The sequence below is a fragment of the Seriola dumerili genome, unplaced genomic scaffold (assembly GCF_002260705.1).
Source record: "Seriola dumerili isolate Sdu_G_001 unplaced genomic scaffold, Sdu_1.0 BDQW01001449.1, whole genome shotgun sequence".
Taxonomy (NCBI): Eukaryota; Metazoa; Chordata; class Actinopteri; order Carangiformes; family Carangidae; genus Seriola; species Seriola dumerili.
Genome location: NW_019175704.1, coordinates 1,814,329 through 2,068,350, shown reverse-complemented (window position 1 = coordinate 2,068,350; position 254,022 = coordinate 1,814,329). Strand labels below are relative to the sequence as shown.

At 38.5% G+C, this 254,022-nt stretch overlaps 1 protein-coding gene across 3 annotated transcripts; it reads right to left on the bottom strand.

The window, feature by feature from the left end:
- Positions 1-11,217: 11,217 nt before the first annotated feature.
- Positions 11,218-201,723, bottom strand: LOC111238634 (protocadherin-9). Of its 3 annotated transcripts, none has more exons than XM_022768235.1 (5): positions 201,284-201,723; positions 197,646-200,792; positions 150,327-150,428; positions 70,848-71,049; positions 11,218-13,301 (listed from the first exon to the last, which is right to left on the bottom strand). In XM_022768235.1, the coding sequence occupies exons 2-5, from the start codon at positions 200,679-200,681 to the stop codon at positions 12,931-12,933; spliced, it is 3,711 nt and encodes a 1,236-aa protein (XP_022623956.1). In that variant the 5' UTR covers positions 200,682-200,792; positions 201,284-201,723; the 3' UTR covers positions 11,218-12,930. The 3 variants fall into 3 exon arrangements, with proteins under 3 accessions (XP_022623956.1, XP_022623958.1, XP_022623957.1); XM_022768237.1 differs by having other exon boundaries at positions 70,848-70,923; XM_022768236.1 differs by lacking the exon at positions 150,327-150,428.
- Positions 201,724-254,022: the final 52,299 nt, after the last annotated feature.

The window sequence follows — 254,022 nt, the reverse complement described above, 5'->3', positions numbered from 1 at the left end:
TGATGGCCTTCTTACTATGGACGTTTTATGAACTTTCCATGCCTTACTATACTAATGACTTTTTATTGCCTTATTATACGATGACATTTTGATGAACTTTTATGCCTTACTATACTATGACTGTTTTATGATTTCCATGCCTTACAATACTATGAAATTTTTTTGCCTTTAAATGCCTTACTATAATATGACTTTTTTATGCCCTTACTATATTATGACATTTTTATGACTTTTTATACCTTACTATTACTATACGTTTTTATGACTTTTTATTGCTTACTATACTATGACTTTTTTGCTTATTATACTATGCATTTTTTATGAATTTTATGCCTTACTATACTATGACGTTTTTGTGACTTTCATGCCTTACAATACTATGAAATTTTTTTGACTTTTAAATACCTTACTATAATATGACTTTTTATGCCTTATTATACTATGACATTTTTTGAATTTTATGCCCTTACTAACTATGACATTTCTATGACTTTTTATGCCTCATTATACATGACATTTTTTATGACTTTTTATGCCTTACTATACTATGACGTTTTTATGACTTTCATGCCTTTACTATACTTATGACTTTTTATACTTTAATATACTATGAAAATTTTTTTTGACTTTTTTTGCCTTACTATATATGACTTTTTATGCCACTTAACTATACTTTTATTGCTATGACTATGATTTTTTACTTTTTATGCCTTACTATACTATGAAATTTTATGACTTTTTTATGCCTTACTTATACTAATGAATTTTTTTTACTTTTTATGCCTTTACTATACTATGACTTTTGAATACTTTTTATGGCGCTTACTATACTATGAAATTTTTTTGACTTTTTATGCTGACTATACTATGACTTTTTATGCCTTACTATACTTATGACGTTTTTATGACTTTTTATGCCTTTATATTACTTATGAACTTTTTATGCTTACTTCTATACATTTTATATGACTTTTATGCCTTACTGATACTATGACATTTTTATGAATTTTTAATGCCTTACATACTATGAACGTTTTTATGACTTTTCCATGCCTTACTATACTATGACTTTTTATGCCTTATATACTTATGACATTTTATTGACTTTTTATGCCTTACTATACTATGACTTTTTTATGACTTTCATGACTTACCTATACTATAAAAATTTTTTTTGACTTTTTTATGCCTTACTATATATGAATTTTTATGCTACTATTAATATGACTTTCCATGCCTTACTATTACTATACTTTATTATGCACTTTGTTATACTATGACATTTTCATGACTTTTTTATGCCTTACTATAGCTATGACAGTTTTTATGACTTTTTATGCCTTACTATTACTACTGACATTTGTAGCTTATTTACTTAGTTTGAATTTTTATGCCTTACTATACTATGACGTTTTTATGACTTTCCATGCCTTACTAATACTATGACTTTTTATGCCTTATTATAGTATAACATTTTTATGGACTTTTGACTTTTATACGCTATGACTTTCCTATGACGTTTTTATGACTTTCCATGCCTTACCTATACTATGACTTTTTAATGCGCTTATATTACTATGACATTTTTTTTGACTTTTTTGCACATTTACTATAATTATTATGACTTTTTATGCCTTATATAGCTATGACATTTTTTATGCCTTATTATACTATGACATTTTTATGACTTTTCTATACATTGAATTTTTATGGACTTTTTATGCCTTATTATACTATGACATTTTTATGACTTTTTAAGGCCTTATATTACTATGACATTATTGACTTTTTATGCCTTACTATACTATGACTTTTTATGACTTCCATCCTTACTATACTATGACATTTTATGCCTTACTATATGACTTTTATGACTTTTATCCTTACTATATATGATTTCTATGCCTTACTATATCTATGACTTTTTTATGCCTTATATATACTATGACATTTTTTGATTTTTATGCCTTACTTACTATGACATTGTATGACTTTTTATATGCCTTATATACTATGAATTTTTTGTTTTTTTATGCCTTACTATACTATGACATTTTTATGACTTTTTATGCCTTACTTATACTATTGAAATTTTTTTTGACTTTTTTATGCCTTTACTATACTATGACTTTTTATGCCTTACTATACTATGATTTTATGACTTATTTATGCTTACTGTACTATGATTATTGATTTGTTATTGCCTTATACTATACTATGACGTTTTTATGTACTATTCATGACCACTACTATTACTATGACTTTTTATGCCTTTTTATTACTATTGACAATTTTTTATGAATTTTTATGCCTTACTATTACCTCATGACATTTTTATGGACTTTCTATGGCTTATATACTATGACGTTTTTTATGACTTTCCATGCCTTACTATACTATGATTTTTATGCCTTATTATACTATGACATTTTTATGATTTTATGCCTTTACTTATACTATGACGTTTTTATGACTTTCATGCCTTACTATACTAATGGGTAAATTTTTGTACTTTTTTATGCCTTACTATACTATGACTTTTTTATGCCTACTATATTTGCATAGTTACTATGACTTTTTATGCCTTACTATAACTATTGATATTTTATGAATTTTTTATGCGCTTACTATACTATGACGTTTTTATGACTTTCCATGCCTCACTATACTATGATTTTTTTAGCTTATTATACGTTATGACATTTATAATATGGAACTTTTATGCCTTTACTAATTACTATGACTTTTTTATGACTTTCTATGCCTTAATATACTATGACGTTTTATGACTTCCATCTTACTATACTATGATTTTTTATGCCTTACTATAATATGACATTTTTATGACTTTTTATGCTTACTATACTATGAGTTTTTTATGACTTTTTATGCCTTACTATACTATGACTTTTTATGCTTGTACTATACTATGAACATTTTATGACTTTTTTATGCTACTTATACTATTGACGTTTTTTATGATTATGCCTTACTATACTATGAATTTTTATGCCTTTTTATACTTGACATTTATGCAATTTTTATGCCTTACTAATAAACTATGACATTTTTATGACTTTCATTTGCCTTACTATAGCTATGACATTGATTTTTTATGCCTATATATACTATGGACCTTTTGTATGACTTTCATGGCTTACTATAATATGACTTTTTATGCCTTACTATACGTATAGACATTTTTTATGCTTTTTACAGACTTTCTTTTTGAATTTTTATGCTTTCATCTATACTATACATTTAATGACTTTTTTATGCCGTTATTATACTATGACATTTTGATGACTTTTTATGGCCTTACTTATACTTTATGACCTTATTTAGGTTGAACTATTTTTATGCCGTTATTATAGTATGAATTTGACTTTTTATACATGACTTTTTATGCCTTACTATTACTATGACTTTTTATACTTTTTATGCCATTATACATACTTAACATTTGACTTTATGCTTTACTATACTATGATCTTTTATGCCTTTATTATGTAGCTTTTATAAACTATGACGTTTTTATGGACTTTTTACGCTTACTATTCTAACTACGTTTTTATGATTTCCATGCCTTTACTATACTATGACTTTTTATGCCTTATTATACTATGACATTTTTGATGACTTTTTTATGCCTTACTATACATTGACATTTTATGCCTTATTATAGTATGACATTTTTTATGACCTTTTATAGTATGCATTTTTATGACTTTTTATACATGACATTTTTATGACTTTTTATGCCTTATCTAATACTACTGACATATAATGACTTTTTAGCCTCTATATACTATGACATTTCTATTGACTTTTTTATTGCGCTTACTATACTAGTGACTTTTTATGACTATTTCGATGCCTTACTAATTACTATGACTTTTATGCCCTTATGTATAACTGACATTTATTGTACTTTTTTTGCCTTTACTATCAATATTGAATTTTATGCACTTACTATTTTATGACTTTTTATTGCCATTTATTAATACTATGACATTTTTTTTGAATTTTTATGCCTTACTATACTATGACATTTTTAATGACTTTTTATGCCTTAATATTACTAATGAATTTTTCTATTTGTACTATCTTTTTTATGCTTACTATACTATTGAATTTTTATGACTTTTTATGCCTTACTATACTATGAATTTTTTTGACTTTTTATGCCTACTATACTATGACTTTTTATAGCCCTTACTATACTATGGACATTTATATTGACTTTTTATGCCTTACCTTACGTATTTGAAATTTTTACATGAGAATTTTTATTGCCTTACTATTACTATGCGTTTTTATGACTTTCCATGCCTCACTATACTATTGACATTTTTATGCCTTATATATACTATGTGACATTTCTTTATGAATTTTTATGCCTTACTATACTATGACATGTTTTATGACTTTTATGCCTTATACTATACGTTTTTATTGACTTTATGCCTTACTATATATGACTTTTTTATACTTATGCATATACTGATGATTTTTATGCCTTTTATACTATGACATTTTATGGACTTTTTTATGCCTTACTATACTTGACGTTATTTGCTTACATGCACTTACTATACACTTATGACTTTTATGCACTATACTATACTATGACTTTTATAACTATGACTTTTTTTGGCCTTACTATACTATGACATTTTTTATGACTTTTTAATGCCTTATGTATACTTATGACATTTTTGATGACATTTTTATGCCTTAACTATAGTATTATGAATTTTATGCCTTACTATACTATGACTTTTTATGCCTACTATACTATGACGTTTTTATTGACTTTTTATGCCTTACTAATACTATGACTTTTATGCCTTGTTATTAACTATGCATTATTATGACTTTTTATGCCTTATACTATACTATGACGTTTTTATGACTTTTTATGCCTTACTATACTATGACTTTTTATGCCTTATTATAACTATGACATTTTTTTTTGATTTTTATGCCTTTACTATACTATGACTTTTTATGCCTTATTATACTAATGACGATTTTTATGACTTTTATGCCTGTATTATACTATGACATTATTCATGACTTTTTATGCCTTATTATAGCTATGACATTATATGACTTTTTTATGCTACTATTACTTGATGTTTGGTTATGACTTTTTATGCCTTACATATACTATGTACTTTTTATGCCTTATTATGCTATGACATTTTTTTGGACTTTTTATGCACTTACTATACTATGAACGTTTTTATGACTTTTGATGCTTACTATACTATGACTTTTTATGCCTTGTTTTATACATTCAAATGACTTATAATGACATTTTTATGACTTTTTATATCTCTCTCTTTTTTTAAAATTAATAAAAATGTCATAGTATAGTAAGGCATAAAAAGTCCTATTATAGTAAGGTATAAAAAGTCCAAAAAATTTCACAGCATATTAAGGCATAAAAAGTCATAAAAACGTCATAGTATAGTAAGGCATAAAAATTCATGAAAATGTCATAGTATAACAAGGCATAAAAAGTCATAGTATAGTAAGGCATGAAAAGTCAAAAAAACGTCATAGTATAGTAAGGCATGGAAAGTCATAGTATAGTACAGCATAAAAAGTCATAGTATAGTAAGACATAAAAAGTCATAGTATAGTAAGGCATAAAAAGTCATAGTATAGTAAGTCACAAAAAGACATAAAAAGTCATAGTATAATAAGACATGAAAAGTCAGAGCATAGTATAGCATAAAAAGTCATAAAAACGACATAGTATAGTAAGGCATACAAAGTCATAAAAATGTCAGTATAATAAGGCATAAAAAGTCATAGTATAGTAAGGCATAAAAAGTCATATATACGTCATAATATAGTAAGGCATAAAAAGTCATAAAAACGTCATAGTATAGTAAGGCATAAAAAGTCATAGTATAGTAAGGCACAAAAAGTCATAAAAACGACATTGTATAGTAAGGCATAAAAAGTCATAGTATAGTACGGCATAAAAAGTCATAAAAACGTCATAATGTAGTACGGCATAAAAAGTCACTGTATAGTAAGGCATAAAAAATGATAAAAAGTCATAGTATAGTATGGCATAAAAAGTCATAAAAACGTCATAGTATAGTAAGGCATAGAAAGTCAGAAATACGTCATGGTAAAGTTAGGCATGAAAACTCATTAAAACATCACAGTATAGTAAGGCATAAACAGTCATAAAAATTACATAGTTTGACAAGCCATAAAAACTTCATAGTATTGTAAGGCATAAGAAGGCATAAAAACGTCATGCTATTACACGGCATAAGAAGGCATAAAAATGTCATTAAATGACATCGTATAGCAAAGCATAAAAACATCATAAAATCGTCCTTGTATAGTAAGGCATAAGAAACCCATAAATCATCATAGTATAGTAAGGCATAATAATGTTATAGTATAGTAAGGCATAAAAAGTCAGAAAAATAAGAAAGCATAAAAAAGTTATGCTATTGCAATGCATAAGAAAGTATTAAAACATCATACTATAGTAACGCATAAAAAGTTCTAAAAATGACATCGTATAACAAGGCATAAACACGACATAGTATAGTAACGCATAAAAAGTCATGAAAACGTTAAAGAATATTTAGGCATAAAAACGTCATAGTATACTAAGGCATAAAAAGCCACAAAAACATCCATGAATATATAGGCATAAAACCGACATAGTATAGTAAGACATAAAATGTCATGAAAACATCAAAGAATATTAAGGCATAAAAATGTCATAATATAGTAATGCTTAAAAAGTCATGAAAATGTAATAGTACAGTAAGGCATAAAAAGTCATGAAAACAACATAATATAGTAAGGCATAAAAACATTATAAAAACATAATAGTATAGTAAGGCGCAAAACGTCTTAATATACTTAGGAATAATAATGTCATAGTATTTAAGGGCATATGAAGGCATAAACATTTTTTATAGTATTTTACAGCATGAGAAAGCATAAAGTGTCTTAATATAGTAAAGCATAAAAACACATAAATCATCATAGTATAGCAAGGCATAATAATGTCATAGGATAGTAAGGCATAAAAAGTCATTAAAATTACATAGTACAGTATGACATAAAAATAATATAGTATAATAACGTATAGAAAGTCATAAAAACATCAAAGAATATTAAGGCACAGAAACGTCATAGTATAGTGAGGCCTAAAAAGTCATAAAATGTCATAGTATTGTAAGGTGTAAGAAGGCATCAAAATTCCATCGTATAATAAGGCATCAAAATGCCTTAGTATACTAAGGCATAAAAAGATTATAAAACAACATAGTATAGTAAGGCATATGATGTCATGAGAACATCTTAGTAAAGTATGGCATAAAAATATATTATAATAAGGCATAAAATTGTCATAACAACATCATAGTATAGTAAGGCACAAAAACATCATAGTATACTAATGCATAAAAAATTTACAGTATAGGAAGGTTTAAAAAAAGACAGTTTAAAAAAAAATCATTGTTTAGCAAGGTATTAAAAGTCACATAATAGTAAGGCGTAAAAACATTATAATATAGTTATGCATAAAAAGTCACAGTATACATAAAGAGTCATTGTATAGTATTGTATAGTGTGCCTCATTTGGTAGGAAATGTCTCTGTTTGAGGTTTTTTCTTCAATTCTAATACAATTAGCGCACTTTTTGGTCAAAGTTTACAGAATGCTCTCATGCTTAAAAGAAAAGAGAAACATTTTTATCCCGTTTTCCTGACCTTTAGTCTAGTGCCACGAAAAATCTCAGCTCTCTCTCGTATAACCATGAAACTTAACACAGATATTTTAGTGTTTAATGCAGAGTAGCAAATGTGAGCATGTTAACAATTTACACTAAGCTAGTGAAAGTAAACCTTACACCTGCTTTAAATCAGTTTGTTAGCATTGTCATTAGCAGAATGACATATTCACATAGAGACACTAGCATTTAGCTCAAAGCAGCACTGTATCTCAGTGCAGCCTCACGGAGCTATTAGCGTGGCTGTAGATGTCTTGTTTACATTGGTTTTTCTTCAGAAGCCCTTAGCATTCACTCACTTGTTTTGACCTACAGTGTTTCACAGTGACCTTTGGGGATATAATAACTCAAATGATTCAGATTCGTGGGTTAAAGTCACAGTAAGGGGAGCTGTCCAAGGTACAGTTTCTCTTGACAGACTCTGCATCTGTCATCATTATTGCCATGGGTATTGTATGACAGTCCATGGTCTCTCATCATCTTCTCCCCTGACCTTCATGTTTCATTTGGTCAGCCTCCTCTTCCTCAGGGCGTATAATAATAAAATATTGTCCTGCTGTTTATTTAAACTGAGACCATTAAGCTCAGTTTTTTGGACAAGATGCATAGGCCTTCGCTTCATCTCTGAATGTGTCTTGGAGGCTTACTTTGTGTGTACTCAGACATCTGTAAATATTCTGCTGTCCGCTGTATACAAGAAAATGTATCCATATCTAAAGAACATTAGTGCAACTCCAATTCTCCATTTGTAAACCAATTTCCATGGTACTGCACATTCATCTAGTGTTAAAGGCCAGAACAGACCATTCCTGTTTTTTTTTATGACTTTGTGATGCTGCTGAATATGCTCTTTTGGTTTATCCACAATAGGCATACAGTATTGGACAGACTATCATGCATGTGCAGTGTGTGCTTGGCTTATTTTAAAGAAAAAGACTGTTAGTACTTTTCTTCTGTGTATATTCAAGCATGTAGATATCTGCAAATCAAAATCATTGACGCTGTGATGTTTGTTCCAGCCTATATGGGGTTTGATGTGAGATTTGCTTGTGCAAAATTAATAGCAAGATAGTGTGTTTTACTGTGTATTGTGTCTAAAATACAACATTTAAAATAATAGTGTTATGAAACTAGATAAATTCTCAGGGTTTGCCTAGAAACTTAACCCAGGCACAAATAATTTAGCTTTCCTTGTGGAAAGCCACTGCTGCTTATATTTTGCTCAGTAAGCTTTTCATAAATCTCTTTCAATTGCCTTGGATCATTTCAAACCCCTGCGAATCTCTGCCTAACTTAACCTTACTCACAATGCTGCATAGAAGTGCAGATACCTACTGTGTGAGTGAAAGGGAGACCTATCTGGTCAAGGAAGACAGCTCGGGTTACATAGCTTCAGGCAGCACAACTCTTACCTCCTTTTGACTGCGATCTACAGAGAAACTTGGTCCCTTTAAAGCTCCCCTGCAACCAGTTTTAGATCTCAGCTTCCCGTAGAGCTCCTCTTCCAATGAGCCAAATAGGAATTCCTTCTTTTTTGAAGATATTTAGGCTCACAAGGCCACAGGATCTGTTAGAGTGGTCGAGATCCAGACTGAATTCTCCCACATTCATTAGATGAAATGAAGCTAAGTGAAGTGTTGCAGCAGAGCAACATTAATTTGTGCTCTTATTATCTTCAAATATTGCCTTCAAAATATGTAGATGGTGCTGTTTCTGTCTACTGTATCTTTGTGGAGAGTTGTCTCTTCTTCTGTCTGAAGTGCACGGCTTCTCTGTGACTGATTCCCCGCTGAACATTCACTCTGTTCCACTTTGTGCATGGAGGCTTCCCTGTCTGAAAAATATTCTCAAAGCCATATAAAAAGGAAATGCGATTGGGAACCTTTTTTCTTGGTTGTGGCGTGACACTAATTTACTTCCCCCCACACTTCCAAGGCAATTAGCTTTGAAGCTTCTCAGAAACTATTCTTGCCCAAGTCGATAGCTAGCATGGCAAATAAGAATTTAAGCAGGTCCATTGGGCGACAGCTGATAAATATATCAAATGAGGTTACAGTGAGAAAGAGAAACCTAAAAGAATAAAGAAAATATAATTAGTTCACCAGTTATGCCGGGTGTCTGGGCCTTCATTAGTGGCCAGTGGTAGCATGCAAATTTGTTTCTGAATTGTCTGCGAGTTGATGAGCACAGTGCTGCACTGTTATCCAAACATCTGTGGAAAATGATGCAGACAACCTTGCAGATGAAACCGTGTGATGATTGACATTTTAGTGCATATGGGAATGTCCTCTGATGACATTTTGTCATTTTGACATTTTCTCAATCAGCTTCCTATGATGGGATCCTACATGAGCACACCATTTGGGATTTAGCAACATTTGAATCATGTGATGTGGTTGGTGGGTCGATGGTTGGGCCACTGCCAATCTGATCTGACCACACCACAACAACAGTCCTGATAAGGAAGAATAACAGAGTTAAACTCTTAATAAATAATAAGAGAAATATGTCAGATTTGAAGCCAAAGCTTCAGGCTGTCTGTCAAAAACCAGACCATGTTTAACTATACCGTGCACTATATTTATGATCTGCTCTTTTATTTGAGTGTCCACATTCTGACACATCCACACACCCCCCACCCCCCCCACCCCCAGGATAACCTGTGTCTCACAGCCTCTCCTCAGTCATCTTGCCTGCTGTGTCTCCACCAGGTATCCTTACTTTCCACCAGTTCAAAGGAAGAGCAGCAGCTCACCTTCAGCGTCCCAATCTCTGAGCTCTTCATCTTCTATTTGAAATCTTATTATTTCAGCATTTAACCAAAGCTCAAGACCGACAATAAGACGTGAAAGAAAATTCACGAGTAAATTGAAAGCTTTCCTTTGAATGGCTCAACTCTGCTTTTCCATGGCAACCTCCTTCCAAAATTTTCACCTTCCTAGAATTACCTCCATCAGGATTTGCTCCATTATTGTACTGGAGAGTTTGTATGCCCTGTTTGTGACCCGGGAGTAAATTTTTTGAAGCCTTGTAAACTGGAGGACAAAATATTATTCAAAAGAACACACTCTCTTGAAGGCGGTTTTAATCTGTATCTTCTTTGCTATATTTACCACCATAGTCCTCGTTTTAAAGCCAAAATTTATAATGAACTGTAAATGCTGTGTCCAGTTGTATTGTGATGGCAAAAGATATGGGTCTACTTCAATGACTATCAGATAATGGAAAGAAACTGGCTGTCTTACAAAAAAGAAAATGACTCCCAAAATTGAGAAAAGCTGGAATGTACCTCATCAATGTACTGTGCTCTAGAAAGAAATTACTGCCGTATTTTATGATAACATTTTGAACCAAATTATTTAGGAAGATTATTTCATCTCGAGAAAACAGACACAGAACTCCTGAGGTGATCATCCTGTACACAAATTAAGCATACACATAATTAAAACATTTATTGCAGTAGCTGTATACCTGTAGAGTAGTAACAAGGATTAACTGTTTCAGTATTTGTGATGTCAAACACCCTCACAACTGACAAACATACTGCGATAAGCAAATCACTCCATCCCACTTAAGTTCTTTATATCGTGACATAAATATGAAAAGTGCTTTACAAACTGAATGTCTCCTTAATGCACAAATCAACTCTATTCCAACAAAATAAAATGACACAAAAATGATCAAGTTAGTTTCAAAAGCTATATCTTTTAGCATGCTTTTCCATTGTGTAATTTGCCTTCCATGCTGTGGAATAAAACAAACCTTTTCAGACAGTGGAATGACAGATGATCTTTCATGGTTGACCCATAATCTGGCACATGCCTCTCTGTTTTGCTTCAGTACCAACGACTTGATTTTTGTACTTCAGTATCTGTGTGATTATGTCTCTAAATTTGGCAAACATTCAATGCATAAGGCATTTCATTATCAGACAGGAAATTCTTTGTAGCCAACATGTTCTCGTCATTGAAATAAGAACAATTCAGTGTTTGAAGAAACCTCATGAAGGCACAGTGATTAAAGTGTTATCTTAACCTGTGTTTTCTTACATATGGAAAATAATAGTCTGTGTGGAAATAATATATACACATCAATAAATTGCAGGTACTACTGAGGGATTGCACTCAGTCAAATCACAATTTGAATAAAATCTATACAGTAATAAGATCAACATTAGATAAAACATTTAGCCATTTACAAATATATTGCTATTTAATTGTACTGAACACTTTCAAAATCAGTTTATAGAGGAGAGCTTTCAGAGCTTTTCATTCTTATAATGCACATATTGAGCACTGACATCCTTCATACAAAATGTTTTTTTTAAAAAAAGGTTTGCCTGTGGTTTTGCAGTACTTAAAGAAAATCATCATGAGATATGGGCAACACTGAGTATATTACGGAATGGAAATTTGTTTCAAAATCAACCATAGGGTTTTTAAAGAATTAGGTAAATGTTTTCTTCTTGTACATTATGCCACATTATAGATCGTTTTCCAGTTGAAATCTCAAATCCTGATGACAAGCCATTATGATAACAACAGCCAAGAACTGTCCTATTCACTGTGGTTATTACAGATACATGATAGTGGTTAATAAGTCTTATTTACAAACACACAGACAATGACAGAATAAACAAGTGTCCACTAACAGTGTCATTAGAACAACACTTTCTGAAATGTAATTCCATTTTCTTTGATTGTGTCGATTAATATAGTCCTGAACAACTCAATAACAACCACACAACAAATATTTGTATATATTGGTCAGCCATAGTAGTTTTTTTTTCTTCTTGTAATTTGTTTTCTTTTTCTCAATTTTTCACGTGTCCTTCCTCCAACTTGTCCAAATCGCACATGAAGTGGACGGAAAATGTTACTGTACGTCGTTGAAGAAATCAATGGAGGTTCATAAAAAAAAAAGGTTCCTTCTAGTGCCATAGTAAAGTTGAATTTGTAGAGAACACTGCATAAGCACTATAGTTTTGTGGCCTACATAGTTCATGTGGCTATCACACTGCAGAAGCTCCAACTTAAGTGGGAAGAGATGAAACAAGAAAGAAAAGAATAAAACAAGGAGAGGTGCAAAGGTGAGTAGCTTCGTCTGTTTGTGGTATAAGGACGTCACACAGTGCAGAAGCAAAGTCCGTCTTATAGCTGCTGGTCCTTCGGGCTATCTGGGCAGGAGGCTGGCTGGCAGGACTTCAGACTCACCAATGGAATATCAGCCATACCACTGCTGGTGAAGTGTCCTTCTCCGCTCCCAAACTGCTTCCTGTCACCAAAATGCTCTGACCGCCCACTATCATTTTTCCAGGTTCTGGTCAGAGTATGTCCATTGAGGAGTTTGTCCTTGGGACCCCACTCCCTCTGAGACCCAAAGCTGGACACAGGCGACTTGGGCTGCTGGTATGTTCCCAATGTCGGGGGCATCCAGCAGTTGTCTGAATGTCCCAGGACTAGGCACTCCTGTGTGCACATCTCTGTAGCTTCCACTAGGCCACGAGGTCCCAGGGGGCCATCTAAAGGAGGAGAAGAAGAAGAAGAAGAAGAAGAGGAAGAAAAAGAAGATGGAGTAGAAGAAGAAACATGTCAAAATATGTTGAGATCAACAATAATAACAGCATCATTACCTGTTTGTTACAGTCCCATAGTGAGTCAACCCTCTGATGTTTCTAACACAATGTGATTAATTCTTCACACAGAATTTTATAATAGAAATATATCTCCATCACCCATGCAATATTAATACCATGTACCTGTAGAATACATTTGAGGTATAAATTTAAAAAACAAAGTTACAGACAAAGCCAGAAATGTGTAAAAACTTGAAGCAGTGAAACTTTTTACAATGATACAGTATAAATTAAAGATTACACATTTTTTCCTCTGATTTCTTTTTTTTTTTTTACAATATTTTTATTATTCTTTTAACCGCAAACACAGACAAATCAAGAGGTGCCCTAATAAGAGATACAATGAACATCTGCAGTTATGTTTGATAAATAATATTCACCCTGTAAGTAGACATCCCAAACAAACTAACTTTCTTCCTCTCTCTCTTTCTTCTTCTATCTATGAATTTTAATCATTCAGATAAATTAAGAAATTGTTTGACACAATACACTATTCTATAAATAGTTACTATTTGCATGAGATGTAAAATCCCTGTCGATATCAATAGATTCTCAGACAGTGTTGGAAATTGATGTTTATGTGAATAGGGAGGCTGTTCTAGAGCCTGGGGGCCAATGGCACAAGCTCCTCACTATGTCTTGAATATGAATGATGGATGGTACTCTCTTCAGTAGAAATGATTTCCAAGCACAAATGATCCTAACCCCCTTTCCCCAAAATCAAGACAGAAAAAAAAAATGTTGAGTTTCAATTTGCATCACAACAAGTCATCAGCAGGACTTTCCTCCCTAGCTCATAGCTGCCATCTGGCTACTCCTCTGATGAACATGTATCACTACTCAGACAAAAAAAATCAAACAAGTCAGTGTTGCAGGAGGTATTTGTTTAAATCTCATTTGATAGAAAAACCTGCATAATGCATGAATTGTAATGCAGTTCTGCCATTTGAGGAAATCAACTCCCTTGAGTCTGTTTCACTTTCCTTTTTTTAAAGAAACAAACAGTTCTGTCTGTGTTTGTATATCAAGACTCAAAAGGTAATGAATTCATCTGTTTTTGTCCTAAAAGAGAAAACGTTAACTATTTGTCCTAATTTGTCCCTTTGCTTCACAAACAGCTAATTGGCTGGTGGGAAAGATCTGTAATATTTCAAAGGGTTTTATTTTTTTCAATCTCCTGCCTGGACCTGTTTTTCTCCTTGTTAATTTAAGCTTACACAATTTGAGAGTTAGCTTATTACAGGAGGAGAAAATATTGGAGAAATCTTATGCTTATATTTGTCTTTGTGTTAAACTTAATACAGTAGGTTAGTTGAGTGGTTACAGATTAAATCAGATGTACGCTTATAAATTATTTTTGCAAATTGATGTTTAAATTAATATTTAAATGATGAAATTAATTTAAACAAATAGCTACTTAAGCTCCATTAAATAATTTTTGACACTGAATCAAAAGACTTATTGTAATGTGAAAAGCTTGTTAGTGCCGATCCCATTGAGAATCAATAACCAACTCTGCAGCTTGTTTGTTTTGGTTTGCCAGTCGTTATGGTTCACTCCCAGAGGTTCAACCTGCTCCCTCATGGTCAAAGCATGAATAATGAAGTTTTGAAGCTCAGCTGAAACCTTTGCTTTGTTTCTTTGCAGCGATTGGTGTGAATGCAAATTCAGTACATTGTTTACTGTTGTTGGAAAACAATGGCACAGTCACTCTGGCAAACCCAGTAAACCCAATCAACCACTTGTATAGTGTGTCTACAATACATTTGCTCTGAATGTGCTGTTTTTACTATTTTACCTTACAGACCAATATAGAAAGAATACAGAACTTAATATAATATGTATAAAAAAAATTTAATGCTAGCTTTAACGTCAATCAATTTGTTTTGAACAATTCTAACACACCAATGTTTTGAGTGATTTCAAAGTATAAGGCTAGAATATTTCTAGATTCTTATTGTAAACACATCTAGTGATTTGTTGACTATTTTACAATTCAGCAATTATAAACCACTGAGTTGAGTCAACACTCTTCAGATGCAGTCTCATCAAATGATAAACAATAAAACATTGAAAAGGTGATATCAGTTGCAGGGCTGCTGTATTGGGTTGCATTACATTGTACAATTGTATATTTTATTGTGATATAAAATCTTCCAGCCACAAAAGTAATGCAACTCAATATGTGTGAAACTCCATCTTTGGGTAATTTTAATTGACTAGGATTTTCTTGGATTATCCAGCACAACGTATACATATTTATATATTTTGTTTTGTCAAACTTTCTTAGTATATATGTTTTCTATCATAAGCTTCACAAAGCTCATCTTTGCATGGGCAATAAGAGTTCTCCCACAGAGAAGAATTCTGTGCTGTCCCTACGCTTATGCCTACAATCATGAATAGAGAAAAGGGACCTATTGGCTCATTTGCTGTGTTTTTATGACAGGGTCTTTGTGGGTCATTCATGTGTAAGACAATATGAACTGATGTAATTCTAGTTTAATAAGAACATGTCCTCATATTCCCACTAAGCCCTGCTGCCTCAACACTGGGCTCCGGCTTTGAAAACACATTCTGATATATGATGTGAGGAAAGCCACAGCCTGAAGTGAGAGTCAGTCACTCTTCTGCATGAATGTGGAGTCCATCACAATAACAGGCACCCATAATTGGCATGTGAGGAGTCTAACCAAGACACACATTATCATAGTTGCATGAAGAACCACAGAGAGCAATAATATGTAGTACCCCGGAGACAGCAAGATGAATTCTTCAAATGAGATTGTAGACGAGTGAGCGGACATCTGGGGAGCTGTTAGGGAAGAGAGATGGAAGAAAAGGAAAGGACTGCAAACATGAACATGGTGTGCAGTGCAGAGCAGAAGAACTATTTAGAGATCTGCCATTTATGTGAGTTTTTATTGTTTAGGTAAATGACTATAATAAAGGTGTGATAATGCTGATGTCACTGGTGGCCTTTGCTCCAACTTTTTAATTTGACGGCCTTGAAAAATAATAAAGATGATGCAAAAAAAAACAAAAAAAAAACCTTGACTCATTTGTGAATCATAGTATACCTGTATATGGTATTGGCAGTTTGTACATTGTTTACAAGAGAATCAGATGACTGTATTTCTGTATTTCATTTTTTCACAAAAGCCGAGCCAGTCATTAATCAAGGACACTTTGTGCTTTGCTATTCCCATGGTGTAATAAACATGACCATTTGCATGTAGATTGGTACAATCAGTGGCCCCAGTGGGCAGCAGAGGATAATTTGAATCAACCATTTTCCCTGCTAATCTCTGCATGCCTGCTGTTTGAGACATTGTAGAGACAATGCCTGATTTAAAGACCACTTGAGGTATAGAGTTGATAGGTTTAAAAGACTCTAAACTTACACCTGTATTATGTATGTAATAGATGCCAGTGGTTCCCGACCAGGGATACTACAGGGTATTTTTGTTGCTGCCATGGGGCACTTGCAAAGACTGGCTATTGTTTTACATTATTAAAAGTATAAATCCACATATTTGTGTTCAAGAGGAAATGGGAAAATAGCATTACATATCAGTGTGAGGTTGATCTTTGGCATATGTGTCACAATAACCAATAAACTACTACTGCAACTGCAACATCAAATGGATATTGAATGAAACACAATTGTGACTGCATTACTTTTTCTATTACATAACATAAAGAGGTTGTGTTGCTAATTTACATATGTGGCAAGCTGCAAATACAATGAACGGATCAGTAAAATTTTCAGACAAGGATCTTGACTACAGCCTTATTTACCTTTTTATTGTTATCTTTAGGCACTCACAGCACTTGGCTAAGGTTAGGGAAAGGATCATGTTCTGGTTTATATAGAAAAAGTGCCCTCAGACACAATGTGATATTTAACCAAAGCACTTTTGTTAGCCAAACCAAACCACGGACAGGACTCTGCATGTGAACCCTGGTTTCTGGTGTGACAGTGGCGTGCTTTCGGTTGCCTCTGAACATAAACCAGCCAGCGATTACATTGCCACTACAACATACTTGGGAAAGTAATTTAGTAATAATTGAATGTAATTTCTAGGAGGCATGGGTGGCTGATTACATGAGAAATGATCGCTAGTGTGTAAAATCGAGTTAGCAAGTGAGCAGAAAAGTCGTCATAGATGGCTAAATATGATGGATAAATGGTTGACACGTCCACCTTCTGCCACCCCCCTGATAGAAGTAAAATGCAAACTTTACCAAACCTACAGCCTGCAAACTATTGAATATTGGATATCAATATAAAGAAAATCCAGGTCTAGAGCTTTTCCTTGAAATTTCTCATTCTGGCACTGTTTACCACAAAATGACACATTTACACTTCAGCAACATCACCAGGATAGGAATACCTGCTTTCTTTTACCAACTGAGAAAAAAAGCAATTCTTTTGTTCCCTGTATAATAACATACTGTGATATATCACTCTCCAGGAGCCCAACTCCACACTTTAAAGTAAAAATTCAGTAGACCAAATATTTCAAACAAAACCAAAACACCATACAACAAACTACTTGTGCCTCAGTCTCTCTCTATGCATATGTAGATGGAGTCCTACCTTTAACTGTGTGCAGGAATATTTTGGTCCATTTAATTGAAAGGACACTATAAGAGGGAGAACTTCCTCCCTCTGGAGCAGCCTTTTTACAAACAGTACCTGTTTATGAAGCACAGTCTGTACCTACCTAAACTCCCACCTTAATAGCCATTGTGTTCTATTTGTTTCCTTTTTTGCAGTTTGCCATTGACTTAAAACAGCTTGACCTACTATTGGCCACAGTTTTTTCATATCCACATAATGAACACACACACACACACACACACACACACACACACACAGACAATCCTTATTTGTATACTTGTTTTCCCTGCACAGCTCTTCATGATAATCTTGCCTGTTACAGTAATAGCCCTCTGTGACTTTACTTGACAGACATTGACCATCAAGACCTCTTAGCAGCTAGCTTCCTCTCTGATTATCTTGTGTCCAAGAATAAGCTTGTTTGCCTCATTTCCTACTCTGTAATCAGAATGACATGTCATGTCATGTATCACCATAGTGAACAGGCTGGTGACTGAGCATATTGTCAGTGACAATGAATTTCATATTTTGATTATTCCCATGTATTAATCCTCTGTTTGATGCATGGTAATATAGCTGTACATGCAAATAGCGTAATCATGAATCTGTCACTGCTGAAATCCATGGGACTTGGAAAAGCCCAGAGGGTGTCAAGTGATATCCTGCTACTACCGCTGAAACCTTGAAGAGTGTGGACAGATGATAAGCACCGACACACCATGACACTACAACTGTAGATAAGAGGCCGCTGGGCATGTACACCATTGTATACCTGCTCGACAAACAAACTCATACGTCTGAAAGAGATGCTCCTCGGCCCAATGAAATATAGAAATTTAACTCTTTTGTGAGGTTTGTGCATTGCTTATGTTTGTATATGTTACTTTTTTATTAAGAGGCAAATACACCTGAATTTCAGCAAAGTCCCTTGTCTTTTATGGGAATTTTAAGAATATAATAAAAGCAGTGCAGCTCTGCTGTGAACATAGTTTTCTACCTCTATAATAACAGACTACATGTGCATTTTATCATTATTGTGTACATAGATAGATAGATAGATAGATAGATAGATAGATATTTTATTTGCTATGATACATTCAGTCTTTAATGAGTGTGTCAGTACTGACAAAAAAAAAGCTTTGCCACATTGTTAAGTGCTGCTTTCTCTGTGTATAGCTCGTTGCTCATGGTTACTCTGCTCAAGAAGTCAAGTTTCTTCCTGCACACACACGCATGCACGCGCACGCACGCGCGCACACACGCACTAACGCGCGTGCGTGCGCGCGCGCACACACACACACACACACACACACACACACACACACACACAAATAGCCGGTGGCTGATGTTTGGTGCAGAGCCCCTGAGTGCTTTAAATAACATTGAGGCACAGGTGTTGAGGAATGCAAGGGATTCAGAACTGTGTCAGATGGTGCTGACTTTTGCTTACAGCACTGTGCAAATGTTGCAGATGTCCACAAAGACAGATAACTTAAAGACAAAGAAACCATTAGATTGCCTCCTGAAATGGAGTCATTAGGATGAGCTGGGGGCTGGTCTGTTTAATTCTGTAGAAGCTGTTGAATAAATGCGAGCCATGAGCAATAGCTGTTTATCGATGGACACTTTGACCAAACAGCATTCACATCCCTCTCTTTCAGTCCTCCTACTCAGCATCAACAGACCACAGAGGTTACAGAGGAGGAGAGAAGCATCCTCATTTTTGGCCAGAGGTTGTTTGCAACTGTAAGGGAGTATTCTTGTTTTAGTCTTTCGGCTATTACTAATGAGATAACATTTGGCTAATTAATTGGATGCACACTATCAGTGCTGACGTGCCAGTCCCACACCAACAACCTACAGCCTTCAGAATGGCAAGGGGGAACGTGTGGAGAGGGAGTGAGAGTGATTGAGTGCGGGGGATTTAGTGTCCATAGGGCTTGTTTATTTATCCATGCTGTTAAGCATGCCCAGATGTTGTTATGTGGGAATGAATGAGGCTTTGTTTTGGTCCAACATGGAGGCTCAAAGTGCCATACCGCTGTCTCCAGCTGCCGCTCAAAAACCCACAAGAAAAGACTGGCAGATTAATTCTTTATACTTTGAATGTGCTGTAGGTTTTGTTCGTGAACCTTTCATCCTCCATTACAAAACATACAAAACATGTACATACACAACCAATCCATCACCGTATACACCAAGGCATATAATGATATTCAGTATTATAAACACAGCTTGTCTGCCTCACACCAATAGCAAATATATTGTAAATAGCTTGGGGGAATTGTGTGAGAGGTATGGTGTCCAACAAGGAATAGAATTACAGCTCCATACAGCTTTGCAGCAAATTTGAAAACAGGTCCTGTGATCTACAGTAAAGGCTATCTGGGGTTGGATGGATATGATAGTGAGCAGAGAAGAACAGAGCAACACGCTGGATGCATCCTCGAGAGAATACTAGTCTGGCTGATGGATCCTTTCTAGTGCTCCCTTTGAGGCCATGCAGCAGCTTCTCCTGAGAGGAGATGAAGGGCAGGAGGGAGTCGAAATAGAAAGAGAAGACAAAGCTCGAGAATGGAAGTGAAGGGTGGTCAGAGAGATAGAGAAAAGGAGCGAGCAAGATGGAATAGAAAGAAAAGCGAAGTCAAGGTGAGGAACAGTAAGAAAAAACAAAAGCACAAAGCCTGTCAAAAAATGACAGTTATTTACATAATTTCCATGACCACTGATAAATATTAGTGGTTTAAACCTTACTTAAAACTATTCTCAGATCAATTTGTAATTCAAATATTCAACCAAAGGTACTTTTTTTTGGACCCACACATTTTCCTTGTTAAAAGTGCTGTTTACAGCATGGTGTGAGAGGAAGTACGTGTGCTAATGATGCAAATGACGCTGAAGAAATGTGATTGGCATTTTCACCTTTTTTCATCTGCCAAAAAGTAAGTCACTTGATTTTTTTTTAAAAGCAATGGGCTATACACATACCAGATACAGTAGATATATCTATATACATTTCTATGCTGTATTATATTAGTGAAAGTTCCTTTCTGTCTAAAAATCTTACATGCATATTCACACTTATTATTCAGTCCTTTGTTGAAGCATCACTGTATTGTGTGTCGAGTCTTGTCTGTTTCTGTAATATTTACACTGTACTAATGGGTTGCAGGATTTGGCATCATTATTTATGTTTTGAGGAGCATTGTAAAGCAGTAATTGTACAGTAGTGGGTCTGTTGCCTACAAAGTGTACAGCGCTTTAAAATGGCAAGAGCGTGACAGCCCATGCCTCCAACTGACAAACACAATTCTTAGTCTTTTGATCAAAATAGATCATTTGGTAAATAGTATTCACATGAGACACAATTAAATATTTCGTGATTCTACTTCACCTCCATTACAGCCTTGAGTCTCATTTAGAGATGTAATTTTGTTGCCACTATGTCACAGTAAAGACCCATTCTGATGAGTTGTTCCCTTTTATATGTTAGTTGTTATAAAAACCCACGTAGTTCAAGGCGTATTTCCGCTGCTTTCTTTCCTTTCACCCCCAGTGCTCTCTTCACTCTGTGCTTCTCTCTTAACTCCACTGCACCACTCTAGGGGTTAACTTCACATCCACTGTAAGTAGAATATTCTATCAAAGTTGTTGAATTTTAGTAGACTGACATTAAAAATTAAATAGTTGTTATAGGAGTCAATACATTTCTTTCTAAACTTATTTAAAAACTAACTTGATGTTTCCTCTCTGAATAGTAATGATTATTCATTTATAGTGTTGTTGTTGCTGTTTTGTAGTGCCAGTCAATGGTATTCTCAAAAGCATTGCTCAGTTCAAATTCTACATATTACAGTACAATCTGGACTTCTATACTGAATTTCAATAAAGTGTGAATACAGTATGAATCATATACTTTCTTCTCTGACACCATAAAAACCATCTGGTCTCTCGTGCTTTGGGAAAAAGCTTCGGGTTGCCCAGAATCAGATTCTGTGGACAGGCCACAGAATCTGCAGAGCACAGTGTCAGATATGCTGCAGAGTAATAGCACATGGGTGCTCCAAGAGACGCTGACCTTTCCTGCTCATCGTCTACTGTCCACCACAAATTTCATTTGCAGCTCTGACTTCAGCATGACACTGCAGCAGTGAGAAGGAGTGGAGGAGACTGGTGGAGGAGAGTTTTGTCAGTTGGAGCAAGAAGAACCATCAGCTCAACAGCTGAAAGACAAAGGAGCTCCAGATTCAATCACGTTTATTTTTGGGCCTGATCCAGATGTGAGTCCTTTAATTTAATACTGCCTATTTGCCCAGATGGAGCCAAATTTAATTTTTTTTATATTTGTATTTATTTTTCTATATAACACTTCTGCACAGCACACATTTTATTGACCTAAACTGAAATTTAGTCAAAGCTGAGTAACTCTGTATTCACAAATACATCCTCAATCATAGCAAACATATTTTGCATAATATCCTGTAGTGTTTTGTATAATATATCTCTGGAGAGATAAGTGTCATTATGGATCTGATCTAGCAGAAAGGTTGAAAAGGATGTGGTCAGACTCCCACATAAACGAACTAAATACTAAAGTTCAAATGCAGTTTAACCAACAGCAGCCCTGTAGAAGTGTGGTGAACCTAACAAAGGTTGCTAAAATGGAGCGCTGACACACGCTGACCTATCGCACTTACTTAAAATGCAGTGCATTAAGAAATAGGAAAGTGTTTTAATTGTGCTCAGTGGGGGAGAGTTTGACAGCTGGAGTATCTACAGCAAACTAAACAAATGATCCAAAATGGATCGGGCTTTACTTTGCCCATAACAATCCAAGAATGCTTGGATCAGCCCCAATCCCAATTACTGTTTTAAGCTACTGACATACCTACTTGTGGAAGTTTTAATTTTTTCTTACAGAGAAACAAGCAACTAACACAGTATCAGTAAGTACGATGAAAATGTGGCGATACTGCAGTTGTAGATGTGCTTGGATTTTCATATTAAGAACAAACTGTACTGTGCTGATAACATGGAGGAATGAACCAAAGAAAGGTAGATTAGACTGTTCTCATGGGGCTCTGGTCTTTTAGTGCATGCAACACACTACATATTATATCAATTAGGGGAGACCAGAACACTGATCTCTGATGTGGTGTGCTAGAAAAAGCAAACAACAAAAAGCACACTGGTGAAACTGGTGGAGGTTTGAGGAACCAGTAGAGGATGAGGCCTAAACTAAACTCCACTGTAGAAAACACCTTACACCCCCTTCATGGTGAGATGAAGCTACAGAACATCTTCCCTCTTTGCCTCAGCATCCAAACTTGTGTCTATAACCATTAGACGGAACAACGCTTTGTGACCAAGCAACTCAAACCTAAGCCTCCTAGGAGGGAAGTGAGGCAGGGCATCTGTACTGCACTGCAGGGACTAAACAAGCCCCCATGGACTGCTCGCTACATTTGCATGCACCGCAATCCAAAACATTTTTAGCCTTTTGCTGTAATGTTTTCTTTTAGCCATGTTTCTGCATATTCCTGCAGATTGTCACTGCTTTGCATGACTTGGCACATATTGCAATTTGACTCTAGCTTTGTTACCTTGTTCATATTTGGATTATACACAGATCAGCCACAACATTAAAACCCATAACTGGTTTTAATGTTGTGGCTGATTGCTGTATAGAATACACATGCATTTTTGCATAATGCTGTTTTATCTCTGTCCTGAAGCGTTTGAAGAAAGGACAGCCAGGAATACAATTCACCAAGGTCTATACATTTGATACGGTGCATTGTGGTTGTTTACATATAGTACATACCTTTTTAATGCATAAATTCTTCATGGTCTTCTATAGACTTATCATACAGATAAAATGCAATATACAAAATCATTGTGTCATTTGAAGTAACAACATACAAACATCTCAGTTTTAAATGTAAAAGTGGAAGAGAATAATTTCCATAGGCTTGTTTGAAGGCTGTTTTGACAGCACTGCCATTGCTGATACACATAACACATTTGACATCCAGACTTTCAGTTTGATAGTTATCTGTGCTGCCATCCATCTATCCACGTCCATCCATTTAACCATTCATATATGACATGAATGAGTCATTCCATAACTGTGACTGAATAACTTCTATTATAGCTTGGATACCAAAGAAATCAATGCAGATTTTATGTTCACTGCTCATGGTATAGGTAAGGGAGGCAGATAACAAATACTGTGTGAGCATTACTGTTATTGAACATTTGCACACTGTTGAGACCTAGCAGTGTCTGAAAGGGACTATGGCTTATCCCTATGCTTCACATTGAGATAAGCACATCCCTAATACTATAACTCAGTTACTGTGATTGCTTGAGTTGGTTCAGTGGCATGCCAAGTGACACAGGTTATTTATTAAAATACACTTTCAACACAATATAGATATAGTAATTAAATTAGTAATTAAATGAGTAAAAAAAAGATAGCTTAACAAAGATGGAGGCATTTTCGTTCTGTTAGTAGTTCACATGTGTCCTTTATGTTTTCTGCATGGCGAAGTGAAAGATGGCAACACAGATTTTCAAAAACACATTTTAAATTGCTGATTTACACAGCTCAGTGCGAGTGCTCAGTCCCCATGACAACAATAGCCATGTAAAATGATTTCTTCTCCCTCTCTAATCTTCCACTGCATTAGACTCAGCCACTGACCTTGTAATCTAATTTCTGTTCTAAGTCAGTGAGTATGCCTGCTCATTTCAACAGTGGATCGAATACATTTCAGGTCAAAGATCCTTAGTGTAACTGGTGATAACAATGAGACAGATATGTGATTCAGTTTTTACACTAGCCCTACACTTTTTCATCTTGTAATCATATTTCTATAATGTATGTTAGTTTTTTCTCACACTCCTTTTTGAAAAGTGAAAAGTTGGGTAAGTGTGAATTTTAATCTACAGTTGGCTCAAATTGATCCTCTATGGACGATACGGTATCTACGCCAAATTTCATGGCCATGCCTGGCAAAAGTGCTGCACTGACAGGCCTCCTCGCTAATGCGGTTGGGAAAAAAAAAAAAAAACAAGCAAAAAACTAAACTAGAATCTACAAGCCTTTGCCTTGAACACACAGAGTGAAGCAACACCTACACACAGTCTCCAATGTTGACATTTGAGATATGAGGAATAGATTTCAAATTCAATACAAGATCATCATCTTTTAATCATTGTGCGCTTGCTGTGGCTGCGATGGTGTAAGTAATTTAACAGATACGGATAATGATTGCGTTGGCCTCGTAACACAGTAACAGTGCACCATGACAGCAATTCACTTTTTCCTTATACATACAAGACATCAGGGAATCAAACTATCTAAATGTCAGAAAGTCACATCTGCAAGTGTCGGTGTTGCTCAGTGGTTCAGTCCAATTGCTCCACAGTGCTGTATTATACGGCGTCTTCATGTTTTTATTAGTGATGAGGCTCTTTGTGGTTTACAGTGAGTATTGATTTTAATCTGGAAGGAATGAGAAGATAAGAGATTGTCACTGCCGCTTTGCTGTTAAAGCATCATGATGAGTGTGCATTACATTTCATTACTGTAAACAAAAACATAATCTCAGCGTTTGATGCGTTTATGGGAAACTATACCGGAGTAAAAAACTGGACGGCAGATCTAATGGATGTAGACTTTTGTTATTCAACAGCTTGTTACATCATAAATTATTGGTACTAATTTAAAATACCTGGTATCTAAAATTGTAGCACCACAATAGTAAAGGTCATTGTCATAGTATAATAATAAATATTACAAATATCCTCACTGACATCCACCATGAGATGTGATACAATTCTCAGCGTCTCTGATGTCACAGTAAACCGCCCTCTCATCTCTGCAACCGTCACAGCGTTACCTTGCCCTGTGGTATATGATCACACTGCTTTCTACAATGGCACTCAATATTGCCATGAAAATGGCATAGAAATCACTAAATTGCTATTGCAAATGAGCTGCATATAAACGTAATTTGTCGGAGACAGGGTTGACCCTTGAAGTTTACCACAATGCATACAGTTGGGCATTATTATAGATTATCCATACAGAGATTGTATGACAATAACAGTAAAGCCCTCTTATACTATAAAAAGGATACTTGTAATTTGATGTAATTAGTAGCTTATGCTTGAAAATGACCTCTTTCCCTGATAAGATTTCTAATTCTTGTCAATCACTTTTGTGCTGGTGTGGTTTCTTGAAAGTTTTAAATGATGTGCCCTCCTTCTGGAGTCACTCATCAAAACTCAACAAAGAATCAGAGTCAGAATGATCACCAAGGACGAGTAAATCGTCTGCAGGCCAAAGCAACGGCAGTGTAACAGATAGGGTGCTAGGTATTCATGAAATTATTTTGGAGTACTTTTCCAGGCATGTGCTCTTCTAGCAAAGCCCACACACGTAGTCATAAGCATAACGCATTAGCATAAAGAGGAAAGGGACACAGCAGGTACAGTAACTGCTTACTTGCAGAGGTACAGCAAAAGGGTAATAGAGAAAAATGAAAGAGTGAGAGGTGAGACAGAAAGAGAGTGGGAAAACAGACAGGTAGCTTCTACAGTGAAGCAGTGACAGAGAGACATGTAATTTTCTGTGTTGATCATTACCTTGAGCCTGAAGGAATTTGATAATAAAACAGAAACTTGTTAATCCCCCGAGAGCTCTGTAATTGCAATGTTGAGGTACATCTCCTCTCTGTTAATAACTGTAATTTCAGAGCATGCTCTGCCTACATATACATTTATTCATAATTACCTGAGGGAAAGGATAGTGCCGTACCGTCTATTAAAAGTGCACTGAATTAAATGGATAAAAAAAAAAAACACATTTTAAAGCAGTGTGTTTCAAGGTCATCAATACGATATATGGACTGTGCATACGATACCTATGCTGTACTCTTCTAATCATGTTCAGCGAGTTTAAGTCCTCTCTCATTTAAAGGGAGGATTTAAGCTACTTGCAAGCATGCCATCCACAGTTTACCCGCCCTTGTTTTTTGTCTCTCGCAGTTAAACATAAGCTCATCGCACAGCCTCATGTAGTTCGCAACTTTGTCTACCCGTTCAGTGAGCGAATGTGTCAAAATTTGCAAGTTGTTCAGGCATTAAATTGGCAGTGATGGAAAAAGTTAGCACCTCCTCTTCAACACTGAGAACCATCTGCCTCGGCTCCAGTGGTGTTAAGGTGTTAACAGAAAATAGCGATGATGTATTTAAGGCCACAGCATCACATGAACTGATGGGGAAGCAGAGTGCGAAATGGTAAACGGTGTCGCATAGTAGAAAATATTTACAGTCAAGAAATGTTCTGAATGTGGAAAGTATAATGGTCAAATCCCTACTTTCTCTTAAACAGATGCCAGTTTTAATGTACAACCCACATATCAACTTTCTCAAAGTTTAAAAATGTCTTCTCTAATGCCTTATTCACAGACACACTACAGATGTGGGAAAATTCAATTGAAAGTCCTCACTGATTTGATTGATATAGATTTAACAAGGGAAATCAATAAGTGGTAATGTCATTTACAGATTCATCATGTCACCGAAAAACATGTCAGTCACATATTCCACCTTCAGTGCATGTGTTGGCTTTGAAAAAAAATGCAGCAAAGCAATAACACAAAGGAAATAAAAAAAAGCTGACATTAATAACATGAAATATGAGTGATAGCCATATGCATAAATCTGCTTTGTGAGCTGGTGGGTGCACTGGGAGGAAGTGGAGGTCAGGGTCTGGCAGAGACCCCTGTTGGGTGCAGGTGGCGAATAACTTCTGTCAGCCAAGTAATTAAGTGTCCATCACATCCTTGCAGGAGGGCTGTGCAGCCCAGAAGCCTCTTCCAATCTCCATCTGTGAGAAGGACTGGAGCTACAATATGTCCCTACATATGATCAGTGTATCTATACCAACACATAAAAAAATGTGTTGTGAAATACGCATGGAAAATATGATATAATCTGTTTGCGAACGTATTAACAGCACAGTTGTATTCAAAGCAGATAAAAAAAGAAGCTTTTATGTTGCATGTTTAAAGCATTTCAATCTTGCCACTGAAAAGTGATTAAAGGAAGAAAATTAAGAATAATGAAATAAATAGATATCAATTACTTTACAGTCATATTAGAAATAAAGCAGGTGGGTAAACAGCAGTCTGATTTGCCTGTAGCAGTAGCTTAAAAACAGCACTTGTTATCTACACGTTTCTAAGTGTAATTAGTTAGTAATTACACAGTAGTGAGCAACAGTATGCAGCGATGCTCGTGCTTGATCAGTGTTTTGGTTATTCTACAGACTAAAAGCCACATGTTTGTCTTTTTTATTTACCTTTGACAGGTGTGCATAATTCTGACAAAGCTTTTCCATCATTACATCTGATTAGGTTTTAGCCTAAAGTCAGAAACTCCAGGTTCACAGGTTCAAACTGATTGAAAATGTGAGTTATTGATGAAGGATTGATTTATTCCATCGCACTGTGATTTGAATTATAATGATGTAATTTGAAATATAACTAAAAAGAACTGTAATTTATGGCTGTCAAGATGTGGCTGTTAGTGCGTTGGTGTGCACAGTGTTACACAGTTGCTGTAGTTTTAATCTATACTGCAAATAGGGAGACAACAGACAGCAAGAACTGTGATTTGTAAGAGGCTACAGAAAGATGCTCTATGAGTTTTAGAAACAGCCATGATCAATTTGACCATTTTCACCTTTTTGGACAGAAGAATGGATGAAAAGCAGTGATTAAGTGTGATAATGATAAACATGGATTTAATTGATATGGTTTCTGACCTTTGATGGGGTTCCTGAAGGCAAAATGTCAAAAGGAAAAGAAAAACATATCACTACTCGCTTTAGCCTTAAGTAGATGCAGACCTTAAAATGTGCTGTCTTGCATGAAGCGCGTATCTCATTCTCGGCTTAAACCACTTTTATCATAATTGCTTTGAAGCAGGTGAAACAGTGACAAACTCGTGTGACATCTAGCTGCAATGTATTACAACATTTTTTTTTTGACTGGATAGGTGTTGATACGTGTGGTTACTCAGTCTTAATGTCGGAACATGTGTGAAACTAATTTGTTGTTTTTGAAGATGGCAGCAATTAATCTCTCAAATGACCTGGCTAGATTAAATGAGAAGAAAGAGAGGATGCTAGGAAAATAAATGCCAGCATTAGGGAAGAAATTACAAGATGACCTTACTGAACAATGATTTATGGATTCCCTAGTCAAGCAATTACAGCAGGTGATACCTTTGAAATTTCAAACCATGGAAATTAAATTTGCTCCTTTGCAAACTGTGCACTTGTCAAGGACGTTTAAACTGTTACCTACAGTACATTGGGAGGCTCCTCTGCAGTCATCCCTCTCCCCTTGGCAAATCACTCAGCTTTCAGAGTGATAGAGTGTATGCAGGGATGGACAAAATGATGGAAACATCTATCAATACATGAATATGAAATACCTAAAAAGCAGTAAAGCTCCAGGAAATGACAACGATTTGCGTTAGAAAGCACAACCAGCACAAACAAAATGATAGCATCTTTTCTGATGATCGCCGAAAAAAGGAATGAAGCTTAGCAAAAGTTCATGCCTCCTAAGTCACATGCTCTTTCTCCCTATCACTAAACTCCACCAGCTCATTCTTTTTTTCATCCAATCACAATCTGACACACTGGCTTTTAGCCAATCACACGTAAGCTGTCAAACTTTAAAAGTGTTCTCTCTCTGCTGTCATTTCAACACATTTTCAACACTTCAACACCTCACCTGTGGATGCCTAGCCATGTCTAATCAAACCCTGCTATCTAAAGTTTCCCTCTCATTAAGATGTGCAGGCTCCATTTCTCATCACCACCACCAGTGTCTTGACTCCTATGGACCGCTTCCCACGGTGAGCAACTTCCTGAGCAACTTCCTGCCAGGATCTAGGTGCCAAAGTCTTTTCCTCCTGTTCTCAATAAATTCTATTTTACTTCGAATTTCATTCATTCCTCTTATTAGACTGTCCTGATTGAAATAGATATGGTGGGATGTAACCGCCATCTGGATGAAGCAAAAAAGATGAGAAATTCATTAGAACTCCCATTCCCACTTTTGTTTTTTGTTTTTTTAATTTCTCAGCAATTTGAGTTTCATGCATCTTTGTCAGCCAATAAGAAGCCTTCTGTAACAAATATCAACAGAAGGTTTAATGAGATAGTTCTATTTTTGAGTTTTTCAGTTGAGCATTGACATTCAACTGTGCTAAAGTGCAGTACTTTTTCAGGGGCCAATTTGTCATTGTCACAATTCACTATATGACCTCATATGCATGTTACAAATGTGATCACTTTAGGAACGTTTGGAAGTTTTTTTTTTTCCAATTCTGTCATTTCTCTTACTAAGGCACTTGCACAATAACATTGTGCTTTCAGTGTACGTTCCCGTTTCCATTTCGCTTGTTTCGATAAAGAAGAAAGATCAAAACAACCTTGCTATTCTGAATCCTGTTTGAAAGAAACAAATCAATCAAACTAATCTCAAGGATTATGTTCTCTCATTGACTCGCTGAGGGAGTGATGATAAGAGAATATTTGTATTATTCTGCCTTGTGTAAATGCCAAACACCGGGGTGTTCATAAATCCTTACATCTGCGCCCACCATCATGACTCTCCCCTGCCACTCCCATTGTAATGGCTCTTTCCAGCATGCAAGTGCAGAGCATGGAGCATGAGGATGAAAGCAGACTTGTACACCACTCAGGTGAATTTGGAGCACATGTCACAGCCCCACCATATGCCACCGAAACATGAAATTACAAGACGGATGAATATGAGCTTCCATAAATTACAAAGATGAGAGGGGTTAAAGTGACCTCAGGAAGTCTGAGTGATTTAGTTTTACCCCAGTGGTATAGTGTGTTTGCAAAGCTGGGCCTTTACATGGTAGTAACAAAGACAGCTGGCAGCAGGTATATCTATGAAACTGCACTTTAGAATTTTGTGCAGAAATGCATTTAGTTTCAGCTTACTCAGTTTTTGACGTAACAAAAAACAAACACAATATAAAGCAGGTAATATGCAGGCAGCTGTTTTGCACCATCACGTGGGTAATTATAACAAAAAACCTAAAAAAACATCATCATACTGTAGGCTAGTTTCTCTGACATTTGATGATTGGTTGAGTGTTTTTGGTAATGAGGTAAGAAGGGTAGGAAGTTGTGTTTGCACTGATTTTAGCTTTTTTCTTGAGGGGACAGTGACTGATTTTCTTCTATAGACACTGGTAACGTTACATTGTGTCCCTCAAACATCGATTGAGCGATTGAATGAAAAAAATTGTAATACATTGTTAGGAGGAAGGTTGAAATATTACAATATTTTATATCCTTTTCACTGCTATTCTTTTCATTCAGCATCTGTATTTCCTTTGTAATCTCTTTATGATTAAGAGGAAAAACAGTTTGTTTAGATACAAAAAAAAAAAAAAGAAAAAAGATATGTTGGCAACACTGTTATTTTCCAACATAAATGACAGCAGGAAAGCCTTCAGCAGCTGGAGTAGTGAGGAATAGCTAGTAAATTGTAAATGGCACTCTATCAAAACCCATTCCTCCATTTGATGAGTAGCTTTGTCTGTTCCCCTCTCAATGTCAAAAAATCAGCAGGCACTCTGACTCTCTGATGGGGTCAAAGACCTCTGCCGCTGTGAGAGGATGACCATGTTGAGTCGAGGACACGCTCTGTCATCACGCGTAGACATACGGACACACATTTTCCTGAGACACGAGTGAAACAGTATGAGCCAGTGACTAAAAAATAAAAAAATAAAATAAGTGAAATGAAATGTACACAAGACAGTAATATTTAGCTAGAAGCCAGACATGTGTTGTCATTGCTGTGTATGTCTGCAGTTGTTATTTTTATCCTACATTTGATTCCAGTGACACATTAAATAATGCAAATCTGAATTCACTGACAAAGGAGTGGATATGAAAGGAAAGACATGTATGGGGCATGAGCAGAAACGGTGCCAGCGGCCTCATCATTTCATTTCCTTTAGCACATCTATAAATGGCATGCATTTTAATCCTTTTAATTATGGATCCTCACTACAATTACCTCAAATTAAATTACTTTGCAAACCTCAGAAGGATACATAGCTAACTGAGAAGAAGAGGATCATTCTGCCAGGGATTTAACCTCAGTTTCTCTGTGACACATTGAGCTATCACCCCCACCTCCTAAATCCAACTCCATATGGAACTGAAATATTGAGAATGCCTAAAAGCCCATACTGTACCCATTCTAGAACCCAATCAGCCCTCAAACTCCTCCAAATCCCCTCTTTCCCAGTTCTACTCTATTCATGGGGCTATAGAGATTACAGAGAAGAACCCTGCCTGGCAGGCATGCCACACTTAAATAATCTCTGGGTGAAATCCCAGTGTTAATGTGGGGTTTCTGGATCATGGCACTGCAGTGTGTTGCGGCGCTCTGTGGCATGCTGGTCGCAGATGACGGGCAGGCACCAGGAGGCAGAGGATGTGCAGAGCGAGGGGCAGAAGATTAGGAAGAAGAGAACGAGAGAAAGAGTGACGAGAAGAAAGAAGGGGGGAGAATGGAGAATAGGAAGAGGGTAAAGAAAGAGAACACAACAATGTGGCATGCAGCAATGGAGCAGATGAAAAGAAGAGGCAGGGGAGACATAGAGGGAATAGGGGAGGATGAGAGAGATAGCACTGTGGAGGCGAGATAGTCCCCTGAGTGGGCCACAAGAAGCTTGCCAAGGTCTAAATGACATTACTCTGCATGTTATATACTTCATGGCCTTGGGTGGTGCCAAGAGATGCATAAAATCCTGACTGCTATTCTTACCCTTCACTACAGCTGACCCATAAACAAACTCATCTCACACTTGGAGCGTGGCATCAAACCAAGTATGCTCAACATGGCAAATGAATTAATTACTCGACGTTTCAATTGCAGCGCAATAATTGCTTTAGTCCACAGGATAACCAAGAAAGTGAGAAGATAACATATGTCAGTGAAGACGACAGCATAATGACAGGATTAGTGTAGGTCTTAAAGACTTCATCTTTCACAGATACAGATGGAAAGGGAGGGGGAGAGCGAGACTGAAAGACAGGGGGAGAGAGAGAGAGAGAGAGAGAGAGGGGAATCTCTCTGAATGAAGAACATACTCCAACAACAGTGCACTGGCAAATTATCGTAGGTGCAGGAGGGCTCGTTTTACATGCAGAAAAATAACACACAAAAGCCCTTAAGCCCCGCACTCTGCTTCTACCAAATGTTCCACATTCTTGGTGGTAACCTTGTCATTACTTCATCACCTGGCCTTGATTCTTCCCTCTCATGCCTCTCCAGTGGAATGAACTTCCCACTCAAGTCAGGACAGCAGAGTTACTCATCAAGAGTAAAAACTTGTCTGTTCAAAAGATACTTCACAACCCCCCCCCTTTTCGCCCCTTGAATGACACATGCCTGAGTGATATCCTCCTCCTCAACCTGCCTACAGGTGCTCTTGAAACCTTACAGCAAAAAGAAAGAAAAAAATCCATCTTCTTCTATAACACATATGCTTTGTAGTAACACATGAATATTTTTATTCAAAGTATTTTCAGGGCATTATGGCTCTGACCTATGCAGTGCTTGACTGTGCTTGAAATGGTTGGAGTAAAAACTTGTTTCAACACTGGCAGCTTCTTGCCTAAAATGTGAAATAAAACCAAAATGACAGATTTTTTTTTTCTTTTCTTCAGCCAATGGTGATTCAGAGGGGAAAGAATAAATTCAGCCTTAAATGTTTTTTACTATTGAAGACGATGGGTCAAAGGTAGAACAATTTGAGTCAGGATAAAAAGCGTCATGGGCAGAATGTCCTGACCAGCTGAAAGCAGGAGTAATTAAGAGTAAATAGTATAACATGAGGTTGTGTCAAGGCCTTTGACACTTCTAATTGCATTTATTTAAAGACATGACCCCTCGGTCCCAGGAAAATTCATTAGAAGGTGAACCAGCCTGAATATCCAACAATGAGTGTCAAGACTTTGTAAAGAACACAAGGTTTTGTGTGTTTTCAAAAGGCACTGAGAGGCGGCATTGGACTGTTGTGTGTGGGGAAGCAGTGGGGTGAGGGGAACAATCTGTACCAGTTAATTAGCACACACAAGGGGGCATCAGGAGAGCCCTGTCTAAATCCTCCCCTTCATCTCGTGCCACCACAACAAGGCCTGCTAGATTAACCTGCGCGTATCATCATCTCGGCCAACGGGGCCGTCAATACACAACAGTGCGGCACCGATTCTACTGCAGCAGGAGAATACACATTTAAAGCAGGATTATTAGTCTCTAACAACAGCAGGGAAGCTTGATATCCTATATTCCCATAATTCTGGTGACATTAGCAGATATACATGACACGGAGCTGACACAAGCACAGAGCTTCATTGCTTCATAGATGCAGACATATATATTTTTTTAATGTGGTCGACTGAAGAAAATGTAAAAATATCAAACTCTTAAATTCAGTGAAGAAAATGTTAAGTAGGATTAAAAACTGACATCAGATCAAGCCTATCTTGGTCTATGTAGATCATGTGAGTGGGGGGGGTCTTAAAGAAGAGAGCACAACATCGCAATTTTTGAGTTACTGTACAGCTTAATAAATTCATCTCACCAATTATTTTTCTGCTTTAACTTGAGGGTATTATAACCTTAAAAGCCTAGTTATAGTAGGTCTAGTCCCAAGCCACATGACTCATGCACTCACAGCAGAAGTCTTATGGTTTGCCTTTACGAGCGTGGCTGCATTTTTTTAATTACATTTTCACACAGTGATTTGACTAATTACTGTATTGTGCGTAACAGTTATTTTTCTTGCCTTTCGATCTTTCAAATAAACCCCAGCCTTTGTCTTGCATTGTTCAAAGATCTCTGGGGATGTAAAGATCACACAAGTTATAAGATGTATGCATGAGCTGAATTCACGGTTTTATTTTTCCCTCCTTCATCTTTTTCCTTCATTCCATTTTGACCTAAGGCTCTCGCTACTGTTCCCTATATAAATGTCTATGCATCCAAACGCTGCTGCCATTTCAGCCCTTTAACTCAGCTCCAAGACATTGGACATGGTTTGTTGCTGCCATGCAATATCCTGCTTTCATACTGCTTTTTCAATTTCAAAATCATCCCAGTGTCATGGAAAAAAAGTAATTGTTTAAAAGCATCTTGCATACAGTATATTTCTTCTCTGCATGGGGACACTTAAGTATTTGGGGATAAAACTGAAGCAGTAATTTGACACATAAAAAAAACATTTAATAGATTGTTCCCATTATGAACCACATTCATATTGTCCCAGTAACAGTTACTAAAGTTTGTTTCACGGCAAAACTTCTCATTTCTGTAGTTGGATGAATGGAATTAGAGATTTAATCAATAACTAAAAGCAGTATTGTGCATGATTGCGCTAAATGAGCACTATTCATTGAATGTGTTCATTTTTTAAACGGTGAACTGATGTCGTTTGAAACTAATGAACATGAATGAGCGTTGTTAATTCTGGTGAGAGTTACGCACCGGGAGATGGCACCAATGCACAGAAAAGCCAACTGCCAAAAAAAAACAAAAAAAAAGAACATCAGATGAAGTGTGTTTTACAGCAGCACCCAAGGATTTACAGCACACAGCATGCGTCCGGTGTCTTGTGCTGGCAATTCAAACAACTCAGCTATCGGTAATGCTGAAGCCAATTCGTATGAACATTTGAAGGAGTTTTATGAACAAAACAGCACAAAGTCCAACGGCAAAGATTTTGCCTGCTGGGTCTGAAAAATAACAAGTCAGAGCGTCACATTGATTGAGGCATCTTACCAGTCTTTTGAAATATGTGCAAATGAATGATGATCACTGAAGTCAAACTCACAGCATATATACATTAAATATATACTCACATTGTTTTTTCTTGTCTTTTTATAGTAATCTCTGTCTGTGACTTTATAGTAGTACAGTAATTCATTTAGTTTGGGAAGTGGCTCTGACTGGAAGCTGGAGATGGATGGGTAGGAGGAGGTTCTCCTGAAAAAGAATAGCTCAGAGCAGCTCATTTATTTTTTATTGAAAAACAAAATGGAAGAAGTAAACATGAACTAGTTCATTTTTGCAACTGTGAACTTAGTTCAAAATTCAAAACAGTGACCTCTGAACGTTAACTAGTACATTTTAATCTGTGTGAACTGAGTTTTAAACTCTTGGTGTGAACTTGCACAACACTAACTCAGCTCGACGTCATGTAAGTCATGTTTTCAAGAGAGAATAGTTTCTGAAATGCATTATACATACAGTGCATAAAGCGCTGCTTCTGTCTTCACTGCCTTCGTCAGAAAAGACCTTTAGCTTTTATCGTCTTTGACTGATGTTTAACTTTGCGGTATGCTGTTAAAAGTTCATTGGATCCCATGACATGTCGAACTTGTGAGATACATTTAATTAAAGTCTTCATCATTTTGGGAGCATGAAAAATTATCTTAATGCCATAATTATCATAATACCTTCCAATTAAAATGGGCTGTTTGCCATATTCGCTGCAGGGGAGGAAATGTATCGTAACTGTTTGCACTTTTCATTGTAATGCAATTTCACTACAATGCAGCAGGAATGAGCCTCTTCTTGATTTCAATGGGAACACTTGTGGGATGAGAATTAACTTCACTTGTCATATATACCTCTTTCTTTAGCTTTTGGGCAGAACCTGTGTGAGGGAAGACTTCTTAGATAATGTAATTTATGGCTCTTCTTAATGTCTCTAATGCTCCAACCCTGGAGGTAACCACAGCTTGGAATTTGTCATACATCATACACTAAATGCATGATCAAAAGTCACTTCCTTTCATGATATTTCTAGCCCTCCTCTCCTCCTCCTTTACTCAAAGTACTTCTTTTTAAAAGCATACATCATGCTGGGAAACGACTCCACTTTTTTCAATAAAAGATAAAGACCATCTTATTACCTTCCCATTAAGAACATAACATTTTGTAAAATGGACTCCTATTTAAAACACTCCTTCGAGCTCTGAGCCAGATTCAATGAATCTCAGCTGCACTTTAATCAACTCTGGCTCTGCCGTTTCCACATAGCCTTTTCATGATTAAGAAGAATAAAAATTCATAGTATTTGATTATTCCGAGTCCTAATTCAAAGGAGAGCAAAAGTCCCCAAAGGGTAATCTTACATATATCTACATCCACACTATGAAATATCAATATAATTTCCATTCTAGGGCAAGTGGAAGTGACACAGGTATCAGATTTAAAATAGCTCCTTCTTTTCCTCTCTCTCTTTTTGTCATACTCTCTCTCTCTCTCTCTCTCTCTCTCTCTCTCTCTCTCACACACACACACACACACACACTCATACAACACTAGCCAGGATGCAGAGAACCAATCGCATGCATTAAATAACGCAGCACACTGAGTGATGTGGAAAGAATTCATTGCACGTACACACACAGGGTGTAGGGGGGCATCTGAAGAGTGTGAATAATTTACAAGCCACTGTAAAATGCTGCATCAATTTAACACCATCTAGACCCACTTTGTGTAAACTAATAAACTGATTTGTGAACTATACTCAAGACAAAAAAAACACAAATTCCTCATGTGCACAATGTTATTGGGGCCAAGTGGAGACGTTGACACTCGAGGTTATTTGGACCCAAATGTCTACTGCGCTTTGCCTATCAGCCGTGATCATGAAGACTGTGAATAACAGAGCTTTTGGCAGAAAAGGTTATGAACGTTGAAGACGCTGTGCAAATGGCAGAAGTGCTACAGTACAAACAGCTGCATCAGCTGTTCTCTCCCAGACAGCTCTTGTACCCAAGGGAAAGGTCATAGCGGTCCATTTTTGAGAGCTCCAGCTCCAAGTGAGTCATATCAGGGCCCATCATCACTGATCATGTGACACCCCGGGCAGTAACTGGCAGTTGTCAACATTAGTGAATGCCTGTCATTTACTCTGTCAATTTCAAGCCTGTCCTATCTCTGTCCTCTTAGCCTGGATCAACAAAATGTCTCTACGTGACGTCTGGGGCGCTAATGCTCAAACGGCTTCAATTAGGACACTGTGATCTCAGTAGAGTAAAAAGCGCAGTCACATTAATGAACTAAAGGTGATAAAGAATACATCTGAAGAGCTAATAATTCAATTCGTTTATACCTTCAAAACTACTCAATTTATATCCCCACTCTCAAAGTGATTTGCAGATAAAATGAGAAGATGACATACAATTTGTTCCCATCATTAAGCAATATACTCATCTTTTTTTCTTTTTTTTTTAATGGAGTGAGATTTGCCATAGATTTACAATACAATATGTTGTCTGCTTTGCAGCATACTGTATTACTACTCCCATTTTATAGTTTCTGTTGTTGTTTTTAAAGTGTAGCAATCTTAAAGCAAACATCTGCCACATTTATGCACCAAGGGTTGGGATGCTATCCAAGGCACATATGGCCCCCCTGATAGGGTAGGTTTACTCTTTGTCTCTTCTGTAAACCCATCTGCTGCTGCTGTTGTTACATCATGTCTTTCTGTACACTTTGACTGCATTTCCCTTCCAAGCAGCCATTTTGTTCGAGCAGAGATTCAGTACTTTATATAATAAGACAGGAGTGTTAAAGTCACAAGTGGGCCAAATAGCTGGACAGTTACACTGAAATTATACATATATTAAAAAAAATTAATAAACATCACTCACTTGGTGCATGTGCATATTTGTAATTTTTAAAAATTGAATTATTTTCCTTTCCTGATTCAAAGATTATAACAAAATCCAAACTGTACAAGATCAGCATCAGATGCCAGCACTGATTTTTCATTTATTTATTTATTTATTTGTAGACCAAGCTACATAGAGAAGAAGCACTATTTTAAATACTTTTCATGCCAAATTACCAAGCTATTTTTCAAGGCTCTAAATCTGACCCATGTATGATTTATCATGCAATACACACATCATTCACTGCAGCAAATAATAGCAGGCATCAGACGAGAGAGATCATGTGCTTCCATTCATTATATGATATTTGCATACTGTGCGAGGCTACATTACTTCCAAATTAGTTTCAAAATTAAAATATGTAAATTAGTAACCACATCATGTCTGACGCCATCACAACCAGCAATGGTCATTTGTGCCGCGACTCTTTTTTCGTTTCGCTGTGTTATTAATGCTGCTTATTTTAAAGTAAAGTAAAGCTTTTAAAACCCCATAAGTGTAACTCTGATACAATGGTGCTGTCTTAGATCTGTCAGTCAAGACTGTAGATGTTATAATGAGTTTACAATATACTCATTAAGTAAGAACTGCATTCAAATCAACCTTCCAAATTCTGAATGTCTGAAGGTGAAACTCTGCTGTTGTCTCAGTGATGAAATGTTAAATGTATATGATCTAATGATTGAAGGCCAGATGCGCACTGTCATAGTGACAGCAGTTGTGCCAACACACAGAAATTACTGTAAAATATAAAATATTGACTCAGATCTAATGTTTGTTAGTTATTTATTCTAATAGAACTTAAACTCCAGACTTAGACTTAGGTTTCCTTTCATTTTCTATTTTGGTATAATATTTTATATAGTGTCCTGTATTGTATAGAGCACATTATTCAACAAGAGGCTGAAAAGTGGTGTCAGTGTGGATCTGCTGTGGCAAGATTTAGACAGCCTTTCCTCACCATCAGCATGAACAAAAGTTCAAATGCAATTGTCAACCAACAGCAGCATTTTAAAAGGCATGAAACAGAGGCAAACTAACCTTTTTTTTTTTTTTTTCCTTCTCTTGCATCGCTCGCAGACATATCATTAACTCAAACTGCTGGATGCTGTGTGCTCTCGGTTCGCTCGCTCTCAATGCTGTGCGTTATGAGACGCTCCAGTGTTTTGACTGAGCTCAATTGAAGGTTTTTGACAGCTGCAGGACCCCAGAGCAAACAAACAAAGGATTGGAAATGGATCAGGATTTATATAGCCAATATAAATCCTGAAAAAAATAAAATAAAAATCTAATGCCAATTGGTGGGAAATACTTCTTTCTAACTTGGTTCCACCTCTCTAGTTGACACCTTAATTTCTCTTTGTCTTAATAGTTTGTGTTGCATATTTACCAGTTGTATCATCTCATTATCTCTGTACACTTTGAGCGGTTGTGCTAAAATAAGCCAGATGTGACGATGATGATAGTGACCAGGTTGGCGTTCATATCCTGGTCCTGGTCCCAGTGTTTTTTCCCAAGTGCGCACATTTTGTTTATTTCCAATTGTGTTAATAATATTTCATTATGGTGCTGCATTAATTGTTTTTATAATGGAGGCACTGTCAAGCCCTTTGAGCCCTGCATGTTTGTGCAGCCCTCAGCTGTGATTACGGACTATCCAAATAAACGCTGTACTTTGTATGGGTGTGTGGGTGTATGCCAGTGAGTGAATGACATAGGAAGTTGATCTGAGGCTGTTGTTCCGTGGTTTTACTGCTGTGTACTCTCCCTGCATCCTGCATTTGCTTTATTTGTGCAGTATTAGGTTGCAAAGTGAGAATTCTACCAGAACTGAGCCTGTAGTCTCAATACATTTAAAGTTTACTTTTTCATCTGAAAACCTGTGTCCCTTTGATAACAGCTGCGTGTCTTGCTGCAGTAATTAAAGGTCATATCTATATGATATATCTCAAATCTACTGTGACAACACTCCCAGACAGGGTTCCCTCCAGAGTTTCTCTTTGCAGGAGCCTGGAGGAAGGAGTCGGGTTGTCAGAAAAGATTTTTTGCTAGACTACTAAAGGTGTGGTCATTTCAGGAAGGTTGGCAGACATTCTGTATTTGCTTCCAGTCACATATTGATCGGAATTGAATTCAATTTGATTGAACTTCGACCTGCAACTCCCGAGGCACTCCGATGTCCGGCTAATTTAAGAGAGGTCTAGGATTGACTCTTGCCAGGCCAATACTGATCTGATCACACCATTAAATCAGAGGCAATCAGCTGTTCTTCCTCTCTACCTAGCCTTCCAGTGTTGGTTTGGTTTGATTTCAGTGTTGGTTTGGTTTGTTTGGTGTCTTTTCTTGCAACATACAAGTTGCTTCGCTTGTGTTTCTTTTGTGTAGTTCTTTGAACGGGCTCTAACACTATTCACTGGTTTGCATAGTTGCTTCATACTATCCTTTTAAAGTCAAGTCATCCAGTCATTTCAAATAGTGATGGAATGGAGAAAAAGAGAGATGGATATATAGATTGAACAATTATTCCAGTGCAGTCTGCAGAAGAAAGTTCTTTATATATTACATATAGACATATAGAAATATAGATAGAGGAACATAGGTTCTAGGACACACTTTAATTATGCACTAACTCCAATCACAGTGATAAGAGTCCAGGGAATCCAAATGTGAGCTAGTCTCTTTAGCGAACATGCCTTTTGTAATATAATATTCTCAATAAAAAGGTGTTACTGCGACTTCTTTATAATAAAGTACAGCTTTAGAATGCTTTGTGCAAACAGTGGTATCCTGAGTAATTTACACGTTAATGCTCACATTTCGTACATACAGTAATTTTAATTCATTCAACATTATGAAATTTAAAAGAAATTAATTTGTTCATTCATTCATTCATTCATTCATTCATTCATTCATTCATTAAAGGTAAATATCTGTGTGACACCATTTGAGGACTTTGCAGCACAGTGAGTGAAAATGCCATCGTAACATGTCGTCTCTACTTATACTGGAACACAGCTGCATACGATATGGCAATTAATACAAGGCATGGGATTATGTCCTTAAATGGAGCAGTAACCTCTGTATAATCCTCTTCAGTACAGACTGGCTGCTAGCTAATATCAGCTTCACTACATGGTAAATACATCTGATATACCATATTGGGGATAATAAGCTGCAATCTCTGTATGTTTAATACATAAATTTACACATTTCTAAACAACAGTGTACTTTAAGCTCTAGGGAATGAAATATATTTCGATGGTGTGATTTCTTTAAATCATCTTTTATCCTGGATCAGTCTGTATTAACCTGCCATTTCAAGCAGGAAATAGGAATTTTCATTGGAGGTTCGAAGGAAAAGCTTTTTCCCCATCAGCTGTGTCAATTTCACATACAGTATCTGTCATATTGTTTCTATTTCTATTTCTATTGGCACTCAGTGTCCTGCGACGCTTTTTTTTATTTTTTAAACTCATTTCTATCTGTTCATACAATGTAAACAGAGAGAAAAAAAAAAGATGATATGATAAGATGGACTTTAATGGTGATCGACCACAAGTAAATAACTGAGAGAAGTGTGTACAACAGGTTAGGTATATGTGATTTAAGTATTTTCTTTGTTTAGTATATATGACTTTACTATTTATTCACTTGAGAAAAACCTGAAGCACAAGCCCCCTCAATCGTAAAACCAGGAAATTTGCATCTCATCACTTTGAGCCTTGTTGCAGGGTGAGAACAAACACAGTGCAAACAAATATCATTATGCAGCTAAGCACACATTCAGTGCAGCCCCATTGTGATCTCAAGTCAGGCTCCATGGCTGCTCAATGTTATCCCCTTACTGTTACTTCTCCTGACATATTTCGATTTTGAAAATCCATACAAGTAAGTGCAAACAAAGAAAAATGTGCAGCAAAGAGATCTGACATCCTGCTCACATGACACTACAAAAAGAAGAAAAAAATACACATACACAGCTAAAAATGTAGCTATACAAATATATTTCTGGGTGATTCAGCAGTACATTTGAGCGCGTGAGGACTGTGCAACATACCAACAAGCAACACTGTCACTTCATCTTTTTTGGATTTGTTCCCTCCCTCCCAGCAGGTTAACTGTCCCCAGACAATGAGCCTCAGCTCTGCTTCAGGGTCTACAGAGTAGGGACACCAGACAGACAGACAGGCCTTGTATTCAGGCAGAGCCGATAGGCCTGGCAAGTGTGTCCTGTTTGGCATTTAAAACACCTCCGCTCACTCCTATGTTGTGGGAGAAGTGACGGACCTGACAGGCTGAGTCTCTTGGGAGCCACTGGGCCTCTTTCCAATCTCCCTGGGTCAGTGCGGGGGTGAGACGCCAGTGAGGAGCTCCTGGCTAGAAACACTAATTATCATGGCTGCCTTGCATTTAGTAGTACTGTGTTCAGCACTAGGTAGCGAGCACCTCCTGGTCACGCTGTCAGATACCTCACAGGACTGGCTCTAATTGTGGAGATTGTAAAGCTATGGGTGTTTAGGTTCAGGCTGCCAAAGGCAACTCTCTGCATCACTGACTTATGTAAATAAATGGGTAAACAAACAAGTGTTCAATGCCCCTCCCCCAATTTACAGCTGCTGTTGATATTGTTTGCACGGGTTGTCATTAATGGTCCTGTTTTTAATTTGTGTGGAATATTTTGGATGGTGAATCAGGGAACAGTCGTGTCACAGATCGTGTACACACTAGCACAGCTCTGCTCTGCTCTCACTAACACACACAGTAATGCCTCTGCCCAAACTCATGATAATTTAATAAATGCCTGAAGGCAGAGTTTGAGGCAGTGGACAAATATAAATATTAATTAACACACTAGGGACCCAAGTAATGTGTGAAAACTTCTCTGCCTATTGGCTGCTGCCATATTAAAGGAAACTCTGGTCAGATTTTTAATGTGGTTTGGAATATGCATTAGAACTTCAAACATTAACTTCTAAAGTTAACATCTTCTCACTGATATTGAGGGTTTAAGTTGGAAATTAATGTAACTTGCTGTGAGTGCACCAAACTGATCATTTGATGGTTTTCTCTGAGAAAACAGTACGTTTACTGTCACGCCCCATATGGTTTGAGTCATCGGCAACTTCATAAAAAAGTACTTACCAGACCAACTCAATTTTATTATCTGAATAGGGGGACTTGTCAGTCTCAAATCTCTGATTAAAGCGTCTGATCGATGCAAACTGAATCATGCGGTCATTCAGAAAGCATCAACTGAAATGTTAAGGACATTATGTTAACTAATCACCTGCTCTGCCGTTCTTTCCTCAGTCACACAATACACAGCTCCTCTTACTACAGACAATGTTGGGACATTGAGCTACAATAATGTGCCTGTGTGACAGGTTCGAGGACCCTTTGGAGCTCTGCACTCCCACACTGTCTCACTTCATAGTGAAACCGAGAGAGTGGGCAGTGTGTGACAGGTAGCGTTGAAAGAGGTGGGCTGAATCTTGACATCGCCCGCTTCCTTCTACCTTGTCAGCAGCCTGTACTCACCACCTCAACTCTTGCTCCCTCAGTGAGTGTGTGTAGATATGAATTAGTATACTGGTTTTGATTATATTCGGGATATGGCTTTAACATAGAACATGAAAAACCTGGTTTCTGATTGTGAGCCCGCAGGTGTGTCTTGATTTCTCATCATCCCTCACCAGGAACCTGAATAAGTATCCTGGTGTCTGTCGGAGCACTCCAGGTCTTATCCAGGTTTCTCAAATGCAGTTTAAGGTGTTATCTAGGTTTCTGAAACCAGAATAAGCTGATTACAAGTGCAAAACATAACCAGAATACTCAAAAAAAAAAAAACAGATCATAACCAGGATATTAGTGTGCATGTAAACACACTCACTGTTATAGCTTACAAGGGTGTCAAAGTTAGTCTTAATACTGCATGTTGCTCAGTATGTAGTAGCAAATTTAGTATATTTCAGTAAATATTGAAACACAGACATTCAGTGATGTGGAAATCAAGACAGAAAAACCCAACCTGGGATTTTATGGATAACCTTCACACGTTAAGTGGACACAGTCTAGTTGACATTACACAGTAATTATCAACTTTGTATTTCAAAAGAGCATGAAAGTCTTGCTGTCTCTCTCTCTCTCTCTCTCCCCCTCTCTCCCTCTCCCACACACACACCAATGCACACATGCAGCAAAAACATACTGTAAATCCCAACTTAACTACTGAGAGGGATCAAGTTTCGATCCCATATTACAACATGATGTAGGGTTGTCAGAGGAAAGTCTAAGACGTTCATTACAGGAATTTCTCCCGTGATGGAGCCAGCACTGAACAGGTGTGACGGTGTACATGTTCAGCTTAGCTCTTCCATATGAGAATTAGAAAGTCAGACATACACAAGAAGCTCTCTGATCTCTGGTAAGGAGAGGGCTGAAGTGCCAGGTAGAGGGAAGACAGATGGGTATGAGTTTTTCTGCCAGCTGTCTATATTGCCTCTCTCCGCACTATCACAGTTTGGCACAGAGTGAGAAGAGGGTTCATGTTTTTTTTAAGGAATGTCTCATACAATGAAAGTTATGGCTACAGGTTGGCACAGAGCACTTGCGGTGTAAATTGTCTGGTCAGCACCTGAACTCCAGCAAATCTTCTGTGTAGTAGTGACTGAATGATGGGCCTATGATTACAAATTATTTTCATCATTGTCAAAATATTACAGAGGAGGATAAATTTTAGGGAGGGGAGGCCACAGGTGCATGAGGAAGTCGTCATTGAGTAAAGGACAAAATAACTGACAAGCAAGTGGCTTTAAATTAAAAAAAAATAATAATAATTGAGTCATAATTGTATGAATCTCACTTTATGAGTTTGACCTGCACATGACAGTTAAGTATGAAATATAATCTAATAATTAATCAATGTTATGAATCTGCGCTGACAATATATGCCTATGTGTGAAAAAGTAAGTACAGTCTAATTTTAAATTAGCTTTATTAGCTTTCTTACTAACTACAGTATAGCTACATTGCTGTTGCATTGCTTCTCCCTTGCAAACAATGTTTATCTGTATTGTCTCTGTTAAATAACCAAACAAACAAGCAAATGAACAATCAAAAAAATAAATGTTTTCTCACTGTTTTCTCTGTGCAAGCTGATTTCATGGGTTATGGATGGGAACAGGTGGCATTGTTTATTTAGGGATAATATTAAAATCTAGCTCCTGTTTTTTGAAAGGAAATAATAAAAAAATAATTTTTCATTTTGACATACTGCACAGATGATGTACACAAAATAATGTTAAATTAAACTTTGCGTCCATATTTGTCGTATAACATTTGTTTCAGATTTGTTGCGACAGAGACAGATGAACTCGGCTAAAAACAAACCTTTCAAAAAAGGTTCCAAACACAAAACTTACTTCACGCTTTTCCTTATTATGTTGTACTAAACCAGGCCCTGTATTGAAATGAACAAACATGTATAGAATGTACACTGAAGTTCAATCCAAAATTCATTACACCACTGTTTTTATTTAATCTGTTTTTTTTTTTAGCATTTCCAAGTGAAATGCTGAGTTTTTTAAAGTAAAAAAGTTTGAATTCAGCCCCTTGAAGATTGCCCTCTGTAAATCGTGGTGTAACTCTATTAAACACTTTATCTGGGTAATACTGTCTACCATGCAAAATTGCAGCTTGTAATGGAGGATAGATTAAATGGAATCACGCTCACCTAGTGGCAAATTCCACACCAGTAAGCAACAAATGGCTTGCCAAGCTCTGGGTGACATTTCTAGGGATTAGCTCATGATGTTAGGGGTTGAGGCAGGACCCAGTAGGTGGGACAGTAGCTGAGTATCATAACACCCTCCATCCTTAGCAAACACACACACACACACACACACACACACACACACACACACACATACTGTATTTTTTTTGTATTTATATAGCAGCCATATACTATTGCTTCACACTAAGTAATAAAAACAGACAGCACTAATAAAACATAAATATAATGTATGAATGCAATAAGTAAAGCACAAAAGCACAGCACCAGAAAATTTAAAGCATTTTTTTTTTGTAAACAGCAGGTTTTATGAGAGAGCAGCCTCTCCACATGCTGACACATTGTACACATGTGTATTGTATCGTGAGCACAACATGGTTTACAGTCAGCGAGGCTGTAAAGCCCCTACCAGATGTAAAAATGAACAGATGTGAATGTCAAAACCTTGCTTTTTCAGATAAGCATGCAACCTAAAATTGCTTCGAGAGGATGTCTACTGTATATGCTGAGTTTATTTTTAGACACTGACTGATTGCTGTGTGAATGCATGTGTGTGTATTCATGTGTGTTTGCTTGTATATCCTGACTTCCTTGATCTCTGTTTTGTAAGGGCATTAAATGCAAACGTGACTTTACATTTGTTTGTTATAGCTTTTTCTTTCCATTTCCTACACCTCTAGTCAAGATCTGATTAGATTGGAATCTAACTCATCTTCTTTCCGATTTGATATTTTGCCTCAAGTTCAGCAGTGTGAAGAGAGAGAGAAAGAAAAATGAAAACGATGCAAAGCCACAAGTTAGGATACCACACATAATCAAGTAGAAAAAAAAGCCAACTGCTGCTCGTGGAGACATGGTCTGAGGGGTGATGCATGGAGTAGTGAGAGGTTATATGAAGCAGAGAGGAGGGCAGGTAAGTGAGAAAGAGTGGAGAGAGGTGACAGGAGAAAATGAAGGGAAGCAGTGGAGAAGACGACCCAGAGGGAGGATGTTGTGGCTCATCTACAGAATCCCTCTGCTTGGAACGTTGGCGTAACGGCCGTGACACTGGCTGAGTCAGAATACCGTCAATCAGCTGTCGGGCCGCTGCAACTGAGTGATGATGAATGACATTTAAATATATAGCTTGCAAAGAATAGATTCCTTTTCTAGATGTCTAGTGAGAGTTTCTCAGTCTGTGTCTTTGTAATTAAAGGTTATCTAGAGTCTTTGACAGAAAACCTTGGACCTTAGTTTTGTGATATTAATAACCAAAGTGCTGTTATTCTCCTTCATTCAAGTTTAACCCCTGAGAGTATTTGTATTATGTGCGTGGAGCCTCCATCCAATTACAGAGCACTCCTTAGCAATCCTCCAAGCGCAATGCATTAAGTACGATATAAATGTCAACAAAGCTACTTAAAGCATGGCTGCATTTTCTTTTAAAGATGAAAAAAAAAAAATTCTGTGTTGTTACCTTGAACGAGTTATTCCCCCAAATATCAACTGTATGACGAAATTAAGCATTTTTGCATATTTTCTTTTATGGCAAAATCATTTAGTTTCCTTTATCATGCATATATAAAATGTGATTTTTTCTTTTATGATACATTCTGTCGTCAAGGTCACAGACAGAAATTTTACATAATAAAATGTGATCATATTTTGGTGCGGTGAAGCCAACCACACTCACAGAAAATCTGCCTGACCTTTGACTTTGTGTATGTCAGAGCTCTCCTTTCACAACCAGGTTTGCCTTGAGTGCAGGTAAAGAGAAGAAATGAATCTATGATCCTCAACATGCCATGATATTCTTAATCAGAGCTTCTCTCACACCACTGACAACCACCATCAAAGTGTCAGCCTGTGGGAAACTCTTTCCTTCTATTTCCACTACTTGCTTCTTGTCCTCACACACACACGCTACAACTGTTTGCCACCTTTTCTCATCTCAAACTTGCTTTATTTTGTCTATGACCTTTTCCCTTCTATCACTTGCAGGATCAGTATGCATTCTACTCGCGGAGTGATTACTTCTCACCCTGTCAGCTCACCTTGACTCCACCTGTCATCCCTCCATCTATTTTCAATGTGATATTTTCTTTCTCACCTCTTATTAGTTGTGCCCATCTGAAGTCTCTGTTGAGTACCCGTCTTTCTGTCTTCCTCTCTCACAGACACGCACACAAGCACACAAGCACACACACACACACACACACACACACACACACACACACACACACACACACACACACACACACACACATACAGTAAACTGTGAAGGATCACACACCCTCATTATTACTTTAAAGCCGTAATCCTCAAGATTTTCATGAAATCGAACCGTTTGTGATGCTCTTTATGGTCTGCATTTTTTTTCCTGCAATCGCCATTGTATTTATTTGCATTCAGTAAATGTGTCTATGGTAGTTTTTTTTTTTGGTAGAGGCACATTCTGCCATTTCCACGCTGAATTCAGATTACCTACCTAAGCATGAGGAATTCACAGGAAAAGAATGCATTCATGTGTGCAGCACATTTTTTTCTTATTGATGTTCAACTAGCAAAAGACAAGGTGGCTTTTATTGTGAAGTAGCCTTGGGAAATGTAAAGTATTTGTCACTGCAGTTAGTGTAGACAGCAATCAAAAGTGTGTCTACAAAACAAAACAATGGTCTGTTTTGGTATTGATTCACCTATGGATCATTTTTTTTCATTTCTGCAAGGGATTAGTGGAACCAGCACCGCCACACTGGAGCTGCTGGATGAGGAGTTGCAGACAACAGGCTGCACACATCCAACTCCTCAGTCGAAGTTGGTTATAGCCAACTTTACTCTGTCTTCCTGTTGTGTGGAAAACTACCTCTGTGTGCAACATGAAATCAGACTGTTTGCAATTATTTTTGACTGACTTCTCCATTAAAACAACATGAGTGTGTTTGGCTGCACTGTAAGAAGATGTACCAGTTTGCTCCTCTGTTGTATTTCTGAAAATGTTGCAAAATGCAACATCCTAAACTTGGTGCAATACAATGGAATTAACGTAGCCTTTTCTGTTGCTTTTTTGTAAAAGTAATTTGTTGTTTCTTAGTATTAACCGGTGTTAACGGTAATTAACAACAGTGTACTGTGAGAATATCACACCTACTTTTCTGGGGTTGGAAAACAAACACAAAACTGCTAAGGCAGCACCATCCACTAAACAACAACAGTAAACATGTTGTCCTCTTTGATTGGTAAAGTCCCTGTCAGCCTGTCACTAACAAATATGTCACCTTTGTTGACCCTTAATTGTTGATCCCCCTTCAGCTATTCAGTGTCATTTTAAATACTTGAATGCAGCAGTGAGATGCATCATCCCACCAAGCTGTGTCAAAATCAGATCAACAGTCTGAGCTATTGTGCGTGACACATGGATGAGCAAACAGATAATTTAGTGCCTCTTGTGTTTTTTCTTGTATTAGCAGGTCTTCAGCTTTAAATGTGGAACTGCATTAAGAAGAGTCCATTTATTGAGTCTTAATATATAGTATGTCGCCGTGGTTTTTAGTGTTAATATGCATGTTTACAATAATCTGTAACTGACTGATATTTTATGATGTTACAGACTTCACCTGCTTAATGACAATTCTATTACCATTTTATTGTCCCATAATGTTCCTGATTTTGTTTTACATTTGGTTAAAGTTCATAAGTTTCAATATTTTGTCTAGATATATAGTATTGCTAATGAACCATGAGGGAACACTAAAAAAATGGTCTGCACAGATGTTCATGAAGCACCATGTGGGCCAATTAAGATTTTAATAAAAAAACATCAGAAAATATAATTTAACACATAAACTAACTACAATAGACAGTATAACTGACAGTATAATTCCTCTGCCGACAAGTTGTCAATAAAGTCTCTGTTTGATTCACATGTTAACCTTCAGTCTCATGCGCAACCCGGAAGCACCATTTTTTTTTTTTTTTTTTACTGAGACCTTCCAAACATCTGCTGGAATTCTCAGTGTCACACTCTGAGTTCTAAATTGGTAAATTTCTGCAATTAACCAGGAGGCATCAGCTTGATTCCTGGTGGATTTTTGCATGAGCTAAACGCCATATGCTTCACTGAGAAATCCACTGTACACAAACACACACACACACGCGCTCTCTCACACAAACACTATCTCCACTACCGCTCATACACACATGCGCATTAAGATTCCATCCCATTTTGAGACGAGGTCTGAAAGGATTCATCACGGTGACAGCACCACTTCAACACATTTTTCAGTTTGTCAGAAGTCTCTTTCTTAGCGCTTGTTCCTCGCTTCTCCTTGGTTTCCTCTGGTGTATTGCTCTGAGGCCCGCTCAAAGCACACAGCAGGGGATTAGTCCCTATCACAGCGCTCACTACCCCCAGATCAGTTCACCAGGGTTAAGGTGCAGCTTTCTCTGAAGATACCGTTTTCTTTGTGAGAACTCTCACAGTGACATGTTAAAGGAGCCCAGTCACAGTGGAACTTAAATGCTATGATAACCTATTTAAGTTGCTGTCTCAGTATAAATACTACCCCTCTTGCACGCTCTTTGTCTCCCTCTCTCTTTCTGTCTCTTAGAGTGTCAGGGCCGGCACATTGCTTGACATTGCAACAGAGAATTACAATATTTATTTTTAACACACTAGGAGATATTAAAACTAATAGCTAATAGTAATGAGAGGGTTGAATAAAGAGAGACAAATTAGAGAAAGATGAGAATCCAAATACGCAACGACATCTATACATTTTTAATCAAGAATGTTTCAACATTTTGCGAAATATTCTTACTTACTTGCTTCCTAATCTCATGTCTGTGTCTTAGATACAGAGCTGGAGTCAAGACAAGGTTAGCCAAGTTTGACATGGCATCTGGCCTGGCTCAAAAATACATTCGCTGACACCTCTAAAGCTTTCTAATTAGCACATTGTATCTCGTTTGTTTAATCCATACTCAAGCAGAACTGTAAAACAATTTGTGGTTTTAGGGGGAGTCAGTGTATTAAAATGGACACAACAACTGTGTTGTGTTTTCCTCTTGTGTCTCTCACTGCTGCTCAGCCTACAGCTTGTGACTTATGCATAAAGCTCAAATTAAACTCTCCATGTCTCTATCTGCGTTGCCCACTTACATGTTTGAATTTTGGACATATTAGCAGATGTCAAAATAAAGATGGATGTTTGTCTGCAGATTAGAACCTCATGTCCCTAGTTTCAAACTTTTGGATAAAATTCTGGATATTTTAGTATGAGAATGATGGTTTGGTAAGGATTTATTCATTTATTTTTTTTAATCCCTCAAGGCTGAAAAATGAAACCGCAGATGTGCCATCCCTCTTTCTCCTGCTCGGACAGATTCTTTTTACTCCCATCAGCAACACTGTCTTCTGTTAAAAATTTGTCTTGCCTGACCTGCATAGAAATGGATTTTATCATACAGGCAGTGGGCACTGAAAGACAATAAAATGTTATAGAATATGCGTAGTTATGCTGTTTCCCATGACAGATGTTCGATATTAATGTGTTGGGATTAAATCTGATGCTTGACTGGTAGCAGAAGTGACAGAACCATTGTTTGCATATTGGATGATGATATTGTATTGTATGATGATGTATGATATTGTATGATGAAGATAATGTATTTTTTTTTATTACACCAAATAATAACCATCTTTATTATAAATTGTAAGAGTTTGTGTATTTTTTCCCAACACAATATAAAAAGATTCTGTCTAAGAATGCACTCCCTAGTTCAGAAGAACCTATGTTCATAAAGGTCATAAAATGTCCAGGCATTTTAGTTTCCACTGCTGTAATGTCACCTAACACAAATGATAATTAAATTATTTTTATGGGGTGCATATGTGGTGGAAGAAAAAAACTTCCCCTTCTTCCTGTACTAAATATGAAAGTGATACAACATCTACGCGTCTTCTCATCTCTGTTTTTGTAAGACAACCATCTCTCAAACTGTTGTAGTATTCCTTTAATACTCAAAACTGCATCTGTAATTGCCTAAATTGAATCTATCATCAAAAGATTTTCGACATTTTCATCAAATTTTCATCATACTCCGACTATTGTAACTCCCTGTGCGCTTGTCTTATCCATCATGAAATATAGAAGTTAAAGTTAATCCAGCCAGTATTTCTGACAGGAACTAAGACAAGTTACTGTGTTGCCCCTAACTAAAAACATCACTTCACTGGCTCTCAATGTTATTTATGAGGCTTTGAACCGCTTTTGAGTGCGAAACAGCCTAAGATTTTTTTCTTTCTTTAAGGATTAATAAAGAAATGAAGGGTAATCAAGGTCTCTCCTTCACAGTGGAGGGCTATGTACTGTATTTATGTTCTTATTTTTTATTACTTTATCACAGCAGTATCATAGCATGTTCCCTAACTAATTTGGAATTGCAAGAACTTTTATCAGCCGTTTTATTGGTACTGCTGTAATATAATTAAACCATATACAAAATATACAAAATGAATTGAACAATTAAAAACAGAAATACTGTATAAGGAACATTTCTGACAATACAACAAGAATAGTTCTGATTGAGGGTTCAAACTTCTCACTTTTATTTCAAACTTGTGTAAACTAAGTGTATGATTATATGACACAAGATATCAGTCCCTAGATTAGAGATAAGGTTATCTCCATTTCAGTATATATAAATAGATAATGTGAAATGAATGATTCAAAGAAAATAAAAAACTTAAAAGCTGTGCTTGCTCAAATTGATGATGACATGCCCTTTGCAGATCTGCAACCATTTTCAACCAGGGAATGTACCAGAAAAAGCTCGGCAGGTATAGAACGCTGTGGCTGAAAACCCTCGCTTTAACTGAACGGACAGATAGTTCGAGGGGAAAAATCTTCTATGAATATTCTTCAGCTTTTCTGTATCTGCAGTTAATTTTTTTCATTGTTGAGTTCACAATTAACAGTGAAAAACAACCGCTCCCTGTTATAGACCTCAGACATGTGTTTGTTGATACTGTATTCTTTTTGGCTGGACTGCAACAGTGGGGCCAGCCTTATCATTGCAGTGACTGAGGTGGAGTTTCCCCATTGACCATTGCTCTTTCAAAACGAATGAGCGCAAACAGTTTCTATAAGAGGCTTGGAAGTTATCATGTAGTGTTTCAGTCACTATTTCAAACCTGTTCTGTTGTCTGACAACAGAAACAGAAAAACATGTAAATGAGAACAGCTTTATCGGAAATTTGCCTGTATTAAAATACTGTATATGTGAGCACAGAGAGTATGAGAAAGGAAAACAGATAAAGAGCTAAAACCAGCTGAAATTAGGCACAATGCAAATACAACAACATATAAGACAAGTTGTTTACAGCGGTTCCACAACAGTTTTAAAATGCGTCCTCAATTACATTGACCAGACATGTTCCAGCCATATACTAGGTTTTGACCGAGCCTCGTCTAATGTCAGCCTGGCATCCTGCCTCTCAGCCAATGCATGCTGAGATAATGAGATAAGCTCTGGGCCCCTATGATCCTAAACAGGGATCAGCAGGTGTAGAAGGTGCATCAAATATATACAGACTCTCCAATTTACCAACAGCTACCTACTCCCCATCCCTTTAACTGTGATCACAGTAGTATAGTTGTTGATTTTGGTTAAAAACGGAACAATTCAGGGCGTCGAGTAGCTCAGTTGGTTGCGCATCCGCCCCACGTGCAGAGGCCAAGGTCCTCGCTGCAGTTGACCCCGGTTCGAGTCCCGCATCGGACAGCCCTTTGCTGCATGTCATTCCCCCTCTCTCTGCCTCCCCATTTCCTGTCTCTGTCTACGGCACTGTCAATAAAGGCATAAAAGGCCCGAAAAAATAATTTTAAAAAACACAGAAAAAGTCAAAGCACTCCTTTTTCATGCTTCTTGTCAGCATTGACTTGTTCAATATTTTTTTTTTTTTTTTAAGTATATTTTTTGGGCTTTTATGCCTTTAATGGACAGCACAGTGGAGAGTGACAGGAAATGGGGAGGCAGAGAGAGGGGGAATGACATGCAGTGAAAGGCCGTCCGATGCGGGATTCGAACCGGGGCCGACTGCAGCGAGGACTGTAGCCTCTACACATGGGGCGCCTGCTTAAACCACTACGCTACACGACGCCCCGACTTGTTCAATATTTAACCAAAACTACAGTCTTTCCCTAGCCTTGACCAAGTGCTTTAACTGGCCTAAAAATAGCCATTAAAACATTAATAATGCTTTTGTTGCCAGGATTGAATATCATAGGGAAAATAAAATATGCTTATAGTTAATGTTCTGCAGATACAGATTACAGTAAGAAAAAATTTCAATGTACCTTTGTTATCCTAACGGAAAAAAACAAACAAACACTCAGGTCATTTGTGTATTCCCTGCAAAATTTAGGTGGAAGTGTTTCACCCAATTTGTGCTTACATTATATTGTTGGATTTTTTATGTCAAGGTTATACAATGGGCTGTTATGATTACTGACTATATGCTGCTGTTGAAACTATGCATTTGACATACACTCATTAAATGATCTACTGGGAGCCTCTAAAACTCACTCTGTGATTGCTAATAATTAGTCACCAATAGGTTGAAAGGTAGAAAATATTTATTTTACCTTTCCTGTTGCCCCAATTCTCACATGCCATTATGAAATCAATAAAGAACTTTTTTGTTTGTTTGTTTTTTTCTTAAAGATATAAAGCAGTATAAGCAGAAAACATGTGAGTGTAAGCAAAAAATGACATTGAGTTAATTTGTTTTGTCTTTTTTTTTTTCTTCAAAATTCCAGAACAGAAAGTAGGTGGGATAGAACTGTAAGTTACTGTTATTAGCTACTTTACGTATAGCACAAACTATTCTCATTCCCATATAATCCAGCAGTCCTCAGATTTTTATCCTCCCTATTGTGACTAATCATCAGCATAGAAGATGCTCTTCATCAGCCCACCCGTCTGCTCGCCCTAGCTGTTGGCAGTGACTGCCACGATAATGACTGAGGCTACTCTGAAACGATGTTTACTAGCTGACAGCAGCACCCTACTCTCTCTGTATGCTCCAGCAAGCATTTCCATTTAGCTCACTTCTGAAGCTGCTGCCTAATTTCTCTTTGGAGACAGAAATCCTCTAAACCCCATTGTATCCTGGGGCAACATATTTACTGAGGGCTGGCTTTCCAGTACCTGAGAGAGATTAACACTTCTCCCTGATTTATGAATCCATGCCACCCACCCACAGGCTTGGTCAGGGGGCCTAGCCACTCTACCCTGCTACTTCCTCTTCACACAATGGGATTTAGGTATCAGACGGAACACACAAACACAAACACACACTTCCTCACATACAGCAGAACTGGGTTTAAGGGGAGTTTAAACTGCGAATATGCATACATCATCCCTCCAAATTTCTCTTAAGAAAAGAGAAGTCACAACTGGCAAAGGTAAAACTGCCTGTCTCTTACTACTGCTGGCAAGTGACTAACATAAAACTAAACTTCATGATAGGAGATATATCCTAGAGAATCAGATTTGACAATGTATGGTTTAAGACAACTCCATATTGATTTAGAACTTTGAAATACAGTTAAAGCATATGCAAACAGGTACTCATGGTTTGTCACTGCAGCATGGTGCTCTAGTCAAAAGATCTGTGACATCCATCTACTGTTTTGGCATCCCACCATCTCACTGGCATCACAGGCTGTCTGTGACTGAGGTGGTCGGATGGCTGCCAGACTGAGTGACAGCCTGGTATTTGTTTATCCTGAATAGTCAATTGCTGGGCATCTGTACTACAGAAACAACAAAGCTGCTGGCACAGGGTTTCAGTGGACGTGTCTGTTACTCATATTCAACTGAAAGAACGCTTTTAAATTGTCCTAATTTCCGCAATAAAGAATTCCTAAAAGACATCATGTCATGTATTCCTGTGGATAAATATGCAACAATAAAACCAGACAGTTATAGAGTTGGCAATATCTTTGGGACATATGTTTTATGGTTGCAATCAAAACACATGCATAGGGGCCTAAGGATATCTAAAGATGCGTTCGTGTGTTTGTGTGTGTGTGTGTGTGTGTGTGTGTGTGTGTGTGTGTGGAGGGTCTCAGCAGCACAACCTGTGGAACTTTGCTGAACAAATGGTGAAAATAGTTATGTGCACCTTCTTACGTTTTACTTGTTACCTTTATTTATTCCTACTGCATTACCCTTTTCATCATTTCATGACAGCGGATTAAACATCTTCTGTTAATAAGACTGCTATTGTCTTACAGTCGCCCATTACGCTCCCTGGACAGCTATACATAAATAAAAGTACGCGTGAAATGCAGATACTTAATTGACTGCCTGCCCACCAATTAGCTGTTTAACAATGGCAGGTGTCACTGGGTTTTGTTGGTGTATTCTCCTACATTCTCTTATCATCTGCAATTAGTGTAACTCAAGCAAGATATTGTGTCACTGAGTTTCAGATGCACAGTATCCAGGCTTTTTGCATGCATAGTTGGCACACAGTGTTACACAGACACAGATATCTAGAGCATACTGGATTGTTGGATAAAATGTATTTGCCATGTGCTAACTTCACAGGCTAGATTTGAATGTTTTTAACTTGAAAAAACAGAAACATCTTTTTTAATTTATAGATACAAAGATGTCAGTATGAGGCAGTATAGAAGTCAGTATTTTAATAATGTGCTTATGTTTAGTCACCTACCAACACAGTCATATCTCCAATCTGCCTCTTCAAAACATCCCCGTCGTGGATGAGCATTTAAAGTAGCCCTTGTTTGCTTTAGGCATCAAGATTCCTAGTCTAAACTTTGTTGCACAAGGATCACATCATGGCCACAACCTCATGCCTGGATTACTGCAACACGCTCTTGGCTGTGACACTAAAGTGCTTTCGTCTAGTCCTGCAGCTCATCCGGAGTGCTGCAGTCGGCTTCTTGTCCAACCAAAGTCAAAAGTGTCCTAAGTCACTGCCTACATTCCAGCAACTGGTAGTACACTATGTGGAAGCTTGTACTGAATTCAGAATTCGATTGACAGTGCCCAAGAGTGTATGTACACACTTCCAGCACATAATCCAAACCCACTCACCAGCCTGTGCTCTGTACTCTTTAGTCTCTCTTCTCTAATGGCAAAGAGGCCATAACTCCAACTATGTCCAACTCTCTCCTTGTTGCCCAGCATTAGAATTTTTGTCCAACAGCAGTGAAAACATGCCTCTTCTGTGCAGGTTAAGAAAATTTTATTTAATTTCTTTGTCAAATAACGATAATAATAACATTTCTAAACACACTACAGCAGCTCACAGTGCAAATGACAAACTGAAGTGATGCATGTATAACTGGAACATTCTGAGGAGACGGTCAGACAGCGGACAAGTGGGGTGAAAAGTTTCTATGGTCTTTTGAATACCGTCTTTCTCACCATGAAAGCTTGTTACCACTGGAATCCGTTGAAATGTACATGAACAACCTGACCACCGAGCGACTTTTGACAACCACCTTTCAGACCTACAGGGGGATGAGTATTTGATCATGAAAAAAGCTCTGGATTTTGAGTTGAGTATCACTTTAAAGGTGCCTTTAAAGATCGTAAACATAGGAAGACAATGTTTACATATAGTGTTCCTCATCTGCTCACCAACACATTGTGTGTATCCATGAGGTCTAACTAACGTATTGAATGCATTGCCTTCCTTGTAAAAAATTTAAAAAAGCCTTTTTTTTTCTCTCCAGTATTTTGAATTGAGAATTGTTTACATCCATGTTTACTAGCTTGCAGTCTTCTTCCCTGCATTTGCTGGCTACATTAGCAGAACAGTGTGAAACCATTGGCAGGCAATTTTGTCATGTCTCTCACATGCAGCCGTGCATATGCGTCCTTGTGCACATACATGAGACAAACAAAATAGGAACCCAATTGAAAAACAGTGTCATAGTGCTATTAGATTAAAAAATAAACTCCGCGGGTTACCTTTGAGTAAAGGATCTGCTTACATCATCCACCACTGATAATGAGAAAAAGCCAAACACATAAATGGTCGGTTCAGTCATAACAACAAGTTTCTTTACTCAGTCCTTGAAAAAGGATCAGGTCATGTTCCCTGCAATGTAAACTTAAGACAGGACAAGATACAATAAGGCATATGGATCTGAAGAATATATAAATTGCAAGATTACATCACAATCCTCCCACTGTGAGCGTTACAATAGCTCTTATAAGCTAGTCGCCTTACTTTGCCCATTCATGGTTTCCGTGCATTACCAAGCAATTTTCCCACTGCCGTGAATGAAAAGTAGGTTTTGAAACTTAGTGTGTATTGTATATTCAGGTCATAAAATCAGATACTGTACTTTGTTGAAAACAAGTTGTGTACATCTGCCATAACTTTTTAACTAATTAATAAAAATAACTGAAATTGAGGGTGTTCTGCATTGTGGGCTTGTGAAATCCACTTAGTGAATGATTGTCTCATCACAGTCTGCAGGAAACAAATCAGTACATATTTTCTTTTCATTGAGTGGTGAAACAGCAAAGTAAAGTTGTATGGTATATAGTTGCAAAGTAAATAAGTTGGTTTTTTGTGTAAGTAAGCAGTAATCCAACATTTCCCATGACAACAAGTCTGGTGGCACAAAGGTAAAACGCAGTGAAGAAGCTGCCAGTCTTCTCTGCCATGGAGAGACAAAAGGGACGCCTGGGAAATAAATCACCAGAAATTTGGCATTAACAATTATAAAAACGTGGCACTGTGACCATCTTGTTTGCCTGGAGCATATTTTCACAATATTGCAATGAAATAAATAGCCAACCATCTGATAAAATATGGAGACATCATGAAAAAATGATATTGCCTAGTCCAAATTGCCAGACATGTGTTAGTGATTAACACCAATTTAATTGTGATGTTTCACAGTATTTCCAAATTTAGTGACTTTTTTTTATTATTTTTTTAGAGTCATATTCAAATTTAGGAATAATTTATTTTGTTTTTTTTTTTTTTTATATGTATTCTTAGCCAGTTGGAACTTGAAAAGATGTTTTGATGTTTCAGACAAAGCTGTGCTGAATTGAATGGAGGAGAATACATGTACCTCAACAAGGGAGTTATCCATCATCTCCTGTCCATCAATGATTAATGGCTAAAGTGGTTCCATTTTCATGGTAGAGAACATAACAATCTTGCATCTGAGCATTTTGTCCCTCTCCACCAAGCCCCTTAACAGCTACCCTCTCCCAGTCACACTGTGCTATTTCAACAAGCACCTCATCCACTCACCCCTTCTCCCCTCTGCTTCCTCCTCTGTTCCTGTCAGTTGGTTGTGTTCCTATGCGTAAATAGTGCAACCAACCCTTTTGGTGAACTGTGTTCCTGTTAAAATCACTCATCTTCAAATATTTTCACAGATACATTTCAACTAGTGCTTGAATACCTGCCCAATCCCATGCAACGAAGAAGAGGAACAATTTAGTTAAAGAAAATGCTAAAGCTAAATTAAGTCAAGTTAGTCTGTCCAGTCATATCTATATCGATGGATACATAACTTCTCTGCTATTGGTCAAATTAACAGAGCTAACTTGATTAAGATTTGAATTATGATGTTGCTATTCATTCATTCAGGTTGATGGTCGTTGAGTACATGTCTCCAGCGCCCCCAATTCCCAGTGTGCTTGACCACACTGAAAGGCCTCTCAGAGGTATTCCAGTACCAGCACTGAAGAAAACACAAGCAGTTTTTACTGCACGTCTGTACAGTTTGAGTTTTTTTTTTTTTTTTTACCATGGATATGCAAAAACCCCGAAAAACAGGAGTCACAATACCTACTGTATATTCCTGGATAACAGGGAGACTGACAAATAAACAACACAACAATAATAATAAGTTCCCTCTTGTATGTCTAAACAATTTGAGGTGTAGAGGTGCACTGTGCTGACTCTCCTCTGATTCATGTTTAATGTGATTTAATTATGAATGAGTAGGAGGATTATTTGCCCCAGTAGGTAAAACACCTCGTATTATTTCCTTGCTGTAATCCCCAGCCTGGTAACATACTGCAGGCAATAATTGCTGACATTGGTTTCTCAGCTTCCTAGAGTTTAATGTGTCAGACATTAAATGTTGTACACTATTTGTTTTTAATGCATTTTGAATGTGCTGTTTAACCACAGCACATTACTAGACTTAGGACATTAAGTACAGTAGCGATTCTACTAAATCACCATGCAGGTCATTTGTCGCTCCCCTCTGATGCAACCCATCCGAGTGTATCTTGAAATATCGCCCCAAGGCAGCAGGTGTACCTGACCTTCGTCGCCATGGTTACAGAAATAATTGTGCAGTTAACCTTATGGAATGATCATGGTTCGGCTAGGTTTAGGCACAGAAACTGCTTGGCTAGGTTTAGAAAAAAACAAGTATTTTCCGTTAAAATAAGTACTTAGTCATGTAGAGGATCTGTGTTGTCATGGTTACAATACAAATACTGGGTTAAAGTTATGGAGAGGTCATGTTAAAAAAAAAAAAAAAAAAATAGCAATAATACTGATTGCATTGTTTGACACAGGAAACAAACAGCAATCTCTGGTCTTAAAGTCCTGTCCATCCATCCACTCCAACCTCCTCATACTCCTAACATGGACTTTGTTGCTCTGTACACTACGTCACCTAGCTTCCTCCTTTGCTCTCGTCCCTGTTACTACGACTGCCTAACAGTAACACCTAACTATGAGTTGTAATGAGCTGCTTGCACAGACGACCTACCTTTTTTACATTTTTTTTTTTTCTTTTTTACAGGAGTACAGTTTTAGTTATTCATGACCCAAAGGGACTTTGACGTTTTATCTGATTATAAAATGTATTCTATTCATTTAACATAATAACATAATTGCTGCTCAGTTTAGTGACAAGTGTCAGTGGTAGATTTCTTATTAAAATCTGCAGAAATAGACGTTTGCATTTCTACACATGTAGCTACAAGGCTTCATTATTAGCATGTAAGTCAAAAAAATATTCATTTATGTATTCATTTTTCATTTGACACTTTTGCTTCTTACATAGTTGTTAGGTTGGGTGTGTTAAAATGTGTATCTAACAAGGGAACAAAAACTAAAATCTTGTAATGCTGCAGGCCCATTAATTTGACAATCACCTGCACGCAACACACACCAATCAAACCAGTTACTGGTTTTAATGATGTGTGTGTTTGTATGATGGGATCTGGTTGGTTGTTTTTCTTTTTTTTGTTGTTGTTAGTTATATTTCTTAAATTAAGAAAGTACAAAAGGCATCCCTCTGTCTTAAAAAGTAATTAATTAATTAAATAACTTATTAGCACTAAAAGTCAGACTGAATAAGGAAAGAACTGCAGGACAGTACCGTTATAAAACACTTTGTGGTACTGTAAACAGTTTCAGTGCGGATAAATATTATAGTGAAGAACTAAACTAACCATGGCAGTGAATCAGGAAATTGATGATGCTTGAATATATGGTGGGCTGCTGTGATTGTGAACCTCTAGTGCTTCTGAAAAGTACTAGATTTTGCCTCATGGGAAGAGGTGTGAATGCACTAGATGATTTGAAATCTCTAACAGCGACATCATCCTACGTGATAAAAAGGTTCAACTACACTCAAAATGTCATGTTTTTTTATTTTTTTTTATTTAACCCTGTTATCCTTTCTTAAATTATTTCTCACATGCAGTTCAGCCACTTTGGCTTCGTCAGCGTAACCCATTCTTAGCCGCTCTTTCTCTTGCTCTATGCTTTGTTACCCCTGTCTGTTTTTAAATATTATTTAGAATATTTAAAATGATGCATCTTGTCATTCTGATTTTCTGTTTCGAGCTTCATGTTTGTGTTGGTACCAATGCCTCACTTGTACTCTCAGTCATTTCTTAAGTTACTGTTCTCGCCCGCATTCAGTGACATTCTTCAACCCCAGTGTTATCTCTAGCTCAGACCCACAATCGAAATGGGCTGTTTATGACTTCAATCATTAAATTAGATTGAATATGTTCTTATTTTTTATTTATTTTATTTTTTTGGGTTTCCAAACTACAAAACATCCTACAGAGTAATCCAGTTCAGGTGGCTGGTTACAGGACAACAAGCTATGCCAGTCGTGGTGTTGCCAGCTACTTCAATCACAACTTATTTCTTCCAGCTCCATCCTCTCCTCTTTTCCTACTCGCTCAGACACCGTTCTTGGGATTATAGCCACAATCAGCACTCTTTTTTGTAAACATGTTGTCAACTGTTAATGTTCTCAGTTTCAAGTTCAACGTCTTACTTAGCTTTATTGCTTGTTTATACACGTTTCTTCTACATCACTTCGTCTATTCATATCAGTGTCAAAAACAATAATGATTCACATTTGTCTAACGTCTGAACCACAAATCCTGCCATCTCAACTTTTGATAGTTTTTTCTTTATTGTGAAAAAGTACAGCTCTCCTACCCTTATTTAAATTGTCAGTGATGGTGATAATTGCCCTATCACAGCTCATGACATGCAACAACTTGCTGTTTAGATGGTGGGCAGGAGTTATATTTGGAGTGTATAAAGGATAAAAAAACGGCTGTTCTTACAATGCCACCTCTCTGCTCAAAAGCCAATTTAATCACTGTGGACAAAAGAAGATACGCAAACAAAACTATATAATTAGTAAAGAAAAACAGCTGTCTTAAAGAAATGTTATTTACCAAAGGACAAAGATGAACTAGAGCAAGTTTTGAGTATTGAACACGCAACATTAGATACACTTATACACTTATCGACAAATGATACAATTTCCATTCCACTTTCAAATTCAGTATATAGAAGCTAAGCCTATATACTCCCATGAAAATATTGACAGTACTGGTTAGGAGGGGAAATATATTTCCAAGAAAATTGTCCATCACCTGTAAATAAAATGCTTTGGAAAAGGGGTGTGAAAATGATTACACATTACTTTCCTTCAATAGCAGCCAATGGCTTTGAATACATAACTTACTGTCACAATCTGGAAAGAAAGTCACTGTCCAGTGCCTTCAGCACCTACTGCATGGATTATTGCTACTTTTTTTTTTTTTTTTTACATATTTTATTAAAATTGAATTAGTATTAGTCATTGTGTAGCAGGACAAGACTGCTGCCACCAAGACTTTGTAGAAAAAATCTGGTCAAAGTGATCCAGTTCTGATCTCTGGTTTCCAGGGACATGTCATGTACACAGGGACATGATGTACTGCACATAACCTCATACTGCGTATCTGCCAATGTGGCTTTCAAATGCCAGACTTTGATGTAAATGTGAATAGTTTTTAATGTTTTTTTTTTTTTTTAAATCTAGTTTAGTCTAGTCATTTTAAATGTGTATTTTCTTTTTGGTGGGCTGACACTGAAAAGTTTTTCATTTATGCATGCAAGTTTTATGAGGGTAAACACAGGAAGAAGATGTGGATCACTTAGAAATCTTAAAAATGCATCCAAAAAATGTTGTTACAGGAAAACACTCATAACTGATTCTCATGTAAATGTAGCCCAGCTGGCACCACATAGTAACCTCACCACTTACTTTGGTAAATTCAGAAATGACTTGAAGATTCTTTTGTTGTTTGAAAAAAAGCTGATTTATTATATTTCTGTTTGCTTTGATCCTGTTTGACCTGTGGTACTCTACAGTCATCACACACGGGGGTTTTGGTTGTTTCTTAGTCTAGATTTGAAGTTTGAGGGTTTTCGCTGGAAAAGACAAACAACTTTTCTCATTGTATCAGTCCCTAAGACTCATTCAAATTTTATCTCACAGTCCATTTCTAATTGACCTTTGACTTTCCACGTGTGTGTGTGTGTGTGCGCGCGCAAGTGATCTTTTTGTCTTACTGCCCTGTGTTTCTTGTCTGCAATGTGTTTAAATCATTGATATGGCACTTTAGTCAATAACGGCTGTTTTAAATGTTTTATAAATATCCCTATCTCACCGCACTCTCTTCTCTGTTTATTCCGGGCACTCTCCTGTCATGTATTATTTCTGTTTCTTTGTAGTCCAGGGACTCTCATCGATGCACAACCAATCTGAGACCAAACCAGCTAATAAAAAAAAAAAAATTTTTTTTTTTTTTTTTTTTTTCAGAAATGTATCTGATTGACAGAACTATGTTTCATCCCAAGTATGCATTCATTTGGTGAATATGTGACTTGGTTGTTTATTTGTTTCATTATGAGTTATTTCAGCAGAAACTGTCAAGAATGACTTCACTCTATAATTGCAGAGGGACATGCAGCAGTCCTACAAGATATTCAGTGTGTGACTATTACTTCCATCCTTATTGTTTATTTGATTTGTCTTTTAATAGAGTGACCTAATAAAGATAGAAACTTCAATTTCAAGTCAATATTTTGTGTAATGCCCTTAGTAAGGCACAAGCTGAAGTAAAAGTAAACTATGATGAAGCATGAATGTTACAGATGCCCCTGAGCTTTGTTACATAAAAGCACCTTAAGGCTAAATTGATCCTAAACCGATGTTACAAATTTCTACACAGTCTCAGGCTGTTTCAAAACAGCTTTGCAACAACTTGAATTTGAAGTCTTTGGGCTCTGTTTTCATGTCTGCACAGGTGGAACGCAGCATTGCACTGGCAAACTGGTATTTTCCTGCGGCACACAGCGGTCACTGTGGCAGTTTGGTATTTTGGTGACTCGCCATGCGCCCCAATGGGAGGAGAGGCACAGCAGAGGTTGTGGTGGTACCAGTCCAGTAGTGCATTGCAATCGTGATGCCAAGAGTGAGTGCGACTCACATGATCCGCTGCTTTCCTGCTCAGAACATGTCGACTGCACTGCCCACCTGTGTTCCATTATAATTCTGGTCGCTTTGCTTGGTGAAGACACACCCAGATATAAACTTCTCTGAACTCATACAAACAAATTTATTCTTATTCTGGCTCATTTTCCACTTTCAACCAGTTGTGAGTGATTACACAAAAATTTTATTTCAATTATGGCGTTATAGCATTTCTCGCTCTGTAATCCACGACAGTTAGTAGCCTATACTGGAGGCCTTTCCTTGACACTGGTGACTCTATTTACAGCCATCTGAAGGCAGCACATATCTGTCTCAACTATGGGCTCTAATTGGACATAATGTGCACTGCCAAGTCACGATTACAAACAACATATCTGCTGCTTAAATTTCATGCAACAAGCAGCACACTGTACAAACCTCCGTGCTTATGTGCACATCAAACGTTTTGTTATAATTAATTATTCTACAGTTTCTACCGCAGTGGAAATCATCAGGTACTTTGGAGATGGATGCACTGAAAACAGTTCACAAGGCTCCATGACAAATCATAGATTAATTAAAACTTCTTTGTCCACTAATAACTTCCTTAGGACTGTCCTTTCCTGCCAATCCACCCCTGGTGTCTCCATCCAAAACAAGGGATAACCGGGGCAACGGCTGCATGCTTCATCACTTTTTTAGGGAGTGTGGCCTGGAGCTCCACATTTTTAATTACAATACAGGTAGACATGTGGCTGTGAGGAGCTACGTGATTTGATAGAGATTATTTGAATCAAATTTTATAATAAACAGTATGAAAATCGTTAGTGTGATTGGCCATGACAAAAGTCGCCCCCAAGCGCACTGGGCAGGGCACAGTTGTGAGCTCCTGGATTCTGGCAAAGGTTATGTATATGTTTACCTTATTGTTATTTGTCATTGACCTTTGAAATTTTGCCCCAATACATTAATTCCACCTGGCTGTCTGATGCCACTTTTCCTAATCATTGTTTGTCTATTTGTTCTTCTTTTTATTGATCTGTTTATATTGGCTAGTTATTTTTGTCATTGACAGAGAATTTCCAGTGGCCAGTTGAAGTCTGATGCAAAAATGCTGATTTGATGACAGAATGGCTTAATTTGTGCTTAAGGGCAGTGTTGAGCAGCAGCTAAATCGATCAGAGTTAGACTTCATGAAGTTTACTCTGTGAAACTTACTTCCACCCACTAACAGGCTGCCACTGCTGACTGTAAATGAGGCTGCTTTTCATGACGTGCTCATGCTCATGATTCCAAGTGCACTAATTGAATCTACTGTGTCATTTGTTTCATCTATGCTTTGTATTTTTATGTATTTTTAATATCAGAGATGGTTTATGGAGAATTTAATACAGCAAATTACTTTAAATCAATTCATCCTTCCCTTCAACACCACGGACAGCGAATGTTAAGAAGCTCTTATTAATGACCCTGCACGTGGACTCGCTTCTAAGTGCTGTTTTGGGAATTGTGTGTAAAAATTTAAGAGCTTTTGTAAAAATGCTCTTAGAAAACACTCTTAACCTTTAAAAACAATCATGACTTGGGGGAGCTGGGGCCAGGGGATGCCCTGTAAGGTCTTTCCTTTCTAAGCAACCACATTTGCTCACATATTACTCTACATTACATATACTACTGTCACGTTTCTCTCCTACTTCACAAGATGTTGACTGATACTGCTGCGTCCCTGATTACCATCCATCTGTTCCTTTCTTCACTTTCATGTTCAACTGATTTTTTCTTGTTTGTTTTGTTTAGGAAATTCTTTTTCTTTTCAGTGTGGTAAATCTTTAGGGATAGATTCAAGTATGAAACATTTCTTTATGCTTTACTCCATTGTAAAAAGAAAAAAAATAAATAAATAACTGTTGGACATCGGACTTTCACACCTCCCACACTGTGTATGTTTCCCTAGTTCTGATGAAAGCCACAACCTACACATTAGTCTAACCACTTTGCTGGATTACATTAAGTATAATTAGTGAATTAATTTTATTCAACAAAAAGGTTATCTGGTCAGTTATATTCCCTGTCATAGTTTTAAGAGTGACACCTGCTTTCTGTGTTATGAAAATCACAGTGTAGTCAGTGTTTTATTTTATGCTTTAATCAGGTTTAATAAGCAGATGCTGCACTTGTCCAGAGAACCTGAATGTGACTCAGTTTGACTCTTGCACACAATGCTAAAGGTTCAACAAGTCTTACAATGTAAACGACCACATTAATCCCATCTTTACTCTTGGATACAAACCATAGGAGCGGCAGATGTGCCAGATGTTTGTCATCCTGGTAACAATAATAAACATACAGTTAAGGTTGTGGAACGCTTACAGTTTGGTTAAGTTTAGGCACAAAAATTACTTGGTGAGAGGAGGTCAGTCTCTAAAGGTTAAAGTAGTCTTATCATCATCTCTCAATATACATCATCAAACAATACAGTGCTATTTTGTATAAAATGTGTTTTAAATGGATTAGAATTCCTATTTAGATGTCCCTAAATGCCGACTGGGAAGGTAACAATGCCATATTATCAGGAGGACTACAGACTTTAATATGTCCCCCATGAAAATCCCAACGCCGCTTGCAACCAAAGAAGAAAAACGAACACCCTCAAAGTAAATATTTTTTCAATATCCTGCACAAAAATAAGGACTGCATACTCATAATAATTTAATAAATTACTCCAATTTTGATTCTTTAAGAAGGTCTTTTGAACAGTCTTCATATGTCAGAAAATAGTAAGACCACCCACTGTCAAGCACCTCATTTAAATGTTGTACTGAATGAGGTTATTTTCAGTAGTGTTAGATGATACTTTACACTTCAACTTAGAACATAATAGTGTCAGATATCTCCCAGAGACTGTTTGCCTTTGTCAACAGACTTGAGTCATGTCGAACAGTTGGTTAGAAAAGAGTGTGGGGCCTTTTAAGTCTGACAGAGACTTTCTCAAACTAGTTAACCTGGGCCCACGAGTTCACGTATATGAGAGTAGCGCCAGCAGGTAACACATTCCTCATAGACAGGACATAAAATCATTATCCTGCCAAGCAGCAGGTCAGTGATCAAAGACCACTGCTGTCACTGTTAATAGTCTGCAGACAGGCAAACAATACTAACAAAACAGAATGCCATTGCTGAAGCACCAAAGTGATGCCTTATGTTGGACAGTCACGGTAACCAGTCCTGTTACATGCATGAGGGCTTTTGCTCTACGCTTGGTGCAGCTTCACCAACCGACACTGTCTCTACCTTTCTATCCCTCTCTGTAGACCACATAAGGTATACACACATTCATAGGTTTAATTTCATTAATAGAGATTTGTCAGCAAGCCCATTTTGAACATGTGTGTGTCTCATATTTCATTAATATCATATGCAGGTTAGAATCTGTTTACAGGGTCAGTTGTCACCTGGTTGAATCATGTCAAGAGGGAACTGGACAACTGTCTTTTTGACATATATATATACATCTATATACTGTATCTACTAAGGTGTCACTTCTTTCTTTCCTCATCTTGTTTTTACATCCCGTTCACCGATAGATGGGACTGGATTTATTCAGGGAATACAAGTATCACAATATAATTCAAACTAAGTAATTCAAGCCTTTTAATACTCTAATTTGGCTTTTTCCATGGATCTTCTAATATTTCTTCATGTGTTTTATCAGTTATTTATTTATTTATTACTCATCATACTTACAGCATAGCTCTTTTCTGACATATGAATCTCATTTACATATGTCAGTTTAACATATAGCATCAATGTCTGATGTGCCATGAAATGCAGAGAGCACATCAACATTTCCAGCCAATAACTGCTGATAATCTAATTACACCTTATACTGTAACATTCCTGTTGGCTTTAACTGCCTCTTTCTAAAATTGAAATGAAATGATCAACTCTCCTGCAAATGTCAAAATAATTATTATAATTATAATCCATACATATTATTCATATAATTCATACGAAGATAAGAACATAATATTTATATTAAATACGTCTTCTAATGTTTAACATCAATTTAAAAGGTTCATAATGTGAGCATTCGCAAAATATTCACTCGCAAAGTTTTCATTCATTTTCTCTACAATATCTGCGACTGCCAAGTAAAGCATGAATTTGGTTTTTATAGTTTGTGCTTGGTTAAGGTCAGACAAGTAAACCGATTCATTAAAGATTAGGGAACAATCACAGTCATGGCTATTGATTTGAAGTGTGGAACAAACTTTAGTTTACACTCTCTAAAGAGACATGTTTTATACTCACAGCCTTTCACCGCACTCTTTTCATCGGGTCTAAGAATTGCTACTTTCTTCTTCTCTTTTAAGAAAAAAAATCACTGCCTTTCCTGTACTTGTTAACTCAAATTTGAAAAGATTTTCCCCCTGCAGAAATGCTGTTGTGCTACAAGTGCATGGTTGGGCCATGTGCAGCTCTACTCATTTGGGAAGACAGTGAATCAGTAGGCCTACACAGTACATCTGCCAACTGTGAGTACATTCTACTAAGTTAGAGTCTGTATGAAATCATAAGTGCACACAGTTTACTCACAGCTCTTCTATTTATGTGGTGCTGGCTGCTCCACCCTTAGTAGGCAAGCTGGCATCGACCTTGGGGCGATGCGCTTGATCTTCGAGCACGCCTCACCTCTTAATGATAAAATGAGAAAACTGGGTCGGAGATGTACATTCCCACCAGAAATAGTGGGAAGTTAACATCTTCAGCTGAGCACCAAGACTTCCAACTGGGAAATCATCTCTAAATAAATCAAATGAGTTTCACAAATAGGTGAGGAGCCTATGGGAGGCCAAGGTTTGCTCCTGGGAGGAATGAACAAGTCTGGATGATTAACTGAGAAATGAATGACCTGCTCGTGTATCCACTAGAAACCTACTTGAGCAATCAAATGACTCTAAATTAAATGATATTTGGTACGTTGAGTTTTTTATAGGGACTGATGTTGTTTTTCATGACTATTTATTATCTCTTTTCAAGGAGTTTTAGTCATTCCCCCAAGCAAAATGTGAAACACTGTCTTCATTTTCTCCAACCTGCACTTGAAAGACAAAGCATGCTCAGATTTCGCTGTCTTGCCTCCAATCAGTGGAAAACTGAAAAAAGTCATACTGTATTTGAAAGAAAATACACGAGTACCCCACTCACAATGTTGCCCACTAATTTGGATCAAAAGTTATCATTTTGCAGCTTTTTTACAAAATGTCAAAAATGGCCCTCTACACTCACACAGTTTGCAAAAGAGAGAAAACAGACAGAGAGACATTCAGAGAAACTAATCATGCATACGTACTATAAGGAAATGATGGTCATGAGATATTTTATGACTCACCAGAGTTGGGATCGGAGTTGCCGTCAGCTTCAGTCCTCTTATCAGGGGAGGCCTGCTCGTAGAAGTCGTCCTGCGCCTGCACCAGAGGGAGAGGTTGTGTGAGGAGGGAGCCACTGCCTACAGGCTCGTGGTCCCCCAGACCGCTGTCACTGCAGCTCTCCTGAGAGCCATCCGGCAGGTGAAACGTGACGCGCCGCTGCGACTAGAACCAAGAGCACAAAACAGAGCCTCTGATGTTAGTGCTCTGCTCTGCCCCCTCAAAATGTCTTTTTTTTTTTTAATTTTACACTGAGCTGAGCAAGCTCATGCATGCTGCTTGACACACGGAGTACTGATCAGTACTGGAGTGTGAAATAAGCAGTATAGTAGAAATAAGCAGCAATGCATTAAACATTTACAAGTAAGGACGGTATTGAGGAATAGTAGGGTTCATTTCCAGTTTCAGAAAACTGAGAATGATTGTTGAATAAAAGGTCTATTTTGACTTGGGCCGAGTTATTGATGGGAAGGGGAGTTAACACATGGTAAATACAGTCACGTTTCACTGCACAATGACAACCAATAACAGCATGCAAATTAAACATCAAGTGCTGTAACAAAAATTCAGCAAGGTGAAAAGTACAAAATTTGTGAGCCATTCATAAATACATAGGGTAATTAATGTCAAGCATAATTAACAAAGGCTATAAAATTTCTAGATATTGGTGGCATGGTGTTTATCATGTTTGTTAAGGACTGCTGCAGGGACATTTGCACCCTGATTGTTTAGTTTGTGTTGTCAGGGCGTTGGCGAAGTGGAAGTGGCCTGCAGAGTTAACAGAAGTCACCCCCAGGGTGTCCTTCTTCCCACATACTGCACTCTCACTGGGGAGAGGAATTTCTTAACCCACAAGTGTTCCTGGGACATGTCTTATAGCCCCTCTGCTGGAGAGATATGCATGTGAACACGCCCCTACACACACACACACACACACACACACACACACACACACACACACACACACACACACAATCCTTAAAGCCATCCTGATTGAATTTCCAATTGTTAATTCCAAGTGTCTTTTCCCCTCGCTCTAATGACATTTTCCTCAGGCTTTTTCATAAGTCCAGACACAAGCCTGCAGCTAACCTTTCGTGAGCACAGAGAGGTCCCTGCCACATCCTTGGTGATGACAGACAGAGACGGGTTTTACAGTAATTATTGGCAAAAGCAAAGGTCACCCAATCTGCAGTCTGATGCAAATGACCTCATTATATATTTTAGAACTGCTCCAAAAGCATGCAACATTCAATTAAACAAAAAGGGGGAATATAGAAAGAAAAAAAAGGAGGTGAAGGAGGGGGGTTAGCTGATTTGCAAACAGACATAGGAGACTGTGCAAAAGAATGCTGGCTTCAGATTTAGATGCATGTAGATAGATAGATAGATAGATAGATAGATAGATAGATAGATAGATAGATAGATAGATAGATAGATAGATAGATAGATAGATAGATAGATAGATATGTTGTGTTGTTATCTGACATTTGGATAGGACAACTCTCCATCTCACAGACCACGCACTGACATTCTTTGTGGATTATCAGAAATAAAAACATCCACAATCTTGTATGTATTCACAAAAGTCAGAATTTAACAATTCTTCACACTTGCCATCTCCAACATGAACTGAAAGTGCAGAATCTAGTACAATTAAATGTAAAGGTCTTGTAAAACAGCAGGAGTCTGGATAAATGTCACTGATAGTAATTATAAAGAGGCAGATGATCAGATGTGGTATTTCAAATGAAGATGACATAACAGGAAAAAAAAAAGACCTCTCGAAAGGAGTTTCCCTCCTTTGTTTGTCTGTATGACAGCTATGCTTATTAGGCAACGTGGTGTCAGTTTCACATACGGTTGACTTTATGTAGTTTAAAAAAATCTTCATAGACAAGATGAACCCAGTGAAACTGAAGGATGAGGCAAGCCTAGAAGATTTGACATGTTTGGTGGATCTGCAGTTAATTGACAGTGTCTTCATATGTTCCTCTTCCTACTGATGCCAAAGAAGTTGGCCTTAGGCAAGGTAGCCATCCATTTGTTGGCTGCCCTGAAAGTGTCAAGCTAGCAGTACTGACGTTGGCAGCTTTTCTACCACCTCTTTCCAACTGTTTATTTTACAACAAAGTCGATGAAAATAGTACTCAAAGTGAATCATATTCAAAGTGAATATTTTGTAAACCTGGATAAATTATCTGATTTCTGTAATTAAGGAAAGATGCTACAAATGAAGATGATCAAAGGTATTACAAATGCAGTGTTGATCCATTAAAGTGAATATCTTATAGGTTTGGGAGTAGTGCACAACTTAATGGAGCTTTAAAAGCAAAAATCCCAAAGAGGTTTGATATGAATAGATCAGTATAATACCACATCAGTATAATATGAGAATACTTTGATTAAAACCTGGACTGAGTAAATACATAAGGAAATGCAGTAGCCGCAGTGACAGTGTAAAAAAGGCTGCTGCTGCTTCAAACTCAGGGAAAAGAGCAGTAATCTTAATTTTCAATTAATCACAATATATGAACATGACAAATGTGATATTGTATAACTGCAAGCAACAATTGAAATAATGTTAACTGTATATGTAATTCCCTTTGATTTTGACTTCTACTCTGAAAAAGTGGCTTATTATTGATTGGTTAATGGTTTTAGTGTGTGCTGTCAAATGCTGTTGGACTAGTGGGACCTAGAAATGAAATTGTACTTGGAGAGATTTTGCTTCGGACTCCGTTTGGGTAGTAGCAGAAGATATTTAATGTAAGAATTTACTCTATGTACACAAGCTGAGATGATGGAATGATTTAGACTTGTCTGATAAATATTTCACTATAACCTGGCTTGTTCCAAGCAAAATAATTTATAATTCATCATTTATAATTTCACTGCATTACGAGCTGTAAATAAAAAAAGGTCCAGCTTTAAAATTAAATGCACTGTGTGGGAATGTGGGTGTTGTCATTTGTGCATGTGTTTATTTGTGGGTTTAAGCATGTTTGGAGATATTTGTATTTCTCTGTTGCTGACAGTCACTTGTAGTAATATTAGCATAAGACCGGCTTAAACTATCCCTGCTGCCAGTTTACAAGATATTACGGCTTATCGCGCCTGCTAACCCTTATTATCCGCTTGTTTTTATAATTTGCCTGACCAAACACACTCACTTTAACAAACTCAAAGCAAACAGCAGCACATTGCTGCTGGAAGGTTTAAATTCCAGAAAGCCTACAAATTATAGAGAGTAAATGCCGACTATTGAAGCATCAGTCAAAACTTTATACATGGGGAGAGCTCTGGCTTCCAACAGATAAACCTCCCTCCATTCAATGTCTTCTCCAAAGTTCAAAATGGGTCAACGCTGGAGTATGAGTGTCAAAACCATTATTAGCACCATTAGTTGTTGGAAAAGTAGATATTAGAAATATAAGAAATTCACTAAACTTTCATTATATGGATCTAAAATATGATTTTTCATTTTTAAGAAGACATCTGTTTCAAACTAAGACTGAGTACTGAGTTTCAACAGTTAGAGAGTAATAATGATAATGGCAAAAATAACAGATAAATAAGCAGTCAGTCACCCATTACATCATATAAATAGTGACTGTTACCATTATATCACCGAGTATTTTGACATGTTTCAGCACTGTACTATGGCACTGTAGCACTACATCTCAACACCTCCGCTGAAAATCACAATCAGCGGTTGAAATACACAGAATCACTGCGCAGCAAAGACTCAATCCATCAGAAGACAAAACTGATACAACTTTGGTCTTATGTGACAGAAAACAAATAGGTATAGGGCTTATGACTCGGAGCAGAAGCCTTCTCCCTGCTTCCCTGTCTTTCTCCTCCTGAGTGCAACCATATGGAGCGCAGTGTGCAAGTCAAAAACAACTTCTGTGTTGTATTGTGTTCCAAATGAACACAATACAGCACCACGTTTCTATCAGGCGGACGTTTAATGAGAAGAAGCACACACTGAATAGAAGCGCGTGCACACACACACACACACACACACTAACACTAACACACGTATACACACACAAACACACACAAAATAATGCAACCTCCTCACCCCCACAAATAATCTTATCTATCAGCAGTCTGACACCTGCAGTGAGAGAACACTTCCCACGAGTCCTTTCTCACAATCAGACCACTGAGGGAGATCAGTCAACCAGGAAAGCAAAACTCACAAAAAGATCTCTTTCTCTCTCTGCCGTGCTCTCTCGTTCTTTCTACTTCCCTTAGAGACCAAAGGTGCTGTGCCATCTGCTGGACACCGTGGAAAATACATTTTTTTTTTCATCAATAAAAAGGCCACAAACACGACTTACTTCTTTGTTCCACTGTTTGTGCTGATTGATTCTTTCTGTCTCTGTCACCACCTCTCTGTCTTACACCTTCGCACCAGGATTGCTGTATTTAAACACGTGCTGAAACAACTAAATGACAAAGCCGAGTCTTATATGATGCTGTTAACCCTTAAAAAGAATAAAGTATGTCCTATTTTATCATGTTTTTTTTTTTTTTTTTTTTTTAGAAAGTGCATTTCAGTGTTATGCACTGTTCCCTGCAGTTTTCACCCACAGCCCTGACATGCTGTAACATTCCATAAAACATCAAATCAAGTGAAACATTAGCAGCTGATAGACATTGCCTCCTGTCAACACAACAGTCGGATTTCCTTTGGGCTCATCCATAAAATGCATCACAATCCCAGTCAGCCAGGGCTCTATTTTGATGACATAAACACAGTGAAAAACAAGCTTTTCAAACAGCTTAAAAAAAGATGAAAGATGTGAAGATAAAAAGAGTTCCCAAAGTTGTTTCTGTAAGCAATACTCAAATAAAAAGTGACAAATAAATCACAATCTCCCCCGTCTTTGATTCTGACTCTAATATTGACGTAGTCTGCTCCTGCTGCCTCTCTAGAGTCTAAGTCTGCCGCCTTCTGCTTTTCATCATTAAATCATAGCTAGGCAGTTCTGAGAAACATCTGCATTCTGCCACATCCACAATGAAGCCCGATCAGTCACTCCCTCGCTCTTTGGTTCACCACAAAAACACACACACACACACACACACACACACACACACACACACACACACACACACACAAAAACACAAAGATGCATAAATCTAAGTCACTTCTGACCCATTTCCCAAATTGCAAGCCTGGAAGAGTGGACATGCAGTGTGTGTGTGTGTGTATATGTGTGTGTGTGTGTTATGTCTAACAGTGGTGCTTTGTGTTAGTCATTTAGAGAACACTTGCTTAGCATGTGATTATGAGCACAGTCCATCATTTTGACTCTTTCTGGGCTAAATGATCTCATGCAGATTTATGGATGCAATGTAGTACAGTATATTTATTTATTCTCTAACCCACATAGAATACACTTAGACATTTTTTTTCTCATGAAAAAGCATAAATCCGTAAACAGGCAGGTGTCATCTTGTCATCTTTCACAGATGACAGATGCTGTAACAAGCTCCTTCTCATTAATGCACTCAAAGTCCTAATAGTTTCCTTGTCATTCGTCTACACATCTCTAATTCCATCTTATCGCACTTTCATACATCAGCATGAACACTCCTACTTCCTGTTTCTTTGTTTGTTAGATACATTATATATATAGATATCCTTTTTTGTCATAGCCATACTTGAGATATCACATTTAAAGAATGATATGTAACAACATAGTAACACACTAGAATAAAAATATCAGTTTGATCATAAAATTGATGATATGATGCTGAAATACTGTTTAAAATGTAATTCATCAGCCCATTTAATGTTATGACTCAAAATGTCTGTCATGAAAACTGTCTAATAGATTTTTCTGGTCACAGGGCGTGTCACAACATGCTGTCAACACAAGATTGGCATATAATTGCGTTATGAAATCGATATGGTGAACGTGATAGTCGTGTTTCTGACCATATGAATGTACGTCCAATCTTCACACTCCTTTTGGCTCTGTTTCAGTCTCCAACCCCAAGGGTCTCTTTGCCTCTCAAAGCTCCACTGTGTTTTCCCCAACTAGTCGCCAACTGCGTCTGACCACTAGGGGACAGCATGACTTCAGCGGCTTCTTTTTAATGAAAAAGAAACAGAAAAAGAGGAACTTGAGTATCTGTTTACAACACAGCCAGCTAAACTGTGGTCTCACATGATTAACCCAGTCGCAGTGTTTTAACAAAAGAGAGAGAAAACATTCAGCAAAATCCCCCAACATGCTGAACTCATGATCAAATGTCGTATGCATCGCAATATTAAGACATTAATAGCATCAAAAACGGCGTTGATAAAAATCTTGAAGATTATAACTTCAAAGTTATGCAACAATATTGTAAAACGTGTACCAGTTACAAGATTGCTGAAATCCAAGAAACATGTTAAGAGCTTATGAAGTCTTTCACTATATAAAATAGTCATGTTAAAACCACTATATGTACGATTTGACCCTGGAACAGCGAGATGAATGGGCTGAAAGCAACTCATAGACTGCAACGATTCCTTACCAGGATTATTTCATTTCTCTACAACCACAAAACAGAATAGATGCTGGAATAAGGTTAGATGCTATAATCAAAGAGTCTACACCTTGCGGCTTTAAACTGTTATGGCATAAGCTACTTTAGTGCAAAAAATACATTCACTATTTTATAGGCCGAAAAGCTTAAGAAACAAACCTTCTAGGATTATCTCTGTCGACTTCAGAATAGCTCTCTAAGTATCTGAAGTTAAAGCTTTAACTGCAGCTAACGGGCGCGGTGGTGGCTGAGCTAACCAGGTCTGACACTACAGGCTGCCTACAGCTGAAAACATGAAATGAATACATTGCCTAAGCATGCATGTCTAACTTTTATATACAGTAGTTACATCTTGCTAGCCTACAGATGGGCGAATCTTCACAGCTCGCTGTGGCCGGTTTGCTCTGCATCGGTTGCGGGCATAAAGGCTTTTACATTTTACATTTTAGTCTATGAAAACAGGAGCAAAAATCACTAAATTAAACAGAGTTTACCTTAACAGACCTCTTCAAAGGATGAAATTTCATTTATAATTAATGTCATCTAACGGCACCCAGGGCTAGATCCGGACATCTTAGGCTCATCTACTCTTTTTTTCCTCTCCACCCTGCAGTGACCCCTTACCCTTTCTCACAGAGGTTTCCCCAACCTTTCGCCACTATACACCCCCGTCTCCCTCTTCATCCTAACTTTGGTGTGCTGTTACAACAACCTGACTTGGCTGAGTGAGAACTGTGAAAGTACAGGAGTACTTCAACCAGTTTCCCCCTGTGCCTTAAGCAGAGCTGAAGAAACCTGTGCAACTGCCACAGAGCATTAGCTACAAAGTTAACCACTACTGACTCACTCATCGGTTCTACCCTCCGCCGACATCCACAGCCATAAAATGAGAGACACAGCAATTCTTCTCTGTGTGTGTCTCCTGCATTGGGATGAAGGATTTGACACTCAGAGACAGTTAACTACAGAGCAGAGCAGGCTAGGCCCTGAGCACTGAATGTGGAAGCTTGATGTGTTTATGAGTTACAGTCCATGTGATCTTGGTGCTGCCCTCAGTGTACACTGAAGTCACTGTTCTCTGGCGCTATGGAGGGTGCTATCTTATTTACGCACTACAAATGCTACTGAGACGTACATTTGTGTCATTGCGCTAATAAAATGAATTAGAGATATTAAAAGGCAATCACAAATAAATAAAATACACTCATGTTGCATTAAAAGCCACACTGTTATTTATACCCATTCAAAACCAAAAGCATAATCACAGTGTACTCTATGATTCATAATAACCTACAACCCTATTAGCTGTCATGAAATCCTATTTGTGATTCCATTACACCAAATAGGTACAGAAGCACACATTTGTTTAGTGGAATCTGTTTATCCTGTGGAAATAATGGCTATTTACACAGCCATGATTATCCAGCTTTGAGAGATCAAATGTAAATCGATGCAGCAGGGAGGTCTGGTTGACTTTGGCAACTGGTGATTTTTATGGCATTTCCTCAAAATGCCATAAATATAAGGATCGTAAGATTGTTTTTGTTTGCTCTCAGAGCAGCCAGCACACGGATAGGCTCATATCAGGATAATCTAACTTTTATTTATTTATTTATGTAACAGCTGAAGGGTACCTCAGCATATTGTAACCTTTGTATGGACTAAATTCAGCGTGTCCTGTCTATTTACTGAACATAATGTCCATAAAACTGAGCAACAGAATAGTTGTTAATGCGTAATTTGCACCAGATATGGTTTCCAGTGCCCACTCTCTTTTCAGCTAAAATTGGTGGCTTGGAAGAACAATGATCTTAAAAGCTAACTTAAATTTCTGCTCTTAATACTGTAATTAATTATCACTCGAATAAATGCATTCAGACAAGGCATTGTGAGAGGTGAATTTTTAGCTAGACCAAAATCGGACTTCCTTTGCTGTAGACTTAAGAAGAAATTGCTTCTTCTCTTTATATCTAATAGCACTTTCCTTTCCCTTTGTTTCTCCCAGTTAACGATAAATTGGATTCTATTTTTTTGTCTGTTAATAGAAATAAGGTATTATGAGGGTGCTAATCTAATGAATTTAGGTCGGAAATATGCAACTTATCCACATGTTAAATGAGCAAGCTTCTACATTATCACCGTCTCTCATTTAAAAAACTAAATCCAACTGACTGGAAAATTAGTGAGGTGCTACAAAGAGCTAAAACCTAATGACATGAACAACAACTGATTAGTGTGATACAGCAGCTTAAAGAGAATCTTGTATGCATAGTAGCTGCTATTTAAAGACAATGAAACAATAAAAGGCAATACAGTGATATCTCTCTTGCTAACCAGTATTTTCAAATTATGATGTGAGATTAATTGAAAATCCTTTGTTGAATTGTAGCCCATGCTACTAAGAACTTAAACAGGAAAAGGATAGGGACATTTTGTAATCTCTATTTGTGCTAAATCACTTGACAAGACTTGTAAGCAGTCCCAAAAGCAGCAGATGTTCATGCCACTTGATAATAGGAAGAAAGTGATAACGGAAGTGATGTTTGATGCTGAAGCACCATGGCAAGGTGTTGACAGTGCCACCAAATATCACTACTGATAGCCTGCACTTATGTGCCAGACGTGATGGTGTTACAGTGGTATGCACACTTGACAAACTGTCTGTATTTGAAATGGAAAATGTCTAGAACCTCTCGAAATCCGCAAAAGGAAACTGTTTTATGTATTTCACTAGGGTGTTGTATAGGTACTCGCATTATACATAATTGCATTCAGAGTTAGGGTAGGTAACCATATCCCTATGCATACCTGTCAATGCACTGCAAATTACAGTGTTCAGGCTACAGCATACTGTATCCGTGGTAATCAGTATGACTCTGGTTGTGCCCAATTTGTTGTTCATGACCTTTACTTAACAAAATGACGGTGCAATTAGTGAGTGGATTAGTATTTTTCAATTGAATGACTGTACCTTAAAATGTGTATGTACGCACGTGTGTGTGTGTGTGTGTGTGTGTGGTTTAAAAATGGGAATAGGAATAGGATAGGAAGCTTTCGGCCACTAGAAAAAGATCCTGCATCAATTACACATGTCAAGACAAATTTATTTCTGAAGAGTTCATGCTTGGGTGCATTAGCAAACTTCACCCATAAAGATGGACAGTGAATATGTAGAATGTGCAGTTTGCAAACATTTTCTACTTGAAATGCAGGTGAGAAAAAGTCTTCCACAAACATACACATATTACCATATTGAAATAAACCTGTATACAACACTGTGTGCATATATATTTTTCCAGTGGCTAATGTGACATGACATAGCACATTAGTGCTTTTTATGATGTCATAGCAATCCAAAGCCTATACTGTATGGCTCCAAACCCTTTTCTACTAATGCATCAATTATTGTAAACAATCTAAGTTGCCTCACACTAATCATCATCGCAGCACACAACCCTGGATTTGTAAAACATCAGGTTTACACACCTGCTGTTTTGCTATTTCACCCATCAGGAAATTAGAAACTAACTTTTTCTGAGAGGACAGTCACAGTGAGGGAAATACAATTAAGCTCAAGCCTTAATAATTAATTTTATGGTCAATGATCTTACCAACAATTATTTCTGATGCAACTAATCATCTGGAAAATAAGAATCACCCAGACCTTTTTCCATTTGTTTTGTTGCCAAGCAGCCAGCAATTTCCCTGCAAGAGTTTCTCATGAAAGCTAGGCACTAGAATAATGCATAGTGGTGGATAGTGTGTCGCAGTGCATAATTTGTTTTTGTTTGTATGTGATCGCCTGCCCGTTTGCATTTTGGGAGACTGTGACAGAAATGCAGCACTTCTCTTTCTGTGTTTTTTTTTTTTTTTTCATTGATGGAAAACCATTCAGTGAAAATGTAGACCAAAGCAGCATTATATGTTTACATACAGTAGCAGAGGAGCAATTTCAGCATTGTTGAATTTCTTGAAATATGATGCATCTTATTTTTACAGTAATTGTGAACAGCGGGATGGAGAGGAGATCTGCACATGATCAATCAAGGGAGAACAAGCAAGAAAACATGAGAGACACAGAGATTAAAAAAGGAAAGAATATTAATGGAACAGACGGCATTTTCCAGTAGGATGGGGTCCATACATTATCTGTGTTGTCAGATACATAAAGAAGAATGCTGGTCTTGATGGCGCCCAACAAGATCATTGTCCTTTCTTTAGGTTTAAAACTTGGATATCGCATATATTTATAGGTTTTCAAATAATAACTGAGCAGGGTGAGGTTACATTTTATAAGGCATATCTGAGGTTGCACCATAAAGAAAAAATAAGAAAGCACTGATTTCTAAAAGTATGAAAAAATACATATTAATTAAGTTAAAAAAAAGCACTGATTCACTACTGTTTACTGTCTTGTTTTCAAGAAATGTGTTCTTCTCTCAGATCTGACCTCACCTGTTGTTATGGCAAAAAAAGAGGACAGAAACATGAGACTTAAACACTCCAATGACTGAAGATATTCACAGCAAGCTGTGAAGCGAGATGTCTCTGAACTTATTTGAGTATGTATTTGAAAACAGTGACAGAAACACTGACATCTTGGTGTGAAGATCCTCTTTCTGCCTTTGTATAATGTGTTGAACAAGACTAGGTCAAAACCTAGTACATAGCTGGACAATGTACTAGGCTTTCTTCCTAGTGTCAGCCAGTTTCAGCCTGCTATCGGTTTGCTTCTCTCCTACTCTCTGTGCTCACATATACAGTAGTAATGCAGCTGAATTCCCAATAAAGTTGTTCTCACTTATGTGTTCTTCTGTTTCTGTTGTCAGACAATGGAGCAAGTTTGAAATAGTGACTGTAACACAGCACATTAAGACTACATGTTAACCAGCAGTCACTTACAAGATGCTGCTCAGCTGCTGCTAAAATCCTGATTTTATAACTGTGTTGTTGTCTGACAAAATCACCAAACATGTGAGTTAAAGAAAACAGCTGTGCTGTGATTTCGGCTATATTTACTTGTAAAATAATCACTCAGAGAGAAAGTTAGAAGCTCATTCATGTCAGCTGCCATGTGGTCAGCATAAAAAGGTGTGCCTGCCAGAAACGGAAAGTACTACCTTATGCTCGTGGGGCAATACAAGCGACTCTCTTCTACAGAAAGTAGCTAAGATTTGTTCAAATAGTCATACATTTAAGTCAGTAAGGGAGTCTGGAAAGTTGGCAAATCTATGGACAAAGTTGGCAACACTGCTTGTTTACATTGAAAGAGCAACGACCAATGGGGAAACTGCCTCGAATGGTCAGCTGGTCGAGTGTTGGAGTTTCAAAATACATGGTTTGAAACAAAGCCAGCAAAAACCAAACTACAACAGTGCTCCAACAATTTCTAGTCCAGTCCAGAGGTTGCCATTGCCTCCCACTTGGTCATGTCAAAAACATGAAGGACATCCTTCATACCTAAATTTACCTGAATCCCCTCAACTGACTGCCCTCAATGAGCAGCAACTCCATAACAAGATCCACTTAAATTGCTGAAAATAGCCAAACAACTAAAAGGACACTGGTATTATTCTTTGATATTCACATCCTATTCCCTCCATCTTTGGTTTGAAATCACTGGTTCAATCACTTAACTGTGATGTTGCTCTCTGGTATGACAGTTGGCTTTAAATATACAAGCATTTTCCATGCTAGTAAGTTCTCCACCGAACAACTGTGAGGCTTTCTGTAGATCCCCTGTAGAGAACCACTCTCTCTCTTGTCAGTACAACTGAAGCCTCCCCACTCTTTCCGACCTAGTTGAACAGGAGGGTCCGTTAAATCATGTACAGTGGGAGAAATACTGACTTCTTCTTATGTTCCAGTGAAATATGGACAAACCCTCCCTCAACAAAACAGGTCTGTAACTTTAGTTTCTCAATAATGTCGCTAAATATGCGCCAGAGTTACCTTCCTTGCCCTCGACACTGGTCTCACCCAGTTCTGGTCACGATTGCATGAGATGTCCTATCAGCATCAAACTCACTTTGTTCTTCATGTTTTTTTTTAATTTCCTTCTGTTTTCTTATTAGGTCACCTTCCCTTTTCTCCATGCACTTCTTTTGAGACCCACTCAGCCAGAGCTTCTGTAGTCTAAGTACTTACACCAACAGCCTGAGGCAGGATGCCCTGATTTCCCACAGCGGGAGAAAGGCTTCTCTGTGACGGCCATCTTTTTTATACCAGTGGTCAGGTTGTGCAGGTAGATTTATGTATTCAACTGCTGATCTCTTCTAGCTACCATCCCCATTGACGTACTAATCTCTGTGTAGCCTTTTCTAGTCTTATGTTATCTCCTGTCAGAAATCACATTTGAATAATTTCCCTAAGCAACCCATTGACCAGTTTGTCACATGCTGCTCTTCAGTACAAGCAATAGCATGTTTCCATTTAAAACTTTGGAGATTAGGGAGGGAGATTGCTAGATAATGGCTTTGAAAAGTGAAGTCATTGCTGTTGTGCGAAGTACAGTAATGCTGAGACAAGCCAGCGGGGGGCAAATGCAGAACTGCGGTAATTCGCAGTGTCAATGAACTGAATGACAGATCATCTGTGTGCATCTCTGTAGCCATCAACTCAACAGCCTACATGGAGTTTTAACCAGACATCAACATGTCTGAATACTTCCAAGGGATTCTTTTCTGCCCTCTGCCCAAATTGAAAAAGTGTTTCAAGGAATTAGTTTTTAAACATGTCAACAAACTTTGGCTAAACTTTCTATTTTACCAACCCCAAACTGACCTCTTTCGTTTTGTATGTTGGAAAACTTTTCCTGGAATGCAGCAATGATACATTCAATTTTACTAAATACAGTGAGCATGGAGAAATAGCTCATGATAATTATTCATGATAATAGTTCAATGATAGTATAAAATATCTTGGTTCGTTCAGGTTTAGTATTATCAGGCAACAGTATGTAGTCTATGTTTGGATGTAAAATGTAATGCACGATGCAAAGGTGCTGCTCATTGTTGTTGTTAAAATTTCTAGAAAAGATTTATATAAATACATTTTTGAAAAATTTAAATAATATATAAACTGAATAGCAAAGAATACTGTGTTTATATTTGAGTGTCACAGTGACCCTTTGTTGTATTGTATTGTATTGTAAGTGCTCCATGCAAGTGTAATTTGTTCAAAAACAGTACAGACTGGTATAATAATCAATCTGTGGACCTTCCCAGGGCCAAAATCTTAAAATAGCACAGTTTCCCCCACTGCAACTGAAAGAGCTGACCGAGTCAATTTATACACCATAATTTTGGAAGGCATAATGGAACTCAGAGCAGGAATAATAGCATATCTAAGGAAAGGCAGCTTCCAGCACTTATCCTACAGTTAAAATCAGAAATCAGATTGCTAGCATTGCAGAAAAAAAAGAAGTATTTTTTAGTGCAGCAGTTTGAACAGATCTCAAACAGTCATATGTTTGACTGTATTAGAAAGTAAATGAACCCATTTAAACCATGTCACTCAATGCAAAGAAATCCCACAAAGACAAGATACACCATTCCTGGTTAAGGCTGTAGGCTTGTCACACACCCCCATAATATGAAGGTGTAATTTCTTTCCAGTACTATTTTCAGTTTGGCACAAAGATATGCTTTCCAAGTCATGGATATACACTCAAAATAATGTTTGCTGTTGAAGAATGTCCCAGGGCAATAACTTATTACACATCCAATAATAAAATCCCTGGAGAGAGAAAAACAAGGATGTCTGCGAGTTACATAAACTGTAACACAAGCTCAGCTGTTTTTGTAAAGATGGGTACCTCCACTCCCTAGCCATATAAAAGAAAACTAAATGGCACAAACTCACAACAACTGATATATAAGTGTTTGTAAATTTGCATGTGCTCACTTGGGACTCTCTTTCAACCTGCCAAATCATATTCCAACTGGGACACAGCACTACCGTCAAATAAGAAAAGCAATGTATATTGGTTTTTCCTCTCACCATCCCTTGTTACCAGTTTATGACAGAACAGCAAGGGGAAGAGGATAATATTGGAGTGAGGAAAATGGAGATGACAGACAGGACAAAAAGAAAGAAAAAAAGAGAAATAAAGAAAAAAAAAAAAGAAGCATAGCCTGAAAGTCACAAGATTAGTTTTAAGAGACTGCTGCAATATTCAAACAATCATTCACAAGATCTGACTCCAGTGGCTCACTGGCAGTGTGTAAACAAACTTAATGTCTACAGCGTGTATCACCATGAATCTCATAACCCGTGTTTGCCCTGTAGCTTTTTCTCAGCCTCCCCCACAATTCCAGTGGTTTATCACATAAACGATTATTGACTGCTTTGCAAGTCATCAATACCATCAGTGCAGTTTTACATATGGTAAGCCCGGTAACCTCATCACAGTAAGCCGGCAGAGGCAGGAAGCTGAGAGGCTAAACAGACACACCAAGGTCCACAATGAGAATAGAAGAGTCTGGGAGTGGTATTTTCTACAGAACTGTGGAGTCCTTAAATTTGAATGTGGGTTACACTGGATTACTGTAAATGTTAATTATTTGACTGAGAATATTCTGTGAAAAGGGCATGAATTTAACTCATCACGGATCCCTGGATATGGCACTTTGAAGGTAAAAGAAAGGGCAGAGCGTTCCAGTATTAACAGTGAATTGCTACAAAACAAATCTCACGTAACATGGCTGTGTGATGGTGCAATGTATTGGTATATAAAATGGTGCCTCAGGTCTTGCAGCTGAGCCAAAACAACTTAATGGATTAATTGGGAACCAACAGAGATAATTAGGCCTTTGGGGTTGTATGATTCCACCCCTCGTCGACGGTTGCCTCAGAACTGTGATGTAGTGCGTTCCTGCTGTGTAATCGAGATAATTAGCAGGAATGTTATGTGTCACTGTCCAAAGATTAGCAAAAGGGAAAGGCCAAACAACCTGGATGTGGTTCCAGCGTAGAGAGACTTGATAGGATTTATGCACTGACAAAGATTGTGTCTTGTTTTTGTTTACCTTATTTGAGTCCTTGGAGAAATGAAGATGAAAGATTTTATTTTTTTCAATCTTATAACAAGCATTGTTCTCTTCCATCATACCACGACCAGACACCACAGTTGGAGGAACTGGTCCAACTTTTAACTTGGCAGCCATTAACCAGTGTCCACGCAAACACACTGCGGTGCAAGAATTTCTTTAGCCCATACGAGAACGTTGCACACCACTGTCATATATTTGTTTCCCCTGAAGAAGAATTACTATTGATAGCTAGCTGTTAGCTGAGACTAACTGACCCAGGGCTTCAGTTGTTTACTGTGCTCCTATTATTGGATGCCAAGGTGTCCTTCTGTGAGGCTGACAGGCACTGAGTAGTAGGCCAAATTGATTGGTCTGCTCTTGCCCACCAAAAGGACCTGAACTCAATTTGCTTGTGATGGCTTCAATTTCCTGGCTGGACAAAATCCCCCCAACCCCCCAACCCCTCCCCACCCAATCCTCTCTCCCTTGCTCTCTCTCTCAGCATCCCTTCCTCGCTCAAGAGCTGTCATTTAATTTCATTACTCAACAGGGGAGGTTCATGCCCTGTCACATTTGTCTGTCTTTCGTCCCTCGCTCTGTTCATGTGAATCTCACAGAGAGCTACAGGGAGCAAAGGCTTGTTTTAAGACACTGGTTGTTTTAGCATTTCCTGGAATAGTCTGATTTGCAGTGTTTAGCCCGGCGACATCTTGTAAGCAATGTTTTATTTTAAAGAGGTCGGTTGCATGATCTTCATCTGCCCTCTAGATGAGAGAGTAAATTTTTAAGATAAGCTCTGTCTCTTTTTTAGGATGCCCAAAGATGAAAGCGAAGACAGAAACTCAAGTCCACACACATACACATGCACGCAGCCTGCCTCTATTTGTGTGTGTGGGAGACTGTGGTGGACAGATAGGTGTTAGAGATAGGTTTTGTCATCTCCGCATCATTATTCATGCCAGTATTCAGTTTGGTTATTCGAGAGAAGGTCATCAAAGGTTGGACTAATTTAGGGCTCGCTTTACTAAGCTTATTTTCTTGCACTACATTTCTCAGGAGCAAAGACCCAATTTGCCTCTCCCACCGTGCTGTAGCAACATCTTGTAAACTAATTTCAGATGCACACAATGCCCACACGGTCAACGGCTGATTAGAAAGAAAACAGGATCTAACGCCGGAGTCAAGCATAGAGGTCTTTGAAGTGATTACCTTACATGTTTTGGCCTTGCTTTTGTTGCTTCAAGATAAACATGTGGAGCCACTCAGCATATGCCAGCTTATGTCAAGATGAAAGATTTTACAAGCCATTATCAGAAACCCGCAGATTGTATTGAGGGTATTAGCTAGCCTCAGAAATGTGCCACAACTGCAAAGATCTTGCTCCGATTTCAGACACTGTGGATCGGGGGGTCAGCCTCTCAGCACTTTTAGATGATCTAGATGACAGGCAGGAGATTAAGGGCTGGTAGAATGTGAGGTCCTAAGGATAGCTAATCACACGCTATATAATATAACAATATTAGAAAATATCCTAAAACGTTACCGCGCTTTATTCATCTACACTAATCCCGCCATCCTTTCACCCTCTACTACAAGCAGTTTAAAATTCTTAAAATCATAAAATCACAAATAAAAACACAAACCCAGAGAATATTCTATCAGGAATCCAAAAAGCCTGAGAGGAACGTGCACCATGCTCCTACCCAACCTCTCTATCATTTTCTCTTGCTTTTACTCCTCTTTGTCTCAGAGGATATGCTCTCTTCTGGGTGTATTTACCAGCGGTCTTACAAGCTTTTACCTCCAGGAAACAAGCGGCTGATCTGGCTCATATTTTACAATGATTCATCTCGCTCAGTATCAACCATGAGGCATAAATGCGATACAACCAAATTAAGGCCTCTCAGCCAGACAAACAAGCTGGGGAATTTCAAACCCATGCCTTTTTTTTTTCATTTAGCTTTGTGAGCCACTGCAATTTATTGCTATATTAAGACTGATTTCTTAAAGCTGTATTTCATGTTGTAGCTGCTCTTTCCTTACTTTCATTATTTTCATATTTTTTTCCATGGCAGCACAGTAGAAAAAGGTTTAACAGCAAATAAATACACCTACTGTACACTTGCAGTGAGGTGACACTGTTTTCTAGAACAACAATAAATACTGTAGAGTTACTTAGCTCCTGAGCCCAGGTGAAGCGCTGGTGTTTTTTCGGGGTTTTTTTTTTACAACCAAATCAAAATTACATTTCACAATAGTTCATCAAACATGTTAAGTAATTAAGTTTGATCAATAAAAAAAAAAGGACTGCCTTCCTTCATCAACATTCATAATTGTATTCTTCATCTGAACACAATGACTGATCCATATATCGAACGTCATTCTATTCAAAAGCAGCCATACAACCTTTAAGCTGTTTGATCAGTTAAAGCAAAGATGACTCCTGCGGAGAGAGTGTTTAGTCTGCACAGACATGCGATGCCCTGCCGTCGCTGCAGGTGTCTGTCCTGGCTCTCTTCAAGTGAATCAAAAAGCCCCAGAGGGACAAAGCCAGAAACTTATCCATTGTGTATGGGGAACAAGGGAGAAAGCACCGTGTGAGTGCAATGAAGGGAGAGAGCAAGCTGGACACTGACAGGTCTACGTAGCTCCAGGGAAATTACACAGATACAGGCTAAAGAAATTGCACTGAAACATTGAAGAATCTTCTGTTCTTTGCTTCTCCATATCCATCTGTTCCACACGGTGAAATGATCATTTCCATTATCTTATCGATCCCATCATCAGCCAGAGAGAAAGATACTGCAGGATTTTATCCTGCAACTCTGAGATTAGGTAGGGGATAAGGGTGATTTCCCTCTTCACTAATGATGATTCATTATTATCTTTTTATGAAACAATTAGTAAATCCAAGTCTGACTCTAATTGTGCTGCAGTTCAAGTAGATTGCAAAGGGTGTACCTGTAAAGTAGAGTGCAGACTGTGGTAAAATGTATTTATAATAGCCTGGAACAATGATAGTGTGAATGAGTTGATATGTATTGACATATTGAGGATGCTACATTTATTCTCAATCTAATAACATTGACATTCTCAGGCAAAAAAAAAAAGGTGTGACTGTTTAATGTGTTGAATGTTATAATTACAACAAGTTTATATTGGCAAGATATTAGTACAGTACATGTTGCGCCTTATAAATTAATGATAAGAGCTTGAAGTGAAGCTTTTCTCATTATTTTCTTTTTTGAAATCATTAAAGATAAAATAGAGAGGAAACATGTTACTGGCAAATGTAATATATCAATATCTGTTTATAAACAAGTCCTCCAACCTATCCCTACCCTTGTATACAACCTATAGGAGCAATAAAATATCATGATTACAATAATAGACATACGTTTAAGGTCGTTGAACGGTCATGGATAAAGAAATAACGGTAATAGGTTTCACACAAGAAGCAAACAATGGTCTCCTATATGACAGATTAGACTGTGATTTGTTGACCCATCTACACATCAGTATTCACATCAGTACCTGCCTCAAAAACCCAGTATCGGCTAATATTAGTGAAGTGTCAGTTCAAGGATTTCAAGAGCAGTCATCAAGCACGCCTTGTAACTAACTTTCATTCTGTAATTTTCAAGAATTAATTATTTGTCATAAAAAGGAAGCTAATACAAAGTTAACACTGACTGGCAGATCTTTTTAGCACAGCGGGTATTTCGGCAGGTACTTTGGAACCCAGGTACTTTGGTACAAGTTACTGTACGAGACGAACCAAAAAAAATGAGAAATTCTTGTTCAGATGAATTCAGATGACTTTCTCCTGAGACAGAACAGAACAGGGTGAAGCACTGTCTCTTCTCTCCAGAACCAAGACAGTTTCCTGCTCGTGTCTCCATTTGAAGGGTAGTGATGTGTATAATACTTCTCACCCTGGCAGGTTCAGTGGTAGATAGAAATGACAGAGGTAAAGGAAAATACGAAGTAAAACTGTGTAGTAGCAGCTGGGAGCTGGAGGGGCAAGAACATATGTGCAGGTCAGAGAGGAGAGAGAAAGGAAAGATACCTCCAAAAATGCTGGCTACACCATGTCATCAACGTCTGTCTGTCTACTGACCTACTTATACATACACAGAGTATATATATATATATATATATACATACACAAACACACACACACACATACAGTATATATATGCTGTGCATTGATTTTCTGTCGAGGAGCTGTTGTGATGCAGCCAGTAAAATTGCATTCTAAAACAAGATAGATTGTGGTGCGCACACAGCTGTGCCAAGCAGATAAATCAATTAAAGTGACCTGATCTGACAAGTAGCCACGTCCTCAGACAGGCTTAATATTAGAACACGCATCCATGAGACTCATGCCTCTCTCTGTCTCACCATGGAGCCTTTCTTTCCAGAAACTCTGATTAAAAGACGGGTTGACAATGGTTCAAGAGGACAAGCCTACCTTTCATTTCACTTGGGCAAGTAGATAATATTTTCTTTTTTTTTTTTTTGTCTTGAGCAGATGAAGATTTTTAACCATAATTTTCATCAGAAAGACAGATGCATGACCTGCAAGTCATTTTTAATATGTTTTAATAATAAAATAACAAGAGAAACTATTCTATTGAGGATTTATCTGTAATCTCAGTTTCATATTAAGTGACAGTTACACCTTCCTAAAATCTATCTATCTATCTATCTATCTATCTATCTATCTATCTATCTATACATACATGGATAAGCAACTGTCATGAATGCAGTAAAACCCTCTTTCAATTTGCACCGATCCATCCCTCCTATGTCAGCTGAGCATCATCACTGTCAATGCCACAATGTTGGCCATGGCAGGATTGACATCTTGCTCCAAGGCTGTTTCACTGGAAAGCTCTGTAGATCTGGAATAATAGACTGTAAGCTCTGCTTCGACTCCCACTGAATCATGATGTATATCAGGATCAGGTTCTGATCTTTGCAGCTTCTTAGAATGTAACTCTTTATATTAAAAGCCATATCTGTGCAATATATTGGGTATAGTGCAGTCCATGTACTAAATACTGAGTCTTCATGATCAAGGTAACAACTACTATATTACCAGCTTATCAGCAGCTACTCTTCCCATTTAAATTCTGGTTTGTTTATTGAGAAATGTCAGCCACATACAGCACAGTGAAAGCCCACTTCTTCTGCAGTATGACTGCACTAACAAAAGCAATCTACCTTCCACAGCATGTAATCGAAAACAGGCATCACTTCTTTTTTGTGTACGAAGAAAAAGATGCTGGCATATTTTTTACTCTTCAAAATTACATCCATATACAATACAACTAAACTGTCTTCCAAATAACGTTGTGGTGGCAGCATAATTGTTGGCTGGATTGTGTTCAGAGGGAATTTTGCTTTTTTGAATGAATGAAGTAACGTCAACCAGAGGGGGTAAATGTTCAGGTGGGGGTTGAAAGCTGGCGTACAAAGCGCACAACTGTTACAACAGAGATTGGGGTTCACATACAGAGTCATATCTGTGGTTTAGGCAACCTAAGCACTTTGGTTGAAATTTGGTAAAGATTGTGTTTTTTGTAAAATGTGAATAAAGACATTGTATTTGAAGTCCCCTATGAATTTTTTCTGTATTATGTCAGAGCACAACATTTCCGTAAGCTCTGTAAGTGCCTAAACACTACATGTGGAAATTGTACAGTAAGATTGGATATTTTGCTGGGAAACAAATATGTTGCTTTACCTTGAACATTTTGCAGATGTTTAATTATCAAAATATTTGTAACTTGTCAAATAAATAAATCAACAACATATCCCCACTGTGTCAATAGAAAATGTAATTTGACCCCAATAACACTTCCAACAAAATGTGTTTGCTGTTATATATAAATGTAATTTCTATGAGACAGTGTTGCACCTCTGCAAAGGCTACATAAGTGTACCATTTTCCTTCTCATTGTTGTTTGTATCTGTACAACATTTCAAACGTTGCATTTTCTATGTAACATACATATAAATGTAGAAATGTATGAGTTACCATAATAACAATAGCTGAGTCCACACTTCCAAAAGATTTCAAAAGGACAAAATTCCAGCTTTCCTTCATGTATGGGCAATAAGTCATAATCCAACTTGGACATTAAAACCAAAAAATCAAAGATTCAGGATCGACCTCCAAACAAATCCTTTTTGGAGCTGAGGACAAAGTCATTCCTTTGCAGCGTAGAGGACGGCTCTGAGGATTTTTATCCTTCACTCATCAGTGGCTTTCATCTTAAGGGTCACTTTCTAAGTATCAATCATCTCAGTGCTCCAGCCTCCAAAAAGTCTTGCTAATCATAAGATCTAGTACAAACACATCAAAGGGATTTTTAGAAAAGCAGTCTTCAAGGCCTGGTTGTTTCAAATTGTATTACCACTGAAGATACAAATGGATTTACATTGCACCTTAACATGACAAGAGCAGGCTGAACACTTACCCAAGGTGATCACAATCCCAGGCAAAATTGATATGGCTAATTAATGCACATCCAGAGAGGTCTCGGTCTTTAATCATCTCAAGTATACACTCTCTTTTATCAAACCACAGAGGGAGTAAAATAGTGAGGCTGCTAAAATGCTATTTGTCTCAAGTACATCAAAAAAAAATTTAATTTTTAATCATTTGTCTTGGGAAATAATGTTGTATTTAATTCAAACAGTACAGCTGTGAACAGTTGTCTCTCGAACATTAGTTTAATGGGCCATTTCCACACTATAGTATACCAATAATGTAATCATTCAGAGAATTAAGAAAACAAAGACGGTTTTTCAAGGAGAGAAGAGGAAAAAAGGAAAAAGAGTAGAGAGCAACAGGGAGAGAAAGAGAAGGGGAGTTTTGAGCACATGTGCTGAGACAGGTAAGCCCTCTCCATTGCTTTCCGAGGTGCTAAGTGGCTGGCTATCATGATAACCCTTCACTGCAGCTGTCAGCTGATGAAGTTCAGCATGCAGAGAGAGAGAGAGAGAGAGAGAGAGAGAGAGAGAGAGAGAGAGAGAGAGAGAGAGAGGGGGAGAGAGAGAGAGAGAAAGACGCAACACACTCACTCTATCGGTCTATCAATATCTCCCTGTCTCTCTGTCTCTGTCTCTTTCTATCTCTGTCTCTCTCAATTCCGTTCAGTTCGAATCTACTTCACTGGCCAGACAGGGAAAGGATCGACTGTATACTGCCAAGGAGAAATACAAAGGATCAGGACAAATGATGGAACAAGACATTCATAACTGATGGATACTAAATAAATTATTAAACGTATTCTGCCAATATCAATGATAGCATTTGAATGCATAGTAGTGGTATATGGATCGGTTCAATACATTCAGCATAATTTAATTCAGTGTATAACAACAGGGGATTGTGGGGAGATGGGGGGGGGGTGTTTGCAAAATTTCTTACAATCTACATTTGTTCCTGTATTTGGTGCCATTCTGGAACAAACCTTACAGCAATATCGACTGTGTTTCCTTCTTTCATTCAGTAACACCTTGTGCTTTAATAACATTCATTCAGGAGGTGAAATGTTGAGATGTTAACCATAATGACACACAGGTGCACCCTCTGACTCACATGTATTGTTTTACAAGGAAGCAACAGGTAGCTGCCTTTTCTTAGTGGAAAAAGGAGCAGAATCTATTTCTTGGTCAAGAATTTCTTTCTGTGCCATCACCTCTCAATGGCAAGACCATCTCTCTTTGTCTCTCCCTCTTCATTTTCTCTCACACTCTCAACAAACATTGTGGCCTTTTGCTAACAAATTAGCATCCTTGTTAGCAATGTTTGATGACAGTTTCTTGACAGACAAACTTGCAGAATGTTTACAAAGGCTGAGCTCCACTAGACCTCAATATGGTATTGAAACTTCCTATACATTCCAAAATTTAACCCTATCTACCTACCTGCCCAAACTCAACTGTTAAACAGCTAGCCCGCTAACTGCAGCGGGCGATGGCAGTCCTTATTCTGCTCCGCAGCTTCAGGGAGTTGTACCAGTTTGTACCAGTACCAGTTCCCCACCTGAGCACAACAAGATCCACCATCACCAGCTGCAGTCTAAGACGGGACGAGAGACCTGACTGCAGGCAGGGAAACATGAAACAGGACGAGCTGGGGCTAGCTAGTCAGCAGCAACTGAAGATTCAAATTAAAATAGTTGCATATAGCACCTCATAAAGAAATAACGGTGCTGTCCAAAAGAATATTTAATATGAACTAAGCAAAAAGTGTGACTGTTTGTGACACGATTTGTAAATAGAAGACAGCATTGTGGCTGAAGAATAGCACCGAGCAGACAAACATTTGAAAGAAAGGTCAAAGTGGGGTGAGATACAAATCACAACTTCCAATCAGGACTTTGACATTAAAACCAGAGCGGAAACCGGATGCAGATAGTGATTCAGATCGTGGATTTCGATTCCACTCAAAAAGATTGTCAGGAATCTAGAAAGACTGACAACCTTATACCTCACAGAGGTAATAATCAGCTGCAGAATGTGAAGACATCCAAAACACATGGCTTGCATGTTGTGCCCCACATGTTGTTAGGTTTATGGTCCTTAAAGCAGTTATAATGGGTATTTTTATAATAACAATGAATCAAATGACAATGTGATTACAATGTGACAATGTTAAATGGGTCATTTGTAGTTATGATCAGCCCCCTTCGGCTTTACAGTGAGTTTCACATTATTGTTTAGCTGTCCGACCCACAACTTCACTGTTTCGGCTCATTCTCACTGCTCCCACAGTGTTGTTTTCAGCTGTAGCAGACAGTTATTTTCAGCAAAAAAGAAAAAAGAAAAAAAAATAAGCTCTAAAAACCCACTGTACACTGCCGCCTCAGCACCGCACCACAGACAGACTCAGTTAGTAAATAGCTGGTGCATTTATCAGCTGATGATATTTCCCTCAGGAGTTTGTAGACTCCAAAAACACAGTGAATATTGGACTTAAATTCATTAGGTGGACATAAAAGCGACTCCAAATGAATTATAATGTTTCTCCCTAATTGCTGGGTGTGTAAATAAGCAAGTGTTTTCTCAACAAGTTCACCATATTAACTACAGAGGTGGTGATGTGTCAATTTTGTCGTTTCCACACGTTTGCATGTATTGCTGGATAACGTTTAGGACAAATTTGGGATACTGGTTCGATATTGAGAAAGTCAGTATACTTTGGTTGTGAAGAGTTTGCAGACATCCTCAATATAAACACTTCCTGAATATGCTGTTAGAATTATAATTTGGGTGGTATTACATGGTAATGCATTAACATAATTTTTATGATGTTAGGCATTCTTCTGTAAAAACTAAATAAATAAAAAAAATGTATTTGTTATTCCACCATTACAGTTGCTGTTATAGAAACATCCAGTTGAATCCTGGCTTGTTTTTTAGTATTCAGAGAAAAACAGAGAAATCACATCAGCTTTGATGTTTATCTATAGAGGGCTCCTCTCATGTCTCATAAATTCCATTGTTAATTCCATTTTTTATTATACTTCTTTTTAGATATGTATACTTTTTGGTGAAAGTATACCTATGAAACATGAAAATTTTCCCTTATTTTTATAGGTTCTCCATTTCCCACTCGCATGTTTTCTTTTGCTCTTTGATCAACAATCAAAATCTCCATCTCAGCAGAGGATAAATGTCATGTTCCCCACATGGAAATTCACATACTCCTTTTACTACATCAAAGCTGAATGACAAAGAAAAGACATAACATGCATTTGCACTGTGTTGATTTGTGCTGGCTTATTAAGTTAAAAATAGATATATGCCTCCACAACATGAACTTCCCCCTATGGGATAAATAAAGTAAGTATCTGTCAATCTATCAATCTATCTATCACTCTTCAGCACAGGAGCAGACCCTGTCCCTCCTCAGAACTATCCAAGCAATTTTATATGATTTATTTCAACATACTAGTCACCTCTCAGAGAAGAAATAATCTGTTTGTTGAAGAAAGCTGCCACCATTACCACTGCAATGAGTGGCCCCACAAAAAACACTTCCATTCATCTCTGGGTGGTATGATGGGGTAACTCGCACACTGGGCATTTGGCTTGCTGTTAACCTCCGACACATCTCAAGAGATTTTGTCCACCCTCTCTCTCTCACTCTCTCTCTTTGTCTCTCTCTTCGTCTCTCTCTCTCTCTGGATAGCTGTGAAACATTGGCCCAGGTCACGTTACTGCCTTTACTCTGACCTCCCAAGGTAACCACCAACCTTTAGGTCTAAACCCTGTGTTTCTGTCTCCATCTTCATCCGTCTGTCTCTCTATCTGTCTCTGTTCTTTCCTTCTCTATCTCTCTCTCTCTGTCCACACACACACACACACAACCACACACATACAACCAAACACACACACACAACCACACACACACACACACACATACACACACACACAACCACACACAAACTCCCAAGCACTTACCCTCATGATCCGGTAATGCGAGTCTAGCACTTGTACTCCAATTATTCTCCTGTACTTGTTCTTGAAAGGGTTCTTGCCTCTCTCTTAGCTAAAGAATGTCATGCCCCTTGTGATTTCTGCTGGACTCTCAGAGGGCCACCAGTGTTCGTCTCTTCAAACTCATCAGTTTTCAAATGCACATTTCAATGCTATTTGACCTGAGATTGATTCAACACAAATAGTTTAGGGCATAGTAGATTTCTGAGTCTAAATATGCGAGTCTTGATCAGCTAACGAATACCAGCCATAGAGAAGTTTCAGTGTCTAGAGTATGTTTTCTCAACAATAAGGCGATAATGAAGAAAGAATACATTTTGTAGATTAGTGAAGGCTGAGGCTTTTGATGCTTGTTAGACAGAGCCTTCATGCTTATTGTCTCTATAGCTCAGACACCTCCTACTCTCTACCTGTACCATAAAGAAACAATGACACACACACACACGCACACGCATGCACCCACACGCATGCAGACGCAGACCTATTTCACAGCCCCACTTTCTCTGTCAGTGGTGTCAGTGGTCAGCCTCCACTTGATCTTACTGTAGTTTTCCCAGGAGGGATGACACTTTCATGCCATCTATAATAAGCAGATTTTCTCTGACCTAAAACAGAATTAATCCTCATATGAGGTCAGCAAAGAGCATATATTCATCAGACTATAGTCTCTCTGTATCTTTAACGTCAGGCCAAATACAGTTTGTGTTGATGTTAGCAGCATTAGCACTGCAGTTGTTTTGTTATGTAACTCCTTTTAGAAAGCTTGCAGAAAAGTGCCACGTTCTGATATCATGAATAAACTAAAGCTTTCAGCTGCATGCAGCCGAACATTAGGCTGCCAGGGAAACTGAGAGCATCAGTGCTAAGTTACAGCAGCGGAGAGATATCTGCACATAGATAATCTGCTCCATCTCTCTTGCACATTTGAGGAATAATCTCCATCTTTCATGGTACAGTGTCATCAAGAGCTTAAAAACCAGTAGCGTAATGGTGGAGACAAGCAGTGCCATCAAGGCATCGCAGAGTAACAGCCGCACACAGTGTAAGCTCTCAGGGCCGCGCAGCATTAATGGCATCTATGCAGGCACAGGGCGACCATATGCTCGGACATTTGGTGAAGATACATGCACACACACACACACACACACACACACACACACACACACACACACACAGCACACACACACACACACACACTTTATAGCAGCAACTGTTAGCAGCCAAGTAACACAAGGTTCAGCTCCTATGTGTCACCCTTCTGTCTGTTGGTCAGTTTGGATACATTCCCAGCGTGAACCATGAAACCAGACAGACAGGAAACTTGAAATATCATTATAGCTACAACTGAACATTTTCCAGTTTTATTTTTCAATGTGCGTTTTTAACTCTTTATTAAACCTGCTCAACTTTTAATGGCCATAGTGCTGCAACAAGTGTAGAGATGCAATGGCTCAACACTCCAGTGCTCTACCATCCTCTTCAGTGGCTTCTCTCTTGTCTCTCTACATTTCTCTGTCCGTCTGTCTCTGCCTTTCACTTGTGCCCTTTGAAAAGCAGTGGTCACCATTAGTGGGCTGACCTCCATTGCTCTGCAAAAGCAAGAAGATCCAGAGGATGTAAAAAGGAAATCTGGCCGGATATGACAGAGATGTGGGCTTTTAACTGGTCACTTAAGCTAAGGAATAATCATATTACCCGGCGGAGACAACATACTGTACTACTAGAAAGCATGGAATGGCAGAAATAGTCACTCAAGTAAAATTCAAAAAGCCATTTTCTCTTTTGCTGTACAACATCTGCCAGCGATGACTGATAAGATTTCCCAATTTGCTCTACAGACAGAAGAGGAAAAATTAAACATCCGGCAGATTCAGTTCGTTTCTTTCTTGTTCATTCGACACTAGATGAAAAAGGTCATATATTAGTTATGTTTTAACATTTTTTTGTAAAAATGGACCAAGCCCTATATAGTGTGTTTTAAAAAATAAAAAAAAATAAAAAACCTAACATGCATACCAGCCTTATAGACCCTTGATATGGTTCAGTTAGGGATGCAGCTGGGAGACAGAAGGCAGCGTGTTCAAGCTTGGGATGAGGCTCACTCAGACAGAGAGCTCCTGGCTGTTATGAATCACACCTGTAACATTGCTGTTTCCCTTCATGCTAATTAAAGATGCGTGGCTTTTTGTATGCGGAGGAATTACGAGATATAGGGAGAGTGGGTTAGTCGGGGAGACACACAGACAGAGAGATCGAAATTTAACACAGGGCTTAATTTCCATGCGCTTTTTATTCCTCAAGGGGGAACACAGTCAGTGCACTCAGCAAACTCCAACCCACCCCCATTTCCTCAGATGCTCCGCTTTGGTTTTAAAGCCACACTGCAAATATCCTACCTGCTTTCCAGCACCACAAGGGGGAAACATTGTCCATCAACTCCACATGCTCTATTGAAGCTTTTTTTTTTTTTTTCTTGTAATTTTTGTGATTGTATGTTTGTCTTTCCCCCCACCCCGTTTCTCTCCCTCAGTAACATAATCAATGTGATTCATCCCTGTCAATCTAAACCTTAAAACTCACTAACATCAAAGACCCACATCCATCATACATCTCAAGGTCATGGATGGACCGAGGATGAAGGGCCCAGATAAATGTGCGTGAGTGTTTTCCTGTAAGTATGTGTGTGTATCGTGTGTGTGTATCGTGTGTGTGTATGTGTGTGTGTGTGTGTGTGTGTGTGTGTGTGTGTGTGTGTGTGTGGGGAGAGAAAGGCAGAGAGGAGGACAGGAGATTGAATGTGTGTGTTAGAGAGAGACACAGTCAGACGCAGAAACAGCGACAGAGACAAAGGCAGAGACAGTGGTGGGGGGCGACTAATGGAGGAGTAGCACGGAGCTCAGCACCACCCTAAGAGCCTCTGTAAGCCAGACTGAGTCGTGGTCTGAAATTAGCTGATTTTTCACTGTGAGCACTGCACATTATCTGGGTGGGGAATGGGGAGAGGAGTAGAGCGGAGGAGCACGGAGAGAGGAGGTGGGGGTCGGCGTTTAACTTAACAAGATTAATATGTTTGCCTCATCTCTCTGGGTTTTATTTCCTTCTCCTTGCAGGGCCCTTGTCAAATCTCTTTGGACAGGCTCTCACACATGACGCTGGAAGGAGACCTGAAGGACACTCCGCAGAGTGTCAAGAAAAAGGAAGAGGCTCCATTTTGCGACTTTGTGATTAACATGGGTGTAAATGTACGTTAAAGCATGACGGACCGTCTCCGGTTGATTTCCATTGACTTTGCACTCTGCGTTTGTCACCGGGCTTGGGAAACCATCATCTCTGAAACATAAATTAACCTTTTATGTGAAAGGGACAGTCAGCTGCATATTCTGTGCATTTTGAGATATCAGTTGGACATATTTGTGTGTGTGTGTGTGTGTGTGTGTGTGTGTGTGTGTGTGTGTGTGTCTATGAGTACCCGCACAGATGTTTGGTGGTTAGCCAGATTAGTGAGGAATAATGAAATCAAATCTGAGGCCCAAAAGAAAAAATGAAACGCGCACATTTAGACCATATATCCATAATGATTACGTCGAGAATAACTGTGTATGCAGACAGAGTATTTCTCTGAGGAGATTAAAGAATAGGTATGATGAGATTAAGGAGAGGGATGAAGCGATTAAGACTGACTACTTTAAAATGATTATGAAAGGCTTAGAAGGGTTGGTCGCATACGGCATATTAGAGAGACACAGAGAGAGGCAGGACACAGAGCAATCTGGAGTTTTTGATCCATGGAAACAACAAAGAAGAGCTAGCTGTGCTTGTTATAGTCTTATGTCAATAGCATTTTCAGCAGTGTTGCTTGATATTACTGTGGAGAAAGGAAGAACAGAGGAGAGAAAACAAAAAGAATAAAAAAAAGGCGTATGCACTCCCACATGACCTAGGAGAAACAATGACAATCAAATGGCCTGCAGCAGACTTCCCCCTCCCTCTCTCTCCCTCACTGTCTCTCTCTCTCCTTTTCTGTGTACTTTGATGTACAAAATAGCCCCAATCCATAAACAGCACCATTACTTTCACTGCCTACCTACAGTGCTCTCTCTCTTTCTTCTCTTTCTTTTTCCATCACCCCTTCCTCTCTCTCTCACACACACACACACACACTTTCTGCGTTTTCCATTCTCTCCAAAGCTACTTTTAAAAGGTATCTTTTGCCAGGGGCTTTTTTTTTTTTTTCTTTTTTGTGGTCATGGGTAATATATAAGGGAGTAGAAAATTGAGGGTCGTCTATAGCTTCGATGCTTGCCATCAGATACCACAGGTTGAAAAATTACATATGACTGACAGTGACATATCACAATTCTTCACACCTCCTCCATTGTATCAGCCTACCTCTCTTTATTGTTCTATCATTCTGTCAAACCTTTCATACCTCAGTATAGAAAGCAATGTAGATATGAAATTCTGACCAAACCGCAATGGGTGAACAATGGTACGTTCGCCTGGTTCTGTTATAATGAGTGTCCTTTTTCCTGTCACCATGTTCCACCAATGGATGGGTTAGTTGACCTTAGGAGTTCAAAAACTAAAGACGACCCATGTTTAAATTCAGTACAACAGAATATAACAGAGTGGAAGGAAGGAAGGAGTCCAGAATGGATGGTTGGTGTACAAGAGTGCCTGATTACGATGATGTGATTCAGCCTTAGTTTCTTGCAAACACTCAAAAATGTTCTATTGTATCTATTAAATAGATTTTCATTTTTATTACAGCGAGAGAAAATGCTCTGTCTTCGATTTTTAAAAGACTTGTTGGTTAAAGAACAAGGTTCCTCAAACAATGGTGTTTCTACGCACTTGTCATGGTTCTCTGAAAAAGGGACCGAAGAGCATGACTCAGGAGGCAGATGTAAAAGTAAAGAGTCTTAACTTAGACAGAAAAACAAGGATACAAAAATCCAAGCAGGAAAACAAAATACAAAGGGGGTCAACAAAACTGGCAAGGCCAAAAACACAATCAGGATCAAAACAGGCAGGCAAAGAACAGAGCGCTGAAAAGCTAAGGCACGTGGCACTAGGACGATCTGGCAGAGAGCGAGTGGAAACAGGCTGGTGCATGTACCAGGGAGCTAATGAGGGAATGGGGAACAGGTGAGCGGGTGAGTGGGGAGGAGGAGCAGGTCAGGTGATACCACTGGCGGGAAAGGCAGGGAGGTCGGAGGGGCAGGGTGTGAAACGGAGGCAGAATTCGAACATGCACGTGGAAACAACTCGACTGCTACTTGACAGACAGCCGTTGTGTCATTTTAGCAGCATTACAACATCTTCATATTGCAAATGAACGCTCAAAGACAGCTTGATGGTTGCATGTTGCTCCGAGTCAATTAAGACGGAGCCTTAGTTGAAACACAAACATGCAGCGAATAAGTCCCATGTTTACGGTTACTCTTGACTCAAGATACGGTTTCAGTAGTCTAAAATGTGCCTCTTTGTCCCGCCTTTCTAGCAAGAATCTTCCCTAGCAACCAGCTATTTTTCTCACACAAAGGGGCATCAAACGGCAAATTCAGGTCAGGCAGTCAGGTAGGTAGGCAGCCGTCTGACATTTCATTAGTGGTGACTGTCAATGAATAGAGCTTTTGTGTTGGCTGACATGTTTGGGAGATCTGTGTTATATTTGGTGGAAACTGTCACTTGAGCTTACTGTGTGTAACTGTTGTTGAACATATTTTAGAGTTGTTAAATGAAAGCATTTTCAGCCTCATGGCAATTATTATTATAACTTACACTAAACTCAATATGTAAAGGACTTAGGAATTAGGAAATAGGCAATTATGACATACCAAAAATCCCCATCATGTTGAATTAACCAACCAAAGCAAAGGACCAATGCAGACACATTTTGATTGTAATTCCTTGTGGTAAATAGACATGCATTTACCATATTATTTATCAGGGGATCTTTAAAGTGAAATATGTTCAGCTAGTGGTCATCCAGTGTGGATTCAGACGACAAAATGCTCATTTTTTTCCCCCGTATCCCCTTCTATACAATCTATTATCCTTCATTTCATGTATACAAAATGTGTACAGCAGACGCCTTTTGTCCTGAACACTAACCATGGCAACATGCCGAAAGTGAATCTTCAGCAAGTGAAATGCTCAGCCCTTTTCGTTGGTGAAATCTGAAAGAAGACATGACCGTGACAGCGACAATGGAGCAAAAAAAAAAATCACAAGGAGAGAATTTAAAAATGAATGCCAAACCTTTTCTTAGGCTAACTGAACCTGTTGCATCTTAACGTCAGGAAAACATCAACATCCAAATATATAAACCAGCACCTGTACACAACACTCGTGTTGGTGATTGTCACGGGCCTGTAACAGAACAACATGAGGCACCTGCAGGTTTCATTTAGCTGAATGGCCTTCATGTCACATATCTAAGGACATTGGTGCTGGCTTGGCAAAATGATATGTATGAGTAATGGGATGCCGCCCACATCCGGACACTCTGGGAAGGTGAGGGGCTGCTGCCAAGCTCCAGTCCCTGTTGACCTCTCCTTCCTGAGCACTCAGCAAATTTGCCGATGACACCCCATGGGCCACTCTCACTGGCAATGACATATGTCAGCCATTTTTGTTCTTCTGTAATTCTGTTACGTGACTGCAAGCTATGAATAAGACTAGAATGCAAAACATCACCATTTGGAAACTGTACAAGAAAACACCATCTTCAACAGTTTGCCAGCCTCTGAATTGCACCAATGAACGAATGAGCAAACAAAAAAAAAAAAAACCTAGAAACCCAAGCATGTCACCTCGCTGTGCACACATGCCAACTTATGTTGCTGTGCTTTTTTTCTTTCCTTTTTTCTTTTTTGATGAGCAGAATTTGGATCTCGCTCTGGGGCAGGCAGACACAGAAAGGGCCTCCTAGCACACTGCTGATTCAAGACTTTAGCCGAGCAAATCTTAGGCAGAGAGCTGAGAGCAAAGAGCTGGCCATTTTGCAGTTTGCTCTCATCTGCCAATTTCTTCCTGGGGCTTTCAGAGTCAATCAAAGAGCTACCAGAATGCTCACACCAGTCTTTTAATTATTCATGGTAATTCTATGCCACTACACACACTCTCTGCAGCCCCTGTCGCCTCCCCCAAGCAAGGTGTGCTCTGATGTGTTTATGTGTACTGAATATATAAAGAAAAAATCCTCCATCCATTACAAAACAGACTCTCTGCTCTGCCCTGTGCTACGCTGGCAGCTTTTTCAGGGTCGTCTGGCTTCCACTTCTGTGGGAAGCTGAGCTGATAAATGTTTGGTCCCATGAAACCCAATTTTTTTGCCCTTTTAATCTTTTCACCGGACATGTTGCACACTTATATCCAGCTTTTCCAAATTTGAGCATTTGCAACTTTTTTTTTTTTTTTTGAATATCTAGCATTCCATTACGATCTCATACATCTTTTAGGGCGAGTAGCCCGACCCTCTGATACCATCTGTGTTTATTGTGCCCATTCAAACGGCTCGAATCCCTGATAATAGTCCTGCCTAGAAGGCCAGCCTGGTGTAAAAAGGCCTGTCTATCATCATGTCTGCAGGGGGATTGGAATTTTTTTGATAAGCACCAGCTTTGCTGAAATTGCATTCATTTCCTTCTATGAGCTAATTAGCCAGAGAGGGGGCAACTCTGTCATTCTTGGCTGTCCATCAACCTGCCAACAACCATTGACATCACAAGGTAGATGTCAAGTTCAGCCTTTTGTGTCTGAGACAAGCCTATTACCAGGAAGTGTGAGCAGGAGGTTTTAAGTGGGTAGAAGGCAGCAGCTTGATGTTATCAAAATCTCTTCGTTCAAATAAGCTAAACTGCAATGAAATTTCACTCAAACTCCTATAAAAGCTTATCATATAATGAGAGATAGGCTATATGCATACAGTATATAAGAGAAAAGGAAAGTGGGGAAAAAGAAAATAAGATGCTGAATGCAAGATGCAACTGGAGTATGCAGTACTGTACATGCTCTTAATGTCCCTTCACAACATTGATTTCAGGAGTCTAAAAGAAGGTGCTGCTGCTACTGATGTTTGGGACTTTGAGGGAAAGGTGATCTCTCCAGTGCAGAGAAGCTGTTAAATTTTGTTGGTTGGCGGTTGGAGAAAAATGGCACACCTCCTGTCTCCGACTTGTCTTCACAAGCCTTGTCAAAGATAAAAAAAAATGGGGAAATGTTTCATGTCTCCCGTCTTTTCCTGCCAAAAGCAAAAAAGGAGGGCAAAAGAAAGCTGGGATAGATACAGTGACATACCAAGGGAGGATGTGGCAGGGATAAAAGCATGTCATTTTGTAAGGGATGATCATGAAACTGCCCCCTTTTTTCCTTTTTTTTTTTTTTTTTTTTTTTTAAAACTTTGTCAGGATTTGAAGGATATATTGTTTCTGCTTTGCCCTACCACTCAAAGCAGGGATTGGACTTTGAAATGGGGTGTTTACAAGCCAGTCAAATGTGTCCTTTTGATATGGGTGACAAGAAGCTGAAGAACGAGACTGAAAGGTCTGCAATCAGCTCCGACTGACAGTGTTTACTGTTGTTTTGGCTCAAAGAGGTATCACTAATTGATCCTTTCAGAAGTTCAGACCACTCATCTTGATGAAGCTGCAACAGCCGTATATTGATATCTTAATACTTCTATTTATACATACTAGATCTGCTGCGAGCACATTTTGTGTATATTTTCGGCCGTAAAATTTTTGATGATCAGAGCTCTTGTTATGTCATGTTTTGGAGATTGGTTGGACACTAACAGATAACAGAATGTGGATTCTATTCTCTGAAGAGGACACATTTGCCATAATAGCTCTCATTCACTGCAGCATCCTCTCCATCTTCAGAGCACGGCAACAGATGCTCTTTTACACTCGTTATCTGCAGCGATGCACATGTGAACAGTTTGTCCCTCTTTGTTTTCCCCTCATCTTTTTGTAATAATTCCATGTTCTAATGCATTTATTTTTGTCAACGCAAACACAAAATGCTCAAATAATGCGACTCCCAACTGGTGCATCAGCAGAAACTGTGGATAAAGGTTCCAAAAGTATATTTTTTAAAATATTTGCAATAAATACACCATCTTTAAAGGCCTGACATCAGTGGCTGACAAGGTATTTTTTCTTCATTTGTACGACTGGGTGTTGTGTTTTATGGGTAAGGTAAGTAAGAGAGGGGAAAAAGACACATTGTTCAGCCGGTCTCCACAGCGTCTCTAACTAGAATAATGGATGAAGAATAAAACATTGTAATAATTGCATGCATTACGAGATGCAATGACTGAGAGTAATATAATTAGTTATGGATGTATTTCATAAATAAATATATTGTGCAAAAACACTTAAATGAGCCAATATAATGTTTAAGCAGCATACAGTTCCTTACTCGTTTAATTTAGTTCACGATTATTTTAGAATAGTAAACAAAGATTCATAATATCTTTTATCTGTCCCATAAAAACACAAACGCTTATTTGTAAACATCCCATTTGCTAAGTAATCCTGGGCAGCCTGCAGGGAAGAAATTCCAAATCAAAGTCCTCTAAATAATGGCGGAAGACACACTTGGCCTCAAGCATAATGTTTATCACTGGCAACATCAAGAGACCAGCATCCCATAATACCGCTCTACATTCACAGCATGTTTCCTCCATCCCCACTGCGGTGGTGATAAATGGCTAACACTGGAGCAGTGCTCACCTCCCAGAACCCTGGCCTTACCCTTGTGAGTGTCCTGTAAAGCTTTCTGTCTGATTATAAACAGCAGGGCTCGTTCACACTGGTGCCACAAAACACACAACAGCTGAGGAGATCATGTTTTTTTTTTTTTTTTTTTTTTTACACAGCTATACATTGTGTCAAATGATTTTTGAGTCATTCATTGCTATCAGCGCAAGTGATATGGGGGCGTAATAACATAAATTGTGTGTGTGTGTGTGTGTGTGTGTGTGTGTGTGTGTGTGTGTATAGAAGGGATAGTTCTGGGTGGGGTTTAACCGGACTGGCTTCCAGGAAGCACATGGGACTAAAGCCATCGGGGGAGCTGGTGAGAAATGTGGCAAGATGGTGGGCTTGACCACAGCTTAGTGGGTGAGTCTGCAGGAGGAGATCAGTGATGCATAACACAACACAGAAGCATGTAGCTGCATCTCATACCCTAACTGGGCAGCCAAGACCATCACTCTTACACTTCTTCCATTTCAAGTCCCCCATTTGCTGTCTTCCCTCTATCCATTCTAAAAAATTTTTGTCATCGCTCTTTCCTCTCTGCCGACTGAATCTCGAATCTTGATTGACAGGGACAGAAAGTGCTGCTGCTCTTCCTAAAATATGCCCTGAACTAATCACAATGGTCATGCACACATGCTGCATTAACTTTCAAATGCCTTAACATGGGTTATGATTCTGACAAATGCTTCTACTGAAGTGCCAGTTCCGAAAAATGCTCAATTTGTCTTGCATTTAGTGAGAACCATGTAGGCGGAGTAGAGAATAAACACTGAGAAGCATCAAGTAATCCCTGAATGGATATTTTATATTGAAAATAACAACAAAGTGTGTCTGGTGTGTTTGGGGGTCATACTGAGCCTTCAGAGGATAACAACAGAGGGAGCACAGGCAGCAAGGGAAATAAAGTGAATTCTGTGATGTCTGTAGGATCCCTGATTTCCGCTGCTCAGTGGAAAAAAAAAAAAATACCGCTGGGCTGCCAAGTATTGGCTTCAAAATTTTGACTCACTGTGATGTAGCTGTCATCCTTTCAAAGGAAGTGGATAGCAAGGGGAATGGGTGCATGTACCATGTCTTTCACTGAGCTTTTCTGAAGTCCACAGAAAGATGCAGGACTTCTATTTCAATCTGCATGGAAAGAATGCTGAGCTGGGTGTTAATTCAACATGTCATTCCTGAGGCTCTTCTTTTGAGTAGTTTGACCGCTGATGGTAGATATTCACTTGCAGCTAGAAACTTTGAAGGAGAAAAAAAAATCTCACAAAAAATGGCATGCAAAGACTCAAAAACATTGGTTTAGCAGTTGGTGTCATGGCAGTCGTACAGGCCAAAACAAATTGGATTCTGTTGCGTCTGCCTGTTTTATAGCCTTGAAACTGGGCCATGATTTTGATGGAAATAAGTCATCTTACATAAGATGAAATGACAATATACTTTAGTGCTCTGGTCAATGTCAAAGGTGTTTGGTATTTTCAGTTGCCAGTCGGTTCATATTTTTTGCGTTATGCTTCCTTTATGCCAATGGATGTCACTCCCTCCACAAAACTGCTAATAGAAGTTTGATCTGACTGAATACAGCTGTACAATTTTCTGAATTCTGAATCTGTCAGTGTGAACAAGATGGAATATGTTATTTAAGAAAGACTGGAGCTGGGTTCAATGCTGAACAAACACAAAAAACTCTTTGAAAATTCTCTCAGGTTTGATAAAGCGCAGTATGTAGGACGTATGGTCATTGCAGTTTTAAACAAACCTTTAGAGTCAGGTCTTTTCTTGACTGGTTGTAGATGCACCCATCATTGTCAAAGAGTCTTCAAGAATCCAGAACGAGCAGCAATTGCACCATCAGTAACTGAGCGTGTGCTGACAACCTGTCTGCCTGAAAGGCTTTTTATTGCCACAGTTTGCCTCCGGGCAGAACATCACCCATATTCAGCACACTCTGCACAGACTGAGGGTAGGGTACTTCCGGGCCTCTGGACTGCAACATTATCTATTTAGTATTGAAAACACATATCGTGGAGCAAAAGACACTACAAAAAAGGACGATACTTCCCAGAGCTCCCGTCACTCCACTTTGACTGTCTATGTTGCACATCTGTGTGCCTTTGGCAGAAAAATCACAGTGCCTTGTTATGAAATGCATTTATAGTCATTTTTCTACATTTTGTTGAATTTGCTATTATATCATAGTGTTTGTTTTTGTTTTTGTTTTTGTTTTACTTTTTTCTTTTTCTTTTTTTTAATTGTCACTTGTTATTTCAGTTCATCTTTCGTCTAAGCTTTATTCAGTAACCAGGGAGTCTCCTTGTGGAATGTATTGTTGTAAACTCCTGCAAATTAAAGAACTCCTTAGAGTATATGTTTTTCATTGCCTATTATTAATCTCAGTAAATTAGAAAATAGAGCAATGAACCATTTTAATGACTTTGAATCCAGGTTTTCTTTGTGTGTGACATGACTGAAGCCATAGCCCACTTCCCATCATTTACAGAGACTCGGAGGGTTTAATGCTCATTAAGACATACTGTTATCCACCGTTAAACACTGACAGCGTATTTCATTTTTATATTATGGCTGTAGCTTGTGTTTGTTTTCATTATACATTGTTTTCTTAATTTTATTTCAGCAATGCATGAGTTTTCTCTTTTTGTTGCCTCACCCCATTTAACACTTCAGCACTTCACTGGCAAAGAAAAAAAACAAAACACCTAACAAACTGTAGGTACAAATTCACACAGATTTTTTACCCATTTGCATATTGTAAAGATCACATATGAAAGCCGAGTCTACAATATTAGACACATGAAGCCATCTTGAACTGCAATAATATCCGTCTCCCTCCCTGTTTAAAAGGCTTAGCAATGTGATTTACACAAACAAAATAGAGAAAGAAAATGATCCAACTCACTGCATTCCTTCTTCTTCTTCTTCTGCTCCTTTTTCTCCCACACTAATGTGTGTCTCGGGTGTGAAATGCAATAACGGATTTTGAAGTGAGAAACCATAAAAGGTACACTAGAAGGTTATGTAGAAGCCATTACAATTGAATGTACTTCTTTTAATACATATGAAGCCTTCTCATATTTAATATACTTACAGTGCCAACCTGAAAACTTGATTTGTGGAAATCAATAGGATGTTTTTAAATGTACCGTGTTCTCTCTGTCTCACACACACACACACACACACACACACACACATACACACGCACACACACACGCACACACAGTCTCTCCAAGCCAATATACTGTCTCTACAGTCTCACCTTTATCTATAGATCAGAAGTAGTGATCTCCTCTATATGACTGAAAGCCTTTGAACTGCTCTCCATACAACTGAATTTTTCACCCCCTTCCTTTCTCAAGTCTTTGGTTATTTATTTCTTTATTTCTCTAGCAGTGAGCAGGATTAGTCAGGAGTGGCAGCCCCACTATCAGCCCAAGATGTGCTCTTCCATCCTGCTGCTCTGCTCTGATAAAGGAACTGCTCGACGAGTGACTCAGGTGCACAGAGAGCCTTGTAGAAAACAACATTTCTCTCACTGAAGCACAGTCCTGCATGTCAATGACAGCCAATGGGCAATGGGAGAATCTCACTCCTGGTACATGCAACGTTCTACCTGGCATACATAAAGATAGAAAAACCTTTTTTGTGTAAACCCGCATAAACTTTTCCCCAGGAGCAAGATACAAGATGTACTTTCCACAAACTGGTATCTCCACAGTTGTCGATCATTTGCATTAGATTAAACGAAAAGTTCTTAAATTAAACGTAAATCTCACATTTACACGCCCTTGTGTGCAAATCGCATCACTGAACAGAACACATTACACGTTGCTGTAAATATAGTACAACCTTACTGCAAATAATGCAAATAAATAGAAACTTAGCTCTCCTTCATATTCACTTAATGTGCTTTGTGTTTTTGTCATAATTGCGTGTTCACTTTTCCCCTTCTTTTACTTCTAAACCAGCTCCCCTCCACTTCACTTGTTCTGGAGAAGGCTGACATGGAGCTTTGCTGTGGCGTTATCGCAGTGTGTTACAGTATTTGGCCATACAAACACCAGTGTCTCAACTGACTGAACACAAGGTGACAGAGCAGACCGCTGACCTGAATTTGTCTCCTGATGAATACATACGATGTGGAGAAAATATTTTCTTGTTTAATATCAATCTATCATTACAGTTTTCCCTTTCTGGTCACAGACATGATCAAGTTTTCAGGTAAAATCTTTAGGCTACTTTAGTAACGTTTAAAAGGTTGTGTTTAGTTCGTCAATACTAAGACCTTTGATTAAATAGTGTGTTTATGACATCCCACTTAAGTTAAAGCTTCGCTAACCGTTGCTGATCTTAAGTTTACACATTTTACAGGACGATAAGCATAAAAAGACATGGCAGATTAAGATGATATATGCAACATAAATTATTATTTGATACTGGCTTCTAAGGCACACCACTGTCCAAACCAGTAACTAGTTCACCATCGGACAAGAGACGTTTACTCAGCATAACGGTACGTGAGCACACCGAGAAGCTTGACCAAACGATGCAGAAATAATGTGTGTAAAGTACTCTTACTTTGAGGGAGGCAAAATTCCCCCTCATACTGTCTTACCGAGTCTAATTTCTGATAAGTTCAGGCACTGGCTACACAGTCCTGAGCCTCTAAAGTGCTCTGAATTACAAATGAGTCAAAATGACTTTTACAGTGATCTCCCCTGACTTCTGGAGGAGTGGGAGCACCAACTTACAAGAACAGCAAAAAAAAAACTGATGCATGCATCTTTAACAGAAAATAGGTGAAAGATGAGTCACACTATGCAAGATTATACACACTTTGCCTTCCTCATACTTTCCCTTCCACAGGCCTTTTGTTCTGTGCCTGTTTAAATCTGCTCAAGACCCACCGAGGACCCAACTCTCCTCCACACCCCCTCACCCCCGACTCTCTCTCTTTCTTTCTTTCTTTCTGTCTCTCTCCGTTTCTCTCAAAGTGTTTCACTCCACAAAGTGGTAGCAATGCAAAACAAAAAAAAATGCATCCACATACTGTAAATACACAAAAGACTCCAAATGCCATGAAAGACACAAAAAGCCACACAGATTGGATGGGCATTTCCACAGACACAGATGCGCACAAATATAAATATTTTAGTAAGGCCCACACACACACATGTACATGCATTGGTTTTACTGTACTTAAGATGAAACTGCATCAACCTACCCAAGGAAATACTTATGTTTAGTGCTATTCTGACATTATCCAAATCATAATCACAGTTGTAACCCTTAAACCAAACCAACTTTCACTTCCCCAGTGAGAGACGAGTCACCAAGTGATGACCAGCGAGCACACCCACCCATCACAACTCTCCCACCATCTGTAAACACTGCGACTAGTTAAGATACACTTTGATAGAGCACTGCATATCATCCTATAGTATAGCTTCATATGTATAATCATTTAGTGGGCTTGCTTTGATGATAGTAATAGTTTGCATTTCAAACTAATACCACATAAAGATGAAAGCCATATGAGAAAAGAAAAACATTTCTTCTTATGTTATCAGTACCTTAAACAGTTATGAGGATTTATTTTGATCATCAGAACTAAAAATACTGCAATTTGCCCACACGCAATGTCACATTTTTTTTCAGCTGAATAAAAGCTTTTAAAGAACTGTCAACGTTTCATGCGATGCCTGGATGTGTCTCTTAGTCACTGCCCTAAAATGTCACATGCTGTATGTCTGAGGTGAATCATTTTTAAATAATGAAAAAAGGAAAAGGGGGAAGAGATGTCCAACAGAGCGGATTCAAAACTAAACATGTGAAATGAGGAAAATATGAAATGACACAGGGATGGTAAACAGTCCATCTGTGTTTTCCCAAAGGACGCCTGCCATACTTTGGAATGCACTTAAAGAGGAAGTAAGGCAGTTCAATATCAATCTAGGAGTATTCTAATGGCATTGTGGCTTTGCTTTTTTTTTGCCTGGAAAAAAAGATAAAAGAGACGCTATATAGAGTTGAAAATAACAAAAGGACTAATGGATTATTGATACATTCAGTATCGTTCCTATGTTCATTTTTTTTTTATTGAAAGCACAAAGATGAAAGTTTCTCAGTGATTTAGCTCATACAGCAGCTCGGGACAGTTTCCTTTATGTTATTTTATTGATGTATTTCATTGTATTACTATATCATTTTCATAGTAATTGAATTTTGGCTGCCATTCAGCTTAAAATGACACACTTTTTGAAATGATGAAAATAGACTAGTAATTTAACCATTACTCAAAACCAATGAAACCTCCATTTCGGAAGGTGCATTTGTACAGGTTGCACACAACTACAGATTATCTAAAGAATGGGCAGTTCATTTAAAACACTTCAAAATGTATGTCATTCATTCACACCTATTCATCATTTGACATTTCAACATGGACTGAGCTGTGATTTCATTCTAATTATAGACAATTACCTGGTTGGAATCCTCACACTTGTTCTGACATTAGTGAGCAAAAAAAAGCCAAATCTCTGGCTGTCTCACTGTCTTCAGTTCTGTTTCCATCCGCATTGATCAACAGGCTGTGGGACATTTTTAGATGTTAATTATGTTTCAGTACTGCAGCCAGGATTTTGTAATTGGATGGCACTGTGGAATTTAAGGGTGGACAATCAGGCCATTGTCCAGTGTGATGATTGTTTTTCCACAATACAGCCCATACTGCCCAGCAGAGGAGTTATATCTTTATATTCATGAAGTAGGTTATATACATCCAACACACCTAAGACAATCAGTCAAACTATATGCTCTTCATCTTCAGTTCATTTATATTAGTTTTGTGTGGAAAATCTGTGTTAAATCAAATCCACGATCTTTCCCTAGTCTTGAGTTAATACTGTGAGGGTCTGAACAGATCAATAAAATAATGTTAGTGAACGTTTCCTCATTAATTTAATTTAAAACAGTTACCAGGGCAGCATTACATTTGCTCCAAAACCTTGCTTTTGCAAAGTGAATCAATATCATATATATTTTTTTTATAAGTTACACAGAGTCTTCAGCTGTGACACTGGACGTACAGGAAGTGGAGGTTATTGGCTTGACATTGACACAAATTTGGACATTATATGTTAAGAGAGATATATGTGCTAATTAATCCTTGATGATATAGTATAAAGATGATATAGTCATAGGAAGATGTGTGACAAAAGTGAAATGTGACTTGATAACCCAAAAAAACAAAAAAAAAAAAAACACCAACAATGGCCTGATGTGGGGAAAAAAAACAAAACAATAAAAACATTTTTCTGAAGCGCATCACATGTCAAACTATGAGAGTGATTCTGATATGGTGTGTTTTCATCTGCTCAAATTCATTTATTGCATCAATATAATGGAAAGTGTTTCAAGACTTGATGTACAACAATGTGCCTGTATGTGACAAGGAATCAGCGGTGGGGGGTATATCAGAGAGGGAACCAATCATTACTTATCGAGAGACACTCAAAGTAATTAATGACTTGTGCAAACTGTTGCAAGTGGAAAACATTAATGAATAATTTTCGATACATAATCAAGTAATTAGGAAATGAACTCAAGAGTAAATCCAGGAACCACGATAATGAATACTGGTGATTATCAATTTGAAGCCATCTCCCTTATGTCCCCGAGGGACCTGTGCTAGTTTTAGAGGGAGAGAAAGGGGGAGGAAGGATTTCTGTTCTGACACCACGATAATGTGCCAGTGCCACTCAAAGATCCAGAGTGACACACAGCTGTGGAGAGACTGAATTTCTTCTATGTTCCATAGTTTTCTGTCTGAAGCACTGTCACTGTCTGCTCCAGTTCAGTCCATTATTTCAAGTGGAATCATCTTTATGTCTACTAATCTGTAGCCTTGTATGCCAGGCTTTCTCCACTTCTAATGACAAACATGCGGAAAACGGTTCTAATTATTTATACCGGGTCCTCATTCTGTCAGCGATTCAAGGATAGTTTCAAGTGTCTCATGAAGATGTCTGATTTTTATGACACGCCAGGAATGAGTTGAGCCATGCCTGCCTAAACCACCAATTTATTTCCCTGAATAGCCTCTTTTCCAGTTTGTTAGTGACTTAATAGATCCTTTCTGACTTCAAAAGCAGCCTGTGTCATTACTGTATTTGTGACTTTTTACTTTAAACAGGTGCCATAATTCCAATGTGTGCTTCATCTTCAATGAAAGACAGCCTCGACTCCCGTCTCAAACTTAAATAATCTTGAAACTGCAATGTTTTTTTTTTTAATCACACAAAAAGGTTTGGCATGAGTAAACCTCTGAGAAAGACTTATGTTCAAGGAATTAGAAAGTCCCTTCTGGCCATATTTTCTATCAAGATAGCAAGAGGAGAAGGACAAATGGGTTCCAAAGCATGTTGCACAGGAGTGGTCTGTATCTGTCGTTCCCTTAAGATGGAGTAGATGTAAATCTTATCTACATCAGCATATTAATTAAGAGTCTGATCTCATGGCAATTCAAGGAAGTTTCAACTGAAAACCTGGACTCACTGGCTTTCTAACAGCACTAAGAAATGTTTGAATAAGGAAATCAAGTTAGACAGATTACAGAGTTTAGCTTTTTGAAAGACTGATCCAAACAGGAAATAACACTTCAATATTATTATTATTATTATTTTTTTTTTTTACTTTATTTATTTTTGTATCAATTGATCGTTAAAAATAGTTCACATTACATCCCCAACTTTCAGCTCTGCTACTAATAAATCAGCCCTTACGCCAAGTCATTATAACTGCCCACTGTTTTTATATGAATTCTTTGGGTCTGTACGAGTACAACTGTCAGTCGCTGATTGATTCATGATCACATTTGTCTTTTACAAGAATTTTTTTAAACAATCTAATCACAAATCACAAAACACTCATAGCAGCTGTTTCTGAAAAGCTCATTTCGGTCATTTGAAAACATAATAACAAATGAAGTCTTTTGCTGCTTAGGTTTGAGGACTTGCTGGATAAACGGGACCTTGAGGCAAAAATCATTATTTACAGGGGCTACAGAGGGTCATAGATGGTAGAATAAAAAATAGGTGCTGGGATCTTTTGCCTCGAGAGGGTCATAATTTAGTAGCATGTGTAAACATAAACTCCCCCACCAAAAGCTGCTTCCTTAACCTTAAAACCTTAAACCAAAGCTGACCCGACCACATGGGCGCAGGGGCCATGAGCAGCGAGTCCTCGGTTCGACTCCCGGTCAGCCGGACTCTTTGCTGCATGTCATTCCCCTGCTCTCCATCCCCCACGTTTCCTGTCTCTATTCAGAGTCCTCTCTAATTAAGGCATAAGAATGCCCAGAAACATAACTTTAAAAAATAAAACTTAACCTAGCTTGATTTATGTCGGGTTCCTCTAAGACAGGTGAGTTTAGGATTATTCACTTGTAACAGTAAGAGCAATAAACCCTCGCTGAAAAATGGCCACAGATTGGCCACCCTCATCAAAGTGCTTCATCTCAAACTCACAGGGGGAAAAAGGAAATGAGTCTAACAACGAGCTGAGCAAGACTGCCTACGGAGAAACGAGTAACAGAGCCTATTCTGCTCTGAGAGTGACATTCAATAAGTAAGTAATTATTGCTCCTGTTGGTCTTTGTCATATTGTTACTCCGGCCAACTAACACCTCTGAGAAATAACAAATGTGCTGGTGGACAGAAAACAGAGACAGTGACAGTGTTAACTCGCTCTGCTTGTACACACTCTGGCCTTTGGTCAGGAACTGAGCCTGGACAAAGACAGAATCAAGTGCTTTTCGCTCTCTGTCTGTGGCATCAAATAAAATGACATGAAAACAAAAGAGTAGCTTGATATACACTGAACTAAAACTAAGAATCCACATCTATATGTCTGTAATACATTTTTGGTTTATAACCTGCACTTGCTTTGGGCCTCTGTAACTTTATTGCTCTCACAGCCTAACACTATAGTCACAAATCATATTTATTTATGTCCATAATTATTGAGCGGGCCTCAGAGTGATTGAACTTGTTTATATACCGATGGCCATAATGACGTTTGTGCCATCCTATGTCCAGCCGTATATATTCTAGAATCAATTCCCTCGTTTTGTTGTTTTTGTTTTCCTCTGTTTTACATCTCTATGGATGTTCCATTTAATTTGGATCAGTATTGTGAAGGAAGACAGGGTATTGATTTCTGTCTAAGGGGGCTTATGGGAACCAGGATAAGCTTGTCTTCTTGAGGCTTCACAGCGGGTTGTGACAACACACAGAATATACCCTTAAATCTCAGTGCAAATCTGCTGCCAAAAGTAGGCTAACCTCAAAAATCACCTGATGCCTCCCACCTTAGCTCAGGTGTGGGCAGCCACGTACACACTCCTCTCAAGAGAAAGGATGGCAATTAAAAATATCTCATTGTTAAGCAAAAGTATGATATTGAGGTCTGAGTGAGCGTGGAAGCCGTAGGAGGATCTTGTCCAGTAATGCCGGGGGTGCAGCATCCCAGACACACAGAGGTCAGGACGCTGACAAGCTGAAGTTGTTTGTTGTTTCAAAAGTGGTGATAATTGTCCACTGCCGCACATCTCAAAAATGGCCTCTGCGGTCATCCTCGCTCTTCAATCCCTAACTCAGGGATGCATATTCACTTAGGCGAGAGAGGAACAAGTGGGACAGAGCACAAGTGGAAGCCAAATGTATGAGAAAGCCCAGAACTTGAGCATATTATGCAAAGCAGCTAAACTTTTAACGAGTGCTTCAAATGGAGATGCAAAAGAGTGCCGTATTAGTCGGTGATCAGGGGGCACGTGAATTTACATCAGCTGTATGTTTGAAAACCGCCGCTCTAGTAATCCTGCTCTGATGACACTTTTAATTTGACGTATATGTTGCAGTCCGGTGATGACCGGCATCGTCATTTTGACATGACCTTAATTCAGTTTGGACAACTCAGAGGAGACGTCAGAATGTAATGCCTGGCCTACTCTGTGATGAGATAAGTGCAGATGAAGCAAAATAATGGTAATTTTAGTGTCATACAAATTCATGAGATTAAAACGACAGCAGCAGTATGACAGAGAAGCATTTGGTACCATTTGTGAACTGCATTTTGCATCATTAGCTGCTAGATGCTGATCTTTGTATTTACTTGGCCAGCTGATATAGTGGTGCCTTCGGTATTTCCAATTTAAAATGATTTAGAGTGAATGAAAGTGGCTGTTTCAGGAGTTAGATTATAGAGCAAAAGCAGATGGTGTCATGTTGTATCGATAATGAATTTTATGTTTGCAGAGCAAAAACACAAGTGTGCAGTAATTCTAGATGCATGCATCAACATGGTGGAAAAGTATCAGTATTTGTTGTGAAAAATAAATAAATAAATGCAAAAGAGGCAAACAGAAATGCCACATGGGAAATGGTAGATAAATGTATTACCATAAGTGGTTTGCTGGTGTCAGAAAAAAACCAGAAGCATATTTGATGATATTCTTGCTTGGCTGATTGGGTCAACTATCCCTGCATGACTGAAAGGATTTCACAGGGCAAGAGTTTATGAAAGAAAGGCAGTAGGGGCAGCAGGTCATTTGGATGGTTGAAGGGAGGATAAAATGAAAGCAAATTTGTGAAACAAGCTAGCATACAAAGCCATGCCGCTTAATCCAGGAGCTGTGCAAAAACAACACACGATGCTGGGGAGAAAAAAAAAAAAAAAAAAAAAAAAAAAAAAAAGCTTTGAGAATGGAGGCGTTTTCATCTCTTAGATGTCATAACTGACCAGGGGATAATTGAAATTGGGTGTTGCCTGGGCGAACCTGATCCCATTCCTACTGATGAAACGACTACCATCCAAACACACACAGACACACAAACACCCACACATTACATACATACAAAAAAGATCCACAAGGATAATGAAAAGCACAGACAGACTCTGTATCAAAATAATGCCTACAGGGTTTCTATTTTTCCTGTTTTTTGGTCCACTTCTGACTCGCATACACTGTCCCTATACATCACTGTTTGGCTACAAGCTAACATAATATCTGTATTATTTATTTCAGCATAATCAATAAACCATGGCATCCTCTGTAGACATATTTTTTCTTCTGAAAGAGTGAGTGCCAGGATTTATTTTTCTGAAGATATTGTGAGGCAAATATTCCTCTGTCCAGTGATAAACACTCCTGACACATCACTCTGTGAGCTCGGTGATCTAAAATTATTTGTTTGTGAGCATCCCATGAATTACTGCCCAGAATCACGCCAAGTCACTCTAACTTTGCCAACAACAAAAAAAAATAAGGCACGCTTGAGTGTCACTGAGGCTCCTTTTGTCCCAGTATTTCACTTTGGTGACATCCTTTATCTGCCGTTTCTCCCTCAACCAACAGTGTGCCCTTTTCATTAGTCACTTTCTGTCTCATATTTTGTTTTATTTGAAAAGTAATTTACGGCATGTAGCAAAAAAAATAATCTTCATAACCCTCAAGGTGTCACAGTCAGGCCTTTTGTCATGCCCCAAGACTGATGTCCCGCTACATGTCCAGTGACATGTGCCATTAATTTTTCAAGCAAGGTCAAACTCTGTCTTCTGCTGTTTGCACATGTCTTGTATCAGCAACAGTTTTGATACAAATTGCACCACTTTGCAGACCAGCTGTGCAAAAGCAGTTGTTTTCTCTTTTTTGCCCCAATCACCTTCTGCAATCATTTATCATACAGCTGTTTTTAACTTCCTGTCCTCTGTTGCTCTTTATATATATTGCTTTCTGTTTGTGTCTCTTACCCAACACTTTAAACTATTGATCCACACTGTGGCACCCCTCTCTTAGTGTCAGCACACAGGTTCATCAGCCTCTCGGGTTTCTGTCGTGTGTTTACAAACACAAATCCACTGCTATTGGACACACACACACACACACACGCACAGTGTACATGTATGTGCACGTGAACACACACACATGTCCATCTCTGGCTTAGTCCCATCCCAACCCCAAGGGCTTTAACTTTTATTGGCTTCTTTGCCTTTTCTACTCTAGGGAACAAGGTCAGGCCTCATCAAATTTAACCTCAACACCAGCTTAAGATTAAAGGTCATGAATTCATCCTTCACATCTTTCTTGACCTCTGATATTACCATGTCATAATACATCAGGATTAATGCCTTACCTTACCTCTGGACCTTCTTATCTTACACCACACTGGCCCTATTTCATTTATAGGATCCCCATTCTCTGTTCTGCTCTTTACTATGTGTGTGGAGTGTCCTGTATTTCTAGAATCACCCCGCACTTGGCGGGCAGCTCAATCTCAATATCATGTTATCGGACTCAGGGGCCAAGGATATAAATACCACGCACCATAACTCTCTCCTGTTCAATAACCATTATATGCTCTACTTTATACATTAGAAGCACCTGATGGGGCAGTAAATTCACAGCTGCAGCTCAACCATCTCGGAGTGCATCCAGAGGAAAAATGGATGCCGAAGCCAAAGGAAAAAGTAAAATGGAAAGTGGAAATTGAAAAAAGAGAATGAAAAAAAACAATGTAAAAAGAGTAAAGAATTACAGAAGAATGCATGAGGTGCAAAAGGTGAGCAAGTGAGCAGAGAAATTGAGGGAAACAGAGTAAAGAGCTGAGGTAAAAAAAAAAACTGGAGTGAAACAGCTAGAATGAACAGTTTGTATTGGCTTGGCTTTCTCACTGTTACAATTATCTATTGTATTTCAGTAATAAGCTTTGTACGTCCAATGAATCATGCATTTCATTTCCTAAAGCCATTCTTAGGCCTGCCTAGCCCTGCAGTATGAGATCTATCTGCTCACACAAAAGGTTCATGTTCCTCATGCTGAGACTATTTCAAAACCACCGCCAGCATCTGTTCACTTTCCAAGGACAGCAATCAATAGAAACATATTTCATTCCAACTCTACAGATAAAGTAAAGCCCACACTGAACAGGGCATGGAAATGGCAATAAATGTCCATCCTCAGAACTGAAAACACACCGCATACAAGCACACAAGCGCACACACAAGCGCGCACACACACACACACAGACACACACACACACACACACACCATTGTTTACCACATGAGCATGACTGGATGCAGCATAGAGTTTACGCTTCAATGCACTTTTTCATTTGGAAAGCTAGGGTGGTTACCCACCGAGTGAGAGCTGATTAAGAAAACAGTCCCATTTAATTCCTTTCTCCTCAACGGCCAGCAAGAGAAATGTAATTAAAGCCACTCAATCTCCCATGGGCCCTGCTACCTGCTACACGACCAACATGACACGTTGTGTAATTCGCCCGACCTACAAAGGCGACGGCAGTTATTTGCCATGGTTGCAGGGTGAGAGCAAGCCTTTGAATGAGACAGCGAGAGAGAGAGAGAGCAAGAGAGAGAGAGAGGGCGGCGAGAGAAAAGGCGAAGGAAGGAAAAAGAAGAAGAGACCTGCGATAACTGACCTCTGCTGCAGGTGTAAGGACACTGGACGGGCTTCACAAGAATAGAGGCATACAGCACAGCCACAAATACTCAGATACACAGGACACATTACACATTATATGCAAGCCAAACCACTGTTTGTATGTTGTTCAGGCTCAAAATTGATAATATCAGTAAGAATAGTGAGAGAAAACAAAAACAAATGTGGTCAAATGACATAACAAAAGTCCAGCATATGATTATTAGCAGTCTATTTCCCACCCCTGTTAATACAATCCCCAATGTCACTGAAGTAGGTGGCCATCTTGAGACTGATTTCATAATACTTTTTATTACAGTGAGCAACAGACAGACAAGTTTTACGATGTGTCCAATGACTTCTTACAGTATAATTAGATTGGAAGAGCATTGTATAGGACAGTGTGTGTCAGCATTTTCCCGCCCGACCCATTTGTGTGTCTCACAGGGCATATTAATTGTCTTATTGACTTTGTGGAGACTACGTGAGAGTATATGTGCATACATGCATATATGTGTGTGCATGTGTGTGACTACATGACTTTCACTCCAAGGCCTTTAGATTCCAGCGGCAATTTTTGGATAAGTATTTACGAGTGGGTGAAATGTGACGCAGGTCAGAAATATCTATATAAAACACGTTTGCAAAGAGTGATAACTTAAACTGACACTGACTTTCGTGCCCGTGTGTTCATTTAATTCTGACGAAAATGTGCCAGTCATGGTGTTGTGTTGGGATAGTCAATGGGCATCCATTTGCCTCATTACTGGTGTACTGGTTTCATGACCCATCTCACTATAGCAGCACTCAACTATTTATTCTTTAACCATGGCCACAGTTTTTCCCAAATTTCACTAACTGCTTTCGGCAGACCAATTATAACCATACTTCAGTTGCAATGCAAGGTACTGTAGGAAAATGTACATTTCCCAGCCTCCAAAACGTAACTGCTAATGTGAAATAGTTGCCTAATTTGAACCTAATTCAGTGTAGATAATGCTTTAACTAATAACCGACAGACACTAAGGTGCAATGCAACTCTGCTGAAAATACTCTGCATTCACAAAATTACCTTACACCCTCAAATGAAAAAGCATTAAAAAGTATTAATTGCTTACCTATTTGCAGCAACTAAGTTCTTTTGTGAGTCATTTTGTTTTCTTTTTTCAATTGTTAATGAATGATTTGAGTATTTTAATAATTAATCTCCTTCAGGCATGTAAACACACAAATGCTTTTAATGGAGATGTCGTTTTACTGAGCCGAACAACAGGAGGCATCATGTAAAATGCAAAAACAAAATAAAGGAAAAGCAATGCAGAATAAAACCTCAAATAACACCATAAGGATGTCAACCGAAAACAGAAGATACTTCCTGGCAGCTGGCAACATGAACACTTGCCCAAAACCCAATTTCTTCTCTAAAGTTTTGTCACAGTGTGTCTTAGAGGTAGCTGCTGTGCTCCATGGGAGTCTATATTCTCTGGAAACAATAAAACCAACATACTCACTAGCAAGCCAAAGAAGTCGTGCCTTTTTTTTTTTTTTTTAAGGACAAAGCCGTGTTTCCTTTATAAATATGAAATGAACAAGACCCTGCTGAACTCTCCTTCAGTTTAAGTCCAGGGGCCATTTCTGAGCTAAATTCTGCAGGGTCAAGGCTGTTGACAATCTGACGCTCTGAAAATAAAATAATAGCAATTGCATTCAATATAACCCACTTACAAAAAAAAAAAAAAAAAAAAAAAAAAAAAAAACACCAAACACCTGTACCTTTTGTCTAGACCTTTTAGCTTGACTTGGGTGAAAACAGATTTCAGCTTCTTTGAAGGATGATGCCGAGATTTGCTTCTACAATACTCAACTGAGGTGACCCAAACCGTGACCTTTGCCTTGTGACTTACAATGATCATGTTTGTTGAAGACAGACAGTGTGAAGTAATCTACTTAGCACTATCACATAACAAAGCAGTGACAAAGGCAGTGTGTTTGTGCTCCTTCAGCCATTTAGAGAAGCAGCAGCACACGGGCCTGCTACGTGACAATCTCTTGCTGCACAGTGGCAAATTTGTGAAGGCAGCATGAAATATCTGTGGCAAGTGCTGCTTTGTTTGCTGGTTTCATTAATTCTTCAGGAGGGTATATCTCAAAAGTGCCAACAAATACAGTGGAGAAACATGTGCTCTGGCACCAATCCATGCTTCTAATTGGGAACCTTGGGCTTCAGGAGTGCAAGATGCACCTTCGCTCTGAAAGTCTCCTCCATTATTCATCGAAATGTAAGAATTATAGAACAAGAACTAGCAGCCCTTCTGACTAAGCTGGTAGAAAAGGATGAAGCCTGCACACAGATAAAGTGCTTAATAATCTATTTTACTTCAATGGCAGAAACTTAAATTTTTAATGACTCCACCTGCATACTTATTCTTAAACAATCATCAGACTTTAGAAACAATACTATGAAAAAAAAAACAATAACATTTTGTCATCCTCAGGTTTTTAAACAGGGTCACCAAAAGCAGTGGGAAGGAAAACATATAGCTGAGATCCAGTGACCTAGACTTGTGATCAAAAATGGACGGGTCTTTCCTCTGGATCTCTGGTTGTTATAGGGGATAATATATGAGGTGTAGCAAGCGGTCTGTAAAGAACTGTGTGTTGTGTTTTCCTCTTCACTAAAACCTTTGACGTGCAGTAACCCAACCCTCTAACACTGTGAAACAAATGTCCAACATGGCTAAGTTTACTATTTAGCATTAATAAGGGGCAGATGCCTCTGTATAGGAACGTTTTTACAGTGGAAAATACAAACACTACATTTCCCAACCGTGAATGACGAGCATTTAAAGTCACACGTTGCAACACTCGAAACCATAAACGTTGCCATGGATATCAGTGTGACAAGTGACATTTACCTTCAAAATACCTCTAATCCAACTTCAACACACTTAACAGCTCACCGTGATACAATTGAAACTTTATGTGTGCCATATGCTTGGCTTCTCCCACTCACAGCTATTTTGATGGTTGACCTAAAGATCAGCAAACAGTGAAAGACCGATTTTCTATAAATGTTACAGAAAAACACACAAGTGGATCGGTGTTAAGCTTGTATAGCCACAAGCAGTGTTGCCCCTGTTGATACTGTTAAAAAAACCAAAAAAACACTGAGACCCTTTTCCATGACTGAACATCACACAGACTTTGCAAGTGATCACATGAAACCACACATCAGAAGGGAGGGAGAATCAGCAGTATATATTCTCAAATGGCCAATGTTCAAACAACAATATATTGTATATCAATGCCTCTCAACTTACTGATACTTCCTCTTCATTTAAATTGCTTCTTTTAAATAAATGCACACAGCTGTTTGATGGCAAAAATACAGAAATACAAACTCTGAAACCCCTAACGTCTCCTGACATCCCTACGCAATACAAGGGCAGTTCTAAGTGACTTTATTTTTTTTTCCCTACATACCTGCTCCTCTCCTGTGAGAATGTTGGGAAATACAAAATCTGAGAATACTTTATTGCATTTGATCCTCCATTCATCTCACATGTGGTGGGCCTAACCAGCTCCCAGAGGTAGATATGAGTCAAGAAGAAAAGAGAAAACTGCAAAAACTGTGACCATCCTTCAATAGTTATTAGAGATGCAGCCGTCAGTGTGAATGAGGTAAGCAGACAGCGCAAGGCAGAGAGAAAAAGGGAGAGGAACAAAGGATAGAGACAGAAGGGAATGGAGGTTGGGGGTGGAAAGGGAACATAAGAGCAATGAAGACAAAAAAAAAAAAGTATAAAAGAGGACTAGAAAATGAATGGAGTATACAGAGAGAAAGAAAGAGTAAGAAAGAGAGATGTTTGAAGACAAAGTAAGTGCTGGACTTTGGATTGTGATTTGCTGGTGTGTCTGTGGGAATGAATTAATCATGCGAATCAACAACCCGGTCTGAGAGCTACAGGGCTTACAAGTTAGTTACAATTTAATTTTATATGAAAATACCCAGTTTTGATTAAATGCATTAGATGCAAAAATGCATCCGCTCAGGAAATACTACAGTGAAATGGTTTAACTTGCAATTAAGTGTGTTGGCCTTATCAGTTTCAGCTAATATTGGATATTTGCAACAGTTACCATACATGAATAGATTTAATTTCATACCAAGTACGTAGAACAAACACTATCGTTTGCTTGAATAGATAATATAGCACAACTCAGGTTATGGTCACACTTAAAAAAGGACAAGTCACAGAGATCAAACTTCTTATTAAGAGCTACACTACGAACAAATACCTCGTGAGTAACAATACACAATCACCAGGATAAGGATAAGTTACCACGGAGTCCTTCCAATGAACACGATCATAACACACTGACGCATACAGAAAACAGTGCCTGAGGAAACATGGCTTTAGGAACATAATCCCTTTCAAATCATGGATGACAAACCACAGGATTTCAAAACACATCTCAGGCACACAATGTGACCATTAGAGTCAGTTTTCCTTGATCCAAATTTATGGAGTCATGCTATCAATAAGGCATCCATCTTTGGCCAATGTATGTGAGACACCATGAAAAGATCACATCTGAGATAAACAGAGCAGTATAATATGCAAGGTTTGAAAAGGAGCTCTTTAGATATGGATCACAGACTGAAACATAAACATAAAGACCCGTCATTTACCATCATCAGTTAGAACAAGAACAAGGGCATAGGTTGGATTTCAGAGATGGGGGGGAGAAAAAACAATTTAGTAAGAGTCTGCGGCTTAATACCAAAACAAAGCAAACGAACAAATAAATGCCATTTGTACATAGCAAATGTCCTCATGCGTTTGCTGCTGCTCATGAGCATGTGGTGTCTTTTTTTTTTAACACAGTAGGTAAGAAAGCAAAATCTCTTATGAACTGAATCAACACAGCAGAAAGTGAGTGAGTATCAGTACTATTTCAATTTTTTGTGTGTAAACAATACTTTTGACAGAAGCCTACATGTTCAACTCTGTACTTCAAATATGAAAATACTGAGGGTTGAATAGATTCTCACGACCAATTCAGTTGCATTGTTTAACTGGGAGGCCTAAGGATGTGATATTCAATGGATACTACAAACAGCAAAACTAAAAGTGACAAAACTGTGACAAGGAATACCTTATGGTGTTTTATTTAGTAATGGCTGACGACAAAGAAAAAGACATTGATATACTGCCCACATGACACATAGATTGATTTAGATTATTTTCATTTCTTTTTTTTATTTATTTAATAGCAAACACACACACAAAAATACTGCATTTTTTTTAAGCTTCACAAATTGATTCCTCACCCCCTGGGTGGTATGTAATGAGAGTTACTAGGCATGAAAGAAAAGCAATCTTTCAGCACTTAAAAAAGTTACATGAGGTAAGTGCTCTAATTTGTTTTTCTTTTTTACCTTTTTGTCCAATACCTGAATCCATTTTCTTTCAGGTTCAAAAGATGAATGAGTCAATATGAATTGGGATGGTTTCGATTTTGGCATTACACAGAAATCAAGGCCTCGTAGTCAGAATTTGTGATAACCCATGACCATTGTGATAAAAAAAAAAGTTATTTTCAAGATACTCATTAAGTCATTTTAATGAGTGAGAGCATCATGTAAAACTGTGAATAAAAACAGTATCATCACTAACTGGAATATGTTATAATGACCACTTTTTTTGGTTGGTGTACTGCTTTTTTGTGCCATCTCTCCTCCCAATACTTTTGTTTCATGTTTATCAAAACTCTTGAGATATTACATTAAGTGCAGTCATTACAGACTATGCTATCTTTCCAGGAAAAAAATAAATAAATTAAAAAAATTGGTAGCTTGAGGCAATGAGTACTCTGAACTTCAAACCTCTAATGATTTGTGAAGTTGCCAAGAGAGGGCAAATTACGCTAAATGCTTATTAGATCTGGTAAGGGCTGATAGAATTAATATCATTATTAAACAAGCTTTGTTTGTAGAAGAAGAATATAACGATATGAAAAATATCGAATGAACCAAATTTAACAGGTACAGCATTGTACGCTTGAACCTGTCCACAAGGCAAAGAACACCCCAGACTACTGCAGGGGGTAACGCACACATTCCACACAGCCAAAATACATCAGAACACAGGGCGATCATTCAAACTACAGGACGGTCTGCACAATGAGCCACCATGCCACCATAGATCAATGCGACCATAAAGTTCAAATAAGCAACACACATTACAGAGAGGTGTCTATAATCCTACAGTGATAGCTAGACTGTATTTTCTTTTTTCCTATGATCACTGAGATGTGCTAGCAGCTTACTTTCTTTAAAGAGTAACTTAACACCCCCTGTAAACCCTGTTTTTTGCTGAGCTCAAACCTTGCTGCGGTAATGTAGAGGTGTGTCAGTACACGGTGACATCACTGAGGAGCGTGGTTACAGGTTCAACAGAGCACACTCAAAACCACATCGAACCCCACCCGTTAGCTGGGTGTAGCTAGAGGTGACACAGACTTGAAACTTTCAACCATAGAGGGCAATGTATTGCTGCTGTTAAGAGTGGTGTCCAGTTACTCTTTAAATTATGTGATTGATCACATTTCTGTTTATTGGATGATAATATCAATTTAATAAGTAGTGCATTAGCAAGAACCCCGTCTGAGGGTCTGAAGCTATGCACCGAGTCACTGGGGGCTAAAGTGTCTGTTATATGTTGCAGATAGAGGCCTGTCAAACATGTAGTATTTGAACAGTTAACTATGCTAAATTATGATGGATAGGAGGATGAAAAAAAGAATTATAACAGATGGCAGAATTAAGATATATACTACATTTTCATTGTAAATAACCAGTTCAGCTCAGTAATCGTTTGGACCCACTGTGTGTCTCTTAACTCTCACACTAATACCGAATGCATTTTTTTTCTACCCAATTCAAGTCCTCATTAAAGTCCACTTTTAAAATTATTTCAAAACTGAGTTGTTTGCAATAGTTTGTGGTCTTCTTCTTGTCCTTTATTACAAATGTACTGCTGCCTTTTATGGCAAATTACTTCCACCAAACTACTGCCAGATGGAAATGTGTAGGGTATGTATGTTTATTCCTAACTCTGGTCCTATTGACTGAAATAATTGAAAAACGGAAAATTATTAATGCTTGCAGTTCCACAGAGAGAGAGAGAGAGAGAGACACACACACACAATCACATGCATCTCTTAACTGCACGTCCTAATAATAATATGCCCGAAAGAATAAAATTCAAGAAGTTCAAGTGCTCCTTAAATGAGACAGATGTTACTGCTGTAGCTAGTAAGACGCCAAAAGCTGCAGACAGTGATGTCATTTATTTCATAAAGGAAAGATGTGGTTGCAGATGGGTGTCATCAATGTAGATCAATAAGTTTGGTTAATTAAAACCATTTGCTGTGAATTCTTCCTGCACAGGAAATGATCACCATATATATATATATACATTAAGGTGACATTTTCACTTTTTAATTTGCTAAACTGGTATCTGACTTTATTTTATTATAATTTTTACATGCCTTGTAATTGCATTTTATGCTTAATATTTACACTTGACTAAGCATCACACACATCTCAAGAGAAATTTTTACAAATGTATGAAATACAACTCGAAAGACAGGAAATGTGAAGGCACTAAAGGGATTTTTGACTAAAATGACAACTGTGGTTGGCTTTGAAAATTCTAATTGATGACTTCAGTAAAAATTAATTCTCCTTCACCTTTCTGTCGATTAATAACCACTTAGGTTGGTAAACTGTGAATATAAATTATGAGATCATTTCATAATTACTTTCCTTCAGAACCAAATGACTCACGACTTGGAAAAATAAGTTGGTATGGGTGTTGAAGCCCGGCATTTGACAAAAGATTATCCGTCCCAAGGAGGCTATACCTGAGTTCCGACGGGCAAAGGTACCAAATATAATGATGTAGCTGAAAAACGGAGTAACTTGCACGTCCGTCCATTCTTAGAAAATATCTAAGATGCTTTCTTAGACATGCACCACACATGATCTTACTGTAAGTGTATAATGTCGGCACTGTATGTTAACAAGCATGCGTTTTGCCAGATAAATGCTTGACTGATACTGATGTGTGATTCATTGTGCTAATATTAGCGATATTTTTTAGAAGACATGTTGAAGAATAATTCATATTAACCCAAGCAGCGACAGGCAGCCCGTCAGGAGCACTGGGACATTTCCCCATGGCCCTGGTCGTTTTGGCCTGAGCACTCAACTTGACCAGCGTTAACAGAGCAAGCAGGTATGAGTTGACAGAAACACTGCTTACCTCACCTGTGCACAGACCAGCCATTAGGAATTATGGACATGGAGACAAAATTGGGCTCCTCACCAACATGGCCATGGGTTGGATGGGTAATATTTATTTATTTGACAAATAAATAACTGGACAATGTACAGCCCTTCCAATGTGTTTGCTGTCAATCTCACCTGTTGCCTCTGCCCTGGCTGCCTCTCCCACAGCAGCATGTTGACTGCTCTCGTCCTCCTCCTCCTCCTCCTCCTCCTCCTCTTCCTCCTCCTTCTCCTCCATCCCCCTGATTAGCTGCAGCGATCCCTTCCTGACCCTGTCTTGCTGCTTCAGCTGTCAAAGCAGCACTGGTTGAAGCCTGGATATATACGTAACAAATTAATTGGATAGCTAATCACACTGGTCAGACTGTTCAGCTTTGCAGGGGTGTGTTTTGTTAAGTTTCTTGGTGCTCTAGGTGTTTCGCTAATACCTCTGGTCCAGGCTGTCTTTGCGCCTCCACAGGACGAGCTCTTTTGAGTCTTAAGATATTTTTCAATATTCAACTGGATTAAGGGAGCAAACATTCAGCGTCAGAGTTAAAGAATTTACATTATCTTTATCCACTTGCACTAACGGTCCATATTGATTAGCAGCTACGCTAGCCGTGTTCTCTGCGGGGAAAAGCCAACAGTCGTTCCTCTCGCATGATCAAGTTTTGATTCAGAGGGTGCACGGATGGGAGGGCTGTTCACAGACGATCTGATGTCAATGTGTTTGTGTGTGACCGAGAGAGAGAGAGAGAGACAGAGAGAGAGAGAGAAAGAGAGATACATCTCCCTGGCCAGGTGTTTTTGACTCCACCATTTTCACAATAGCAGTGAGGGTGGGACAAGCTGAAATGTGTTTTCAACACCTATTTATACGTTATTATTAACATATTTATATGTAAATACATATAAATTGTATTGTCATGGATATAAGTCATTCAATTGTCATACCTGATTACACTTAAGGGCCTGTGCATGCTGTTTCTGCTATGACTAGCCTCACATGTAGCCTCCACATTCCCCTTCAATAACATGTAACTGCTAAAATGGTTTTAAAAAAATTATATATTTATATAAAATTATATTTTTTTTTCATATTTTTTGGTCAGTGCCAAATTTTAGTATTTTGTAATCTTGATAACTTTTCTCCCAGATGAACATAGTGGCCAAATTTATAAGTAGTCTGGGTGCCAGTTACATCAACGAATAGGGTTAGCCTACAAAATGCTGGCAGTCTGGTGGTTTGTGTGAACAGGGTGGCCTTGGATGGAGTCAAATTCCCAGCCTGAATTGTTGTTTCAGTTCACCCCTGAACCCAAAGGATAAAAAGTTGATACTAAAACATCTGATGCTGTTGGATTCAATGATAAAATGTTGAACACAGAGTCCCTGAAACTTCCAAGTAACTAGGCATTGTCATTTTAGCTACTATAAAAACTCAAAACTTTGTTTACTAACACTGAGCTATCAGTGTATTTCAGGACACGTTTGGCTCATTATCACTTGGCTGTGTTGCGATTCCTCATGTGTGTACGTGTGCATGATTGGACAAGTAGCAACTCCAGCCAGATGCTGAAAGCTCAGTCTGCATCAGATAAAATAGCTCTAGACTGTACTCTGGACTTTCATAAAAAATAAAAATAAAAATAAATAAAAAATTGATAATATATTCTGGACATAAATTTTGGGGAAAAAAAAGTTAGAATAGCAAAACTCTGGGTTCACTGACTGGTGCTCAGAATGTATGTGCACGACAGCCCGTAGATAAAATAACAACACTTCATATGTTCTAGACATTCAAAATGTCATGAATACAATATGTCCTTAGTGTTTACATTCCTCATTATGCACAAAGGAATTCTTCTGTCAGTAGGGAGAATAAAGATGTGTGTTTGTGGAAGAGCACATAGTGCACTTGTCAGGATCGGTTCATTAAACCTTTGTAAACCAAACAAGGTGCAGTTGATCAACGTTAGTTTCATCATGTTCAGTCCATAACAAGATTACCTCCCTCCTGCCACAAAATGTCACTGTGAAAATGAAAGGAAGTTGCTAAACAGAGGCGAGCAGCATATTTGTCAGCCACCAATATTCAAGCAGTCAAATACATACTGAGAATTTTTCTGTACTCAGGTTTCCCTTCCTTCACAAAATTTAAATCCTAAAGCACAGGTCAAGCCACGGTGCACAGAAGAAGTTCAAGGCGCTACCAACTGAATATATTCTAGGTAATTCTGGTGATTGTGTTCTCTCATCTCAAAGCTATTAGGCATCAGAACTCATTCCAGTCGCAGTCACAATTGTCCATGATACTTTACATCTCTGATGATGACTTCTTTTTTTAATATGGCATGCAGTATTAGTAACAACTTGACACTGTACAATTCAGTATTCTGTTCCAGAATGAGACGTTTCATTTGGACGCATTATTCAACATCGAGGAGTTTTGCTGTGCTAAGGTCTGTAGTGACTACATTAAGGGTAATAATGCTGTCACTGAATGAAAGAAAAAAATATTTCTCTTAAAATTACTTCAACGCTGTAAGGTTTGCATCATCCTGTTTGTGACAATGGATTCATTTAATATAGTAATTTCATTCATTTTATGTTTTTTTTTTTGTTTGTCTTTTTGAGTTTGGTTGCACCACCACAGCTCACTGGTAAATCCTTTAATCTTGTAACATACAGAGATGGATGACATGCAAAAAATCAATCAATCAATCAATCAAAGTCAATTTCAGCTCCACACAGTCTGTTAAATGATTACGAACTGGTCCAGACATCTTGTTTTCAAACCAGTGTCAGTCCTACACAAAAGCTAAGTGAAACTATTCAATATTCAGAAGCACATAGTCTATTAAACCATGCCTTGCTTTTACTCTGACTCAAAAAACATGAAAGACTGACTGTGCTACTACCTTCCAAAATTGTACAACAAAATAGAGAAAGACAAAATGTTGGGAACTGTCTCTTGGGTCTCTCCACTGAACACCCCATAATAATGATGGAAAATCTGTGAAAGATATATGAATAAATGTACTGTAATGGTACTGTAATAGTCTATACTGTTATAAAGGGGCTGTATTGCATAGTTTAATACAAATATCAATGTATATTGAGCCACTTACTTTCAATAGAGAAGGCTCATACAGTCACTTACAGCCACTTATCACAGTGCAATAGATACTACCTGAGCTATTAAATGGCTTGCCTACCTTAACGTAAGAAGCATTATGAGCAAAGTGGTGGAGCTTTTTTTTTTCATGGTATAGAGTGTTTTGAAGAATGGACCTTCTCTCTTAGAAGGTGGATTGACTTCAGTCAGACAAACAGCTGGTATGTTGTGAATGCATTTTGTCACAAACTGTATTCAACACAACAGCCCTCATCAAATCAACAGAGGAAAATAATAGTGAAATTGTACTCTTCAACCTTGGCTTGAATGAAAGTCTGAACGAGCTACAGTTGGACACTTTACGACATGAAGCAACCCTGCGGGAAACTGTTATCATCCCAATATTTGTCCGTACAAATGTGGGTTCTAGGGCTTTGACCAAACTGTGAAAATTGGAATTCTTAAACTTTACGTGGACTTAGATGTTCCACTTTCTACCACTGAAGTTAGAAAGGACAACAAAACAATTTGCACTCAATTCTGCTCTCAAGCGATTCCACCACTGCAGTGAATATGAAGCGTTTGGTCTGGGTTGCCTTTTTTTCCCCCTCTCTGGCTGCCAAGACTAGATGATAAAATGAAATGGCATTGTAATTGCATTTCAGTGTTTTGAATAACATTGACTGGACAGTCTTTACAAGATTTTGAAGTTAAGTTGGTCTTAGAATTGGTTGTTGCTAAATCCACTCAAACCAGATTATAGTTGGGTTGCTAGCTTTAAACTCTACCCCATCAATTCATCAAGCATATGTATCAGACCCCATCTGAATTTGTGGCTATACTGAATTCATTCTACTTCCAAAATATGTGTTTGTTTTAAACAACTGTTATTTTGCACTGAAGTAATGAGAGGGAATCATAGGATATATCCTGTTGCATTCAAAAAGACAGTTTGGAAAGATCTAAAAATAACAAATCAAACCCTCTTCATTATACTTTTTTTCAAATCCATCAAAAGCAAAGCTATGAATTACTGCCAGAGACAAGGATTTCAAGCCCTAATAGCTGCCATATCTGGGATCAAAACACTTATTTTAGTGAACTTTTCAGAGTTGAGTGGTGCAGAACAGCGGCAGGTGTCAAAATTATACTGCAGAGAACCTTAATCAAAGGTGAAAAGCAGAGATTGTCTGCTGGAGCCTGCAGAACGCCAACAGAATCACATCTATCAATCATCGACAACACACACTCAAACTTACAAATGTCTGCCAAGATGCAAAGGTAAAGGCACACTGGCACACATACGTATGTATGTGCGTGCACACATATACACACACGCACACACACACACACACACTTTGCTGACATTCAAACTCATCTGAGCATTAATTTTACAACAGGGAGTCCTAATAAGTCCGTGTCTCCATGAGATCCAAGTGTTAGTATACTGTTAATACTTCTAGTAAATGCTTGTACTATAGCCCAAGCTGTCTAACTATCATTCAAACATTTCACTTGGATCTTGGTATAAAGTATTTTCATCTGCCTTTTCAACAAAACAGAAACTGAAGAACCTCAGGAAGGGTGCTCAGAGCCTACAAGTCTGTTTTATTAGTTTTCTGTATTTTAACTGTTGAGAAATCAGTGGCTTTACTTGAGGTAAGAATTTTGCACACGATGAGACACGGTGAGATCCCGTTGTTTTTTGTAATTAATTACTGCACGACTGTGATGCTTAAATTCATGTTGAAAAGGAGATGTGCAGATTTCTGAAAAGGATTGAAAACAGCAGAAAGACAAGATAGAGGTTTCCAATGTAGCAATAAAATGTTAATAGTTGAATGTTTATTTTTCTGCTCTAAAATATCAACACAATGAAACAATTTAAGCAAAGAAAAATACAAGAAAGTAGTTAAGTTTAATTTTCGTTTGAGTGTTATAACTGTCATTTAAACATAATTGACATAAAATGTTATTCCTATCCTATAGCCCTAAAGGTGATAATTACCAGTGTGGCCCACAGTCTAATAAAAGCTGTACATGTGAGGGATGTTATGTACTGCAAATTCCAAGTACAACAGTCCCTGAGTTCCTGGAAAGTTTGCTGCAGTGAAAAGGGCCATTAGACAACTCGTGTGGGGAGGTCAGCTTTTTGTGTAATAAATTGGGTTATTGTTAGCTGTTGGATCAGTGCTCCATTAATATTGTTTGCCCCTGGTATCATCGCAATCTGCCAGCAAGTATTAGCATCTAGCTATTATTGCATTTACTCTGCCTTGCAAGTGGCTTTCCTACTGCTTGCAGTTCCATGCATGTGTTGCAGATTAAGCGGATAATCTAATCAGAATACAATCTGCGAGGATTTATCTGTTTTGACGGCTCAAGGTTAGAACTGCCACAGTAAGACTATTCAATGGTGGTAAGAGGAAAATTACATTTTAAAAGTTCAACCCCTTCCCCTGAGAATGGTACTTGAACCAAACACACTCAAAGAGATTACTTCAAAGACAGTATTCCTGCAGGAAAAAACAGCATTAACATATTGGAAACAATAACCCTTCAACTATATGAGTAAACCAAAACAATGTGCAACCATACAAAGACCCCATTGTCATGGAAATTATTCAAGGAAATTAAGGTGTTGCCGTTAGAGCGGGCTACTGTGAGAGAGTCTAACTCCAGAAACTTTCAAATTGGAGTGGATTCTCTTTCACATTCTCCATAGTCCCTTTGGTATGGCTTAGAGGACTGTTTCAAAACAAAACATTGTTTTCTTGAAATAGGTCATTCAAGCTGAAAGGGTGCCTATATTACATTCAAGGATTACCAAGTAGAGGGTATTCACTAAATTTCAATACTAAACTAGGTCATGACAACATACACTGGGATTAGGAAAATCCATATGAAATACAAATGATTATGCTATGACATTTTCATCTGTATTGAAATAATCATCTTTATTGTAAGGTATTTATATTTCCAATTTACTGTACGATCAGAAAAAGAAAAAAAAATGGAAGTAAAAGACAATTGGTTTGGTTTACAGGCTTTGGAGACCGTAATAAAACAATCTATATTTCTCAGCGCTTCAGGCATCCTTGTTATCTTGTTACCTGAAAATCTTTGCTTTATTTGTGTAAAAGATCGTCAGTAGTATGAGAATGCGTCCTGTGAGGATTCAATCCTAGAAATTCCCTCAGAACAGTACAGTTACAGTTACATTGTGGTTTTTGTTTCACTCCTAGAAACAGTTGTCATTAAAAGAAAAAAAAAAAAGAGGAACCAATTCAAATGCACTTAACCACCAAGTAGTTCTCTCATTAACTAAATATTGTTTATGTTGAAAAAGAAATAGATAGGTTAATAATTTTGTGAACGATAACTCTTTCCACCCACACAAGCACATAGCCTCAAGGACAAAAAATGGGCATGAATCAAAATCCCTGATGTATAATCCTTCAAATAGAAAATCCACTTCAAAGTCTTATTTCATCCATCCAAGATTCATATGCTCATGTCTGCACCACTACAGTCAGGCCCCTCAGGTACTAGTTTTAGGGTCAATGTGCTGATAAAACCAGCTAATGATGCCTTCAAAGACCACTAGGTCTATGGAGGCTGACCACAGGAGATTCAACTTTTTATTTCTATATTTTATATTATATATATATATATTTATTTATATATATGAGCCCATTTATTTATTAATTTAACCCCCGCACCTTAGCTTAATTCTTTACCCTTTTCATTTAATATTCATCAGTGAACTCTGTACAGATTGTGAGCTGATTTTGTTTGGCAGGTCTCAGGAGCCTGTGATCAGTTAAGGATTACTGAGTTGTGAACTTGCTTGTGCATGTATTAATGTGAATGTGTATATGAGAAATGACCCCATGAATAAATAGATGTGATTAGGTGTTGAAATAGCATTTTGCACAAAGAAAAAAAAAAAGAAAAAAAAAACATGAAAACATAAGATTAATCTAATTCCTTTTTATATCCTCAAATATATTCCTGCCCCTCAGGTACACCACTGATCAAAATCACCACTGCTCTGCGACTCCATTTGTTAAGAGCTGCCTATGTTAAACACGCTGTCTACTCTAACAATTGCTGTGCTACAAACTAACAATAACACAAGCAGGTCCAGGGAATTCCTGACAGTTTCTATCAGTGCATACCTCTGCAGTGCAGGGGCAAATAATCAAATCCTTCCTCAGATGTTGTTCGGGAGCATATTTGGGAATTTAAAATAACTACCTCCACAAACTAATTTCTAGTGACTATTGGGGAAAGGAAATATGAGCTATAGCTTGAAAGAAAAAAACACTAAACCAGCAATGCATTGATATTTACAATAGAAAGTGGATTTATTAAGATGAAAAAGCCCTTAAAACCCTTTGGTTGCATGTCATTATCACACAAGACTGCGGTTTGCCATAATTCTGTAACAAGTCCACATGCTACAGTGTATGCAAAGATACTGATGAGATTATTTCAACTTTCAGTGAGAAACAAAGAGGTTTGCATTTCATAGTAAATGGTGTGAAATCTTACCAAACCATCTACAAAGTTAATTTACACATTCAAATACATTTGGAAGCTGTATATTTAGAGTAGACTCCGAAGGACCTTATTGGTGTTATACTATTGTTCTTGCTCATCTTACGTTTATCAATTTCCTTGCACAGACTCATGAACAAAACAGATAAACATCTGCATTTCTGTGTTTCAGAGAGGTGAACGGGTGATATTAGCTCAAGGATGCATTAACAAAGAGTTAGTGCAACTATACCAGGGCCTTATGTGAAATTGGTGAACTTAATGCTATAGCTATAGGCTCATAATAACCACCGCTTCCCCCTTTATCCCAACAGGCAACAAGAGAAGATTGCAATTTTGTGGTTCACTAATAATGACCCATCATTCCTGTGGTCCACTATTCAAATGAATAAAACATAATACTCAGCAAATTAGCGTATATACAGTATGCGGTCAAGCACAAGTCTCATATTTCAGCCCGATTGTGCTGCTTAGTAGCTGAAAGCTACAATACAAGGCTGGATTTCATTACCCATTATTTTGCTCATCGGATGCCTTTCTCAGCTTAAAATGTTTTTATCTCAAGCTGAGGAATGCACCAGAATAACAGGGCTTAGCATCAACTTGTACACCTCTTGAAGTTAGGGGTTTATAACTCACAGATGAGTTTACCATAAAGTGCTGTACTAAGCTAATGTGTCAGCATGCAATACTTTATCAACTCGTTGCAACACTAAGAAACTATCTAAAACATTCTCTTTCAACTCTTATCCTCTCTTATACATGTGCATGAAACTATTCCATAGTTATGGGATATAAGGTTCGGGTCTTTAGTCACAATCCACCACATAATATTTGTTTGCCTACATGAGAGTCAAGTCTACTTTTGCTGATTGCAATTGACTGCTCGTAACTGTTCGATGACCACAAGGAAATCTATGCAGATGAGTAAAGGGATCTTTATGCTGCTGCGGTTGAATTGTGAAGTCAGCAGAAAAGCTGCTTCAACCCACGCTTAAACAATATCATAAATGTTTTCCGATTGATTTCAAAAGTGCAACAATTGATGTTCCAGTGTCAGACGAAGGTTTTTGATATCTGGTCCTCGTCCATTTTTATAGGTCAGACCTCTGAAAATCCTCCAACGCACGCTGGACAAATTCCAACATGTCGACTGCACTGCTGGCTTCGTGTGGATATGTTGTACATATCAAGAAATTTTGTTAGTACCCAGACTCAAACTGCATGGGTTCTCAGTACTGGGCAACACATCAAAAGCCGCTGCAGCATCTGCTGCCCACGAGGCTGAATTTTGTCGCTGGAAAGTTTTTGATGATGACACTTGGTCACATGGCCCCATTAATAAAGATAAGATGACTTACTAGTGCCAAAAATAAAATGGCTCACAATACAGAGTCAGTTTTGAGGGAAAAGCTGAACCACAGACAGATTATATAGTTAAATGTTTGTGGTCGGTTTCATTCCTAAATATGCTTATCACTCTCAATTATTATTATTGTTATTAGTAGTCGTAGAAATAGTATCAGTAGTAGTAGTAGTAGAAGTAGTACATTCATTTATAGATGATCTTTGTTGTAACTTTGTTTATACACTGAGCGTAGTAAATCAACAAGAACAACTCTTTCGCATGGCTATGACCTTTTAATAAATGATAAAATGAGTCTTCTTTCAGAGGTTGTGGGTTGACGTGCTTCTTTAAAGGTTTACAAAAGTCTTCAACCTCTTAGGCTCACAAGGCTCTTTCAAAATCAAGTGGAACATTTCAAAAATGAAATGTGACCAAGATAAAAATAAGTTGTTTTTTCTTGGTTCCTGAAAAGTTGACATTTTGGAAATGCATGTTTTTCACCAAGCAGTGCAAGTTGACGTTGCATCTCTCTGAACCAATTCATGTCACAAAATAAATAGATAAATAAAAATGTTGTCTGGTTGTCAGTGTCACAACATATTCGAGCAAGTTAGAGTGAGCAACTCAGACACCAAAGAATAACAAGAACTGCTGCAACAGTGAGAAAGGGGATGTTCCTCCAATTCTGTTATTTCACAGTTGATGCTTTTTTATGCTTACTCTGTTTGTTTTTGATGATGATTTCCCATGATAAATTGTACGTACTGTATTTCCCAAGGTGCACAGCATGTGGCTGTTGCAGAGTGACAGTGAGTTTAAAGCTGCTAATGTTGCTGACAATGGAAAATCATTTTTCTACACATTTGAAGGGATGAATGTTTGGCCCCTAAGAAGAGGTAAGGTGGCTGGAAGAGATTAACTGATCACAGTTGGAGAAAACATTCACTAGAAGAGATTGTGTTTTCTATTTTATAAACACATTAGATCTTTGTGGTGCCCCATGTGTGTCTTACTTTTTTGTTACTGAATCAATACTCACTATCAGCCGATGCCCAAACTCAGGCTTGGTATCGAGGGACAAGAAGTGGAATAAGTGCAACCCTCCTGTCTAAAAAACATTGCTTTATTACATTGTGCACCTTCATGATAATCCTTGTTTTACAGTTATGAGAATATGCCACTAAGGCTTGTATAACTTACTATAAATATATGCAGTGCTGCATGTAATGTGACATTTTTTCATATTATATTTCTCTACCGGGCACTTTGTTGTGACAACAAAATGATGTTCTCTCTGCAGTTAGAAAGCTAAAAAAAAAAACACAATGAGCAAAGGTGGAAAATAAGGTTGAACACACATATTTCCCGAGAGAGTGCCCTCTGATTCTCCATTTCTTGTTTCCACAGCTCCAATTAACAGCTTTGGTACCAATTAGTAAAATCAAGCCTTCCCTGACAGAAAACCCATGGGGTTATATGTGTCAAGAACCAGTGCTTGAGCTGAAAGAGAAAAAAAGTTAGCAAAATAAGCGTGGATCTCAGTCGGGAATAATTGGGGCAATGAGGTTAAATGTCTTTGTTCTGTGTTTTTATTCCCTTTTGTCAGTTATTCTACTCATCCAGTTCTATTAACCAAAACTGGCAAACCTGAATAATTTCCACATACATGTCAGTCAATGCTTTCTTGACATTTTTACACCAGATCTCCTAATGCGCATACATGGTTTGAAATGCATTCTTGACTCTTTCCTCTGAAAGAAAAAAACAAAAAAAACAAAATGTGCAGCGGTTTCCCTCGCTCGCACTGTCTTTTTTCCTCTTAAGCATCCTGTTAGGATAATGAGGTGTATAGCTCTAGATATGGCAGGAGTATCAATCTGAACTGCACAGACAACCTGCAGGCCTTGCCCAAAGCCAACATGTTTATTAGAATGCCAGGGATAACAAATGACTTAACATGCTTCCCTCTTTAATAACCCTGTACACCTACAAGATAACAATAACAGAGATGCCACACTGAGTGCTCCTTAATTCAATTAAAAAAGCATGCACAATGAGCGCGCTGTGTAAAAAGAAGTCCTTGAGGCAGTGATAAACTTCATAGCTGAACATTTCTGTGAGAGATGCCAGATGGACATTTTATGTGAAACTTTTGCTTAAAAGGAGAGGCTGATTCTGGACCAGTAAAGTCACTTTTCAATGAAAATTCTTATTTTTCTTCCACAGTACTATGGTGAATAATGCATTAGTACACACTTTGTACTAGTGTATAAATATTCTGGTACAAAATGTGTAACAGAATGTGTAGCTATGAGCCTTTAGTGGATAGTTCTACTCTCCCCTTGGTACATAGCTGAATGCCTTCCTAACAAGGGAGTTATAATTACTCATAGAGTTTAGTTTAACAAGTTTCTTTGCTGCAAAAGGATTATTTATTTTGACCGATTCAAAAGCTTTATTATATTTCAAAATCAATGCTTTAAAAGCTTTATTCTTAGGGCATTTTTAAGCATAATGCCATCAGTCATGGACAAAGTAATACTGTATGTCCTTGGACATGATTCAAGAGTCCTCAGAAACTCAAACATCTTCAAAACTGTGAATTGCACTGTATTTACATGAACTGATAAATCCATATTTAAGCTGTTTCTATTCAAAAATGAACTACATGATGTAAACTTGAAAGCCTACAAGTTCATCCAATCCCCTGGATTTACTAGTATCATACAAAGAAAGAGGGCAATGGAAGGATCCAATAACAACTCTATTGACGATTTTGTCATGTGCCATCCTTAAATGAAAATGGTGACTGCTGGTGGGAGACAGAATACAAACCCCTGTCAGATGCTTTGTATGTGCATCCATCCCTCCCTGACCTACTCCCTGCTTACAGGGTTCTTACTACTTACTTCACTTTGTTACCAAACGTAAACAAAAACGGTTTAACGATTCTCCAAAGTCGTTGGTCATGATGACCAAAGTGTTCCCACACTGCCAACTTGAATGTCTGCAAACTCAGGCTTATTGTTTATCTTGAGTTAATTAAACTGGCCTTACTTCGTCATGATTGGACCAAAATAGTCACGTGACACATGCAGTTGGAAAACAATACAACAGGCGCAATGTGTAATATTTACAGAATATACAGCTTGCCTTAACTTTAAATATGATAACACTTGTGTGATTTACATGTGTTAAATCAATAATTGTGAAATGTAAAATGAGTTTTGTTACATTAGTAACACAGTGGATCTCAACAGGTTGCACCTGTAGCAGTGGCAGTGGGGGCGGGATCACATTTTCATTTTCGCTGACATTTTCATCGCGGTTTCGGGAAGTATTTAAAGCTGTTTCAACAACTGAACAACAATGCTGTTTTCCAAGTAAAACAGTCTAATCTTTATTATAACTGCCCACAGAGACACATTTGGAAATAATGGGCCCTATCTTACCTGGCACAAGGCGGTGCAAAGTGCAACGCAAATGTCTTGTGTGTATGGTCAGACACAATGTTGGCGCATTGCTATCTTGAGGCAATGGAAAGCAATTGCATGATTGACGACAGAAACCTTGTCTGAAGTCAGTGCCGCAGTATTCACTGTTATTTTAAAGTCACATTATCAAGAGAGTATTGTGCACCTAGATGGACAGGTGCACAACGTGCATACAACAGTGTTTCCCATTCATCACCCAGACTAGATTTGTCCACCACAGTCTCATAATGAACAGAAAATGTATTTACACTTTACACTTATTCACACATATAACATAGAAGATGTCTAACGTTGTGATTTATGCCATTACTTCTTTGTAGAGCTGTGCGCAGCTCATTGATTCGCTCTGCCCTTCCTTGCCCTTTGGAGTGCAAAGAGCTGCTGTGTGTGTGTGTGTCAGGTCTGGGCTCACTGGTCAGTCACAATATGCAATCAACTCACCACAAATTGGATCTAATTCTGTGTCAAACACTGCGCCATTATAATAGCAATCCACTAGGTGCGAGTGCGCCTGGCTTTTAAAGGGAATGGGAGATGGCACACCGATTGGTTTATTGCATGTTTTGTCCAAAACACACCCATGAATAATTATGAGATTAAGTACAACCCTCTTGAACCATGTGCATCAACTGTTTTTACCACCATTATACAGTAAATAGCAAAAGTGATTTGAACACGCCCCTAATGCACTTCCTCCTTGTCCTTCATACCATGCACTTTGGACTGTTGAAATAGAGCCCACTAACCCCAAACATCACATGATATGTGTTTTTTCCCTTTTAGAAATCACTTGATTTGTAAACAAAATCCATTCTCCAGTTGTTATCTGCCCTAAAGCGAGAGTACACGCTACAGAGAAAATGAGGAAAGCCTACTGGCAAAGGGCTTGCAAATGCAAGTAACAAGAAACATGACATCCTATTTTTAATAATAAAGTGTTGATGGTGTAAATACAGGAAATAGTGGTTTAAATATAGGAATTAAAATGTGCAGTAGCACAGATATACTAAAACACAACAGCTGTTTTTCACAGCTTATTTTAAGATGCATGAACTACTGACACTTGCCAGTTGCAAACAGGCTACATATTCCTAAATGAATTGGCAGAGACACAGAGGGTAAAACAAGTCTGGAACTGTTGTGAGGTAAAGGTCACTGATAATTAGGACACTAATTAATATGTGACCCAGCTGTCTGGCTGACCGGCTGTCTACCTGCAACATGTTAATCATTCTAATGTATACACAGTACTCTCTCTGTCTCACTTTCTCTTTGTCCTACACATGCACACACACACACATGCACATGCACACACACATGCACACACACGCACACACACACACACACACACACACACACACAGGGAAAGTAGAGAGGGCAGAGGGAGTTATACAAAAGCTATTCACAACAATAGAAGTTTTTCATACATTTTTCTTATATGTAGTATAAAGCTAATGTTATGCAATTTCCACATATATGCACGTCTGTGTCTGCCTTACTCTTTCCATGTTATATTCAGAGAAGCGGATTCCTATCCAAGAACCTGGCCCTCTCACTAATGTTCCTCCTTGTCAGAGACAAAGGGGTTTTAAGACTGGAGGATTTGGCAGGCTCTACCACTTGCAGGCAATATTTCAACCCATCCATCTAGCTAGGATAATAGAGTGTCCTTGCCTTTCAACGCCTGGAGGAGTGACCAGTTATCACAAGCCACCAGCTCCGTTGTTAATAAAACAGGGGATGGGAGGATCGAGTTGAAGAGGAGAATAAAAAGAAAGGAGGATGGAGAGAAGGGTAGAGGAGAAAATGGTGATGTTTTTTTGGGGTTTTTGGGGAGTGGGGGGGGTTTGACAGACGCCTCGCGAAGGTGAAGTTGATGGCGATCAGCAGTCAGTTACCAAGCTGGCAGGAGTTCTCTTTTAACATCTTAGCTTTGGTTTCTGTGAAGATAAATTTAGCCCCATCACATCTCTCTTCAGACCATGGGGAGGGGAGGAGAAGTGAGGAGAGGGGAGATGAGAAGAATTGGAGTGGAGAGGTGGGGCATGCAGTGTTAGGCTGATCTAGCTAATGGCCAAACTGACCTTCAGAGAAAGTCGAACAGTAAGAAGAGTAAGTAGTGTGCCATACAAAGCCACTGCAGCTTAATCCAGGTCGTTGCACTTTCTCCTGACTTTATTGCTGCCTTCTGATTTTAGGCAGGTAGCTCGGTATCCACTTTGGGTAAAAAATGTAAGTATCAGTATGTTTACTGTTGTAGTTGTTACCATTCATTTAAAATATACCATTTGAATATAGTAAAGCTTCGACTAGTTAGTTATCCACCACATAATCTGCTGTCTAAATGGCTTCTAGTGAAAACATATTTGGTTAAAAAGCCCAAACACAAAGCCCCAAACAGCCCAGGAGCAGCTCTACAATGAAGTGCTACCAGTAGAAGCATAAGTATAAAAGTAGTGAAAACTTGTCATATGTTCTCCCAGTTTATGCAGAGGATGACAGGAGCACAGAGCAAACATTCATAGATTGAACACTGTGCATCTGTCTCTACTAATCACCACAATACATAAATCTGTCACAAGCATGAGTGTGTATAAATACACCCTCGTGGGTTTCATTGATTGCTCAGTATGTGTTGGACAACTGGGATCATCCTAGTAATATGAGACGTATTGTAGATGATAAAGAGTAGGATAACAGGAGGATTATAATCAATGAAAAGGAAAGTGTGTGTGTGTGCCTATGTGTGTGTGATTTACGTTGCTGGAAAACATGCTACCTACTTTAGAGACATTGAAACACTGTTTTATTTCGTAATTGCTAAATATAAACAAATTAAGCTTTCCCAAGGCAAACATATTTAGCATAATTTCAATTCTTTTAGCCAGCTTGTGCCTTACCATAACATGAAATTACTATGGTGTTTCTCATCATGAATCATCAGCTCTCAAGTAGCAGGAAGACTGACTACAGCATAGTAATGTATAGAGGCAATATCATTTGGAATTCCAGAAAAGAGCAGAGCAAGTTTCATATAAAGTAATATCGCCCCAGGCCTTTCCTCGTCTCTCTGGTTTTATCACATTTACCACTCTGCAGTCCATGGAGCATTTCTCTGCTCTACCTGATTGAGACATAGTCTCAGGCAAAACCTCACAATGACAACTGCACCTCTCTTAGGATCACTGTTGAATCTCACCTTAAAGTTCTCCTGTCAACAGAGACTGTAAAACATGCAGCAGTTTCTAAATCTGAACAAAAAAAAAAGCATTGTTGTGGAAAATAACATATCTGCTCAAAGGCTACCACGGTCTACAATGGTGATTTCTTTTACTTGATTCACAGAAGGCTATGCACACTGTTAACAGAGGGTTGGTGCATACTTGGCTGCAAGGCACTATTCAGACTAAGGGCTGAGGGAGAGTTCCCGGGTTTAGTAAAGAAATTCAAAAGAAATATTTTATGAAAGATCCACAGTACTAAATGGAGGAATAACAGGTCAAATCTGTTTTCTTGAATTTATTTTGAAAATACTTTATTATAGTCTTTCAAAAATGATATTGATTAAAATGTGACCTCTGAAAAGGCAGTATAACAAAAACAAAATGCTGTAACTACTTCTCTTTGTGATTGATATCCAGAGCCCAACAAACAAATATATCAAAAGCACCAAATATGTCTGACCAAATTCTGTGACTAATGCAGGTACCCCATGGCACATTTGGTGCCAAAATTAAACAAGTCATGTAACATGTAACCTTTAAGTACTTTAATTAGGCACTAGAAAGCAGTTCCTTAATGCACACGTCATTCTTGTTTCAAACTGGCACCATCATACCGATGTCTGAGATGTCACATTTTAGTTAAAAGCTGCAGCTCATTTACTGCTGTGTACTTAACACATTGCATCTTAGGCAGCGCATTGTGGTTATTACTGTAGTGTTACTGGTTATTGCATTTCCAAACCCCTGTAAAGTCTCCTCTCTCATCTCAGCTTGTACCCAAATATGATTTAGCACTCCATCACAGCCTCTCTCAAAAGTCCAAATACTGTCAACACTAATAGCTGCAAGTGTCTGTAGCATTTTGCTAATGTGATTTTCCAGCTTGGTCAATAAGTACATTTCAGAGTGTAATACATTTATCCTATGTGTAAACCTTGTAAGTGTATTCGTCATTGGCTCATTTTCAGGCTCCACAGTGACACCTACAAGGATTGCTTTTGACAACACGCCTAATGTCACCTTGGAACTGTGGAAGCTCACAAAACTACAGTGTTGTATGAACACTGGACGTCAATGGTGATGTGTCACTTTCGGAGTGCTCAATTTTCCAAACCCAATCAAATGATAAAACATGTAAAATTTCATACATGCAGTTATTTCTCCGACTGAATAATAAACATTTTTTCCCTCTAAACAGTGCAGAAGGTCTGTAGCAGTGGGTATGTTTCCTTTCCTCTTTGGAAACTGTCTAATATTCAGTTGAAGTTGCTATCACAGTAAAAGGTCTGTTGATTAAACACACAAGCGCCCTGAACAATGTGCATCTCAGAAAGTTGTTTACCTTCTCTCCACTGTGAGCTCAGATGGTATTCCTACCTCTCTTAACTCCCTAACATTAACTTGACTCAGATGTTTCTCGCACACCTGCTACGCAGTCCTGAAATTGTCCGAACCTTGATAGTTGGCTTCGAGTTAAAGCACAATACAAGGTTGATTAAACAGCAACTTGTCAAAAAACAAGAATGTGTTCACCTGAATCCCTCACTAGAAAAGAACACGCACTCATGAAAGCAAAAGACAAACATCATTCACTTGTTACTCATGACATCTGCGTTTTTTTTTTGTTTTTTGTTTTTTACTCAGGATAGAGGGAGCTGAAGCTAGAGCGAATATCTTCCTAACTTGTAATACAATTTTATTTGGTATTAGTAGAGAGGTTATGTATCACAGTTTATTTTAGTGGCAGATAGAAAATTCTTGTGGGCATACAGCTTTGATTGTTTTGGATTCCCTGCATGCCAGTATTTAAAAATAGATTAGCAGACTCCAGTGTTCCAGACAATGGTAACAGATACACGTGGCAGTAAATATATCGATCTTTATGAGTTTGGGGACCACAGACTGAAAAACTCCCAATAAATCAATGTGACATACGCAGACTACAAGGTAACTTTTCCACTTTCTCAATGTATTTATCGAGCTGCAAAGCAACTGCTCTGGAGGATGCAATTTGTTGTACCTTGTGACCAGTTGACAAATTCAAGCCTCCATTCTTATCTACTTGATCTTTTGCATAAGATTAAACAATTAATGATTGGAAAGTGTGTGTGTGTGTGTGTGTGTGTGTGTGTGTGTGTGTGTGTGTGTGTGTGTGTGTGTGTGTGTGTGTGTGTGTGTGTGTGTGTGTGGCCAAGGACTAATCAAGAGTCAGCCCAAAGATTCACCAACCATGGGACAGGATCATTTCAGCCAGCTGTACCTTTTCATGTTAGCTATGGCCATTCTCCCAGCCCCTCCCTCACCAGGCAACAACTCCCTGATGCACTCCGAATGACAGAGGAAAGGAAATTATCGAACACCAATACAATAAAGCTGTCTGGTAACTTAATAGGGCTGCTGAGTAGGGGCACCGTGGCCATCTTGCTTTGAGGCGATAATGAGAGTCATCAGTCCCTCCTGGGCTGGAAGAAAGGGGCCGTCTTTGTGGTGATTGTGTGCGAGTGTGTATGCATCTCTCTGTGTGTGTGTGTGTGTGTGTGTGTGTGTGTGTGTGTGTGTGTGTGTGTGTGTGTGTGTGTGTGTGTGTGTGTGTGTGTGTGTGTGCGTGTGTGTTTATCTTTGAGCTTCTTTAGTCCGGTGAGGCCCAATAAGCAAACAGCACAGTGCTTTAACGAAGCCAGAGAGATCTCCTATTGAATACAGCTTGGGAGAGATCTCTGAGAAATTCTGTTCATTAAATCAGTCTAAAGTCCAAATATTGACTTTGGAAGCTTGAGGGAGACACAAAACATAGACTGTCCCATATATCATATTACAGATCCCTCAACCATTTCTGCGTTTGGGGAGTATGTTTCAGGTTGATAAAAGAAAGCCGTCTCACAGCAAAAGTAGAATTTGTTAACAGAACTTAACATGAATTCTGATCTGAAAAAAAGCTGCTATTATGTATTTGTACAGGTGACAAGATGCCGTGGTACTCATGAGAGTCGTTCATCAAACTTTAAACAAAGGGCTATTTTCCTGTTTATTTAAATCACCAGTGGGGTTTCCATTTGATGAAATCATACAAATTCAGGAGCACTGTCTACAAGCAACTTTGTGGACTTTAAAAGAGATCCAAAGGGACGCCATCTGAGGTGTTTACATGTTGAGCTACAGCATCTTTAGCTCATTAATAAGCATTATGACATATTGAATAAACTCGAGAGAGAATGAAAGAGCAAGAGGTGGAGGGAAAAAACAAGACTCTTAGCACATCAGTTTCTCTACTCTCCAGTGTAGATCAGGCTGGCAGAGGAACATTATGGTATGATTGTGCAATGCTTGCTCTCACTGTGTGCCCAATACACTGTAAGTTGTAAATTTGACATTGTTAAACCCATAGGAGAGTATGTGAGATTGTGTGGAGGGGCAGGCAGAAGTCAAAAGGCATCTTGTGCTTTCAAATGTATTAAACAAGGGATGAAGGATTCAAACATGGCAGGCCATTCAATTTAAAAGAAAGCTGCTTACCCAGCACATACACAGAAAGAACAGCTTTCTATTCCCATAATACATGCACATTGGTGTCTTCCACTCACTCTGAAGACGACACAAAGATAACAACTTAATACAGCTCTCGATGACTTTTACAATGATCTTGGGATTCAAGTGTCATGCTCAGGAAATAGTTTCATAGTTTAGCTGTTGTGCTGACTATCGCCACTTGAAAGTAAAATCAGTGCACAACACAGCGCTGTAGCTGGGGATCTGATCCCAACCCAGGGGAGTTTGGGTAAGAGGGACTTCATGTCCCTGTGTTTACTTCATGCACCTCTGCCTTGTTAGCTTTCCCCATTTGCTGAGGTTGGACCCAAGGGTGCACAACAGGCTATAAATTTTTAATGCAAGAAAAACTGAGAGTACAGCTAATAAGAGTAGATAAGACTGATAATGATTTGCAAAACAAATTGTTATAAAAATGTTGTCTCTCATTTAGTATTTATAAAAAATGCAAATATATCAAGTCCACAAAGCCCTCACAAAGTACAACATAGCATGCCCTAATCAATACTTTGCAAGCTATGTTTCCACACTCACACACACACACACACACACACACACACACACATACACACACAAGTATTTACATTATTTACATTGTAAGCTAAAAATTAAGTGGTGGTTCAGTATATTTACCCATATTTGTTGTATATACTACAATCACTCAGCTGTAATAAATATACTTAAAATGAGGAAACATACGTACATGGCTGACACAGACAGGCTCTATGGACCAAAACCTATTCAAATTAATAACTGTATGGATTATGAATAGATCAATAGATATTTCTAACCACCACTGTGTATAAAACGCATGATGACTAAGGAATTTACAGACAGCAAAGGGGAAAAATAAATAAACTTGGCATTGCGGTTTACAATGGAGGCAGAATACGGTGAGGCTCCCCATGTTGATATACTGTGGTTGATAACAGAGAGTAAGAAAAACTGACATCATTAACATTCACCAGTGTGCAAGCACAGCAACACAAGCAAACCTCCAACCCCCAGATGACTATCAAGCGCTGTGTTTTCTAAGCATGGAGGTAATGAGACAAATACTTATTACTCAAGTAAAAATGGCATGAATATTAGCATCGCATTAGGCACTGAATTTAATGATGTTGTAAGTACAAAATGTCATAGTAACTAAGAGGGAAAAAAAATACTTAAACATCGTATAGAGAAGGAGAAAATATGAAGAAAGCAGTCTGCTTGAGTAGCCACACAGAGAGCATGCCTAAGCACGGATGGAGTCATGAATGAGAAAATGGCACTGAATCTAACAAGCCATAACCGAGCTTAACATGCCATTGCTTGGAATGCTGACATACAACATAAGCTGAGGTTATTTAAAGTAATGACTTGTATTATGTGAATCCATGGTGATCATTTAGTGAAAAATGGGACCATCAGTACTCACTAAAGGGGTGCAAGGGGTCCAGTATTCAGGGTTCAGCTCGGCTCGTGGACGAAGGTCCAGATATTCAGGGTTCAGTTCAGTTCGGGCACGGGTTAATGTTCCCTTCATGGAAAATTGGGGGAAAAAAAAAGCTGTTAGAGTTGCTTGCTTAGCTTCGGTTCATTCGTCATTTATGCAAATAGTTATGGAAGGAGACTTATCAGTTTATAGAGCTCACAAACCCCAATGTGTTTCACTCCAGTGCAGAGAAAGGTAAACATAATATAACAACTAAGTCATCATTTTTATCAAGCTTATTTTACTGCCCTCAAATGAGATTGATTCTGTACTCTCTTTACTGAATAAAGATATACCATTAGCAAAAATTCATTAACTATAATGGCTATTCACAGTAGGGCAATTAAAAAAATGCCAATTCAACATTCCACAATGAATTTTCAACCAGAATTCCTATAAATTTCAGAGTGTATTATAGTCCAAATGAGGTTAGAATCCACATTTCTATTCCTGAGGCCCTATGGCCTAAATGACAGGCCATTGGAATGGGCTGAATCTGCTGGGCCCCACGAGGTCTGTGATGTATACTGTAATTATCTGCTGATTCTCAAAATGGCTGTGTGTAATGAGGCTATGCTGCATGAAGCCCCAGGCATAAATCACTGTCTTTAACTGACTTCCAGATGACCAACAACAACACAGAGCAGAAGCAGGGAGAAAGGAGGGAATGGGTTATCTGGGCAGCAGCACTATATAGCATCCAACTTGTACTTCTTATCAGCAAAGGCCATATTGTTAGCTAAAGTTGCTTACTTAAGACAGTTTTCTGTCTCCTAAAAACAGTCAACTCACTTGCACTTATTTTCAGTTACTTATCTGTTTAGAGTTTGGCTACCAATGCATTAACTGCGCGCAGCTTGATTCAGCAATGCACCATAGGTGGAGACTTTCAGACTGTCTGCTGTCATTGGCATGAAACAGTTTCCATAGTCTGACTCACACATACAAATATAAACAAATAAAAGGCTAGCAACCTCACCACAGCACACACACACACACACACATTTTAAATATGAAGTAAGAGAAGTTTTCTACACATACATTCTCAGTTAACAGTTACTTAGAGGGGTATAATAGACCATACAGAGGGTGAATGGTAGCATACTGTACAATTCAACCAGAAGGAACAGGATCATCTCTTGACAGTTGCCTCCACAGAAAATTAATGCAATAAAAAAAAAAGACAAAATTTTCCATCCATGGTTGGAACATTGTCATCAGCAAACATTAACAAGGAGTCGAAATGTCACCGGTAAAGCCTAGCTTGAATTTCAGTGGGCAGGCACCTCTTTTTATTATTTCTGGTTACCCAGGGTAACACATTCAAATAGAAAAAACAATACAAAAAAAATGTGTTACACTTAAAATGTAAGAATGATTTATTAACTGTACAGTCCCATTAGGGGAAATCCAAACAAGCAACAGTTACTTTTGTTTAAGTAAAGGCATCACAAAATATAATCACAGCACATACAATACCATTGCAACAGCTTGAAAATTAACCAGACATACAATGCAATTTGGTAGTGCAGTCAAAGTATTAAGTGTATTAACAGTACCTCAGCGACAGGATAAAATGTATTTTTGTCAGAAATTGAGTTTTTCCTCTGTAAAAAATTACTCCTTTTCTAACTTAAGCCAGTTTTCTTGTTGTTGAAATATGAAATGAAATGAAATATCCAAGTTAACTAACAATATAGTTCTTAAATATATACTTGATGAGAATGTTACCAAACAAGCACCACTGACTTATAGGCCGAAAATTACTAATGTCATTTAAAAACATGTACACAGACACTTCTACAACTGTCTACAGTCTACAACTACAGCAAAGATGGCAGAGCATTTTCTTTGACCAACCACGTAAAATGAAAGCGAGCATAGCACTGTCCAGCAGTACTGTCTATCAGCAACACTGTACCTGTTTGCTTTCAGCTAACATTAAGCTAACATTTTAGCTCGTAACTGATGTTAAACTTACATTTTTAAGCTAATGCTGGCTTAGCTAACATTGGCTAGTACTAGTTGGTTAGTCCTCCATATGTAGGCTAGTGATAATTACAAAGGCTAACGCTTAGTTATTTGGGTATTAAGACAAGTTTGTAAAGTATTTTATTAACCGCCATGAAAATATGGACCGTTTGGCTTAATGTAACCATGATATTAACAAGCTAAATCAGAATTTGCTTACCAAGATCACTGAGCAGAGGGTGTCCGTGTGCACTGCTAGTACTGACATGACCTGTTGTGTGTGAAGGAGCATATAGGCATACAGTTGTGCTGCTTTGAATGGATTCATTTAAAAGGACAGGCAAAATGGTTATGCCCATACTGTAATTTGTGTGTTTAATTTAACGTGGATCTCTAAACTAGCAACTACCAGACAAAGCAATTTCATGTTATCCAGTGGTTATTTTTTCCATGGCTAGCATCATCATATTGAAAATGTAGCTGTTATACTCTGTTGCGATGACGTGTTGCCGGTGCCAGCTCAACTCTAAGTGTTAAAATCGACATTGTATGCCTAAAATGTGCAAAGACCATTTTAACAAGAAACTTTTCTCAAAAGTTCCCCTCGAGAATTCCTCCAATTATTGGAGGAAGATGAGGAAAATAGGTGAAAAGGGGCAGAGCAATACTCAGAACCTTTATCTCATTATGCATCTTCTTAATATATTCCACTTGTCTGTCACTCTAATTAATGGCAGTCCTTCTCCATAAACCGCCCAGAATGTGAGATTATTTATTAGTACCTAGCCATTTATCACCAGTGTGATACGTGACTGAGAGAGGGAAGTGAAAGTTGGCACATTATAATTGATCATTTTTCACTCCAGTGTCAGAGTGATCGTGGTAAATCCCTGGTTGCAGTGTGTGATTCTGTCAACACTGACAACAAAAATAAGGTGCATGAATAAAACAAGTTATTGAGATTGATTGGGCGCTGGCAATGACATGAGGCTATAATACACTTTCCATTATGAGAAATAGCAAAAGTAGAATGTTTTGGATCGAAATGTTGTTGCAAAGGATAATCAGAACATTAAACACATTTTCTGCTTTATCCAACATTTGCGGTGCGGTTTGATGGTGCACGCATCTTTCCTCATCATTTACCTGAAATTAACATTAAAATTGATATTTGGACATCTTCATTTGTCCTGTCAGATACTGTCAGATAAAATGTAATGTTCTGTCCACTGTGTGTACAGTGGTTGATTTGGCAAAATTGATTTGGCATGCAATTTAATTGAACCAGTTGAGAGGCTGAAGAGACTGAAGGTGGCATGACTGATGTGGAGTCCCACACTCCAACTCCAGCAGTTTAAAGGGCTGTGGGGGCAGCTGAATTACAAATATAGACCAAAATGTGACAGAAATTAGACCAGAAGTGCATCATAATGCAGAGCCTGTGGCAACTGACTTTGGATAATTGTGTGGCTGGAGGCACGACTATGCTGCAGTGGAATACAGTTGAGGAGTACATTTTCACTCGATATAGGTGGGATTGGCATCGTGCATGACCAGTTATATCACAACAGTCTGTACAAATAGCCTCCCAAGAAGAACCTGATCTCCTTGTGTGAGAGATGCAGCATCATGACAAATTAATATTTGCGTGGGAGGATATACAGTTTCACATTTGCTTACTGTGTTATTCATTTCCCAGACAAACCACTGTTCAATTCAAGAACAGGTTAAATGATATTAGAAAAAGAGACACTCAGGGCCTGTGGTGGACAGCATGGATGATTTGACAACAGGAAGGGGCATCCAACAGCAATTTCCTGATATCTTCAGAGGGTGCTGACACATTTCACACATCCTGCTGCACAATCTTTGCTGGATGACAGTCAGTCACGCCACAAACACATTTATACATACAATTTCAAATGAAAAATGCTGTATGTTACTTTTCCTGCTAGATGGATTGGACAATTCCCACAAAAAGAAATTCCACATTTTCGGATTAGATCTGTTCTAACTATCGGTGTAATTGGGCTGAGCAATATAATGGGTTAGTGGGGGTCTGGAGCATATTTCAGCATGCACTGGGCAAGAGACAGAGCACATGCTGGGAAGGTCGCCATTCTGTTACAGGGCTAGCACATATCAACAATGTTATTCATGCTTATGGGCAATTTAGTTTGCAGTTTTGCCTAAACTGTAAGCTGTTGAACTGTGAGAGGAAGGTGGAGCTCATGAGATGCACACAGATTCAAACCATGAACCCCTCTGCTGTAAAGTGACATGTGAGACAAGTGACACTGAGCCACCTTCATTGACTGTTTTAAATTTAGCACAGTCAAGTTCATAGTGAGATACCAAAATACCAAATAGGCACATGAAGGAAAACACTAGAATGTGCCATCATGGAATTAGAGCCCTTGGTGATTTTGCAGAATTGTTTTTGCCTATGTGTCCAAAGTGTTTTTCCACTGATGAGTATTTCTAAAAACTCTAAGCACTTCTCTTGCTCCAGTGGACCTGCTCTTAGCCAGTCGTTTGGGAGTGATGCACTTCAAATTTTTTGATGAGATCTTGCTCTTGTTCCTCTGGAGGTTGAATGTACTAAACATCTGCAAAATTAAAGTATTCCATGTATAGTTATAGGTCTGACAGTACTACAGTGGCAGTTTGTTTAAAAGTTTATCTTTATCATGAACAACTAGTATTGATTTTGATCATGCTGGTGACGCTGAATAAAGTGGACTTCATGACGAACATGTAAAGGTGAGAACAGAAGAATAGATACTGCTGAAAGACTCCGCAGATCTGTAAAGCTACTTTGTTGAACTCTGTATACTGTAGGCTGAGCAGATGAGCTTCATTAGGGGGGGATAAAACACACTTTAATTAGCTATACCATTGGCCTAACCCTGCCAAGCCTTCCCAGTCACAGCAGACCTTTAGTTCTGTTTAATTACCTTAGAGATACCACTGTGTGCACTCTTCCTTGACATCACAAGACAACATTCGTTTTCCAACAAGTGCTGTGTGTGCGTACTGCTAAGAAAAGAACATGATGTTTACCTTGTGACTATGAGTAAGACTCGTGAGGGAAAAGCATTACCTTGCACATTACATGGATGGATCACGTCGATATATATAACGCAATTAATATGTTACATAAATAAGCAGATTCGATACAAAATTTTAATTATAAAAAGGCGTTTTCGTGAGAAAGCTGGCAACAGGAGCAACAGGAGAGCAAACTACTGTACAGTACAGAGTACAGTCGTCTGAACAGATGATGTACAACAACGAGCATATTCCACTAATAGTAGTGTTAATAGTTTAAACTTACAGCACAGTAAAATCAATCACGGCATCATCTGACTTGTCTCTGGAAATTGCCCAGTATGGGCTGATATATTATAGCCATAATCGCCCTGCGTTGGCACGGCTGTCTCTGTCTTAGCAGCCTGCTGACTTACAGTCAGAGCTGTGGTGATGCAAATGAGCCCATAAAGTGGCCTTGTGTGGGGAATCTCCCTCTGGACATCAGATGGAGATCAGCTGAGCAACGGCGTCTCTCATTCCCCAATCCAATCCCTGCTTCATACCAAATAATTAGATTTTGTTTGTTTTGGGTTTTGTTTTGTTTTGTTTGTTTTTTGCTTTTTTTGGCTGCTTTGTTTGGCCCAAACTCCATCACTGAACAATAAAATGAAAAAAAAGCAGTGGTGAGGAATGGAGGACTGTGCTGACTGGAAGCAAAGAAAGGCAAAGTTCTCAATGCAAAGGAAAATGGATTGGAGGGAAGGAAATTGGTAATGATTAGAAAATGAGAGCACACAAGAGGGTGCTACTAACTTATTTATATTAAGCTGTTGAGATGGCTGGGTGAGAAAATCTGTGATTATTATTCTTTGATTTGCAAAGCTCCGCTGTGATTGGCCCTTCCTTTGGTGGCAGCATTAAACTTTATGTTTATGGGTCCCAGTGTTAAGCCCATTTCCACGCTTCCCATTCCACACACTAAGTATTGACATTCCATTTAAGTTGACGACAGCGAGGAGGGAGTTTTATGACAGAAATGTGAATGCATGCAGCTGGTATTGCAGTAAAAAATATCACACAATTACAAGGACATCTTTGCATAGTTCCAGAGCAAAGAGGATGCATGATGTACCTCTGCTTTGTTCAGAGAGAACAAAGGGAGAGGGATTCATCCCAGCCCTCCGCCCCTCCACTCCCTCTGCTGTATTAAAACACATACAAAGAGAATATTTTCTAATGAAAGCCCCTCTGTGTGTATGCGTGTGTGTGTGTGTGCTGACAATAATTAATATAGAGATTATGTTTGCTATGATAATTAATTACACAAGCTTAAAAGTGCCCCAGCTACATGTAAATTAACACAGACACAACATCTAAAGTGTGTTTGGAGAGGAGGAAAAAATAAATATAACACTGCGGATTGTTATCATGGTTATTCAATGAAGGTGCTTCGTGAGTGAAAACAAATTAGGTTAAAGTCTTGTGACAAGATAAATATCAACCACTTGATCAATTAAGTGGTTGAAAAAGACGGCAGTCCGACACTCAGTGGGGGCAGCCTTGTTGCAACAGTTTCATTCCTGAGCCACAGAGAAGCATTGATTCTCCCTGGCACCCCGTCCGTGTCACTACAGTCGATGCTGAGGCCAGCCCAAACCATTTTCAGCAACCGCTAATGGCTTCAAGGAATTCAGCCGGACTTGTGTCAGAATCTTAATAAGCAGATTTTATGGAATTTGGAGGAGGCAGAATGCTGCAGGTCGTTGAGAGAAAACACGGTGAATGCATTAACAAAACAATTCCCTGCCATTATTGCACAGTTGGAGCTACCTCTGTTCTAAGACGGAGAAATGAGATCGATGTGATAGAGGGGTCTTCTTCTCTGATGAAACCGGTTGCAATAGTAATAACTGTAACCCGACTGAACAAACATTTCACCTGTTTAAAAGACTGCTTCTTACCTATTAACTACCAAAACTAATATATGACATTCAAGTTCACTGAGAATTTTTTGTTTTTCTCCCTTCTTAGTTTTATCCTCAGTCTTTCATCTATTCTGTACGAGCACCTTTCATGTCTCAAGTGTAGAACTTCATCTCACTGGGGGTCTGTCTGTGCATCTGGCCTCCGAATTGTGTTATCCAGGGAGTTCTCTCAAAGGAGCCATGTAAGTGTGTGAGAAGTTGTGCACTTTTCTGACCCTCATTTTCTTTAGACAGTTTTTTTTTTTTTCCCTCACTCCACTTGAGGGAACAGTATCTTTTTGGATAGATAAACCTCTGGGTGAGGTTTAAACTGATCTATGGCTTTCTAAAAGACAGATATGTTCTTTTTTTAATTATCCATCTTTACTCTTTTGACCAGATATACATCATGGCCTTAGAAACTGTTTATTTCTAGGTGCGTGGGAGTGTGTGTTAAGAAAGATACACTTTAAACATAGTTCTGGTTCCTATGGCATTCATGTCATGATTTAGAAATCAGACTGAATAGAAGAACTGCTTTAATATTGCCTAATTTTGAATATAATTCCTAGGAGTACTGGGCTGAAATTTCACCATCAAGGGCCAATTTGTATGTTACTGTCAACTAAATAAACATTTTTAAATGTATCTGCTCTTTGGGCAATGTGCCAATAGTCGTTGTCAGTCAGCTCACACTTTTACATGTTAATTCATTTTATTTAAAACTATTAAACAGGAAGGGAAGACAGGTGATCTTCTGGAATCCACTGAGTGAAAAACTGATAGAAACATAACCTTGTGTTTCACTGTCAGAGAAGAAAGTGACTGCTGCTTTATACAGCTCCACGACCATCCTCACACAACACAGACATTTTCTGTCAGTCTCTAGTATGTCTCTATCTGCTGCCGTCTTTTTTTTCCTTCCCTCCATCTAGTCAAAAGTTCTTTGTTCATTCTGGAACTGCTGCTCTGCTTCAAAAGAGCGCAGAGAATTGAAGAAGCTGTTGCAGTAAAAGTGCTGCGTTTAAGTCAGCTGAGCATTCCCTTGAGGCCGAGCAATGCTTTCACCCATATAAGTCCAATTTACAAGGCATATGCCCACCTTCAGACCCACTCTACCCCACCCTATTAAATCTAACACTGGACAATGAAGGGTAGAATAGTTGTAAGAATTTAAAGTACCCTAAATCCATGGTATCCAATTTGTGTGTATGGGTTACAAAGGAAAAGCCCGTTGCCTGCCATAAAGTATGAGCTGTATGGAATGAGGGACATTATTCTCCAACCTCCTGCAGTGAGTGTATTACACGTCTTTCCTGATGGGGATTCTTACATTCATGAAAAATACAGACTCACAAGATTGAATCCTGTACAGCTTTCAGGTAGGACGCCGTGTACATGCAAACTGAATGGCATTTCTTTTTTTCTGTGCCAACTTTTGGACATTTTTAGCAACACCAGCAAGAGTGCAAGGCAGGCCCTGTCAGTTTAAACCACTTTAATCCAGTTGGAAGTAAAGAGAGCCTTTATCACCAGCTAACGGGCTTTCAAACCCTAAACTTAGCGCTAAACAGATAGGCTAACTAAACTGATAAAACATAAGACAGACTACATTGTTAATAGCATGCACCTTCTTGAAAAGGTCTTGTCTTCTAATATCGCCTGTACTACTTACCCATTACCCATTTTATAATGACCGGCTAAAGAGAACATTAAAAGTGCAATCATGGAACCAGCCAACAGACTGTAGTCTGCCAAGGAGCCAAAATGTTCCTCAGTGTTCTGCTAGTTGTTCTGTCGAGTTAACAGCTGAAGCCTGAAAAAAGCAGCACAAGACTGTGTACTTATCAGTGGCCAGCTGTGCCTGGGATTGTCCCTGTGATATACTGTGAAGTGTGTAGTTAAAACAGTCCACATGTCCTTTACAGTCCTCCAGCTTTAATAAACAGAAACAGCTTATTATTGCAGTCCCTGAACTCTTCTCTATATTGCATGCTGTAAAAATAGTGGACACATAAGCATTTTAAATCAGCTTAAAAGGGAAAAATCTCTTTTGGGTGGAATGTCCTGTAATTTTTTAATTCATTTACATATTCAAAAAAAAAAAAAAAAAGTAAAATCACATCTCTGAGCCATGTGTGCTCCCACCTGACTCTCTGCTAAAACTTGTAACTCCAGTTAATGTTCTCCTCTGTCTCCGTCTCAAAAGAGAAGTGTATCAGATCATGAAATGGTAAGAATATCGCTGTGAAATTTGCAGTTGGAAGCAGTTGTTTTGTTCTGTGGTTTTTCTTCACAGACACTACTAAGTCACAGTTGGGTGCCATATGCGAGACGGGTGCCCACACGGCTCAGACAAAAGCCTAACCATCAGACCCTGATGGTCAATTAAAGTTTCATCAGCTGGTTGAAAAGATGTGTGTCTGTCAGCATGTTGGATGCTGTTTGAAAATGTTTATGTTTAAAAGTTCGAGAGTTTAACAGCTGACAGTGTGAGAAAATACCCATATATGTCGGCACTTCTTTAAAAGAATTGCGGGACTTTTGTGTCGGGTGTAAGAGACGCAGGCTTTGCTTTTTTCATTAGTGCAGCCAGTTTTTCAGAGGATTTAACAGAGCAACCTAAAAGTCATGACGATCACATATGAGGTTGTTCCTCTATTCAAAATTGAGAATCCTGATCCATCCCTAAACACTCGGAAAAATAAACACTGAACATTTTTACTTTACATAGTTCCTGAATAGTTTTAATGTGTCAGCCATATTTTATGTCATCACGCTGTGAAAAACCTTTTCCCATCCATGCATTTCTTTGTTGTCAGGGATCAGGTACAATAATGTGGAATGTGTTTATTCGTTCTCAATGACTTCAATTATCTTGAAAACAGAGAATTCTATTCAGATGAGTTCAACTTCTCACCCTGCTCTGCACCACTTTGCTAAAATGAATGGGTAGTTTACAGCTTTATTTGTATAGTTGTTGGTCTTCATGAAATATATTGTCTACAGTTTTCTCATAATCTACCAGGAAGATAACTGTCATATTACTTTCCATGTTTACTAGCGAGAAGCAAGATCGGACGCCTCAAGAAAGTTTAGCAAAAGTAAAGTTATCTGAAAACAAAACTGTCAGTTTGGCGTTGATATATATTTTCTGTGTCGGTCTGTGTCAAGGTAAAGTTAAGGAAGATGCAGGTGATGTATCATTTTTCCAAGCTGCAATTTTGAATCGCAGACTGATCTGATTTATGTTGCTCTCGATGGTTCACTCGGTCTGTTTTGGACACAGAGAAGTCAACACACACACACACACACACAAGAACAACACATTCTTACAGTCTGAGGTGGACTGTGTGCTTGCTGTTGTGCATTCAAATGAGACACTCAGGGGTTCATTATCCTTGCTGATGTAACCGTCTCTCTAAAGACCGCACGTGTATCTGAACATGAGGTATTACAGTTACAGTGAATCATTTGAAAAAGAAAAGCAGCCCCTTCCTTTTCTTTAGCTGTGTCAACATCCACTGCAACTTGGAGGGTAAATATTTTTATGTGTCCTTAACCTTTCACGCCACTTTGATTTTAGAATGCACCTTGTGAAAGATTCTCAAGATCAGTTTTAAAGATGGTTTGTGTGCAGATACACAGTGTAACAGACAGGAAGTCTTATTGTAAACTGTAACTTCATGGTTGATATTCTTTTCCATCTCTGTGGCTAAATTAGATGTCATATTTGATTTGTGCTGTGTTTTAGAATATTTAAAACGGTCCAAAGTCCAAAGTTATTTGTAAATAATGCGTCTTCATCATCAGATGCATTCCCTCAGTGTATCTGTCTCCTCAATATGATTTAAGTCAAATATAGTAAATTCAATGAGTGAGAAAATACTCGCACAGGAAACAGGTAACAGCCAGAAAAACAGCGGAAACATTTGCATACAAACAATACTTATTAGTCACAAGGAAGTGACGTGATTTCACCCAGTAACCCAGTTTGCTTGCATTATTTGATAATGATGTTACTTTATTCACTGGGTTGGGATTCATTTAGAGCCAGGCCTGCATCATTTTCATACAGGAAAAAAAATGTTGGGAGCGTTCTGTGATGATACTTCAATGTGTTTGTAGAAGACCCAGATGCAAACACTACATGAAAATACGTCACAAAGTGAACTCAGACTATGGTGTAAACTTAAAATACCAGAAATATTGGCTTGTTAATTGCATTGTTTCACTAATACCAATGCTTATCTAGTTAAGAATATCACAGTAAGTTGATGCATGATTATTACGTCACTGAGTAATGTGTGATGTGGTTTAAGTAAAATTATTTTCGGCGTGTAAATGTACTGAATGTGAGCTGGAGACGTTGATCTCTTTTAAACAAGTTTAACTGAATGTATTCATGTTTGTGCTGCACACAGCAGAGGCACGGTGAACCAGCATTTATTGATGTAAACTTGGAATTAATGGTTAGATAGGTGCAGGGGTTAGCATTGTTGCCTCACAGAGAGAGGATTCTGGGTTTGAACCTGTTGGCCGGCCGGGGCCTCTCTTTGTGGAGTTTGCATGTTCTACTCGTGTTTGTGTGGGGGTCCGGTTTCCTCCCACAGTCCAAACACAAGCAGGTTAGGTTATTTGGCAACTCTAAATTGTCCACTGTCGGCTGAGGATTGACTCCAGCCCCCCACGTGACCCCCAAGGATAAGCGGTATTGCAAATGCATGGATGGATATTCATATAATATCATCATGATATCATCAAATCATATTATTGCAGGTGTACAATCCTGTAACACATCGCCCTAACAGCCTAATGTGCTGAAATCTGTCATCATTAACTAACTATATGATGCGAAGTCATTTTCTAACCTTTGAAGTTATTTTAGGATATTGAAGGTTGAAATTAAACGTGCGTTATTTTCATATATCAAGATAACTATCTTGTAAACCATCCTCCAAGGTTTGAATGTCAAAAATAACTAATTTAGTGTAATTAAAACACTCTCTTGTATCAAAGGAGCATCTGCCAGTTTCATCTGTGGGTTGCAGTGAACCTTCTCCTCATGAATATGTAAATCCACAGTGAACCTGAAAGAATCAACCTAAAGCCGAGGGCCAAAACCAGCCAGTGATAAATCACATAGCGATAAGACATAATATTATAGTGGATTCAAATGAGTCAACAGTAGGGCCACATAAGGTAATCCACAATTAATTACACAAAGACATCAGATGTTATCTGTTCTGGTCAATCTCTAATGTCAGGGAATTAGATGAAGTCAAGTGTGTCAGCAAAGCTAATGGTCCAGAAAGATTATCTCCAGGCTGATGCAGCTTGAGACAAGCTAAAGTCATCTAACTCAACAGTTCCTGTCAGTGTCACTGAGGTTTACAGCGAGTGTAAACCAGCACGATTCTGAGGATCTAGGGCTACATCATGAGAGATGGAGCTGAGAGAAAAGATTTAGTAGGGCAGCAGAGCTGTAGATGACTGCACAGTATCATCACCGTTAGGGTAACGGGTTCGATTCTAAGTGTCAAGAGAGATGCAAATATATTAAGATAGAACTGTAATTTTTCTATTTGGTATTTCTGAAGCAGGTATTGGGAGGTGGGATGAGAGATGAAACCAGAACTTTAGAAACATACTGATTTTGGATTACACTTCAGATTTAAATGGCATCTTCCAAAAGCTTGATGCCTTTTCACCACCACACAGTGAACACCCAGAATTGCTGGTCGAGGGAAACACAGTTGGATGTTTAACAGAGGTTCACTTGATATTGCAGTATCGATTCTGCTTCACACTTCAGACAAATTTCTTATGCCCCCAAGGTAACAAGAGAATATAAAAGTGAAAGAAATCTCAGATCCAAGTTTTCAAGGCCGTTGGGAAGAAATTAAGTTCAGTTGGACTTTAAAGGGGCTTTTAGATAGAATATTGGATGTGATTTTGCCATCAACCTTTCACTTGTTTCACAATCTGCTGTTACAATAAATTCTAAAAGCTGTTGGTCTCTGGCTCTCCTTCTGTTCTGTGCATAGAGTAGTTTTGTTTGTGCGATTAAGCATATTATCCATGAAATCCAACCCTGGAGGACACAGATGTGAAATGCAGTATAGAAAGCTGCTAATTGTAGCCTACTGCTATATCATCATTTTTTCAACATGTCACTAATGTGAAGCGCTAGATGAAGTGAATTTGATATTTTAAAAACCTTTTCCATACAGACAAGATACGGCACTCATACTACTTCCCTTACCCTGACCTGGGTGGATATGCCTGCCCATAAATAAATAAACAAATAAACAAATTCAAAACATCCATTGTGACTTTCGCTCCCCAAGACAATCAAGTGTGTCTCTTGTAGCAGTTTGTTGTTGTGCACAGCAGCAGTGTGCACAGCGAGAACCCAAAGTTTCATAAAAAAAAGCCTATGGTGAAATTCACTGGAGCTGGCTCGTTCAGGGCATGTCTGCCTCTGGACCAAAATATTGAAGTCACTGCACTTTAACGAGATAAAAATCCAACAATTAAGCATTGCACCTAGATTAGGTTGTGGGGCACATGAGACAGATTTTAAGGAATCAGACTGACATATCATGTCTTTTACTCTCTAGCAAGGGCAAAGCCGCAAAAACACTGAAATCGACATTTCCCGTATGCAACTGGACCCATGCCTCCAAACGTCAGACTTCAGAGATTTTCCTTCAGAGCCACACACTTGTTCTCACAGACTGAGTAGTACTTCTCATGACAAGTGAACTGATCTCTAAAATGAGGGGAGTGACACTTTACAGACATGATGTGTCTGTCGTGTTCTGTTCTGTTCTTAGAAACCTCTAACAATTTCAGCCGGAAACCAACCCTAGAACTCAGGACCCAGACTGAGCTCTGGTTGTATTGACTCCTTGCTTTCTTGGGCGGGGGTTGATCTGATCTCTAATTTATTCCTTCGCCTGTTTTATCACACTAAAGAATCAAACGCAGCAAATAGAAAGTATTTTCCATGGGGATATTACTTTAGCAGCAATAAAAACACAAACCACTTGCAGCCTCAAACTACATTTAAAATTTTAAGATAAAATGTCAGGTGAGATCACTGTTTGTATTACAACTCTTTCTTTCAGGGTTACTATTTCAAAATATCTACACTTCTAAATTAACTTTCTGTGAACTCTGTGCTCACATTTGTTTTAAGCATGAAGTCTTTTCTGCTGTTGAAATTCTTTTTAATTTGCTATACTTTTTTTTCTTCCTCTGGCAAGCATCACTGACAATGACAGTCGACCTTCATCATACTCTACATATTGCACATACTTACATGCAGCTGACACGCACGCGCGCACACACACACACACTCATACACATACTTCCAAACCCTAGAATAATGTGCAGATCCGCTGTAGTGATCATTGTCTCCCTCCTCAGAGATACTTAATGCCTAAATCTCTTTCTAACTGGCAGGGAATCACATAATTGGCTGTGGTCCATTTGCTCAGCCGCGTGTGTGTCCTCTCACTAACAGCAGATTTTAATGAATCGGTTTTACAGTGATTAGAGCTCCTGGTTATGGGGAGGTCAGGGAGGGAGTGAGAGACTCTGACCACTGAGAGAACATGGATGTCTGTAGTCCACTTGTTGTGAGCATAGTGTGATGGGCTTAATCAAAACTCTGCAGCTTCCTCTCTCCCTTGATAACTCTTTGTCTGCTGTGTCACTGGACCTCGCTATCTCTTTCTAAGAATGTGCGTTGCTATCTTTCTCTCTGTCTGCTCATGCACATACACATTCACTGTCTACGTTATATCTCTGTTTCCTCCTTGCCATAATGCTATTAGTCTCTCACAGTGTCCATGGTACCCAAAAAGTATCTTGAGGGGGACTGAACTGCAGGCGACTGAAGCAATATAAAAAAGAAAAAAATGGCAACCCACTGTGTGTGTGTTATTTTAACCATTTGTTCTTTTGCACCATCAACACTGTTTGCAAATTCAATTGATCTGGCAAATCTTACAGGAGGTGGAACTTTGACCAATTTCCTTTCATCTTTTAAATATTTTAATGAGGTCTATTTGAGATCTACAGCGCAGCAGCTAAATGAGACCTCAGTTTAAGCCAGAACACTGACAAGGGTCATTCTACTACTTTTACTTTTGGTACTACATTTTTCTGCTCATAATTTTGTAGCTCTCCTTAAGTGGGACTTTGAATGCAGGCCTTTTACTTGTAGTAGAGGAGTTTTACCATGAGGTATTTGCAGTTTTACTTGAATGCTCTGAATACATCTTCCAACGCTGCACAAAGCAGCAGTGAATGTGTTTGGTGATTTACGTTGTTAATATGTTTGAAGATACAAAATTCTAAGCATGAAAGTTGACAAAATGTGTAATTACAAGTCCCCAACTATATGTAATACTCCATGTTGATTTGTTTATTTATTTGTGCATTATAGCCAGAATTCACTCAAAAATCCCATAATTTTCAATATAAATTTTAAATGACGGTAATTGGACTTTGTGTTGTTTTGGCTGTTGATTCCTGGTCTTTGGCCCAATACTTGCATTTGATCTTTAAGAACACTAAACAGGAAACACTTAAAACACTAAAAACACAAATATGCACTCATGCAAATACCTACACTTGCATCTGCTGGTTGATAAGCACGACTCATAGCCCTGAAACCCAGCCTCAGTGGTGATACAAAGCATGGCTCACAGCAGTGCACTGCACAGCCAACTCCACTGATTTACCATGTCAACTTCTCTAATTCACCATGTTCTCCATGTTGGCCAGACAATCCATGTAGACAGCTTCAAACCAGCCACACTGACAGGAACGGCAACGGCAGTTGGGGGTCTGCCCAGTGCGTCTCTGGCTATGACACACCTGTCAATCAAATGGAAATACCACAGTATGCAAGCCAGAGAGCTGTTGTGCTGGTGCTCCTGCCAAAAGGAGCCACGGATGTAATTTCTTTGTCAGCTTTGCTACATACATTCCAAATTCCTGATACTACCAGCTTCTACTTTTTGCTATTGTCTGATATTTTATTATTATTCACTGGAATGACGGTTTTTTAATAGGTCAACCGTTAAATTTTCCAGGTGCCAATATTTTCCCTGCACTATAGATCCCCATTAATCACCGTTACATTTTAAAAATTGACTCTGCTTGCACTTATTTAAATTTTTGTGTTTTATGTCTGGTCTTTTTGTGTATTAATTCTTAAATTACCTTTACTCGAATGCACACAGAGCAAAGATGGGTAAGGGTTAATGTAGGAAAATGAAAAGCTAATTCATTAATGATTAATCTTTTGAAAAAAGAAATGACAAGATCAAGAATATTTTTGTGTGTGAGTTAGTATCTGCGGTTTTGTGTCATACTTATTGCAGTAAAATACACTGCGTTTGTTTATCTGTCTGTGAAAATCTGCCCCCATACATACTCACTCATGCATGATATAATGCCTTATGTGCCTTAATTCTCCGCTCTTTAAGATATTACTTCAGTGAAAGCCCAAATGTGCCACGAGTGGAGGTTGAAAAGCAGAAAGCTTAATCTTTTTCCACTTACAAATGTATCATTTTGTGGTTTGTCAACTCATTACTGTTTTTAACACTTGAAATCTTTGCAAATGTATTACAAAAGGAGACACAGGATTGTGCCAAGGGACAGATCTGGGGAAGGCTACAAAAAAAAAAAAAAAAGAAAAAAACTGCTGCATTGAAGGCTCCCAAGAGCACGGTGGCCTCCATAATTCTTAAATGGAGGATTCTTCCAAGAGCTGGCCACCTGGCCAAGCCGAGCAATCAGGGGAGAAGGGCCTTGGTAAGAGAGGAGATAAAGATAGAACCAGGCGAAGCTTCTCTTCACTGAAAGACACACGAACGCTGTTTGGAGTTAGCTAAAAATCACCTAAAAGACTCACAATGACCTAAGCACACAGCCGGGACTACACAGGAGTGGCTTAGGGACAACTCGGATGTCCTTGAGTGGCCCAGCCAGAGCCTTCATTTGGACTCGATTGAAAATCTCTGGAGAGACCTGAAAATTGTCCACTGATGGTCCCCATCCAAACTGACAGAGTTTAAGAGGATCTACAGAGAACAATGGCAGAAAATCATCAAATCCCAATGTGCAAAACTGGTCGCGTCACACCCAAGAAGACTCGAGGCTGTAATCGCTGCCAAAAGGTGCTTTAACTAAGTACTGAGTAAATGGTCTGAATACTTACGTCAATGTCAGAAAAACATTTCTAAAATTGTTTTCGCTTTGTAATTATGGGATATTGAGTTTAGATTGATGAGGGGAAAGGGAATTTAAATGATTTTAGCATGAGGCTGCAAAATGTTAAGGTCTCTGAATACTCTCTGAATGTAATGTAAATAAAAGGGAAATGAACTGGAATTTAGATGCTCCATTGTTCAAAAATAATCTCCTTAACATTGGGGAAAATCTATTTACCTTCTTGGGTAGCAAAATCAAATGATAAACAGCCTGTTGGATATAAAGTCTCATTAAAATATTAAAGATTATTTTTAATTTGCTTGGATTATCCTTTTTTCATATGCTGCTGTACAGGCACATAGTGCCATGAAGTCAGCGTTCAAAGGCATTTGATGATGATGCCAATTACTCATCCAGATGTGGGTTTTGAGTCGTTTGTGTATAAAAAATATGTTCAATATCACATGGGAATAGAGTTGAGAAATGATCGTAAAATAATCAGCTTCTGCATTTCAGATTTTTTCCTGCAAGTTATCTTTAATCGTAACACACTGCCAATTAGAAACACATTCTATTCCTCTGTGTTTGCTATGTTCACAAAATCATTCATTACCTATATTCATATGTTTTGGCAATGTCCAGATGTATTATGATCATTCTGGGCATAGACGATATCGGGCATATCAGTTGTGATTACCACCACAAACTATGTCATACTACTGAATGATTCATTTTCTTTTAATCTGTCAAGCTATCAAAGGCTCTTTTTGTCTGGTCCTACAATTGCAAAAAAAAAAAAAAAAAAAAAATGTGGCAAAGAGATGGAAACTACCTCATGTCCTTAAATTAGATCAGTGCCTATCTTCAGTCTATAGTCAACTGTTTTTAGAAGTGTCAATAACACATGCAAATGATACAAAAAAAGACAAACTGGGGAAATGAATACACAAGTAGAAAACTTGTAAAATTGTATTTTTAATCTCAGTGAAGCAAGTATGGTATGCTGTATTACTGTATATTGGATTCATTTATGCATGCATTCCTTACGAATTGTTGGTGAACAGTTTGAATATAACACTAGGGATATCTTAAATGCATGGATATCCAGTCCTAAACTACAACATTTGTTTGATTTCTCGCTAAATTCGTTCTGTATTAACCATATTTGTTATGTAGTGTGTGTTGTACATGCATCAGGTTTGTCACCAATATATGCAATAGTAACATTAGATAAAGTGACAGTGACAGTTGGGAAAGGCATAAGAGTGGACACAGTATTATGAATATGGTGAGTTGGATGAAAGTTCAATTATTGTAATTATTATTATTTTCCTGCTTCGTTTACTTCATTCAATATATGTGCATATCTCAAACAAAACCAGCCAAGTAAAAATGAACCGGTCACGATCTGTGCACGTATGTACTGAGTTTTTGGGAGATTAGCTTGTTGGTCAACCTACCGTTACGTGATGACAAAACAAAAATTATCCATGTGTCCCTGGCAGGTTGTATGCTCCAGTGCTCATGTTTACACACAGCCTGCACTAGCGTTGACTGACTATGAAGCTGACTGAGGGACTGAATGGACTATTATTTACACCTACTATAAAAGTGTAATGTGCATCTGGATATGCCATACAGACAATGAACAATCTGATCATGTCCTTGCATTTACACATAGTACTTGATGTCTGCATCTGTTGGCTTTGTAATTGGATCTTGTTTTTTATGAGCACTATGCAAAATAAGAGCAGTGCAGGAGAGGTGAAGAGGTGCCAAGTCTGCGTATTGTCACATACATGGGCAGGTGCAGAGTCACAAAGGCTGTTGTTGCTGCAGAGCCAAGACATTTTTTTTTTTTTTTTTTTTTGTAGCAGGAGTCCTCTGAGACACTTCAGTAAGAGACATAGTAATAATCTTTCTGTCCTGTCCGTGGATACTTTCTCACTAATGCAAACACACGGTGCAGATTGCGTTTCCACCTGGCTGACTTCCTGGCTGAGATCTGATGATAATGTGAGCCAAACCACCTTTGGAGGTCCCTGGCCCTCATGTGGGTCATTCCAACTCTGTTAGTAGAAGAAGCACAACGTCACACTGTTTTGTATTGTGAATGTTGTAATGTGAAAAAATGTCCTAATTTGCTTATTGGTATGCATACTTTGTACAGGTTTTTTTTTACTTAATTAAAAGGATACATAATCAAAGAATATTAAATCCAAAGTCCTACGCCACAAAAAGATGAGCTTCCTTCTTCTATTGAAACAAAACTCAAATATCAAACTATGACTGCGCCGGACCTTTGACCATTTCTAAATTGTTAGTTTCTGCTGGCCATCATCCATCATCCACAAAGAAGCTCTTATTTCAAGAAGATTTAAACTTTGAGGGTTGCTGTGCTTCCTACTCCTTCATCTTCTTCTACCACAATACACTGTAAGTGGAGATAGTGAGTGGCTCATATCAATTTTAAAGGTTGACAGTTTACTGAAATAAAAGCTGCTTCTTAAATCACAGGAATGGGCACTTCCCTAGCATGCTGCATTTACAAGACTGCACTGCTCTCTCAATAAGAACCCATGAGCTGTGTTTTAGAACAGACAAAGCGATACCTTTTAACACATATTTGGTATTGCTGAGGAGATATTTCTTCTTCATCAATTTTATGAAAATGGACATGCAGTTTAGATCATGCTTCAGGTTAATTACAAAATTATTCAAATAGAAAGTAATAAATAAATCACGGTCAGATGTTGTAAATCCTGGCTGTGGCATGATCCACAGTACTCTATTAGAATGAGCATTTGATTAAAACCAGTGACATTAAAGATCACGCAAGAAGGTTACTCTGACAGTGTGGAAGAAAATGAGCACCATGACAGTTTAGCAGGAAAAGGTCAGGATGGAAATGACTGTTCATTCATTTTGGAGCTCCTGAGGCAACTTTTTACTGTCACTTGTTAACAAGTGTCAAGACAGTTACTGCCAGTGGCTGTTACTTTTGACTGGAGTGGGAGTGTACTTCACTCAACTGCTTTTATGGAAGGTGGGAAAGAATAAATTAGAGCTACAGCAATTAAATAACTTTTTATGTTCTTTATTAGCTTTAGAAGTTGGAATCAGTTTTCACTTTTATGCAAGTTGTTTTTGATAAATGTCGACTGTTTTTCTATTGATGACAAGAGTACATATATTACAGGCTCCCTGTAAGCACTGCAGTGGAAACAGGCCATCTGTTGACCTTGGACAAACATGTGGGTATCATATAAGTGGAAACATAGCAGCAGTAAAGGGGGAGGTCTTTACTTGACAGGACTGGTTTTGTTGTTGTTCAGTTAACTAAACAACCGTAAAGTTAACTAAACAGTAATGTAGATTTGTTAACGTCCATTGTAAATTTTTGCAGTGAATGTTTGTAAGATGATGAATTAGCAACAAACAAGTTAATGAGCAGAAAAAGTTAATATAGGAAACTGGCCTCATCTATACAAATATTATTTTGCTACACAAAATAGTCACTAAAAAAAGACCTATTTTCATATGTAAAGAATAACAAACTAAGCTGTAACGAGCAGGAGTGATGAACATATGTTAGCGTCTTACACTTGATCCAAATACAAATGCTGACAAATTAAAAGCATTTAAATGCTCTCCTACATTTTATGCCACTCTCTCTTTCTCAAAGTCAACCTTAATGTTTAACATACCGAGGCGCTATCTTGAAGCTCTGCTACAAATCTGTAGCATCTGTTGTATCACAAGCCAGATAACTGATTTTTTTTTTTTTTTTTTTTTTTTTGTCACCCCTCCCTCTCCCCACCTCTCTTTCTTCCCTGTGCACACACTCAATCCTCAGTGTTGACTGGCCAAGATAAGACATCAGCTGCGAGTCATCAGGCACAAAAAGGGCCTGCGGCACGCAGCTTTGCCTCGTCTTGACTCGCCTCACAGCGAGGGACACATCTCTCCATCCCTGTAGCAATCGATGACACCCTGGTCACCTCTTGTCCCAGCTCCCCCCACAGTCTTACTGATCTCCTCCGCTAACATGTGTTCCCTTTGCATGTGCGCTCCATCTCATGACTCACTCATGTGCGTACTCTGCCGTGCATTCCAAATTAAATTCACAAAAGTGCAAACATGTAGTCATACAGACAGACAGACACACATACACACATACACACACTCATCCACACTTACCAAGAAAGTCATTTAATTTTTGCCGGGGAATCGAATGAATTTTAAAGCCTCCTGGGTACTCATGTTTACATACATGCTTGATGTTGCCATATCAACTGAAATCACTTAGGACACATTTTGGTGTTTACATAGCACTCAGCTTCAGTTTGGATGTTCAATTCTCTTATTCTCATAAGTTCTACACAAACATTTCCACAGAGATTCTTTGGCAAGACGTTGAGAAATACAGTGGGAATCTTGTTGGTAGGCTACTCAATATTAATATACACTGGCAAGTAATATCAATTATATATTGGTAATAATATTAATACAAATATTGATTATAATATTAAATACAGGAACAAAGTTATTGCAAAGCATTAATTATAATATGGGAAATTAAATGTACTGTGAAATGAAGAATCCCAACATCTAAAAGGAATAATTTTGGGAAATGCACCAAATCACTTACTTGCCACGAGTTAGATGAGAAGATCAATGCAATTCTCATGTCCATCATGTCAGTACTTACTATTTGAAGCTAATACCTACAGCTTTTTAGCTTAGCTTAGCACAAAGACTTCAAACATGGGAAAAAAAAAGCTGGCTTGACTTTGTGAAAAGGTAAAACAAAATCCACTTGCCAACACCTCTAAAGCTCACTAATTAACATGTTATATCTCGCTTGTTTACTCCAATGTGCAGGACTATTTCTAAGCCAGGAACAGTCACTTCCATGTGTTGGCAGTAGATTTATATTTACAGTACACAGGTGGCATCAATCCTCTTATAGAAATCTCAGCAAGAAAGCGTTGAATTATTCTTATCTGAAAGTTGTAATGAAAAAGGAAAACAATATAAAACTTTGAATCAGGAAGTTTGAATATCAAATTTCCTTTCTTAATTTGCTTTTTTTTTTGGCTTTCTGTTATGGTCCAATTATCCCCAACAGTAGATTAAAAAGAATATTTACAATTTTCTGCTTTAATTATGCATCTCTTTCTTTTAATTTTCTTTCAGGTGAAATCATCCTCCATAAAAATCACAGCAGACGGGCCGCTTGCTTGCAAAAATCACAACAACTAGCTACCTTTATGTCCAGCTAATAAAATATGTGTGATGAGTAGCAGGAAAGGTTGCTTTGTAAAAATGCGAGCTCAGAGGATGAGCGGCTGTGTGAATAATAGGACTTGTCAAACTCTTACAATGCACCAGAAGGATCACAAGCACTCCGAGCTAAAAATAACCACCACAGTGGTAATGAAATTAAAACGACGCTGCCTCTACCCTCTGATTAGAACCAAACAGACTGTTACAAATAGAAATTTAAAACTTCCCACGTGAGAAACCATTTCAGTCAAGTAGTGTGTGTGTGTGTGTGTGTGTGTGTGTGTGTGTGTGTGTGTGTGTGTGTGTGTGTGTGTGTGTGTGTGTCTGCGCGTGTGTGTGTATGCGTGGATGTTTGGATGTGTGTGTGTGTGTTTGCCTGAGTTGGGCATATGCTTAAGAGAAGACAACCCTTTCTTATTATGTTTTTTGGAGTAAAACTGGAATGTCTTTTGACATTGGAGACTGGAGTTTGCACCCTGTGTCTTTGGTTTAGGCAACAAAAGCACTTTGGTTAAGGTTAATGCAAGTTTGTGGTTTTGGTTGTGTTTAAGAAGTTAACTGGTACCGTCTCATGCTTCAAGTTACCGTTGACTTTTCCTAACCACAACCAAGTGCTGTGAGTGCCTATAAATATAAACATTGAAATGTTTTATCATGGTTTAGTAGCAAAAAGCAGATATTGTATTGCAAGAGCAGATAGTGTAAAAAAAAAAAAGAAAAAGAAATACGTTAGAAATGTTCTGATACATTCTGTATGAACATTATGAAACAACATTTGTCATTGTCTTTTTTTTGTTTCTTGCAATGCACACGTTTAATGTTTGCTGTACACTTGTTTTTACTTGAGATAGCATTAAAACTGCGACTAGGGGCATATTAAAAAAAAACTTTTCTAATACCATGCTACGGTAAATGCCTTCTCATTTAATAAACTGGTTTTAGATGTGAGATTATAAATAAAATTATATTTTTTATATCATATTATTATATTCACAGAGTAAATACATTTTACTGTATCACTCTGTTTGAGAAGCTTAGTAACGCTTGCCATATTGTAAACACTGCACACATGTATTGACTTATGCATAATCAGCAATGTAGATGGAGGCAGAGTAAAGGTCAAAACTTCGCTTTGGGAAATTGATAACCAACACTGAAAAGAACAAGAACTTTGGAACCGGTTCCAATTCAAAACTGGTTCTTGACTCCCAGCCCTTCTCTGACAGCTTTTGGAGCAAACATGCTGCACGTAGACGACAGTGAACGCAAGGCTGTGACAGGGTGCAAACAGATCAGTCTGATCCAACAGAGGTGGCTCGTGGACAGGATATGAGTGAGTGTTCGAGCTTGAATAAAGGAGAATAACAAATTCAGAATGTCAGCCTGACTGCCAGTGCTGTGATTGGACTAATACTCTGTGGTTTTCCAAAGCAGCCTCTGTCTGTGCACATCGGCTGCAGCATGTCAAACCCTATCAGAAATACCACTCTATACAGCAAAGCACAGCTCAGCACAATGCAGCACCATAGCACAAACAACAAAGATCAAGAGCCACACTATCTCAGTATGACACTCCTAAAGACTGTCGAAGACGCCCATTCTCCCTCTCTCAAACACACACACACACACAAAGTCGGATCCAACTCATGCATGAGAAGATGTACACTCACAAACACCCACTCACATACATGTATACATGCGTGTGGATGTATTCAGGTCTTGTTATAATCACAAGCTCTAAGGATCTGACTTGCAGATGAACAAAGTCTCCGTTTTCTCCTCCATCAACTCAAAGTGAAGGCATCAGTCATATTTCTGAGGATGTTTCCTACAACACATACAAGGGTACTCCCTATTGTTAACACAGCTGCACACACCTGCTCTTGTTTGGAGCAACTGAGCAGTCAGATCATTTCCTTTGTTTTTATCATCTAATGGCACAATTGTGTGCCACAGTGCACAGCTCCCCAGAGCCTAGGTAATGGTGGAGAGATGCCACCTTCTTTCCAAAGCAAGCCATGTTTACTCTTATGCAGAATGACAAGCACATGCAGGGAAACTGACAATGTGCAAGTGTAAATTAGGTCCCCAGTCTGCTCCACATTAATTATGAATTAAGTATAATTGCGGTGGGATTTTCTGAAGTCTATTCATTTGGACTGACGGTAATATGAATATCTTCCTAGGAAACAAGCTGTAAGTCTTAAAGGGCTTAAAAAGGAGACAGAGCAGTGTTTCTGACGCAGCTGGTCTAAAACACCAAAAAAAAAGGTGAACAACAACACAAAGTCTACGAAGTGCTCAAAGTGTTTTGTGATTCACTGCAATTTGGACAGCAGAATGGTGACTGATGGAAATGATGTGGTGTTTCCTGACAAGACTTCATGATCTTTGAATTTCTATTTCCTGCTCTATTTGTCCATTTGTTTATGTGTTTATTACAATAACAAAGCCAATTCTAAACTGCATGCACAGTCCTTGCCAATTTGGAAATAGTATATGCCTGACGGTGTGACTCTGTGTAAAGCAGCATACAAGGGAATGAAAAAGATTCACCTGATTCTATAGATCAGCTGCTGCATAATAATACAAACAGACATCCCTTATTTTCCTCTGTCTCAGCAGTTGTCTTGACCATTCCCCAGGCCAAACCGAAGGAGCTTCTGAGAATTTGTGTGACAGGGAAATAGGATTCCTAATTGCAACTATCTGTCAACATCTGTCTATTAAGCACAATTTGGCCTGCACAAAAAGGTACGTAGCAAAACAAATTACTGTATTATAGTTACAGAAAGTGCAAACCTCCAAAGTCAACCAAAGTACTGGGTTCTGTGTTTTGGCAGTGCTGGTGGAATCCATGGATCCTATTTTTGTGGTGGCACAGAGACAAGTGAAAGTTGAATCAAGTTTCTACACATTGGTCCTTTTCCTGACCTTTAAATGCACACTGTCTGACTAGTTGGTATTTTGGCACCCAGTGCCGATGCTGGCACTTTGGTGAAAAGTGGCTCTTTGACTAAAAAACAACGCACTCAGTTGCAGTCTACCACCTCTACAACTAATACAACACCGCAGCCAGTTATGTTAATGAGTTAGGACACAATGATTAATACCCACACCCCTTCAATTTACGCTCCACAACCCCACAGTGCTGCACGCTGTGCCTACAGTATACTATGAAGTAACTCAAGCAATAAGCTCTAGCATGTTTGATGATTTAATGAAATGGAAATAGGAATGGCAAAAAATTTAATTGCCTTATTGTTCAAGTGTAGTTATTTTCTCCAAATGGTGATTAGAGATTAATGCAATTAAGACTTTTTGATGATTTTGTTCAAAGGCTCAAACAATCCGAAGCAAAACTGTATTATTTTAGCTACTAAAATTTCATATTGATGATTATTTAAATGGGTTTGCGATTTTCTAAAAAAGCTGAGTCTGCAGTGCCTGTGTGCACTGTTTTGAAACAAATGTTTCTTAAAATGATTGATGCTCATTCAATTGTAAATTCCCTGTACTCTGTGTTCATAGATCGTTGACTAGAATATTTCTGTTTCTGCTATTGTGGAACATTTGGGCTTTTTTTTCCACAGACTAATACTGTAATACATAAATTACTGCTGCGTCAGCCTATCTTATGTGAGCTACTTTCATAAATGATCAAAAGGTGAATAACCAGTGTCGGCAAACCACATTCAATGAAACGGTTCAATTCACGATGAGAAAGCAGTCTGGGAATCTAATTCACAAGTTACTCTTGTTATAAAAGGGGCTTTGTCAGAAGCAGCTTTTTGTTTGTATATGGAACAAATGATACAGGTGTTACAGCACTGAACTGGGAACAGTTCACTTCAGATTTCTGACTAACAGAATGTACAGCAAACAATTTAAAGGGCAGTTAACATGTCAGGACAAACTGACAGAATAAACGGATCAGCATTGAGTGACCTTCGTACAAGGATGGCAAGAAAAAATGCAGAATTTACCAGAAGACGCAAACAACCAAGGATGGGTTGTAAACAGAATGTACATCATTGTTGTCTGCCGCAAAAGGATATGTTTTGCCTCCAGTGAGTCATGGAGTTCACTTTTTCCGCCATTTCAGGTCACGGCCGATGAATGACTTTCAGTTGTGAGCAGGCCTGAATTCTTTCACAATGTGTCAAAACATTTATATTTAAAAAACATAAATTATTAGTTTGAGGTATTATTTTGCAGGGGCTTATTTTGTCGGATTTGCATAGCATTATTTTACAGGATTCTTGCATTCCGATAATGAAAATAATTAAACACTCAGTACTGAGCAGTAGCCTGTTCTTAAGTGGGATTTTTGGACAGAAAATTATTCACTGTTCAGACAATAATTAGTTACAGTAATGAGAGTGATTTAGAGTGTGTGTGACAGGGTGGCTATAGAGGATTATGAGTATATTTTTGCCCCCATCCGTAAATTTATTACACGATCAACATGCTGTGATCGATTAGGATGAACCAACCCTAGCTTAGATGGAACGATGAGATGGTAAAGCTGGTTTGTGAGACACGGTGAACTGAACACTGAACTTACACTAGCAGAACAACCACAAAAGATTTTCTGTTTGAAAGGAAGGCCAAGGTCATGCTGCAAATAGCACCCACCTGATGTTTAGCATACCAGCAGCAGGGGATGAGGGATCATCCTGTGATTCCCTCATCACAGTTAGCTTTGCATTTTAATTGTATGCAAGTCTATGTTGCAAAGTGATTCATGCTTTATCATTAGGGAAGCAGTTACTCACCCAGACACATACTCATGCAATGAAATGAACTAGACAAACACACCGCACGTAAGAGCTCGAGCACATTGAATATTCCCAGCCTGAAAAAGACCTACAGAGCTGAAAATGCCCCCCCTCCCCACTCCCACCCCTTCTCAGAGAAGAGGTCTATTATCATGACAACAGATATGTAGGACTGTCCAGAGAACAAGAGGCTAGTGCACTATTGTGAGAGAGGGGCTAATTTTCACTCAGTGGGGTTATAATGAGCCTTTCATCCTCTTATCCTGCCCGGTTACCATTGGAAACCATACAAGCTCTGACATGAGCAGCAAAGCCCAGCAGAACTACCGCAGCGTTTATAATAAGGCAGAGTAAAATAAGTATAGTTCTAAGGTCTGGATATGTTACTGTGCCCCTACTGGAAGTGTGACAATGACTCTAGTGGTTATTTGAAGATCAGCATGACAAATTGCTTGTGGAATAAATATAGCACTATTTTTCATTTTATGAAAAAGCAAAAACAATATCTACGAATTAGTCATCTTGCACTGAGACTATGAAATACATAAGAAAAATATGTTTTCCTGAATGATACAGCTTCTTCCTGTGCAGCGTGCTTTTCAAAGGAGGAATTGTGAAGGTGTGCCACTTTCTCTCATGAAGCTACATTAAGAATATCAGGCACTGTACGCAAGACAATTTTTTCTTTGAGATTTACTGCAGGTAAACTTAATATTTGCTCAGTGCAATTTCAAAGTCTTATGTATTTCACTGGACTTTTTTATAAACACTGAAACATTTAAAAGGTTCACATATATTACTTTAAAACACCTGCTGATGTTAAAGCATAAAAAAAGTTAGCCAACAAAGACGAATCCATATTGTAGATGCTAATTAGAAACAGTAAGATATGGATAAGAAGGAGTAGATTATAGAGTACGGCTACGTGTGCTTGGCATACAATAAAGAGGTTTCCTGCTGGGTCATATGCAATGGAAATTGCAGATATAAATCACTTCTTTAATCAGTGCAAAGGTAACAGTAAGGGTGCTACCACTAAATCTCTCCATGAGGCAAGAGTACAGGTTATCTGTGGAGAATTAAACACTTTTAAAAAGGCATCGTCTTCCTGAGGCAAAGCAAAGACAGCAATTGTAAGACCTCGTGGAAGGTTTTATTGTTGCAGTCCTAATCGTTTGTGCTGTCGTACACCTCCAGGAGCTGTGAGAGCCTTGAGCCGGTAAAGAAGTCCCGCAGCATTTCAGATCACCAAGGCGATGCAGATAATACACAATATAGCACGAAATACACTCAGTGACACATGGACATGAAGTAGCTCAGCTGAGATGGTCTGACTACAAGGAGGTTAGCCAAACAAACAGATTGCACATGAATGACAATGAGGCAGAAAATTGGTGAGAGCGGCAACAGACAACAGCAGAAGACTGAGAAGCAATATTGCATGAGGGCTTTAAAATATGCAGGTAGGTTGTGAAGTAGGTTCTGAGAGCACGGGCTGCTGCTGCCACCCTGCAAACACACCCACATGTCCTCCATACTCCTCTCTCTCCATCTGTCTGTCTGTCTTTCTCTTTGCCTTTCGCTCCCATTCACTCATAAAACCACAGAAATAAAGACAGAGGATGGACAGAATGACGGAGTAGGCATTAGAGGTTAAGGGATGAATTTCCCAGCATCTTTTGCCTCCGCCTCTGACCATCTGCCTCTCTGGCAGTAGCCTCCCTCTCCTGAGGTTAAATACTAAATTGGCAGTCAGCTAAGCAGCCACTTAGAGAGGAAGGTTCAGGTGGGTAAAATCAAATAGTTATATACTGTGTTATACACTTTGGGTAAGTGCATATTGAAAACAAGAAGAGAAAAAAAAAAAAAAAAAAAGTTGAATACTGCTAAATTGAACCGCTGAAATGTTGCCTTGCAATAAACAGGGATGGAGAGAGGGGTAAGGTAAAAGGAAATTGACAGGCAGATGGTGAACGATGGAAATTGAGAAATAAATTAGAGAACAGAATGAGAAATACATAGGAATGAATGAAATGCAGGCATAAAGGACAGAAGAATGAGGAACACAGAGGGAGAATGGAGTGAGCAACAGGGAAGAAATGGAAAAGAAAATGCACAGATGAAAATTAGAAATGAAGAAAGAGAAAGATAAAAGAGAGCGAAAGGGCACAAGGGTGAGAAGGAAAATTTGAAATAAAATAATGGCTTATTCCTCATCATCAGATGGCAAAAAAAAAAAAAACATATATGTAAAGAAGAGCTTGTCTCTGAGGCAGCCTGTGGTCTCTTCCCTGCACTCAAGCTGAGACAGAAAATTAATACTGACAGAGAAAGAAGAACAGGGGAAGAAGGAGAAAAACAAACAAAAAAACCAAATGTCAAGTTAGTATTAAGTCAGAATCTTAAGCCAACCCTCTCATCTACCACACAGACTGGTGCTCTCCAGAAGACCTAACTGCTAGGAAAGGAGGTCCACAATAGGCCATTTTAATTAGATTTCTCAGTGCTGATTTTTCTTATGCTAAACAGCGAGGTAAGACGTGGTGTCACTTCTAGGGTGGTGTTTAGTTTCATTAGCAATGTATAGCAACAAAAGGCAGATTTACAACTGGACCGCCACCCATGGATTGGGCACTGGTCCCACATTTTCATGGTTACCCCACATTCAGCCTGGCATCCCAAAATGCCACCCTCTCATTCTCTTTCTGTCTCAATTGCAACAACATAATAAGCATTCTGGGCAATCTTGTGATTGTCACAGAAGCCCAACATTAACACCCAAACACAAAAGAATTAAATCCTTGCTGTCAATAGTCAGAAATATCTCTGAAATTTATGCTATTGACTAAAAACTGTTTGATTGGATGCAGAATGAAGCCCGTGTAGTCTTTCTGTGTCTACGTGGGAGCACATATTTGCATGTGTGTGTGTGTGTGTGTGTGTGTGTGTGTGTGTGTGTGTGTGTGTCTTCGTTGGCCTGGCAGCAGCTCCTCAGAAAGTAGGACTGAGAGCCTGTTACAGCAGTCCCAGTGTGTGGCCTCCCTTGGCACACAAACACAAATTAGCTGAGGGACGACTGCTGTGGCAGAAAGCTTCTCTGCAGACAAAACCTCTTAATATTCTTTCCAAGTCCATTAAGGCCTCAAGAGATTGGCCAGGATTGATTGTTTGTGCTTGATATTACCAGGGCCTTCAAGGCCAGATCCTCTTCGAAAATTAGAGATGGCATTTGGTAAAGCCTAAGGAATTGAAAAACTAAATACAAACCTGTACATGGTTATCATCTCCACAATGAAGAATGATGGAGGAAGCTTTCATCTAATTAGCAAATACCTGTTGCCACTTCTTTTTAGCTTTAGGGTTCATTGACAATTTGACTGGTTTTCCAAGTCAGTGACATCCAATTTTTTTTTTTTTTTAATATGTCACTATGTTTTCTTGCAAGATAGAGTTTTTCCAGTCAATTATACAATTAAGGCAGTGACCTCCCCACACCCTTAACAAGCACACGCAAGCACATGCGCACACACACACAAACGCGCGCACACACACACACACAGAAGAAGAAAGGATTCCTTCTTGTGAAGCCCTAAACCCAGGTGCCGAATAGACAGCTCTGACTTCAAATGATGCTTTACATTTTTTCTTTCAAAATGACAAAAGTCTAAAGGAATCAAATATCAATTATAAAGAAACAAATGCTCCATTACTCAGAGGACAACATGGCTGTTTTAGAAATTTGTGCTATTTTGATCATTTTATGTATAACCTCCTTTGTGACAGGTATAATGCTTGCCTTGTTAACCCTCTGAGTTAGCATGATAACATTTGGTAATTAGCACTAAACACAAAGTACAGCTGAGGCTGTTTTGCAGGTTTCTGGTCATAAACCAAGGTACAGGACAAATTATGATTTGAACTGATGATGGGGCCGGATGAAACATCAGGGGGTGTTTCAGGGGATGATATTATAATTCATCCTGAGGGGAACATGAACTGTAGTCTGTGCTAAATTTCATGGCAATCCATTCAGTACTTGCCGAGAGATTTTCGTTCCAACCACAAATGTCATGCTCATGTTGGCACTACTGGAAAAGTCATCGCATGGACACCATGGAAATCTGTGCAAAAATTTCATGCTAATCCATCCAATAGTTATTGAGACGTTTATAGTAGGTAGTGCTAGTGGAAAAGGCAGAGGCTAACCAAAGTCAGTGGGATTCATGAATAGCTGCAGCTAGAGTTTTATAGTAAACCATCCGGTATTCTGTAGTGGACTTACCAAAGTATGGGTCTCTAAAGGTGATAAATCTTTATCTACACACAGATCAGGTTTTGATGTTGAGGTTGATCTGTGTAGACATTAACTGTGTGGGTTGGCATCAACTTCAAGGCTGGTCTGAACCTAACAACTTGTTAGGTCTCCCAGAAAACAGTTGTGCCAATATATGAGTTCATTTCTGGTACAGTTACTTTTGGTTTGATATTTGTGTCTCTATGCTGAAACAAGACATGGCAAGGTAGAGCAGTGCAACATAAGCATGAGAATTAAAAGTAAAGTTGATTTATATATACAGTATGTAAAACATAAAAATTATTGATGGGTGATTTGGCTTGTTTTAAGAAAATTGCATTTTAAGACTCACACCAACACACGCCAAGAGTGTTGTCCTACTAAAATATAACTGGCATCATGACAGCATAACAGATGCTCTACACACCACATTCACATTACTAATCAATAATGCCCTTCTTTGTCCATAGGACAGACATGGCTTCAAACCAATCACAAAGTAAACAGAAGATCAAAGAGCATGCTCCTCTAAGAAATTAATCAGTCCAATCAGCCCAGTGTGTTACATTAAATCCCCTCTGTCCTGCTCTGGTTATGAATATCATCCCAGAGGCTGGGCTATTAATAAGTGGACACACACTCACATACACACACTTCCTACTGTGAAGATATGGACCAGAACAAGGCAGCCACTGATCTCTATGGGTGAACATCTTACAGCAGTGTTGAATAAGTGTTGAGGGAATAAAGTCCCATCATAAATGTGCACACACACACACACACACACACACACACACACACACACACAGAGAGAGAGAGAGAGAGAAAAAAAGGGAGAGACATACAAAGACACAAACACACACAGACACACACATACACCATTCATTGGGGACTCCATGTGATGTATGGCCTGGGGCAACCACAGTCCGGAGTCTGTGGCGGTGAAGGAACCTCATTGTTCCCCAGACAGAGGCTGGGCTGGTTTCTGGGACACTGAAACACCCTACCAAGCCTGTAGCGGGGTCACATGTCACATGACAGACCAAGCCACAGCTTTTTAAAGATTAGAGCGAAGGGGGGAAATAGGGCCAAATGAGGGGCTATGGTGTTACATCCACCCATGTCTGAGTCATTCATTGTACTGTCTTACATGCTTTGGCAAACTTTAACTTCAATTGCAAGTTTTGATGTATGGTGACTAATTTTGATTTCCACATCTTTAATAGATGTTATTACAGGATCCACAACAGCAACGGAGAAACTCCTGTAACTCAGTGTTCTATATTCATTTCCTGAAATGATGATGAGTGGGATAAAAACTCTGTGGGCAGAAAACCAAGGCAGACAAACAGAGTGGATAAAGTTCCCCTTCCTTTGCATCTGAGCTTCCATTAGAGCCTCCTTGTTACAGTAAAAGTTGCGGCCCTCAAAGGAGCATCTTCCTGTATTTTTTGCATGGCAAATGCACCCCTCCTTCCTCTGGAGCTAGAGCTCTCCCTTCTGAATGTCGCCACAGACAGCAGCCATAAAGCTCATACATTAAAAAAAAGAAGTTTCCTGGAAAAGCAGTTGTGGCAAGAAATAGAAAATAAATCTGGGTGCATATATCCGTTATCAGGGCACGTTATCGTCCGAAGGGAGTCTGTGGAGAGAAGGGAAACCAGGCTGGGTCTCTATGTGTGCTGTAAGATAGGGGAAACCAATTTTCACCTCCTCCCTCCTCGTCCCCAACACACTACTTGATTCAGCCCTCGCTAACTCTGCACAACCAGGACTAAATCATTTCATCTAAATAAGCTAGCCAAATGTTTTACACCTCTGCATATTACTGTGTGGTGATAAGGTGCTGGTTCACCATTCTGTGCAAAGCATCTCTTCTTTTCCCTTTTTTTTGTCCGCTCCATGGCTCTAACAAAGATGAGCAGGACTGTAAGCTTCTGTGTATGCGAGGGCTGCAGAGATAGAAAAGTGCAAAAATAAGGAGGTGAGAGTATTTTAAAAACCTGCCATTTCTTATACCCTCGACGATAAAACAACAGACAAGCCATATTTTATGTTTGCGTTAAATATTCCCATGTGCGGCACCTCTATGACAGCTTATTCTCGGGCAGATTTATCACAACCCTTATCTGCTCAACTCACAAAGGCAAGGCACACAGCTTACACTGTAACGTGCTGATGCCTGAGGCACAAGACAAAGCATACAATCAATACAAATCTGCAGTCTATACATTGAACAGGAGTGGGTTGACACACATCCCTCTAGCAGCCATACATCACAACTTCTCATCTAATTAGCTCCCTGAAGAGCATTATATGTCTACTAATTCACTCATATCTCTCATTGTACTCTGTGGCAGAGAAAATCACATGCTATCCAAGTGTTGTTGCTCTTTGTTGTCGTGATGAAGGGAATCTATTAACGATGTAGACCAGATATAAGGAAATATATAATTAGTCTTAACACCAATTAATCAATGTTCTTCATTCAATTCACCATGGGGAATAATTTACCCTTAATTCTATGATCTGCTACAATTCAATCAGAAGGATCAAACCTCTCTCAAAACTAATGCCAAGATACCTAAAGCTCTCATTTGGAACAAGAGATACCTACTAGAGTTACTCTGTCAACATTACGTATGCTGGGTTGCTTGTTTGTTTTTTTTTAAGTTCAAGTATGCACAGATAGTCTCCAATTACATGTTTGGAAACAAGGTGTTTGCACTCATGAGGACAACAATAATGTATGTTGAAATGTCCCATTTTATTTCAAAGTTGTTCATTACTATGGGCTTCAATGGAAATCCTTCAAAATCCCCTTAAAATCATATTTCTGCTGTGCTTCCAGTAAGAATCAATGTATCCTAAGAGAACTGTATCTAAATATAATATTTATCTACATAAAAGGCTCAGAAATAGCAGTTAGATTTCAATCTTCTGTCAAACAATCATGCAGAAGATAAGAATACAGCTAAATTTATGTCTCTTTCTCTTGGTGTGAGTGGTTTTTTTTTTCTAGGGTAGATTTACTGAGTACGAATGCTCTTTTCCAGGAATATCCTGCTCCACACAGATCCACACATCGACACCTGGAAGCTGCCCAGTGCAACAACAGCCTTATCCACTGAACAACCCCACCGGAGCAAGTGGGGGTTAAGTGCCTTGCTTAGGGGCACCTCAGTGGTGGTTTGTCTTCCCCAGTCTAATTTATCTTGCCTTTCCAAGGATGGACCCAGCAACCTTCTGGTCAAAAGTTCACTTCTGTAACCTTTAGGCCACTTTCTCTTTCTTTTTGTGTGTACGGTTGTAGGCATATGTCAGTCTGTCTTTGGAAACAAAAGGGAAATAGAAAAGTAACATTTGCCTCAGGCTCCCAGTGGTGTGACCACTGCACCTTTCTTCAATAAAGGAATCTTATACATACATTACAGTGGATAGGCTTTCCCTCCCTGCAACAGCACTGCATAACTCACTGCTGTCCTCGAGGATTCTGGGCTGTTACTGGTGAAAATGAAAATACTTTCTCTCTTTGTCTAGAGTCAAACACATTTGGGGATTCAATCTGAGAAATGGTCTCACCTCTCTTCATTTTTACCCCCAAAGGAAAAATATGAGTGACTAGATACTGGTTAAGGAAAGATTACACTAGAGAAAAATGTCAGTGGGACTAGACCACCATATCATTACGAGGGGAAATATGACAGCATGGGCATCAGCAGCAGAAAAAAAAAAAAGCAAAGCTCAAACTCTTGGGCCCTCTTCAAGCGTCTGACTGATCCTGATTTTAATTTAGTGCAGTGGTGTTGAGCAGTTGACTAATTTAGTGAAGCTCCCAGCCAGTGCGCCATGTTGAAGAAGCATCTGTCAATTTATCAAAAGACATGGGAATATGTAGCATATGTAAGCATATTCAGTGAAGTCGATATGTTTGCTAAAAACCTAAAGTCAACTATTCAGTCTACTGCAACAGAATTATCACATTAAAGAGGTCTTATCTCCTAGTGTTCTTATTATTCCTGCATCTCCTGTATCTCTGAACTGGTCATTGTAACTCACCTGGCTTCAAGGATATCAAATGACCATCATCATATTCTTGAAGCTAAGGGTTGATATGTATTTTATTAGGTATGCTCTTTCCTTCTTACTTTTATTTATTATTTTTTTTATGTTTTTCTATGCCTCCTACTGCTTTAAATATAATGTAAGAAAATTATCATAACTTTAACTTCTTGACTTCAGTACTTGGTGTACACAGAAAAGGTACATACACCACAAACAAACTCCTCCTTATATTCATAAAAAATACTGTTTCTACTGTATATACACAGACCTTTATTTCTGACAAGGGTGTGCTGATACTATGTGGCCAAGAGAAAGGGAACCAATCAAGGGGACTTTTTTATTTGGGGCCTTAATCTTTTCAACACACTAGAGGTCTATATGGTGTCTCAGCAGAGTTCAATATCATTTATAAAAGTCTGCAGCTAAAGATTTTATTGTACCACAAATACACAGTTGTATCTCACATATTGCCTCCCAAATTGTACAGTATAATAAGTAAACACTCAGGTGAAGAGTAGTGTGTAATATAACCTAGTACATTCACTCAACTTGTGTAGTTGAGTACAAGTACAACGCTGAAGTACTTGTACTTACATTTTATGCTGCTTTGCATTTAGACTTCACTACAATTAAGAGGCATTTTTTTCTTTTGCCATATATTTGATTACAAACAAGAAAATATGTCATCAGCTTTTATTAATCAAGATTGTGTAAACGATCGTCACTTCCACTAGATGTAGCACTAGACCACCAGCATCTCAGCCCAAAACAAATGCTTCGCCGGTAGACCTCAGGCCGTCCTCGGCCACACATCGCCCTCCCCTACTTTCATGTTCTCAGTCACGGGTTGTTGTTACGAAGCAAGTGGAAGCGACAAGTAAACACACAACAAGAAGCACAACTGAATGACGTTACACTGTGTACACTAGAGCCAACAAAAACAATCCAGCCACAACCATTAGCCCACGCTAGCATTGCCGTGATATGCTCCAAAGCAATGTTGGCAGTTAGCCAGCTAGCGATAGCAACATTTGCCGAGCTAATTCTAAATTCTTAACAGCAACTTAGCTAGCGCTTACCATGCTATCTGTGACCAGTGAAAGCAGACGTGTAAACATTATGAACCCGTTAAATTACTTACGCATTGAGAAGAAGACAAGCCGGGTCTGAATCAAGCTGGAGCCCTTTAGCCGCTCATAGGGCTCTTCATCTCCCCACCTCGGTTACACCGGACCAGTATTGGCTCCACGGCCTGGGAAAGAAATTTAGCCTTGGACTTGTCTGCCAGCACCGGACGTTCAAATTCATGGACGGAGGGGTAAAGAAACTGACCAAGCCGGTAAAAACTTAAAAAAGTTCATGGATGTTTGGGATGTGGGATTTGAACCAGTAGTCCCCAAGGCCGGTCCGCCTGTGCTCTGGTCTTATCTCTTTCTCAGTGGGAGGCCTTTTTGGACAAAGTCGTTGTTTCTTCCATGGAGAAAATCCTGGAGGGTTCACTTCCACCTGAATCGCTGCATGCTGCACTGTGCCAGCTGACGTGTGGGCGGTCCATGTGAGTTTATAAACTTTTGGAGGACTACTGCTTAACAGGTGCGACTCACATGCACTAACATGCACACACACATGCGCGCGCGCGCAGTAAAACGCGTTCTGCCTGACAGGCAACCGAACAACACACAGAGAGGGGGTGTGACTTCTTTCTCTGCTCTGGACACAACTATATCTTTGCACAGAAAATAGTTCTTTGCTGCTATATTATTGTTTGAAATCTCATTTACAGAACGTTATGATGTGTTGCTGAAGATTAAACGGGCCAACAATATGAAGTAGTTAAAATCAGCTTCACCTCAACCATGTACAACAGTCAAATACTGTCACTACATCCATAATAATGATAGAGTAGGCTAATACAAATCATATTCATATAACACTCCAAGGGAACATTTTGCTGCATAATGCTATTACTTTTTCAACATAAGTAAATCTTGTTGATAATACTTTGCTTTTATTTAAGTAACATTTTGAATGTTGAACTGTACTTACAGTGTATTTTTACCTTGTCTTATGGCTATTTCTACTTGAGTTAAAGATCTGAATACTTCTTCAGCTACAGTGAATCATGTGTTTGACCGAATATAGGTCATCAGTCAATCAGCTTTATTGGCTTACTGTACATACCAGTGCATAATGGGCTATACATAATGAAACAAGGGCTGCTTTGAGGACATTGCTGGTGGAAGACCAAGGACAGAATTAGTCTGGGTTCTCTCCAAACAAGGTTAAAAAGGCATGTGACATCATCCCTGTGCGGATAATTGTTGGAGTGGATGTTATGCTCTGTCATGTGCACTCAATTTCATGATGACAATGTTGTATAACAAAACAATGTGAACACAGGGGTTTATAAATCAGCCACAAAGACAGTGTATAGCTATTGCTGTGCCTACACAGCTTTCTGTGGAACATCTACACAGAATTTAATGCATCTGGTCGCTGGTATGGTTCGGTTTAAATCTTGTGTGAGAGAAGACTTTTGTCTTGCCTGCTATCTGCTAATTGCTCTCTCATTGGCAAAACGTGTGTTTTACATTTTGCCACCGGCATGTAATTGCATAAATGCTTTGCAAAGAAAAAGGATGACTATTCATATTCTTTCACGAACCACACTATGCATATAGAGGTCACATCAGAGACCATTGAGAACATTGGCTGTCTGCAAATGTAGTCCATGCAAGAGCAGACAAAAGTGAATTCACCAAATTCAATGATGGCATGGCATTTTCACAGATCCGTGGTATCTACAGTTTTACCATCCCACATGGATGCCACTAAATTTGGAAATCTGGGCACGTGAGATTGGGAGACTGCCCCCACCAGCCTCCTTTTTTTTTCTCTTTTTTTGGAAAAAGAGAGGCAATATGATTATACTTTAGGTCAGAAGTCAGGTTTCAAATTCCAGTCAGTAAGTGCACACAGCTTTTTGAAAGTGACCATATAGATGAGGTCAAACTTTAAAGCCTATATTTATTTATTTATCCTCTTTTTTTTCCCTCGTGCTCACTCAAATGCAGACTAAGCTCTGCTTCTGGCTTTCAAACGGAGTGGACAGATTAAGCTGAGTTAGGCCTACTTTCCGCAGATGTGTTGGCGTGGCACTTTGAAATCCACACCCCCCCCTCCTCTCTCTTTCTGCGAAAAACCAGTTAAGAGGTGACATATCTATACTTCTTAAACTGGAAGGTAGTTGGAGATTAACAACTCAAAGTGTCACCACAAAAAGTCAGCTCTTGCGAGAAAGAAAAAAAAAACATTGTTACAACAGTGCTTCTTTTCCTTAATATTATCATAGAAACCCACAAAATACAATACATTTTGAGTATATTACTGTTTCTTATGATGGTGCTGGTGGTGATGATGATGGAGATGACGATGGTGTGGGTTAGGAAATTCCAGCTGCTTATTTTACTGTCGATGTTACTGTCCACACAAGAATGACGTTCAAATTTTATGATGCAGTTTTTTTCTGTTAATTTGCAGTTCAGCTCGAAATGGATTCTTGCAGACTTGTAACTAAGAGCTGTTGAGTTTCACATGCTTCCTCTGTTCCACCAATCACAATTAAATCTCAACCGGTTTAAGTGTACAGGAGTGACGATACAACAAAAATGTGCAGGACAGAAATGCTTCAGATTCTACCATGAAATGAATTTTGGGTGTAATTTTTCTTTCTCCATCCTTCAGCCAGAAAAACTAATACTTTTTTTTTTAATGTTTTTTTGAAGTCATCTTAGACAATTATCCACATTTAGCTCACAGACACCTCAGTTGAGTATAAACATATACTCATGATATATTCGGCAAGTAGCTCTAAACTAAGGACGGGCAGGAATAAACATTACAGCAACCAAAAACTCTATAAATGAAAATATGTGCATGTGAGTTTTGTTTTAAAACAGACTTGACTTTAGGTCTACAACCCTTTGCAACAGATGTTTGAGAGCAGATGCTAACTTGATCCCACTGACATTCATGTATTTAGGTCAGTTAGGCTAAACTCAACATTCAGCATGCCTTCAAACTGCACACACAGACATTAAGAAATCATGTGCTTATGTGGCTCCTGGTGAAAAAAAAAACCCCAAACTAAACTACCTTGTTAAATTAACTTTAAAGTTTCACTGTTAAGTGAATTATTACATTGGCTGTGTGTCAGTGCCTCATTTCAAATAATGGATTCAGTCAAACCAGAAAATCTGTTTGCGTCTTAACATACTCAACTTGGCATTATAATCAGCTGAAGCAGTTGTTTACGGGCAAATGCTGATTAGAACTGGTTCACACATGGTAGCTTGACTAAAACAAATCCCAGTTTATGCATAAATGTCTTATCATAGCATCACAAGAGGAGAACAAACGCACAAATTAAAACCAAGAAAGAAATGATCTCTTTGAAACATTTATTACGAAATTATAAAGGTAGAATAGCACTGTTCAAATAAAGCTTTTAGAAACAGAATAAGAGTTGCAATGTACTGAATCATTGGCAGAGTTTATTTCAGATGTAATTAATGTATACCCAGCAATGAAAAAAAAAAAAGAAAAAGAGAAAGCAGGGCAAATAAATGAAATAAAAGAAAAAATAAAATAAAACAAGTTCATTATTGTTTAACACAGCACATTAGGCAAGATTACCAGGAGTTCAATTTACATGAAACATCTTATATATACAAGAAAGATTTACATCGATGAGGGTTACAGTCTTTATGAGCTATGGGGCCCAGTGGCAAAGCAGTCAATGGCAGTCACATTTCAAGTCAAGTGTGGCTCTTTGCTCGAGGGCGGTTTTGGCTGGCAGTGCCATTATCACAACTATTAGTTTAGACAGTGGCACACGCTAGTGACAGAGCAGCAGCCTGTGTGTCACTTGACACAACAACCCAATGACAAGGACACGTCTCCCTCTGGGTTTGTCATGTCAGGACGTACAGCACCGCTTTGCCCATCTTTTACACACACTCCCATCTTTGTCTAATGATGAAGGGAGAGGGGACGGTAACAGGAAGAAAGTGGGACTATACGTGCTGAACACAGAGCACCCTCATCTGTCACAAATGATCAGAACACAAAGGTGAACACACCCTCGGTGATTTAACATTGCATGTAACAGCATTGACCCCGATAAAACATGGGTGAAAGGTGTGGGCTGGAGACGGGGGAAGATAAGGAGTGGGTGGAGGGGCCAAGTGAGGAGTGGAGCGGGGAGATGGGTTGTTGGGGTTGGGGGTGGGGTTTGGGGGAGGGCATTCAAACAATGAAGTAGCATCATAACTTCATCTTTTTTATATAATTTTCTTTTCCTCCTTTTTTTTTGCAGACAAGCAAGCAGTCAAGAAACATTTTCTTCCACCCTCTACTCTTATATTTATGGTAAATTTGAGAGAATTCAGATGCAATGTTGATACCTCAAGTTTTTTTTAGCTGCAGTTTGTCTTTTCGCTCAACATGCAGTGTTCGAATAAATATGAAGCTAGTATGTCAACTTGATTGATTGCCTTAGAAATATGGGAAATGTGTTTTGTGGATTAGCGAAAATATGGAGATGAATTAAGTAATGACAGTCTCACAAAAGCCACAATGCCTTTGGTTTTTGTGCATGCAAAACATTGATTTCACAAAGCAAACCCCCTGAAGATTGATCATCAATCAATTTGCTTTGAGAAATTGCAGAAATGGATGATAAATGTTGAAATGAGTGGGTTGCCAGCCAAAAGTGATGCACAAACAACAGAGAAAGAAAAAATAAATCACATATGCAGACACACATATAAGGCCTTTTGATACATGACAATATTTGTCATTATCAAAACTGCATTGTATATGTGTCACAGAATAAAACAGCGTAATGACAGGGAGAGGTATCTCAACACATGTATGAAAATGGTTAAAACAAAAATGAGAATAAATAAAAATGCACACAAAAAATCAAATGTAATTCCTGGTAATTTGCCATCATCTGTGTTTTGGCAATTCTGCCCCTGGCAGTTATAGACATCAAAGAAAAAAAAACAAAAGACTATAAATAAATAAATATATAAATATATTAAAAATCAGTAGCACTTCATTTTTCTCAACAGAGGAAAATAAAAACATATAAATGAACTCCACAGTTCAGCCAGTGTACCAACAGGGAGCTTTGATTTATTTTGTTGTTTTGTGCAGACAAAACTGGATCCCCCTTGGGGCAATAATCTACTCTGGTAGTACTTACACCCACTACCTTAGTATAGCCCGCAATCCATTTCATTTCCTTTTACCCACCTAGACATGGAGGACATGACAAGTTTTTTAAAGAAATACAATGTTGTCTGTAGTAGAGAGACCCGCAAATCCTCTACTGATGATTTAAAGCTTTGATAGGAACTTCACTCACAGACTTATTGGCTTACTATCTCCTGATAGCTACGTTTGTTTTCAGGATCTGTTACATTTTACTCTGCAGTAGTCAGGTCATTCTCTTTGCATCTACCGGTATTTTGCTTAATTATTAAACTGATGTTGGCAACAGACCCAATTGCAGACAACACAGAATTTGCTCAAAGAGTTGCTTAATTAATGTCTTTATAGTTATTTATCCAGTTTAAGCATTTTTTTTTTCCTTATGCACAAAAACAATGAGATTTTACAAGCTAGTGTCCTTATTTTCAAGATTTTTTTTAATCCGCTGGACCATCTTCAGTCAAAAGTGTCATGGACATGTACACTGTAAGAGATCACAAACACAGTATCCCGAGGAAGTGACAGGATAGCTGAGGAAAAGGATGTATGATCACAGTCGGCAACAATCACTGGCCTCTCTCCATCTTCGTCTTTCATAGCGCCAAACTCTGTGTCAGCACAACCCAGAAGATATTGCAACAGACTTTTCCCCTCAGGTGCAACATTGTCATAGTTCATTAATCTTCTCAAACTTCTCCTGCTGCCATCAGCCCCCGTACGTACTACTAATCCCCTTATTAATGTGGCAAATGAACCTGCACAAGAAGGACGACTCCCCCAAGGCTCCATAATTACAATGGTCTGTACAAACTCCTGTTTGCATAGAATGTCCATTCATTAAATGTACTGACAAGACAACTCCAGGAATTCTCCATTAAAGATTCCCTGTTCTTCCTCAAAGGTCTTTCTCACATCTTTCACTTTAAACTGAATACTACATTTACTGTATTATTTAATGTCCCACTCATGTTTTGCGACAGAAGCGTAATTCAACTTTATTTTCAGGAAGAAGATGTGAGAGTCAGATGCAGACAGAAAAACTGAATGCAATTTAAAGCAAAAATCTACAGAATTATTTTGATTAAGTCAACCTAATACGAATATGTTGTCAGTTGTTTTATATGTGCTGTAACTGTAGTGAAGCTGCACAAAAGGGAGCTGTTATTCTCTGTCCCCAGAGCTAAGGCATGATCTGTGCTACAGAAGAGCACATCAGAGCATTGTGGGATAAATGAACTGTACATACACGATTCCTTTCAGTGCCTGCATCTTTTCTGCCATGCAAGAAAAGCACTAATAACCCACAGCAATTAAGCCTTTTTACACATGAGGTGTTCAGGCCACACGGTTGCACCACTGAAAGCCCCATATACAGTCCATAATTGTGCATCATAACATATAATGTCTATTACCATAACAAAGACAGGGAAAAAGAGGACGCATCGTGTGCATCTGCAAGAATGTACATATTAGTCTATATAAGCAGAAAATAAACAGCCTTATTTTCACATTCACCATGGAATTTATTTAAGGTTAATGGTGAAGAGTGAGAACTTTAAATATGGAATGTAATTGATTAGGCATGATGTTTCAGACACCGTCTCAGTGGCTGTTTTCAGACACTGCATCCTCAGTAAAACCATGTTAATATGTCCATGACATGAGCCTTGGGATCTGATGTGGAGTACATGGTTAATGCATAGCCACTGGGCTCATGTTATGTTCGTGAACCACATCTATGTCTAAGACTACTGAAAGGAAGAAGTAAGACTGATGGTGAAACGGCTAGGATTATACTTAGTTTCTTAGATGCTTGTGTTGCATTGTGAAACTAGGACAGTGTTTTCATGCTTTTTTCTTCAGCGTTGTTTACACTAATGTAGGTCCCTGGAGGGTAAATAATAAGTGGAAAAAAAAGAAAGGAAAGGCAAGGATTGCTCCTATTGCTAGCAGCGAAGTTTGGGGTCTCTATAAAGTTGATTCCACTAGGCGTTTGTCTGGGATGACACTGCTGTAGATGTCTGCTATTGTACTTCTTTTCCCTCTGTTCTACATTTTCTGAGAAGAAGACATCACGCTTTGCTGTTGTTCTCCACCTCTTTCTCTCCGTTTACTTGTTTATGAATTTCCTTTCAGTTTCCTTATTCATTGACTGCTGCTGATGTTGCATAGAAGTGACTGTTGAGAACTTGGAGAAAATGGCTTTTTAGTTCTGAAGACAGTGGGTCCAGTTTAAAAGCGCTTCGACTCAGCTTTGCACGTCTTTCTTTTGAACGTCATCTTTCAATTTACTGCTGATTTCATGTCAACTTCAGGCAACAATGGGTTGATTGATGTTGGTTTGTTACTCGTAACGCAACGGTGAAAGTGCTAAATTTCATCACTCTATCATATACCTCTGCGATGCTGTATAATAAGGTGCAACAATTCAGCACCTAAGTGGTTGCAATTTCAATGCAGTACATCAAACCACTTTTTACAAGTGAAGAATAACAGGCAATAATTTAACTTTAATTAAATTTATTTATTACTTACTTTTTATCATCTATGTATATATAAGAAGTATTTTAATAATGGAGTTCTTATCTTTTTCCAAAGCGCTTCTTCTCTGCAGGGAATATGATGTGATTATCCGATGATATTACCCTTTGGATATACTGTCTGTTTAAAGATTCACTCTGAGGTAACCGGTATTTTTGGCTTTTGCTTTTTCCTTTTTTTAAAATTACGACAAGTCTCATCCTCTCTGTTTTACTCGCCATGCAGGCAGAATTCAAAAAGGAATAGGATATACTGGATGAGTATCTACATATCAATGCTCATGAGATGGAGATGACATGCACATGTCAATACAGACAGTTGCATTGTGCAAAAAAAAAAAATCAAAATATCGAACTGACAAAAGGCATTAATAACTTACCCTGCTTTATCCACTAAGACATGTCAGTTATTGATTTCACCACAATCTATAACTGCCATTTAGCCTCAAATATGAGCTGGAATTTTTATCATTAAGATGTTTTTTGAGTAATTATTGCTAAGAACCAATCAGATATGCCTTAAAAGTCTTCATTACAAATATCCACAGATTGAAATGAGCTAATAGCGGTAAGGTAGAAAATTACTTTTTCTCCTAATAGTAAGGAAATAGAGATAAGAAATTGAACGCTTGTGTGCAGTCAAAATATATTAGTGCATATTTAATTGAGTCATTCATAGGTATTGCTAATGCGAAGGATATCTCACTTCTTCTACTTTTTACAATAGCGGGTTTTCTCTAGAGCTGAATAACATTGCTTTATCAATGTACGAATCAATAGCAATTTGATTATGAATTTGTGTATTTCATGACATAACTGTAAGATGTGATGAGTTTCATGTTCTGGTTCTACAAATACAGTAGGCGACGATATTGAATGAAGATGGTTAGAATGGCGAGACTCAACTGGACTGCTCTGTGTTGTTAAGGAGAAGAAGTAAAATTAGATTGAGGCACAGCTTGAGGTCCGTTTCAGTCCTCAGCTTCTATAAGGATTGCTATACACAAATACATAGAAAAATATTAATCAGATTGCACAGAACATGTCAACGGTGCATTATTTATATTATCAATGGCACTATATAGAACTCACTGCCTCTGTGTGTGTGCTTCTTTGACTCATTTGTCAGAATTATTGATTCCAATAAAACTTGTATGGAATTGTTGGATGACTGAGTAAATCAATGAAGTTGTGCTTACAGTATAGTGTCATATCTCCTGTGTCCTCCTCTAGGGTTGAATCCCCTCAGCCTACACCATCACCAATTTCATCACCTCTTCTTCTCTTTCTCTCTCTCCCTCTCTGTCTCTCTCTCTCACACACATACACATCACCAACCACACACACGCACACACGCACACACACACACACACACACACACGCACACACACTAACGGCGCCTGGCAAATGACGCCAAAGTGAATGCCTCTTTTGACTGCTACCTCTCACACAGAAACACATTAAATGCAACCCCAGATGCAGTGACCCGGAGGTATGCATCGATAGGAGTCGCACAGTGTCACCCCTGTAATTCCACTCTCTCTTCCGGATAGATCTTATCACTCAAATCTCTAACTGCCATTATCAATCTTCCCCGTGCAGCCTCTGCATCATTAGGCGAGAGTATTTCACTAAGAACACCAACAAAGGTTTCACTCCTTTCTTCTCCTCCCTTGCATTTATAAGTCCACTGCAGGTTGGCGTAGTGCCAGGCTGTGCCATGCAGCGCAACAGTGCCACCTAAAGGTTCAGTACCACCACCCATCAAGCCTGACCCACTGACAACACTCTCACTCTGCCTCCCTTTTCCCCCCCTGCACTCTTTCTCTCTCTATTCCTTCTTCTCTGCCGTTCCCTGTATTTGTCCACGTGTGTCCCATTAGATTAGAACTGTGTGTTGTGTAGTGGTGCTTTATTAGCAGAAAAATTAATAAGGCTTTGATAAAAAGCAGCATGGATTACGTTGAAATTTGAGGCTCATTATTGGCTAATCCTTTTTGAATTGGATGTGTATCAAGTTCCAGACAAGCTTCACTCAGTTCGCTAGTGTGCTTCGAGAGGAGGCATTTAATTCGAGCTTAGATGATGTGGCAAAGCCTACAGTGACATTCACAATACCACTGCAGCAGACTAATTATTGACTGTTGTTATTGCTGCAGGTGTTGAAAAGGGTTACAAAGTCTTTTGTGATATTACAGTACACACCAAAACGAAGAAACAAACAAAAAAAACATGAATACACTCAAGAGTTTTATGAGGAGAGGGGTGAAAAGTCAGCTAATTTTTTTTTTTCTTTTTTTTCTTTTTTTTTTGGGAGAATGTGTGCAGCATTTATCTCTAATGAGAACAGTAATCTGAGTAGATAGGCAAGAAAAAAATGTTTCTTTCACAAAGAACATTGAGTCACAATTAATGTTATGTTGGTACATTTTTCCAGTGATCTAACCTGATTACTGAATAGACAAAGTAAGGCAAGGCAATCACTCACCCACTTGCATTTTGTTAAATAGGAATTAAATATATATTAACGACAAAACATCAGTCTATAATTGTTCCCCCAAAATTATGCATGTGATTGTTGAGTCCATAATCAACTCCATTAATTAGCAGTTGTTCAAGTTACTCTTTCTCTTTTTTTCATTTTTAAGTTTGAGAAACAGTGGAACTTGCTGAAGCAGTATGTCTCCTGTACTCTTATCTGTTGCTTCACAGTAACTTAGAGTGAGTCTCTAATCTAGACTGGCACTTTAGCACTGTGGAACAGGGCAGTTATAGGCAGTACTTATAGACCAGTAAAAGTGCTCTTTTACCTGCTGTCTGGTGTGCATGGGCCCCTTCGTCTTGAACCCTCCTTGGGAGCTGCACTCTGAGGCACTGAAGTGGTCGGAGCTCGTGGAGGACCTCTTGGAAAGGGTGTCACAGCCCCCAACAAATGTGTTATCCAATGGGAGCTCCTGAATCACGTGATGCTTTTTCACTGAGACCGGCGTGTCGGCCTTGAGGTGGAAGGCCGATTGCGGCGAGGCGGACTTGTAGTGCCGGGCCAGGTCTGGGCTGCTGGGTTTGAAGGTTGTGGTGGGTGTGGCATTCCAATCAAAGCGTCCAATCCCTTGCTCCTCCAGCTCCGTCGGCAGGCTGATGGTTCCGTTGATTGGCTCGTGGGCAGGATCGTCAGGTTTGTTCCCCTCAATGGTGACAAAGTTGAGCAGGGAGCTTTTTGGGGATTTCCTTTTCTTGCGCTTCTTTTTCTTATTCTGCTTGTTCTCTGTGTTGGGTGACATCCACTCAGCCCCTTGTTTTTTCCTCTGTGCAGCTTTGAACCTGGAAGCGTGGCGACAGCGCAGCAGCACAGTGACAAAGATGACGATAATCACCACGAAGGCACCAGTAACGAAGGCTATCATTATGGTTAAATAGTCGCCACTTTGATAAGTTTCACTGCTTTCGCCAATGTTTCGGTCAATTGGTGTCTCCATGGTGCGTCGGATGAGATCGTATATGAGAGTTGAGTTGCCCACAGTGTCGTTGACATACAGAAATACCAACACCAGAGTATGGAGAGATTTGGGATAGCCCAGGTCACTGATATTGACCACTAATCTGTGTAGGCCTATGTCAGTCAGTGCTGGTTTTTCCTCCAGAGTAATATTTCCTGTGACAGGGTCAATTCTGAACAGACCCTTGTTGTTTCCACTCACAATAGTGTATTTGAGCTCTGCGTTCATCCCTGTATCACCATCTACCGCAAACACCTCTGCGACCACAGATCCTGGGATGGAGGACAGAGGAACGAGCTTGAACGATGTGTTGGAGGGGGGGTAGATGACGATGGGGGTGTTGTCGTTCACATCGATGACGTTGATGGTCACCTTGGCAGCTGAGGAGCAAGGAGGCCTGCCACTGTCCACAGCCCTAACATCAAACGTGTAGGAGCTCTGCTGCTCCCTATCAAATGACACATTAGATTTTATCACCCCAGAGTAAGGATCCAGTATAAAGTTCTCATTGTCATTCAGTATGGAAAGAGAAACAGCAGCATTTTCTCCAGCATCTGAATCTGTCACAGTTATCACCCCCACAGTGCTGTATTTAGGAAGGTTCTCAGACACAAAGAATTGAAAGTGGTTATGTGTGAACTTAGGGTTGTTATCATTTTCATCCAGCACGGTTACAATAACAGCTGCCTGCGTTTGCAGAGGGGGTGTCCCGTTATCTCTCGCCGTTACAGTGAAGAGGAACCTATCCTGATCCTCCCGGTCAAAAACCCTGGATGCGGTCAGGACCCCCGTTTTGCGGTCGAGATCGAAGAATGATGCATTTGGTCCCAGCTGATAAACTATCTCTGCGTTTTTCCCACTGTCCTCGTCTGTGGCGCTGAGAGTAGTGAGGAACAGGTCACGCTTGTTGTTTTCCATAACAGCCAGCTCAATAACTGGCTGAGTAAAAATAGGTGGGTTGTCATTCTCATCCTCCAGCCTCACTCTTACCAGGGCTGTCTGATTCAAGCTCGGTTTTCCAGAGTCTGACGCTACAATTTTAAAGTTGTATTCCTTGGTCCCCTCATAGTCAAGCAGCGCGGATGTCTCTAACAGATACTGGTTGTCGTACACAGCTTTGAGATGGAAGGGCACGTCCTTCTCTATGAAACAAATGACCTTGCCGTTGATGTCAGTGTCTTTGTCTGACACTGTGATGAGAGCAATCTTAGTATTGATGGGATCCTTCTCTGAGAGGAAAACAGTGCCATTAATGGGGCTGATTATGTATCTCAGGTCTATATTAGGTGGATTGTCATTAACATCAGTCACATTTATGGTAACAGTAGCTCTGGCAGGACTAGAGCTGCCATCACTAGCTAAAACAGAGAGCTTATGAATAGCAGTCTCTTCTCTGTCCAGGGGCCTCTGCACTGTAATTAAGCCAGATGTTGTATTTAATGCAAAGAGTCTTTTTGTAGCAGGAGACACCTGAGTCCCAAATACGTAACGTATCTCTGCATTTGCCCCTATGTCTGCGTCTGTGGCCTGAAGCTGCACAACAGACGTGCCAATAGGCGAGTTCTCCGGTATGTGCACCTCTATCTGGCTCTCTTTAAACACCGGTCTGTTATCATTGACATCTGTTACTGTAACTTGTAGAATGGCAGTGCTGGATTTCTGTGGACTGCCACCGTCCTCCACTTTGATCTTCATTACGTATGTATCCTTCTGCTCTCTGTCCAGATTCTGCTGCACAATGAGCTGGGGCCACTTCTCCCCCTCAGGCGTTTCTACAATGTCTAAGCCGAAGGCACTTTGCCCGTTGATCAGCTCGTATTTGTGGACACTATTGGGGCCAGTGTCTGGGTCAGTGGCAGAAGGAATGGCAAAGCGGCTGTTAATAAGCGTGTTTTCGGGGATGGAGATGTTGATCACAGGGGACGGGAACATGGGGGCATTATCATTTGTGTCTTTGACGATTATTTTGATCTTAATCAGCCTGAAATAATCATTAGGCAGAATGACCACTTCAATTTCAAAGGAGCACTCACTGTCCTCAAACGAGGGACCGGGGCACAACTTCTCCCTGTCGATCCGGTTTGATGTTGTGAATATCTCACCAGTGCTGCTCAGAACGCGGACCAGCGGGTTATCTCCTGCCTTGGAGACGAGCCGGTACACGAGATTAGCACTTGCTCCAGTGGCAGCATTTGTATGGGAAATGTTTAGGTCCTTTGGTATGTTTCCAATGAGGACATTTTCTTGCAACTCCTCTCTGATGGGGTAGATTAGCTCTTGGGCTATAGAAGGATCTAGCCATATGCAGGCAAGTAGGGCTCCCAACAGGTAATAGTCTTTTAGATCCATGACGGTGTAAATGTGTTTCCAGCCTTCACAACTCAAAGGTTTCTTTCTATGCAGCGCTGTTACAGGCAGTGACTCCTGGCATGTGATGGCAGGAATCTTCCACAGACAAACCTATGAATACATGACAGAGTTTCTCTTCAGTGAAATAACTTCAGCATGCACAGTAATTAAATTTGATTAACAATCAACCCCACTCCTCACAGTCAGCTGTTTTGTCCACTTTAGTTTTTTTTTTTTTAAATAAATTACTTTACTATTAAATCTGCCCATAGGCTTTAATCAACAATTCATAGGGAATGAAAATCAACAAAAACACTGCAGCAACCATTTAGGCAGCCATTCATGTCTGATGCTCCCTTCCTAAATCCTGCTCATTTTATGGTCACTAAGAATTTTCAGCGCCTCGAACCCCCATGGCCACAAAACTTCACAACACATTACACAGTCTTATTAATTTTACACTTAAATTGCCTAAATTAAATAGCTTTAGCTGTGTGTGGGCTCCTAAACGAATGAATACGCATGAATGAAGCCTACAAAATAAGCTCAGTCAGATTTTGAAATCTTAGTGGGCAACTGAGACCTATTCTTATCTTACATACCCAAATCCGTTCCAGCTCAGGAGAAAAACTGGAGTGTGTCAGCTCATAGTCTTCTCATCCAGTGTGCCTGCGAGCTTATTCGGGGTAAAGATATCCTTCTCAGTCAGATCTGGCTTTGGATCCAGGAAAAGAGGGGGGGGGATAATAATAATCGCCCCGTAGGAGTAATCAGACTCAAGAACAGGTTTTGGGTAAAACCAGCTGGTCACACAAACTGGGGTAATTTAGAGGCTGCATATGTCGCAGTTCCTTTTCCCCCCATTTAACTTCAGGAATGGACAGGATCTAATTGTGCGACCTGCGGTGGTTGCGGTGATCAGCGTTGCTCTCCAGCAGACAGAGCCAGGTGGTCAGTGGTTTGTGGTGTCTTCCATTAGAACGGGTCCCGAAATCAATGCTCATCTCCCGCACCCGTCCCGAGAAAACCGGCGTTTTTTTTTCTTTCTTTCTCTCTTTATTTCTTTTTCTTTCCTCTCTCTCTCCCCCCGGCTACCTGTTAAGGTGAAGGCGCCGACGAGGTGAACCCAAGAAGAGACACTCGTGTCCCGTCATGTTTCAAGTTCGCGGAGCTCCATCAATAATCAGCCGACGCAGACACAAGGTTAAAAAAAAAAAAAAGAAAAGATCATGAAGGCATTTGTGCAAAAGAAAAAAAATAAAAGAGCTGTGAAACCTCAGAGTCGATCCCACTTGGAGATACCAGCCTAAATAAAAGGGCTGTTCGGTGTGACACCGATGCGCAGCGTGTATGTGCCGTTTATCCTTGCACTCTCACTCCCAGAGCAGAATATCTTGCACTAACTCTCTGTAAACCCATAGGAGGGGTGGTGAAGTACACCACACCGACTCCCCCCACCCCCCCGCCACCACCACCGCCCTCTCCCCACCTCTCTACCCCGCCGACCCTCGTCNAATAGAAGAAAGGGAAATATAACAATGAGAATATAGATTACAATTAACATAAATATAACTTACAATAAAAAAAATGCAAAAGAATAAGACAAAAACACACACAGAAAGTAATCATACCCAAATGAACCACATCTTTTCCCTGGCCACCGTCATTGGACACCGCCCCTCTCTTTCAGTGGCGTCGACATCCCGAGCAGCAACAGGATTGGCCCGCAGTCACGTCACTTAATGCGGACCGGAGGGTTGTCCGCGGTGAGATGCTCTGTGAAGATGCTGCAGGCTGCAGAGACGCTTAACCAAAAACCCCGAGGCTGGAGGGGGATGATGATGATGACGACGATGATGAAGATGAAGCTGCTAGTGCTGCTGATGATCATGTAGAAAAAAAAAAGAAAAAAAGAGTGGCTGTCCGTTAGCTTTTACACAGTGGATGATTATATAAAGGCAGGTAGCAGTCATTGGCTCTAAAGGGACGCATCAAAAGCGCAAGCCAACCTGTTAGGCTGTTGTCAGGTAGGCTACACTAATTGGAGTGGACGCAAAGAAAACCACATGAGTGAAAAGATGCTTTGCAACGGTTTCCCGTGGATATGACTTTGCCTTGATGAAACACGGCCATATACAATACAAGCCTTGTGTGAGAGTCACTAATAATTGCACTCTTAGACAGAGAAGCCGTTGTCTAAGCATGTTTGCACGGGGTGCATATACACACTGCGTCCGCCACACTTGGCAACCTGCAGCCAGTCATCAGCATTTGTCAGTGAGAAATAACCTTGACGGTTATCCCAGTCATCAAAGCTATAGAGCTACGGCAGCTTGTGGTGCGAGCCCTTTGCGTATAATGGTTGAATTGCATTTTTTTTTCTTTTTTTTTTAAGTTTACTGCCTCGTGCTACAGCTGTGATGATCAGAGGAGACTGTGATGTGACTTTGGAATTGCCCCATAACCGCAGATGATCTCACTTGACAAGTTTCAAAGCAGCAAGAGGAGGCTGAACTGTGAGGCTGAGCCGAGATACCCCCCCCCCCCCCCCAAAAAAAAAGAAGTGGCACATGGTAACTAGAAAACAGCAGGTTTAATAAAATGGAAATCAGACTCAGCAATAAAGATCCAGCCGCCATTGAATGCCCACTGCCATCCAATCATTACTTAATATCAATGCAGTAGATAACCCTCAATTTCATCCACAGCTCTCTGCCTGTGCTGCTGCTGAGAGAGGCAAGCTGTTGAGCTCAAAGGCTGATTACCCTGCCATGGTGAACACTGCCATCTTGAGGTGGTCTTCACGAATGCCTGAACTCGGCTGTAATCTTCAAATCTTCACCGTGCATAACCAACTGTGCGTTTTCTAAAAAATCAAGATGTCGGTTCGTGCCCATCAACAACCGTGAGAAGTGACCACAGAATAAACGACACAATGAGTGACTCGGTGTAGTGCGAATTGAAGGGACAGCAACAGTGGCAAGAAGCCTCAGTGCTGGCAAACGCCGATGGAAGTGATGCAAAGGACTTGAGACCCACGCTGCTGAGGTGAGAACTAGGTGGCAAATGTCTCCCGAGAGGCTGGCTTATTGCCCCATCAGCAGTTCGTTAGCACAACCAACCTGGTGGCCTGACCTTTCTGCCTCTGGATCCAGCCATCAGTGTCCTTTACTGTGAGAGAGAGCAAGTGAAAGGAGTGATCTGCCACTTCAGTTTAAAGTCTGACACGCTGATGTGGAGAATGAAGTGACAACATAACTGTGTACAGTGGTGAAACACTTTCTTGCTCTGCCGGCCAGCTGGAGTCATTAGGAACTCATCACTTGCTTTTTACTTGCTCACTGGAAGTGTATGTGTATGTGTGTGTGTGTGTGTGCGTGTGTGTATGTGTGTGTGCATCTTGGATTTTTCTGCAAAGCAAGAATTGTGTTTTGATTTGGTAGAAATGCCCAACATTTCCAGGTCTCTAAGGTACCATTATGCTGTGATTGGAAGTACTGGGCAGGAAGCACACTTTGAAATACCCACATCTTGTGAAGTAATTCTTAAGACACTTATATTCAACACCAACTCCATCAAATCTCCAGAGATGTATTATGGTCATGTTGTGTCAGTGTCAGTATGTCAGTAAAACCTTTTTATTGCACCTTAAAAGACAGTTTAACTTCACAAACGTAGCAGTCTTTATTATCTTTATCTGACTCTGCTGTGATTATGTGTCACGTGGCCTTGACTAAGACACCAGAAGAGGCTAAAATCAGCAAACGCTGAAACCGCGCAGCTCCTAATTCCAAATTTACCCTGTCTCTCAGGTTTGTTATCTCCTTATTTAGTCTGTTTTGAACTGGCTGCAGCTAATGTTTCTGCCAGTCAAGTTACTGACAAGTGATGAATAATGTAGTATGCTAATATATACTCTAGGTCTTGTGGTGTACCTCCTACAATCTCACATCGAAGAGAGAGCCTAAGGGAAGTGCCCAAACCTAAGGCCTTATGATTCCCCATATACCAGGTGCAGTCAATCACACTATTCACCTTGGTTTGATTCTCACACTGACTTATTGACTTGTTCATGCTGTTGAATTGGCTTCATGAATAATACAAGGAACAAATATGTTTATCTTTCGTGTCCATTAAAGTACAAGGTCAAACAGGTAATTTATGTATTTTCTAACTTAAACAAGGTCTGAGAGGCTGGTGCTGGAAAATTTAAACTGTTGGTGTCACAACTTCAGTGCTGATTCTCGGCCAAGAGGCATCAAACGTGGTTGAAAGCTGAAGAGGCTTTATGTACAGCGTGAGTGTCATTATCCCATTTATTTATTGACTTTTTATTTCGAAGGTTTTTAGTTCTATATGAAGAAATGATATAATTATGCTGTGTTATAGCTTGGATTTGGAGTAACGTCCTGTCACCATTCGAGAACATCACAAAGAGAACATTGTTGTTACTGGAACATGATATTTTAATAGCAACATTCCCAGTGAGAAAACAGTTCTCGCTGTGAGGATATTCTCACCGAGAATATTGTTTACAGCTGTAATGGAGTTCTTTGTAATGACACATTTTGGTCAGGAGAAGAGCGAGTTCCAGAAATTCGATTTAAAAAAGTTTGTGTCTCTCGATGCACAAGCTTTATGCTTTAACATAATTGGGGTTATTCTCTGTGAGAGTTCTCAGTAACGCAGGTGAGAAAAAAACATTCATAAAGCAGAAGCTGGCCATTTTCAAGTGTGAGAATAATTTGAATTTTGGAATTTGCTGCCTCTTTCCACAGTGCTTGCGTGTTCAAAAACAATGCAAAGTAATGCAGATAAAAGAACTCTAGTCATCTAAATCCCTTGTAATATCTAAACACGATTGAATAAAATATTGTACATCCTCTTAAAACAAACAGTAACTGTATGAATACTTATTTTTACTCTTTACTTTCCACCTTCCTGATCAGCTGACTAACTGAGAAAAACATCAGTGGGAACATTACCACATGAGCTGAATCCTTCTTCTTGTGCTTGTGCACCATCTGCCAGCTAAGCAAGTGTTACCACTTCAAATTGGACTTTGGCAATATAAATAATTGGCAATATTCAAGTCTTTTGAGCAGTTTTACTCATGACCAAAACTTTCCCACGGACGCTGTCGTTTCCTTTCTCTTCCTTTCTCCTTACTCTTTCTCTCATCACCTACTCATAATGTTTTGGCAATGCATAAATAGAAAGCGACCATCTTCCATTTCCATGGCTTAGCTCACCCCCCTCTTTTTTATCCCGCTTTTTTATTGGTATCATTTGTTCCTTGTCAGTGCCACCAAAGAGCCAGTGCAACTGCTGATGAAAATGTAGGCCTTTTCCCTCAAAACCGTGCGACTTCTCTCATGAGTGGTAATGACCCGGTGGATAATTGGCATCACACATGCTGTGGACCCTGAATACTAATCAGAGCTTCTAATCAGGCATCTCCAACTTAAAAGTTTAGATACATGGGAGTGAAAATTTGGATCGGAAATGTTTTTCAATATCTTTGAAAGGGATTTCAGTGAAATCAAACTTTCAATTCCCTTGAGGAACTGATGTTATATGTCTTAACAAGGTAGTGACAACGTACTTTGATATGTTCGGGACAGAACTGTACAGCTTTGGGCTTATGAGTTAAAAAGTAAAAGCTTTCTCAAGGTAATTTTTTGATTCACCATATGGCAACCCCAAACACAAAGGCAGCCCACGGTTGCTGCTGAGCTTTCCTTATTATCGTAAAACCATTTTCAAGACATTTTCATGCACCCAGCACTTCCTTTACTGCCAGGCGGTTGACATTTGAGAGGTATAATGCCATTCATAATAATCCTTTGAACACTGATTGACACGTTGCTTGATCAAAGAAGATATCCTGGGTAGATTAGAGTTTTAAGATCCCAAAAGCGCAAGGTATCCCCTATAAGAAATGCTCCTTCTGTCTTCATACCTTTCCTCCCTGACTGTAATTTGCTCTCTCCCTTTGCTTCCCATCTCTCCTCATTTTTTCCTCCTCCCTGACACATTTGAATCACATATCACTTTCCAGACTCTGCACTGAAAAAGGTCAAACATTCCCTCCTGTTCACTTTTCTAAGATGTGAAAGCCAGAAGCCTGCCTGTAGTGGCTGAAATGGATCCTGGTCAAAACTGCTACAACCCAGGGAAAGGAAGTTGAGCGAGATCTTTCTCTGCTCAGTGCAAAGGCTGATTTGACCTGGTGCAGTATGAATGAAGAGATAGCATGTTATAAATTACTCGTCATGTACTCCAGCATCAATCCTTTTTCAGATCCTGTATAACTGTCAGGTATATTTTAAACAGCGACAATATGTGCTTAAAGCTTGTGTTTAGAACAGTGCAGCAAAAGCTTTAAAATAGACCATATGTCTCAGGCAGCTATGATTTTTTCTGTCTCTGTTCTGAGTAGTTGGTTGACATATATAAATGCAAGACCCCACAGCTTTGAAGCGTCTGTTTATTACTGCCCATCAGATTACTATTTACATTTACTGACAAGCAATTACATATCATTTCCACAGACGTGTGTTATGACACAACTTTTTATGAGGCTGTGAAATTTCTGAAACAAAATGTGAAAGGTATAATGATTCCATATGGTGTTGCACGTCACATGCAGTGACCACGTCTCTTCAAAGTGTCTGGATAAACTTGTGAATGCAATGCGCATTGAACTCATTTATTTCTGATAGTAATTGTGACTCAGGCAGTGAAGACAGCTCAAGACAAGAGGGAAGATGGCGTGAAAATGTCTACGTATATACTGAGACTCTAATGTGTCATTCTAAAGGTCGAACTTCTACATGGCAGTTTTTTGTCATGCATTAGCCAGGCAGCTTCACATTTACAAAGAGGATGTGGCTAATAAGTCATTTGCACAGTTACTGGGCATCTTTACAGGTTCTGTTCTGCATAGAAATTTAACATAGATTCAGATTTGACCGCTACTCTTGCTATTGTTCAACAGTTTTATGATCATATATTATTTTCCCTACAAACAATGTTTAAATGGGGGAGAATGGGCTGCACTGCACACAATTAGAAAAGAATCTTGTGGAAAGTTTGTCCAAATCCTATTTAGATATAATTCACATAGTCGAGCTTCTTTAGTCTGTGATCCTTCTACTACACCAAATGGAAATCAAAGAATGCATTTTTTCAGTGTTTTATGCTTGTTTTCCTCTTTATGAGCAGCTCATAAGAAGTGTTCATTTATATAGTTGCATAAAAGTATGTGATGATTGATTAAGCCATAGCTTAAGAAATTAAAATATATCTTTTTTTATGCATGCACCTTGCACCTCAACAATGGCTTTGTTGTCTGTTTGACTTACCTTATATTTAGCAAAAAAAAGATTTAAAGCACATGGATTCAGGCTAAATGTAACATGTAACATATTGTATTTGTCTATTGGAGACTGCCATTATAAGAGAATCTGTATTAATAAACCTGATATGAGGACAATAAAAAAGCTCAAGGCTCCTCTGTAGTCTGGGTCCCACCAGAATCGGCCAATGAACTAAGTCTTTTACTAAACATCTTTAATCGCATTCAACAAATATACCCCCACCCCCCAGCTGAAATACACTGAATTACACTGAAAATACTGAGGTCATCCTGTAGGTGTGCAGTCACTGTTACAGCTACACTTTTATGTAAAATACACCTACTTATCCACTTATCCACTTACCCACTAATCACTGGTCTACAACAGAGAGGGACTCATTCCCTCAGAATGAGGTGCCACAAATTTGTCCTGTAATTACAAAAATGAATTATGATGTTGGGTATAGACACTGGTGGAAAGAAACCGGGAAAGAAACAAATGAAAATGGGAAAATGTCTCTTAAACTTAAGTGAAAGAGGCTCCTCAACCATGACCCTGACCCTGAGTCCGTTTGCGTTCATTATACTGCATTCACATCATATTTACCAATTTCTACCTAGTAAATAATACCTCAAGAAAATGCCTCAAGTGGTAATTATAACAGGGTAGTTTGTATTCTTTGTGAAAGAGCTGATGTAGCCGAGTTGGCACAAAGAAATATGTCTGAAAAGCTGACAAACAAGTTTGCTTCGTGAACTGTGGCCCAGTCCCAGTGTCCACTCTCTCAGACTCAGACTTTGAGATGCGTTCCCAGTAAGTCCACAAGGGCTCTATAGCAGACATTTTTGGGCCCTTTATACGCACTTTCCGTAAGTTAACATTTCTGCAGACTTTACCAGAGGGAATTACCCACAATTCATAGCAATGAGAGGTTAAAGACAGGGTTACTGTGGTTACCAGGGGATGCCCAGGACAGTAAAAAAAAAAAAAACTGTAAAAGAAAAAAATGGCATAAAATGTAAAAAAGAATGACAAACAAGTATGAAATTATAATAAGTTTTCATGTCAGTATAAGCACATACTGTAGCTCACTCATTGGGATTGGGCCTATGAAGGCAACTACACACTAATTTGGTGCACACAATTTTTTATTCCTATATGACCAACTCCAACCAAGCAACCATAGGTCTGTCATGCTCATAATTTCAACTTGCAATTGCCATCTTGTCTGTTCTGTTCAGTTTATTCAGTGCTGGAAACATTACTAGATAAGATTAGACACCATTAGATAACATATTTGATGTTGTTGGAAATTAATTATAATATTACTATATATATGACAAACATAATAAACAAAAACTCTACATAATCACAAATTAACTTACCTTGGAAGGAAGGAGGTTGGAGGAAATGTTTCTTTTTTCTGTCTTTTTTCTGTCTGCCAACAAATACCAGTGATTTACTTTTGTTGAGGAAATGCCAGGGTGACTCCCCACATCATTTTTATAGGCAACACAAGCTTTTAGCATTCAAATACCTGCCCAGAGTGATAAGGCATTATCAGATGACAACATGCAATTTATGTTTAGCAAATGAGATGCAGAATAGGAAATGTCACTCTCTCCTATGGTTACATTTCCAAAAGCACGGATACAGCTGAGAAAATAGTGTCACATGTTGTTGTCATTCGTTTTGCATGGTGTGATGTCTGATGCAGGGGCTGCCAATAATCGTGTTTGCATGGGCGAATACAGCAAACAAAGCCACGTGACTGACCACTTTAAGGGCATTAATTCTGTTTATGTGTTCATCTATATACAGTGTTGGTTCTTTGCCTTGAGAGTTTCTCATCTCTAAGGTCTCATGCAGTCATGAACAGTAGTCAATTGTAGGCCCACAATCTGGGCGAAAACATATATGTACACTGTGGTTGTCATAACTTACAAAAGCTCACAGTTACAGGTGTTTTTTGATGGTCAACCATAGAACATCAAGCATAGAATAATATCTTTGAGGTTTATCTTTATGTCTGTTTTATCTAGTGATCTAGATACTTCTTGAAACACATGAAACACAAAGACTATTTTCAGTCTTAGGGACCCCATTGGGTCTAAACATGGCTCTGGGTTTCCAGAGAAGAGCATTGAATATTCCAACCATCCATCCATCAAGCCTCCACCTCTCATCCATGTCCGGGTCGCAGTGGCAACAGGCTAAACAAGTTACCTTTACCTGAAAACCATTTGCTATTTTATCCATAATAGATACTTAAATGTAACTATTACCTCCAGCCTTTAAGGGGCTGCAGCTGGTGGAGACGTCTGGAGGAGGAATCCCAGGTGCAGAGCATCACATTTCCCTTTCTTCCTTTCCAGATTTTCACTCTGCAACCTGGGACAACCAGTGAGACTGCTCTGCGGGGATTCAGACGAACGTGTGACTGTAATTGTTTCCTAATGAGTTTCCTCTCCCCACTAACTGAGGATCACATTGTCTAGTACAATCTACGCTTTACACACACCAATATCAGTGAAATGTAACCACAACTATTGACTAATGAGTTGTGTTCTTCCCATAAAACATCCATGATAAACTCATAAGCAGTGAATTACATCCCCCTCTTCCTTCAGTTGGATACCAGTCCAACCTGCATTTCTTTATGACGTATGTCTATTTCTAGGCATGCAAGCATAAACAACGATGGTAAAAATAAAGTAGCTGGCCCAATTCAAATCATAAAAAATAGAGCATTGTCAGCCTGCCCAATAGCTTTTTAAATCCCAGTTGTAGCTCTTCAGGACAAGAAAAATCAGAATGATTCTTTCTTTTTTTTATTGTTCTCCTATTGTGGCTCTCAAAGCATAGAATTCAAGAAAAGTATTAAGGGGGTCAACTTGAAAAAACAAGCATAAAGTATAAAATAATCTCAAATTAACTCATGTTATCAAACGTGGGCACGAAATATTTCTTGCTGATGGGCCGTGATGTACGCTTTTTGAATGTTATTAACTTCATAGGTTGTATCTTATTGTTGTCACCCATGCGTTTGATACATTTGGTGTAAATGTTGTTGTCAGGTCCGCAAACCTCTTGTACCTGCCTGTTTATGAGCTTCCTGTGGAATCTCTACTATAGAGGAAGGTGCATTTACACTGGATTTATAATCCATAGGTACCATCCTCATATTGTAAATTACAGTATCTTATCTTAGTCGTATTAACATATCAACTCATAACATACAAAGCTCATAGTCTCCGGTGTTTGGTGATGCTGTAGGAAATGTATATATTCATTTATATGTTTATTATTGTGGTCAAAGTTCAAAGTGGTGTTTGACTGGACTACATATTGAGAGGTGTTTCTAATTTTTTGTCATTCCCATTTACATACATGAGAGGGACATAATATTAGAAACACTTCTGAATATAATGCAGTCCAATACAACACCACCACTAGTATGACCTCAATGCTAAAACATATTATTTAATAAAACCACTGTATGATGGCCACACACCGATCCCTCTTGTCCCTCTGACTCATATGTAACTGATATGTAGCAGTTAGGGTTAAATGAACTTCTTTCTTATCTCCTTTTCCACCTACTTTTTCGTTTCAATTTGCAAAGCTCAGGAATGACTGTACTTGTCAACTATCCGCCGTAATATACAGTATATATACAGTATATGATTCAGAATTCGAATTTTAGACATCATTGTGCCACCATTTTATATAGTGCATAATGACTTGCTTCATAGCATGGTTCGTGAGTCTCCCAACTACATGAAAGGTGGTCATGTATATAGTAGTTGGAAGTAGTTGTCAGTTTAAAGAAGAGGGTGTCATAAGCCTGCGAGCTCGCTTTAGAAAGTTGTACCTTGTGTCATAATCAGGAACAGCTATACAGTCGTCAAGGTTCATGAAGGTGTATACTGGCAGAGGGAATCAGTATGTTCCCAGTTCAGTTGGCTGAAAGAGATAAAGGAGAGTATTTCTTGCTAAGTGCAAATGGGTGTTGCATTTGATGTAATAATGGTATAATAGTAACTCCATAATGAAGTCTTGTTCCAGAAAAATGTAAACTGTCAATTAAAAGTGATGAAGCGAAGCAGAGATGGAGGAAAGAGTTGGTGGGTGTGCACTTTTTCTTTTCCCTGTCGTAGCACTCAGTGTGAATAAATGTGTCTCAGAGGGTGTTTGTTTCCATCCCACTCCTTTAAAGATGCTCTACATAATTGTATTGGTAATTACTGTGCTCTGTAGGTTTAATCAGTAACAACCCGCTCCAGTTTCTACAGTGTAGGGACTTTACCACACTAAGTTAGGGTGTGTAGTTATTTCTGCCAAGTTGTGAACTGATGAACAACTCTACGACTCTACAGCCATGCTAGCGGCTCTGTGAGGCTTTTCCTAAGCACAGCGATGCTTTTAGCTAAATGTTAGTGTAAGAATACTGAGATTGTCACAATGATGATGTTAACATGTTGCTGTTAAGCAAGCGTAATGTTTACCACATTCACCACCTTGGCTTAGAGAGTTAGCAGGCTACCATTTGCTAATTAGCACTAAATGCCAAGTAATGCTGAGGAAAAGTCAATCCATAGACTATCATCTGGGAGCCATGAACATCTGTACAAAGTTTGTGCGAAAAGAAACATTTCTTTGAGTGAGTGAAAAGTGTGATGTGTTGGTGTCACCAGATGAAAAGTCAGGGATCACCAAAGTCAGTAGAAATCATTTTCTGGAGACCTTGAATCCATCCAACAGTTGTTGAAACATTTGAGTTGATCCTACTAACCAGCTGAAAGACTGACACTGTTACCCCAAGAGCCACACTGCTAGTATAGCTAAAGACATGCCTTTTATAGATAATATAATCACATCAGGCAAGTAATCTTCTATGGAACACATCTCACACAAGCTCTTCAGAAAATAACAGTTACAGTACATCCCTGGAACCCTTGGCTTTGTTCATCTTAACCGGTGGAGCACAAACAGTGTAATAGTCTCTGATATATCAAAGTGCACAGAAATTGTTGGGGAAAAATGTTGTTCTAGTAGGCCAAGGAAAATTTCAAACTGTGAATTTTATAGCTATGGATACAACCTTTTTTCTCTTTTTCTCTTTAGCTGCAGCAACCCCAGCCAAATATCAAAGTTGTGGCTAGATTCAGGAGTTTAAAGTCGGTTTCAATTGACCTGTTTATCTCCAATCTGTTGTACGCACTGAACAGGAGATATTGATGAAGCAGAAATTGCAGGAGCCAGGCAGAAGTCCATCAAGCAGAGTGCACTGGAAACAGGTACAATGAAGACCTGTCTGCTTGTCTGCTGAGCAATTCTGATCATGATTGGAGCATTGCAGCACTGGTATGGCTCACTTCCTGTTTGTGTCTTTGCTGCCAACTTTGTCACAGCTGAATGATCGGCAATAAATGACACAAGCGTTCCTGACAGAACTGTTAAAACTATTCACTCACCTTGATAAGGAACTGATTACTGTGCCTGTTCAGCTGTCTAGCATTGTGACTTGTCAGATAGTCAATTAAATAATGCGTGCTTCCTCAGTTCACAGTAGCTCTGGGCAGGTATGTTTTTTCTTGAAAAAGTTGCTGATTATCTACTATAAGACTCTGACACTGTGATAGTAAGCCCTAAGCCCTATACTCTATATAGCACATCCCAAGCTCCAGTGTATGTGGGTTTTGAATGCTGTAATGTGCCTGGTAAAAATAGTGGATAATTGGTGGATATAATTTACATTTTTTTGTCAGCCCCATTTACCCTAAGTCTATTCAGCCATTTCCTACTCGAGATCAGAGGGCAGATACGACAGCTGAAGATATTTTCAAGAAGCGGCTCATGAAATATATTGTTCCAGAGGGGCTTTATTTTCAGGACAAGAGTTTTGAAATCAATATTACATTGTGACAGTGTAACGAGATTACAGGCCATCCTGAAGCAGAATGAGAGTTCAGTAGATCCCCCTAATTGTGCTGAAATGTTGGTACTCAGCCAGAGGTAGGAACTACATGAATTACTGTAAACTTCACACATTCTCAACCACAGTGTATTCTCCTCAGAGCTTACTTCATCCTATATATTCCCACACATGAAACAGCAGCAACATCTGTGGAATATAAAGTGCATTTGATGCCTGTAATACACACCGTGTGCAACACAAGCAGGGGAGGTAAAGTACAGTAGTTGGAAGGTGCCAATTTGATGGGGCTACAACTAATAATAATTTTATTATCTATCAATCTGCTGACTATATTCCTGATTAATTGTTTTGTCTATAAAATGTCAGGAAATTGTGAAAAAATCGCATTATAATAGAGTCCAAGATAGTGTTTTCAAATCCCTTGTTTTGTCATTTCAAAACTCAAAGTCTACGATGACATATAACAAAGAAAAGCAACAAATCTCCACACATGACACCAGCTAACGCTTATTCCCCACAATTTATCAAATGTTGAAATAGTTTCAGATTAATTTTATGTTGATGTTGACTAATTAATTCATGGAGTAATCATTTCAGATAGCAAGCGAATGTAATAAAATTACGACTTGGCATGTACATTAGAGTCTCCCATAACACAATTCATTACAAAAGTCCCATGATAAGTAAAACCTTTGTGAAGCTGATGATGTGGATTCTTGTTTGCCCGGGTCAAGTGTTGATTGAAATCTATTGCCATTTTTAAGGCTGTTTCCTGTATGAGATTGTATCATAATGAACTTCCAGAGGTTGCTTAGGTAATCAGTTCTTTAATGTCTCCTGGAAGCATTTCCATCTGGATTTTATGTGTTTTTGCACAATCCAATCACAATGTAATCACCTAGGATATGTTAATAATAGTTGCTGTACAGCATAAAGAGGTCAGATAACCCTGATTGCCGACAATATTGAGCAGCCAAACATCCCCCCTCTCATCTCCCTACACAACAGGTTTCAGACTTCAGAGATGCTGTATCAACAGAGTTAGGTTTGGGTTTATTTGTGGTGGTCATATGAAGCAAAAAAATTGTGAGGATAATTTTTCTACACTGTTGGTTTATTTTATTTCACTGTAGACTGTGTCAGATATGACACAACAGAGAAAATGCAGGGTCTCCCCACTGTCACCCTGAATGATGGATCATACACTGAGTCCTGGTATTATTGGAATTACAGTAAGTAGCCCAAGGGTCAGCACATTGTTTGTTGGTTCATGGTCCATGTACAGTTTTATATCTCAGACATCATTCATCCCATTTATGAAACTTAAGGGAAAACGTTGGTCAGTGCCTCCAAACACTGTGTTTGAGCTATCAGTATTGTCACTTTAAACCAGTGTTAATGCCTCATTCTGGAACATGGAAGGATGAAAAATGAGGGGATCAAATACAACATATGTTGTGCCATGTTGTACTTTTAAATTTCCATTAAATAGCGAATACAACTGGGGGACAAATACTGTAATTAAAAACATATTATTGGACCAAAGTTTGTGATAGGATAATAGCCTTTCCATTGTTCGTGTTTATATCAGCACAAATCCCCTTATAAATAAACTGCTTTTCCAACAAATCACACCCCTGTGCCCTCACAGTGATTCTCCATGTATGGAAGGCTTAACTCTGTGACTCCATGTCTGTGGTGTTTTGGATCTTTCTCTCACAAATTAAATTTGAATTGTTCCATAAGGGGTCAAACATCGTGAGAGAATAAACACGACACACCATGAAATTAGACTGTAGTTGGAAAAGGCAGAGGTATACGTAGATACAAATTTCTTATTACCAAAGTGTTTGCGCACAGATCTGTGTTGTGGCTGACTGGTCTGCTGCAATATTGAGCAGACAAACATCCCCCTTCTCATCTCCCTGGTACACAACAGGTTTAAGACTGCAGACATATCCAGCTTTACAGGTGTGGGTTTGGATTTAATTTTGGTGATAAGATGAAGAGGGGAATTCAAAATATGATTTTAATTTAATTGATTTTTAAACAATCATACCAATAACCACTATTTTTACTAGTTTTGTATTAAACCAAAATAGCACTTTGCAGAGAATCAGATTTCCATTCCAGATAGATGAAAAAACCAACTTCTAACATATTCGGTCTCCTCAAAGTGATGTTTAAATAGTACTGAACAGTTTTGCCTCATATGTTCTGGAGGAAACATAATTGCTGCATGAATCATATTCATTGGTAATGTGTACGTTCTTGTACCGCATGTTGCATGGAGGTGGTCAGGGTGGATGACCAAGATGACAGTCTTTCCCCAACTTTAACCAAATGCTTCGAGTTGCCTCAATCATGCATTAGTGGCTGAGAGAGACTCTTAGGCAAAACATATAAAATAAGCCGCCAGTGAACATTTTACAGAAATGTACGTCAACCATGTTTTACTCACCAGATGTTTTTCAGCTATCTTGACGTCATCAGTGTAGTTTATGAGACTGTTTTCACCTCCTTTATACTCAGTCCAGTCATTAGTCATGTGACCTGTAGATCACAATATATACCAAAAAATATCATCCTTTTTAAGTATTCTATATTTTATATATATATATATAAAATATCTAGTAAATACAGTCTAAATCCACTGGTTAAACAGACATCAGAGACACCACCCTGATGAAAGAGTATGGTGTACTGGAGAGGAAATGTTGAGAGGATGTTTTTTCATTTTGACAGACTTGCATTGAAGCTCACACTAGTTTGCACCTTGTTATGTGTGTGTTCTCAAATTAGGAAAAACATGAGTTCATTATGAATATTTTGCAACCTTGCAGATATGTTCATTAAAAAACTCATTCACTCACAAAAACATTACATTAAAGGGGGTAGAGTGATACAGCATCAGAAGTGAGTTCACACATTTGCTCTATACTGTATGTAAGGTCAGTTTTTGTGGAACATAAAAGGAAAAACCCACCACAATATTACTACCCCGACTCTCTAGTTGTGTTTGGAGAAGACTTCGGTTGTAGCTTTGACAGCAGCAGAGGGAAGGCGTGAAGAGTGAGTTTGCAAGGTGCCTTGGAAACTGCCCAAACAGCTTGTGTATGCCAGATCAGTGTTTCCAATACATAGGCCTTACCTGGGCAACCTGCCCAGGCAAACTTGTTCCCACCCAGGAAGATTCTTTTTAATTCAAATTCAAATTTACATCACAAAATACCGACCCGGCTGTGCAACATTGACAAACTTCCTGTGCAACATGATAGTAATGCAAAGAGTGCACATTGTCCCAGTTCACCACTGGACTCCAATCACTTAGCCGTGGGCAAGTAATTACTTCATAATTCTCAAGAGGCCATGATATATTAAAGTCTCATCCATTAAATCATTACTACAGATTTGGAGACTATATCTATATATCAGAGTCATTTAATTCTGAACTCCTTTCATGTCATAACTGGGAAACATGCCATCATTACTTAAATACTGTATGTAATGGCATATGTCAGCAAAAGCATCTGTGCTGCAGACATGTAGACAGGAATCATTATGCATCTAAGCTGCAGCCTCTAAAACAATAATCATTGCTTGTATGAAGAATTTTCTAATGACACCATGAGATTTGTTAAACATTAGAATTTATAGTGAATTTTTCATCAATATGTGCTGAGGTTGATATCTTTACTCTGATGTGATGTCACATTTGCCAACCAATGCACTTCACTGGAGGCATAGCGGCAGCTTTTCCCAATAGCTGAAGATTCATGTGTTATATATTGCAACCTTTGTTACTGTATTACCTACTTTAATTACTTAAGAGCAATACACTATAAATAAATAACATATTTCAGAAGGAATGATTCCACAATATTATTTTGGGCTGTTTGATAACTAAGGTTTATTATCATTATCACCCCAGCCGTTATTATTATGTATATACATATAAGTATACATATATTATATTAATATGTCTAACATTTAAGCTGCTTATTTATACCATAAATTCAGTGTCAAAAAATGCTATTATTATTCAAAGAGAAATTGAAAGTCATTTATTACCCATAGACCAAAGTGACTTCAGAGCACTCCCCCATCAAGAAATCAGGGTTATATATTCTATGCATTTGCTGTTGTGGTTTAGATTTTTAGATTTTGTTTGATGATGTTAACATATAATCAGCTGTGATTGTTTCCACAGATCTCTGTTCTCTCAGTCATAAATTTGCGTTATGTCAAACACATAATGATCACTGGATAGAGCGACAGAAAATTCATTCTCATAAACCTCTAATGTGACCACTTTTATTGTCTGCATTCAGTCATTCAGAGTCTGTGAGTTAGAAGACTGTTTGTTGTATCTCAGGATTTACCATGAAAAATGTCAACAACTATAAAGGTAGTTAAATTCCAGCTCAATAACTGGCTGAGGGAGACAAGCAAAAACAACAGCGTGGAAAACTCTTGTGGCTGCGTGAGGAGTGGGCCGGGAAGAGTTTTGGCGGCCCTCCAGTCGTCACTCAGACAACAAAAGTCCCTTGTGCTTAAAACACACACATTAGAATTTCCAACCTTATTGTGTGGGAGGATGCTGGCAAAATGACAGCAAGTGTTTTCAGTAATTTACCAAAAGAATTAACAAGTGTTTCTCCTGTCTTTAAATGCGTTTTGTTCACAAACATTTCCACAAGTTTGCAAAGCGGTTTTCACACATTTATGAATTCTTGTTCTCAGCAGCAGAACACAACTAAAAGTTTGTGGTATAAACTCACAGACCTTGATGTGCACACTCGCTGCCTCAGATCTGAACGTTTCTGATACAGCTGTGCACTTGCAGTTTCTTTGTTCTCTTTCTTTGGATTTCTGTCCCTTTGTATCCAGCTCTGTGTATGATTCATGGGCTGTTAATAAGTACCTCCCCTCCATCTGCAGCCCCTCCCACCCCTGATCATCACTCAGACCCGGCCAGGGAGCAGGTGCATGACACATGTGGCAGCACTGAAGAGGAAAAGTAAATATAATGTGGTCTCAGTCCCAGTATCTGACCATTCCCATGAGACAGTGCTACTAATGATATAAACCTCCATGTGTGGGGGAGTGGGTTGTTATCACTATTTTCTGTGGTCATATGGGCAGCTGTGGCTCAGGAGGTAGAGCGGGTCGTTCGCTAATCAGGAGGTCGGTGGTTTGATCCCCAGCTTCTCCAATCTGCATGTTGAAGTGTCTTCGGGGAAGATACTGAACCCCAAATTGCCCCTGATGTATCGTTGGGGTGTGTGTGTGTGATAGAAAAGTGTTTTATGGGTGAATGTGGCTTGTAGTGTGAAGTTCTTTGAGAGGTTGATAAGACTAGAAAAGCAATGTGTAAGTGCAGTCCATTTATATGTTCACTTCATGCAGCTTATCTGAAATGTACTGTGAATGCATTTTAAATATGTGTGAAACCTCAACCTCGGGCACACAGAGAAACAACAAAAATCTAATATTAGTCTTAGTTGTGCTTAAATCCAACAGGGATTGTGTTGATTCCTTATCACTGCTGGTATTAAGAACTGCATTTAAAGAAACACCTTTAATGTTCACTGGAAAACACGGTTGCAAAGCATTGCTCGTTGCCTTGGAATTAATAGGTTCTTAACATAACCTCATTGTAGCGTAGTTTCTTTTGGTTCATTTTCTTCTTTAATTTAAATGTTTATTTGAAACCAACAGATAAACAGTGTTCATAAATCCTTTTGTTTTAATATCGCCAGTGTTTAGTCATTTCCAAAGGTTCCAGATTAGCCTAGACAAAGTTGAAATTGGATAGTGAAAGGAAGCGTTGTTTGTCAGTATTGATGTTATCGTATTACAACCGTCCTTATGCCGTGCAGGCAATTTGTGAGCGTTCACTTAACAAACTCACAAAGCAACACGTAATTCTGTCTGAATCAGTCTGATCAGTTACAAAATGTTTGGCTAAGGAGAGGTGAAGCTCATAGCAAAGGAATGGTATTATAGAGGCTTACAACTACTTGATGCAAATGAAGTAAGAAGAATTTTTCATTTTCCTGACGTTTATAACACAGCACTACGTGTCAGACATTTTCTAATGTGACGCCTGATGTATAGACACATTTTATGTAAACATGATGGTCCACTTAGACATTTGGACAATTAAGTTTGGACAAAAGCAGAAACACAAACACCAACAGGCCCTTTTTTTCCCCCACATTATAGATGTTTTGACTTGTCATAGTAGGAAAAGCACAAACGTTATTGACAACATTAACAGTGTGTTTCAGTGAGCCACAAACAGTGTGACAGCGAGCTGGCATGCACAACACCAGGACTCAGAAACAGACGCAGCTGAACAGAATTCAACCACCAGCCATATTTTTTATTTTTTCAACTATGCTTTTCCAACCAGTGACATGTCAGGATTTTTTAATTTATAAAGGCCAATGGTGCCACTGTGTCAGTAAAGCAATAATTAATGTTAATCTACAACTCAAAGATGTGAAACATGTGTGAAAGTAAATTCATCTGAATATGAACAACAGCTAAAATGACATTTTCAAGTATTTAGCATCTTACAAATCAGCTCACAAACTATTTCCTTTTTTTTGTTCTTGTTGTTTTGTTCTTGTGTTCTTTTAGTGTTTGCTTGTTTTGTTTCTCAGTTGGTGCACGTGATAAGTTCCTGTTTTTCCCTGTGGGATATTAACAGATTCTTTAGCTTTCAAGAGCAAAGAGCTAATCACTCTGTCTCCATATACATCCTATATAACAATGACATGATGGCGGTGATATATAGCTATATATAGCTATATGATGAAAGTCAGTTGTGATCTATTAATAGCGCTAGCACACGTCTGAAAAAAACATAATGGTCTAACATGCTGGAATAAACATGTTTTCTTTGTTCTTATTTATGATTACAGTATTGTTGGATGAGTGTGGCTGTTCACTAAAAATAAATTAATTTACATTTATTTAAAAAGATTTCCTGGGACATAATTTGCATGTGTTTCTTTCTTGTTTTTATAATAGCATTTTGTAATTTAATTAATCCTCTGCTGGCTTTAAAAAAAACTATGTTTTTTTTTTAAATTTTTATTTTTTTATTAGAGGTGTCGTTAAACTGTCTTTTTAGAGACCTGAACACATTTCGAACAGACTGTGGTGGGCTTGCGTTCACAGTCGCTACAAACCCTCACCTAATGTTAATGTTATTGTGACTCTAACTGAAGGAAGCCTGAGTAAATTCGGTAATGATGGCAGGAGGGACGGATGAAATGGAAATCGTGGCTCTCGTATAGCCCAAGTTTGTTTGTGAAACCAAGACATGACCTCTACATCTGTAGGCCTGTTAAGCTCTTAAAGCTGATATCACCTGTCGCTCTGCTGTTTGCCTAAGCGCTGTGTACATAAACACACCTGGCTCAAGATCCCACTGAATTCTTATTATAGCCCTCTATCATTTCCATGGGACTTATTTACCACATCTCCCGACATTGTGGTAACAGGCTGTAGAGAAATAAAACCCTCTTCCGCCTCGTACTTTTTAATAGCCCACAATCTCCTCTGTCTCCCCGCTGTTGTCACTTTTGTGTTGACCAATTTAGATAGCCTTCTTTTCTTTTTTTATTTCTTGCACTCATTCTCTTTTGTCCCTCTCAAAGCTGGCAGAAGGATGCCATCGATCTTCATGAGGTTTTGATACACATCGTTTCACCTCCTGCAGTACCTGCTTTATCAGGAGATTGGAGGAGGACGGATGACTGATCAGACTGATATAGCTTCTCTCGCATTTCAGTGACAACCCCCACCTTCCTTCTCTTTTCTCATTCCACTTCATCCTTCTTTCCTCTCCTCCTCTTACCTCCTGCAGGGTAATTGAAATTTGAACAGCTTAGGCCCTGTGTTTGACTCATTTTTGACACGATTGTACCTCCATTTTTTTTGTGTCTCTCTGCTTAGCTTTGTGACGCCGCTCACAGCTCACCATTTGAAATATAATTCACAAAGTTGTGGTATTGCTTTTCTGAGGTTTACACCCTTCCCATTCTAATACATGTTTAAGCTGTTCAGAGGATCCAACATCTCCAGTGAAATTAGATTCAGCACATCGTGTGAGTGGTGAACAAACTAACCAGCCAAATAAGTAAATTTGCTCAACCTTCAGAAAAGGAAATAGCTAAGCCCTTGAGCAGGGAATCAAAAGTTCCATCACTTCCCTATAATATTTCATCTGGAAACAGGTCAACTTGATAAAGGAATTCATATGAGGATGATTGATTTCCTGAAATGACTAATTTCCTTTGTGCAGCTGGTATCAGTGAGTTGATATTACATCGGAGAGAATTGGGTACTTGAGGAGAATAAGATGCAGAGAAAGGTCACATGTCAGGTTATCGCAAGCAGGAGCTAACCTTAACTGAATGATCATAACAAAATAAAGATATATTTTGACAAACAGGCAGCATCTGATGCAAATGCCAGCCTGACCAACGAGGGAAAAAATGCGGCGTGCTGTGTGAGACAGATCAAACCATTACATTGCTGATGGCACAGAGATGAAATGATTAATTTCTTTGACTGATAAACCTTCACCAAAGCCAGGCAATAAGAGTTGAAATTACTACAAGACATGTCTCTCTCTGTCTCTTCTCTCCAGAGGAAGAACAGTTCACTCTCTTGTCTCTGCACATTATTTGCATCCATGCAAATTACTCCCGTATCTCATGGCAAAGGACCGTAATAGGTTTTCAGTTCATTTTAAAATAATGTGGCCGCAATAACGCAGTAATGAAGACAGCAAAATGGAGCTTGATACACACACAAACCAAAGGAAATGGAGAAGAAAGCACAAACACTTGATGTCAAAGTTTTAATGCTGTCATCTTAACACAACATTTCGGGTTTCGTACGGATTAAATATACAATATATAACCTATTAATTGGAAAGCTTTAGAGGTGCTGATAGACAGATTTGTTACTTTTGGAAAGAACCAGACTAGCTGTTCCCTGTTGTTTCAAGTTATGTTAAGATAAGCTAACAGGTTGTAGCTTCTTATTTATCATATAGATGTGCAGTAAGAGTGGTATCCAGCTTTTGATATCAATCTCAGCAAGACAGAAAACAAACCTATTTCCCAAATGTCAAACTGTTCCTTTCAAATAGACCAATTTTTTACATGAGATTATTCAGACAAGGATTTTTTTTTTTTTTTATATCAGGAGATATTAAAACAGTGTGTGGATACATAACGGCACTGATACTGCTTCTACAATTATATGTGACAAAAAGTCAACTCAAAACTACAATGTCAGAAAAACCTTTAAAACCTTTATTGAATTGGCTGTAGAATCTCACCAGGTTATTGCAACAGGGTGTCGAAGCATAGCAGCCTTCATCAGGATTTACTGTACCGCACACTTTTTGCATTTTTGAACACGTTCACTTTGTTACTATTTCATTTTTTGCACTTGATGCCGTATTCAGCAGCATGGCGGCTCAGTGTTTTCCACCTCCAGCTCACAGTTGTCTCACAGTCGTCTCACAGCGCAGGTTTAAATTTCAGCCCTTGTTCTTACTGTGCAGCATTTGCATCTTCTCCCCATGTTTGTGCAGGGTGCCTCCAATTGCTCTGGTTTTCACACTGCACAAACATGCAGCTCTAGTTAAGTGGGAAAAAAAGTGGTGTAACTGGGAGTGTGAAGATGTATATCTGTGTTGACTAATACAAGGACGGGTGAGGAGCTTTCAGATTCTTTACAACTTCATTTGTACAATAATAAAAATAGCCCTCTCATAAATCATGAGAAGTGCCATTTTTTGACGCTGACCTCAAATGTATAGCTCCAAACACATCCAGTCTCACCCCCTGATAGGAAATGAAAATATCACCTTATCTCCGAATTAGATTCAATCCCTCCATCACAACCACCGTCTTCCTCCTACCGCACAACTGTGGAGCGCCTGAAGATGTTTTAATATTACATGCCATCCTTTTGGTTTTAATAATTAAAGACTGAACCATTGATGTTGATTAGAAGCTTTCACTTGGCTCATAAGGGGAAAACAGCTGCATGTAAAAAGCACCACTTTTTCACAACTTTAAATATGATTTAATCTAAGAGACATTCTTGATGTACTTCAGCGCTGAGGATCCTTTTGAGTTGCCACAGTGTACTGAAACGAGCCATTAATGTACACTTTCAAAGAGGGTGAAATCTAGTTGTCTTGGTGTTAAGGCTGCAGACCGGCAGATCAGAACCTTGTGCTTTGCAATAATGCTCCTTGTGGTAGCCTTGGTAACTATTTAAAACATGTGTTTTTCGTCCAATCAGAGCTTAAACTATAGCTCCGCTATTATATAAATGTCCAGAGCTGAAATTAACATTAATGATAATGTATAGTCTGTGATTTCCTGCAGAGGTTAAGTAATGCAGCTGTTGTATATGAGTTGTACCTTGCTTAAAAAAAAAAAACTAAAAAAAACAGAAATGTACTGAGACTCCAGTTAACAATCAGGTCTCTAAACTAACAGTGACCACCCAGGTGGACTATGCATTAACACAACATGAACATTTTTCCCAGCTTGAATTAAGTGAAGGATGTGGAGAGGCGGCAGTAATTACAAACAAAAATATTCGGGGGGGAAAAGGAGATTTTCTCTTGTTAAATTACCTGACATTAATTTTAGGCACTTAGAGCAGCAGGGTCTACTAAATCTGTGCAAGCACAATGGGAAGAAAGACTGTGTTAAATTAGGAGGATGCTAAATGAAGGATAAGGTCAGGAATGGGAAACCAAAGTGTTGGGAACAGATAAAGGGCTTGGGGAGGAAAGAGTGCATGGAGAGGTGGGGAAGCCAAGCCTTTGCAGGTGGCCCCATCACCACCCAAACGTGCTGGTAATAGCTGCCATTCATTATCGAATGTGCGACTGCCTGGTGCAGGACCAAGTACCCCATCCATCCCTGTCAGCTAGTGGCATGTCAATGACAAAACCTTAATTACACCATTAATTAATAGAACGATTTTTTCCAGCATGCGCTCTGTGCCTGATGTTCGTTAAGCCTCCTTGTGAGCGATTGCTCATGCCACAATACCATTTAGCTGACAGAAGTACACAGAGAAAAAAACAAGTCAATGAAATGGCATCCTGAGGAAGAAAGGCCCTTAAAAGCACCACAGAGTTCTATTGATTGACAACATAAGCAGAGAAAGTGGTTGATCTTGTTAGTAACATCATCAGTTGAAGTAATTCACATCCTTTCAAATCCCACATTGTTTATTTGGCAGTGCAATGTGAATGTCAAACAATACTGGAGGACAAAGTGTTTGCAGAAGAAGAGAAGATCAGGAACAGGATGAGCGACTTCATGGAAAAGCTTGAGATATATAAGGAATGTGTAGCCAATAAGGGAATGAACATTAGGCCAAAAGAAAACAAAAGTTACATGGGAAGGAGAAATGTAAGGGCTACAGCAACCCTTCAGGCTCTTTAGGTCCTGCCCAGGAATTAAACAGATTCAAAATCATTTCTTATAAGGGCTGCAAAGTGTTCAGCCTCGTTTCACATCCGAACTGTAAAGAGTCCTGTTATAACTGTGTCCATCTACAGTCTATTCATGACCACTGACGGCTGTTCAGTGCAGGAGTGTATAGTTGGGACATCTGTGAAATACACTTTGTAGTGATGTTACAAAAGCTTTTCCTTTCAAATTAATTTCTAACTTTTTTTTTGGCTTTTTTTTTAACTCTAAATTTCCTGTACATCTAGAAATACAACATGTTTAAATAACTACAATGAGTCACATTTCAACCGCTGTCTCAAGAGAGCTTTTCAGTGCTGGGACGAAAACGACTGAACAGATAATCACATGCTATTAATCACTGCACACATTACACACACCACACCAGCAAAGAGATATTATTAAGGTCAGAATAACAATGATGATAAATGTGAGGCAACCCAGTGTGACTGCATGGCACTTAGTCTGTCTCACACTATCACTGCAAAAACAGTGAAAAACATTGTTATTGGTTCATCTCTTAAAAATGGTAATGAAGACATCTCACTATTAGTAAAATTATACAGAAACTAGAATTGCACTCAGTAGATTACACACCTCTGCCAAGGTGACAAATGCTGCAATGTTAAAGAAAGTGATTTAAAAAGATTCCTGGTTCTGGCCCTTTACCTTTCCACAATGTGATGGGTTCTTCCCTGGCACATGCTCCATCCCTCCACCATGTTTGCTGCAAACCAGTTCTGTCACTGGAGTAATCTGAGTAATCCTGTTGACAAACAAATAAATAAACATCTAGCATGGCATACCTCGGCCAAGGCCAAACAATCCTACACATCTTTTCAAATACAGCTTTCTTTCTTCCTTGTCTTTAATCCTTACACCAGACAGCTGGACAGTTTTATTACCTGTTGTGTGAACCGACAGAATTATACAATTCATAGAGCTCTACAGCTCTATGAATTGTCTCCTTATTATGTCACAACCACTATTGTTACTTTTAAATTGTATTATTTGCATATTGAATGAAATACTGAATTAAGCTTTTTCTTCCACCAGATCTGGATTATTATCTGGATCTGCACCAAACTGTACAAACTCATAGATGTCAACACCATAAATATTTCAGAAGATCCTGAGAAACTGACAAAAGTGTTGAAAAATGCCCAAAATGTTAACACACACTATTGCCTGACAACTACAAAGTGATGTGGCATGGACTCGCTATGGTGCATTTCTAAACAGACAATCTTCACTCAAATATAGTTAGAAACTGCTTTTGTGATGCTGCATTTTCTAATTTACAGTCTTTCCACCAACAAAACCATGGCCACGTTTAATATGAAGGGGAGTGGTCATAAAAACAGGAGGGCCTTCTGGGAAACTGCTATGTAGTCTGTGGCTAACGGTGATATATTTACTAATATACAGAATTACCTATAGTTGTACAGTAAAAGCCTCTCCTTTCATGATATAATGTTATCCATTATGCTATTCCCCAAATATTATAGAGGCTGCCATGAGGTAAAACTCAGCACCACAGAGTGAGAAATTCACAGCACAATGGCAGACCACTTGAAACAGGCTCCTGCGGGGTCCTGTGGGATCTCTGACTATTTGAATTCATTGATTCAACGTTCACATCAATGACTGTTCACATTTAAACACTTCATCGGTATTTGCAATACAGAAATGTTTCATCCTCTACCATGTACAAATAATACAGGCTCATTTTGGAGCCTAAGAAACCACATCACACACATAAATTTCTCATTTGAAAGCAAAGCCCAGTGAAATATGGTCTAAATTTGAAAGTTTAATCATCATTTTCAAATAGTCAATGAAAAAAACTATTTTGAATGTTTTTCAGCAATAAAATTTTCACTGATTATTCTTCAATTTACAATTTTGAAAACCTGAAATGAATATAAAACATGTTGTATTGTTATATATTAAATTAAACTCCCCAAAAATAGTTAAAACTAGAAGAGCGCAGAGCTCCTTGGAGGCCATTGTCAAACAACATACACCAGACTTCAGAGAAGAAAATTGTAATTCATAATAAACTTTCCAGATCTTCCCCAAAATTGAATGTGTTCTTCCCTGGCCCATGCCAAATCCTGCCTCCACATTTGGTGAAAATCAGTTCAGTACTTTTGGAGTAATCCTGCTGACAAGTAAACAGACATGGGTGAAAACGTAACCTCCTTGGTAGAGCTTAAAAAAAAAAAGAAGAGCGAACCATCAAATTAGTACTGCCACAGAAGCTGGGAGAGGAAGGCAAACAAAAATATGAAAAGGTTGAAATGCTTGAAATTGACAGTGGAGTGCAGAGAGGCTGCGTACACAGCTGTGACCGGTGTCAAGGCCTCATCAGTCGCAAAGAATGGCAGGCCAAAACGCTGAATAAAGCATCAAACCCCTTGACTGTGGCAGAAAGGAACAGAAAATGGCCATGGCTGCAGAGAGAGCTGAGTTGAGGGGAGAACAATGAAATAAAGCAGTTTTACAAAATCTGTTTCACCACCAGGGAGCTTAAGGTTAGTTACTAATTACACTTTCACACGCAAACTGTATATATTATGCAGGATAACAGTCCATGTTTAGGCAGCTAAAACTACTCCCTCAAGGATAGAGAAAAGTTACCAAAAAGCTATAGAAAGTTGTGTAAGGTTAGAGAGAACTCATGGGTCTAGGTTGAAAGAAGGCACCATTGACTGTTGGCAGGAGATGGAATTCAATATATTTGGTCTACCATGTTAAAGTCAGACACTTTGTACACCCACAGTCCACCCTGACTTCCTGCCTAACAGTCTTTGCAGTACAGTAACATACACCTGTGCCACTGTGCGCAACCACAAGTAGCTGCTTGTCAGAGAAATATTTTTGTCTTAGGAAGTTGAACAAATTACTGATTCTGTAATTTTTTTGATGAGGACATCTTTAACAAAGACATGCTCGGTGAGTGACAATCAGTAAATAAAAAGTCATGATGAGAAAATACTGGTTTTCCATTCTTCACACACAACCTTGGTCCACAGATGCAGTTCCATCGCTGCTAAAAGATTTTGAGACTTTAAATTCTGTATGCGGTTTGTATCAAATTCCAGTGAATAAAATTTCTGAAAAGTTAATGCAACAGCTCATGTTGTGTAGTACTTGTGTAGTAGCGAGCTAGATGTCATCAGCAATAACATCTACAATAATCACTTGTGGAAAATAAGTATAAGCATTTACTCGAATACTGCACTTAACTACATTTTGAGGTACAAGTACTGTAGAGTTTTTCCATTTTCATTATACTACATTACATTTAAGAGGAAAATGTTGCTCTTTGTATATTTAGAGCCCTTGGAGCCCCACGTTTCAGATGCCTGATCAGCAGTTCCACCAAAAAGTGATTTCCTCTCAGATTGTTTCATTTAAATGTCTGTTAGAGGCACAGAGAGGTAAAATGATTTAATATTTCCTCAAAATAGCAAAGATTGGAGAATCAGTAAAAAAGAAAAAAAAAAATCATCCTTGTAAAATCAGACCCACATTAAAAGCAGTGCAAAGCCAGGTCAGATAACACACAGTGACCCATTCACATTAAATATGGGCATTGACTTGGATCTGAGGAAAGGACTATTAATCTTAATCTATCTATAGATATATACAGAGATACTGGCAAAGCGAGAAATGCAAACAGAAATAGCATGTCTATAATGTACTTGCATGTGAAGAGGCTCCATCTAAATGATCAGACGTTAATTACACTCACATGTGGTTTTTTTCACTGCATGATCTTCATGACTGATGATGGAGTATTGTGTCATGTTTATGTTTGGCGTATAGGTAAGTCGCATCATTATCATAAAGCATTTCAAAATCGGCGTTGGACTAACTCCAGTGGGAGCTATTTCACTGTGAGATTTTCTTCTGTGCTGCAGTTGATTTACTGCTTTATGGAAGTAAGAAATGCTCACAGGTATTGAAATAGATTCAAGCTAAGAACGCCACTTTTTCTGAAAAGCAAGCCAAGCCTTCCACGCTCTGAGAGCTGGCTCTTTATTATTGTGTGATCCACATCATTATTACAATAAGCACACAGGATAATCACACCTCATTAGTTATGTTTGATATTAATGGGGGCAATATAAATAAATTCCCCCTGTGTTCCAAATGGCTAAGCAAGAAAACACATAGCCCTTATCTCACTGCTAATGCAGTCTGGGTAAATGATGGGGCTTTGTTCTGAGTGAGCCTGCGAGAGTGAATATGCAAACATCCCTTATTGATCCTCTGAGTGGCTCTGAGCCGAGCGTCTGCATATATGACCGTATGATGACAGAAACGATCCCTGTCCAAACCTGAAAGACCCAGTGTATGTTCAGGCTTTCTCAGAAGCTGATTCTCAAATACTACAGAAATGTTTTATTGATAAAAAACAAGTTGTAATGTGTGTGTGGTGTGTGTGCGCCTGTGTGTGCGTTTGTGCACGTATGTGGACCGTTATGGAATGTGGGTAAGGAGAACAGGGGAGCATAGCTGAGGAAAAGAAGGTCATCATTTTACATATCCACATTCAGTAATAGAATATGGCAGACTGCGTGTGATGCTGAAATCTGTCAGATCTCCCTGCCCGGCCTCTCTCTCTCTCTGTGTCCTGCTTGAAATTTCTGTTTGATTCTTCGCTGGGGAGAAGAGGCAGTCATTAATACACCGCAATATCTTCCATGTCCTTTGGTGCTGAGGGAATCCTTTACCGCATCCCTCCTCCGAAGTTATGTAAATCAAAATGTGCATCAAAAGCCATTTGCCACATTAAGCACAGCTTGCAAATATATGTGTACATGCAAGCAACCTTGACAAGCCTAAGACTCCCCGTTGTATTTCAAATTCCCTCACCTCATTTAAAAATCAACCATGCTTAAAAAATGAAGACATAATCAAGCAGCTTGCTTTGAAAATCAATGGATTCGACTTGTTTACTTATGAATAAGAGAAATGTGCTATTTGCGTCCATCAGAAATTTTCGGTCTGATATTTTCCATCTGAGATATACAGGAGAAAACAATCATACATTATTCAAACTACAACACTTTAAACCGTGTTGCTGTACTGTATTTTCTCAATACTAATCTTCCGATTGTGTGAGATGAGGGCTAAGAGCAAGTTTTTTTTTGACTCTATCATTTCCACATCAGTTCTTGGAGAGATCTGTGTGTAGAAAATCCCCAGGACACTGACCTTCCATAAAGTTAGATTCTAACTTGTGTGCTAGAGTGTTACCGAGGCTCCAGCTGACATGCACCTCCTAAAAAACTTAACTGCACATAGCGGGCCATGATGGTTCTAAATGGATACCACAGCAACTGTGAATGGTCAGCTTGAGCTGCTTGTGTTTTCTCCTATAGTACATGTTAGCGATGCCGCTCAAGATCGTTGACAATTAAAACAACATGGAGCAACTCCACAAAAGACTGAGTAAAATTTACTTTCCAGTAATGAGTTTATGTTTTATGATCTAACACATGCTTTTTGAGTCCTAAAATAGTCATTACTGCGATTCCACGACCAGAACGTAATGCCATTTGAATTTATAATATTTATTTAGTTTATTTAGTTTATTTAGTTAGTTAGATCCCCATGCAATCATCTGAAACAGCTGAGCCAAGTGTTTGCCATATTATTGTCCAATTTTTAGATGACCAATGTACACATCAGAATGTGATAATGAGATCCATTGTTGGAAACATTAAGGGTTGATTTGCTGCACATTGTTTTGTAGCATCACTTTTAATCCTTGCTCTTGATCTTTGCCCTTCAAGTCAAAAGAATAACAAGAGAAGTCACAAGTCATTTTGAGTTGCAAGTTTTCTTTGGATTTGTCAAGTCAACAAAGTCATGACTCAGGTCTGCTGCTAGTACATTCCTACAGGTTGTATTATTGTTACCATGACGACAGAGGTCCGGTATGTCTGCCACTGGTACGCTCTTATGGGTCGTGTCCGAGGGTAGGGGCTAGCGGCCTATATGGTTGTTTAGGTTGGAGGACTTCTTTTTTTTTCAATGGATGAATGAATGAATGAATGAATGAATGAATGAATGATGTGCTTGCTAGTGGAATGTAACATCGCCACAGTTACTGGGGGAGGAATTTAATTTTCATACACAGTTTCAACACTTTCACTGTTCAACCGGAAAACTGCTTTAACACTTAATACGAGATTGCATAATTATGTGTTGGTTACAATGTGATGGATTGATGGGATAAGAAATCACCTGACCATTGTTAGCATGCTACTTCCTATAACCAGTCAATGTTGTTTTCCTTTAACAATGACTACAGTCGCTCTCTAACTTTAACCAGGTCATTTTTGTGCCTAAATCTAACCAAACATTGAAAATTAGCTCTGTCAGAAAACACAGATGTGAGTTGTTTTGGAAAGTAATGACAACCCATGTGTTTTGGCATTTAAGTTTGGAAGACTTGTTGAACAATGCATTTTGTTTCTTGATTCTGTGGAGCATTCAGTGATGACGGCCTGTCTGTCTTCTCCATGTAAAGTTATAAACAGAGGGTATTCAAAAGTCATTTTGGTAAAAGGATATCTGCTAGAGGCCATTTTAGTGCTCAAATGGATTCCTGTGGTGGAGCAGATTGAAGTGGAGGTGGTTTGACCGCAAGAATTAATACAAAAGGGGCAAAACAGGAGAATAGATTGCTGTCACAGTTGGCAATTTCATGGCTTGATTGATTGCTGGCATATTGTATTGCTCATACTGAGGTGATTAATTCATCTTTGTATAGTTCAAAACCTCTGTGGCTCTGACTTGTTTGCCATGCCACCCAGCGCTGTTGAACGCATTTGTGTGTCACTTTCCTTTTGATTCCATTATTCTTTTCTTAATTCCTCTTTAAATACCCCCGTCTTCAGTATTGCGTGTGGATGTGCGCACACACATTTGTGAGCCAGCCAGCCAGCCAGTGAGGGGATGTCTGAGTGAGCGTTATTAACCTTGCATTGTTTACTCAGCCTTACATATATGCATGAGTTGGCAGTCCTCAATTCCACACTGATAAAAAACATTTAAAATTTCATACAGAAAATGAAACCTGTCAAAAATGTACACAATTGAAATTTGTTAAATTAATGAGATGAAAAGAATATGAAAGGGCAGCAGCAGGTAGAGCAGATGACGGGGTCAATGGGAGACACTATAAAACTGATTATGATTGATGATGACAGATCGGAACATTTGTGCAGGCAGGGGAGAATTAATTGGAAAATTAGTTACCATGGTTAAATCATTTGCGGCCAACAAACAATATACATATATCTATGGTATAAGAACTTGAATATTTTAACTGGAAAACTGTATAATATCACAGTAGCAGAGCTTTTGTTTAGATATTTAAAACATTGTGATGTTTTTTTCCCCCACATTTTTCTATAAAAATGATAATAGTATCAAATTCTGCATAAATGGAAAAGCATCCTAGTCAAACTGGAAAGCATGCACTATACCCTCTGTAATTACATCCACTCATGTCCTAGGAGGCATGTTTTAAGATGCAGATTGAGTGTTCAACAGATGACTTCCATGGCTGTCGATTTTATTTCCTCACAGGATGCCTTGCAATAATCTGCAGGTCAGAGCACATTTTCATAAATAACTCAGTTCAAGATATTGTAACAGCTAGGCATGATATTGCAAATTCCTCCCTAGGATTGTGGAGTTCAAAAAATAATTGGACATCCAGGCAGTCATTTAGCTTAATCGGTTTCATGTGGAAATTCTGACACGCCGCATGTAGCTGTTTGTCTACACTACTGGCACTATGGGGACAGAAGAGAGACAGTTTTTTAATCACACTCTTAAAATTGTGTTTCTCTAAATAATAATGGCAATGATAATAATAACTGTAAAAATATTGAAAATATTAATAGAAAATTAACAAAAAAAAACAAACAATTTCAATCAATCCAATAAGAATAAGATTGCTGAAATTCTGGGATCAAACTCTGATAACTTCATATAGATTACATTATAAAAAAAAGTCCTACGGACAAAAGACCTGAAGACAGGAATCTAAAAATAGACTTGGGTGAATTAATTTCTCTCTTCAGCCAAGCAGCCACAGGGCCATTAACATAGACCCGGCTTAATTTCTAGTTAATTTGTTATTCTCAAATTGCAACACATGGTTAAGTGTCTTGGTGGGACTTTAATGCCCTGAGCATGTCCTCCCAAAGTCTGGCAGAATGTCATGATCAGAGCCATGGACAGTAACAGGAGGCAGTATGCAAATATGAATTTAAAGGGGCTTTAAAACCCCAAAAAGAACAGGCCACCCTGAATTGAGCTAATGAATCAGCCACTTCTCACTTCTCTGTGCAGAAAAGCTATAGATACAATTGTATTTATTTAAAGCTGGGAACACTTTATAGAACATTTTTCAGTTTGCAATTGTGTGAAAGTACAACTAAAGTCCCAACACTGAGTCTGTGAATTTACTCAAACTTGAATTATCCTGCAAGACTAGCTACTGACCAGCCACTCACTGTGTGCACAAAGTGATTTACTGAACTAAAACAAAGAGTCAAACTAATGGATGTGGATGTGGCCATGGTTGCAAAAGGAACTGAGTGTGGTTTGTAGAACAAAAAACAAGGAGCAACATGCAGTTCACAAGCCTGAAAGGTTGCGTGTAATATGAAAAAATAACTTGGGAATATTTTATGTGGACTGTTGTGATCAGCAGGCACTGTTTATCATAATTAATCGATAAGAAATTCATTGAGTAATTCAGAGTGAAATTAACAACTCGTTGAATTGAGTAAACATAGCAGATCTAATACATTATGTAGTACATGGATTCAGCTCTGATTGGCTATCGAGGGCGTTTGTCAGTTTTAATCCATGGCTTCAAAAACACTACAGGAGGACTGTTACGAGAATCACAGGCAGGTGGCTCTTTATTAGTGTCTAGGCTGGGGTCACTCAAACGTGAAGTGTGCATGTGTGCTTGACAGAAAATACAAATAACTAAGGTAAAGAAAAAGAAGGCTCATTTGCAGCTGGTTGTTGGGGTTCACCTCAGGTCGGCATCGGCGGCTTGCTCAAGAAGAGACCCATTGAGCGGCCACCCCAACCGACTTACATCAAAGACGTTCGTGTTCAAGTTTTTCTGAGTGTGGTTGTTCTGAAAGAAAACAATCTAGAAGTTATCAACTCAGCAGTTCTCAACAAAAAAACAAGTAGGCAAAAGGTGCCGGCTCTCTCCCAGTCCAATAGGAGCTGAACAAAAGATGTCTCACCACGCTACTATCCTTCCTACACCAAAAAGAAAGAAGGAAACTGATAACGTGAACATGATAATATGAGTCTACTACTCAATTCAACAAGGACAGGAAGAGATTCTATCAAACACGTCAGGTAGATGTCCAAGAGGCCCCAAGTGGATCAGGCACTTCAAGTTTGTATTAGTGCAAGACCTCTACTCCATGAAAAATCACGGTAGTTCATCCTTTATCCGGGAATGCCCCTCTGAATGTCTGCAGAGGCCAAATCAGCAGCACTCCTCTCCTGGTGAGCAGTCAGATTAAGCAACTGGAGCATTAGCTGGAATTTAATGGAATTTACTGCAACATTAATCAACTCTATCCCAACTGACTCTCAAAATAGTTTGAGACAAATATACAGGCACGTACACACAAGAACTTCAGTGTCAATGATAACATGCCCAATACAAGGGTTTTTGTGACCTTGAATTACACACATTCATAAACATTATGTTGCGTTATGTTTATTTATCAAAAATAAAAATAAAACATTTATGGTGAAAATATCAGAAAAAAAAAAATCTGGCAACTAAATCATGATTTAGATTTCTCTAGTGATGTTTAATAACTCAAAGTATGTAGTTAATGTTAGGTAAAGTTCATGGTTAAGGTTAGACAACTAAACCATTTGGTTAATGTTAAATACTAACGAAGTCAGCTCTGAGAAGGGACACAAACACTTATCTCCAGTGTCAAGGTCACGTCCTTCAAACTGCATGAATTCTTACTGGGTCATACTTGTCTGAATTAAGACAAAAATGTAAAATAGAATAAATTGTATGTATGTATGCATTTGACATCAGACCTTTATGGGTTTCCTCCAGCTGTGCACTGCTAGATCTGTCAGAACGCTTTTCATATCATTAGCTATGGCTCCACTATCTGTGTATGGAAATCAACTAAATGGGGCTAAAGAGAGGCAGTGACCTCCATGTACAGTGAGCCAGTCAGAGCAGCGGCTCCTGCTGGTTTAATAAGTGAAAAAAAACAAAAACAAAAAACAAAAATTAAGCCCACTAAATTTCTAAAGGGAACCAACACACTATAATGTAAACTAAAAATAAAACTAGTTATCTAAAATTACTTGACAAAATTAGCGTTTCAAAAATATCACACAATAATGGAGTTATTAACCATCTTTAATGTTTTACAGTAGATACAATCTTTGTTACAGTCAGTGATGTTTTGAGAATCTTTCTCTAAATCTTCCCTCTTCTGAAGTGATAATACTGCTTCCATGGCATTTTTCGGTAAAAATGCAGCAGTGTCAAAGTGGGCATGATGCGATGCTGCAAGACTTGACCACATGCATAGGAATAAAATCTGCCAAACCTGCACTTTTCTCCTTGTTACTTACCCCTGACCTGCTCTTAAAAAATATAGTCAGCAGCATTGCACCCCCTCTAATGATGTGTAATCACAGTGGTTTCCTGCATAATGCCTTCAATGTTGGGCGAGACCATCAAGCAGATATCCAGGGACATTTTAGGCAGATGGTGATACTCTACTTCACTTAACAGAGAAGGCAAAAGAAGGTATATTTTTCACTCCTCAAAAAAAATACCATTGAACACATTTATATTTGAAATAGAAGGTAATGAATTTGCCTAATTTCTTGATGATTTATAATATACTGTATATTGAAGATCATGAGTGGCTTTTGATAGATAATTCTCCTTGTGTGCTGTATGTATTCCAATATTTTCCTGAGTGCGAGGGAAAACCATCAAAGTTATTCATGTCAATCTTTAAGCTCTTTAGAAAAAAATGGTGAGCAAGGCTGCTTTGAAACTGATATCCATGTTTGCTTATGCTCATTTCATTCTGCCTTGTACTCCACTCTCTGCAAAGCAACTAAAAGAAAAGAGCCACAGTAGAATTCAAATGGAGACACAATTAAATGCAAAAGACTGCGAGAGAATGTAACTATATGTGGATGTTTATGCATTGCAGACTCCATTGCAAAGACCTTTGACTGCACTCTAGAAACAAATATGATCTGGACCAATTACACAGGAGAAAATGAGTAAAATGGCTAATTAATAAAGCTCCTAATCTAATGTGTGACATTATTTTCCTTTCAAAGTTATAGAATTTTTGTGAGAAATAAACATCTCATGAACAAAGGATTTTCACAATTAGCCACACTAGCATCATAGCTCTAGGGCTGGCCATGTCAGTCAGTCAGTCAACCACTTTAGTCCAAACTTAAATATCTCAATAATTATTGAATGAAATTTGGTGGAGACATTCATAGCTCCAAGAGGATAAATCCAACGGAGATCCAACGTTTTTACTTATCCAGGGAAATATCTCAACATCTACAAGATGGATTGGTGCAAAATCTTTTAAAGACTTTGTTGAATTTCTGACGAGTGTATATTCATGACTGTAATGATCCCCTGACTTTTCATCTAGCGCAATCATCAGTTCAAAATTTCAATTTGTCCAATATTTTAGTTTATGACCAAATATCTGCAAACTAATAAATTTGTTTTTAGCTCTAATTAGCAAATTATAGCATGCTAACACACTAAAACAAGATGGTCAACATTATGCCTGCTAGAAATCGATGTTTGCATGCTGCTGTTAGCGTCTAGTTCAAAGTATGCCTAAGTACAGCCTCATAGAGCTGCTAGCATGGCTGTAGCTCAGGTTTCACTTGTATGTGTGGAAATGCAACACAAAGCATATTTTTGCACTACTACTATTATTACTATGAATAACTACAGTGATTGTGTGTTTGGCTCTGAGTGGTGGACATCATTCACCAGAGCACATCCTGTGAAGACAGCTGCCACTGCTCTGCTAATGTGCTGCTCAAACTGTACCGGTGTAGACACAGATAGTCTTGTTAGAACAGCAAATATAAGAGCTTTGGCTTACTAGTTGACTTTTATGTGAAATCATTCGGTGAGAGAATAAGATATTTACATGAAAAAATGATGGATTAAGTGTGCCATTGTTAATTCATTACAAACTAAACATAAAATAAATCCAATTGTTTGGTTGGGGGCAAGAATGAGCAGTGTAAAGTCTGAATCCTGTTTCAGGCTAGCAGTACATTAATATGAATCAAGCAGTCAGTGTCTGTTGGCTAGCAGCTGTTTGAGGCCCCAAGTGCAATCCCAAGAAGCACCTCGGTCCCCAACAAGTGCTTGCTGCAATGAGGTGCATCATAGTGACTTTTAATTTCCCTCTTCACCACATCATATTTTGCAGCAGGCCAGGGACGGTAGGAGAGGAAATAGATCCCCAGATTATTTCCATCTATAATTTCTTATCTGGTGGTGTTCATTCCTTCTGCCTCTCCTCTATTGCCCCCCCCGCAGGCACTGCCTTTTACTCCCTGGGTGTGCCACCCATCTAGAAATTGAATTTGAGGGGAGGAAATTAGAAATGAGGGCATTTTCATATTAATTTATCTTTCCAATGAGGGTCTTACACAGCTACAATATGGAACTCCCACACACTTGATACCCTTCACCTTACGACCTTGTCACCCATACCCCACTGCCACTCTTTAAACACCTACCAGCATCTCCCTGTCTGCTCTCCCGCCCCTTTAAAGAGCTCTAGATCTTACAAACAGTCAATTTCTAAGCCAAAGAGTGCCACCTGCTTTTGGCAGCTGGAAGCCCTGGCAAATGTAGATAAATGAACAGAGCCACCTGAGGGATTTTATGAATCTGCTGCTGCTTGGCAGATTTATTTGCTCCCCGCCACAGAGAGCTGCACTGGTAAGCACTGATTACGGTCTACAGCACAACTGCCCCTGCCCATTCTCCTGTCCTACCCGTGTGTGCACCCATACAAGCACTGAGAGGTTGTTGACCCGCAATTCATCAGTATTTTAAATTGTAAACAGCAGCCTTGTGTTCTTCTGTGTCTTCCGCCACCTCATCATTACAGCTCTGGAACAGATCGTGTAGTGCCCTTGGGAAGTTGTGAATATATTTGTTTAGCGCCTGATCTAATCTTACATCATTATGCAGAAGGGTATTTGAGTAAATCTTATAGAAATGTAATTAGATTTTTATCAAATGTGCTGCTGTTCTGTACTATACAGCATATGTATATGTATAGTTATATAGTTATACAGCATATTGCTTCAGTCAAACTCATTTTAGCAGCTCTATTCAACATTTAATTTACTTTTGCTTAAATATCAATTATCATAAATCAGATCTTGTCTTTTTACTTCTTTTCAACATTAAATATCTGAAAATCAGGATCATGTTTTTCAGCTCCCTTTGTCATTATAAATAATGTAAATATATAGTACATCATTTGAATGTTGGTTTAAATAAAAACGAAAAGAAGAGAGTTTGTTGTGTTGCTGTGTTGTCACTGTTGTATCAACCTGCAAGCCTGTGTTCTAGAAATTCTCTTAATATAACATAAACTTTTCCATTTAAATATTACTGACTCACCAGCAAAGGGCCCCATGTGATCATTGAGATAGCTGTGTCTAGTCTAGTCTGTGTACTAGTTCACTGTGCCAACATTCTCTGTATTGCACGAAATACAGATTTAATATCTGATTCACCATTTTTCTAAAAGGTATTCTGGAATGGACAGTATACTACAAGACATTACAGTACAGTACATTAAATTTCAAATTGATTAGCTATGTTAAAATGACACGGTTTGCTATCTTTACAAACATCACCAATAACCTTAGTTAAATCTCCCACTAATATTAGTCATGTTATCTTGCGTAAATCTCTCGTTGACAGTAATTTATTTTGCACCTGAATGCGCTTCATGTGCCCTCCCTTGGAAAAATTAGAGCTGAGCCTTTTCCCTTTTGTAGATCATTTTTGAAATTAGGTCAAATTTTAGACACAATACACAGTACTTACTGAGCCAACTACTTCTAAAGAGAGTTAAATAACTGACAGACCCTGGCTGCACTTTTAAAAAAAATTATATTTAATTTGGGGAAAAAAATCCTTAAGAAAAACTAAACCGAGACAATTATATTATAAGTGTTATGAACAGTTTGGTATCACGTACTCTTATGACTACTTGTCCTAATGGTTGTCATTTCACTGGAAATTATTCACTAAAGCTGCTGTTACGGCCAATACAAATTTTCACAAACTACATTGTGCCCATATTTTATTATACTGTGTCCACTGAAAGTAAAACTGTGACAGAAAATACACATTTGAAAAGGAGGAACAATACACAAGAACAAAGTTTGTTCCTCTGTAGTCTCAGTAAGGAAGCTAAATAGTCTCTGTATGCTGTGTGTGCATTCAAAAGTTAATCAGGTCATTTAAGGCTTTGCTACTGATGTCAGACATATTTATATTTGCACATATAATTATACCAATCATAATGTCTGATGCTGTGGAAGGAAAAAATAAACAAGCAGATGTTTTGAAGTTGGGCTTAGAGAGTCAACCTACGCATCTATGAAAAGAGCCATAGTTTTCCATTGAGACTTCAAGTACCTGTAATTTTCTACATTGATCACATCATTCATCGTCATCAAGTCAAATTTCAAATGTATTTATAGAGTGCATTTAACAACCAGGCTCAAATTGAGACCAATAACAAGAAAGGAAAAAAAAAGATACCATATTACTGTATGAACAAGCATGTCACTAATTTAAAATTGTGTGAGTGAGTGAGTGAGTGAGTGAGTGAGTTAGTGTGTGCGTGCGAGCGTGCATGCGGGTGTGTGTGCGTGCATGCGTTCGTTCGTGCATGTGTATGTGTTGCTGCAGCTGTGATCGCAGACGTGTGTGAGTGGCTATGAGAGTGCTAGGCAACACCAGGGAGTATACAGGCAAAACATTTAAATGATGAGATTGCTGGGAAAGACAGGAGAGAAAAGAGAAAATGGAAAACAAGAGTCTTCCTGACTGAGCATGTAGTTCCATTAAAAAATGCAGTATTGTTAAAACAAACACACAAAAGAATTAAGTTTTGCTTTTTTCAATTTAGGAGATGATATGTGGGTACACACAATAAAGCTGTAATAGGTACCACTAGCATAAAGCATGAAATAAGCCATGAGCTGTAGACATGAATAATGTGAAGATTGTATGTTTAGAATTCTGTGATAAATGTTACACATGGATAGATAAGCTAAAGGCATTACGAAGCCCAGTGAAAGCAACCACTAAACACAAAACAAGGAGCACAACTGAATAAAGTTATCCTGTGTACACAGGAGCAAACAAAAAACAATCCAGCCACAACCATTAGCCCACGTTAGCATTGCTGTGATATGATGCATGGCAATGCTGGCAGTATTTCAGCTAGCGATAGCAACATTTGCTGAACATAATTTGTTCTGTTCATAATATGGTTAACAGCAAGTTAGCTAACGTAATCATTCTTTCTGTAGCCAGTCACTAATGTAAAAAGACATGTAACATTATTTAGCCATCAAGTCATTTACGAACTAAGGACAAGAAAAGCCAGTTCTGGGTTGAGCTGGACCCATTAGGCGTTCATAGGGCTTTTTGGTAAAGCCAGACCAATATTGGCTCCATGGTTGGGACTGGGAAAGAAATTCAGCTTTGGACTTATCCGCTGGGACAAGTCTTACAAATGACACTGACGGAGCTGGTTAAAACTTTATGGATGTTTTGATGGTCCACCGGCCAACCAGGATTTGAACCAGTATTCTCCATGGCCAGTCCGCCTGTGCTCTGGTCTTATCTTTGTCTGAGACCTTTTTAGACGAAAACCTGGTTTCTTCAGTGGAGAAAGTTGCTTTTACCTGAATGCTGCATACCGTACTGTGCCATTGCATTTGTGGGATGCCCTGTGTGTTTATAACCTTGAGGAGGACCAACAGTTAAACGGGATTAAGTAACTCAGATTATAACACACACAAAAGGAGTGTGACTTCATTTCTCAGCTCAGGATGCCCTCACTCCTGTATGTTTATTTTCATATAATTTACTATAATAGTATGTGTGTTTTCTTCACATTTATTTATTACATTACGTTGAGGTTTGATGAAAGAAAAAACTGATTCTAAGTGTCAAAACACAGAATATCACTTAAATTGATAGAAACTTTACAGGGGTGTGTGAATTTTTACGTAGGAGAGATGAACTGACATCCTTTTTCCTCTTATCCTAAATCCATAAAAGAAAAGCAAGTTGAGTCCGTTCCCATGGCTGAGCGCACCCATGGGATAGCATTTAATACTCTCATTAATTAACTGGAAACTGGAAGCAGTTGAACTAATATTGAAGCGGACACAGGCTGAAGGGATGCCAGACACAGTGTCTGCAGTAAACTTCCTATGGCACATGTACCTAGCACGACTGTTCCAAAGTTTGTGCACAGTGAGAGAGTATAGAGTCATTATGTAAATGTACCTTTTTACCTGAAGAATGTATTAACATTTTAGTGGGGATTGACTTTCCATATTCAATTCTGCAAATGAGTGAAATTGAAAGCCACTCTAATCCATGCTACTGAATAAAGATAATTATGGTATCACATTTTAGTCATTAATAATTTACTTCAGTTTCTTTATCATAATTGATTGAGAGAAGTCTTTTCACAACACTTTTTTGGAACGCCACGACCCTCAGTGGAGCTATTAACTCTGTGGCAGACAGGGAGATGCAGGTATCTTTTTACCAAGCTAGAATTTTTGCGCACATTTATTTTATTATTTCATTTTCATGTTTTTAATGACATTTAGTTAATCAGCATATATTCAAAGGATAGCACAGACATTAAAAAGTATAACCATATTTATATACTGAGAAGGTGGCTAACCTCTGCAGTAACATGACCACTTCCATTACATAGCAAAAGGATTTCTTGTTTTAAAGTTCCACTCAACTCATAAATGTGTTTGTTTTTGTTGTTACGTCACTTGGATTCTTGACTTTCACTGTGCAGAATGTCATATGTGCAGAGTTTGATACATATTCTGCTGTTTCTCTGTGCTTGTGTTAAAAGATAGGTTCACAATTTTTCTTAACTATCTGTAAGAACAACAGTCAGAAGCCCATATAAACACTGAAACTGTAATCACTCCTACGATTCATATTGACCATTAAAAAAAAAAACCTTTCTGATGAGTTTTCAGTGTAAGTCATGTGGGAGAAAAATTCACAGTCCTCATTCTGTGTAAAAATGTATTCCAAACTTTATCTGATGCTAATATGAGGCTTCATCACTCTTGATTTGATTAACTCATGAAGCTGAAGTCTCACAGTAGCTTCGGATAAACTTGAAGCCTCCAATGGACTGCACAGTCTTTGAGAATGGACTTTTCAGTGAAGTAGAAGAGGGCTAAAATTTGCATATTCATTGACTGTGTTTTTTTCTTCTTCATTTCAATCCAGGGAGAAGGAGTAGATGTAATTTTCAGAAGTTTTAATAAGGCAGATGAACTTTGTAGTGAAAAAAACATATAAGACAAATATTATTCAGAGCAGAGTATTTTCATATGTCATGATACATGTCTGGAGGGGATCTTTATGTGAATGCGCACCTTGCTATTTCAGAAATATTATAATCTTGGAGACGTAGATGCTGTCTGGTGTACTGCATTTGAAGAACCTCACTTGGGAAAGAATATCAGCTGTGCACTTTTATGGTTTCAACGTGTAAACTTAGTGGCTAATGCTCCACAGCAAGAACCGGTGAGTTCAGAATAAAACAGAAATTTCTGAAAGTTCTTGGTGCTCTACAGTAGCCGCACAGTTACCATGGCAATGCATGTACAAATATAGCATTCCTAGCTATTGCTTATGGATTTACAGGATGTAAGGTAACAATCAAGTTTTACAGACTCAGGCATGGTTACCATAGAGAACATCAGGCAGGGCTGCCATAAAAATAGCGGACCATCAGTCAAGAAACATGCTTACCTCCTAATCTAAATTTGATCGCTGTTGGTAAAAACAGGATTGAATGTGTGTGTGTGTGTGTGTGTGTGTGTGTGTGTGTGTGTGTGTGTGTGTGTGTGTGTGTGTGTACCTTTGCGGATGTCAAGTCCTCTGCCACTGAAAATACATGGATTTGACCAACAACTCCATCAGCCAGTTCAACACTAAGTTGCTCTAGAGAAAACTGTTCATCACCAGTCTGACATCATCCTGCAGCATGACGGCAGCATCACACTGAGGGAGCTGTATCAGAGAGACTGGTCACCATGGGGGGAACAATGAACGGAGTGAAATTAGGAGGCTGTTGAAGAAAGACTTCTCTACAGGACTTACACAACCACAGACTTCAGACAATGCACCTTTCAGTATAACAACCTCAAGAACACAGGCAAGAAAACACAGTCAAGCGTCAGCACAAGTCTCACAAGTCTATAGATCACTCACTATCCAGGCCTACAGAAGGGATTGAAAGGATTTGAAGTGGGAAATGGAGCCCAGATATAATGAAACATTAAAGACATACTACTGAATACTTGAAGCCACTGCAGATAGTCTACACTGCTATCTTTAAGGAATGTTCCTGAAGACATAGTTCAAAGCTGACTTGAGACACTCACAGTTCAAACTCCACCACACACACCTTTGCTTTTTGCCTCCGCTGCCAGCTGACTGAACTTATTGCATCTTTTCAAATGTCTCATCTCATGGGGCCTCCCATAGAACTGTGAGCTCCACAAACTGTACAGCCCACAGGCCAAAGACTGCCATTTTAATAGTGTTAACTATTTCATATTGTATTATCTATTTCAGTTGTTTTTGATACCGAAAAAAAGTCCAAATTGTGAAGTTAAAAAGTACATTTCAGTGTGTGTTTTTGATCAATGGTGCCTTTTTTGATGGCCAAGAATAGCCAGTATTGTATCATTTCCAGGGAGGACATTTGGCTTCTGTTCAGCAGGAAATGATGACCACAAGTAATGAGGACAAGAGCCAATAACAAGAGTAGATATTGCTGTTCTTGATCTGGCTCTAGTTAACAATGTACTATACACTCCAGCCTCAGGCCATGTCCACACCAGGCCAATGTTTTTTCACACACATTGCTGTTGCTTTTTGAAAAATGCTCCCCAGAGTGGATAAATCGGAAAATGCTGGTGTTGCTGGCCTTAGATGCCCCAATTTCTCCAAGTATCCACAACACCACTTCCACCTACACTCACATTTCCCCGGCACTCTTAATCTTTTCCCTCTCTCAGACCAACTCGACTGTAGGCGTAATTAAGGTAATTGTGAAGTAACTATGGTGCTGAAAATCTTAAAGCCCACATAAAACATAAGCCTGTTTGGCTTAGACTGTATAATGATATGGCCATCAGTAAAAGGCCAAAAATAAAAGTGAACACTGCTATAAATTTTAATTCCAAGATGACACAATTATGTGATCAGCATAACATAATGTCACCCTATAGTAGCAAATGAGTTTGATGGACTCAGAGTGTTCCCAGGTCCATACAAATAATACACACAGACTTGTACCAATTGAAACCAGTTTGGACAATTAATGCTCTGGTTCTGCTTCCTTTGCTGACCCACTTTTTGCAATTTTCTCTTTCTATACTGGTCCACATCTAGCCCCAGTTTGTGCCTCTCATGCACAGTACTGCCATTACATTCCAGAGCTAATTATCTGATTTTCAAATAAATAAATAACCCACAATCTAAAAGTAAATACATTAATATATAAAAATGATTTTTAGATGTTTTTTAAGAACAATTATTACTCTGAAGGTATTTCCAGAATCCTTTACAACTCCTCTAACCACCAGCAGGAAAAAATATTCTCTCTGCTGCACAATAAAAAAAAATATGTAACTTGTTTCCCAAGGTGCACCTCTTTTTCCTAAACAAAGATGGTAGCCAGAAATTAGTTTACAGTGATGCTTCTTTACACTATTTTATACTATCATTTAAAATCATATGATAAGCAATGCTTTTGCTTGTGTTTAACTTAACATCTATCTCTCCTTTTCATGGAGCATAGCCACTGACCACAATCTGCAATCCTCCTTCCTGGCCTTTCCTCTCCAGCTGTTTCCATGTCAGCCCGTTCTGCTTGATGTGCGTCTCGAGGTCCCTGTGCCAGGTGTTCTTGGACTGGTCTCTCTTTCTCGTGCCTTAAGGGTTCCATCTAAGGACCAGCCTGCTGGTGCTTGCGTTGGGTTTTAGGAGAGCGTCTTCTTCTCATGAACTCCCTCTCATTGGCTGGTAGCTGGTTCTCTGCCAGAGATCATTTACTGATGGTTTCATAAAAATAAAAAAAAAAATAAAAAAAAAGATACATTTAATTTTTGGTGATAGGAAATACAGTGGCAACTTGAGAAACAGATTAAAAATCTTTTTTTCATCCAGATGGTTCCACAAAGAGAAACAACTTCAGGCTTAAGTTCAGCTTGTCTATCTTGTCCACGTCCACTTTTCTTTTTTTTTTTGCATGGCCCTTTGTTGTCACATCTCTCTCAGCCAGTGTGTCTGTTGATGTTGGTCTTCAATAGACCAGTTAGCACATCCTGGAAGATAAAGAAAACCTGGCCTCTGTGCTGCATTCTTTTCGTTCACAGAAATGTGGGATTGACATGCAAACATACTGTGTATTATATTCCCTCATTAAGACAAAAATAGAAAACAGAAAAATAAGCTCCCACTCCGGCACAAATAAGATCTCATTCCTTCTGTCTTCAGCACAATATTTTCCTCCTTATCATCAGCTGATGAATTTGTTTCATAACTCTTTGCTCTCAGGTGCTGCTGGGAGACATACACCTCCTGGCTTTCCTCGAGGAAAAGTAACTTTATAAAGTGAGCAAATGTGTGAGAATAGCGACACCTGAACATACTGTGAGAGACAGGCAGGATATAAATCTAAATTTGGTGTTAGGTCAAAACTAAAGGGTGTGTGGTATAATTTTCACAGATATGTATGGATTTCATCTGTTTATTTAACAGTAAAAATTAAAACTAACAGTTAATAAAAATGTGTCCTTGAAATATCTTCTATGCAAAACGTTTTTTCATGTGAAATTTTAACTCTCTTTTTTGACTTTGACGTTTAAACATCATAAAATCATGTATAAGATCAAAAACAAATTACCACCTGAAAGCAGAGGCATCATGCAAGCCAACATTCTGGTAGAGCACAATTAGTGGGAGTCCTTCTAAAGTTTCTCTGAATCATTTTTTGTAGTTCAGTAATCTCCCGTTTTATATTAGGATAAATAGTGCATATTTATTTAGAGATTTTCATTTTAATTATTTCTGCTGGTATGGTTATTGAAAATAAGACATACTTCGATACTAGCTTCAAGCTTCACTGCTGCCACTTTTCTTGAAAAAGAGCTAAACCTAGTCTTCTTTTCCCCAAAATTTTAAGCAGGATGAATTCATATATAAACACTATATCCAAAATGCAAATTAATTTAGAGAACGTAGATGATAAAGCCACAGATGAAAGGAACCTGCAGACATGGTAATAGCTGCATTTATAGGAACCAGCATGAGTACAGATGAAACTGCTAACATCACATAACTGGGTCTGCTATGCCAATAAAAGCTCTGACGGAGGAGTAGTTACCTATTTTCCAAACTGCTCATCCTCCTTGAAAGATCCATCATCACCACTAGCCTAAGTACATATACCCACACACTACAGAGAGAGAGAGAGAGAGAGAGAGAGAGAGAGAGGGGAGAAGCAATTATAGCCAAGTGTGGGATTTTCATGCCTACCTTCACGTCTGTCTGCAAGACTCCAAACGGAATCCCTAAAATTCTCCAGGTTCACTTCCTGATTCCTCTCTGCCTCGACTGCAATAACCATCAGATCAGCCACCCTTTCTTGCAACATCGTTCTCTGTAGTCTGTTCTTGATGAATTTAAGTGAAGAGAAGCATCTTTCATTGCCATGTGATGTGACTGGGAGTGTGACGATGGGCCAGTAGAGCTCGCTGACCTCAGGACATGCTTCAAGAAAATGGTTCTCAACTACAATGGTTGGTGGTAATTATAGAGCCATCATCTTATTAGGTGGTGTTTCTTCTCCCTGGAGTCTATGTATCAAGAGTTTGTACTCCATTTGAGCTTGCTCTGAATTTACATCCTGTCTGTACACAGCTGTTCTCCTCCTGTCTTTCTCCTCATGATGGACAACAATCATCTATTATAGTTTAGATGAGACTGAATTTGTACCAAGGCACACAGAGAATAATTTTCCCTCTTTTATGTCTTCTATGATTTTCCTAACTTGATTTCTAATACATGTAATTATTCTAACTCTGTGCAGATATATAGATAAGTGGGGTAACCTCAGGGTTTAACCTGGCACATTCAATGTGCGTACAAAGAACTTTATCATACCTTCCAACCAAACCAGTGATTTCCCTTTGAACATCTTTGTTTTTTGGAGTCTCTGATTCAACGTGGCCTCGAAGGGGTAAACTCAAGCAGGCCAGTGTGGAGGTTATGTCTGCTTGCCTGTAGACAGCACTCTATCTGTTCTCCCTTTCTTTTGTCTTCAGCTTTATCTGATTGACTTTCTGGGCTGCCAGTTACTCATCAATTGGAGTAGTCATCAGATGCATCTGCCACTTTTGAAAGTTTTCCATATGGCATTGGCTTGCATTGTGTCTGGCAAAACCTTTTCCTGTCTCCAAAGCTGACTTTCAATCTCTAAATCCTTCAACAAAGGACTTCCTGTAATTGTTTCCAGTGTATCCAGACACTCTTCAGGGGGAAAAAAAAGCTGCATCAGTCGTTTTCTTGCACTCTAACCACTGGTACTTTTTTAACCAGGTTTTGTTGGAGCTCCTATGTTTACTTCCAATTAAAGTATTTGGATTGCTTTCTTCTTCACTTTGAATGGGCCATCTCTTGATGCAACTGTCCCTTGCCAGATGCTCACTTGGAATAATAAAATCTGCATCTTCCTCAGAAAAGTAGAAAACAGTCCTGGCTCGGCCCCTGGCATGATTACCTTCTATCTCACTGCTATAAACTCTGGATAACATTTCGGGAGGGATCTGGGGAATCCTCAGTGACTTGAAGGACTTCTCTGTCAGTCTGAAAGTCTGAGGAAAAACCTTCATTAAATTTCTTTTCTAAAATTAGTTTTTGTGGCTTTATGAAAACACTTCATTTTGTTCCCTTACCAACAAATAATCTAATTTCTGTCTCTTATACAGTACTTTCATATTCTTGTCATCTATTATTATTATCATTATTATTCTCCACTAATCTTTATACCTGCTTAACAAAGGTATAAAGTCAACTCAAACCATGATCTAACCGTGATTATCATCATCATTCCTTGATTTGTCTGAAATGGTCATGAAATAGGGAACAGACAAATTTGCATACATTTACATGAAGGAAAAATAGCCTATCACTATGAATCCTTACCTAAGATAACCTCAGTCACTATCAACATTCTGACTCCTCTTGACGAGATTTTCCTCTGCATCTTGACCTGGCGATATCAAATGCAATTCAATGTTTTGCTGACTATAACCTGTGATAGCGGTGGTTAAAACTATCATCTCAGTGCCATAAGATTCACACAGCCGTCCTTTACCAATATGAAATACAATGCTATGATATCGCAAATCACAACTAGCTAGCACGCCAGACGGATAAAGAACCGAATTGAGGGATGGCTAATAATTTGAGCTGGTACTAGCCAACTATCTTGCAAAGCAAGAATGGGCCAGCTTGAATGGGCACAACATGTTTGCATCAAAGTATCCAACATTTGCAACACTATGTTCCTGCAGTTTCAGGACCGCTATCCAAGTACTGCATTACTGTTTTTTCTCGACAGCGTCAAGTAGCATTTGGTTAGGGTTAGGGTTAGAACATGTAGAGCATATCAGGTTTCTGTTATTGACTTGACATTGACATCACCCACATACTACTTTTCGTCCAATGAATTAGTAGGTGGCAGTTTCATGAGAAACTAGGGTCCTACAAATGTGGTCCTACAAATGCAGTACATTCCTGAAACTGCAGCCTCCTCTACTGCAGAAACATACTACTCAGATGTAAAAAATCAATACTTGAGACAAACGTGCATGTTTAAGAAACAAAGGGTCCAGACTAATAATAGTAATTTTAAAACATAATTACATTCCTGATGAAGCAGGGAATCTATATTGCAATTGGTCATAACTCAGTGAACATCTATCACCTTTTTTTTTGAATGCCCCAGTTCTCCTGTAACCTCCACGTTGCTGCTTGTGGGTGTATTTAGGTCTTGTTTCCAAGTCATGGCCATTATTGTATTTTCACTTTTATCTATACCTATTACGATAGACAATTATTCATATGGTTCAGTGAAATGTGAGCAACTTCATAGCCTTGAGAGGGAGGAAAGTTATCTAAAGGCAAAACACGACCCTGAAAATTCAGAGGCATGAAAACTAGCTTGGTAATTAGATGCTAAATTAGTCCACGTGGACCAATTAGGCAAGACAAGACGTGGGGGCTCTGTAATGCTTTGTCAACAGAAATGAAACCAGTACAAGGAGACAGACGAGTTGAGGAGGAACAAGTCTGAATGAGAGACAGAAAAGGGAGGGGGGCATGAGAGCATGTACCCTGATTAAAGGGGAGAACAGGATCAAAGAGATTTTATTTGGCATGTGTGTGAAGATTAAACAAACCTTTAGAAGAAAAAAGGGTCCCATCATTTCCTGTATTAAGTTTGAATTAAATTTTAATGCAGAAACATTGCTTGATCTCTTTTACAAATGATGATGCTTTGATTTGGAAGCTTAAAATGTAAGTGGAGTCCCTTAGTCCTTTGCTTGCTGGCTGGAAGTTCTTTACATTTCTGGCTCCTAAAAACTTACCAGTCGTTTTTGTGTTTTTTTTATAAGGTTGATATAAGGAAATATTATAAATATTATAGGTGAAAATTTAGGCTCAGCTGAATTATAAAAAAAATACATTTTCTCATATACCTCCAGTGGTATGCAGACACTTTTGGTTTTATTTTCCTAGGTTTTGAGACATGGAGGTGAATCGAATTTGGTTTTTGGTGCTCACAGCATTGTCAAATTGCATTTTAAAACACATTTATCAATAACAGTAAGATGTCTCTGCAGAAATGATGTTTTATAGTGACTATACTTACTGTACAAAATAGTCATTGTGAAAATCATCCACAGTCAAAGAAGTTCTGAGCTAAGCTAGCAGCATAGCTGAAAGGATGGCAATGTCAGTCAGATTGAAATATCTCAGCATCTATTAGATAGATTGAAACAAAATCTTACACATACATTCATGATCCCAGGAGGATGAATCCTAATAACTTTAATGATCCACTAACTTTTCCTATTGCACCACCAGCAGGTCATACCTTCCACTCATTCAGTTAAACATTTCAACATCTATACTAGATGGAGTTCCAGAAAGTTTTGTACAGGCATTCATATTTCCCTGTTGACTTATCCTAATGACTTTGGTAAACCACTGAAATGTTAACTATTGACAACTACTGACTAATGGCAAATATTAACTGGATTATCATTAGGTACAGACATTCATTTCCCCCTCAGAATAAACTTTGATAACTTGGGTGATCTTATAACTTTTCATCTAATATATATGGTGAGTTTTTGATTTTATCCAGTGCTTTGATTTGTAACCAAAATTAAAGATATTTGAGTCAGCCTCAGCTTTAGCATGCTAATTAGCAAATGTTAAGATGCTAACATGCTAATCTAAAATGGTGAAAATGGTAAACGTTATTCCTGCTAAACATCAGCCTGTTAGCATTGTCATTTTTAGCATGGTGACGTTAGCATTTTGCTCAAAGCACCACAGTTCTCAATTAAGCCTAGCATGGCTTTAGACTCCGTCTTGGACAAATTCAACCAAAACTATCTTTAATGGTAATTTAATAGTAAATGTTTCATTTCAAATCCAGTGTTTTAGAGTAGATCCAAAACAATGAAAAACATATCACTGCCCTATATTTATACAACACTGTTAGATGGCCATAAAAGAAAATAATAGGTACTACAAACACTTCACAAAATCTCAATGCACCATGCCATTTTGGCTTATTCTATATCACTTTAGCATCCTATAAACCAATGGTTGTGTTATTTTTAATTTATCTTAGAATATACTAAATGTTACTCTTTTATGCATTTTAGGTTGATCACCTGATAGAGTCACATAGCTGCTGCAGCAGGCCATAAAACCTTGACTGGCAGGATGTGCAGGCTGTTTTCATTGTGCTGGTGCACCTGCAAGGGGAAGATAAGGACACTGATGATAACAACCTGTCGGCATTCTGACATTTCTCTGGACACTCTCTTGGCCACAGCCCTATGGAAAAAAAGGGGAAGCGCAATTTGAAGGGGAAAAACAGGGCTTTGTCACATACGTCTGTACAAAAAGGAAAGCAAATTATTATAGTTTTTAATTCCCATATTCCATTGGTAGCCACATTGCTAATTTCCCAAACAAACACAATGTATGACACTGTTTAATCATCAGCAAGAGATGTGAAAAACATTGAGCTACATATTATGTATGCATAATACACAAAAACAAAAAAATGAATAACAAAATATTATGCAATGTTACATTCGCTCACCTCATTTGAATTAGCATGTTAAGCAAGACCCATAATGAATTAAATTGCTCAGTTAAATGTAAATGGCAATTTAAAAGTTATTGCTTTCACATTTTAATCCATAAAAGATTTCATTTTGACCTAATTGACCACTTTTGATTCATGATGCAATTCTGCAAAAACTGTTTCATTGGGAATGAGGGCAAGAACCTGAAGTCAATATCTGTCAAGTGACACATGATGAAGAACTGCATGTGACAGGTGTCATGACGGATATCCTGAATTTCTCAACTACCTTTTCACTACTTTTTTCATCATTTAGTTAAAAAAACATGGCATGGCCAAACCAAATTCATCCAGTAAAAAAAGATTTAGGTCCATGCTCATTTCTCTGTGACGTACTGTAGCATTAATCCAACATGCCTGTAAACTATGCCGAATGAGGCCTTCTGGGGAAATTAGTAGTAAGTATCCTGTTGGCTCTTTGATGGAAAGGGAAATACATTGGTTGCTTTTTCAGTGTTTATCACTCTTGAGATGAAAAAATCATATTTTTAGTGACTATAAACCTTTAGTTGGTCTTGTGCTGCAGTGTAGGTGAAGGTGCCAACAGTGCAGCACAAACTCCACTGGATAAATACAGTTGCATTTCTTTGCTACAGTTGATTTTATGATTCAGTTTTGTTAACATTAATCCACACCTGTGACACCAGCCTGCAATATGCCAGGCATGTTGAATTATGTGAGCTGCAGGTGTTTACATAAATTTAAGGTTTATAGGTCTAGACATTTATGAGGTGAGAATTGCCCAGAAGTATTTCAAGTTTTTCTTTCCAGCTACAGAGTTATCATTGCCTTTTTGAAGTGCCACCTTAAATTACAGAGAAAGCTGGTGCCCACTCATGCCCACCTTGAATTACAGGTGAATGTTCATTTATATATTTTTTAACATAATATATTATATCACATTCCAGAGGTTTTCAAACTAAAGGTGCAGAGGGAGAGACATAAGGGTAAGATACTGTGTGAGGTGGAACGTACAGGTGTGTATGCATTTGTTCTACAAACAACAGGAAGTATGTTATTGTAGTTTGGCTGCTTATCAATAGGATCAGCAGCTGCAGTGACGCACAGCTGATAGAGGCAATTGTGGTAGGCTATTTTAAAAACCATAGTTTCAGCAAATCGTGATACAAAACACTTCGCATCATTATTTATGTATTTTTTTTATCATTACACTTCATATCATTATTTCAGATGTCCACTGCACAGAAACGTCCATAAGCCCAGAGGAAAAAAACGCTACTCATTGCTTCAGAACTCCCCTGAGAATCATCACGTTTTAATCAAACATTTTAAGTTTTCTTCAGTATCAAAGTTATTAATTCGAGTATCAGAAAATCTAATAGTAGCCCATGTAGCGAGCTGGAAGTGTTAATAGCGAATTTGGAATATTTTACAAAATGTAAACAAATATAGAAAGCAGAGCTTAAGTTGTAACCCGAACGTTCCTTTTAAAATAGCCTACATATTTAAACGCTTGAAAATGAAGACTTTTAAACATTTAATGTTTAATGTGTGTAGTATATATAAAACCATCTTTCTGAAAAATTTATAACTTTTATGGCCAACTTTTACATTTGGGCAACTGGTGACTGGCAA

What these genes read in the sequence shown, in the direction of transcription:
- LOC111238634 (XM_022768235.1), bottom strand. Translation starts at nt 200,681, where the DNA reads ATGGATCTAAAAGACTATTACCTGTTGGGAGCCCTACTTGCCTGCATA. An exon ending in CCATGCACACCAGACAGCAG is followed by an intron (nt 150,429 to 197,645) that starts GTAAAAGAGCAC and finishes TTTTCCATGAAG; the next exon opens with GGAACATTAACCCGTGCCCG. An exon ending in CAACTCCGATCCCAACTCTG is followed by an intron (nt 13,302 to 70,847) that starts GTGAGTCATAAA and finishes CTCCTCCTTTAG; the next exon opens with ATGGCCCCCTGGGACCTCGT.